General features: G+C 32.3%; 28 protein-coding genes, 1 long non-coding RNA gene, 2 other non-coding genes and 2 pseudogenes across 35 annotated transcripts; 12 read left to right on the top strand and 21 right to left on the bottom strand.

The window, feature by feature from the left end:
* Positions 1 to 1,251: 1,251 nt before the first annotated feature.
* LOC123894727 (COP1-interactive protein 1-like) lies at positions 1,252 to 4,231 on the bottom strand. Its single transcript, XM_045944785.1, has 2 exons — positions 2,515 to 4,231; positions 1,252 to 1,442 (listed from the first exon to the last, which is right to left on the bottom strand). The coding sequence occupies exons 1-2, from the start codon at positions 4,184 to 4,186 to the stop codon at positions 1,261 to 1,263; spliced, it is 1,854 nt and encodes a 617-aa protein (XP_045800741.1). The 5' UTR covers positions 4,187 to 4,231; the 3' UTR covers positions 1,252 to 1,260.
* Positions 4,232 to 6,255: 2,024 nt separating this feature from the next.
* Positions 6,256 to 9,775, bottom strand: LOC123894726 (myosin-4-like). Of its 2 annotated transcripts, XM_045944784.1 has the most exons (3): positions 8,315 to 9,775; positions 7,519 to 8,092; positions 6,256 to 6,609 (listed from the first exon to the last, which is right to left on the bottom strand). In XM_045944784.1, exons 1-3 carry the CDS (start codon positions 9,737 to 9,739, stop codon positions 6,404 to 6,406), a joined length of 2,205 nt encoding a protein of 734 aa, XP_045800740.1. In that variant the 5' UTR covers positions 9,740 to 9,775; the 3' UTR covers positions 6,256 to 6,403. The 2 variants fall into 2 exon arrangements, with proteins under 2 accessions (XP_045800740.1, XP_045800739.1); XM_045944783.1 differs by having other exon boundaries at positions 7,519 to 9,775.
* Positions 9,776 to 11,996: 2,221 nt separating this feature from the next.
* LOC123894725 (uncharacterized protein At4g28440-like) lies at positions 11,997 to 14,123 on the bottom strand. Its single transcript, XM_045944781.1, has 2 exons — positions 13,789 to 14,123; positions 11,997 to 12,347 (listed from the first exon to the last, which is right to left on the bottom strand). The coding sequence occupies exons 1-2, from the start codon at positions 14,012 to 14,014 to the stop codon at positions 12,157 to 12,159; spliced, it is 417 nt and encodes a 138-aa protein (XP_045800737.1). The 5' UTR covers positions 14,015 to 14,123; the 3' UTR covers positions 11,997 to 12,156.
* A 2,845-nt stretch (positions 14,124 to 16,968) lies between these two features.
* LOC123896600 lies at positions 16,969 to 17,845 on the top strand (annotated as a pseudogene).
* A 45-nt stretch (positions 17,846 to 17,890) lies between these two features.
* LOC123896599 (putative nuclease HARBI1) lies at positions 17,891 to 19,212 on the top strand. Its single transcript, XM_045946970.1, has 2 exons — positions 17,891 to 18,638; positions 18,740 to 19,212. The coding sequence occupies exons 1-2, from the start codon at positions 17,891 to 17,893 to the stop codon at positions 19,210 to 19,212; spliced, it is 1,221 nt and encodes a 406-aa protein (XP_045802926.1).
* A 5,868-nt stretch (positions 19,213 to 25,080) lies between these two features.
* Positions 25,081 to 25,389, top strand: LOC123896598 (protein RALF-like 20). Its single transcript, XM_045946969.1, has one exon. It carries the CDS (start codon positions 25,081 to 25,083, stop codon positions 25,387 to 25,389), a length of 309 nt encoding a protein of 102 aa, XP_045802925.1.
* Positions 25,390 to 31,392: 6,003 nt separating this feature from the next.
* Positions 31,393 to 34,530, bottom strand: LOC123894724 (reticulon-like protein B17). Its single transcript, XM_045944780.1, has 8 exons — positions 34,048 to 34,530; positions 33,782 to 33,935; positions 33,133 to 33,207; positions 32,893 to 33,034; positions 32,728 to 32,797; positions 32,549 to 32,614; positions 32,319 to 32,441; positions 31,393 to 31,815 (listed from the first exon to the last, which is right to left on the bottom strand). The coding sequence occupies exons 1-8, from the start codon at positions 34,442 to 34,444 to the stop codon at positions 31,628 to 31,630; spliced, it is 1,215 nt and encodes a 404-aa protein (XP_045800736.1). The 5' UTR covers positions 34,445 to 34,530; the 3' UTR covers positions 31,393 to 31,627.
* A 928-nt stretch (positions 34,531 to 35,458) lies between these two features.
* On the bottom strand, positions 35,459 to 39,133 carry LOC123894723 (probable aminotransferase TAT2). The gene is made up of 7 exons (XM_045944779.1): positions 38,583 to 39,133; positions 37,115 to 37,454; positions 36,705 to 36,923; positions 36,544 to 36,603; positions 36,274 to 36,429; positions 36,034 to 36,127; positions 35,459 to 35,927 (listed from the first exon to the last, which is right to left on the bottom strand). Exons 1-7 carry the CDS (start codon positions 38,852 to 38,854, stop codon positions 35,812 to 35,814), a joined length of 1,257 nt encoding a protein of 418 aa, XP_045800735.1. The 5' UTR covers positions 38,855 to 39,133; the 3' UTR covers positions 35,459 to 35,811.
* A 1,486-nt stretch (positions 39,134 to 40,619) lies between these two features.
* LOC123894721 (phospholipid-transporting ATPase 2) lies at positions 40,620 to 53,024 on the top strand. The gene is made up of 25 exons (XM_045944778.1): positions 40,620 to 40,793; positions 41,732 to 41,963; positions 42,468 to 42,681; positions 43,136 to 43,252; positions 43,421 to 43,513; positions 43,637 to 43,811; positions 43,906 to 44,072; positions 44,537 to 44,641; positions 44,944 to 45,041; positions 45,134 to 45,276; positions 45,396 to 45,492; positions 45,633 to 45,742; positions 45,832 to 45,996; positions 46,600 to 46,754; positions 46,832 to 46,912; positions 47,142 to 47,262; positions 48,214 to 48,320; positions 48,651 to 48,782; positions 49,045 to 49,198; positions 49,455 to 49,572; positions 50,276 to 50,449; positions 50,724 to 50,775; positions 50,948 to 51,075; positions 51,888 to 52,038; positions 52,491 to 53,024. The coding sequence occupies exons 2-25, from the start codon at positions 41,839 to 41,841 to the stop codon at positions 52,830 to 52,832; spliced, it is 3,324 nt and encodes a 1,107-aa protein (XP_045800734.1). The 5' UTR covers positions 40,620 to 40,793; positions 41,732 to 41,838; the 3' UTR covers positions 52,833 to 53,024.
* Positions 53,025 to 61,363: 8,339 nt separating this feature from the next.
* LOC123894720 (zinc finger CCCH domain-containing protein 2-like) lies at positions 61,364 to 62,948 on the top strand. The gene has a single exon (XM_045944777.1). It carries the CDS (start codon positions 61,480 to 61,482, stop codon positions 62,701 to 62,703), a length of 1,224 nt encoding a protein of 407 aa, XP_045800733.1. The 5' UTR covers positions 61,364 to 61,479; the 3' UTR covers positions 62,704 to 62,948.
* A 3,459-nt stretch (positions 62,949 to 66,407) lies between these two features.
* On the bottom strand, positions 66,408 to 67,007 carry LOC123894719 (non-specific lipid-transfer protein 3-like). Its single transcript, XM_045944776.1, has 2 exons — positions 66,668 to 67,007; positions 66,408 to 66,575 (listed from the first exon to the last, which is right to left on the bottom strand). Exons 1-2 carry the CDS (start codon positions 66,979 to 66,981, stop codon positions 66,563 to 66,565), a joined length of 327 nt encoding a protein of 108 aa, XP_045800732.1. The 5' UTR covers positions 66,982 to 67,007; the 3' UTR covers positions 66,408 to 66,562.
* Positions 67,008 to 67,599: 592 nt separating this feature from the next.
* LOC123894718 (putative E3 ubiquitin-protein ligase RING1a) lies at positions 67,600 to 75,062 on the bottom strand. Its single transcript, XM_045944775.1, has 10 exons — positions 74,671 to 75,062; positions 74,467 to 74,509; positions 71,326 to 71,384; positions 70,093 to 70,174; positions 69,814 to 69,934; positions 69,668 to 69,709; positions 68,902 to 69,417; positions 68,669 to 68,776; positions 68,162 to 68,389; positions 67,600 to 68,008 (listed from the first exon to the last, which is right to left on the bottom strand). Exons 1-10 carry the CDS (start codon positions 74,981 to 74,983, stop codon positions 67,982 to 67,984), a joined length of 1,539 nt encoding a protein of 512 aa, XP_045800731.1. The 5' UTR covers positions 74,984 to 75,062; the 3' UTR covers positions 67,600 to 67,981.
* Positions 75,063 to 78,870: 3,808 nt separating this feature from the next.
* Positions 78,871 to 84,353, bottom strand: LOC123894717 (transmembrane E3 ubiquitin-protein ligase FLY1-like). Its single transcript, XM_045944774.1, has 14 exons — positions 83,994 to 84,353; positions 83,280 to 83,352; positions 82,826 to 82,953; positions 82,492 to 82,607; positions 82,184 to 82,244; positions 81,967 to 82,033; positions 81,801 to 81,878; positions 81,511 to 81,671; positions 81,367 to 81,426; positions 81,072 to 81,165; positions 80,741 to 80,923; positions 80,296 to 80,627; positions 79,535 to 79,651; positions 78,871 to 79,288 (listed from the first exon to the last, which is right to left on the bottom strand). The coding sequence occupies exons 1-14, from the start codon at positions 84,135 to 84,137 to the stop codon at positions 79,187 to 79,189; spliced, it is 1,716 nt and encodes a 571-aa protein (XP_045800730.1). The 5' UTR covers positions 84,138 to 84,353; the 3' UTR covers positions 78,871 to 79,186.
* A 4,456-nt stretch (positions 84,354 to 88,809) lies between these two features.
* Positions 88,810 to 90,806, top strand: LOC123896597 (alpha-L-arabinofuranosidase 1-like). The gene has a single exon (XM_045946968.1). It carries the CDS (start codon positions 88,842 to 88,844, stop codon positions 90,804 to 90,806), a length of 1,965 nt encoding a protein of 654 aa, XP_045802924.1. The 5' UTR covers positions 88,810 to 88,841.
* A 4,151-nt stretch (positions 90,807 to 94,957) lies between these two features.
* Positions 94,958 to 97,186, top strand: LOC123894716 (alpha-L-arabinofuranosidase 1-like). The gene is made up of 2 exons (XM_045944773.1): positions 94,958 to 96,817; positions 96,872 to 97,186. Exons 1-2 carry the CDS (start codon positions 95,044 to 95,046, stop codon positions 97,081 to 97,083), a joined length of 1,986 nt encoding a protein of 661 aa, XP_045800729.1. The 5' UTR covers positions 94,958 to 95,043; the 3' UTR covers positions 97,084 to 97,186.
* A 4,142-nt stretch (positions 97,187 to 101,328) lies between these two features.
* LOC123896596 (alpha-L-arabinofuranosidase 1-like) lies at positions 101,329 to 103,281 on the top strand. Its single transcript, XM_045946966.1, has one exon. The coding sequence runs from the start codon at positions 101,329 to 101,331 to the stop codon at positions 103,279 to 103,281; it is 1,953 nt and encodes a 650-aa protein (XP_045802922.1).
* A 2,723-nt stretch (positions 103,282 to 106,004) lies between these two features.
* LOC123894715 (early nodulin-like protein 2) lies at positions 106,005 to 107,604 on the top strand. Its single transcript, XM_045944772.1, has 2 exons — positions 106,005 to 106,246; positions 106,777 to 107,604. The coding sequence occupies exons 1-2, from the start codon at positions 106,072 to 106,074 to the stop codon at positions 107,481 to 107,483; spliced, it is 882 nt and encodes a 293-aa protein (XP_045800728.1). The 5' UTR covers positions 106,005 to 106,071; the 3' UTR covers positions 107,484 to 107,604.
* A 6,461-nt stretch (positions 107,605 to 114,065) lies between these two features.
* LOC123894714 (proton pump-interactor BIP131-like) lies at positions 114,066 to 124,374 on the bottom strand. 2 transcript variants are annotated; one of them, XM_045944770.1, is made up of 4 exons: positions 124,267 to 124,374; positions 124,054 to 124,167; positions 123,768 to 123,950; positions 114,066 to 114,281 (listed from the first exon to the last, which is right to left on the bottom strand). In XM_045944770.1, the coding sequence occupies exons 1-4, from the start codon at positions 124,342 to 124,344 to the stop codon at positions 114,105 to 114,107; spliced, it is 552 nt and encodes a 183-aa protein (XP_045800726.1). In that variant the 5' UTR covers positions 124,345 to 124,374; the 3' UTR covers positions 114,066 to 114,104. The 2 variants fall into 2 exon arrangements, with proteins under 2 accessions (XP_045800726.1, XP_045800727.1); XM_045944771.1 differs by lacking the exons at positions 123,768 to 123,950; positions 124,054 to 124,167; positions 124,267 to 124,374 and adding exons at positions 114,527 to 114,580; positions 116,062 to 116,193; positions 116,294 to 116,475.
* Positions 124,375 to 124,388: 14 nt separating this feature from the next.
* On the bottom strand, positions 124,389 to 124,956 carry LOC123894713. Its single transcript, XR_006803894.1, has 3 exons — positions 124,926 to 124,956; positions 124,585 to 124,763; positions 124,389 to 124,455 (listed from the first exon to the last, which is right to left on the bottom strand). It is a non-coding gene; the product is annotated as an uncharacterized LOC123894713 (long non-coding RNA).
* A 2,949-nt stretch (positions 124,957 to 127,905) lies between these two features.
* LOC123894712 (proton pump-interactor 1-like) lies at positions 127,906 to 130,249 on the bottom strand. The gene is made up of 8 exons (XM_045944769.1): positions 130,230 to 130,249; positions 129,915 to 130,105; positions 129,634 to 129,783; positions 129,435 to 129,560; positions 129,202 to 129,333; positions 128,907 to 129,095; positions 128,463 to 128,561; positions 127,906 to 128,327 (listed from the first exon to the last, which is right to left on the bottom strand). The coding sequence occupies exons 2-8, from the start codon at positions 130,089 to 130,091 to the stop codon at positions 128,187 to 128,189; spliced, it is 1,014 nt and encodes a 337-aa protein (XP_045800725.1). The 5' UTR covers positions 130,092 to 130,105; positions 130,230 to 130,249; the 3' UTR covers positions 127,906 to 128,186.
* A 925-nt stretch (positions 130,250 to 131,174) lies between these two features.
* Positions 131,175 to 133,394, bottom strand: LOC123896595 (proton pump-interactor 1-like). Its single transcript, XM_045946965.1, has 7 exons — positions 133,347 to 133,394; positions 133,067 to 133,249; positions 132,607 to 132,738; positions 132,340 to 132,498; positions 132,054 to 132,248; positions 131,443 to 131,541; positions 131,175 to 131,355 (listed from the first exon to the last, which is right to left on the bottom strand). The coding sequence occupies exons 1-7, from the start codon at positions 133,392 to 133,394 to the stop codon at positions 131,212 to 131,214; spliced, it is 960 nt and encodes a 319-aa protein (XP_045802921.1). The 3' UTR covers positions 131,175 to 131,211.
* A 3,254-nt stretch (positions 133,395 to 136,648) lies between these two features.
* LOC123894711 (transcription factor bHLH162-like) lies at positions 136,649 to 138,336 on the bottom strand. Its single transcript, XM_045944768.1, has 3 exons — positions 138,190 to 138,336; positions 137,156 to 137,497; positions 136,649 to 136,863 (listed from the first exon to the last, which is right to left on the bottom strand). The coding sequence occupies exons 1-3, from the start codon at positions 138,328 to 138,330 to the stop codon at positions 136,687 to 136,689; spliced, it is 660 nt and encodes a 219-aa protein (XP_045800724.1). The 5' UTR covers positions 138,331 to 138,336; the 3' UTR covers positions 136,649 to 136,686.
* A 1,839-nt stretch (positions 138,337 to 140,175) lies between these two features.
* On the bottom strand, positions 140,176 to 141,336 carry LOC123894710 (transcription factor bHLH162-like). Its single transcript, XM_045944767.1, has 3 exons — positions 141,136 to 141,336; positions 140,498 to 140,842; positions 140,176 to 140,361 (listed from the first exon to the last, which is right to left on the bottom strand). Exons 1-3 carry the CDS (start codon positions 141,268 to 141,270, stop codon positions 140,194 to 140,196), a joined length of 648 nt encoding a protein of 215 aa, XP_045800723.1. The 5' UTR covers positions 141,271 to 141,336; the 3' UTR covers positions 140,176 to 140,193.
* Positions 141,337 to 149,261: 7,925 nt separating this feature from the next.
* On the bottom strand, positions 149,262 to 149,332 carry TRNAG-GCC. The gene has a single exon. It is a non-coding gene; the product is annotated as a tRNA-Gly (tRNA).
* An 8,031-nt stretch (positions 149,333 to 157,363) lies between these two features.
* Positions 157,364 to 159,884, top strand: LOC123894709 (probable L-type lectin-domain containing receptor kinase VII.2). The gene has a single exon (XM_045944766.1). The coding sequence runs from the start codon at positions 157,512 to 157,514 to the stop codon at positions 159,612 to 159,614; it is 2,103 nt and encodes a 700-aa protein (XP_045800722.1). The 5' UTR covers positions 157,364 to 157,511; the 3' UTR covers positions 159,615 to 159,884.
* Positions 159,885 to 160,230: 346 nt separating this feature from the next.
* Positions 160,231 to 162,689, top strand: LOC123894708 (probable L-type lectin-domain containing receptor kinase VII.2). The gene has a single exon (XM_045944765.1). It carries the CDS (start codon positions 160,289 to 160,291, stop codon positions 162,356 to 162,358), a length of 2,070 nt encoding a protein of 689 aa, XP_045800721.1. The 5' UTR covers positions 160,231 to 160,288; the 3' UTR covers positions 162,359 to 162,689.
* A 900-nt stretch (positions 162,690 to 163,589) lies between these two features.
* LOC123894707 (probable serine/threonine-protein kinase At1g54610) lies at positions 163,590 to 168,553 on the bottom strand. 3 transcript variants are annotated; one of them, XM_045944764.1, is made up of 9 exons: positions 168,397 to 168,553; positions 167,431 to 167,913; positions 166,583 to 166,867; positions 165,856 to 166,173; positions 165,412 to 165,639; positions 165,071 to 165,171; positions 164,740 to 164,854; positions 164,083 to 164,517; positions 163,590 to 163,911 (listed from the first exon to the last, which is right to left on the bottom strand). In XM_045944764.1, exons 2-9 carry the CDS (start codon positions 167,854 to 167,856, stop codon positions 163,777 to 163,779), a joined length of 2,043 nt encoding a protein of 680 aa, XP_045800720.1. In that variant the 5' UTR covers positions 167,857 to 167,913; positions 168,397 to 168,553; the 3' UTR covers positions 163,590 to 163,776. The 3 variants fall into 3 exon arrangements, with proteins under 3 accessions (XP_045800720.1, XP_045800719.1, XP_045800718.1); XM_045944763.1 differs by lacking the exon at positions 168,397 to 168,553 and adding an exon at positions 168,039 to 168,273; XM_045944762.1 differs by having other exon boundaries at positions 167,431 to 168,531.
* Positions 168,554 to 175,064: 6,511 nt separating this feature from the next.
* LOC123894706 (mannan endo-1,4-beta-mannosidase 2-like) lies at positions 175,065 to 180,856 on the top strand. Its single transcript, XM_045944761.1, has 5 exons — positions 175,065 to 175,988; positions 177,234 to 177,431; positions 179,233 to 179,355; positions 179,659 to 179,870; positions 180,185 to 180,856. The coding sequence occupies exons 1-5, from the start codon at positions 175,632 to 175,634 to the stop codon at positions 180,582 to 180,584; spliced, it is 1,290 nt and encodes a 429-aa protein (XP_045800717.1). The 5' UTR covers positions 175,065 to 175,631; the 3' UTR covers positions 180,585 to 180,856.
* Positions 180,857 to 181,989: 1,133 nt separating this feature from the next.
* Positions 181,990 to 182,954, bottom strand: LOC123894705. The gene has a single exon (XM_045944760.1). It carries the CDS (start codon positions 182,838 to 182,840, stop codon positions 182,142 to 182,144), a length of 699 nt encoding a protein of 232 aa, XP_045800716.1. The 5' UTR covers positions 182,841 to 182,954; the 3' UTR covers positions 181,990 to 182,141.
* Positions 182,955 to 185,033: 2,079 nt separating this feature from the next.
* On the bottom strand, positions 185,034 to 201,830 carry LOC123894704 (two pore calcium channel protein 1-like). The gene is made up of 24 exons (XM_045944759.1): positions 201,339 to 201,830; positions 199,104 to 199,247; positions 198,882 to 198,986; positions 198,058 to 198,153; positions 197,176 to 197,306; positions 195,279 to 195,339; positions 194,933 to 195,099; positions 194,721 to 194,826; positions 194,509 to 194,586; positions 193,638 to 193,699; positions 193,074 to 193,146; positions 192,889 to 192,954; positions 192,640 to 192,780; positions 190,745 to 190,802; positions 190,383 to 190,490; positions 189,812 to 189,878; positions 188,627 to 188,795; positions 188,413 to 188,477; positions 188,089 to 188,179; positions 187,241 to 187,327; positions 186,860 to 186,937; positions 186,627 to 186,667; positions 186,313 to 186,422; positions 185,034 to 185,450 (listed from the first exon to the last, which is right to left on the bottom strand). The coding sequence occupies exons 1-23, from the start codon at positions 201,462 to 201,464 to the stop codon at positions 186,335 to 186,337; spliced, it is 2,208 nt and encodes a 735-aa protein (XP_045800715.1). The 5' UTR covers positions 201,465 to 201,830; the 3' UTR covers positions 185,034 to 185,450; positions 186,313 to 186,334.
* Positions 201,831 to 203,469: 1,639 nt separating this feature from the next.
* Positions 203,470 to 208,916, bottom strand: LOC123894703 (annotated as a pseudogene).
* LOC123900204 lies at positions 205,818 to 205,898 on the bottom strand. The gene has a single exon (XR_006805857.1). It is a non-coding gene; the product is annotated as a small nucleolar RNA J33 (small nucleolar RNA).
* Positions 208,917 to 210,839: 1,923 nt separating the features above from the next.
* Positions 210,840 to 214,176, bottom strand: LOC123894702 (mediator of RNA polymerase II transcription subunit 15-like). The gene is made up of 3 exons (XM_045944758.1): positions 213,879 to 214,176; positions 212,513 to 212,803; positions 210,840 to 212,411 (listed from the first exon to the last, which is right to left on the bottom strand). Exons 1-3 carry the CDS (start codon positions 214,011 to 214,013, stop codon positions 211,323 to 211,325), a joined length of 1,515 nt encoding a protein of 504 aa, XP_045800714.1. The 5' UTR covers positions 214,014 to 214,176; the 3' UTR covers positions 210,840 to 211,322.
* Positions 214,177 to 219,438: the final 5,262 nt, after the last annotated feature.

Raw genomic sequence — 219,438 nt, 5'->3', positions numbered from 1 at the left:
ATAGCTCATATCGGTGTCAGAAAAAATTTAATTTTTCCTTTAGTTTGACACTCCTTTGATCGGTGTCTGACACCTGTAAGACACTCGTATGACACGTGTCGGACAAGTGTCTCAAAAATAATTATTTTTCTTTGCTTATACTCTCCTTAGGCACATATCAGACATATCTACAAGAGTTAAAGATGTGTAGAAACAACAATATTGATCAATGAGGGATTGAAGACATTACATTTTGATTACGATATTTTTAGTTTTTTCGATCGTAGATGGACAAATAAAGGTAAAATACTATCATATCTTGTTTTAAAACTTTTTTTAAAAAATAACTTGCTTAAATTATATTTACGTGTATATATTTTGATTCTCAATTTATATGTTTTATAAATATGTAGCGGTGTCGGTGTCCTATATTTTTTACATTAACGGTGTTGTGGTGTGCGTGTCGTGTCGCGGTGTTCGTGCTTCATAGGTTAACTCTATTAGAGGAAATAGGCAACTTAATGTGTAATCATCGTTTAATTTAGTTATTGAAAACAGAATAGCTTGCGTATTAGTTTTGCATTAGTGTAGCGTGATATCATTCTTCTCTTCTTAGATTGATCTTTACACTTAATAAACAATCTAATCAAAAGTCTTAATTTGATCTACCGTGATTTAGGATTAACACAAAGAAATAAGAGGTCAATAAAAAAAATAGATGTTACTTAATTAAATATCCAATTGATCACCACATTGTAAATATGCCGTTACAAATAATTCAATCAAAGTAATAGAAATTAGACCTTTCATCCATATGCTAACTTCAAATGTTACATATATTGAAGTGACGTTAATTGATGGTATGACAACCAGGGTCAACCCCGACTATTTTGAAGTCTTATTGGTATTAGATATGAATTAATTATTTTGTGTGCTGATTGTTGACACAAACCTCTCTCTACCTTAAACAACGATAAAAATACCTACCTTTTTTCTCTTCATTTCACGTGAATACCGAAAAAAATAACATTCAACTTTTTTTTTCTTCTTCAAAACTATTTTCTTCTACTTCATTCTTAATCTACAACAACACTGAACAATTTTCATCTTTTTGTGTTTTTTTTTTCCTCAACCGCCTCCGGTGCCGCGGTCACTTCATTCTAAAAATAAGCAAAGACTGCACCATATTCTGCACAGCAGTATTGTTCAATGATCAAACTAAGAATTGGAACCTGTTGAAAAACTCGAAAGATTTCACTTCAAAGCTACAACCATTTTTCATCAACGTACCGAATATCTATCTAATGAAAGATTGTTATCCTTTCTAACTTTAAAATTTGCAGGTTCTGTGACCTCTATATCTCCCCCCTCCCACTTGTCAACTACCAGCCTCATAGATCCCCTGAACATGTCAATCTTGGCATTTTCCAGAATCACTGTTGCACCAGGTTTCATGATGTCCACTGCATTAAAATAAACAGACTAATCATTGTTATAATACAACTGAGCCAAACTGATTTTTCTTCCAAAACAAGCAAGAAACTATTAAACAAAGCACAAATGTGTTGAGGAATATAAAACGTAACACCCAGGGCTAATTACGATACACTAACATTTAATCACTGTATAGGAATTTACTGATACCATCCAATGAATTTGGTAATTCTATGGATGCATCATTGCAATGCTGCAGCTGGGATATATCATATGGCTTCCGATGTTGTTAATCCCAGATAGAATCGCGTAGCACCGACCCCCTAAAATGTTATAGCAGTATAGCGGATAGTGGGAAAGCCGCTACTGCAAAGACTAAAATACAGAGTAAATGGTCAAAAACAGAAAACTACACAATTAAAGAGACCATCATACTTAATAATTAAAGAACCTAAAGTACAAAGCAATAAAACTTAAACAAAGAAGAAGAACATAACAGACGGGCAACCTCTATTACTGGCGGTGGCTCGCAGGGTAAAAGCATCACGCCAAACCCTACCACCGCTATGTTATTCTGCTATAGCAGCATTATGGACAATATAGATGGGATCCATAAGTTATGATGTTTCTACAAAGCTTATTCAGGAAAACTACAGTTAGGTCACTGACTCTTGAATATTGTTAGAAACCATAAGATAGTATCACTTTAACATGACACCTCTCATCCTGTTAATATACTTGAATGCATTAATATCTCACAATCCACAATATGCATAAAACCAGGTCCCCAAGTTTAAATTCTCTGACGCTGAGACAATAAAACCATATAAAATCAACAATTTTTAAATCAAAGTAATATTTCCATCATTGACACAATCAGTGAACAACAAAAACTCAAAAAGTTTTCATTGAAGTAAGATAGGTTCTTTCACATGCCTTAAAAACAATTTCAAGTCCTAAGTGCTTAGAAATGGAACTTAAGACTGAAAGTAATTCTATCTTCAAGTCAACAACATTACATATCCAATAACACTTAAATTGTACACACACATATAAACACAACGCAACGGTTAAACAGAAAACACACACAAAAGATCATACCCTGTTCGTTGCGAGCAGTGAAGATTATGGTTCCAGTTTCGTCTCCAACAAGGCATTCGGCTGTGCAGGACACCAATTCATTGCTATCGCTGTAGATAGTCTTCACCAGTTCAGAGCTAAGAACCTTAACCGTTAGAGTGTATCTATCAGTTCCCGGTCTCAGATCCATTACTCGGTCTTGAGAATCTCTCTCTTTTGATTCAAACTCCTGCACTAGGTCATCAAGTTGCTTCTCTTTAGACTCAAGTTCTTTAACTTGTTCTTTCAATTGCCTCTCTTTTGATTCGAGCTCCTCCTTCTGGCTTTCAAAGTGCTTCTTTATAGATTCCAGCACCTTCTCTTTTGACTCAAACTCCTCCATTCGGAAGTTGAAAAGCTTCTTTTTCAATACAAACGCCTTCCTTTGGCTTTCATATTCCCTCACTTTTGATATAAACTTTTCTCTTTGGCCTACAAATTGGTAATATTGTGACTCTAACTCCTTTGCTTGGTTTTCAAAGTGCTTCTTTATAGATTCTAGCTCCTTCACTCGATCTTCAACTTCTCTCTTTTTTGATTCATGCTCCTTCACCTGGTCTTCATGTTGCTTCTCTTTTGACTCAACCTCCTTCATTCGGCTTTCGTAATGCTTCTGTTGTGATGCCAAATCATTCACCAGCTCCATCATTTGGCTTTCAAAGCGCTTCTTTTTAGATTCTAGCTCCTTCACCTGACTTTCAAATTCTCTCTTTTTTGATTCATGCTCCTTCACCTGACCTTCATGTTGCTTCTCTTTTGACTCAAACTCCTCCATTCGGAATTTAAAAAGCTTCTTTTTCAATACAAACGCCTTCCTTTGGCTTTCATATTCCCTCACTTTTGATATAAACTTTTCTCTTTGGCCTACAAATTGGTAATATTGTGACTCTAACTCCTTTGCCTGGTTTTCAAAGTGCTTCTTTATAGATTCTAGCTCCTTCACTCGATCTTCAACTTCTCTCTTTTTTGATTCATGCTCCTTCACCTGGTCTTCATGTTGCTTCTCTTTTGACTCAACCTCCTTCATTCGGCTTTCATAATGCTTCTGTTGTGATGCCAAATCATTCACCAGCTCCGTCATTTGGCTTTCAAAGTTCTTCTTTTTAGATTCTAGCTCCTTCACTTGACCGTCAAATTCTCTCGTTTTCGATTCATGCTCCTTCACCTGGTCTTCATGTTGCTTCTCTTTTGACTCAACCTCCTTCATTCGGCTTTCAAAGTGCTTCTGTTGTGATACCAAATCACTCACCAGCTCCATCACTTGGCTTTCAAAGTGTTTCTCTTTAGATTCTAGCTCCCTCATTTGACCTTCAAATTCTCTCGTCTTCGATTCATGCTCGTTCACCTGGTCTTCATGTTGCATCTCTTTTAACTCAAACTCCTTCATTCGGCTTTCGAAATGCTTCTGTTGTGATAACAAATCACTCACCAGCTCCGTCACTCGGCCTTCAAATTCTCTCTTTTTTAATTCATGCTCCTTCACCCGGTCTTCATGTTGCTTCTCTTTTAATTCAAGCTCCTTCATTCGGCTTTCGATATACTTCTCTTTTGTCTTAACTTCTTGCACGCGCTCTCCAATCAAGCCCTCCGTCAAACAAATCCCCCCGTCCTTCGCTACAAAATCCTCGACACATTCTTCAATTCTGCCCTGCATTTTCTCACGCACTTTGTTAGTTCTTTCAACACAAAGTCCTTCATATTCAAGATTAATTCGGTACCCCTTAATCATAATATGAGACGCGAAACGTCTACTCAAATTTAACTCCACACATATTCGCGCGAATTTGTGTAAACAACGTAACCTATCATCAACCTTCAACATTACTCCCAAAGTTGATCCAATCCTCCAAAGAAAACTTGGATTACAAAGTTCCATAGGAAGCTTGAGTATTCTAATCCAAACAACAACCCTTTTTTCATTGGTTAGCGAAAAAAGCGGCCTCCAACGCTGCAGCACTAGATAGCAATCATCAGCCACCTTCCAAGGTCCTTCAAAGAGGACATAATTGTAATCATCTTCAGCTGTGAAATTCACAGAAATGAAACCATCTTCCATATCTGTTACTTTGATAGTTCCATTTCTGATCCAAGAACGTTGAAGATGATTTTCTAATGCTTGAAAGCTAACATTTTCCTTACCAATGATTTTCACGATGAGAGTGTGTTTCCATGGATTTGACCAGAGAGAGAGTTCTTCGTCGGTGAACGGAATATCCGGACCTGCATCATCGTTGATTGCGCCGGCAGCATTGATTTCGTTCTCGAGGGTGAGAAACCCTAACAGAGGGTTTACGTTGTTGCCCATTTTTTTTCCCTCTGTTGAATCCTCTCTATTCAGAGTTCAAATTTCAAACCTAATTTTGGTATTAAGAAATTGAAATATTTGAATTTTTTTTTTACTGTATTATTCATTTTTGTCTTCAAATTTGTTTTTAGATTGTTAATTTAGTTTTTAGAAGTATTTTTCGTTAGTCAATTTAATCCATAAAATTACTCACGAAAGAGACACTAACGATACACTTGTAATCTTGATATATTTAAGTACCAATGTGACCGCTAATTATACTTTCAATAACTAAAATGGTGTTTTGACTATTTTTTTATGAAAGATCTATTTAAAATTTTGAACTAGTTGAGTTCAAAATTTATAACCATATGAAGCTCTAAAGACCCTTACTATTTGTTAATCAATCAAAATTCATCATTTATATGATTTTTGAAATAAATTTAATATGTATATATGCTTGTATGTAAGCTAATCAATCGCATACTATACCGCCTTTTACCATGAGTCGTACTTACAATACCTTAAAGGAAAATGTTACTCCATTCGGTTCTTATTATAAGAAAAATTTTGTTTTCTAGATTAATAGAATATTTGATGTATCTAGTTCATAATATGGTCTAGATACATAAAATATTCTATTAATCTAAAACGCAAATTTTTTCTTATAATAAGAACCGGAGGGAGTAATTAGTAAGAAATTTCTTTTGCAAGAAAGAGAAGAATCTTATGTGGCATCATGTCACTCTTCCAAATGATAACGACGCCCTACCCATTGTATGATAGCTAAAATCTAATTGGTCAAATTCCCTAAATTTGTGAATTCTTCTCTTTGTTAAATTATTCTTACTAAATAGCATTGCTCTATCGTTTTTTGAAGAAGCTAAATTAGTCCATTCAAATTGACACCAGTAAGAATCGAACCTGAGACCTTAGGAGGAGGACACTCCCAACTCCCAAGTCAATACCGAACTTAGATTGTAAATGAATTAAAAAATTATAAATACATCCATAGAAAACTGATTTTAAAAATGCACCATTGTTAATTCTCTTGCTAAGATGCCGATAATAAATTAATCTAAAGTCTAAGGACGCATTTCTGCAGCTTGAAATCTGTTTGACTAGATTTGGTTATGATTCTAAACATCAGGTTACTGGTAAGTGCAAAAAATTGCATGTAACCGAAAATTTAACACTAAATTGTAAATTCTACAAACTTGAATTTTCAAAAATAAACCGCTTCGTTCAAAAAATACTAGTTACCAAATCAATTTCATTTAAAATCAAGTGTCTATCAAGGCATCCAAACACATACTTGATGCCTTCAAAAATGCGTTTTGCAGGGAAAGCCTAGTGGTTTGCTCAAAGAGAACTGTAAATATTTATGGTTGCGTCATATATAAGAACAAGGATTATCAATTTTCAAAAATGGCCTGAAATGTCAATCTTAGCATCAACCACAGCAATCTTAAGACTAAAAATAAGCAAAGATTGTACCATATAATAACCTGCACATCAGTCAATTGTTCAATGATCAAACTAAAAACTGGAACTTGTTGAAAAATTCGAAAGATTTCGCTTCAGAAGCTACAGCCCGTACCACTTATCATTTATCATCAATGTACCAAAATATCTATCTAATGAAAGATTGTTATCCTCTCTAACTTCAAAATTTGCAGGTTTTGCGACCTCTATATCTCCCCGCCTGTCAACTACCAGCCTCATACGTCCCTTGAACATGTCAATCTTAGCATTATCCAGAATTACTGTTGCACCAGGTTTCATGAGGTCCACTGCATAAAAGTAAACAGACTAATCATCGTTATTATACAACTAAGCCAGAGATATTTTCTTCCAAAACAAGCAAGAAACTATTGAACAAAGCACAATAAGATGTGTTAAGGAATATAAAATGTAACATCCAGGGCCACTTACTATACACTAACTTTTACGTGGCGTGCAAATACACTATTTGAATCACTGTATAGGAATTTACTGATACCATTCAATGAATTTGGTATCTCTATGGATGCATCATTGTATATCATATGGCTTCTATGTTGTTAATCCCAGATAATGTCGCATAGCACCGACCCCCTAAATTATAGCGGTATAGTGGGAGATAGCCACTGTTGGAAAGACTAAAATAAAGTGTAATTGCTCAAAAACAGAAAAAAGCATTGCGCCAAACCCTACCACCGCTATGTTATTCTGACATGGTGGCATTATGGACAATATAGATGGGCTCCAAAAGTTATGATGTTTCTACAAAGCTGATTCAGGAAAACTTCAATTATGGCACTGAGTATCACTTTCACCTAATTCCTCTCATCCTGTTAATATACTTGAATGTGTATTAATATCTCACAATCCACAATATTCATAAAACCAGGTCCCCAAGTTTAAATTCTTTACCGACAGACAATAAAACCATATAAAATCAACAAGTTTTAAATCAAAGTAATCTATTTCCATCATCGAGACAAACAGTGAACAACAAAAAGTTTTCATTGAAGTAAGATAGGTTCTTTCACATGCCTTAAAAACAATTTCAAGTCCTAAGTGCTTGGAAATCGAACTTAAGACTGAAAGTAATTCTATCTACAAGTCAACAACATTACATATCCAATAGCACTTAAATCGTACACAAACACATAAACACAATGCAACGTTAAACAGAAAACACACACAAAAGATCGTACCCTGTTCGTTGCGAGCAGTGAAGATTATGGTTCCAGTTTCGTCTCCAACAAGGCATTCAGCGGTGCGGGACAACAATTCACCGCTATTGCTGCTGTAGATAGTCTTCACAAGTTCAGAGCTAACAACCTTCACCGTTAGAGTGTGTCCATCGGTTTCCGGTCTCAGATCCATCACCCGGCCTTGAGAATCTCTCGTTTTTGATTCGAACTCCTTCACTCGGTCATCAAGTTGCTTCTCTTTAGACTCAAGTTCTTTAACTTGTTCTTTCAATTGCCTCTCTTTTGATTCGAGCTCCTCCACCTGGCTTTCAAAGTGCTTCTTTATAGATTCCAGCAGCTTCTCTTTTGACTCAAGCGCCTTCATTCGGATTTTGAAACGCTTCTTTTTCAATACCAACATCTTCATTTGGCTTTCATATTCTCTCACTTTTGATATAAACTTTTCTCTTTGGCCTACAAATTGGCAATATTTTGACTCTACCTCCTTTGCTTGGTTTACAATGTGCTTCTTTATAGATTCCAACCCCTTCACTCTATCTTCAGTTTCTCTCTTTTTTGATTCATGCTCCTTCACCTGGTCTTCATGTTGCTTCTCTTTTGACTCAACCTCCTTCATTCGGCTTTCGAAATGCTTCTGTTGTGATGCCAAATCATTCACCAGCTCCGTCATTTGGCTTTCAAAGTTCTTCTTTTTAGATTCTAGCTCCTTCACTTGACCTTCAAATTCCCTCGTTTTCAATTCATGCTCCTTCACTTGGCCATCAAATTCTCTCGTTTTCAATTCATGCTCTTTCACCTGGTCTTCATGTTGCTTCTCTTTTGACTCAACCTCCTTCATTCGGCTTTCGAAATGCTTCTGTTGTGATGCCAAATCATTCACCAGCTCCGTCATTTGGCTTTCAAAGTTCTTCTTTTTAGATTCTAGCTCCTTCACTTGACCTTCAAATTCCCTCGTTTTCAATTCATGCTCCTTCACTTGGCCATCAAATTCTCTCGTTTTCAATTCATGCTCTTTCGCCTGGTCTTCATGTTGCTTCTCTTTTGACTCAACCTCTTTCATTCGGCTTTCGAAATGCTTCTGTTGTGATACCAAATCACTCACCAGCTCCAACACTTGGCTTTCAAAGTGCTTCTTTTTAGATTCTAGCTCCCTCATTTGACCTTCGAATTCTCTCGTTTTCGATTCATGCTCCTTCACCTGGTCTTCATGTTGCATCTCTTTTAACTCAAACTCCTTCATCCAGCTTTCGAAATGCTTCTGTTGTGATAACAAATCACTCACCAGCTCATTCACTTGACCTTCAAATTCTCTTTTTTTCGATTCATGCTTCTTCACTCGGTCTTCATGTTGCTTCTCTTTTGACTCAAGCTCCTTCATTCGGCTTTGGAGATACTTCTGTTTAAATACCAAATCATTCTTCAGCTCTATCACGTGACAAAGTTCTAACTCTTTTGTCTTAACTTCTTGCATGCACTCTCCATTCAAGTCCTCCATTAAACAAATTTGCCCTTCCTTCGCGACAAATTCTTCAATTCTCCCCTGCATTTTCTCACGCGCTTCGTTAATTCTTTCACCACTAATTCCTTCATATTCAAGATTAACTCGGTACCCCCTAATCATAATATGAGACGCCAAAAGTCTACTCAAATTTAACTCCACACATATTCGCGCGAATTTGTGTAAACAACTTAACCTATCATCAACCTTCAACATTACTCCCAAAGTTGATCCAATCCTCCAAAGAAAACTTGGATTACAAAGTTCCATAGGAAGCTTGAGTATTCTAATCCAAACAACAACCCTTTTTTCATCGGTTAGCGAAAAAAGCTGTCTCCAACGTTGTAGCACTAGATAGCAATCTTCAGCCACCTTCCGAGGTCCCTCAAAAAGGACATAATTGTAATCATCTTCAGCTGTGAAATCCACAGAAATGAAACCATCTTCCATATTTGTTACTTTGATAGTTCCATTTCTGGTCCAAGAACGTTGAAGATGATTTTCTAATGCTTGAAAGCTAACATTTTCCTTACCAATGATTTTCACGATGAGAGTGTGCTTCCATGGATTTGACCATTGAGAGATTTCTTCGTCGGTGAACGGAATATCAGGACCTGCATCGTCGTCACAATGTTCCACCTCGCCGTCGTTGATTGCGCCGGCAGCGTTGATTTCGTTCTGGAGGGTTAGAAACCCTAACAGAGGGTTTACGTTATTGGCCATTTTTTGTTCCCTCTTTTCAATCCTCTCTGTTCAGGAGTTCAATTGTTCAAATTCAAATTTCGTATCTAATTTGGGTACACCCAAAAAAATTAAGGCATACATTGCATTTTTGTCGGTAATTCATTCATGAATGTATTAAAGCAAAGTAAAAATTGTGGAAGAGATTGTAAGATTTTTGAAAAATGATACTACTAGTTTGTTTTTTTTTTTTCCTTAAATATGAAAATGGTATTTGCAAATTTTGATTTTGGTCTTTATGTTTTATTTTAGTCCTAGGAATATGTTAAAGTTCAAATTAGTTCTTATAAAAATATGTTAAAATAGGTTAAAGTTCAAGGTTGCGACATAGTAAAAAGATAAAGATTAGGAGAATGGATTTTTCACATTTCTGGATTTTAAATTTGGTTTTAGCAATTGAACAAGTTTTGGTTTTTATCACTCTAATTTGTGCGAATTTTGATTTTTGTTTCTGCAATTTGTCAAATTTGCACCCTCTGATCACGTGGCAGTGGTCCAGTTAGTAGATTCTGACCATATCGACGTTTTTATGTGATATGGTCACATTTAGGACTAAAATCAAAGTAATTTAAAATTACATGGATAAAATGAAAGAATTTTTTTTGGGACTAAAACTCAAATTCGCTAACATTACAAATCTGGAGGCATGAATATTCCGGACACTAGTAAAGTCAAATTTTTATGTGGTTAAACATAATATTGAAAACAAATATGTGGAAGTTGGCGGATATAGAATTGTTGCTACCATTGTCAAAAAAAAAAATTGTTGCTACCTGGAAGTATTATAGAAAAAATTAAACTTATTCCTCCACCTTGTATGGAAGATGGTCCTGATATGCAGTCCTGGATAAGTGATCTGAAAGGCAACTTTACCATATCAATTGCCTACAAGATGATATGTGGATTTCACATTATGGAAGCTGCACCTATATGGAAGACAATTTGGAAACTCAGTGTACCGGAAAGAGTCAGGTGTTTTGCGTGGCAGGATTGCGCATGGTCGATTACCTACTAACAAAATGATCAGTAGATGAGCAAACATACTGAAGAATCAATCTTGCATGCTAAGAGATTGCAAACTACCTTCTATGTTGTGGACTCACTTGCTTCATATAGAGGCAAGACATTTGTTCTTTGTTGGAGACTTTAAGATCGGGTGAGTGTTAACCTCATTACTACTGGATGGAAAATAGAGCAATTAGAATGGAAGAATGTTTGGGCTACCACATATTATTTCCTTTGGCAATGGAGGAATAAGGTTGTCCACGATGATACATATCAAAGACCTTTTATCCAGTTAGCCAAAAATACAATATGTTCAAGACTATCAAGTTTGTGCCATAAGTGGAGTTCAAACAGAAGCAAGTCAACGTGTTGCAGTTCAGGTTCAATGGATGCGCCCGCAACAAGGATATCTAAGTTTGAATACTGATGGAGCTGTGAAAAATGGAAGTCTTGGGTATATGGTTTTGCGAAAGCCTTGGGTCCATATAGCGCATTTATTGCAGAATTATGGGGAATTCTTGAAGGAATGAATATAGCAAAAGATAGAAATATAATGAGGATCGAGGTTCAAGTTGATTCTAAGGTACTGCAATGTTTGACAAGTTCAAAGAATGACAGCATCCGCAGTAGAAGATTGGTGCAAAAGATTCGGGAGTTAATCGAGCAAGGCATTGAAGTTCAATTGAAGCATGTGTATAGAGAAGCAAATAGGGTTGCAGTAACTCATGACTACATGCAACATTTAAAATCGACTCTGCATATACAAAGCCTTAATTTCCATCAAGCCAATATATTCGCTAACTTTATTTTTCTTTACGATCTCAGTCATTAGATTAAGGCAAGAGAGGTGACAGGTCAAATTAAGGCAGAAGAGGATACAAACTCCCTATTTTTCTTTACCGCGATTGATTTTAATTAATAATATTACTTATAAAAGTAGAATTTATACAACTTTTAAAACACACCTTACTTCAAGCTTAATTAGAAACAAATCAATTTTAAAAATCATGTTTGTCAAACTCTCTTCCTCCAACCAAAACTTGACTTATTTTATGCTACGATTAAAAATAGTGTGTCATTTACGAGAACAATAACACATGCCCTTCACAAATGCATTTGTAGAGAAAGCCTGGTGATTTTCTCAAAGAGAACTGTATACACTTTAACTTAGTAAGTAAATATTTAACAATATTTACGGTTGCATCATAAGCACAAGCATCATCGATTATAAAGATTACCTAAAATGAAAATCTTAGCATTAACCACAGCAATGTTAAGACTAAATAAGAAAGACTGTACCATATAAGAATCTGCACAGCAGTCAATTGTTCAATGGTCAAACTAAAAAAATTGGAACCCCTTGAAATTCGAAAGATTTACTTCAGAAGCTAAAATCACTCCTCAACGACATTGACCAATTCATATTCAATCAATGAAAGATTGTTATCCTCTCTAACTTCAAAATTTGCAGGTTCTGTGACCTCTATACGTCCCCACTTATCAACTGCCAGCCTCATCGATCCCTTGAACATGTCAATCTTGGCATTACGCAGAATTATAGTTGCACCAGGGTTCATGAGGTCCACTGCATAAAAATAAATGGATTAATGATCATTATAATACAACTGCGCCAAACTGTTATCCTCATCCAAAACAAGCACAAGGTGTGCAAAGAATGTATCAACTTGATAACTTCAATAATTAATTAAATTACTATACCCTTTGAACATGCTGAACTGATATCATCTTCAAAAAAATAGAGCATGAAACAAGAGCAGTTAAACAAAGCTCAAAAAGATGTGCAAAGAATAGAGCAAAAGAGCTCAAAAAGATGTGCAAAGAATAGAGCAAAAGAGTATAGTAACAATACAACCATAACACACGAGAACGGACCAAAATCAGAGAATACCAAACAAAAACAAGTGTTTCTACTGTCTACCGTTCTTGCTATATAGACTTCAAATGACAGTAACATCACATGCACAAAACTCAAGGCCAACCATATTTGTCTACACATTTTTGTTCCTCCTCCAATCATAACCAAGTGATGTCATGGACAAATCAGACAGCAAAGAATATTTATAAACTTTCACCAAATGCCAAACACGTCGTAACACCATAGGTTTAACACTTGAATAGGGATTTATCCATACCATCAATCAAATTTGGGCAACACTAGGACCAGCCAAAGGGTAAGGCTACTAAAGCCCTTGCTATAAGCCTCCAACAACAACAAAAAAATTGTAAAACAAAAAGGCTTCATACTCGGACAAAAAGACCTTTTATGATCAAATTTGCTTTAGGCCCCACTCATTATTGGGTCAGCCCAATGGTATTGGTAAGGCTACTAAAGCCCTTACATTTTAGGCATCCACAAAAAAAAAATTGTAAAACAAAAAGGCCTCGTATAATAAAGTTTGCTTTAGGCCCCACTCACTATTGAAAATTATAGGGCCAACTCGATGCATCATTACAAAACTAGGATACATATGGGATCCAAAAGGTATAATGTTTCAACAAAGACAGTCGATCGTTTACATAAAGCTTATTCGGGAAGCTTCAGTTAGGGCACCGAGTGCTAACATTGGCAGAAACCATAAGACAATACAATATCACTTTAACCTCATTCCTCACATCTATTGATAGACTTGAATACAATCTAATATCAATCCACAATATGCATACAATCAGGTATCCAAGATTAAATTCTCTAACAGACATTAAACTATGACACGCCTCGGATTAGGCGTGTCCTGGTGTCACCGACACGACACCCACATTTATGATTACATTGAATTATTCAAATTATTATTGATGCCAACCTGTCCGGTGTCCGTGATTCATAGTAAAACTCGAAAAGAAAAAATGTAACTTAAGAGATCAAAATAATCTACTTTCAAAACAATCTACTTTCAAGTTCCAACATTTACAGAATCAGAGATCAACAAAACGCAATCATCCAAGTCCTAAGTGCTTACTGCTATGAAATGGAACTTAAGAGTTAAGACTGAAAGCAAGAAATGTACCCTGTTCATTGCGAGCGGTGAAGATTATGCTTCCAGTTTCATCTCCAACAAGGCATTCAGCGATACGCGTTGGGCGAGAAGCTATCAGAGACGATCGACCACCGCGGTTAGGGACAGTCTTCACCGGAGAAGAATTAACCACCTTCACAGTCAGAGTGTGTCCATTTGTTCCAGGTTTCAGTTGATCAACCTTCACGAACACTGGTTTCCGCTTTTGTGTCGCCATTGATTCACAGATTACGTTTCAGCCTCGTGTTTGAAAGAATCAATCGATCGAAGCTGATTGCACGAATCAACTTGGAAAAAACCCTAACCCTAGTTTCTATTAGCTTTTGATTTTGGATTTGGGGATTTAATAATTGGGCCTAATAATTGGGCTTAGTTAAGCTTGTTGAAACACGTGTTCTAGCAAACTCAATTTAAATTGTTGAAACATAACATTATACTTCTTCGATTTAAGAATAATTATTGAAACCAAATTTTTATTTGAAACTTTTATAAAAAAAATTTTGTAAAATTGTTTTACATAAAATTATTTAACAATACAAGAATTTATTTAAAAAAAATCTATAACAAACAAGCCTGTTTGTTTCAACTTTAAAAAAAATGAATTTTTTCTTTGTATTTTGTAAAATAGATTTTCTAAAACCGATTTTCAAAATATTATAACTTTTTTTATATTCATTTTTTCTAAATTGAAACACTAATTTTGACATCATATAATTTAAACACACATTGTTGAAGATCAAAACATAGTCAAAATCACAATTTTTTCAAAAAGTTGTATTTCAAAAATGATTTTTATGAAAATCTATCTATTTGAAATAGCTTCAAAATTATGTGATTTTTCAAAATTTTGATATCCAAATTTTTTTTCTTCATAAAATGATCAAATACCTAAAATAACATTTCAAGAATAACTATTCAAACTAAATTTTCATTTGAAGCTTTTATAAAAAGTTTCTTTGTAAAATTGTTTTTACACAAAATTATGTAACACTATCTATTTAAAAAAATTTTATAACAAACAGACACATAATAAGATACTATAACACATAATAAAATTGTGTTGGAGAGATAATATATTTTATATTTGAAAATAAAATGAGTATTTTTGTATTTTTTTATAGTTGTCTCGTGGTTTATTTAAGGACAAAAATTCTAACATTTGTTCCGTCTCTCTTACTACATATTTTTTCCAATTTCTTAATCAATTTTCTAAATCAAACAGCATAAATAAAAGTTGTCCCGTATCCTAATTTTTAGCGTATCAAAATCACTTCATTACGTTGATCACTTTATATGTTTCTTTCTCTTTTTCCATCACAGGATTTTTTATTATTCTCCAACATGCTTTATTATTTTTCATACATTGTTTTTTCATACATTGTATTACAAATGAAGAAGGCATTGAAGATCTCATTTATTTTTTAAATTAATATTAGTAGCATACTCGTGCATCACAACTTTGAGATTGTGGAATCGAAAAACCATAAGAAGAAAGTATTGAAGTAATTTTTTTTTATATTTGAAATTATCTTTATAAAATAGTTTGTACCAACAAAAATATGATTAGAGAATGTTAGTGAGGGTAAAAGCATATTTAATAAGAGTATTATAAAAGTTTCTTAACAATAAAATATTAACTTGATATGTCACGTAAGATTTTTGGTTCCATAGACTTAGCAAAATTGTTGAATTAAACTTTTTTAAAAGCGAGTACCGTAGAATTAAAATATTAATTTCATGAATTGACAGTGTAAAAATGAGAGAGAATATGAAATACGGATGAGACTAACAATGATCCGAGTCAACTCGTGAATAAGTTATAAAGTTCGATTTGATGATTGACTCATTGAACTTGGTCCATGAACAAAATTAATTAAACTTGAGTTAAAAATTAAGTTCGTTAAATAAACGAGCCAAACATAAACTATACATAGTTCGACCAGTTAAATCATACACGTAAATGATCTTTTCAATTCCCTTTAAACCTATAAATAGCTTGATACCTTGCATTTTAATTTTTTTTTTAAAACTTTGTAGTACGTATTTATTCATTATACACATGTGATGAATTATTTTCATTTAACATTTTCTGTTTCTTTTTTTAAAAAATAGTTTGCCAGGTTAAAAATATATTTTTCAAATTTTGATTAAAAAAATTGACTTTAAAATCATTTGTTTATCAATATTATCTCAGAGTTTAGTCTAGGGGATAAAGATTTGGGTCAGTGTAAAGTGTAAAAATTAAGAGTTATGTGATCGTAACAATTCATATTTTAGGTACCGGTTGGCCCGACTTTTTTTCTACTTATTTATAATTTTAAGGAGAAGTCAGGCCAAACATAATATAAATTAAGCACTTATTAAATTAAAGGACTTTTTTTGGAATGAACAAAATTGAATGAAAGGAGCTTTGAGGAAAAGTTGTTGAAAGGAACTTTAGAACTCCTTACTCGGAAGGTCACCTCATCGAATCCCGCTGAAGAAGCATTTGTCTTATTTTTTTAATATTATTTCAATATTTCTATTTTTACTAATTTAGTTTCCCGCACAATCTTTCTATTATTTTCCTCGGTTCCCGCAAAAACTTTATTTGGTTCCCGCAAAATTCTCGTAGACTTTACCCTATTTTTACATTATATATATATGTCTCATACTTCTTTGATTTCCAACCACACAGCAGCCGTCCCTATCAAATTCTTTCTGCAATTGTCAGGTTATCTTCTTGTCTTTCTTTTATATACTAGCTAGTACTTTATATATAATATACCATGTGATGTAATAATATATGTATAGTAGGTTTTTAGTTTTTATACGATACTCTTTCCGGTCATTGTTATAAGTAAAAAAAATTGTTTTTAGGTTTATTAAAAAATCAATATATTTGATTAATATTATAAATCAGATACATCAGTTTTTAAAACACCTTCAAAAATTATTTTTTTGGTTATATAGTGACCGGAGGAAGTATATAGCAAAATTTTCATTGATTCAAGTTTTATATCACCGTCTCCTTTTGTTTCATTGTTCCTTGGACAATTTTTTTTATTATAATTTTTGTCAGACTTGTAGTTCTTCCATACACCCTATTATAAATAAAAAGAAATTGATTACTATATGTATTTTTTAATTAAGTAAATGATATGTATTTTTAATGTTCAAAATGACTAAGCGATGTGTCTAAATGCTTGTTGTGAGTATGTATTTTTTTTAGTTTAATAGTGTCTAAATGCTTGTTGTCTAAATCTCTTATCCTTGCTGGTTGCGCAGGAGAATGTGAAATATGCAAAATTTCGATGTTAAGGATTGGAATTTCGTGATGATTTGGACTTTATATTTGGGGAGACTGTGGCAACAACTCAATGTCAATGGACACCGGCTTTAGGAGTGCCACGTGAATTTGATGGCAAAAATACTATTGATGATGTGTCACCGGAGAATCTTGAATCTGATGATGACGACGTTGTCCTTGTAGAAAATACTCAATCAAAAAAGAAAAGAAAGGTTTCACCGGATATAGGTGATAAAGGGACAAGGGGTAAGACTAAGGTTGGGACTGCGACAACTATGAAAAACACATTCGAGCGATTAGTTCAAGCAGCAGAAAGTCATAATGAAGTTGAGAAGGCTGAAATTGCGGCCAGTTCTCATGTTCATGGACAATACTCAATTCCTGATTGCGTTAAAATATTGAAAAGTGTAAAGGAGGATGGACTTTTGGATGGTCAACAATTTAGTTATGCTTTGGAGATGCTTAAAGATGAAAGTAATAGAATCCTACTGATATCCTTAAAAGATTCTACGAATGCTTTGGTAGACTGGCTTCTATACAAGTATAAGTGAGACAAGTATGAGTGACAAAAACTATCTAGTATTAATTAGGTTAAAGTTCAACTATCAACAAACTTTTCTATTTATATTTACTTTTATGTTTTGGGTTGATATTTTTCTTAATGTCATTTTATCTAGTATTCTCTCTTGTTTGTCTTTGAATGTTAAGTTCATAATTTTGTATTGATATTTATGTTGATGGATTTGAACTATTTAACGACTATGTATTCACATTTATGCCTTTTTTTTTCAAATTGTCTTCCAGATGTCTTCTAATCAAATCAATGAGCATTCGAGAAAAGTTAAAAAAAGAAAATGTGGATTTTATAAGATATGTTTTGCAGCAGCAGCAATTGCTTTTGACTATCATATGAAGTACTTGATGAAACAAGGTAATAGATTTCTTTATTCTCATGGATGGACTTGGGTTCGAGAAACTCTTAACACTCCAGGTGAAAGTTATAACATGTTTAGGATGGAAACTCATGCCATATTGAAACTTGAAAAATTATTGGTGAGTAAAGGATGGTTACATCCATCTAAAGAAATGACATCATTAGAAGCACTTACTATGTTTCTTTGGACTTGTGCGCATAGTGAGACTAATCGAAATGTTCAAAATAAATTTGGAAAATCAGGAGAGACTATAAGTAGAAAGTTTGGGGAAGTCTTGGAAAGTTTATGTTTATTAGCAAAGGAAATCGTAAGGCCTCCAGATGTTAACTTTGCAGAAATTCCATCCAAAATAAAAAACGATCGCAGGTATTGGCCTCATTTTAAAGGATGCATTGGTGCAATAGACGGAACTCATATTCCCGCCATTGTTCCTACTAAAGATCAAATTCGTTATATTGGTAGAAAAGGATATCCAACACAAAATGTCATGTTAGTGTGCAACCTAGACATGTTATTTACTTTTGTTGTTGTTGGTTGGCCTGGTACTGCACATGACACTCATATCCTTTCATCAGTGATTGAAGAAATGAAAAGTGTGTTCCCTCATCCTCCTGAAGGTATGCATAACTTCTTTTTATAATAAATTTTAACACACATATATATCTACAAAATTATTTTTCCATATATAAAATAATAATGAAGTTATCATAATTTTTAGGAAAGTACTATCTGGTTGATGCTGGATATCCAAACATGAAAGGGTATCTATCACCATACAAGGGTGAAAGGTATCACATTCCTGATTTTAGAGTTGGCAGTCAAGCAGAAGGAATGCATGAAGTATTCAATCATGTACATTCTTCGTTGAGAAATGTCATTGAAAGAACAATTGGAGTTTGGAAGAAAAGATGGCATATCTTATGTGATATGAGACCATTTTCACTAATCAAACAACAGAAGATTATAGTTGCAACAACAGCACTCCATAACTTTATTCGAATATGTGGTGTTGAAGATGAAGAATTTAACAAATGTGATGATGCATCTGGATATATTATCGAGCCCGAAGAAGAAAGAAATATAAATGAAGAAATGAGTTTATATAATCCAAGAAGAGTACAAGATAGAGGCTACATGAATAGAGTTAGAAATCAAATAGGCGCTGCATTGATGGAAAGTAGAAATATTTGAGTTTATGATGATTTATGTTATTTTTAAACAAGATAATGCATGTTTTTAATAATGAACTGTTTGCATCGTCAAAAAAAATAAAATAATGAACTATTTGCTAAACTCTTTTGATATTATTATTGGTTGCTATTATTAAATTCTCTTCAAATTAATTCCCCTCATAATGTTCTTAAATCCTTTGTATTCATGGTATATACACAAGTAACGTTTTTGAATATATAGAGTTCCACAGAGGATTTAATTTTTGTATGTTAAACATTTTATTTATTTATTTATCATGCTACCACACTAAATTGAAAATTATAAAAATATTTTACCAAACAACTTTTAACTTAAAAATAGCTTTAATATTTAAAAAAAATAAGAATTGTCAAACAACTTTAACTTTTTTTTTTAAAGCTCTTACTTTTCACCTTGTTTAAGAAGTAGCTTTTAGACCATAAAAAAGCCGGGCCAAACGGAGCCTTATTATGATGTATCTATTTTATGATTAACCTTTGATTTAATAATTAACTGTTAATATTATTTATTTTACATTTTAAAGTGAATCGTTTTTTTTTAGAGGAGGCGGATATCCGAGATAATTAAGGAAGGTAGAGCAACAAATCCCAACTCATGTGTCCTTCTATGAGACTAGTTTCAAAGACGCTAATATACAGTAATTTGAGTTTAAACTTGAAATTTCACACTTTTTTCAAATGTGAGTTTAAGTACTAAACTATTAGACCAAACAAAAATTACTTGAAGTTAGATTAAAATTATAATTTTTCTTCAGAAAATTATCCTAAAGAATTTTTTCCAAAATAATCCACTTTCCTTTTGTTAAAATACCCGTTACATAATACTAATGAATAACTTTTATAAAAAAAAAGAAAAGAAGTAATAATAACAATTAATTGAGAAGTTTAAGGAGTGATGATGCTATAAAATTGGTGCACGTTAAGGACTAGGTGACAAGTGAAACAATGTAAAACAAGATTAACACAAATCAACAGAAACACAACTCATGTGTAGACCAAGTAAAAGTCAATTTAGCACATTTTCTTTAAAGCATTAAAAATATCTTCTAAATTAAAATCAATTAAAAATGAAAACAATAGAGAAATAATTATGAAACACATTATAATTCAAATTTTTGAAATATACTCAAAATTTACAACACATCCTACACATAATCACTTTAGAGTGCCTATTCTTTCGGACAACCAAGAATTTCCTTCATGGTAAAACTGATCAGAGGTTGTTATCTATAATTTTACACATGACTAATTATAGAGTGAAAAAAAAAAGTATTATTTAAACACATGCATCTCCTAAAGAAAATTAAGTTGTGACCAATTAATATCACAAACTAAATATCACCAACTTCATATATATTATCATTTTTAACAATGGCAAAGACAATGTTGGTTGTGTTTCTTAGTGCTCTTTTAATTTGTACATTTTTTACTCAAGATGTTGAGGCTAACAAATTTATCGGTTATGGAGCAATTGGACGTGACATTAGTCCTGGATGCAGCCCAAAACATCCTGAACTTTGCAAATTCCATCCAGCTAATCCATATCGCAGAGGTTGTGAGGCAGAAATGAGGTGTCGCGGAGGTCCATCGGCCGAAAAGGAGGAAGAAGAAGTAGAAGAAGATTCAGATCATTCTCATATTCCAATTCCAGACTTACCAAGAAAAATGCTTCCTTGATACAAGTTGTTGCTAAGATTCATTTTCCTCTAAAATAAAACGTTCACCTATGTGTACGTCTAATGTAATCTTTGCCATTCATCAATAAATCACTTATATATTGATTATTCCATTTTATATATTTGTGTAAAATTTTATATGCGACTAATTATAAGTTTTCAGTCTGATGGTAAAAATATATATAGTTTGCAAAATTATGTGACTTGACATTGTCACACAAAAAATGTGAAATCTCGCATTACTTAGAGAAGTGAAAGGAACTCAATGTTATATATAGAAATATCTTTATTTCAACACACCTAAAAACACTTGAAGTTTATATTTGTCTTTTTTTTTTCTCTTATGATTTTGTTTTAGAATGGGGTGAGACTGAAGTCTATATGTTATAACAATTTTTACATAATGTTTATTTTTCAGTTGTCGATTTTGATAACTATCGAGATTTTCTCCTCCGATTTTGAAATTTCCACATTACATTCTACATTCTTGTATTGAGATTATGTTCTTTTTATTTTCTCTACGCCTATTTTTTTCCAACAACATGCCATTTAAATTTTATCGTATGAGTAATAGAGTAGATTATAACATGTCGAATATTAAGATAATGCAACATAAATATAACATGCCGAATAACATTTTAATTTTTATTTACACTTTTTCTATTAAGATAATGCAAAAAAATTAATAGAGTAAATTTAATGTGTCGAATATTTATAAAAAACTCATATTAGTTATTCATAAAAAATATTATTTATTTATAAAAATTCATATTTAATTCATCGCTAAATAAAAAGAGAGATTTTTCTATAATGTATTAAAGATGACAGCGGAAAAAATTCAAAATTTTTAAGCACAAAAAATATAATAATTGATATTTTATCCATTTTTAAAATAAGTTAAAATGTTGCTAGAGAGACTTCTATAATGTACTAAACATGACATCAAAATTTTTTAAAAAAAGTTTTGAATGATAAACATGAGTTGATTTAAAAGCATGGACCAAAAGTTTAAGTTGTGACGAAAATTATTAGGAGGATTGAAATTTGCTAAAAAAAATATAGGAATAAAGATGAAATTTGAGATATCTATTTCAAAATATTTGACCTACTCACTTTTTAATACAATATTTACAATATAGTACCATCTAATTATTACTACTTTCAGAACTCTCAATTCAACATTTTGTAGTATTTATGACATCAATACTTTATAAATGTACTATCTTTTACTAGTAAAAGGAAGGTTGAGTTGCTCACAAACAATCATATGTGACACTCTATAAGAAAAGTTTACGATCTCTATTAAAACCTTTTCATATTTCATATATAATAGAGTTACTCTAATAATAAATAATAAACAATAATAATATATTAAAAAAAAAACTAACACAATTTATTGTTGTTGAATTGAGACAAAAATGAATTGCAAGCAACGAAAGATGGAACGATGCATCATATTATTGTTTTAATTGCATTGCAATATATTATTAAAATATATATCGTATGCAATTTCCTATTAATGCAATTAGAAAACAAAGATGTGAATCATTATTCATTCAAATTACATATATAGCAACAGAAAATTATGTAATGTCCTAGCTAGTGGGATAAGGATCTTTTTATATGGAATTGTTGTTTGTAGTGATTTCATCTTCTGTGCTAAAGTGATAATGAAGGAAACAGTTTGTGTTTAATTAATAGTTCATCATTAGTCTACGAGTTATCTCAATAAGGGGCATCCTCGTAATATTGCCTTCTCATTTTTGTCAGGGGGAGCTAGTGAGGCTTTTTGCTAATGACCAGAACAAAATAAAATGCGGTAAGTTAATTTTCTGCTTAATCTTAGAAGACTTAACTCTAACTTGGCACCTATCTCTAATATTTGTTCTAAAATCTATTGAGGTCGTGATACCACACACACACACACAATGTTCTTAGATATCATTAAATATTTTAGAGTATCTTCATATCTTGTAACATGAGATGTTAAATATTAAAACTACACGGTAACTACAACCATGTCAATTTTTCTAAAGGCAGTTTTGCATGAACAACTTAGGCACACACACATATATATATATATATAGGGAGCACTCCAAGTGAGAGGAGTGTTTTATTGTGAGAGATGAGAGGAACAAATATAGACCCTTAGATCTAAATAAATGGATGAGATTAAAATACACCCTTTCCTATTCACGTGCACCCCTTCATCTTTCTTTTTTCCATCTTTTGGAAACTGCACCCCTTCATATTTCTCGGTGCTTTTGTTCTACATCTTCAACAATTTCTTTTTACACAGCAACATCAAATCCCTCTTTATCCAATCAAATCGATAAACAAATTGATCATAATAACAATAATTTGATTGTTCTTAATTAAATATAAAAAGGATTGATTTTGGGGTACCTAAATTATTCACGATTGGTTTATTCTTTTGTGGTGTGGTGCATCCATGGCAAACCGATAATTCTCACATGTTTGTTCTTCTAATGTTCACAACTACTTAATAAAATTAGTGATTTTATTTTTATTCTGAAAAGAAAAACAAAAACAAAATTATGACATTCAGTTATAAGAACTTTCATTTGATTTTGAGAAGCATAGCTAGAACAACAACATGCATGAAGTATGAATTCGAGAAGCAATGGCTCAGAAAAAAAAAAAAAAACTACTTAACAGATCCAAGAAAGTGGAGAAAGGGGTGAAGGAGAAAAGTGCGGTACAGGATAAACGGAAGACAAAGAGTGATGCAGTGTATATTAGTTAAGTGAAGCTCATTTAATCAAGACCGTTAGTTTTGATCGGATGGTTTATATTTGTTCCTCTCATCTCTCACAATAAAACACTCCTCTCACTTGAAGTGCTCCCTATATATATATATATATATATATATATATATATATATATATATATATAGAATTTTCATTTTGTGCATTATATTTATTCAATAGAATACTACATTTTTCTGAGTTGATCTTAAGGTTATTGTTGTTTCTTGTGTTTAACAAGTTATGTTCCATTTTCTTTTATGGATTATCTACAGATCAAAGTTCCATGTGGTCTCTCAACACAATTTGTGTTAACATGCTCAAATGGATCTTCTCATCCTCTAAGCACATATAGCGTCCGGCAAGGTTTTAAATTGCGGTTGTGGTCGTGGATGTGGTTCGGTTGCAGGTGTTGCGATTACGGCTAACGCGGACACTGCATGCAATTGCGGCCGTTGCGGCGTGAAATAATTTTTTATCCGCACAAACACAATTTCATCACCCAATTCTTTTATTAAAAGTAAAATATATCCTCAGATCCATAATTTTCATCTTCACATAGCCAAACACAATATGAGTGAAGGGAAGGGAAGAGTTACATAATACATACCTTGGCATAGAGCAGCAGAGAGCACAGTGATGCAAAGAGGAAAGGATCAAAGGAAGCTGAAATTGATGAATATTGATATTAGGTGAAACAACTAATTGAACTCACACAACAACTCATCTAGTTATCTCCTCGACAACTCATTGAGACATAAGAAGATAGAAACTCTAAAATGAAAGGACATAAAGGAAAAAATAAAGGTGAGATTCTCTCAATTTTTACGAAAAGGAATATTGGATAGAACCGTTGCGGTCGTTGCGGTCAAAACTCCGTTGTGTTGCGGTGAAATGCTGTTGCGTTGCGGCATCACGTGTGATTTGAGTTCACACCGCAATTGCGGTCCGATGCGGTTGCAGTGCCTACGCATCCACAATATTGCGGCCGCATCAGGTGATGCGGTCCGCAATTTAAAACCTTGGTGTCCGGTAATTACATTTCCTGTGTTTCACTTTCATGTCGAATTACATGATAGGTCCCTTGTAAATCACTAAAAATATTTGATGCTCGTAATAATATATATGAGTATAAATATAGGTTTAATAGAAATTATCAGAAAATAAACCATTTTAACATATGAGTGCCAATTCTTTCGGACAACCAAGAATCTCCTTCACGGTAAAACTGTTTAGAGGATGTTATCTTCGCAGATAATTTGGACTATATTTAGTTAGTAGCTATAATTTTACAAATGACTAATTATAGAGTGAAAAAACTATTATTTAAACGCATGCATATCCTAAAGAAAATTAAGTTGTGACCAACTAATATCACCAACTTCGTATATATTATTTTTAACAATGGCAAAGACAATGTTGGTTGTGTTTCTTAGTGCTCTTTTGATTTGTACATCTTTTACTCAAGATGTTGAGGCTAAAAAATTTATCGGTTATGGAGCAATTGGACGTGACAGAGGTGTTGGATGCAGCCCAAGAACCCCTGAACTTTGCAAATTACATCCAGCTAATCCATATCGCAGAGGTTGTGAGGCAGAAATGAGGTGTCGCGGAGGTCCATCGGCCGAAAAGGAGGAGGAAGAAGAAGTAGAAGAAGATCCAGATCATTCTCATATTCTAATTCCAGACTTACCAAGAAAAATGCTTCCTTGATACAAGTTGTTGCTAAGATTCATTTTCCTCTAAAATAAAACGTTCACCTATGTGTACGTCTAATGTAATCTTTGCCATTCATCAATAAACCACTTATATATTGATTATTCCATTTTATATTTGTGTAAAATTTTATATGCGACTAATTATAAGTTTTCAGTCTGATGGTAAAAATATATAGTTTGCAAAATTATGCCACTTGACAGTTGTCACACAAAAATGTGAAGTCTCACATTCACATTACTTAGAGCATCTCCAATAAGGATATTTAAGAGAGTTTCATAGACTAATGAAGTAATGATACAGTACTTTAATTTTTTTATTATTGGAGTTCCATGACGTGGCACAGAGGGTATCAAAATTGATGATACCGGTACCTTAAATAAGGTACCGTATCATCAATTTAATGTTATTATTATTTTTAATTTTGGTATATAAATCCCATTTAATAGGCTTTCATATATGTCAAAACATTATCGTTTGTCATTAATGTATGATACTCAAAAAGTGGTATCACCATTGGAGTAAAATATGTATGAGTTGCATAAATATTACATGGCATTGTGGCATTGTATGGACTACTTGTTAATAATGTATGATAACCAAAGTGGTATCACCATTGGAGATGCTCTTAGAGAAGTGAAAGGAACTCAATGTTATATATATAGAAACCTCTTTATTTCAACACACCTAAAAACACTTGAAGTTTATATTTGTTTTTTTTTTTTTTCTCTCTTATGCTTTTGTTTTAGAGTATTTGATATGTAGTTCAAATATTTATTTTGGAGTGCGTGTGTATTGAGGTCATGGGGTGAGACTGAAGTTTATATGTTATAATAATTTTCACATAATGTTTATTTTTCAGTTGTCGATTTTGATAACTGTCAAGATTTTTTCCTCCGATTTTGAAATTTCCACGTTATATTCTTGTATTGAGATTATGTTCTTTTTATTTTCTCTACGCCTATTTTTTCCAACAACATGCCATTTAAATTTTATCATATGAGTAATAGAGTAGATTATAACATGTCGAATATTAAGATAATGCAACATAAATATAACATGCCGAATAACATTTTAATTTTTATTTACATTTTTTCTATTAAGATAATGCAAAAAAATTAATAGAGTAAATTTAATATGTCGAATATTTATAAAAAATTCATATTAGTTATTCATAAAAAAATATTATTTATTCATAAAAATTCATATTTAATTCATCGCTAAATAAAAAGAGAGATTTTTCTATAATCTATTAAAGATGACACCGGAAAAAATTCAAAAATTTTAAGCACAAAAAATATAATAATTGATATTTTCATCCATTTTTAAACATGACATCAGAATTTTTTTAAAATTTGTTTGAATGATAAACATGAGTTGATTTAAAAGCATGGACCAAAAGTTTAAGTTGTGACGAAAATTATTAGGAGGATTGAAATTTGCTAAAAAAATATAGGAATAAAGATGATATTTGAGATATCTATTTTAAAATATTTGGCCTACTCACTTTTTAATACAATTTTTTACAATATAGTATCATCTAATTATTACTACTTTCAGAACTCTCAATTCAACATTTTGTAGTATTTATGACACTAATACTTTATAAATGTACTATGAATATAAATATAAGCCTAGTAGAAATTAAAAAAAAAATAGACAATTTTATTCATATATGAGTAAAATAATATGTCCCATAGGAATCACTAAACAAATAGACATTTTTTTTTTTTAATTATTAAAGAAGGCTTTTTTTTTTAACTCGTTACGGTTTCACCCGATTTAAAAATAAAGTTCTTAGCGTTCACAAATTTTAAGCTAATTAGCGCTAGCTTTTGGATACATATTTAGCTTCAGCTTTAGCGTCCATTTTTGTTAATTCTAATTCTAATTGGTGTCAACATGAACGCTAGTGTTTAGCATTAAAACTTTTACTCTTGGTAATTTTTTGGACGGTAAATTGATGCTAAAATACTCTTAGCGTCCAAAATTTGTCTTTCAGCGTCTGTTTTTCATGGAATTTAAAACAAGTACATAAATCTAAAATGAAAAAATAAAATGATTAAGAGAAAATACATGAACACAACATACTACGTACGTAGTATTTTAAGATAACATTATTAAAAAGTGTGAAATAAAAGATATAATGATAGAATAATGATTTAGTTACACTCTAAACCGCATGTTAAACTATTATTAGGTAATTAATTTTCACTTTGCCAAGAAAACACTTGTGACCAATTAATTAGAATCTCCTTGAATTTCTATGATTAGAGGTTGTTGTCTTTGCACATAATTTGGACTATTTTTAGTTAGTAGCTATAATTTTACAAATGACTAATTATAGAGTGATAAAAAAAGTATTATTTAAACGCATACATCTCCTAAAGAAAATTAAGTTGTCACCAATAAATATTACTAACTTCACCTTAGACTACTTAATAAAAAAAATAAAAATATCACCAACTTCATATATATTATTTTTAGCAAAATGGCAAAGACAATGTTGGTTCTGTTTCTTAGTGCTCTTATGATTTCCTCACTATTTACTCAACATGTTGAGGCCAAAGAGATTGGTTATGGAGCAATGGGACGTGACAGAGGTCCTGGATGCAGCCCAACACATCCTGAAAACTGCAAAGATAAACCAGCTAATCCATATACAAGAGGTTGTGAGAAAGAAAACAAGTGTCGCGGCGGTGCGGCGGCTGAAAATTAAGGAGGAAAACATATAATCTTCTCTAAATCCAAACTTACCAAGAAATGTGCTTCTCTAATACAAGTTGCTAAGATCATGCATGTACCTCTAAAATCAAACGTACACCTATGTAAGATGAACATCTGATGTATATTTTTGCCATTGTTAAATATGATTTTGATCTCCATAAAATGAAGACCTTCTAAATTTATCTCTAACTAATAAGTAATCATGAAAAGAAAAGAAAAAAACATTTTCACTTTAAAAATTCGTTTTCTCGTAAACTTGTAAACAAAACTCTTATAACTCTTATTCCAAATTTCTTTTATATATCTAACATTGTTTAGCCATGACTAATCAACGTGAGTATATTAGACACGTGAGATGAATTTTATCTCGCATACTAACAATATTTTCTCCTCATGCAAGAGGAATTCGTCGGGAACAAAAGATATATTTTCTCACTCCGTACCGCCTGTGATCGAACCACCAACCCATATTAACTCTCCTTTTTTGAATCTGAGTTAAGTACTACTAATGCTAGTTGAGTTTCCTTTTCTTCTGTTTCCACCACCACTGATTCTTTTTGATGTTCCTTCTCACCACCTACTTGTGCTTCTCCATCTTGTAATTGCTCCACAAATTCCCTCATTTTTAAAATTCTCCAAATTTATTATTCAAATGAGGAATTTATACAAAAGCATTTGAATTCCCTAAAACAATTCCATGACCACAAAACATTTTTCTCATCCAAACACACTGTTAAGGTTTGTCAAACTACTCGTAGGGATGACAATGGGTAGGGTATGGGTAGGGTACTATAGTACCCATCCCCATACCCGCGGATTGAAAAAATACCCGTACCCATTCCCATACCCGCGTGGGTAACAATTTTTGCCCCCGTCCCTATACCCTATGGGTACCTAGGTACTCATACCCATACCCGTTACCCACATTTTTACTAAAAATAAATTGATCAATCATAAAATATCATATAATTTTAATAGAATTAAAAAAAATTAAAGATTTTAATATTGACTAATGAAAATTATAAAGAAAATTATTACTAACCTTATGTTAAAGTCCATATTTATGTTAAATATTCACATTATTTTTATATTATGTTATAAATAAACATTTTTATTAAAAATATGTAATAGTTTAGTAGAGTTGTATTGTTTTAAATTGTTTTACATATATTATAATATACTAATATAAATAAAATAAATAAATATATATTATGCGGGTATGGGGCGGGGTGGGTACTAAGGTACCCGTACCCGCACCCATACCCGTTCATTTTTGCGGGTAATTACCCATACCCGTGCCCGTACCCAAAATGCAGGTTTTTACCCTACCCATTGTGAGTAATTTTTGCGGGTACCCTCTCGATATGGGTCAAATTGTCATCTCTAACTACTCGGTCTCAATTTATTCACTTGAGGAAAATGAAAGCTATGTTCCATTGATCCTTATTCCATTGCTACAATTTGCTCAACTCCAGAAAACTCTATCTCAAGCATTTCAAGATGTCCAAGATTTTTCAATAGGAGCAACTTATTTTCCGGTATATAATAGTTAATTTTAATTTTTATCAACGACATTTTATTCTTAGTATAATATTTATTTTTTTAAAAAAATTATTAATGACAACTTGTCGATGTATATTAGTTATTCATAAAAATATGTATTAGTTATTATGAGCGATATTTTGTTTAGTGTATATTAGTTATTCATAAAAATTCATATTTAATTCATCTCTAAAGAAGATGACCACGGAAAAAATTTAAAATTTAAACTAAAAAAATATAAAAATTCATATTTAATTAATCCATTTTTAAAATAAGTTAAAATGTTGTAAAAAACATTTCTATAATGTACTAAACAGGACAACAGAAAAAAAAAATTCAAATGATACATATGAGTTGATTGTTGCTAGAGAGATTTCTATAATATACTAAACATGATAGTGAAAAAATTCAAAATTCTGAAGGATACAAATAACTTGATTTAAAAGCATGGACCAAAAGTTGTGACGAAAATTATTTGGAAGATTAAAATTTGCTAAAAAAAATTATAGGGATTAAAGACGAAATTTGAGATATCTATTTCAAAATATTTGACCAACTCAATTTTTAATACAATTTTTACAATAGCACTATCTAATTATTACTACTACTTTCAACCGATCGTTGGTTGGTCAAGTGCTGATTGTCGCTGAACTTGATAGGGAGAACCACAGTTTGACCCCCCGCATTTGTGATCGAGAGGGGGCTGAAACCACTTGATGCTAGAACTGACGCTCGAACCAAATTAGGCGGTCAAGTGGGCCGAATACTGGTGGTGAAAAAAATTAATTTTTTTTTTTTATTAATTTCAGAACTTTCAATTCAAGATTTCGCACTTAGTATTCATGACACCAGTATTTTACAAATGTACTATGAATATAAATATAAGCCTAGTAGAAATTAACAAAAAATAGACAATTTTATTCATACATGAGTAAAATGATAGGTCCCTTGTAAATCACTAAAAATATTTGATGCTCGTAATAATATATATGAGTATAAATACAGGTTTAACAAAAATTATCAGAAAATAAACCATTTTATTAACATATGAGTGCCAATTCTTTCGGACAACCAAGAATCTCATTCACGGTAAAACTGTTTAGAGGATGTTATCTTTGCAGATAATTTGGACTATATTTAGTTAGTAGCTATAATTTTACAAATGACTAATTATAGAGTGAAAAAACTATTATTTAAACGCATGCATATCCTAAAGAAAATTAAGTTGTGACCAACTAATATCACCAACTTCGTATATATTATTTTTAGCAATGGCAAAGACAATGTTGGTTGTGTTTCTTAGTGCTCTTTTGATTTGTACATTTTTTAAGCAAGATGTTGAGGCAAAACATATCGGTTATGGAGCAATTGGACGTGACATTAATCCTGGATGCAGCCCAAAACATCCTGAACTTTGCAAATTACATCCAGCTAATCCATATCACAGAGGTTGTGAGGCAGCATTGAGGTGTCGCGGAGGTCCATCGGCCGAAAAGGAGGAAGAAGAAGAAAAAGAATTTGTTCGTTTTCCAATTCCAGTTCCAAACTTACCAAGAAAATTGCATGCCTGATACAAGTTGTTGCCAAAATCATGTTCCTCTAAAATAAACGTTCACCTATGTGTACGTCTAATGTAATCTTTGCCATTCATAAATAAATCACTTATATATTGATTCATTTAATGTAATCATGTTCCTCTAAAAAACATTTTCATTTAAAAAATTCGTTTAATGTAATCATTTTCACTGTAAACAGAACTCTTATAACTCTCATTCCAGATTTCTTTTATATATCTAAAATTGCTTAGCCATGACTAATCAATGTCGGTATATTACACACACGAGATGGATTTTATCTCGTATACCAACAATAATATTTTCTCCTCATGCAAGAGGAATTCATCGGGAACAAAAGACATATTCTCTCACTCCGTACCGCTGCCTTGTGATCGAACCACCAACTCATATTAACTCTCCTTTTTTGAATCTGAGTTAAGTACCACTAATGCTAGTTGAGTTTCCTTTTCTTCTGTTTCCGCCGCCACCACTGATTCTTTTTGTTGTTCCTTCTCACCACCTACTTGTGCTTCTCCATCTTGTAATTGCTGCACAACATGTTGCTTTAAGTATCTGAATAATACCAGCAACATAAAAGCTGCAAGCAAAATCATATCATAAGAATCAACCATTACAAACTTTCTAAATCCATATAAATATCACAAAGGTTCTAAATTCATATATGCAAAATTAGTTGTCCATAAATAAATAACTAGGATTTTACGATTCATAGTAGCAGTAACCACCCCTCGGTTGCAACATAATGATGATGAAACTCGGGAAATTGCAGAATATATTTCAACACAAATATGTAACATCAAAACAAATATATAACACATTGTCTTATATTGAGGAAATCAAGAACGTCGTAGCGCAAAAAATAAGAAGTTGAACAGAAATTTGTGCTAGGAGCGCCTTGTGCTAAGAGAGTATCAGGTGTTAGTTAAATAAATGAGATCATAATGTGTGGCAGAAGAGAAAAACATGGTTATCTTTGCTTGCACTAAATAACAACTAACTAGGACATTTTTGCAGAATGCTGTGAAATAGTATAAATTATATCCGAGTTTATTATGTTATAATTGCTTATGCATATATTACCTGTAAAGATTCGAGTTTTGATTGAAGATAGATTCCAGAATGTCAAGAGTATGAATGCCATCACTTTCTTCTTGTGAGTGCAAGCACACCATGTATCCAACAGCAATAATTTCAAACCTTCAGCTGCATATGCATAAAACACAAGCTTTCAACTATTGAGCACAAAATGTGGATAGACAGATACCTACAAAAGTTCCAATAAGTCGGCGTACTCATGAAGTCATACATACCTCTCTTGTCTATCTGACTAGTGTAGCAAGAATAAAGTTTTGGGACAGTGAAGCTGACAAAAAAACCTGTTTGTATGTATATGTATTAGCATTTTAACTATGAAAAGAACTGAACTACAATGGAAATCGGCTTTTCAAAGAAAAGGTTATATAGATGATAGAGTTCATGATGTCCTTACCAATGGCACATAGCCTTCTGATTGTAATTAAGTGGCCAAACTCAGCTCCTAGTAGAAGGAAAGGAATTACCTGCAACCAGAAAATGATTTAAGCAATTTGTTAGCAATTATTATATGGATCTGATTAGATAAAATAAATTTCAGAATCAGAACTTTGTGGATTACTTTAAGGGTCATTGAGGGTTCTCCTGAAAACAGAACTCTAGTCTTTGAAATTGCAAAATTTAAAGCGGGGAGAATCAATCTTGCAAGACGCAAAACATCATCTTCTTTAAGCTTGACATAACACTTCTCTTCAACAGTTTCACTGAAATACAAACAGAAAATCATACACTAACACTCAATAAAAGAGATAGTTTAGAGAATAATTACATTACAGCACCATCTATTGAAACAAAATAGTACCTTTGAGAAATTGAATTTGACAAAAACGAAACACCCAAAATGAGAATCGCCAATTGTGACACGGCCGATACAATGCTGAAATATCAAGTATGAACACCTCAGATCAAAATGATTAAAGAAAAAACAGTTAACATTCAATTCCGTCCCTAAACTATCAAGCTTCCTCCTATTTAGTCTCTGAACAATAGGAATCTATAAATATACTCTCTAAACTAGTCCCTCCCTGTCACTATTATAAACAAAGTTCACTTTTTAAGATCAATGAATAACGGGTATAACTATGGCCCGTTTGGATATGACTTATTTTTAAGCTTATGAAAATAGCTTATGCAAATAAATAAACTTTATGTTAATTCATAAGATTTTAGTAACAAAAATTGTATTTTTATAAGTTGTTTTCTCATAAACTACATTGAAAAGCTTGTAATAATATATAAAAACTTATTTATTTGCATAAGCTCAAACATAAGTCAATCCAATTGGGCCCCTAGTCTATAGGAGGGAGAATTCTAAATGTATTAAGTCAGCCCTAAAATTATCGGTCTCTTCTATTTTAAACGACCAAATAAGAGAGAAAATGATAATTTAACGATGAAATTGAAGGTTAACTAAAAAATAAATTAAAAGGTTATAAGAAAAATTGCAATACCTAAAATTGAAACCTTGAGAAAAGCATGAAGATAAGAGACAAAGAGAACCAATCCCAAACCAAAATGTTGATTTGGAAACATCTTTCCACATAACCAAATCACTCACCAGCTGCCCAATTCGGTCGAAATCAACTCCATTCTCTTCTTCAATTCCTACACACACAAAAAATAAATAAATTAGGGTTTCATTGAAACAAAATCAAAATCAAAGATAGTTAATTTCAAATTCGAATAAGCATAGCCTCATGGGAAATATTATGCATACTTGGAGATGAGATTGAAGGTTGAACCAAATTAGGTTTTTCCTTCTTAGGTCGACCTTTTCTCTTTCTAGGTTTTCCAATTTCTTCAATCAATCCAGTTACAGCAACAGCATCTTTATTATTCTCTTCTCGAATCTCAGCTTCGGATGATCTTGGTTTCCTTGGTTTTCTAGCATTGTTGATTTGAGTGGTTCTGGTTCTGCCACGGCGTTTTACTGCGGATGGTTCCGGAGACTCGTCGGTAGCCATTTCAAGACGGTCGGATAGGCGTGTTCTTGATTTCTTCAGAGGAGAAGGTGATGGGGATGGTGATGGGGATTCGATGGGGGTGAGAGGAAGAGGGTTTTGGATTGGTTTAACGGTGGTGATGATGGGAAGCGGTGAAGATGATGAATCCATTAGTGGTGGAAGAAGTGAAGAGTGTTTTTGAGATGAGAAACGAAGGAGGAGCTTTTTCAGAGAGTGGTGATTGTTCCTTCAATTTGAATTGATTTTTGGGTTTATTAGCCGTTGGAGAAATCAATGATGTACTGGTTTTGTTTATTTTTCCTTTTTAATTAATTAATTTTTTAATTAGTTTATAACTGTTTTTGTTAATATTAAAATTAAATATACCAAACAATGAATTGGTCCAATCAATTTCTAGTTCATGTGTATCGAGATTAATCATTACTAACAATGGTGAAAATTTCGTGTCAATGTCATGGTAACAAAAATAAAATAAATAAAGTACTTCTTCATTTCATTCAATTGAAATTCAAATATTAATTTCCTATATTATTGTGAGTTTAATCTCTTCCGTTCACGCTTGTTGTAACGAGATCAAATCTAGCATGGTAATTTTTTCCAATAAAAAGTTGGGAGCTCTCTTTGAATTTGCACGAGAGTGTGTAACTACAATTTTATTTTATTAATTTTTTTTTTCTCAAATAGCCTAGTAGCAAGCATAACACACCATAAGTACGAATAAATGTAGATTCAAATTGGAACTCCAGCATAACAAATGTTCTATTAACTATCTTGAAATAGATGGTAATTTTTTTTTAAAAAAAAACCTCTATTTAAGGCGAATTCTGCGGTGAACCACATTCATAAATAGTCTACGATAAACTAGTATTTAAAAACCCTTAGAAAATCTAACCACATTCAACGACGTTTCATTTTTAAGACTACGATGATAGCATGATTTATGCAAAGTATTACTTTTATAAATTTAAGCATGAGTGATTAATTATACATTGGTTAAGAATGAGCTAAAATGAGTGATAAACAAAAGAGGTGATCTGTATATTCAATATCGTAAGGATTTGATTAGGTCTTAGAGATAGTGTCATGATCGTTTAATGGTTTTGAGCTCTTACAATTGGGACCAGAATCATCTGCGGTAGAAAATGTAACAGTTGCACACTATAATGGATCTAACCCATTGATTTGGGGATCAAACAGTTTACATTATACCTTTATTTTAAACAATCTCTACCATTCATTTAAGATCGGACGACTTATATTCAGTACAACAGACACTCAACGTAATATCCAAATCCCTTACAATTGGGCAGGGCATTTGACTTGTTGGTTGGTCCAGGGTGCAAATATCATCGGTCATATTTATGAGAGTTGTATCATACTTGTACTTGATGGAAAGAACTCAAAGTGTGAGTTATTAGTCTCACATTCGGATTAAAAATGAGTCAAATAGACACCTTATTACTTTGAAGGTTTAGATAGAGACGCCGAGGGGCGTACCTACCAAATCATAAGACCTATTAACTAATTGCATGCCGAAGGCTGAATGCTTTTAACCTGCTAAGGCCCTCTTCAAGATCAGAAGGGTCAACAGCAAGACTAATCCGAAGCCAATTCTTTAGTCCAACAGTAACGCCTGTACAAATATTATATATACACATCAATAATCATGACTTTTTGTTTATGAAATCAACAATTCCGAGATTCTGATGAAGATGACTAGAAAACTTTTTCTTACATACCCGGAAGAAGAATTACAGATTCCTCTTTGGCCAATTTGACACAGAAATCCACATCATCAATAATGCCTTTAACTTGAGAAAAATTAATCTCTACCTGCTCATTCAATTTACTCTTAACAGTTTTAGAGGTCTCAACAATGACATCACAACTGCAATTGCGGCCTCATTTGTATGCATGAGACCACAATATAAAGGTTTACAACGTAACTGCAACGGCAATTTAAAATCATTGTCACTTACCATAGCAGCCATGGCTCCTTCTGGTTTGTGAGGGCATGTCAAGCAAGGAATCTCCTTACATACATCATCAAATATGTCTGCAGCTTCCCTCATCATATTAAGATTTTTTAAATGGAATTCAGCTTTTGTTTTCTCAAGAATTTGAGGTACTGCTGCCTGCAAATTTCTAATGAATTAGTTTCTGTAATTATACATGTATTAAGAAACAAACTTTATAACACTATTTTTTTGTTACTCTTTGTATTTTGCTTATGCTAGAAAATTGGTTACCTGCATAAAGGTTAGAGGGTCAGAAGTGATCTCCAAATAGCTGATGATATTTCTCACTATCTGGTAAAGAACAAAAACAATTCTGAAAGTTAACGAGCCAAAATCGCAAATTTGTGAAAGTTAGGGGGCTAAAAGTGCATTTTAGCCAATAAATCACTAACCCCAGTTTTTTGGAAAATTTTGTTGGGGTCACATGTGGCTATCCAACCAGTTCTCCAACCAGGAACTAACCATCTTTTTGACAAGGAACCAATTGTAATAACCGGAACTATCGATGAAAACACTCCCATGGGAACAAATGGATTGTTTCCAAACGCCACGTGAGCATAAACTTCGTCAGAAATTACACAAATTCCAAGTTTCTTTGCGGTCTCAGCAACCTACAACAGTCCTGAACAATGTTCACATTTTGATTCCAACTCTAAGGAGATTGTAGATTATATACTAAATTACTATATTGAGTAGATGAACATTTTGTTCCTTTAAATTGTGCAAGCATCGAGCAATTTAATCTTTCGAATTTATGAAAACTCTAAAATTCGAATATATTACTATGTCTATACATGTATACCTTTTCTAAATGTTGATATGTGAACACATTCCCACATGGATTGCTAGGATTTATGAGGACCATGGCAACAGTGTTATCATCTGTCATAGCTTCAAGGGAATCAAGGTCAACTTCCCAACCTTTCTGAGGAAGAAGATCGAAGTAGCGAACTTCAAGTTGACAACAAGCGGCACGAGAATCATATTGTGGGTAGCCTGGTCTTGGAAGGAGAATGTTGGCCCCAGGACGTGCAAGAACAGGTAAGATTATATCTATAGCTTGTGTTCCGCCAACAGTGAGAAAAACATCTTCTGGTGATAACTGGTATGGAAGATCAGAAGAAAGATAATTTGCAATAGCCCTGTGTTTTTGGAAGTTTAGAATGTTACCAAATCAATACAAACCTGTTAAAAAGATTAGTATTGCAAGGAATGTAGTATAGTATACTCTCCAATTTAGCTTAAAAACTGGATGTCCTTCACTACATGGTGGTCTTAATTAGTTCGGATATGATCATTTGCATCCACTACGTTGCTGCCACTATGGAGTTGCAATGCGGTTTTTTTCCATGATTACTGATGACACCCAGTCATATGATGTTTTTAGGGCCATTTTTGTGTCGTTTTTAATTACTTTTAAGTCAATTCGAGTCATTTAGACATGGCTTTAGGTGATTTTGCAAGAAGTTGAAGAATTAAATGCATAATTCAGAAAAACAGGTATTTCAAGCCAATTATATGAAGAATTTCAAAGAAAATTGAAAGATTCCTAACACTGCTGCCCGAGCCTAGCGCAGGGTGTACTGCGCCTTGCGCGGAATGAAGCAAAAAGCGAGATTTCAAGTCTGTTGCCTGCGCCTAGTGCAAGATATGTTGCACCTCGTGCAGCTTCGCAACACCAGATCAGCACAATTTGCATCAATTACCAATCACACTACAATTGTGGCCCAACGCAATTGCAAACACTGCCACAACCATAGTATTGCAGGTGCATCATGTGATGCGGTCTGCAATTTAAATCCTTGAGGCGGGTACTTGGCTGCACGGATGATAACTTTTCATGGTTTTCGTCGGCATCTAGAGATTGGACTAACTAGTACTACTCTCGTTACTAAATCTACATTTCTACTTTATACATGTTAGAAGTCCCACATTGGTTAGAGATATGGCATAGATAACTTTTACAAGGGTAGTGCAATCCTCCATTGCCATATCTCTAGCCAGTGTAGGACTTCTAACAATACATGCTCAAACAATCTAAGATGAAATTCAACTATATCTTTTCTACTGTGATACTATCCCAATTTTCTCTCTAAAATTTTACTTCTTTGTCCTAGTATGTATAAGCTATTTCTATGACAAAAAGTACAACAAAGTATTTCCATCATGACGAATTTATGGAAATATCATAAACCTGCTTAAGCTCTCGCAAACAATCTCACAAGTGTTTATATCAGTAAATAAGCTGAAACAGTCATTATTTCACTAACCTTTTTGCATCAGGTAAGCCAACAGTGGGAGGGTAACAATTGAAGTTAAAAGATTGAGCTGCAGCAGCAACAGCTTCATGAGCTACTGGAGTAGTTCTAAAAAGTGGATTATCTGTGGGATCTACACGACAGAGACGAATCAAGGTTTTGTTGTTATCATTATTGTTGATAGAGTCCATAAGCATGTTATAGACCCCTCTAACAGAAACAGATGTAGTATTCAACCCTTTGTTCCCTTGAAACTTCCACTTCTCACCATTTTCTTTCTCCATTTGAGATTGGTCAACAAGTGATGAAGAAGGAGTTAAGTGATTGAGTAGAGAAGAAAAATGGCAATTGGCTAGTGTGAATGAATAAAGACAAACTCCACTTGTGTTTTATCACTTTACGTAAATGTTTGGTATCTTGTTAGAATCACGGCGGTCTACTGTAATTTTGCATAAACTATAAAGTGTGACACATCTTATAAACACGTAATTTTACGTCGCTTCTACAAAATTACAATTAGTTTTTATGATTATGAGTGCTCTTGTCACTTTTTGTTTTCTTCCTCTTTGAAAACAAGGAATGTGTATACTTTTAAAACATGCTTTTTAAAAATTAAAATAATAAAGTTATAGTCTTGTAAGTACAACTCTCAAGGATATATATGCATGTGTCGATTGACTCAGTTCCAATATGAGATTTTTCATTTTTCTACTTTAAAGTGCATGAATCTAATCTTAGACTATTTGATAAAAAATAATAATACAGTTATATTTTTAAAATAAATACATTTCCTTTTCTCTCATTTTACAAGCAGTAATATTGATAAACTTTATGACTAAAAAATTAGTGACCATAGAATAGAAGTCTAGAATGTAAAAATAGTACCATCAATCATATCAATAATTGCAAAGAAAATAATCATAATAGTCCTTTGATATGTGTCAATGTCACCAATAAGAGGTGTATTAGAAGAGTTGATAATGTGATTTTCTTTCGAAAAAAGAATTCAATTGATTGATGAAATTGTCTATTTAGAAGGTAGTTTAGTTTGGTAAAAAAAAATACTAGATGTTCTATTGTCGATTTAATGATTAGTCTCACAGCGGGTTCAAAACCTTGAGCCCTTGAGGCACTTATTCGGGGTCAAAGATTAGAAGAAGAAGAAAAAAGAGAAAAAGGAAAGATCCATGTAAATTGTCAAGGTTATTTGTTTCAAGGTTAATAAATTTATTCATGAAAATAATTTTTTCGGAATATTTTTTGACGGAATTTTTCCGAAATATAAGGATGAAACTTTAAAGTGGAGGAAAACCCAAACTCGAATTCAAACTCAATCAATTAGATTTTTTTTTTGGTCAAAATTGAGATGAAACAGACGTGAGACGTATACCCGCATCTATAAGTTATATTGTCATTCTTGATTAGCATGACCCAATATTTTTAAGCAAAATTATAAATGAAGGCATATTCTCATTCACACAAAGTATATGCTCATTCACTATACATTGAGTTTTTATATCAAATAAAATATTATTAAAAAGTATTTTACTTCCATTTTTTTGTCAATTAATCCAATGATTAGAATTTCAATTTTTATGATAAATAAGTGAATGTTTTTTCATATGTTAGAATATAAAAAAAAGTGAATGTAAGAAGGTTCGAATTGTTTGATTGTTCAAACAAAGTTTGAATTTTATCAACTGAGCTATGCTCATGATACATTTTTAAATAATCAATAAATACTTTTATACCAATCGATCCTTTTTAAAATGTTATAAAATTCAATATGTAAAATATAATTTCAAATAGTTCAATATTAACTAAATCATTAACTAATTTTTTTTTAATAGTACCTTCGGTGATTAATATAAGAGATACTTTACTTTTTACTTTTTAGATTAATTGAAAATCTAATATATCTAGTTCATTATAGATTAAATACATTAAATTATCAATAAATTTAAAAAATAAAATCTCTTTTATATTAAGAATCGAAAGGAATACAGCTTCATCATCGTAAATAAAATATTACTAATTGAATTGAATGTTAAAATGAAAAAGTCAAATAATTTATAAAAAAAGGAAAGTAAAATTGGTATGGGTGGGTCCAGGTGCTCGAAAAACCCAAAGCCCAAAGGAAACGAAAGCAGCCATTGACGCAAACCATCTGAATCTGAGAAACACGCGTAATCCATAATCATCATAATCATCATTTACACATAGGTATGCGAACGCATAATCCATTTCAGATGCTGTGTTGTTATCACAATCCAAATTCAATGCACTCAATTTTCTGTAATTTCTTTTTCGTTCACCAACTTTGCATACATTCTTCCAATTTCATTCATATACGTTTAGGTTAATCATCACGACTTTACTGTTAATTTTATTTCCATTCTTATTACAACGTTTCAGTTTTGCAAATTTGCAATTAGGAATTAATTTATATGAGCACTGAAATAGTTCATCTTGTAATTCATTGATTATTAACCAAGTTTAATTTGGAATTTTACGATCTATGCTGAATTTTTTTTAGCCTTAGCTTAGATTAGGCTATGAACGATTTTCATGTGTTAAGCTTTGGTGTTAAATTGTGCATGAATCTCATCATTTCGTTCTATGTTAAATTGTGCATGAATCTCATCATTTCCTTCAGCTTTAGTTTAATTAGCTTTAGATAGAGTGTTATTCGCGTGCTGAATTTGTTTATAGCATTTTGCTGTTATAAATAAGTCAAGAATAGAATGGCATCTAAGCATTTATTGGATAAGCTATTTCTTATAATAAAAGAGAAAATATTGTTAAACTGTTTTCGTATACGTTATTCTGGAGACCATATTGGAATAAGTTGAAAACAACTTTTCATATAAGCTATTCGCTATAAGCCGGTCCACCATAAGCCAACATATCGGTTATCTGTTATGTTTTGCCAAACAGAGCCTATGTCATAACTCATATATAATATAACTATATAAGCCCAAATAAAGTGTTCATAAGTCAATCGAAACACAGGCTTAATATGCTAATGTTGGCTACTTATTGAGCTGCTCGGTTTGTTTTTCATCTTTGGTGATATGCTTCTCTGGTTCTATTTTTCATGACATCATGATTTATGTTCAAATCTGATTTTTTATTTATTTTTATCTCCTTGTTGCTTGCAGAGTATGACTGTTTGAGATTTTTTCAAAATTGTTCTCTTTGAGCACTGCAATGGAGGTGTAGAGGATATCTATCTATCTATCCATAATTAGATGCTCAGAATTTGACAATGAAGCGTTATGTTTACATCGACGATGATGAATCATCTCATGATCTTTACTGTGATAATCGAATATCAAATAGAAAATATACTTTATTGAACTTTCTTCCAAAAAATTTATGGGAACAGTTCAGGTAAACTCTCTGCTGATGCTTCTTATTACTCATTGTCATTATACATTGCAAGTTTGATGGCATTGATGCACCCACATTAGCATTTCTGCACACCTTCAAGGGTCTCCATCACGATATCATTTCCTGTCGTCTTTGATACTAAATAACCAGGGCTTAGTTACAAGGAGGGAAAATTAATTTTATTGGATCCTCTGTTTGTACATATATCATATATTCATATAGTTTGCACTAGGGAAACATAATTTAAAAGAGTGAAGGAGATGTAGGTCAAAAATAAAACATAGCTGCAATTTTTAATGTGGAGGATTGAAACAGTTTTAATTTGACATTAATAGGGATTCAGCCTTCTTTTTGTATACTGTCCAAGCTTCCTCAAGTGTTATGAAAGATTATGGAATGTATTTTCCTTAAGGCAAAATGATTTTTTCTTGGGTGGGAAATGTGTGTCAAATTTCTAATGAAATTTAAATATCCATTAACACATGATTTTCCCCCTTTTTTCAGCCGGTTCATGAATCAGTACTTTTTGCTGATAGCTTGCCTGCAGTTATGGCCTCTCATTACTCCAGTAAATCCTGCCAGTACATGGGGTCCACTTTTATTTATATTTGCAGTCTCTGCATCAAAAGAGGCATGGGATGATTACAATAGATATCTTTCAGACAAAAAGGCTAATCAGAAGGAAGTGTGGGTTGTTAGGAAGGGCGTCAAGAAACTTGTAAGAAGCATATTTTATTTTTTAAAAATATTTTTGTTCTGTGTTTCTTAGCTCAATCCAGTAAATATATTTTAGTTAAGTGCAGAGCAACCCAGCAGTAAAACAAGTTAAAAAAGAACTTAGCTTACAGTTTCATGCAGTTGGTCATCATTTCAATAACTATCCTTCATTTTGTCTTTTAGTTTATAAAGGAGTATAATCTGTTGGTTTTTTTTGAAGATATTGTCACTCTTGCATTTTGGTATGATTTACTTCGATTTTAATTAAAATCATTTGCATAAGCTACCTGTTAGTGGTTTTGATATATAAGGAATTATTTATGAATGTTTTTCTGTATCAATGTTGTAGGTAGTAAGGGTTATGTGAGTTTTCTCATTTTAAATGAGAAAGTGTTCCTATTTTTTCCGGTAAATCTAATTTGTATTTGGGGGTGGTTTCATTGATGGCGTTGCAGATTCAAGCACAGGATATTCATGTGGGTAATATAATATGGTTACGTGAAAATGATGAAGTTCCTTGTGACCTTGTTTTGATTGGCACGTCTGATCCCCAAGGAGTTTGCTATGTAGAGGTAATTAAGTCATGAGTCATGCTAAAACTGGTCCTCTACCTGTGTGTGGCATTGCAGTAAACATAATTCCGTTATTCTCCTTTTTCTTTTTCCCTCTTTTTGGGGGGAAAGAACAACACAATTCATTACGTCTATTTCAAGGACCTTATGGTATGATATTATGTTCAGACTTCTGCACTGGATGGTGAAACTGATCTAAAGACACGGGTCATACCTCCTGCTTGCATGGGAATCGACGTGGAACTATTACACAAAATTAAGGCAAGATTTTATCTATTGTATTAGTAACTACAGTTTGTAGAAGAATTTGAAGTTTACTGTCAATAGTAATTATGCAGGAAAACTTATTACTTACTCTTGTTCTTTGTGTGTGTGTCTGTCTAGGGTGTAATAGAGTGTCCCAGTCCAGATAAAGACGTCAGAAGATTTGATGCAAACATGCGTTTGTACCCCCCATTTATTGATAATGATATATGCCCTTTAACCATTAAAAACACAATTCTTCAGTCATGTTACTTGCGAAATACTGAGTGGGCATGTGGAGTTGCTATCTATACAGGCAAGTCCATGTATAACACATTAAACACTTAGAAGTTAGAACCCTATACTTTTTCAGCAAGTTTGAATTTTATCTGTTATGTTGTTTGCTTCAGGTAACGAAACCAAATTGGGCATGAGTAGGGGTATCCCAGAACCAAAGCTCACTGCCATGGATGCCATGATCGACAAGTTGACTGGTGCTATATTTGTATTCCAAATTGTTGTTGTTATGGTTCTTGGCATAGCGGGTAATGTTTGGAAGGACACAGAAGCAAGGAAAGTATGTCATGATTTGGAACTTAGTTTCTTATGCACCTATAATTGTGTCAAATCCTATACCTGTCAGGAGTTGTTTTTGTGGTCTTTGTATTGCTATTTTGTCCTTTCATTTAGTTGTTCTTCCATGGAGGGAGCTCACATCCTTTGCAATTTTTGTTTTTGTTTCTAGTAAGACTAGGTTGGCTTGTTTGTTGCTTCCTTTCAGTTTCACGCCGACTCTTTACTCAATTTTATTCTAGATGAAGGTCTTTGGTTTATTTTAGGATATAACTATCATAATCTTTTGCATCATTTTGCTATTGTATCCCCCCCCCCCCCCCCCCAACATTTTACGCATGTTTAATCTTTTGACATGTTTCAACGCCTTGCCTGTGATTATTCTCTCGAAATTCCCATGTTTTGAAATGTTATGTTATAGGTTCATGGAGGTGAACCCTCATGTTTTTTTCTTTGTTTTTGTTCCAGCAATGGTATGTTCTTTACCCTCTTGAAGGCCCTTGGTATGAATTATTAATAATCCCTTTGCGGTTTGAGCTTCTTTGTTCCATCATGATACCCATTTCAATCAAGGTGAGCCAGTGGTATGGGTTTTGGCATTACATTCCATTATATAATTCAACGTGTTTTTCATTTATATTCTCATTTAAAAACAACTGTAGTAAAAAAATTGAGAGGTAGTGGTAATCTTTTGCTTGAAGAAGGGATGATCATATGAACTTATTGAAAGGATGCCATTAAAACTTATGTTCTTACAGAATTTATTATTCTGGACTGATAATTATAGTGCTAATACCAGTTATTATTTAATCTTGGATTATTTTAAGTTTGGCCATATCTAAGGTTGATACAGGCAATCATTCCATCTCTGGCAGGTATCTCTGGATTTAGTGAAGAGCATTTATGCAAAGTTTATTGATTGGGACCATCAAATGATTGACCTAGAGACTAGCATTCCATCCCATGCAACAAAGTGAGTAGTTGAAGGATCCTGATTACCAACTACTTTGATGAATTAGAACTTTAACACATTTTTTGATGAATCATGTTTGTCATATGTGACAGTACAGCGATAAGCGAGGACCTTGGACAAGTTGAGTACATATTGACGGACAAAACAGGCACCCTGACTGAGAATAAGATGATATTTAGAAGATGTTGTATTAGTGGTATTTCCTATGGAAATGAGAATGGAGATGCATTGAAAGGTGTGGTTGATTTGTGAAAGTCTTCATTTGTGTTGGTTACGTAATTACTGTATTAAAACCTTTTTCTTAATTCAATTGCAAGTTACCATGCCTGATTAATTACATCCTGTGATATGCAGATGTAGAGCTTCTTAATGCTGTTTCCAGTGGCTCCTATGATGTTGTACGATTTCTTACAGTTATGGCAATATGTAATACTGTCGTACCCACACGCAGGTGATTCTGCCTTCACCCTTGCTAGGACACATATATGAAAACTGTTAAAACCAACATATTTCTTAATTATGACATTTTTATTAAACCTTGAGGATAACCATTTTAACTTTCACACTTGTTTCTTGTACTGTTGTACATAGCAAAACTGGAGATATCTTGTATAAGGCACAGTCTCAGGATGAAGATGCTCTAGTTCAAGCTGCTGCTCAGCTGCATATGGTTTTCTTCAATAAGAATGGAAACATCCTCGGTACATTGTACTTGCTATTTCTTTTGGAAGCATGGCTAATTAGTTGGCTACTTGGGCTCATATATTCATGTTCTTCAATAATATTTCAGAAGTCAAGTTCAACACTGCTATACTTCAGTATGAAGTCTTGGAAACCTTAGAGTTCACCTCTGATAGGAAAAGAATGTCAGTAGTGTTGAAAGATTGCCAAAATGGAAAGATCCTTCTCCTGTCAAAAGGAGCAGATGAGGCTATTCTTCCACATGCTCGTGCTGGTTAGTTTATTTGTTTTTTGCTTATTTGTATTTTAACAAAATCAAGTATTACTTTCATAGGATTTCTCTTTCATTTTTTTTTTCACGACTGTTTGCCAGTACCTTATCCTCAAAGTCCAACTTCATTATACTTTTTCTTCTTTTCATATGAATTGGCCTGCTACTGGCTTAGAACCAGTTGAAATGATTTCAGACGAGTAGGAAGCAAGCTATAGAGATTTAACTCGCATGACTTATTGTTAGAACTTGCAACCATTTTGTTATATCCTTTCCCTTTTATTCCCTTTCAATCTGACCTACATTACCTGTGTTAAAAAAAAAAACTGACATTACATGTACAGTCCTTTTTGGTTCATGTTCATTCTATCTGACCTTACATGGACTGGGACAAATCAATCCAATCTGATCTAAGTCCAACCAAACCTAATGTTATAATTAAGATGAATTAGATGGCTTCAAAGCTGACTTAACTGATCATGGAGCAATATGGCTGATAAAACTGAACTGTAACAACTGATGGATTACCCAGAATGTGATTGCTTTGATACCTGCATTTGTTGAGCAGTAATTTGGTTGTACGATTGACACCATTACTTACTGCAGGGCAGCAAACCCGGAATTTCATTGAAGCTGTGGAGCAATATGCTCACTTGGGATTACGTACACTATGTCTGGCATGGCGTGAGTTGAAGAAAGATGAATATCAGGATTGGTCTTTGATGTTTAAGGAAGCCAGTAGCACTTTGGTTGATAGGGAGGTAAAGGGCACACTTGTTACTGATTTTATTTTATATAATGTTAAGAACTTGCCTTCTTAGTTTAATATGTTTCACAGTGGAGAGTAGCTGAGGTCTGCCAAAGAGTAGAACATGACTTGGAAATTCTTGGTGTTACAGCAATAGAGGATCGTTTACAGGTGAATATGCTGAGAGAAATCTATTTTAGATACTCCTTACCTAGCGGGAAATGACTTGACTGTTGTAATCTGATTTAAGATAGAATTTTTAAAACCTTCTAATAGTACTGAATTACTGATTTTAGATAGTTAATTAAAGGGATAAAGGGGAAAAGAAATTAAAAGGACCTTCCCTTGTGTGTTTATGTGATGAATGACCATCCATTCTTTTTTATTTGATACTTTTTAGGATGGAGTTCCTGAAACAATAGAAACACTAAGGAAAGCTGGAATAAATTTTTGGATGCTAACAGGAGACAAGCAGAATACTGCAATACAAATTGCCTTGTCATGTAATTTTATTTCCCCAGGTAGTGCACATTTGAGATCATGCAAAATATCGTAGTTTTATTCTGTGTCGTGTAAATAGTACCCTTTTTGTGTTTGTGTTTGTTCAAAGAATTAAGCTACATAAAGAGTCTAAATATGATCCATGGTTGCCCTACCATTCTCTTTGTTTATGTAGAAACAGATGGACTTATCTGTGTGTTTACGTCACAGATCTCTTCTCTTTCTCTATGTCTCATTTATTTGAGAAGAAGCGTACTAGTTCCTTTGATTGATCTTGATTACAAAAAGGCTCCAGTTAAATATTTCACAGCTTTTCTTTATTCACTCTACCCCTTTACACCTATTGGATATGTGCTTTTTACTTGTCATCGTTATTTGTTTGTTTATTATTCTGAGGGATAATTTAATATTCAAAACAACAATTAGTTTTTTGAGATATGTGTTTTATTTTATTTTTTTTTGGGACCAAATCTGATTAAAAAACTGAGATGAGTGTTGAAGTTTTAAAGGATCTGGGATATGAAACAGGTGAGTTATGCTGTACTAAGCATCATAAAACAGTTTTTGTGTCGGTATGAATTTAAGAACAAGTGTCCAGCTCATAGCCAGGAAAAAGATACATTTGTACCCTTCATTCAAACTATCTACACCACTTCGATAATTTCAACTGCATAAAAGCTTAAAATTAGAAAGTATCTAGAAAACCTTTGTTTTGAAACTATCTCAAATCCTATCATAAATTGATGTTTCTGGCACACAACTTAGGTTATCAACATAGATAAACACAATAGGCTCAACTGTAATTTACCTAAACTGCTGTGCTTGTAGTCCCATTTTTGAAGAGCTCGAATATGTGAAGATGTTCATAATTTTATTGTTCGATTGTTTATGCATTCTTCTTTGGAAGGTTTTTAATTTATGGCGGTAATACTTAATAGCCTTTTTCAATTACCTCCCCTCTAAATTCATAGAACCAAAGGGACAGCTTCTACTAATTGATGGCAAAACAGAGGATGAGGTATGTAGAAGTTTAGAGAGAGTGCTTCGTACAATGCGGATAACTACCTCAGAACCCAAGGTATGCTTACTTACTATCAAATTAAAATCCATTGATTGGGAAGCTTCGCTTACTTGATGTTCTTTTTCTTGTTCATTATGGTTTTTGAATTTTTTGGTTTCTTTTGGACTCTGAAGGATATCTTATTTGCTCGTGGAAGTTTTTGTCTTTCTCTTATTTACTATTTTCTTTCCTATCTAAAGTAATAACAAAATTTAGTTTTAGACTGCTTTTATTGTATGCATACATTGGATGTTCGTACTAGATCATTCTTTTTAGTAAATAAGTATAATTCGGATCAGGATAAAGGTTTTGAAGTTAATCTTTTCATTGTTCTTCTCCATCAAACAGGATGTGGCTTTTGTTGTTGATGGCTGGGCTCTTGAGATTGCACTTAACCACTACCGTAAAGCTTTCACTGAGCTGGCAGTATTGTCAAGGACTGCTATATGCTGTCGTGTGACACCATCTCAAAAAGCACAGGTGTTTTTTGACAACATTATTTGTGTATAAACTTATGTTGACTTGTTTTAAGAAGCTATGTTTTTTACATTCATTTTCTCGGTTTCTCTTCTCCTTTTTATATTATAGGCTTGTCCTATCTTGTTTTTTTTAATTAACTTATCAGAAGACACGATAAGACCAAATATCTTGTGCCTCCTCGTTGTGGAACATAATACTGCAGTCGTATTGTTTCTGTTAATGCATGGCACTGGTGTGACTTGTATACCACTACTTGCTGCAGCTTGTACAGATCTTAAAATCATGTGATTATAGAACATTGGCAATTGGAGATGGAGGCAATGATGTAAGGATGATACAACAAGCAGATATTGGTGTGGGCATCAGTGGCAGAGAAGGATTGCAGGCAGCAAGAGCAGCTGATTACAGCATCGGAAGTAAGATGTTGTATAACTTTCTCATTTGACATGATAATATGTATTCTAGTTTTTAGATAGTTTTCCATGTATCTTTTTAGTTTCTCCAATTTAAAATTTATTACATTATTTTCAGCAATCATAATTTGATTCAACAATCTTTTGAAGGTTTATATTTTTCTGTGGTTTGAAATATGAGGTAGATATTAGGTTTCTCATTCTTGTTTTATCTGCAATACTATCAGATCTCAATTATGATTCTTTTGCTAATTCGCAGAGTTTAGATTCCTAAAGAGACTAATTCTGGTTCATGGCCGGTATTCATACAACCGTACAGCATTTCTTTCCCAGTATTCTTTCTACAAGTCCTTATTGATATGCTTCATTCAAATCTTGTGAGTTTTCTACCAACAGTGGTCTTCCTTTTTCTTTTCTTCATTAAGAAGTAAACTATTTTGAATATAGATGCCTGTAGAAAAATATTTTGTTTATTATTTCAATTTGTGTTAAGAGTACAAACACTAATGTGTCAATATAAAGACAGGCTCTAACTAATGGGGCTAATACAAAAAATATACTCCCTCCGTCTCATAAAAAGTGTCTCATTTGCATTTTTCCTGTCTCAAAATAATTGTCACTTTTGAATACCAATGCAACATTATTATTTTTTTCCACTAATTATACCCTTATTTATTGAATTTCACTCCACTTAACTACATTAACAACAATCAATAAGGGTATTTTAAGTAAATGATACTAATTTTACCATTAAAATCAACACAACTGATCATTTTCTTAATAACAGTGCACAACCTAAATAGGACACTTTTATGAACTGGAGGTAGTAATAAGACATATTTACAAAAATGCCCTTGCAAGTAATAAGACATATTTACAAAAATGCCCTCACAAGTAGCTGAGGAAAAAAGGAAACATTAACAGGGTGTTTTTCTTTTCTCCCTATCTTTTTGTGGTTGTTTTGTTTGAGTTTTTTGTGGTTATTGTTAATGATTATGATTGTTGCATTGCAAGAGAAGTACCTTTCAATTTCTTTCTAGTCTTAAATTTTTAAGGTGCTGACAAATTGTTGCATTTCAGTTTTTCATTTATTTCAGGCGTCTCTGGAACCAGCCTCTTCAATTCTGTTAGCTTGATGGCTTATAATGTTTTCTATACTAGTGTTCCTGTTCTAGTTAGCGTGCTTGACAAAGATCTTAGTGAGGAAACTGTGCTCAGGCATCCTCAAATTTTATTCTACTGCCAAGCGGGAAGGTTTGCCATTTTTGCTGCTATTTTGGTTTTTTTTTTTTAAATGCTATCAAGTTTTCTCATGTTTTGCAGAGATTCCAGTTCAGTACAACTGAACTTTCTTTTAATATCTATAAGTTTTTATGACAACAATCAAAATTTATTACAACTGAAGATCTTTTTTTTTTTGACAAAAAATGAAGATCCTTTTTTAACAAACCAAAATTTAAAAATGTTGAACTTGCACTGGAAACAACTTCATAGGTGAACATCAAATTGACTTTTGATATTGAAACAGGCTTCTAAATCCTAGTACATTTGCCGGATGGTTTGGGCGATCCCTCTTTCATGTAAGTGTTGTTTATATATTTATACATTACTGATTCGTAGGAAGCTTATCATCTTGAGCTGTAATGTATTCCATGAGAAACAGAAACAAGTTCTGCTCTAAATCTATTATTTAATTACGGGAATATTTTATGTCTGCACAGTTCCTAATTTTTTATTGGTTGTCATTTACAGGCAATAGTTGTATTTATAATAAGCATACATTCATATGCCTATGATAAGAGTGAAATGGAGGAGGTTTCAATGGTTGCACTTTCTGGTTGTATATGGTTGCAGGCTTTTGTAATAACAATGGAGACCAAGTAAGCTTAAATATTATTAATGCTTCATATAATGCAACATCACTTTGATTCTTCAACTTTAGATGCTTTTCTGTTAGTAATGAGTTAACAAAACTATAGCTTGTTGTTTAGTTTCCATTCTTAAATGAAAATGACTTATTTTGTTGGCCATTTTTTCCTGGTAAATTACACTTCCCTCCCCTGACCTCCATCTAATTTTAAAATTTACACTCTCCTCACCGGGGAGATGAATATGTATCACAGTTTAGCCCGTCTTAATACAAGATATTTTTCTCTTTGTAATTCTCAGCATCATGTGTAACTTAGTTTTGAACTCATACTATTGACTTTGGGACTTTGAAAAATATAACAAGGAATTTGAGCGAATGTTTAATGCTGGGTATTTATAACTTCATTTCATCTTTTTAAGTCCTAAAATCAATGTTAGGATATTCAAAATTAGTCACTGGTAACACTAAGTTGTAGAGAAAAGAAAAATGTCTTGAGAGGCTTGTTCACATTTGTTTACATCCACATATTGATTAATTTATATTTAAATGGACTAACTGTAATCCTTTTTATCTCACAAGTGAGGGGAATGTAATTTTCAAAATTACAAAGTAGTATAATGTAATTTTAAAAAATAGAGGTAGTGTAATTTAAGCATCTCAAGATAGGGAAGTATACTTTTCTTTTGCTTGGTTGTGATGGTAGTTTAATTGGTAACAGAACTGGGAAAAGATCACTTAGTTTTGAAGTACTTGTTAGTAGCTTGAACCTACTGGAAAAAATTATATGGTTTGATATCCGACCTATCTTTTTTATGGCTGCAGTTCCTTTACAATATTCCAACATCTTGCTATATGGGGTAACTTGGCTGCCTTTTATGTCATCAACTGGATCTTTAGTGCCATTCCTTCATCAGGGATGTATACAATTATGTTCCGGTTGTGTCGACAACCATCATACTGGATAACAATTTTTGTAAGTACCGCTCTTCCTTTTCTTCCTTCACGAGATATGCGTACATGATTATTTTGTTTTTATTATTTCCTTTATAAATTTTTGTAAACAAAAGCAAAGGGAAAAGTATAGTGACATTTTTGTAACTATCAGTAAAATATAACAACTGAAAATGCAAACAAACATACCAAACATAATCCCATTATTTCCTTGTTTTTTCCTTTGTTAGTTCATGAGATGAGATTTCACAATTAAATCTTGTACCAAAATGTTATACTTGATAGCATATTCATCTGAATTCTTTCTTTCTTTTTTTATAAAATAATTCAATTATTTGTTCCTTTATGGAATAAACTAACAAAGATCATGCGACCCTAGTGAGGAACTTAGTTCATACACATTTTATTTTGGATAAGCATGTTATTTATTCATTGCATTGATTATGTTTTGATGGGAACTATAAATCCATACAGCTCATGACGGCCGCCGGGATGGGTCCAATTCTAGCCCTCAAGTACTTTAGATATACATATAAATCAAGCAAAATCAATTTACTTCAGCAGGCTGAACGCCTAGGGGGACCAATTTTGTCTCTTGCCACCATTGAGCCTCAGCTCAGATCTATGGAGAAAGATGTTTCTACCTTATCAATAGCTCAACCCAAAAACAGAAATCCTGTATTTGAACCTCTGCTCTCGGATTCTCCAAATTCCACGAGAAGATCTTTTGGAGCAGGATCACCATTTGATTTTTTTCAGCCACAGTCGAGACTATCGCTGTCTAACAACTACGCAAGAAATAGCAAGGACAAGTAGAATCAACAAGCAGTTGGAAGAGCTCCATATGCCGCAACTTAATTTGTATATCCCTTTTTGATAGAAACTAACAAAGTACATTGTTTGTTCATTGTATACTGATATTTTTTTTGTAAATTGGCTCCTTTAAAGTGCCATAATATATAACTGCTTACATAAAGTTAGAAGTAAATAAATGCTCACATATCTATAGATTCTATCTGACTAACTTTACTATTATTTAGATTTCCTTTCTAATGTTTTCTATTTTCCCACGGGAGACATTTAACTGTTTCAGACTCCAATAAATCAGTAAAACTTTTCCTTTTCTATCTTTGGAAACTGGAATTATGTTTCTTTTATGGAAAGAGCAGTATAATACAACTTTTAAGCCTTTCAATTTCAAGAACAATGCAAAGGTTAAGGGCAGCCCTTTGAATGCAAAGTTTGTTGTCATTATCTTCTAAGGAAGCATCTGAGGCATGGTAATTTGTGCAGATATGTCAACATACGAATCTGCAGATGCATATAGAGTTAATTTACTGACCATTTGAATGCTGCCATGGAAGAGGAGAACCTAGGACCATGTCCTCTTCAACTGCATATTGCATGGCAAGGTAGCATCGATTGAATTAACCACATGTCATGCTGAGACTTGAGAGTCTGTCGGTAGTTGTGTAAGCATTCTGCATGCATATGCATAAATTTAGCCTATCACCAAAAATTTATTCACAGGTGCCAGCAGTGTACCTACTCATTCACGGGCAAGAATATCACAAGCATTATGTATGGGCTCAATGTCCCACATAATTATAAGCTTAAATGTATACATTTGATTCTGTATTTTAAGTGAATGAAGGGGAATGAATTAACTGGCATTGAAGGGGACCTCAAACGTTTTTACTCAAAGGGGGTCCTCAAACTTGAACACTAGTACACAATTGATCGTTTTTGCATTGGGCAGTTTGTTTCCTCATTGAACACCATTTCCTTTCGTCTGAGTTTATCCGAACCTTACCAACCAGTGTGTCCAGTGGAATTATTTACTTCAAATACCTACTGCCCTAGTTGTCTAACTACCCTATAGTTGTCTATCTGTCCTTTTAAGGAGGGATATTAAGTTTCCAACATGCATCAGTTCAATCATAGCCCCATGCATTTAGGATTTATAAGCGAAAAATATTCGTCACATAGAAATTCATAAGTGAAAGTGGGGTTGTTTGTCCTTTCTGGCCTAATACCATCCAACGTTTTCACTTGACTCATCATTTCTGACTCGGAGTCCGAGTGTTCCTTGAGCTATGTTTGAATTGATAAAATAAGATGGATTAAATGAAAAAAGATGAAATAAAATAATGTTCTATACCATTGTTTACCTTTAATTTTGTCCCCTCTCCCAATTTGAGAATTAAGGGATGAAATGTAAATTTTGTTTGCTCCATCATAAAATATCCTAAATAATGGAAGATTTTTTCGACTCTATTCGACTTTGCTCCAATCCATTATATTCCACTGATCCAATCAGAGTTTTATGGAAATGGATTACATTGCAGTATGTAATCAGGTGCAGCTATGCATTCAAAGAGGTTGTGGACATCCGATTAAAATCGGAAGGTCTAGAAAAAGCAAATTTAATTTTTATTTATTAATCGTTGTTAAGTAAAACTGTCGTAATATTATGGTGTCTTGTCTTTTAAGGTATATCCCTAGCTTCTGTCCAAACGGAGGAGGGACCATGAGGGACCACCACAGGTACAGGTCGATATGGACCTCTCTAACACCATCAAACAATGACTAGCCTAAAGTATAAGAAGCAACGATAACAACAAACTTGAAAATATTCTTCAACAAATTCCACTTTTTTTTTCTTCCTTTCATAATTATTCAAATTAAACAATTAAACTTCTCAATCTTTCTTTACTAGTACTTTAGAGATATGGATTCCTTGCTGTAAGGAATGCCACAGTTTCACGCAATAATTAATGCATACTATAGTCGTTGATTTGAGATTGAACGGTCTAAATCAAATATTTAAAAATTAATCTTAATCGTTGATTATGATCGGATCGACGAAAACAGTTACTGCTTGACGCAATACTACTACAACATATATAAGTACATCCTTTCCATTTCAAACACAAACAACCTTATAAAATAATTGGAGATGGAGGGTAAAATGTACTCTAATCTATTTTCTTATTTTTCTAACAGAAAAATCAATGAAAAATGTATCGATCTTAGGTTGCTAACTTGCTAATAAAGTGTCTTAAAAAAAAAAAAAACACTTGCTAATCAAGTCTCATACGAAAGCTCGCCTATGCTGCATGGCCACGTCAAATCAAATAAATGTGATGACAATACTTATAATGTACTATGACATAATCAACTGTGCATGAGGGACCGAGCCAATTAAATTTGTAAATCAGACAATTAGTAAGAACTTTATGGGTGTCTTTGATTTGCTAAAAATAAGGGACTTGACAGAACAATTTATGTTGTACCGTGTTTGATTTTAAATCTGTTCCTGGTGCCGGACAAACTATGGGTCAAGGGACAAGACAAAAATTGAAATTCTTGTCACCACAGAATCACAGGACAACTTTTTGTCCTCAGCACAACTTGTCTAAAGTACCAAAATAATCTTTTGTCCACCAAAATCGTACTACACAAAGTTTGTTCAATACCTTAAACGTTTGCTCTATGCTGTACAGTTCTCTCCAGTATTTATATTTTGCAGATCAAAAAGACCTTATATCCATTTCATGCAATTGTATCTACTATATAAGAAAAGAAGATACTAATGAAATTCCCAATTTGCCCCTTTTTCATTTTTTGACACATAATTAATTCAGGGTTATTTTTTGTCTTTATCAAAAAAAGTTTGTAGAAAAATGCTAAAAACATTTCTCAATAAGATTCGAACCCTTAACATTTTAGTTACACTTCTTATTACATTTACCACTAAGCCATATGAATTAATTTGTTATATTTTTGGAACCAACATATAATCAATATGAGTTAAATGACCAATTGTAACAAAAAAAACTCCACTTTATTTGTTATTTCTTCCACGATTTTTTTCTTTTTATCTAAAAATCCAATGGGTTATTTATTATCTTTATCAAATTAAATTACATCACCTTATTTTTATTTATTTTTTAATCTAAATTATCTACTATATAAGAAAAGAAGATACTAATGAAATTCCTAATTTGCCCATTTTTCATTTTTTGACACATAATCATCTACTTCTACAATATAAGAAAAGAAGATACTAATGAAATTCCCAATTTGTCCATTTTTCATTTTTTGACACATAATCAATTCAGGGTTATTTTTTGTCTTTATCAAAAAAAGTTTGTAGAAAAATGCTAAAAACATTTCTCAATAGGATTCGAATCTACTATATCTACTATATAAGAAAAGAAGATACTAATGAAATTCCCAATTTGTCCATTTTTCATTTTTTGACACATAATCAATTCAGGGTTATTTTTTGTCATTATCAAAAAAAGTTTGTAGAAAAATGCTAAAAACATTTCTCAATAGGATTCGAACCCTTAACATTTTAGTTACACTTCTTATTACATTTACCACTAAGCCATATGAATTAATTAGTTATATTTTTGGAACCAACATATAATCAATATGAGTTAAATGACCAATTGTAACAAAAAAACTCCACTTTATTTGTTATTTCTTCCACGATTTTTTTCTTTTTATCTAAAAATTCAATGGCTTATTTTTTGTCTTTATCAAATTAAATTACAGCACCTTATTTTTATTTATTTTTTAATCTAAATTACCTCTTCTCCCACATTTTTTTTCTTTTAATCTACAAATCCATTTTTTTAATTACGTAAAAAAATAAAATATTAATGCTATATATTTGTCTACACATTTTTTTTTTAATCTTACTTAAAACAAAAATAGTTGTCCTTTTATTTTATGTTTCCGTTTTTTTATTTTCTGAAAAGTTTTATATGAAAAATTTTCATCAATAAGGCAGGAATACTAATTACCCAAAAAGAATAAAATATTAATGTTATATTTGTCTACACATATTTTTTTGAATTTTTTTTAATATCAACTTCTTTTATGGACTTCAAGCCAATATTCAATTAAGTTAATTTTTAATTCAACTAAATATATTTAAGAACAAAACTTATAAACAGTTCCATAGAAACTGTTTTTTTTTTGTACAACCATAGAAATGGTTTTTACTGTGACCAATTGAAACACGACACATGGATTAATTTATTCCATATCACTAATTTCAATTTTAATAAAATTCACGTTGTCAATTCGAATTTCGTCGAGCAAGTGGAAGAGAAGAGTAAAGCGATGGAGATCACCACTACTCTTTCCTTCAATTCATCTGTTCCTTTTTCACCTTCCCAACTTATGGCTTAACAACATATATATATATATATCTTCATCAATGGGAGGACTCAAACGATTTCAGTTTGTTGGCCTTTCATCAAAGTCTCTCCATGGTTGGGGGGTTATTGGCATGTTTATACTGTTGTTGTTGTTGATTTCACTTTCAATGATACAATCAATGTTGATAACAACGGTTGAAATTAAAAACCCAGTTTCACTTTTAGATTTTTAGATAATGGTGAACTGACGGAGTTTAATAAATTATTAATGACGAATAAATTAATTCAGGTGTCGCGTTTTAATTGGTGAACAGTATCAACAGTACCTATGGAACTGTTTCTAAGTTTTGTCCTATATTTAATTAATTTAATATGAGAATATGGTGAGAGAAAAATGGAACCATTTCTAAGTTTTGTCCTATATTTAATTAATTTAATATCAGAATATGGTGGGAGAAAAATTGAAAAACTTCTGAAAAAATGTTGAGACTAAAACAATAAGAATTCTCAGTCATCTCGAGGGGATTGGTCTCTGCAGGGTTGTGCGGATGATATTTTTGGTTTAAATAAAAAGAATTAAATACAAAGTTAAAAAATAAATGACATTTTTTTAGAAGTTTTTTTTTGAAGATATTTTGTTGTTGATATAAGGACTAATTAATTTTTTGAGAAATAAATTACCTTTTATTTTACCGGAACAAAAAATCCACTTGTCATCAATACATTGGTCATTATTTTGAAATAGATTGACCAATACATTATGCATAATTTATATTTAGTCTCACGGAACTTGTGTTTTACTAATATATTATGTTATCTATTTTTTTTTTAATAATTTATAGGTTATATTCATATTAATATGGGAACATAATTTTTTTGGTTATATCTACGGGCCTTATAAGATTTTCTGTCCTTTAATAATTTATGTAGCACATATTTATACTCATATATTAATACCAGAACCTTTTTTGTTTTTAATTTCTACAAGATTTATATTTTTAATCATAATTTAACAAAATTGTTTAATTTTTTTATAATTTTACGGGTTATAGTAGATCATATATTAATACAGGAATCTAATTATTTTGTTGATTTTTACGAGACCTATGTTTTTTATTAATATATTAATAAAGATGTCAATTTTTTCATAATTTTTACACGGCATATATTTATACTCATATATTAACACAAGAATCTAATCTTTTGTGTGATTTATGTAGGGCTATATGCTTTTACTCTTATTAATAAAGTTTTCAGTTTTTTACTATTTTTTGTGAGATCTATATTTATACTCATATTTTAATACAATGACCTAATGTTTTGTGTAATTTTTGTGGGACCTATGTTTTTTACTCATATTAATAAGCTTGCATGTTCTTTTATAATATATGCGGAACCTATATTTATACTCATATATTAACATGAAAACTTATTTTTTATGTTGTCTATTTTTTTTTTTACAATTTTACGGGTTATACTCATATTTAATATTTAATACGGTGACTTAATTATTTTGATAATTTTTGTGAGACCTATATTTTCACTAACATATTAATAAGGTTGCCTATTTTCTAATAATTTTTACGGGACTATATTTATACTCATATATTGAATACACAGACATAAGTTTTTGGTTATTTTTACAAGATGATGTTTTTACTAATATATTAATAAGGTAGCCTATTTTTTTTTCATGAATTCTCCATTATCTATATTTATATATTTATTTTGAACAAAATTTATATTATAGTAATACGGATATATGAGGTTTTTTTGTGATGGTTTTACCATTGTTCTTTTTCTATTTTTTTTTTACCAAATATTATATCCTTTTTGATTTTTTTTTAATCTTTTGAATTACTTTCCAGTAAATTATCATTTCATGTTATCAAGGAGGAGCGGCAACGCCGCGACTCCCGTGCGGACGCACGGGTGTCCAGCTAGTTCATAATATAATAGTATTATTATATTGCTCTCTAGTTTCATGGAGGAAATTTAGAATTTGGCTGAAGATAAATAAAATTGATTGACATTGGTTCCTAAAGTAAAAACTTGTTCTTTTTATTTGTAATGCTTGAGAGAACGATTTGGTCGATATATAATTTGAAGAAAAAATGCTCATAACATTAAAATCAACTTATTTGTTTTATCTACTTTTATCAAATTGACACCGATCAAATCACTATCTCGGTCCTACTATGGAATTAGATATGACTTTAACTTTTAGTTTTAGAAGAACACATTATTGCTAATATTTTTAGATAGCAATCCACTTGAATCACTTATCATGATCATATAGAACTTTTTTTTTGATCGGCAAAATAATTTTATTAGGCACAAGCAAAGTACAAGGTGTACTAATGGCACAAAAAAGAAGCATACAATCAGCATTTTGTATATAATTATGAGACCAAACCCTTCAAAAAGATAGAAGTCCTCGATCTTTACTCGATTGAAAATATGATTGGACAACATAGATAGTAATATAGGCATCTCTATTCTGGTTTTATTAGAGTGTTTACTAGTGAACCAAATAGCTTTGAAACGTACACTACTAGTATAACATGTGCGATTTAAATTCAGCAAAAGTTATCATATCCAAATGAACTCTATTAACTTTGAAACAAATGAGCTGTGATAACGATTAACTTATCATGATCATGATATAAGTGGTTCAAGTGGATTGGTTGGTATCTAAAAATTGTATAAAATAAGAAATGAAATTACTTTGTGAACGAAGTTGAACTTTGCAAAGTTTAATGCCTTTAATTTATTTTTATGAGTCTTGTGTTTTTAAGGTTTCATTACAAATTTTGCTTTAGACCTTTACATCGGTTGGATTGGCCCCGATCCTCATCATTGACATAAATTATCCAAATCATCATAAATCATTTGAAAAGTGCCTTCAGTCGATAAAGAGTCAACTCATATACAGTGTCAGTGGCGGAGCCAGGAAAAAAAACTCGGATGGGCCACTAAATTTTTTACTTGTATTTTCGAAAGAAACCACTAAAATATTATATAAATTAAATATAAAAATTATTTTGTATATAAAAATTTAATTAAATACCTTAAACATCAAGTATATATGAAAAACAACTGTTTTTAAAGGCATGTATATGTATTATTTGATTTTTTTTAAAATTAAAACAGAAAAACAACAAATTTTTAAAAATACACAGGAAAAGGAGTAAAAAAAGCAGTATGCAAGCGTTGAACCAGGATCCTTCCAATTCCATGGCCACACACTAACCGCTACGCTGTTTGCAAAAAGGCTTAACATATAGCGCGGTATAATAATATATATAGTACATTTGTGTAATTTTATTAACATACCATGGGTATTTTAGTAATTTCCAGTGATTTTGGGGTGGGCCATGGCCCTGCCTGGCCACCCCTGGCTCCGCTACTGCTCATATACCGTAAAAGTGTGAGTTCAACTTTCAATGTTAACCATGAAGACCTAACAGACTATCTGTAAATATCTTTTTAGACGTTTCTTGAACTTCGAGGTCTATAGCTTGAATAGGTGAACGCAAAATGTTCAACTCGCTTAAGTTTTTATTTTTTATTTTTTTTTTAAAAAAAGGAAAATGTACATAATAACATTTGTCCAAAAAAGTATAAAATACATAATAGAGTGTATTAAATAAAAATTATTTAAGTTTTTTTAAAGGCATTTATTTAATTTTAGACTATGAAGTTATGAATGAGATGTTTAAGATAACTTCAATCAATATAGTATAGACTTAATATTAAGTCGATGAAGACAAAGGGGTCAAAAACCAAAAGACAAATTAGCAAAACAAATGTACTACATTAAATTGATGCATTGCATGCATACCTCATTATGTATGTATGTACTATTGTATAATAATAAATAAATAAATAAATAAACATACATATCGTGATCTAGAATTTTCATGTCACCCTATGATGGCACACATATATTTCTGAATATAGAACTTGTAATTGAATTACACATAGCCAAAACAAGTGACCCTAATGAATTAAGAAACTGCCACATACCCTCTTTTGCATGTTACTCTCAAATTCTACTTAGCCACGCACCCCCCTTCTCACCCCATATTCCCATCCTTGTCACCATCCTTTCTAAATTTTCTCTTTCTCTTCTCTTTCTCTCCCTATATAATAACTCTTTCACCTCTTCTTTCCCTTCACAACATAACACACATCACACTCTCTCTTTACTATTTTTACTATATTTCCACCTCCTCTTTCATTTTTTCACACTTCTTTTCTATTTGCACCTCCCTATATTCACAATGACTACTATTTGTGCTGAGCAACAACAACACAAGTTTCATTCTTCTTACCAACCCCTCTCCCCCAAAAAATCCTTAAGAGAAATTGATATCCCACCAAGAAAACTCCTCACCCGCCGTAGCACCACCGCTGCCGACATGTTTTCCGACGACACCATCCTTCAAAAGTTCCTTCCACATAATGATTCTGACTCTGATTCGGACGATCCTTACTCGTCCGATCATTTTCGTATGTACGAATTCAAAGTCCGCCGGTGCACTCGTAGCCGGAGTCACGACTGGACAGACTGTCCATTCGCACACCCTGGTGAAAAAGCTCGCCGCCGTGATCCACGGCGGTTTCATTACTCAGGAACTGTTTGTCCTGAGTATCGCCGCGGTAGCTGTAACCGCGGTGATTCTTGTGAATTTGCTCATGGAGTTTTTGAATGCTGGCTTCATCCTGCTAGATACAGAACAGAAGCTTGCAAAGATGGTAAAAATTGTAAGAGAAAAGTTTGTTTCTTTGCACACACTCCTCGTCAATTAAGAATCCTTCCGGTAACTTCTTCATCTTCTTCAAATGAACATTTTTCATGCAATAAGAAAAATAATAAGATTTTGAATAACCATGTTGCTTCAAAATCAAACAATTGCTGTTTGTATTGTCATTGTGGTGGTAATGGTGCTATTGACTCTCCAACTTCAACACTTTTTGGTTTGTCTCATTTTTCTTCGCCGCCGGTGTCACCTCCTATGTCTCCGATGAAGCCAAGAAATGGTGTTTCATCTCTCTCACGCTACGGTTCTTCGATTAATAGTAACAATCTTCGTTACAGAGACATGCTTATTGAACTTTTGGGTTCATTTGATGGTTTAAATTTCAATGAAGGTTCATCTTCTTCTTCTTCTTCCCCTGTTTCTGGTGCTAAAGCACTTCAGAATCAGATACAGAACAATATGAACATGGGTTATCTTGATATTCCTCTTAACTCTGAGGAACATATTCAGAATCAGAATCAGTTTATTGTTTCACCTTCTTCTTTTGATAATCAACAGCAACATTTCAATATTCTTTCACCAATTCATCAGAATTTGACAGTACCAAGTTTCAATGATATTGATGACAGTAACATGATGATTAATAACAAAATGATGTTTTTGGGAAATAATGAGAATAATAAGGTTGTTGTTGGTGGTGGTGATGCTCCTGATCTTGGATGGGTTAATGAGCTTCTGATGTAGAAGAGTGTTGAATTTGAAGATGATGAATGAGAGTTTTGGATTAATTTCTGAGATTTTCTCAATGGAGTGAAGTGTAAATATGAAGAATTAAGTGATATTACATATTTATCCCTGCAATTGTCAAAAATAAAACTAAGCATATTATGTTGTTTAATAATTTAAGGTTATTTTTGTAATGTTTTTCATTTAAAATTAAAATGTTATTATTTGCTTTTCTTGAATTTGAGGTTGTAGTACTATGTAAGTTATGCATTTGGATTTGATGTTTGATTTTGTATAAAATGGAATATTTTGATACATGTGTTTTTGTGCTTTAATTTTGATTGGTGACTATTACTATGTTACGTGGTAAAAATCTAGGGCTTATAGAGAGTGGTGAAGTTCTTGGGATTGGGTATTTTTTGGATGAAATGAATAAAGGAATATTAGGACACATGGCCATCATGCAATGTTTGTCGTGGTCGTGGCAATTTACATTGCAGAGCCAGATTTCATGATATCTTACAATATTTTATACAAGAAATAGGTAAAAAGAATATAGTACTATCAGAAAAAAGGTAAAGATATAATCTCAAGTTTACTATAATTAGTCTCCAATCAGCAAATAGATATATAACATCCCACAATTAGTAATTTTAGAGATAACACGGATTTGGATTTAAATGTTTAGCAATGATGAAGGGTTGAGATTATGTTAGTATGAAACTGTTAAATCTGTAGTGCTTTTTATGCGAGTTTATTGGGGTTATACATGCAATTGATAGGACTATAGGAAATGATCTCAATTCGTTGAGAGCTGTAACTGCGTGACGGAAATCCGCAATTTATACCTTCAAAATAGGGAGGTTGGATATCTACAATTTGGAGGGATTTGATTCTCTCGTGCTTCTGATTTTATAGGTTAGAGTTTACTAACTATCGTTTTTGTTGATGTATTTAGTTTTTTTTTTTCTTCATCATGATCATGATTTTATTTCATTAGATTTTTCTGATAAAGTTTTTAACTAAGTATGTTGTTTATGTTTTGTTGGTCAAATGATCCGGTAGCTAGAATTTCATTTTGTAAGATAAATTACTAGAGGTACCAGGATTTAGGGTTTGAAACCACAATTTCAACATATTACATGCAACGTCTCTGACAATTGGGCTATATTCACGAGGACTATGTTATTTATGTTGACTATTTATATTGAGTTTTTGCATAATCTTCTCAATATTTATAATTTCTCTTATTTTTCCTTAAATTAATTTTAAGTAGACATTTTTTTGTCAGGTAGCCAAGTGATTAGAAATCCCACCTTTTTGAGATGATAAGTGGAGTGTCCGGGATTCGAACCCGAACACTTACGTACATATAAAGTACATATAAAATACAGATGTCCTTACCAACTGAGCTAAGCTCACGGAAACATTTTAAGTAAACATTTTATTAACAAAAAAATGTGTATAATAATACTATATATGAATTATAATGAGGGAGCGTCAAAAGAATGGGAAAAAAAGTTTAAGGATAAGAAAATTAACTCTATTTTAAAATTATGGTTCAACTGCTAAACAAGTGAAGCGGTTGAACCTCACAAATAAGATGTGATTCAAATACTCATGAAGTGAGGAAAGATAAGAGAAATCATGAATCCTCCATAATTCAAGGTAGTTACTAGTCAATAAGAAGTGTTTAAATCAAGATATTTTTTCATCAATTAATGATTTTAGGCATCCACCATCATCATGCTCTATTCTCTCTAGACCAGAAAGAATTGAATTAATCAAACATTATTGATGATGAAAACCATATAACTGACAATTGTTACACTTTATCGACACAAAACCAATAGACAAACTGAAGTTTAGGTGAAATGCACTTATGAAAGTAAGAACCTTTTCATATCCCCAAGACCCCAACCCAACCTCAATTATTATTGCTAACTCACATTAATTATATTGGACCCTCAATTAATTAATGCTACTTACTTCGTCCCAAAATAAATGACATGTTTTTTACTGTGTACTATTCATACGACCTATTTTGACCATATAACCCAAAATTCACCCTTTTTTTTATAAGGGTCATGTTAACTTGTTCCCTAAGGGCACATGTTAAGCTACCTAAAAATAGAAATATAGCATTTAATGATACAAATAATTTAATGTTTAGATAATTGAATACAGCACAAGTTCAATAAATTTTTTCCACATTTATCTTCTTAACATGTGCCCTTAAGGGCACAAGTTAACATTCTCCTTTTTATAAAGATGAGTGTCTAAGCCCAAAATTCACCTTTTTAAGTATGTGATCGATATTTAAGATAAGATATATTTATGGTCAAATATATCTAAAAGTTCTTTAAGTTTTGCGTTTGTAATAGTTAGGTCATTTAAGTTTTTTAGGTAATAAATATATAGGAAAATGCTAACAAATCTTTTAAATTTTTTAGCTAACAAATCGATCCTTTAAGTTTCTAAATTTTTGCACTATAACCCTTTTCCAGCTATCCTCCCTTCTAGTTGGGCCTCAAATGTCTTGGGCTCATGGTTCACATCAGATTGAACATCAAATTCATCATGGTTAACATTAGAATTAAGGATCACATCAACATTTTTGTAAATGTAGGATAACTCGAAGGATAATGGTGTAACAAATTAGAAATTTAAAATACATATTTTTTTTACCTTAAAAACTTAAAGATCTAGTGATTACAAACATTAAACTTAAAATATCTTTTGACCTATATGTAATTGTTGGAACATGATGAAGAATTGGAGGAAACTTGGTATTGAAATAAACACAAGTGTAAGAACCATGTAAAGTGTGAATTGAAAAAAGACTCTTTGAGTCCCACATTGGAAAGATCACACTACTTGGTAGTGTTTATATACCACAAGGTGGCAACCCAAGGGTGTGCCCTTGGGGTACCCACTTTTGTAAGAAAGGGAGACCGCACACAATGTCAAATATCGCGCGCGCGCCGCCGTCCGGCCGGCTCGGGCCGCGCTTGGGCTTGGGCTTGGGTGATATATTAATTTTTTAATACTAAGAAAAAAGAAATTTTTGAATTTAAATTTCTTTTATGCGTGTCCCTTAATTCGCACATGTTAAATGTGCTTAGACCAAGTATGAAACAGATTTTTATCTGTTAAACGGTCAAAAATACGTGTCCCTGATTTTTTGCCACGTTTGGAATTTTGACTGAGCAATTTCAGCTCCTGAAAATTCTCTGATTCCAGCTCCCTACTTGCCTATAAATACACTTCATTTCTTCAGTTTGAAAATCACTTTTCTTTTTCTCTGCATTCTGAGAAACTGCTTTCTTTCCTCTCTATTTTTCTTCTTCGTTTTAAATTATTGTTGTTTCAATATTTGAACGGTTGTAACCGTAGAATTGATATTCGTATATCAATTAGAGTGGTTCGAATTTTCGAACCATATTTGGTGTAATTCTGTCCGATCACTGCAGTGCAGTAGTGCTTCAGTATTTTCATTGAAAACGGCTGTTTTATCCTGGGAACTTCGCGGTTGATATACTACAGTGCACTTCTTCGAGTAGTTCCGCGAAACGTCTTAAAGAAAGCGACCTAGTACGCGACTCAGCCAATAATTTGTTTCGTTGCCAATTTTGAAAAAATCGTTTTCTGTTTTTTTTTACAAAGTCAGTAAACCAGTTTTTCTAAAAAAAAGTGAATTTTGGTTTAACATCAAATTACTTTAATATATCACAATAGCTCGTAGTTTCTTCTTTTATTGACCAAGGAAAAACGATTAACAAGTATAGAAAAAATAAAATGTATTTCATTAATTACTCATTTTAAACCCTTTATTTTATTTTTCACACCTCCCATTTTCCACCAAGTACACCTCCATTCAGTGATTAATCCTGCGGAAAGACAAAACTCTCATTAATAATCAACATAATAAACAAAGTGAATATAAAAGAGATGATAGTGTATTGGAAGAATATTTAATTACTTGGTACAATTCATATTGAAAATAGGCAAAGATTTTGGTTCATGACATTTGTTTGGAAGATCATTAATACGAGAAAGATCAAAACGGATATCTAAATCATTTGCCAAATTCTCAATACATTCACAAATAGTTTCAACATCCTTATTCAGTTTAGCTACAGTTTTGCAACAACGTGATGTTGGATCAGTTTCATAAGTTGCAAGGTACCTAAGACATGTTACAAATTCCCAATACACATTATCACAAGATATTGATGAAGAAATTGGACACATTGTTATGAGAAAAAGAGTAATGAAAGCTACAAGGTGAGCCATATTGTAAAATAAATATTGTTTTTCTAGTTGAGTACTTTGGCTATGATATATAATAATGTCTTTGAAGATATTTATATATCTCATACAAAGTATATAAATCAAGCACGTATTGTAGATATTTTTAATATAATTTTCTATGTACCTAAGAAATGTGCAAGTTTCATCATGGACACATGAATTATGGAAAGTTGTTAAGAATTTTTTACTAGAAAAATTTCCAACACTAATCCAATTTTAGTAAATTGATTCATTCAATTTATTATGCAGAGGTAGGTAGCCTCTAAACATGTTTATATTTGGCAGTGAATATTCCTTTTTCCATGTTGGAAGGAAGCTCATACGTGGCATTTTATACATGTGGCAAAGACATGTGTGCGCGCGCACACACACTGTTGTCGTCGTGTGACACGTGTTGTTCTTTACTTTCTTGTAATAAAAATGACACAAACCAACAAGTTGCTCGCTAAGAAAACATGAGAAAACCAACACAGAGTGTAGCACAAGTGGTCCCTTAACTATTTGGTCCTTGCTTAAAAAAAAAAAAACTATTTGGTCCTGAGTTCGATCTTCGGCTAGTACGTATGGAAAACACTTGTTGGGAGAAATCAACTCCTTAAATGAATCTCAATTACCGCAGTTGCGCGGAAGATACATTTGGTTTACCAAAAAAAGTTACAATCCATCATACATTCAAAACACCAATTTTGAAACACTTAAACTTCATCTGATAATTAACACTAAAAATTCTATGAAACTGAAATTATAACCAATATTTTAGGAAGTATATATCTCTAAAACTTATTGAGCATATCACAATGGTAGGATAACTTATGGTATTTAGTATACTATAGAATAACTTTATTCACTATTATGAGGTGCAACTAGGAAAAAAGACTTGAGGCAACTGGTCTTTTGTATTTTCTGTACACACACAAGAAGTTCATTCCATTGTTGTCCATCTCAAACACCTGCCAACCAAACCAAATACTATAATGCCCTCCTAGACCTTCCTCTTGTATGCCAGAATCTGCAACGAGGGAAAAAAAAGCTTTTCATTTACATAGCACCGAAACTTCTGACACATGTACTTATATTGAATTAGTTTATTTTCTCAAATTTATTATCAGTGTGTCATTGTTTGTGCTTCATAGGGGAGGGGAAGAAACACCTTAATACTCACCAAATGGCCCCTTTTAGATATGCTTTTGGATCTAATCTCTGCCACAGTTTCATGAGCTTGCAAAACTTCTAGTTCATCTTTTTGTGGATCTATAACCAGTGATGTTAGCTCATCACAATCCGGGAGTGAATTCTCATCAGTTGACTTGTCACAATTTACACCGCTGCATCCTTTAACTGCCAGTATCTCAACTTCTTCAGCTTTCAAAGGTGTCTGACTAGCAACATACTATGAATAAAATACAAAAAGATTAGACAATCAATCTTAAGAAAATAAACATCGGTTCATTGACAAAGCATATTATATAACCACTTTTATCGAAAGAGTTAAGCAGAGCTAATATATTGACAAAGCATTATGGTGGAGGCATAGATTAAAGTTAATAAAAAACTATCACTGCTAGTGTGCAGTGAGAGTTGTAAATCAACGAGTACAAAGTTCGATTCCTACTCATCAAAAAAACTATCCCTGCCAAAAAGTAGAGATCAAAGAAAAAGAGGATCTCACTTCATAAAGGTTCTTGACAGACAAAGTTGGTCGGCAACTCAGGTGAAGCTTCTCCAAACTTGGTGTAGTTTCTTTGTCCGGAGAAATAAACATGAGATGAACTTCAAACTGTAAACAAAAATATAGCATCTATTTGTAAATTCAACAAAAATAAGAATACAAGTATAATAAAGAAACAATTAGTAACATATTTCATCGGTCCATTACAGGGGGAAAAGGATAATAATCTATACCTCAGCAGTGTTTTCATCCAAGTTTTTGAGATGGTCAACCAACTTAGACATTCGACCACTGCGGGAATTTTTGCTGTTACTACCACCACCACTTCCATATCTCGTGTTGCTCCGAAAACCACCCCTACCCCAAGTAAGCTTTCTAGGTTTTGTCACCTGCCTTGAAGTTCCTCGATTTTCTCTATTTATATCCGTATCACTTTCTACGCTTCCACCATCAGGACTTGCCAGTGATGATGAGGGCTGAGAGGGGCGAACCCTGGTCCATCTCTTTCGTTTTCTCTGTCGGTGTTCTGTGCCGCGCTCATCGCCAGAAGACGAGTCTCTGTCATTATTGCCATTTTCGTCATTTTCAGATCCTTGAACATCAGTCGTTTGATTTTGTCTCCTAGACTGAAGGTTTCTTTGATTACGCTGTGATCTTGTCACAAATGAACTTGAACCTGGTGTATCTTTACGTTTCTTGCCTAGTGCTTCAGATTGCCGTTGAAATACTTTTGCTATTGAAGCTTGAATCTGCCAGAAAAAAGCTAGAACGCTAAGATTTAATAACTCAGAGATAATGTTGATTATGACTGATAAGTTTAAATTAATATTCATTTTATAAGATATGTATTCAGTCGCTATGTTACGACAGCCATGTAGATAGTCAACAACTCAACATTAATCAGTAAAACATGGGTTGTTGCTAGTGTAATTATTGTGCACAATAATTAAGCTGAAAGCATGCATATATATAATATATGTTTACTCAATAAACATTGACCTGCTTATTTCGGTTCTTCTCCTCTTCACGAAATTCAAGCTCCTGCAATTGGACAGAGTGGTATCACCAGTTAAATTTTACAAAAGTTGCATGTAAACAGGACCATGTATATATTAGTACAAAGTAGTGAACATGTCAAATTATACCTCTTCCTCATACTTCTCAATATTTGGATATAAAACAGCAATAAGGGCATCATAGTTTGGATCATCTCTCAAGGAGCGACGGCTGGCGCAGTGTGTGCGGCAAGCAGGACATTCATTGTTCCTGAGATGATACATATATGATAAATCTGATCGCATACAGATATTGCATTGTGTCTTCTAATAAGCATGTGCACGACACAGACAAGGACTTCAATTGCAATTATCAGTAGCATATTAAATAGCTAAGGAAATAAAGATGGAATGGTTCATGCGACTTACCCCAGCCGCATTGATTTGTCAATGCATTCCCTGCAAAAGCGGTGCAAGCATTCCATAACAGTTCTTGTTTTCTTAATAATACCTGTTTCAAACACAAAAAATGCATGGTGAGTCTTCGAGAAATCAGCATTTAGGAAATGTTTTCCATAATTCAAGCATAAATTAAGCTGCAGGTTTGAAGGGAAAAAAATCATAATAAAATTTGAAATTGCATGGAAGAAGGAAATCAATCACACTATAGAAATGACATCTAGTGCTAATAAAGTATATGAAACTTTCCATGTCATTCAAATAGCATGCCCCATTTATAGAAATGAGTTAACAATTTTTTACCTTTTAAATCAGAGTTCACAAGTAATTAGTGTATCGAATGTATTCCAAGTAACAAATGACATAAACAAGATTATGAAAAAACTTCTAAGCGTAAAATAAATTCCATTATCGACAATATTTTTAAGCCATGGTCACTTATTTTGTACAATTCTCTATATTAGTTTTCCAGATAAGATAATTCAAAGTATTTTCTGCACTTCAACTTTCTGTTCACGGCTATTTTGAATTCAGCTGTATTATCCTTGCCATAATAAATATCAGGATACAAAAAAAAAATTGCATTAAAACCCCATTTGAAAATAATGTGTAGAATAAAATTAGGAAGGATAGTTGGAGTTCCAAAGTTAGATGAAACTAGGAAATTGATTATTCAACTGAGACTTATTCTTGTCAAAATACAGATACATTTCATCATTGCATCTAACACATCAAAGTCATTCATGAGACTCAAATGAGTGAACTTATTCTACTGTTACAATATATAGACCATACAATAGTATTAATGGCCTGACCAATAAAGTATACTAAAAAATCAGCATCCTTCATATAATTACAATTGACAAGCATGAGATACATATATATTCATTCCTTCACTATGATCGAATTTCTAAGAATGGTGTAGGTGATAGTATTAGACACAATAGAGAATATGGAACAAAATATAAAAGCAGGATTAGCAAATATAAAAGAAGCATTAGCATAGAAGACTCTCCATTGCACATGATCTTGAAATGAACAATTAACTGAATGCTACTATGCATCATTGTGCACATAGAGTTGATAATAGCAGGATATATATCCTACTCTAGAGATCAGGTACATGTTAAATGTAGTAAAAATCATAATCACATACAAGTCGCTGCCCAATATACCAATCAGAAAGGTTGAACAAAAACATACCGAGGCAAATTGGACATTGGACATCTTTACGAATATTCGCAAGTTCTATGTACACATATCTGCAAGCAAAACAAGAAAATGAGCATATATTTACATAAACTCGATAGAAAGAACAATTTAATATGGGATGCAGGACATACACACACACACACACACCTATCAATTTGGATGTTAGAAAATCATGTCCCTAGATTGTCGATATAATAAATAAATTTATCAGCTTTTTAATAGTTGGGACTTGGACACAAGTAACACTACAAGCAGTGGCGGATCCAGAAATTTTCTTTGGTTGGGGCTAAAAAATATTTTCTATTTTTTATTATAGAAACCTCTATAAAAAAATTATGGCTTTTAAGAAAAGTTTTTGATATGTGTGACTATTACAAAATTTTCATTCGTGTTAAATATATTCAATGTTGGATTTTCACATTTCAATGCAAATTGTTCTATATAGTTCCTTAACATGTGTCTTTAAGTCACATATTAACATTTTTCTAAATTTTATGGGGGCTTAAAAAAATTTATAATAATATTTTCTTCACAATAAACATAGAATTATATTATTATGGAAGATTTTCATTTACTTGTGGGGGCTTGAGCCCCCAATGTGTTTGCCATACATCCGCCACTGACTACAAGATGGTAACCACCCTCCTTGATTATCTAAATTCTCTAAGCAGCTCTACTAAAGAAATTTCACTCTTAGCAGCCATTTTTCACAGAACAGTTAATACTGTCAGTAGCAGCTGAAACACAGTTTGCAAACTTGGCTGCAGACTTGCTGATAGAATTGAACATTCAAAAAAGGTTGATTTTTATGGTGGCTTTGTGAGGTGTGGTCCAAAGAAGAATGGTTTTCATGGTGGTTTGAAGGAGATGGTGAGTGTAGGTGGAAGGGAAGATGGTGAATGGTTTCACCACAATGGTTTTGTGAACAATGAGAGAAAAGGTGATGGTACCATTGAATAAATATGAGATTGAAATTAAAGTTTTGATCTTTCTTCCATGGGGGTAATGCATTTAAATTCTGAAATCTAGGGTTTGGTGAACGGTAAAGGGAAGAAGATACAAAGAGGAAGAAGATAAACTTAAAACCATGGAGGGGTTTTTCCAAAATTTCAAATTTTGGTTTTTTTTGAAAGGGACAATCTAACATGATTTTTTAATAAAATAAATAAACTCAAATAATGAGTCAGATTCTAATGTCAATGGTCACATAGGTACATAATGTCCACATCAGCATCAAAAGTCAAAACGGACAAACATGTTTAATAGAGCTCGACAGAAAACTAAAAAAAAATCAACGGTGCGCACCTTATGAAACTTAAAGGACTAATTTGGTACAAATAACTGAATAAATAATATAAAGGACGGCCGGAGCAATTTTGCCTAAAAAATATAAACCAAAGCAACACGATATTCTGAATTATCATTTCCTAATACATCGTGTAGAAACATTTGGACTTTGCCAACAAGGTAACATACTTCCAAACATGCCAAATTTTTATCATCAACTTGTACTGCTAAACAGCATGTTTATAATCATTAACTCCTTTCAAGGATAATATTCATAAGAAGAGAAAACAATATTTAAAGTAAATCTTCAATTCTTCATTCAAAACTTAAATCAGAACAATGTCACTCAAAACTTCATTTTTACCAGATGAATGTACACATGTCATCCTTCCAAAACTTCAAGTATACTCACTAATCAACATGTTCAAGACAATATAGCACTGACCAAAATTACGATAAAGCATCAAATTACCATGAATTTCAATATTTTGGAAGGCAAACACATCTAAGGTACTGAGACAATGATACGGAAGGGGTACTAAGACAATGAACTGAGACAATAATACGGAAGGGGTACTAAGACAATGATACGGAAGGGATCAGGTTGCAGATCGGGATACATGCCTTTTAGGTTCAGGCACGCCTATCAGGCTTCATAGATAACTATGATGAAAAACAAAAAGGGCAGTGATCTAACTTCCTGATGATATATGCTAAAGGGGTAGAATAGTCTGAATATGAAAAAAATAACTTGGTGTTTTCTATATCTTCTGATGTTAACACATTTCTCCAGTGAAAGATGCACTTTTTTGCCCCTATAGCCACCAGTGCTATCAAATTGCGGCCATGCGGATTGCGGTACCAGTTTTTTTTCTTTTCAAATCACTATGGCCAATTTGTGAACGATGATATCTTATGTCACCTTAAAATAGTGAACTTTTGGCCTTCCGCAATCAATAGCACTGCTAGCACAAGGAATGGTTAACAACCATGCACATACATTGAAGGAATGCAGAGGAAAACATGCATGTCATTGACGGTGAGTTTGGTAGAATCACAATAGACCACCATAATTTAGAGAAAAAAAAGCTAGTGAGTATGTTTCGATGAGCGGTGAGTTTGCCAAAATCATGGTAACACGGTGATTTTGTTGAAGCTCCAAAATGCAGTGGTTCACTATAATTCTACTTATCTCACCACAAATCACAACATGCACAACAAAATCACACCGCCACAATGATTTATCAAACTCAACGCCAACCCAAAGATACACCAAGTAACAACACTGATTATGAAATGATTATATGACAATCCTTAAAAAAAAATTAATTGGTTTTGAACATTTACCATCCAAATCAGAACAACCAGTTCACATGATACAAACAATTTTGAACTCTACTTAACCTAAGAATTTTCATGACTAGTAAAGTTCAACAGTTGTATGTATCTGTAGCATAACACACAGTGAAGAAAATAATTCATCCAAAGAGATCATAGATGTTGATTGATGCTAAATCCAAAACTGAAAAATAGTGGACTAAGTAATCAAAATCTACACCAAAATAATTACTTACTTCGATCAAAATCTAGCATGCAAATTAACAATGACAAATCAAATGAGAAAAGATTCAGAAAATACAGACATCACAGCTCAAATGACGCGAACCGATATCATCAATTCAACGATACAAACACATAAACAGTAAAATTCACAACCAACAGCTACCTCAAAATAGAGAAACAACAACCACAAGATCAAAAAATGAATCTAGTAAAAAACAAAAAAAGCACCAAACAGAAGTTAAGAAGCAATGCATATGAAAGAGTGAGAGAAAGAGAGAGTACTCAGGCTTTTCTTCATCATCAGAAGATGGGTCTTCATCGGAATCTGAAAACAGAAAAAGATGAAAACTTTAGAGCATGAAGAACCACAAAACCAAAAACAAAGCTCAACCCAGTAAAGAAAAACAAATTGGGTCACTGAAAAAACCATGTGATCAAAAAGCTAAACGAAAAAAAAAGAGCTTAAATAAAAAGCTGAAACATTACCCTGTGATTTTTCTTTGTCATCGTTATTGTGCTGCTCATCTTCATCACCACCATCATCATCTTCAGCCTCTTCTTCATCTTCCTCTTCTTCTCCTTGCTCATCTTCTTCCTCATCGTGCTCTTGCTGATCATCATCATCATCATCTTCTTCTTCTTCTTCATCTTCTTCGACTTGGTGCTGTTGTTGTTGTTGGTCGATGAAGAGTGGGTCGCGGTTGTTCTGTTGATGTTTGACATGGCGAGAATGGTGAACAAGCTGTGAAGTTTCTTCATCGTCCATGAACTCAGGTAAGGAACGCTTCTGGGCTGGCATTGTTGTTCAGAGAGAGAGAGAGAGAGAGAGAGAGATTGTTAACTCTCTCGCGAGTTGAAGAAGAAGAAGAATGAGATTGAGATTGAGGTATTTATTGTAAGGTTTTTTTATTTTCCTTTATTTTTCTTTACTATTTTGTTACATTGGTTCGGGTGGAATTGGACTCGGATCTCGGGTTTGGTCTCGTTGGAGAAAATCTTTACTAGGATGCGAGACGAGACTGTACTAAACATCGTCGTTTTGGTTTCGTGATATAAATTGGTTTAGAAGTTAATGAATGTGTCACATTTATATGATGACCAAAATAGTAATAGTTTTTATGTAATTATATTGGTTGCACAATTGAACTTGGATCTTGAGTTCGATCTTGATGGAAAAACCTTAGTTAGGAGGTGAGACTCTGATAATGTTGTTGTTTTGGTTTCGTGATGTAAATTGGTTATAAAGTTAGTGAACGTGTCTCGTTTATATATGGTAATTAAAATTATTACTTAAAGTAATTGTGTCTGTGACCTTAATTAGTTGGTAGGACGACGTTGTAATATGCAGAGGATGAAGTGAGATTTTTCACATATTCATTGTATTGGATGAAATTATTTTAGTCATTAAATTAATTGACAAAAAAAAAAATTGTTTCGAGTGAAAACGAATTTGAATGTCAGATTCAAACTTGACGGAAAAATCTTAATTAGGAGATGAGACTCTACTAAACATCTTCGTTTTGGTTTTACCGTATATATTGGTTCTACTAAACATCCAAATATGACATCTAAAATAGTAATAATAATTATTGTTATACTAGGTGGATTTGAGTAGAATTAAGCTTATAGACTCGGTATCAATTTCAATTGAAAAACCATTGAGACTCTTCTAAACATTTTTGTTTTAATTTCGTGATATGGATATATGTGTTGGTTCATATAAAATTAAATTTATATCTTAGTTTCAATTTTAATGGAAGAATTTTAGTAAAGAGGTCGTCATCCCTATTTTGAAATATAAATTAATTACAAAATTAGTGAATGTATTCCATCTATATAATATGGTTACAAAAATAGTAATAATAACTTTGATGATTTTGTTTTTTTAGAGTTTTTATAAGTAGAAGATGTAATATAGACGGCCCTAATGGATACTCTAACTCTTCTTATCATGAACATCAAATACATGCAAAATTAGCAGCATTGTTTTATACATTCAAAATGACAATCTTTTTGAAATATGTATTTACTTTATAGCATGTTCGATAAGAGTATTAAAAAGAGTATTATCAGTTAATGATTCGTATCTTAATTTTTTTTATTATTGGAGTTCCATGATGTGACATAGAGAGTATCAAAATTGATGATACGGTAGGTATTTTATCATCAATTTAATATCATTAATTTCAGTTAAAAAAATAAATATAAAAGAGACTATTTGTTAATAATGTATAATACTCAGAGTAGTATATCACATTTGGAGCAAAATATGTATAAGTTGCATAAGTATTACATGACATTGTAGAGACCACTTATTAGTAATGTATGATACCCAAAGTGGTATCACCATTGGAGATGCTCTTATAGATAGAATATAAACAAAAAATTTCTTATGAGTTTAGTTTAGTTGACAGAGATATCACATTATATATGTATAGATCGGGATTCGAAATTCGGACATCCCACTTATTGATCCTAAGTGTGAAATTTCTAACCATTAGGCTAGATGACAAAACACATATACTGTCAAATAACCGATTATCCCAAAACCTTAAGGTGTTAGGATAGAGCCATATCAATGGTTTTATATTATTTCTAACACGCCCCCTCACGCAAGAGCCCACTTGAGCTTGAAGCGTGGATAATGCATAGGCCCACCTATCATATGCTTAAATTCCACTTTTTAATTAGAAAGTGAGGGGAGCGGGGATCGAACTCTAGACCACTTAGTCATAGAGGCTCTGATACCATGTCAAATAACCGATTATCCCAAAACCTTAAGGTGTTAGGATAAAGCCATATCAATGGTTTTATATTATTTCTAACATATACAAACAAAACTTTGTACATTTAAGGTTTTTTTTTAAGCAATTGTACATTTAAGTTAGGGATGTCAATTTCCATCTGTTAATGGAATTTTTCATCGGAATTATGTGCCGGAGCTCCGAAGTCGGGGATTTAATGATAGTCTATAAAAGAATTTTTTATTTTTTTTATAATTAATGTCACTTTATGCAATTAGATAATACTCTCTGGTTACTATCACTTTTATTATTATATATAAATACTTTTAATAAAAATTTGACCACTATTTATTACTATATAAATACTTTTAATTCTTGTGAAAAAAATAAATACTTTAATTATTTTTTTAATAAAAATTTGACAACTATTTATTATATAAAGAAAAGTTAATTATTTTTGAACTGTATAAAAATATTTTATATTGTCGGTGCATATCCATTAAACTCATAATTAATTATCTTAATAAATGTGTAACCGGTTAATTGTACTAGTGTCCTTAGAAAAAGGTAATAATAAATACTCACTCCGTCCCTTTTTATAAGATCTTTTTATAAGGTGTAGTTTGACAAACTATTCGTCTTTTTTTTATAAGATTCTTTTGCAATTGTCGGTCAGTGACATTAATTATTTTTTTTCAAAATTATTCTTATTTACTTTATTTTTTGAACAAACGAAAATGAATCATATATATAAATCAGAGACCAAATAGTCTTTCCAGCATAAGGTGTGCCGAATACCAAAAGTTATACAAAGTGTCAGATAGCATGAAAAAAAAACATTAGTTGGGCTTCGACCCTCTTTTGTACCACTAAAAAAAAAACAACATTAGTCGATTCCCAAACATAACAAGGGAGATTCGACCACCAACTGTGTAAGTTTGCAACTAGAGTCACATTCGTCATCTTCAACCACCAGAAAGAGTAAATTTTAACTTTGTCCGATAGTTGAGATAATGTCTTTGCCGAATAACCGAAGAGGTGATGATTTCTTTCATTCCATAGAAATCAAACGCAAATAAGCCATATAAGCTGCAAAAAAGACTGTAGTGCTCGACGGCCACCTACTGCGTCGATGAACTAAAGAAAATGGTCAGATGGACTTTGAGGGTCCACAAAAAAAAAACTAATCCAGGACTGAATTGACGACCATAAGGAATCAAAAGTACCACATTCCTTCGCCAGCCCTCCTCCATAGCTACATTTAAAAAGGGGCTAGACCAAGCCTTGTAATTAATTGAATAAGAGGGAAAAAGGCCACTCAGGTCAATATCTAGAAAGGAGGCTGGATTGGAAGATTGAGAGACCCGGGACTGTGCTTGCAGGTTTGCAAGAGAGGCTAGAACATTCCCTTCACTAAAATAGAATAGAGGTAACATGTATTCGCCCTTGGTCTAGAATACATGGATCAAGGGCCTAGCTAACGCGTGAAACACTCTACATGCGGAGTACGACTTAAAGGAATTGACAGAGGCCTGCACAAGCGGTAAAACATGTGGTTTAATTCGATACAACATGCAAAACTTTACCGGCCCTTAATTATAAAGGATTCTTAAATGTATTTGGCCTAATTAATTGTAATACATCCGTTTTTTATTTTATTTTTTGTCCTATTTAAGTCTTTTATCTACACAAATATGCATAAGTTGATTTTTTTCCCCACCTTTTTATTAACTTTTTTTGAAATAATAGTTTTATAAATTACTTTATTTTTTAAAATAGTTTTAAACTAAACATTAAGAAATTTGTAAACCAAATGATTATCTTCATCTTCAGAAAAGTCCATATTCAGAAGTCTCTTGTAATATCAAAAGCAAAGTGCAAAACAATGTAAAACTTGAATCCATAAATACTTGAACAAATATAAACAAAATCATATATGTAAAATCTAAGTAACTTAATTGTATTAATTTCTATTATTCTCAAAACATCGTTCAATGAAACACATACCAATACAAAATTAAATGAAAAAAAAGGGTAATTAAGAAAATGCAATCACTTTTTGATTACATCCAAAAATTTAAATGAAGTTAACTACTAGTACTATTTTTAACCTGTGTGTAATTGTTTCAAAAAAAAAAAAAAACCTGTGTGTAATTAGTTACTTCTACTTATAATTAAGTCCAGAGAGAGTGAGTATTGATGAACTATAGAATGACCATGTTGAGTTAATCCTATTGATATTAACACTAAAAGGCTCACTAAGCAGATGGTAAAGCGCGACGGCAAGTTGGACACTCCATCTTTATATCCATCCATATTTGCAAGCAACCAGAATGGAAGAAATGATCACAAGGTGTCACCTGTGCAAGTAAGATAGTGTTCATTGGTCTCAATTCAAATTGTAATGAATTAAGCCTATGTTTGATATCACGGTGGAACATCAGAATCACGGTGATTCACAGTAATTTCACAGAAGCTACACTCTGTAGCAGTGTAGCTTTTGAAAAATTACGGTGGATGGCCATGATTCTTGAATATCCATCGTGATACCAAAGATATGCTAAGTTTAATATGAAAATACAAAGGTTATATTTACTTTGACATACCATGCAATCACTAGTTCTGCGAAAAAGATCAATGTCTGTCATGCAAATAACACATTCTGTAGCATGTCTTTTAGTATGATCAAACTTCCTATGATAGTTGTATTTCTCAGGTAGCATCTATACAAACATGAAGATAACTTAGACAGAGAGAGAAGCATTCATGAAAATTCAGACAAAAAAAGTAAAATGCTGAATCATGTTTTATTTTCACTTAGGAAAACTTAGAGGCAGTGACTATGAAGCATTGACACAGACACCGGACACGATAAAGACACCGACACATTGACACCAATAATAATTTGAAAAAATGACATAATTCAATGTAATCGTAAGTGACGGTGTCCTGTCGGTGTAGGAGACATGCCTAAACCGAGGAGTGTCCGTGCTTCATAGGGCAGTGATCCATAACTCGGAGTCGGGGATTGTATGGCAAAGATGAATAACAAGAATACTATGGAGCAAAGTTAAAAATAGAGCCAAATATACTGGCATGTTGTCAAATAGCAACTATAGTGCTGCGGATTTTGAACAAATTTATATTGTTCTGCAATACGCTATTTAGTACAAAGTGTTGTCAAATAGAAGCTGTAGCGGCGTTATAGTAAGCTATTTTTCGCGATACGCAATTGACAAGACTGTGTATATGAATCAAGTAATGCCATTGGATTATGTTAAAACTAAGTTTTTAAGGAAGGACAATTAAATTAAGATTCTGAATGTGTTAATGGTTGCAAAGTTCCAAGAAAAGAGTCGGATCTAACCTGACGAGGAATGAACCAACGCGGTCCAAGATAGTGTTGAAGGAGAAGAAACACAGCTTGAAGCCCAAGAAACAATGTCAAACAAACACACCAGTTCTTGTCTGGTTCGATGTGCATGAAGTTGTTCGGGAAACCAAATATATATAATGGGATTGCGAGCCGAGTAACAGTTATTCCTAATATATAATGAGGATCCAAAGGTTTGCGTGAATCATGAATAACATTGCGGATTATCTGAGGTATCCAAAAGGTATACATAAGAAGAAGAATCAGTTTCATATGATTATGTAACTCATACATGCTTATAATGCCTGCCATTAACAGTGTCCCATCTGCAAAAGAAGCTGAACTGTTAAAAAGTGTTTTCCTATTCTTAAAAAAAGAAAATTAAAGCCGAAATTAATCATTTAGCAGAGAGGAAATTTAATTTCAAATGACTACTTACATAAACAACTGTGTAACAGTGAAAGCTCACGCCACATTTCATGCCTCGGAGCCTCGTAACCTTCTGCGTTAATCAAAGACCTACTACCTGCCTTCCAAATGGCAATGAGATATCTCGTCTCAAATATTGAGAAGAGCACAAACTTGAAAAATGCAACCGTTGCAAAAGCAATTAACAAGGATTCTGCAAGATAGGAAGCATCAACAATTTTTCAGCCATACATAGAAAAACCAAAGTGTATGAGTGCTTATACGAATGTGATCACGAGCACGGAATAATAATCAAGGCAATTTTCCATAGAGTTTACAACTTGTGAAACATTCTAACTTACCAACTATCATTCCTATAGTCAGATGTAAAAGGGTAAAATGGGCATCCATTAACGCCTGTTGACCAATCATTAGTATCGACACCTTAGCAGCTCCCTGTAAAGTATTTCTGAATCATATTAATCTTCGATAATCATAAGTAAGTTATTAACTTATTATTAAATTACAAATCTATGATGTGCATTTTCGAATAATGTATGGTACATATTCATCCAAATATTCTAAGATTTATGTTAGTTTCAATGTTTCATTCATTAAGTTTATGACAAGATAAATTTCAAGTGTACAAAGTCTTACAGATTGAGTGCCGCTATGCATGATTTGACGATTCAACAGAAGAACTTGCAAGAAAGAGACCTGGTATATTTATATTAAGGAGTTCACGGTGTAACGGAAAATAACAGTCATAAATCTCTAAGAATATTCATTAATGAAGGATACAAAAGTAACCATCAAAGTATAGTAGACTGCTTTGTTATAGTCGACATCAATTCTTATAACAGAAGTCGCATTTAATAGTAACGGTGACAAGCAGTCCGTGCCATCATCCACCGGAGGACTCTTCATTAACCCTTCGAGAGAAAAATGGTCTTGCTCGCCTTCTATAAGAAATAATACAAAATATGTGATAAGTCATATGAACAAACGTATAGTTTTTTCATCTGCAACACGAATGCATTTCGATGTATATAAGAGAAATGAAAAGGAACTAAAAGGATTATTCCAAGTACCATATTTTGATGATGGCAAGTGTGAAACCGTCGCAGAAATTTCGGCATTACAATGTTTCTCCAATTCATGCATCATAGCTGTAGTGAGGGGAAAAGTAGAAAATAGTAAATAACAACTTAAAGCAGAATCTCCTTTCTAAGCATACAGATTTCTTAGATAAATTACAATGTTTTCTTCTCCACATCTTATCTCGCGACGAACCTTGCAGTGTCTGAGATGAGAAAGCTGCAAGCTGTATACGGCAAGACATATAAATAACAAATAAGTATTCAGAATGCTCACTGTTGTTTTCCTATAAAAGAAGTTTGTTGAGTATGGATTCGATAGTTACTAGACGATATAAAATGTAAATAAAGAACGATGCATAAAGAAAGATAGTTACAAGACGATATGGATTCGGTAAAATATAATCTTCATACTGATTCAACTCTCCTTCTTTTCCACTGCAACAAGAGGAAACAAGAAAAATTCTTCAGCAAATTCAGATATTGTAGTTTTTTCTCTGAGGAAATATCGGTATTTCCTTGTAAACATGATTTGACTATTAATTAGAGACGATTGAACAAGTACGAAAGATCATTTGAAGACTGATTAAAGATGAAATATGCCAAATTAGGATGAAAAGAAATTTAATATTCGAACCAATTGTGATCTGTACATCATATTATTAATGATATCGACCAAATTTACCTGTTTGTTACCATTCTGAGCTGTTTAAAAGGCCATATGTATACACCTTCGAAGCTGATTTGAGCACCACCATCATCATGCTCGTTGTCAAACAAATCATCGAATATAACTATTCCCTAACAGAAAACGAGTGAAAGAGAAGAAAATTTCAGGCTAAGAATTATTTTCTAAAACAGTAATAAGTGCTTCACATGTGTGTGAGTTTTACGTGGTATTTACCACTTCGTCTAAGACAAAGAAAAAGGGTTTTACATGGCGCAAAACTAAATTTTTTCCCTCTATATGACACATGAAATAATTTCTCGGAAATTAGCTATATAGATCAAAATCTCACATGGACATAATGTACTCCAGTTATCGTCGTACGTGTACTACTTAATGTGATTATGGAATTGCCATTTGTTCTTCCGGTGTCTGGAAATCTTGAGGAGCCATTTGCGGTATCTAAAAATTTCCAAGTCCCTGCATTTCAAGATGTAAACATACAAATATCTTCATAATCTCAAACTTTCGAACTCTTTCCAGAACAAACTAATTAACAAAGTAAGATTGCACAAAATTACTTTTAACATTACATGATTATACAAATGCCTTAAGTTCATTTAGTTAAGATTGCTTATTTAGCTTTATATTCAAATCATAAATCCTCTTAACATATATCAAACTATGCATGAAGCAACTTTTAAGGAAGACTTGAATTGTGCATAAGTGCTTACACAAAACATTTGAGCAACAAGTTTAAGCTACAAATTAAAGATAACAACAAACCACACATACACAATACAAACCTTTGTATGTTCCTGTTATGTTCCATTCTGAAAATGGACCTACGAAACTTTCGTCCTTTCTTGTTAATTGAAACTGAGAGAAGCAATAACAATAACATGCAAATTAATGAGTTCTTCAGATAGATTTTGTCTCAATCAAAATGAATCAATTCACATAATGTCTTGCAATCAAATGACAGTCCTTAGAGGTACTACTAACATAACAGTAAAAGGCATATAGGATTGCATTACATGTGCAAATTTACTATCTCAAACATACTTAAGAGTTAATCATGGAAGATAAATTTTAATGTGTAACATATAAACAAAACTCCCACACAACTTAATTTAACCGGTAAAAATCAAAACGAAAGCACAAAATTCTCAATACCACAATTAATAACTATGATGCACCAACGTAAATATTGACATCAGACACGACACTGACCGTTTGACACGTTAACACGGGTAATAATTTGAAAGTTAAAATTTTGAAATAATCGAGTCTAACCACACGTGTAGGCTTTGTGTCAGTGTCATACATTGTCATGTGTCAGACACATCAGACACACATTTAACGTGAAGTGTCGGTACTACATAGTTAATAGTGCGGACACATATCCACATGTTCATACTTATTACATTCTATATTCCTCAATCACCATAGTCAATACTATATAATATAGAAAAAAGCAAATGGAATTAAAGTAAAAAGAAAAATTGTTATAAACAAACCTGATCATCCCTTAAGGGTCTGAGACCAGACACAGGACAAAGTAAAAACAGAACAACCCAACAACCAAATACAACATGGAACAAATTTTCATGCCACATTCTCCTCTGAAACAGCAAAAGTTCCAATCTTTGAAAGTCAACCATATAAAATTCCAAAAAAGTAAACTCCAATTCAAAAACACACTTCTCAGTTAAAACTGATTATAGACAATAAAACAAAACCCAACATAGCAAAATAGCTTAAGAAAGAAAGAAAGAGTTCAAAAGGGTTGCTTCAAAGTGAGTGGAATGAGACATTCATCAAATATAGAAAGCGAAAGATCAACGGCTTAATTAATTGGTTACCAAATGCAATTTTACACCTAATGTAGCTTATATTATACTACTAAACAATAATAATCAAATAATAAAAGAAAAAGTTTGTTGTTTGTGAAGTTTTATTGCAACAGGGTGGTTGAAGAATTTGCTGGGTTTGGTTTTATTGTTAAGTCTCTATTATGGAGGTTCATTGCATCACATATATATAGGTTAGGCAGCTAAAAAAAATAAAAATCGATTAATGTATAAACTAAATATGGTAATTGAAATAAATAAGGGATACGTTTGAGAAATACATTGCTATGTATTAAAACTCTTTTTATTAAATTATCAACAAAAAAAAACTCTTTTTATTACTGTGCCAAAAAAAAAAACTCTTTTTCTTATTTATAGATAATATTTTTTTATATTATACTTATAGATACATTTACTTACATAGATTTATAATATTTATAATAATTTTCTTAAGCAAGAAATATTTTTAGGAGAATGTTAACTTGTGCCCTTAAGACACATGTTAAGGAAGCAAAAATAGAAATTATTAAATGCTAATTTGTGCATTTTGACTTTTGAAACATTAAATTTCTTATATAATTAAATATTGAATTTCTATTTTGGTATATCTTAACATGTGCCCTAAGGGCACATACAAGACCCATATTTTTAAGCAAAAAATAACTCAAAAGAGACTAACATATAATAAATAGTAATGATTAATAATTCAACATGGAATTAAATTGTTTCTCGGAAGTCGGAACTTATTACTAACTAATTTGGGTCTAAAAAGTAATAAATAACTCAATGAACTCACCCATGAATTTAACCCTTTTCTTCACTTTTCATTTCAAGTCAAGAAAAAAAGTTTATAAATGCCCGGGCCAACTCGGCAATGCCCTGTCCCCACTCCGATTTTTAAACGAGTTAGACAAGACGATTAAGGTATTGAGTAGGTCCATTTTGCCACCCTATCTGATATGTATGAAGTTTTCACCACTATTTTTAATGCTGATTAATTTTTGTCAAAAATCTATAATATTTCGTAAGGTTCAAATCTATAAGAATCTTTGTCAAATTTGTGACTACTCACCTAAGGTTCAAATATGAAACGGGGTTCTCTGCTATTACTACATGAAAGTAATCGTGTAACTTGAATAGTCGGATTGCAAATCAAAGATTGAGACTATTACCGCATGTAATTGCGTAGAACTATAAATGCAAGTAATTTATTGTTGATTCCTATTTAATTAACTTATATTTTCTTTGAAAAGTATTAGTAACTTATATTTTAGATAACCAACGTAGTGTGACACAAGTGGTAGATACTTGGGTCTCTTAACCATTTGGTCCCAGGTTCGATCCTTAGTCGGTGCGTATGAAGAAGCATTTGTTGGGAGAGGTCAACCCCTTAAATGAATGTCAGTTACCCCAAGGAAATTAGTCTCTGCAGTTGCGCGCGGAGGATACCGTTGGTTTTTTTTTATATTATATTTATATATATAGGTCATTATGTAAGCTTTACGTGTGACAGTTTAGATAAATGGCAAATTCATTATAAACTTTTATATCTTGTGATTCTATTTGGGTTCTCAATTATGGGTTTTCCGTTTCATCCTAGCTTGCTCAATTATTTGGGTGGAATTTGAAATGGACTCCAAAATAGCTGTCGATCATATAGTTAACTTAAAATTCACTCGTGTAGTCAATTCTAGTATCAAGTGGTTACAACCCGCTTCCGATCGCAGTTGTGGAGGATCGAACCGTGTTCCTTTTCTACTAAGTTTGACACTAATCACCACTGAACCAATTAACGATTAATACCTATCCTTAAAATATTGTTGAAGCAATCAAATAAAAGAGACAATTTTTGTATAAAAAATTGTGTATTTTTACTTCAATAACTGTTTCACTTATATTTTCAAGACAAGATTTTCTTTATAGGTTCCTTATGACACTTTTAAAATGGAAAAAGATATTTATCCCGAAGGAATTTTCACGAAGGTTTCACGAATTCAAATAGCATCAGTGAACATTTTACAATACTCGAAAAACTTTATATCTTACACTCAAAAACAAAGAAGCGTTAGCATTAGGGTGTAAGCTTATAGTGTTGTGATTTGTGAACAATGCTTGTCTCATGAAGCATGGATATGGGAGCTTAGATTAGGAAAAAATTCTTTGTGGTGTAAAGTTATGCATTTGACTTGATTGTAATCATTGTAGAAAAGAAACTCAAACACTATTGCATGTATTGAGAGATTGCTCTCAATTAAGCACATGCTTGGTGGTTGAATTTGGATCCTAAGCATGAGGCAAATTTTCTATGGCAATAATCTCATTGAATGGGTGGAATTAAACCGGCTTGTAAGACGAGGATTGCCTACGTTTAGAACTGTTAAAGGGGCCGGCCCGGTCCGGCCTGGAGGGGCCCGGTCAAATAAAGGGTCCGGCCCAGCCCGACCCGTTAACTTCATGGCCCGACCGGCTTAGCCCGGCCCGATAAGCAAAAGTCTACATGGCCCGATGGGCCGACCCACTAATTTTCATAGTATTTTTTTTTTGAAAAAAAAATATTCTACTAAATTTATGTTATATTTCTCAACTAAATCTTCAAGAAGGTAATTCGTATCCCTATAGTTTCTCACATAATCTCTCAAACAACAATTTCTTCCTCTTTATCCTCATCAAACAAACAAACAAATCTCTAACAAATAATCTCATTCTAATCCAATAAGTTTTTTGTCATATTATTACTACCCAATTTTTTTTTCAAGTTTTATATCTTTCATTCATCCATTGTAATTTAAGTAAAAAAAAAATAAAAATATAGAAAGAATATAAAATAAATACAATAAAAAGATGATAGACTTAAAATAACCATATTCCAAGTTTTATATCCTTTGTTGTAATTACACAAAAAAAAAATAAAAAAATAAAAAGATGATATACTTAAAAATAGGAATAAAACAGATTATAGATAGGAACAAAACACAAATAATAACAATAAAACAACAAAAAAAAATAAAAAAAAATTATATATGAATTTATGCATAAAAATAATAGGACCAAAATATAACAATAAAAAGATTATAAAAAAAATTTAAATATTTTTTTAATTCTTTAAAGGCCCGACCCAAAAGCCTGCGGACCGGCCCATGAAAAAGCCTGACCCGATAAGGTCCGGCCCGATAAGGCTCGACCCAGGTTTTATGAAGCCCGACATATGTAATAGGATAGGGCTAATGGGCCGGCCCATGACGGCCCATGAAAAAGCCTGACCCGATAAGGTCCGGCCCGATAAGGCTCGACCCAGTTTTTATGAAACCCGACACATGTAAAACGATAGGGCTAATGGGCCGGCCCGATAGCCCCGACCCTTTTTGACAGCTCTACCTACGTCCAACACTATTGAGTTCGGTGTGTGGATATAAATGGTGGATGACTTAATGGATCTTGGAGAAACTTTGATATCATTTTAAAATTGGGTCACTACCTTAAAAGCCGGTTTTGTAGGGTTAAGTTATACTCGATATTCAATTCTAAGAAAACGTGAACTACATATACTACTTCTATATCAAAATATAAGACCTCTTTAACAAAAACATATCAATTAAGAAAAATAATTTTTGAGTTAAACTTGTCAATAATGCATATTCTATTTTAAAAATTACCCTTTACTTATTAAAAGAGTGAAATGATGATATTTTATTTTTCTTTATGTAATTAGGAATATTTTTGTGCAATTTTAATTAATGTATCTTAAAAAAAATCTTACAAAATAGGACAACAAAATTAATATGAAAATTTAAAATTTTAGAAAAATGTGGCTTAAGAACATATGTTTTTTTGGAATAAGCTTAAGAAAGTTGATTCTTTTTTTAAAAAATAAAATAAAATAAACAGAATGCAAAAATTGGCACTGAGACAGAGGCCTTAATTCGTGGAAATGATGGAGAACGACTTGGTAGATTTTCCAAAGGTATTGGCGTGGAAATGCTCTTACATACATATAGCTGAGCTTTGGGGTTTTTTGCTTGGGCTACAAATGGTTCTTGATCGATTATTCGCGACAAGAACTCTTCTCACCTTTTTTTAACCTACAAAATACATAAGTTCTTCAACCAAAAAAAATTTTCTCTTCAAAAGCACATAAATTATTTTATGCATAGTTAAGATAAATTGTATGGAAAAATGTGTTTTTGGTCACCGTAATGATAGCAGATTTGGGTTTGGAAAAAAATCTTCTATTCCCTGTAATTTGTTTGGAAAAATTAAAACAAAAATAAATATTTCACTAAAAAACTATTTACCATACAAGGTGTGTCACAAATAGAAAAATACATGAATTAATATCATCCCATACAAAAGTCAAAGTAATTACAACACTACACCCAAACAAGATGCAACAATCAAGAATCTCAAATTCCTGAGCACGCGAGAGGATAGGTACACCATTGATAAAAATAAAAGCAGAAATCTTTAACATTAAATACGAGCTAACTCCATGAAAAATTATTTGCATCCTAAAACATTATGTATTTCTCACATTCCTTTAGCGGTTTACTTTTCTCTTTGATTGTGTGTTTGGTCATTTCTGAGTGCTATGCTGATACTAATGCTAATCCCAATGCTAGCCAGAACATATCAAAGTTAGTGATTGATGCAGGTTCTGGAAGAAATATTCCAGATACATTGTTTGGAGTATTTTATGAGGAGATTAATCATGCAGGAGCTGGGGGATTATGGGCAGAACTTGTGAATAATAGAGGCTTTGAAGGAGGAGTTCCTGCCAATCTTCCTCCCATTTATCCATGGAAAATTATTGGAGAGAATCAATCATCTATTACCGTATCAACTGATCTTTCCTCTTGTTTTGAGCGTAATAAAATTGCATTACGCATGGATATTCTATGTCAAGGAATATCTTGTCCAAGTGGTGGTGTTGGTATTTCCAATCCTGGTTATTGGGGCATGAATGTTGAACAAGGGAAAAACTACAAAGTAGTTTTCTTTGTTAGAGCACTTGGTCCAATTGATTTAGAAGTGTCATTTGTCGGAACAAACGATGGTATAAAATTGGGTTCAACGAACGTAAACGTCGATGGACTTAATGTTACAAAATGGAGTAGGATGGAGAGAATTATTAAAGCTACAGGTACAAATCATAATTCTAGTCTACAAATAACAACAACAAATAAAGGAGTATTATGGTTAGATCAAGTGTCAGCTATGCCTTTGGATACATATAAAGGTCATGGTTTCCGAAGTGATCTTTTTAAAATGGTGGCAGATTTGAAACCAAAATTTTTAAGATTCCCCGGTGGTTGTTATGTCGAGGGAGATTATATAAAAAATGCTTTTAGGTGGAAAGATTCAGTTGGGCCATGGGAAGAGAGAGCTGGTCACTTAGACGATATTTGGCATTATTGGAGTGACGATGGACTTGGTTATTTTGAGGGTCTTCAACTAGCAGAGGATCTTGGTGCATTACCTGTATGGGTGTTCAATAATGGTTTTAGCCATCACGATGAAGTTAGTACTGATGCAATTCAACCATTTGTGGATGAAGCTCTAGATGGCATTGAGTTTGCTAGAGGTCCTGCCACATCACGATGGGGTTCTCTTAGAGCTTCCATGGGACATCCTGAACCATTTAATTTGAGATTTGTTGCTATTGGAAATGAAGATTGTGGTAAAAAGTACTATGAAGGGAATTATATGAAATTCTATGAAGTTATACGACGTACTTATCCTGATATTCAGATGATATCAAACTGTGACGGTTCTGATGTACCACTAAACCATCCTGCAGATATCTATGATTACCATATTTATACAAATTCTCAAGACATGTTTTCCAAGCATACCAAGTTCGATAAGTCACCACGATCCGGTCCAAAGGCATTTGTTAGTGAGTATGCTGTTTGGAAGGAAGATGCAGGTGTTGGAAGTCTTTATGCAGCTGTTGCTGAAGCAGCATTCCTTATTGGAATTGAAAGGAATAGTGATGTAGTTAGTATGGTTTCCTATGCACCCCTCCTTTTAAACACAAACGATAGAGGGTGGATACCAGATGCAATTGTTTTTAACTCTTATCAGAGTTATGGAACTCCAAGTTATTGGGTTCAACGACTCTTTACTGAATCTAGTGGAGCAACCTTACTTAATTCAACTCTCGAAACTTCTTCTCCTGCAATTGTTGCATCAACAATTAAGTATAAAAATTCTCAAGATGGGAAAAATTATCTAAGAGTAAAGGTGGTAAACTTTGGAAAAGACATTGAGAATTTAGGAATTTCAATAAACGGCTTAAATACAAATGGGCAACCATCTGCTTCATCAATGGTGGTGCTTACATCCTCCAATATAATGGATGAAAATTCCTTCTCAGAGCCAATGAAGATTGTGCCTCGAAGAACAATATTCGGGAATGCAAGCAAGGACATGAATGTTAAACTTTCTCCTTATTCGGTTACATCATTGGATCTATTATTTTAAAATGTTAAGGTGAAATATTGCTTTATTTTTTGATAGAATAAGAGAAATGCATATATTTTTTGTAGATGAAATTTAGGTGAGGAGATGAAGCCCGAATCTAATAAAGAAGGAAAAATCTTAGGGCTAAAAAAACAATTACAAAAAATACATTTAATTTCCTTGAAGAGCACGGGTGGACTCAAAACGAAAACCTCTATATGTCTAGATTCAAGAAATGTATATATTTCTATTACATCTGTATATAAATTATTATTATTATTATTATTATTATTATTATTATTATTTAATATCATCATCATCATCTTTGAGAATCTAATTCTTGATCTTGTATATTTCTAGCTAGCACATATATTTTTATTGAAAAAACCGTTTAGTTAATATCAAGGTAATCAGAACCGGACCGGACATTAAACCGGCGTGCTTATGGGTTCAATGTTTAATAGGTCGGACCGAGGTTCAATCGGGTGGAACCGTTTTTTATTATATATATATATATATATATATTAAAATAATAATTACCATTGTTTTTTTAAAAAAATTATTCATCACATTTTATGTTGATTATTATATTTTACTTATGTTCTTTTTTGTCAAAAATAAAAGCAAAAGAACTATAATGTGAAGTTAATTACTATAGTAGATAGTAGACACCCCATAAAATAGATCTTGGGCCCATCTACAAAAGCCCTACCCACCGTTCAAAATTTTAGTAGAGTAAAAGGAAGAGAAATGTTAATTGTACAACTAATTTTGGACAATATTTCATACTCACATTATATTTTCACTCTTTCTCATTCTCTTTCACTTTATTGTTTTTTGTATTAGATGAAGAAGGAACAAAAAGTTGTTGCAAAATACTCCCTCCGTCTCAAAATATAAGCAAAAGTGGGTCAAATAAACTTGATGTATTTGGTTAAAGATTTGGACCAAATACATCTACTTTTGTTGACCAACTTTTGCTTATATTTTTGGACGGAGGGAGTAGTTGTACAAATAACACAACTCTAAAAGAAAATCCTACTTTATATTCTTTCAGCCGCCACCCCTATGTAGCTTATTCTTTTTTCTTTATCCGTTAAACTCAAACTCTATTACTCATCTCTTCTTCCTCCGTTTACAAACAATCATGAATCATAGTCACCCACACTACATTTTCCCTCATGTTTTAATTAGCAAAGATCAGGATGCAATACAAATGAGTTGTTTTTTTGAAGATCACCAAAAATATAATTTCTCTTCACTCCTTCCTTCTTCTCATACTCAAAAATTCTTTTTTTTTTCTTTTTTTTTTATTTAAGAAAAACAGACCAACCCGGTAAACTGCGTGAACCGCCGGTTTTACCCCGGTTTTCCCGGTTTCCAACCGATTTACGAGTTTATCTTCTGATTTTGTGCATGAGCAATTTCCAGGCTAAGTCGGACCGGATGCATGTGCGGTTCACGGTCCAATCGGTTAAACCGGCCGGTCCGGTTCGGTTTTTATTACCATGATTAATATGCATTATCACTTTTATATTCTTGATAAATTTTGGAAGAATTTAAGAAGGATTGCACAAATAATAATAATAATAATAATAATAATAAGGCTTAATTGCATATTTATTATTTAGTCTCTTATCTTTATTTTAGTTTTACGTTGGTCCTCTATGTTTTAAAAGTTTCTATTTGATCCTTTACATTCATTCTTTTTATTATATTTTGAGTTAATTTTGTCTATCTTTATGTTAAATTTTGAGTTGATTTCGTCTAAAACTTCCACATGACACCCTCCTAAGTTGTCTTCGTATGAAAATTTATTAGTTACATGGACGATTTAAACGGAAATTTGACTAAAATTAATGACTAATTTGAAACTTTTTAAACTTAAGGCTTTCACCAAATCAAATCAAAAGTAAGGCTTTCTTTCAAACTACACCAATTAATCATATTATCAAAAACCAACAGAATACTCAAATTCAGGATCAACCACAAACAAAATCGTGGAACTAAATTTACAATCAACCACACACATAACTTATAATATATTAAAGGCTTAATTAATAAAATGGTCCCTTAAAGATATTTTTGGTTTCAGATTGGTCCCTTAAAGAAAAAAATGTCCAAATAGGTCCCTTAAAGAAAAAAAAGTCTGAATAGGTCCCTTAAAGACATCTCTGTTAATCAGTTTGGTCCCTAAAAAGAGGTTTAAATAGGACCAAACTGATTAACGGATATGTCTTTAAGGGACCTATTCGGACTTTATTTTCTTTAAGGGACCTATTTGGATATTTTTTTCTTTAAGGGACCAATATGAAATCAAAAATATCTTTAAGGGGTCATTTTACTAATTAAGCCTATATTAAAATAGCACAGAAATGTAATAAAAATAGTCATGTCATCCCTTTTATTATTACTAGCGGCTAGACGGGCACGTTCCGTGCCCGCCTGTGTGATATCCGAATTTGTATTGTATTAAATTGTGTAAAAGATGATATTTTAGATTTTTTATGAATAGTTGTCTTTTGGAAAACAACAAATTAAGTTGGACAGAGACATATAAGTCAATGTGAAAACAACTTAATTGAAAAAATGAGAACAAAAAATGAAAGGATGGGAAAGGGGAGATATAGAAATTGAATGTTCATTAAGCAACATATTGATATTCATTGAAATTCTTCAACATACATTTTTCACACATTTTCTTTGTAATGCTTTTTGTGGCAGAGTGTATAATTACTCAATTGATTGCATGCGATGTTTTCTTTCCCGACATTGATTTTAAATATTCCACGGTCAATTGCACTATCGAACACTTAACGTTTCTTTTAGACTGAAAATTGTACCGTACAAATAAGAGAAGTGATGATTATGAAGGCAACATAAGTGTAAAGAATCGCTATGGCTAAATTGTACTTAAGAAATTTGAGATAGATTGTTGTTATATATAGCATCATCATAATATATCATTGCCTATCCACACATCTTATACAATTTGCATTGTTCTACACCCACTTAACTATAAAATGATATGATAGCTAGTAACAACCACAATATTTGTCCCGTCAACAAAGAAAAAAACCACAATATTTGTCGTAGTTGTTCACAGTATTACTAAATTATCCGGATAATTCTTAATAAAATAAATAATTAAAATAAGACAATAATAAATAATTGAAAATAAAACTATACACATAAGATAAGTTATTGAATAAATAATAAATTTAAAAGTTTTACTAAAATAGACATTTGAAGAAAACTGGGGTATTACAGGTTTCACTAGTACAGAAAGAGTTTTAACTACTGGCGAAATTGACTTTCCACGTCGGGTGGTGACCCGTCGTAAATACAGTCGTCGTTGTAAGTCTGGACTTTCCACGTCGGGTCGTTCAATACCCGACGTGGTATCCTAATTTTTTCAGTAACTTTTATTTAAAATTATGGGGATTCCACGTCGGTTTTACCAAATACCCGTAGTGAAATAAGAGTTTTTCACGTCGGTGAAACTGAATACCAGTAGTGGTATGTTTGGTTTCCAATTCTTTGCATGGAGGAGGAAGATTGTGTGAGTGGAATAAGTCATTAATATTTTGTAGCAGGGTCATTTATCCGTTATAGATAGAGTAGCGTAAGGATATGGTGAGCCCGTTGAGAGATCATTTATCCATTGTGAGTGAAGCTCTATGAGGATAATGCACTTTAATAAGGATGACAGAAGGGTTTTTGGACTTAAGACGTGAATGCACCATTAGTTTTATGGATCTTTAGGCAGTCAGAAACAATTTTAAACATGAGGTGTTAGCTGAGTGGTAAAGAACATAATCTTGTAACTTCAAGATACATAGTTCAAAATCATTGTGTCACTGTAATCAATATAAAAAAAGAATTGTATTTTTATTCAAGTCTATTTTCAAATTTCCTAAAAACATTTTTTTTGTGTCCTTTTCAATTCATTGCTTATCATAATTTTCATATAAAATTGTTCTACTATGTACATAAGAATTTTCCGTCAAAAAAAAAATGTACATAAGAATTAATTTTTGAAAACACAAATAAAAATATTAACTAAAAAGCTATTTACCGTACAAGGTGTGTTACAAATAGAAAAATACATGGGTTAATATCAACCCATAAAAAAGTCAAAACATGTACGACACGACACCCGAGAGGATAGGTACACCATTGATAAAAATAAAAACAGAAATCTTTAACATTAAATACGAGCTAACTCCATGAAAAATTATTTGCATCCTAAAACATTATGTATTTCTCACATTCCTTTAGCGGTTTACTTTTCTCTTTGATTGTGTGTTTGGTCATTTCTGAGTGCTATGCTGATATTAATGCTAATCCCAATGCTAGCCAGAACATATCAAAGTTAGTGATTGATGCAGGTTCTGGAAGAAATATTCCAGATACATTGTTTGGAGTATTTTATGAGGAGATTAATCATGCAGGAGCTGGGGGATTATGGGCAGAACTTGTGAATAATAGAGGCTTTGAAGGAGGAGTTGCTGCCAATCTTCCCCCCATTTATCCATGGAAAATTATTGGAGAGAATCAATCATCCATTACTGTATCAACTGATCTTTCCTCTTGTTTTGAGCGTAATAAAATTGCATTACGCATGGATATTCTATGTCAAGGAACATCTTGTCCAAGTGGTGGTGTTGGTATTTCCAATCCTGGTTATTGGGGCATGAATGTTGAACAAGGGAAAAGCTACAAAGTAGTTTTCTATGTTAGAGCACTTGGTCCAATTGATTTAGAAGTGTCATTTGTCGGAACAGACGATGGTGTAAAATTGGGTTCAACGAACGTAAACGTCGATGGACTTAATGTTACAAAATGGAGTAGGATGGAGAGAATTATTAAAGCTACAGGCACAAATCATAATTCTAGTCTACAAATAACAACAACAAATAAAGGGGTATTATGGTTAGATCAAGTGTCAGCTATGCCTTTGGATACATATAAAGGTCATGGTTTCCGAAGTGATCTTTTTAAAATGGTGGCAGATTTGAAACCAAAATTTTTAAGATTCCCTGGTGGTTGTTATGTCGAAGGAGATTATATAAAAAATGCTTTTAGGTGGAAAGATTCAGTTGGGCCATGGGAAGAGAGAGCTGGTCACTTAGACGACATTTGGCATTATTGGAGTGACGATGGACTTGGTTATTTTGAGGGTCTTCAACTAGCAGAGGATCTTGGTGCATTACCTGTATGGGTGTTCAATAATGGTTTTAGCCATCACGATGAAGTTAGTACTGATTTAATTCAACCATTTGTGGATGAAGCTCTAGATGGCATTGAGTTTGCTAGAGGTCCTGCCACATCACGATGGGGTTCTCTTAGAGCTTCCATGGGACATCCTGAACCATTTAATTTGAGATTTGTTGCTATTGGAAATGAAGATTGTGGTAAAAAGTATTATGAAGGGAATTATATGAAATTCTATGAAGTTATACGACGTACTTATCCTGATATTCAGATGATATCAAACTGTGACGGTTCTGATGTACCACTAAACCATCCTGCAGATATCTATGATTACCATATTTATACAAATTCTCAAGACATGTTTTCCAAGCATACCAAGTTCGATAAGTCACCACGATCCGGTCCAAAGGCATTTGTTAGTGAGTATGCTGTTTGGAAGGAAGATGCAGGTGTTGGAAGTCTTTATGCAGCTGTTGCTGAAGCTGCATTCCTTATTGGAATTGAAAGGAATAGTGATGTAGTTAGTATGGTTTCATATGCACCCCTCCTTTTAAACACAAACGATAGAGGGTGGATACCAGATGCAATTGTTTTTAACTCTTATCAGAGTTATGGAACTCCAAGTTATTGGGTCCAACGACTCTTTACAGAATCTAGTGGAGCAACCTTACTTAATTCAACTCTCCAAACTTCTTCTCCTGCAATTGTTGCATCAACAATTAAGTATAAAAATTCTCAAGATGGGAAAAATTATCTAAGAGTAAAGGTGGTAAACTTTGGAAAAGACATTGAGAACTTAGAAATTTCAATAAACGGTTCAAATACAAATGTACAACGATCTGCTTCATCAATAGTAAACTTTGGAAAAGACATCGAAAACTTAATGGACGGCTTAAATACAAATTTGCAACCATCTGCTTCATCAATGGTGGTGCTTACGTCCTCCAATATAATGGATGAGAATTCCTTCTCAGAACCAATGAAGATTGTGCCTCGAAGATCTGTATTTGGGGATGCAAGCAATGGCATGAATGTTAAACTTTCTCCTTATTCAGTTACATCGTTAGATCTATTATTTTAAATGTTATGGTGAAATATTGTTTTATTTTTTGTTAGAATAAGAGAAATGTATATATTTTTTAAATATGAAATTTAGGTGAGGAGATGATGCCCCAATTTAAGAAAGGAAAAACATTAGGACTGAAAAAACAATTACGTAAAAACACATTTACTTCCCTTCAAGAGCATTGGCGGAATCAAACCGTAAACCTCTACATTTCTAGATTCAAGAAATGTATATATTTCTATTACATATAAATTATTGTTATTATTTTTATCTTTGAGATAATCTAATTCTTGATCTTAGCCTATAACATCTTTTTGTTATTCTCTCTGTTAGGTAGGTGAGTTTTGCATTTTTTTTTAATTGTTTATGGCTTTTGAGAGCAGACTCGTTTCTATGATGGCCTATGGCCAAACTTATAATTTGAGCTTAATTTGAATTCTTAAAAAACATTGAATTCAACTGTTAAAATCTATTTTTTTTAATGAAATTAGTGTCATGTCAACAAGCACAAAAAAATAATTGACTCATTATCATTTTCGGGTGATTGTATTCCTCATCATTATCATTTTCGTCACATTGACTTTTTCTAATGCTACAATGCTTTGTTGGAAGTGTCGACTCTATAACTATATATCAAATGCAAGACTTTTGACAATATATATTCATGCTAGATGAAAAATCTTCATTTCTATATTTCTCAAAGTACAACATTACACCCTCCACTTTTAAAATATAAATAATTATTCCTAACGATGCATTATTGTAAATAGAAATTTAAAATATATTTGAATTAAAAATCTTCAAAATCTATTTAGGCATATTATTTGTAACCATTAAATTTTTTGGTATTTAGGGTCTGTTTGGAATAACTTATTTTTGAGATTATACAAAACAACTTATGCAAATAAATAAGTTTTTATTATGTTAATTTATAAGTTCCAACTAACAAAAATTGTATTTTTATAAGCTATTTTTTCATAATCTATCTTGACAAATTTATAATAATACATAAAAAAATTATTTATTTATATAAGTTATTTTGCATAAGCTCAAAAATAAGTATTTCAAACGGACTCATATTCATTTTATTTATTTTGACATATATAATATTAATATACCCCTAAAAAATTATTTCGGGACCCTAATTTAAAGGGGTCTAGGGCCATCGCCCTCATCTGCTTCCCTCGGTGTTGAGAGGTTCAAAATATGTGTGATGATGTACTCCATTTATAATTCTCCTGCATAATTTTGACACTATACTATCACTCACATATTAAGTTGCAGCGCACCTTACCTATCCTTTTATTTTTGTACAGCTATAACATGATTGTGTGGTAGAACACAAGATATTCCTAATTAACCAGAGAACGAACAATCAAGAAAAGATATTATAAAGATTCAATTTCTCCACAACCACCCATGCATAGAGGTTTTTATTCATGCATCAACAACGTTACATAAAGGACAATATTACAATTAAAGTACAACAAATTAAACACCAAGAAATTGGGCTCGATTGTTTAATGAGTTTCCCTTAAAACGAATCGTTCGGAAGAATTCAAATTTGATTTATGATGAAAACAATTATTAACTTGAGTTTACTTAATTACTTGCAGCCGAACTCTGAACTACCGGAGTCTCATTTCCTTGAAAACCAGAGAGTTAATACCAAAAAATATTAAACATGTTCATGAACTCCAAGTACGTGGATCATTGATTCAGGTGCTAGTCACCATATTTGCACACCACTCACTTGGTTTCATTCATATAATGAAATCAATCCTATTAGTGTTAGGTTGCCTAATGGTACTTCTGTTTATACTAAACATAGTGGTCTAGTGAAATTCACTAATAATTTTGTGTTGCACAATGTGTTATGCATACCAGAATTTTCAGTTAATTGGCTGTTTGTTTCTAGTTTGAGCCAGTTTTCAAATTACTCAGTTATTTTCAATAGTATGCAATGTGTAATTCAGGAGCACGGAACTTGGAAGACGATTGGTTCTGCTGAAGTTGTAGATGGATTGTATTACCTCAATCACAAGTTCAAGCCAGTTTATGTTTCTGCTATATCCAACAATGAACCTGCTATTTTCAACATTCCTAATAAAGCTCTATGGCATTTTAGATTAGGCCACTTGTCCTAATAAAGCTTCCAAACCTTATGAATTGATTCATTTTGACATTTGGGGTCCTCTTTCTATTAAATATGTTCATGGTTATACTTATTTCTTAACTGCAGTAGATGATTTTAGTAGATTTACATGGGTTACTTTAATGAAAACTAAAGCTGAAGACAAAGTGTTATAAATTTCATAAACTTGATTGAAACTCAAAATGAATGCAAAGTAAAGATTGTTCGAACTGATAATAGTCCTGAATTTTTAATACCAAATTTTTATCAGTCAAAAGGTGTAATGCTTCAAACTAGTTGTGTAGAGACACCTCAGCAAAATGGAAGGGTAGAAAGGAAACACCAGCATATATATACTCAATGTTGGCAGAGCCTTACTCTACCATATTTGCCTAAAGTTTTTGGTCCTATGCTGTCATTCATGCCACTTACATCATAAATAGAATACCTTCTCCTCTTTTACAAAACAAATCACCTTATGAACTTTTGCATAATCATTCACCTGATATGAACACTTTAAAAATCTTTGGTTCTCTTGCTTATGCTTCTACTTTACAAGCAAACAGAACAAAACTTGAACATAGGAGTAAAAAATGTATTTTCTTGGGGTACAAGCAAGGTGTGAAAGACACTATACTCTATGATCTATATTCTAAAGAATAAATTAGTAACTTTTGTGGTAATCGGTTTTAATATATTAGTAATAGATACATGAGTTTTGGTGTGGACTTTTCATAATACCAATAATACCCTTGATTTTTTTTAGTAGCAACAAAAATCTTTTATTAATAAACTCACCATAACATCATAAGACACAATTTTTTTTAGCAGCAAAAATCTTTTATTAACAAACTCACCATAACATAAGACATATATTTTTTTTTGACATAATTTTCATAAATATTGTTTGTTAGGGAATATTTCCTCACAAAATTAATGTCATGTGTTTGTGATGGATATGTTGTGACGGACTTATCCGCCACAGATTTCCTCACTGATGTAAAATTACAATACTTTGCCACTAATTTCATCACTATTAGTGAGAGATTTGATTCCCTCTCAAATTTCCGTCACTAATTTGCAGTTTTTTTTGTAGTGTGAATTGTCACCTTTATAGAAATAACGCATAACATTTTTATGGTAAAAAAAAATCAATATTATTGTGATATAGTATATAAAATATAAGACACATGGGTAACCATTTTATAAAATATTTATGAAGAAATTATAAGTAAATATTTAAAGTGAAATGAATTTACAATACAAATATAGATAAGGTAAATTTTATTTTACGCTACAAATATTAGCTCAATAGTAAGAGCTTATAACTTTGAGGTATAAAGTTTTGTTTTTTTTTTAAAAAAACTTGGTGACCGACTAATCTAAGGGGACCAATCCCACTTTCCACTTACGGGGGCCCATTTAAATCAGAGTTTTTTGCTCTGTATGGACTTTGAGGTATAAAGTTAAAAAAACTGCGTACCATTTTTTTTTGTTTACCATAATATTGGTACGAAGTTTCCATCGCCATTAGCGATTACTAATCTCCGTCAGAGAATCTATGGATATACAAGGTGGGTTCTCTCATTTCAATCAAAATTTCTCCATACACATGAACTACTATTGAATCTCTGATCACATGCTTAATGGAACCAAGACTCTTATAATTTGGACCAGTTCATTGTTGGTAAACTCGTACCACTTTAATCATTGTGTGTATCAGAATTTTAATTTTAAATTGTTTTTTCTTTTGGTGAAAATTTTAAATTGTTCTACTTAGAGCATAATATTTTTTTAATTTTAAAACACCAAAAAAATTATATTATTCACCAAAAATCTACTTACCGTACAAGTGTGTCACAAATATAAAATTACAACAGTTAATTGTTTTGAACGGAAAACTACTAGAGTTAATATCAAACCATTCAAAAGTCAAAGGAATTACAACATCCATACAAAGCAATACAAAACTATTACTCCTAAACACCCGAGAAGATAGGTACACCATTCATAAAAATAAAAAAATAAAAAAAAAAACTAAAATATTCCATGATTAAAAAAAATAAAAATATATTGGACATTTTATTTAAGCCAACTCCACGACAAATTATTGACATCCTGAAACAATGAATTTGTTACATTCTTTTAGTGTTTTTTTTATTGTGTGTTTGCTGATTTCTGAATGTCACGCTGATGCTAATGCTAATGTTAATGCTAGTTGCATCGTATCAAAACTAGCGATTGATGCAAGTTCTGGAAGGCATATTCCAGATACATTGTTTGGAGTATTTTATGAGGAGATTAATCATGCAGGAGCTGGGGGAATATGGGCTGAACTTGTGAGTAATAGAGGTTTTGAAGCAGGAGCTAGCTCCGATGGTTCCATTTATCCGTGGAAAATTATTGGAGAGAATCAATCATCAATTGTTGTATCGACTGATCGTTCTTCTTGTTTTGAACGTAATAAGGTTGCATTACGCATGGATATTCTTTGTCAAGGCAAATCTTGTCCACAAGCTGGTGTTGGTATCTCCAATCCTGGTTATTGGGGAATGAACATCGAAGAAGGGAAAACGTATAAAGTAGTCTTCTATGTTAGATCACTTGGTCCAATTGATTTACAAGTTTCATTTATCGGATCAGACGATGGTGCAAAATTAGGTTCAAAAAAAATAATGGCTCATGGACTTAATGTTACACAATGGAGTAGGATGGAGAGAACAATTAAGGCTAAAGGTTCGAATCATAATTCAAGTCTACATATAACAACAAAAAATAAAGGGGTAATATGGTTAGATCAAGTGTCAGCTATGCCTTTGGATACACATAATGGTCATGGTTTTCGAAATGATCTTTTTAAAATGGTGGCAGATTTGAAACCAAAATTTTTCAGGTTTCCTGGTGGTTGTTATGTTGAAGGAGATTTTATAAAAAATGCTTTTAGGTGGAAAGATACAGTTGGACCATGGGAAGAGAGACCTGGTCACTTAAATGACATTTGGCATTATTGGAGTGATGATGGACTTGGTTATTTTGAGGGTCTACAATTGTCAGAAGATCTTGGTGCGTTACCTATATGGGTGTTTAATAACGGTCTTAGCCACCATGATGAAGTTGGTCCTTCTTCAATTCAGCCATTTGTGCAAGAAGCTCTAGAAGGTATTGAGTTTGCTAGAGGTTCTGCCACGTCACGATGGGGTTCTCTTAGAGCTTCCATGGGACATCCTCAACCATTTAATTTGAGATATGTTGCTATCGGAAATGAAGATTGTGGTAAATTATACTATGAAGAAAATTATAAAATATTCTATGATGCTATAAGGCATACTTATCCTGATATTCAAATGATCTCAAACTGTGATGCATCTGATCTTCCACTAAAGCACCCAGCAGATATCTATGATTACCATATTTATACAAGTTCTAACGACATGTTTTCCAAGTATACCAAGTTTGATAAGTCACCGCGATCTGGTCCAAAGGCATTTGTTAGTGAGTATGCTGTTTGGAGGGAAGATGCTGGTCATGGAAGTTTGTATGCAGCCGTGGCTGAAGCTTCATTCCTTATTGGAATTGAAAAAAATAGTGATGCAGTAAGCCTAGTTTCATATGCACCCCTCCTTTCCAACGTAAATGACAATGGGTGGATACCAGATGCAATTTTTTTTAACTCTCATCAAAGTTATGGAACTCCGAGTTATTGGCTACAACAACTCTTTATTGAATCTAGTGGAGCAACCTTTCTTAATTCAACTCTCCAAAGTTCATCTACCTCAATTGTTGCATCCGCCATTCAGTATAAAAATTGTAAAGATGGACACAATTATATAAGAGTAAAAGTAGTAAATTTTGGTAACACCACTGAGAGCTTAGGGATGTCAATAAACGGCTTACAAACAAATGTGCAACCAACTGGTTCTTCAATGGTGGTACTTACATCCTCAAATAAAATGGACGAGAATTCCTTCTCGGAGCCAATGAAGATTGTGCCTCAACGATCTTCTCTTGCGAATGCAAACAAGGACATGAATGTTGAACTTCCTCCTTATTCAGTTACATCATTTGATTTATTAATTTAAATTAATGTGGTGGAATGTTGCTTTATTTTTTTTTATAAGATGGTAGAGAGAGAGAGGAGGGATTAAATTACACCAGTGTAACAGTTGAGTGATGTTACATCGCTCAATAACGCTTTAACGAATACAAATTTTACAAAATCTTCTGTTAGATTGACAGTTTATATCATATAGATTATCCATGTTAAGGTTTACAAAAATTTAAAATTGTTTGATATGTTATTGAGATCAATCAAGATTAACGGTTTATGTGTTTTTATTAAATACCGTCAATCTTGATCTTCCTCAATAACATATCAAACGATTTTAGATTTTTATAAAACTTAATATAGATGATCTATAACACATAAACTTTCAATCTAACAGTGAATTTTGTAAAATTTGTATTCATTAAAGCGTTATTGAGCGGTGTAACATTACTCAACTGTTATACGGGTGTAATTTGATCTCTCCCCCCCGATATATATATATGAGGATGTATCATATGAGAATGACAAAGTTATATGAGAATGATGAGAATGAATAGGAGTCGTTGGATTAAAAATGAAGGGCTTAGATTAAAATATGACTTAAATGACTCACTGTATGTAATCCAATCCTTCTTTCTCCACACCAAAACACAGAACGGTTCCTCCTTCTCCTTTGTTGCCATCTGTCACCGGCAACCATCTCACTCCCGGCGACCCATCTCTCTCCGGCGGCCGTCTCTCACTCTCTACGCAAGATGTGCATATTCTCCTATTCCTCTTTTGATTTCTCTGCCAAAAATTCCCTTTTTTATGTGTTTCTATTTCAATAGTTCTAGATCTTAAAATAAAATAGTTTTGGACAAATCTACTTTAGATGATGATTTTGGCAAAGGATGGAAGATGTACAAAATGATTTCTTCTTCCACGTATTCTTTCTTCTTTTGTTTTTCTTTCTTTTTTTCAATTTAAAATTTTCTGGATCTAGGAATTCTTTGATTATAATTTATGAGGGTGGTGTAAAATTGATATGAAAGATTATGTGAATGAAATTAGTTTTTTATGTGAATTAGATTGAAATTTGAAATTGCAACCCATATAATGAAGAAGAAGTGCAGGAGAGAGAGCAGGGAATGTAGCGAGAGAGAGAGAGGAGAGAGAGAGAGAGAGTGAGGGAGAGAAATTTGGCGGTCGGAAACAAGACGAACGCTGGAGATAGAGCAAGAAAAACGTCCGCCGGAATTGAGAAGAAGAAGGTGGCGGCTGGAAAGCAGTTGTCGGCCGAAAAGGAGAAGGAACGGGAAAGACAATGGGAAGAAGAAGAAGAAGAAACGCGGCTACTAGAAGAAGATGAAAGGGAAAATGAGTATAAATATAAAAGTAATAGTAATAGAGTAAAAGTAATAGTAATAGAGTAAGAGAGGCACATAATGAGGTTTTTTAATCTTACCCATCCATTTTTGATCCAATGGCTATTATTTCATTCTCATATTCTCATATATCTTTACCATTCTCATGATCTATATATATATACTACCTCCGTCCCTAATTATAAGACCCTGTTCATTTACCTTGTTTTGACTGTATTTTTTTAATAATATATAAATATAAATATTAGCATATAAGATTCGTTCAATTTGTTTTGATGAGTATTTTCAAAATATTAAATTTTTATAATTTTTACTAATAGACAATTAAAGATATTAGTTATTAAAATTGTGTATTGACGTACATGCAGTTATCAAACTGCAAAATCTTATAATTAGGGACGGGGTAGTATATAGCATGATGGATGAACGATATTTGAAACGGTATATCGATTGGCATTCAAAAGAAATTACCTAAAATATCGATTGAAAAGTTGTATGAGAAAAAAGATAAAAAAAGATTAAAAAAAGATAAAAAAATAAAACAAATTTTAGTTTAGTATATGAATGAATGAAGTTTGTTTTACCGTAAATAGAATTAAGAAATCGTAACCAAAAAAAAGAATTAAGAAATCTTTCAGATGTTCCAAATCCAATAAAAAATTATGCAAGATTAGGATCGATTATAAGTTATCCTAATCCTTCCATTGCTCACCCTTGTCCTCTATTAATTATTTTTTTGACTAACCCCTATATGTTTTTGTTTTTTGGGTGTTTTTAACATGTGCATATAGGGCACATGTTAAGATATTTTAATATAGAAATTTAACATTTAATAATATAAAAATTTAATGCTTAAAAAATTAAAATTTAATGCTTCAACATTTAATATTTTCTATTTTTGTTTCCTTAACATGTGCCCTTGGTGCACATGTTAACATTCTCCTTCTTTTTGGTAAAAATACATTGAATATCAACTTTTTTTCCTTTTGATAATTGAATCAACCTTCTTTGAAAATTGTGATCACATTAATTACATATATATCTTATAAAAATGGAAATCGATCGTTTTTTTTCTAGAAAGAAATAAAATTTAAAAAAGGAATTATTTTTTGACAAAATATTTAAAAAAAGAAATTAGTATTTTTTTTTTTGACGGCAGAAAGGAATTACTAGTACTTTAGAAATACAAAAAAGGAATTAGTTTAAATTAAAAATAGAGGAAAAAGAGGAAAGTATAGCATTTGTGATATGATAATAATAAGTTATTATTAATAACAATAAGTATAGGAAAACGCGGAAATTAATAACAAAACGGTCACCTCTATCTTACCTCACTATATATAAACACCCTTCACTCTTTTCACTTCTCAACTCAATTAGAATCATCACACTATAATTCTCTCCAAAAAATACATAGCTATATTTTATACTAGTTTTAAATATTGAGAATTTATTCAATGGATATGATGAGGGCTAATTTTGTTTTGATTATGTCAATGATCATGCTTAGTTTTTCATTGTCATATGGTTACAAATTTAACGTTGGTGGCAACGATGGTTGGGCAGTGAAACCTTCAAAATGGTATGGTCAATGGGCTGAGAATAATAGGTTCCTAATCAACGATACACTTTGTAAGTTTAAAGTTTCAATTTTTTCTTTGATTTTTTTTTTTTATATCTTAAATCTCAATACTTTATATATCAATCATAAATTGAGTAGTTTTCTCTTATGAAACAACCATAATTTAGTATAAAAACTATAGTAAAAATCAAAACTTTGCATACATGATAATATTTCTCTATGAAGGTTTTTTTGGGTTATGAAGCAATCGATAATTTTGTATGATAAAAGTCAAAACTTGGGTTGGTTTTATTTTCTTTAATTGTTATAAGTTTTCTAAAATTTTGCAGTGATGATTGGTTTGGATAGTATGTTATAATTCTTAGCTGGGTTGAATCCCAGCTCATTGTAAACAAAAAAAAATTACAATTTCTTTTTGGTTAAAATTGTTTACAAAATCATATCTTTTGAGTCTTTCTTTTGCAGTTTAGATGGGTAAGTTTTTGAGATTAAAGTCTAATATTTGATCCAAAAAATTATTCTATGATAAAAACTATTGATTTTATGTAATTTTTGGTGACGATGTTTATTGGTCATGCAGATTTTAAGTATACCAAGGGATCTGATTCAGTGTTGGTGGTAAGCAAAAAAGACTACTACTCATGCAACATAGGGAATGCGATCCAGAAATTGGACGGTGGAGATTCAACTTTCACATTTGACAAATCAGGTCCTTTTTTCTTCATTAGTGGAAACGTTGAAAATTGCAAACAGGGTGAAAAATTGATCGTTGTTGTTTTGTCACCAAATCATCGTAAACAAGGTCCATCATCAGCACCTTCACCATCATGGAGTTCCCCGTCACCGGCATCGACACCTGTATCGAATGCTCCTTCACCAACATCAAGGGCTCCTACACCGGCATTGACTCCTTCACTGACACCTAAATCAAGTGCTCCTTCACCAACAACGAAGGCTCCTTCACCTGCATTGACTCCAGCACGGACACCAAAATCAAATGCTCCTTCACCAACATCTAAGGCTCCTTCACCTGCATTGACTCCAGCATCGACACCTAAATCAAATGCTCCTTCACCAACATCGAAGGCTCCTTCACCAACATCGACTCCGGCATCCAATGCTCCTTCACCAACATCAAAGACTCCTTCACCATTATATACACCACCATCGGATGTTCCTTCACCAAAATCTCCGGCCCCATCTCCTGATCATTCGGGTTCTACTAGGTTCGGTGGTTTTGGTGTTGGATTGGTGGTTGCCTTGATCATTGGAAGCTTTGCTATTTAAAATGTTAATTATGGTGCATTCATACAAATCTAATTCTTATTTTGTGTTTCTAAGTTGAATTCTGCCGGCTGTATTTTGTTTAGTTTGTGGTTTGAACTTTACTATAATTTGTGTTTGAATTTTATGGAATATACTTAATTGTTTCTTTGAAAATTGTTCTATTATTCAATTTTGTTTTAATTATTGAAAATTAGTGATTTTTTTTTTTTAAACATGAAAGTTAGTGACTTGAAAAATTCTTGACAGATTTTTTATGTTCATGATAATTCCAATGAGTAACCAAATATTACAAATACTTTTATTGTTGTGAAATTTTCTTTGGTCAAATTAACAAATAAATGTAATTTTCTTTGGTCAAACAAATAAATGAAATTTTGGATGTTGTGTAAATTTTTCTTGATGCATCGAATCAAAAATATCATTGACCCTTTTAAAAACTAACTCCAAAAATATCTAGATCATATTATATAAATTAAGATCATATCTCTATTATATAGTACATATTATAATTTTATATGGTAATTAATTTCTTAATTTATGTCAAATAAATATGATAAATTTTAAATTGCTATACATAGTATAGTACTATAATTTTATTCTCTATAAAAAAAAAGTTGTATAATTTTATACTATAATAATTATTTTATTTTTATGAATATTTTATTTTTTGACGCAATGAATATTTTATTTTTTGAAGAAGTCGTAGTTTATTTTTTTAATAAATTTTTTTTCTTTTATTTAACATTGCTTTTTCTCTTGTGTAAAAAAAAAAATTGCTTTTTCTCAACAAATTATTCAAATAAAGGGGCTTCTATGTGCTTTGGCGGTGGTGGATCTTTAGAGTCATAGAGACAAGAATCGTAAGGAATACTCCATGTAAGAGTTATTATTGATTTTTATTGTAAAAAAAAAGTTATTTATTTATTTATTTTGATTTTTATAAAATTTATTTACTTTTTTTGACAAATAAAATTTATATATTTTCTGACATCAAATTTATTTATTTTTAAATGACAAAAAAATATGTAAGAGTTATTATTAATAATCACAATCGTTGAATAATATTAAGTAATCATATTTCATCAAATAATATTAAGATTGAAAACTAATATTTCAAATAAAATTTAATTCTGGAGTTGATGAATCCCTTCTTCTATTTCATTTTATATAGAAAATTTAAAAATAATTATTTTATTTTGTTTGTTTAAATGGATTAATTGATGACGTACTTAATTTTACAAAATTGATGACTGCCACATGTTTTTCTACGAGTACATTGACTACATTTTTCTATTTTAATTATTTGAAACGACATTGACTTATTTTCTTTTTATTTTTTTGGTACAAAAGGACAATGACTAGGTTTTTTGAAAGCAAAAGGACATTGACTAGCTAGTTATTTTACTTAATTTTTTTACTAATAGTTATTTTATTTGATGACTAGTATATATAAATTTGTTGACGTACTTATTTTATAAGCTACTAGTTCTAAAATAGGGATGCAGATTTGCTGCAGTAATTTTTCACACAGTTTTCACGCAGTTTTGATTCTGGCCGTTGATTGTTGATCGGACGATCCAGATCAACGCAGTTATAAAATCACTTAAATCAATCTTGATCACACAGTTTAGATCGGACGGCTGTAATTTAAAACAGCGTGAAAACTGTGGGAAACCAAACAGCAGGAAATCTGTTTCCCTAAAATAGCAACACATGTAACTTGAATGTGCAAGTGAAATATTATAAAAAATGCGCGGATCAAACACATAAGATATTAATATCCATCCCAAATATCTTATAAAAAAAAATAAAATATCCATCCCAAATACGTCTTAGAATCCGCCCGTATTTATGTTAAATTTTATTTTTACCTCCCTTAAATTAAAACTTTAATTGTATTTCACTATTTATTTTACTTTTAAGGGGAGCATTAAACCCAAAATAATATTACTACCAAAACTTTATTTCTTCTGAAAATATTCTTAAGTCTTACTCTTACCTAAACTCAAATATGACGTCTATGTCATAAAAACAATATTCAAAATAAAAAGTTCCCACTAAAATTTAATATCACTTAATTGCATAACACCGGCATGAGCAATATGCTTATGAGACCTTTTGGGTGTCAACTCTTTATTAAGTGGATCCGCAACCATATGATGTTTGATTGTTTATACCTATGTAGACAATTGTTCAATCTTAAGTTACTTATATCGTGTTTTCTTCATTAAAAAAATACAATTCTTATTTTAAGAATTTTATTAAAATTGTGTTTGACCCTATTTCTCTTTAAAAGAAGTAGATAAATAGAAAATAAGTAGGGACAAACGCACACATATCACATATAGTTAAATAAACTTATAAAAATATTTAACACTCATTATGAAATAAAAAAATAAACTAGATTCCTTCTGTCAGCCCGACCTATTTTCTTGCCAAAATATTTTTTTTTGTCAATTATTCTACTGGTTATAAATTTCACTCTTAAGATGGATAAATGTGGTGTTTAGGTTCGAACCCCGACCCCGACCCCTACATATAAAATACAATATCTCTTATCAATTGAGCTAAGTTCATATGAGACACTTAAACATTTTATTTACCAAAGAAAAAACTCTAAAAAAATCACACTACTCATGACTCATCCCACTAATCGAATTTTTACCTAACTGAATAAGAAACAGAATCGCTATTTATGTGTTAGTTTGAATCTCATCACAACTTAAGAATTTGACTGAGATTATCACCACAACCATCCCAAGTTTTTCTTTATTTAATAACATATTAATCATGATATACATAGATAAATTAAAGAGATTAGATAAAAATGGAGCAAGAAACGGACACTACACATGTTACACCAACCTTAAAATAAGTTAAAGCATATGAATAATTCCCCTTTACTTCAACAAATTACACCTCCTTTCATCTCAAACCCAAGTTTAATTTGTTACATGGGTACTAATCAACTTTTAATAATTTTCTTTGCCTTCATCTTAATCTTGCCAATGAAATCTATGTCCTCAAAATCATACAACCAATTTTCAAGTTTTCCTATACTTGATATCGATGCATCGAAGATATGTGACGGCGCATTGGGAGAATGTATCCATGAAGGTATGAATAGAAGAAATTTAGCTGGAAATGGAAGGTACATAAGTTATGATGCTCTTAAAAAAGATAGTGCCCCGTGTAATCGTCGCGGAAATTCTTATTATGGTTGTGGTGGTTCCGGAGAGGCTAATCCATATCGTCGTGGATGTACCAAAGTTACACATTGTGCTAGAGATACAGATTGAGTAGTTAATTTATTAGTAATATTATAGCGTTGTGTTTTCTTTTCTCATTATGAAGTTTTAGGATTTAGTTGCTTTTGAAAATGAGATTATTGTTCTATTATAACTTGTGTTATGTTTGGTTTGAGGTTGTCAAAATTAGAAGTGGAAAAAATCATGAAAATGTTTCATTTTCATTTGTAATATTGTATTGAGAACTCATTCATGAATTTTTTTCCACATCCAATTTTGTTGTTATTGTTAAGTAGCAAGTTTTTGAGAGTTGGATAGTTCACTTATTCACTGCCGTATGAAAGTTTACTTTAAAAAATAAGAGAAAAAAATCATGCACCGAGAATATAAAATTATTTTAGACAATCATCCAATTATCACTTAATTGTACTATTTCGTAAGTTAATATCTCAACAAACATTGAAATGACACAATATTCTCTTTGGTCATATCGACATGACGTAATATGATTGGACGATTGTGTAAAACTTTTATATTGAAATGGTTATGAGGAATTAATCCACTTAGAGGAAAACAATGAACAAATCAAATTTGTTCATTTCATCAAGAGCCATATATAAATCCCTAAGTATCTCCTCTTTACGCTCCACACGGTATCTGCATATGCATTGTCGATAATTTAAGCGATTCAACACAGACCGATCTAGATTATCTCTTTTAGACTGTTACAAAATAAAATAACTTTTTTGTTAATGTCAAACTTTCTTCTCATATTCAAATTTATCATGGATGAAATTAGAAAGAGTAACTATATATATATATATATATATATATATATATATATATATATATATATATATATATACCATTTTCTCTGTGATCCTTTCTGTGATTTCACAAATGTCATGATTCATTTTCTTAACAAATTTCTCTTCCATTTTGATTTTAGAGATTGAATCTGAATTTTCATCAATAGCCTTTGTTCTTCTTCCATCATGTTTTGAAGGTGATGTAGTTTCCATATTCTTCATGATGTTAAAGTTTCCTAATTTTAACATAATAAAAATTATAATTAACAAGAAAAATAAATCATAATAAACAATGTACAAATCAATTTTGTTTGATGTAGTTTCCATATTCTTCATGATGTTAAAGTTTGATAATTTTCACATAATAAAAATCATAATTAAGAAGAAAAATGAATCATAATAAACAACATGTGAAAATAAGTTTTGTTTGATTTACTTGTCATAAGTCTAAGCAAAAGATCAAATGATTGGATTCTATAGTCAATGAAAAACAACATTACTCATATAAGATATATACTTACCTCTAGTGATTTTTCTTTACTTTTTAGGACATGGAATGGACTATTTAAGTGGCTAATTTGTAATTAAACTATTATGTGGTTAAACTCTTGCACCCCACGCCAACAAAGTCAACATCTTAAATTTCTTTATTTTTTATACCTTTTCAAATAATTTATAGGGCACACATGTTATAAATAAGAAATGAAAATCTCAAAACATTTGACTTTATGAATTTAGCAACCTAGCTAGCTAGAGTTTAAACTTTAAATGATGCTTTAGTTATTTAAAATGTAGGTAGTTGGATTTATATATATAATGCAATTACCACTCTTTAAGCATCCAAGGAAATAATTTATCCTAAAAATGAAACATATTCTCTTTTTTTAGCTTAAAATAATATATATTATTTTACTATTTAACCCGAACTACTTGATGCCACTCAATCCCCCTGGAACCACTTGATGCCAAAAAAAACCCCAAACTACATTAAACTTGTGGTGAAAAAAAAAAATTACAATTTGGAGCCTAAAGATAGGATTTTACTGGCTCTGCACCCAGTTTACAAAAACCTGTTGCTCATGCATAATTTGTTAACTGTGTCATTGAAAGATTAATTCATTATTCATGTAAAATGGAATTACTTTTACTTATTAGCTCACTCTACCTTTTCTTTAAAGTCATACCACTAGCCAAAAGAGTTAAGTGAAATTGCACTCAATTGCATAATGAATTTTTTTAAAGAACGAATTGTTTAGAATAATTCGAATTCGGTTTTTAGTGAAAACAATTCTTAACCATGCATATTTTATTTATCTTTAATTAAATTGAAATTCAAATTACGGGACCCTTAAGAACTGGAGAGTTAATATAAAAAAATACCACTCCTAAAAATGTCCTTTGAGGAGAGGAACATTATTGTCCATAACTTTATTGCTCTTTTACTTAAGATATCACTAGCCAAAGATTTCCTTAATTTGATCAACTCATGATAAGTTGCAAAATCAAAGTTCATGTAACTGATTAGGACTTATGTTTAACAAAGTTATGATCCTATATTATGATGACTAGAAAGTCCTACAAGGTCAACCAAAAAATTGTTTAACCAATAATCGAACCGGAGGATCTAAAAGCCGGGATGGCTTGGTAAGCAAGCAACCTGTTATGTAGGCGCCAAAACAAACTTTCCCAACTAACCTGCCAAATTCAGTTACACACTTTCCCTTCAAAATCTCAACAAATCAACGCATCACATCACATTCCTTATTACAGTGTCATCCAATAACATTTTATCATTGTGCCACGTACAAAAAAGAAACAAAAAAAACAAAGGAATTAAATTTACGCTTACAAGCCTCGAAAATATCATTAAACATGAGTGATGAGTCATCTAAGCTCACTAGAAGGGGACTCCATAATAATAAAATCCCAAAAAATAGAAGTAAGGCTAAAAGGATTTGCCATTTAGTCTATAAAAAAAAGTAAGGCTTAAACTATCCAACAAATTTGCACTTCTATTACATTTCCGTCAGGTGTGAACAAAACGAATTTGCTAATCTTCAACAAAAAACCTTGAATACGTACGCCAAATTAACGAAGGTATATGCCCTTTGTAAGTTAATATCTCTAACAAACATTGAAATGACACAATATTTGTTTTCTTTGGTCATATCTACATGAAGAAATATGATTGGACGACTGTTATACTTACCAATGTAACTATAAACGGGACGAAGACACTGGTTAAGGAAACAAAACAAAAAAAGATTTAAATTGAAAATCATAATTTTTAAAATTTTGAGGAGTTGACTGCACAAGTTTCAATGCCATATTACCATATTTGTATCCTTAAACAGTGCCCAGACATATTTTACCATATTACCATATTTTAAGCATTTTCCATAACACAATTGTGAATATTCTCTTCTGTTTATTTATTTATTTATTTATTTATTTATTCATTTATTTATTCAATGAAACAATATACAGAGAGTGTAATTTACACCGAATTGGTTATGAGAAATTAATCCACTTTGAGGAAAAAAATTACTATAAGGAATTTATCTTTATTCATTACATGATACCATTTTTTTCAATTTCAAAATCCTTTGATATGCTTCATCCTTTTTGTTATACTTCTCTCTCAATTTTGCTCTCAGAGAATATATTTCTCCATTTATGGCATCTAGTTCTTTCACACCATATTTAACTTTGGTGCCAGACTCCATATAATCACATACAACCTACCACAAAATAGAAAATATATGTTACACTCAACGATAATAACATTAAGACATGAATAAGCTGTTTTTATGAGTCGCCTGTGAGCTTAGTTCAGTTGGGATATTGCATTATATATACAAGGGGCCGGCCGGGGTTCAAACCTCGGTCATCCCACTTATCAACCTTAAGGGTAGAATTTTAGTCACCATACTACTTGACAAAAAAAATAAGTTTTTGATGAGTCAAAGCCAATATATAATGTTACCTTGATTTGGTCTTCTATAGTTTTCTTCAAGGATTCATAGTTGGAAACATTTTCCTGAAAAGATATATCTTTCTATAAGTTAGATTTGAAATTATTCAATTTCCTTCACAAGCTTCAGCCAATCATCATACAAGTAATAATTCTGTCTAATCTGCTCAATATTTTTTACTCTCCAATAATTGAATAAAAGATGTTTTTTTTTTTTTTTTTTTTAATCAAAAAAGAAGTATATTACTAAACAGAAGAAACATGAGATGGCATCATATCTTTTTGGATATGGCCTACAATGTGGGGGGGTAAGTTATCTACCCAAATTTTGTTGGGTTCAACTTCGGCCCAATTTGCTAACACATGAGCCACCGTGTTTTTGTTCCTGTTGACCCATTGGATAGAGATTTTGGGGTTTTCTTCCATAGCTTCTCTAATCTTTCTCGCTAGCATCCCCCAATAGAGTCTAGGATAACTTCTTCTGTGGATAGCTTTCACAATTGAAGCATTGTCTGACTCGATGATAACAGATCCGTTTTGGAACTCTGTTAAAAACATGATTGCTTCAACAACACCCATCGCTTCTGCCTCGATAGCCTCGCTGAGCCCTCGAACTACCTTTGTCGCAGCTCCAACCAAACTACCATCCTCCTTCCTCAAGATCCACCCCAACCCCCAATGGCCATCACCCATAAGGTGAGCATCCACATTGAGTTTTAGGGTGTCCTTTGGCGGAGGAATCCAGTCACTATCGTTGTTACTGCGAGCTCGGGTGTTGCGGTTAACTTGCTCAGAGATTGGCTTCACTTGACGATGGTACTCAAAGAGACACTCCTGCGCCCGGTGAATTACATCCAACACAGGTACGTTTTTATTTTGAAAAGTTAATAAATTCCTAGCTCTCCAGATATGATAGCAGATAGCGCCAATTAGATTCATGTTCTGGCTTTGATCCTTTCTAATATTGTCTTCAATCCAATTTTTGAAAGAGAATTCATTCTGGTCAAATTTTAAGGTCAGAGGTGAGGCAAACCACACTTGTTTTGCCCACCAGCATCCACTAAAAACGTGATTGAGGTCTTCAATATTTTCTTTGCATCGAGGGCATAGAGGATAGCAATTGACTCCTCGTTTCCGTAAGTTGGATTGGACTGGTAGAGCATCCTGCAAAATTCTCCATATGAGATGAGTGTATTTGGGAGGGATCTTTAGGTGCCATAATTTTTGCCAGACAGAATTGTTTTTGGGTTTATAGCTGGTTGATGGCTTGTTTGGATCTTCTTTCCAGTCCTGAATTGCTTGATAACCTGACTTCACTGTGTAAATTCCATCTTTAGTGTAAGGCCAAGAGAATTCATCTGGTCTAGATAGGTGCACAATAGGTATTTGAGTAATTTGCTCCGCCTCAAATTGCATAAAGGTGTCAAAAATCAGTTGTCTATTCCAGCTTCTTATCTCAGGAATCATAAGATCTTTAACCCAAGTCTGAGTGGCTTCTCCTTTAGGGGACCAGATTTTGTGGCCTTGTTGGTATACTCATAAATTACCCTTTCCTTAAGCACTTCTAGTGATTTGAATGAATCAACATCTTTCTCTTTTTGTTGAATCTTTATATCCCTTAGAATCTTTTTCTCGTCAGCCAGACTTTTACTCCCATGTAGCTTCAAATAATTCAAAGACTACACAAATGATTTCAAAATCAGAAAATAACAAAAAATATATGAATTTCCACATAACAAAAATACTGTTAAATTTAATTAGATATTTATTTTTTCATACATTTTTATCAAGCTTTTCCACAAAACATCCTCCATTTGCAGCTTTAATACTCATGAAATTCAATTCATCAAGCTCCATATATAAATACCTTAGTAACGCCTCTTTATCCTCCACACGACATCTGAGTCCCCAGCATCGTCGATAACAAATTAAGCGTCTCAACACAGATTCGAGATAATCTCTTTTTGACTGTTACAGGATAAAAAATAAAGGATTTTTTGTTAATGTGAAAGCTTCCTTCCATATTCAAATTATCATGAATAAAACTAGAAATACTAAATAATTTCTATATATTGAATACCAATTTCTCTGTGATCCTTTCTATGATTTCACAAATGTCATGATTTAGTTTCTTAATAACTTTCTCTTCCATTTTGATTTTAGAGAATGAATCTGAATTTTCATCAATAGCCTTTGTTCTTCTTCCATCATGTTTTGAAGGTGATGTAGTTTCCATATTCTTCATGATGTTAAAGTTTCCTAATTTTAACATAATAAAAATTATAATTAACAAGAAAAATAAATCATAATAAACAATGTACAAATCAATTTTGTTTGATTTACTTATCATAAAGTCTAAGTAAAAGATCAAATGATTGGATTCTATAGTCATAAAAGACACTTACCTCTAGTGATTAGGCTTTACTTTTCACTTTTCAGGGCATGCAATGGATCCCTAATGTTATGGACTATTTAAGTGGCTAATTTGTAATTAAACTATTATGTGGTTAATCTCTTGCACCCCACGCCAAGAAAGTCAACATCTTAATTTCTGTATTTTTTATACCTTTTCAAATAATTTATAGGGCACACATGTTATAAATAAGAAATGAAAATCTCAAAAAATCATTTGACTTTATAATTTAGAAACCTACCTAGCTAGAGTTTATTATAGTTTAAATGATACTATATTTAGTTATTTAAAATGTAGGTAGTTGGATTTACAAAATCCTGTTGCTCAAGCAGTAATAAAGATTAATCCATTATTCATGTCAAATGTAATTGCTTTTACTTATTATCTTACTCTGACTTGTCTTTAAAGTCACGCCACTAGCCAAAAGAGTTAAGTGATTGGACTCAATTACATAATGAATTTTTTTAAGGACAAATTGTTTAGAAGAATTTGAGTTCGATTTTTAGTAGGAACAATACCATATTTTATTTATCTTCTAATTGAACTCTAAATTACGGGACCCTTGAGAACCGGAGAGTTAATTCCAAGAAAAATATACATCTGGCTAAAAATGTCCTTTGAGGAGAAAGAGAAACATAATTGTCCATAATTTTATTGCTCTTTTATTTGATCAACTCAGGATAAGTTGCAAAATCAAAATTCATGTAACTGATTAGATCTTATGTTTAACAAAGTTATGATCCTATATGATGATGACTAGAAAGTCCTACAAGGTAAACCAAAAAAATGTTTAACCAATAATCGAACTGGAGGAGCTAAAAGCCGGGATGGCTTGGTAAGCAAGCAACCTGTTATGTAGGCGCCAAAACAAACTTTCCCAACTAACCCGCCAAATTCAGTTACACACTTTCCCTTCAAAATCTCAACAAATCACGCATCACATCACATTCCTTATTTAAACCAAACCTTCACTCTTTTTTTACAATTAAATATTCAAATCCAAAAAACCAAAACCAAAAACCAAACAGAATTCATCAAAACAATGGCTGATTTACATATTCAAAATCAACAACAAGAATCGTCAATGGCTGATCATCTTGATCATCACATTCACACTCACAACACTTCTGTCAAACGCGGTTCATGGCCAACATCTTCCTCCGATCAACGCTCATCCAAGAAGCATTCTTTCAACCAAGAGAAACTTGCTCGTAATGGCTTCTCTGCCATTACTCTTCCTATTAGTATCTGCGGTAATGTTCTTCACGGATCTGTCTCGGATCCATCATACACTTTCCAGGAGAAAACAATGCCGGTAAGAGGGTCATCTGGTTTGCCACCTCGGCCACCGATTAGTAGATGTAACTCTGAAGTTATTGATCCTGCAACGGTTAAAGCTGCAGTTTCGCATTGTTTAAAATCTGAAGAAAATTCTCCTCCTGATTCAAAGGTATGTATGTGTTTCTTGATGAAAAATTAATCTTTTTTTGATTTGAAATAATGGGTTTTCATTGTTTTTGTTTTTTGTTTTGTGGGGGTGTGTGATTTCAGAGGCTTAAAAGGATGAAAGAACGTTTAACAGAAATGAAGCAATGTTGGGATGAAATTTTGAAAGATGAGGAAGAAGATGAAAAAGAACAGGAAAAGGAAAAAGAACAAAAAGAAGAAGAAGAAGACTCTCTTGTAGCTGAAGATGACAAAGTTCCATCTCAGTCTCAGGTATTTCTTGATCATGGATTCTGATTGGCTTTTCTATTTCTATTGTAATAATTGTCAATATATTGGTCTTTTAATTACGGTTGTGGTTACCGTTTGAAACTTTATGTTGCAACTAAATGTGTCTGATATAGTCGAAATTGCTATTGCTACTAAAATGATAAAGAAATAACCGTAATAAATGAAAAAAGGGGGCATCTTTCACCCAGTATCGAAGGATTTCGACAAAGTGGAAGAACTTGTGGAAGAAGCTTCAGAAGGGAAGGAAAAAGAGTTTTTATCTTCCTGCATAAATTCCATATCGAGACCTCAAAATCCTTTATATTGCTAAGGATAATTTAAAACCATGTTCACAAGTTTAAAACCATCAGAATAATCTTTAATATATTGAGGCTTAGAAGCATAGTAAATTGCTTTTGCAGTTAGGATTCATGATATATTGCAGTTATGCTAAAATATTGAAGGCTTAGAACCTTTATATTGCAAAAAAGTGTTACTGAATGAATCTATTTTTTGTTTTTGTAGGATGAATTGAGAGCTGATTATGAAGAAGCTATTAGTGTAGAGTGGCTTGAAAAGTGCTTAAGCCTTACTTTTAGGTGTCCATGTAGCAAGGGCTACGAGTTTCTAATAAGTGAAAACAATTGCTACTACAAGTTGGTGTAGAAGAATAATTAGTATGCTTAATTGATTCTTCTTAATTTAGGGATCAATTTTGTTTCTATTCATTTATATTTTAAAAAGTCTTCTATGTTTTCATAATGTACTAAGGGCCCGTTTGGGTTGGCTTATTTTTGAGCTTATGCGAAACAACTTATTCAAATAAATAAGGTTTTATGCATTATTATAAGTTTTTCAAGGTAGTTTATGAGAAAATAGCTTATAAAAGTACATTTTTTATTAGTGAAAACTTATGAATTAACATAAAACTTTATTTATTTGCATTAGGTATTTTCATAAGCTAAAAAATAAGCCAAATTTGGTTAAGATTATAAAAATTCACAAAGTCAAAAGCTAGGCTGTTTAAGATTATCAATTCATGTATCTGTTTGTGTTCCCTATAAATTATTTGAAATGGTATAAAAAAATAAAAGAAATTCTAGGTGTTGACTTTCTTGGCTTGGGGTGCAAGTGTTTGACCACATAATATATACAGTAACTAATTACTAATTTGCTACTTAAATACTCCATCAAATCAATGATCAACTAATTTATGAGTTTAATTCAGATAAAATTAGGAAACTTAAACATCATGGAGAATAAAGAAACTACATCACCTTCAAAGGCTATTGATGACAATTCAAAACTTGTTCATCAATTCTACTTTGTTAAGATTTGGCCAACAGATCCAGATTCAATATCTAAAATCAAAAAGGAAGAGAGGATTGTTATGAAAATGCACGACGAAATTTGTGAAATCACTGAAAGGATTACAGAAAAAATGGTATAATTTCTAATTAATTTCATCGATTAACTTGAATATGAAAGGAAACTTTGACATTGACAAAAAGCTATCTTGTTTTGTAACAGTCAAAAAAAGAGTCTCTAGAGTTTGTGTTGAATAATCACTTAAACTATCCGCGTGATAGGATAAACTGCGTGGCGAATAATGAGAAGATACTACTAGATTTATATATGGCTCTTGATGAATTAAATTTAAGGAATATTAAAGCAGAAAATGGAGGATGGTTCGGCGAAAAGGTTGATAAAAAAGTAAGCTATTTAAATTTATATCTTTTTTTCTCCTGAGAACCAGAGCGTTAATGCTAGAAATTTATATATTTTTTGTTGTTCTTGCTTTGAAATCATTTGTGCAGTCTTTGAATTATTTGAAGCTGCATGGGAGCAAAAGTTTGGCTGAGGAGAAACAAGTTCTGAGGGATATAAAGATTCAACAGAAAAATGTTGCTTAATTCAAATCACTAGAAGTGCTCAAGGAAACGGTAATTTAATAAAATTCATTTTCCTTTCGTTATGAAGATTGGAGGAAGGAAGTAAATTTATTTTTTCTCTTAATCTGTGTGAAATGGTGAAATGCGACAGTTATCATGTAACGGAGGAAGTACATTCTTTTATCAAAAACATAAAAACTTGGAGGAGAAGATGAGACAGAGATATCACTTAAATGATCGGCAGAAGCTCGTGATAGAAATTGAATAATTCCAAAACCAACATATGGAAAGAGCTTCCAAGTATGACTCCTTGAAGAAAAGTATAAAAGACCAAATCAAGGTAATAACTTGTAATTGACTTTGACTCAAAAACAGCTTATTCATGTCTTAAAGTGTTACAGTATTTTTTATTTTGTGGTAGCTTCTATGTGATGAAGACTATTTAGGAACCAGAAGAAAGTGTATGGAATGTGGGATCAGAATTAGAAATGGTGTGAAAGAATTAGAAGCCATAAATGCAGAATTGAATTCTTTGAGAGCAAAATTGTCAGAGAATTATAAGAAAAAGTATCGAGCATATCAAAGGATTTTGAATTTGAAACAATTGTATCTTGAGGAGGTAAGATTTAAAGACCACATTTAATATATTTGCATGTAGAAGCTCACGATCCTATTCGTTTTCGCAGCTGAAACTTGAGACGGCGATCTAATTGGTGTCAGTTTTACAATTACAAGAGAAAACAAATGAGTTAAGTTTTGAAAGACACATTTGTTTGCTATTACTTTTGACAAACTGATATCGATCAAGTCATTGTCTCAGATGAACGAGGATCACGAACTTCTACTTCAAAAGACTGATATTAGTAATAATTAGAATTTCAGACGATTTTTAATTACTGATTGACAGTAGACCATCAAACACGTAGAACTTGCCATATTTTATATGTTAATTTTAAAATTTTAGACTATCGACTATTATCAACATTGTTCGTATATAAATAAAGTCCATCAGCTGGCTGAAGAAAAAGATGTAGCAGCCCTTGGTGAGATGTCAATTTCAGAGGTTAGTACTTAATTAGTAGTTGTTTTAGTTTCATATATGTTATTTAAGTTTCTTTCTTGATAAGAAAGTAATGTTTTTTGTTGGTTTGATCTATTAGGTTGGGAAGTTTATGTTAGAGTGGAACAATAATAAGGCTTTTCGAGAAGATTATGCGAAGAATGTTCTGCAATCATTAGAGAGACGACAACTAAGTGGAGATGGGCGTATAAGACCTGATAAATAATCATGCTGGATTATGATGCTTTTGTAATGTTGGGAGCAAAATTTGGAAGTGTTAAGAGTAAATGTTATGCCTTCTGATGTATGTAGTAAATGTTTGTTTTGGACAGGGATAAGGCCTAACCCAGCCTGCTCGGTCCAATGAGCACGCAAGGTCAAACTACATGTATATGATCAACGGTTACAAAAGAAAACACTTCTGTAACTGTAACGACCGACATCTGAATGATATACAAAGGGATTATATAGCACCAAAACTTCTTCATACTGAAGTTGAATCTAGTACAAGACATGTGTTTGTATCTGATACCAGTGTTTACATTTAATTTATTCATTTTATTAAATTATTACAGATGTCGATGTATTAGTAACACTGTAGTGTTTGATGTCTGGATAACTAAAAGATACATCATTCATCGTTGTTGCGAAATTTCACATAACATTTACTCTCTTAACAATCTTCCAATTTCAACTGCATGATTTATCAGCTCTTGTTCTCCTGAGTTTACTTAGTTGTCATCTTTCTAACGATAGCAGAACCCTCTTCTCATAATCTTCTCTGAAAGCCTTATTATTGTTCCATTCTAACATAAACTGGCCAACCTAACACATCAAAGAAACCAACAAAAATAAATCCCTTTTGTTATATAAAAACAAACTCTTATTCCAATGAACATTAGTTTTTTAAGTGAAATAAATAACTTACAAGGAGTTAACCTAAACTACCAACCTCTAAAATTGACATCTCATCAAGGGTTGCTGTATTTCCTTTTTTACCTTTCCGCTGATGAGTAATTTTCCCCTACTATCCGCTACCTAAGCAGTGGAATCGTTGGTGATCAATTCCCCTGAATCAGTCAAAGGCCTAAATCGAAGAAAACCTAAATACCAGTTATCACTTATCATCTTCCTGGCTGCCGCTTTTGTTTTTGTTTATGGCTTTATAGTTCTTCGAGTTCACTTGCATACTTCTATTTTCTTTTTTGCTTGCATCTTCTCACTTCTGGGCAAATGTTCTCTCCTCTATTTTCTTTCTCTTGTGTTTTCTTTCTCTTTTGTGGTTCAAAGGTACAATTTCAAGGGATTCAAAGTGCAAAATATATAAGATATATACATAATTTTTTCAAGTTCAGCGGGTTCCGTTGAACCTGAACCCCCTCACTACCATCTGGCTCCACCCCTGTACCGATGTAACTTCAAAATTGATAATAGCACAATTGTGGAAATTCTCTTCTTTTTATTTATTCAATATGAAACAATATATAAAGAGTGCAATTTACACTGAAATGTCATGAGGAATTAAGGAAAAAAATTACTATGAACAAACGAGAAAGGTAAGGAAACAGAGAAGAAATTTTTTTTATGGTAATTTATCTTCATTAAGTCATTACATGATACAAATTTTTATTCGATTTCAAAATCCTTTGATATGCTTCATCCTTTTCGTTATACTTCTCTGTCAATTTTGCTCTCAAAGAATATATTTCTCCATTTATGGCATCTAGTTCTTTCACACCATATTTAACTCTGCTGCCAGATTCCATATAATCACATGCAACCTACCACAAAATAGACACAAAATAGAAAATATTAAGACATGAATAAGTTGTTTTTAATGAGTGGTCCCGTGAACTTAGCTCAATTGTCAGGAAAATTGTATTTTTTTTTTTTTTTTTTTTGGTCAGGTAGCCTAGTGGCTTGAAATTCCACCTTTAAAGATGGATAAGTGGAGTGTCCAGGGTTCGAACCCTGGCTCCTGCATATAAAATGCTGATGTCTCAACCAATTGAGCTAAGCTCATGGGGACGGAAAATTGTATATATTATGCAGAAGTCGGGATTCGAACCTCGGATACTCTACTTATTCATTTTTAATGTGAAATTTTTAGTCACTAAGAATACTGGAACAAAAAAATTGTTTTTAATGAGTCAAACCCAATTAAAATGTTACCTTGATTTGGTCTTTTATAGTTTTCTTCAAGGATTCATAGATGGAAATATCTTCCTTAAAAGCTCTTTCCATAAGTTGGATTTGTAATTGTTCAATTTCCTTCCCAAGCTTTAGCCAACCATTAATGTAGTTATTCTTCTGTCTAATCTGCTCAATGTGTTTTCTTCTCCGATATAAATGTGCCTGTCGCATTTGACAAATTCACATATATTAAAAAAAAATATTAATGTGCATAATATAAATGCGATAATTATTATGGTAAATATGAATATATTAATTAAATTACCATTTCCTTAAGCACTTCTAGTGATTTGAATGAAGCAACATCTTTCTCTTTTTGTTGAATTTTTATATCCCTTAGAATCTTTTTCTCCTCAGCTATACTTTTACTCCCATGTAGCTTCAAATAATTCAAAGATTACACAAATTATTTCAAAATCAGAAAAATAAAAAATATATAAAATTCATCATAACAAAAATATAGTTTTATTTTGTTTACATTTTTAGCAAGCTTTTCCACAAACCATTCTCCATTTGCTGTTTTATTACTCATGAAATTCAATTCATCAAGTGCCATATATAAATCCCTTAGTATCTTCTCTTTTTCCTCCACTCGATATCTGTGTGGCGAGCATCGTCGATAACTAATTAAGCGTCTCAACACAGATTCGAGATAATCTCTTTTTGACTGTTACAAAATAAAATATAGGATTTTTGTTAATGTAAAAGTTTCCTTCCATATATTCAAATTTATCATGGATGAAACTAGAAATACTAATTTCTATATATTAAATACCAATTTCTATATATTAAATACCAATTTCTCTGTGATCCTTTCTGTGATTTCACAAATGTCATGATTTAGTTTCTTAATAACTTTCTCTTCCATTTTGATTTTAGAGAATGAATCTGAATTTTCATCAATAGCCTTTGTTCTTCTTCCATCATGTTTTGAAGGTGATGTAGTTTCCATATTCTTCATGATGTTAAAGTTTCCTAATTTTGACATAATAAAAATCATAATTAATAAGAAAATTGAATCATAATAAACAATGTGCAAATTAAATCAGTTTAATCTGTTTGATTTACTTGTCCCAAGTCTTATAAGTAAAAGATTAAATGATTGGATTCTATAGTCAATGAAAAACAAATACTTACCTTACTTCTAGTGATTTGGCTTTAATTGCTTTTTAGGACATGCAATGGATCACTAATTTTATGGACTATTTAAGTGGCTAATTAGTAATTAAACTATTATGTGGTTAAACTCTTGCACCCCACGCCAAAAAAGTCAACATCTTAAATTTCTTTATTTTTTATACCTTTTCGAATAATTTATAGGGCAGAAATGCTATAAATAAGAAATGAAAATCTCAAAACATTTGACTTTATGAATTTAGCAACCTACCTAGAATTTATTATAGCTTAAATGATGATGCTATATGTAGTTATTTAAAATGTAGGTAGTGGGATTTAAATAAAAAAAACAATATATATCATGCAGTTAACAAATGAACCTTGAGCAACAGGTTTTTGTAGAAGACTTGCAATTGCAAAATGTCAATCATTAACATTTTATGACAAAGTTTAAACACTACATGATAGTTTAGTCATTAGGAATATTTCGTCGCAAAAAAGCATCGTGCATAAGGCGTAGTTCAATTGGTTGAACTAAGATTGTTAAAAAATTTCACATCGGTTACGAAATGACCTTCACTTTATATTTCGGTCACATGCAACTTCAATTATGTCCAACGTGCTATATTCATTTAAAATGGACAACTAGATCCTTAACAGTCAGTTAAAAGGGACAAGTTTGTTTTAGGGGTTTTTAGGTCTTAACGTGAATAAGAAGTTTAGATTATTAGGTTGGGTGTTAATTTGGCATGCTGTTGTGTGGTCTATTTGGAACTCTCAGAATGATCTAATCTTTTCTACGGGAACTGTGTATGTCGACACCTTTGGTTGAAAATGTGAAACTTTCATCGTGAAAGTGGTTCTTGGCCAAAAATCCTTGTAACCCATGCTCGTTCTATCAGTGGGAGGTACAACCTGTCATGTGCTTGAGTGGATAGAGATTGGTGGTGTGTGTCTTTGCGATGTGGATGGTCTATTCCTTTTACTTCTTCCCTGTCATTTCCTTTCTCCCTAGCCAGTTGTTGTGGTTCGGGAGTTGGGTGAACTGGTGTCTTGCGGTGGTGCTTTTGGTGTTGCTATTTTTTTGTGTTTTTCTTTGATCTCTTTCTGTTTTTTTTCTTTTGTGAGTATTTCCGGCACTCCATTTTGTATTGTTTTCCTATCGTAACATCTTTTTGTGTTTTTGCTATTGTAACATCTTTTTTGTGATGTCTCTTTGTACTCCTCTTTGTATTGGTTTATTTACTAAAATCAAGGTCGGTTCCGAGATTTTGGAGGCCCGGAACAAATAATAAAAATGGATCATAATAAAAAAAATATTAAAAAATTGCAATTTATAGAATTTTTAATAAAAATTGCAACTTAATTTTAAAAATTAATTTTTCAAAGAAATAATACCGGCAGTTTGATGTCTGTATTACTGAAAGAAAACCGGGCCTGACTAAAACTTAGATCTTTTTTCGACGTATTATACCGGCAGTTTGATGTCTGTATTACTAAAAGATACTTCATACTTCTTGCGAAATTTCAACATAATAACATTTGAGTTTAATTGTAATACACTGTCGATGTAAAATTATTTTACACATAAATCCAATAATGTGTTGTCACATCATTTAATAAATGTGACATGTCATGTGTTTTAAAATAACTTTACACCGATGGTGTATATAAATTAAATTCATATTATTACAGGTATGATATAACGTATATTATTGTCACGAGTAGTTTTTTTTTGTTTTTCACCATTAGTTGAATCTGGTTCGGGAGTCAGTTCTGACATCAAGTGGTTCCAGCCCCCTCCCGATCGCAGTTGCGGAGGATCGAACTGCAGTCCTCCCTACCAAGTTCAGCGTCAATCACCACTAAACCAACTAACGATTGGTTTTGTCACGGGTAGTTTGATGTCTGTATTACCGAAAGATACTTCATACTTGTTGTGAAATTTCAACATAATAACATTTACTCTTAAAAGTCTTTCAAATTTCAACTGCATGATTTAATAGTTCTTCTTCTCTCATGGCTATTCGCTACATAGTTGTCGTCTCTCAAATGATAGCAGAAGGTACTTCTCACCATCTCAGAAAGCTTTATTATTGTTCCATTCTAACATAAACATCCCAACCTAACACATCAAAGAAACCAACAAAATTAAATTCCTCATTATAAAATAGAGTCTTATTTCAATTAACAGAACTTCTTTAAGTGAAATAAAAAACTTTTAGGGAATTAAACCAACTACCAACCTCTGAACTTGACATCTCATGAAGGACTGCAATTCTAGCTTCAGCTAGCTTCTTTTTATAACCGCAAATTGTATTTAATATATTTTGACTCCTCTTTTTCTTCATACACAATAATTAATGGAAATTAATTTTATATTTTTTCATGAAATTTATTTCATGGTAGAAATAAAAAGATATACTGCGAATTATTATGTTTTTTTTATTGATAAACCAATGTATCATATACATGTAACCGTATATAGATCAAACTCAAGATTAAATGGTTTAGGGATTCAAATATGTTGTACCACATGATAGTAAATTGTTATGTTTTGATTTTCTTAATAAGTGAAAAAAAAAATTATCTTAACCAAGGTCCTGAGTTCGATCTTTGATCGAGTTGGGTATACATAGTGTTAAAATTCTTAGAAGAGTTTGTCATCCGATTAGATCTCATAACGTTCAAGAGATTAATCTCTATAGTTAATTACACTCAGAGGATAACCGATTTATGCAAAAAAAATTCTTTAAATAAAATGCTTAAAGAGTACCTCGGGGACGCTCGTTAGCAAGATCCTTCTTTTAAAATGAAAAATTAGATCTTAATTAACAATCATTAAAAAGTTGCTTTAAAAAAAATCATTAAAGGGACAATTAGGCTAGCTCTTTTACTATCTTGGTACAAAACCAAATAGAAAGGCTAGTAGAAGCCGCTTTAGTTCATAGCGGCTTCAATTCGACTCCAGATTAAACATTTCTTCAATTACTCTTTTACCTGCAAATGCAAAACACTAATTAAAAATTGGAAATTTGGTCCCTACAACAGTATGACAAGATGTTGGAGTTTTTCGTCGTATTTACATAGGGGAATTTATGTTTACAATGGAGCGGAGGACTATGACCTCTATTTCTATTATGAATCTTCACGATGGTTATTTAATTTATTTATCACATCAAATTATTACATATATCGATGTGTTAGTTTTACCGTCGTGTTTGATCTTTGATGTAAGCATGCATTACTAAAAGATATTATGTATTCTGTTGTTCCGAAATTTCAAGTTAAACAACATGATTTATCGGGTCTTCTTCTCCCATCTCTACTTAGTTGTCGTCTCTCTAATGATCGAAGAACCTTCGTCTCATAATCTTGTCGGAAAGCTTTATTATTGTTCCATTCTAACATAAACTTCCCACCCTATCACATCAAGAATACAACAAAAATAAATGCCTTATTATAAAACAGAATCTTATTCCAATGAACAATATTTGTTTTTTTTTTCTTTCCATGTGAAATAAATAACTTATATAGGGAATGAAACCAACTACAAACCTCTGAACTTGACATCTCTTCAAGGGCTGCTACATCTTTTTCTTCAGCCAACTGATGAACCTTATCTATAAGCGAACAATACTGGTAGTAGTCGTGAATCTGCAATCGAAAAAGTAACATGTATATAACACATGTATGGCAAGTTCTACGTATTTTGTGGTCCAGTGTGAACAAGTATTTAAAAATCGTATGAAGTAGAAATTCACGATCTTCGTTGTTATAACATATGAGACAATGACTTGATCAGTATCGATCAGTTTGTCAAAAACAAGAGAAAACTATTATGTGTCCATCAAAACTTAATTCATATTTGTTTTCCCTTTGTTTTTGTTTGAATTATGAGAACGAAGAGGATCGTGAGCTTCTAGTTTTAAGTAAAAATCACTTTTTGACAACCAAGTAAAAATGACTTAAATGCATAGATTGTGGATTTTAACAACTTACCTCCTCATGATACAATTTTTTCAATTTCAAAATCCTTTGATTTGCTTCATCCTTTTTATTATACTTCCTTGTCAATTTTGCATTCAAAGGATATAAGTCTCTTTTGTTGGCTTCAAATTTTTTCACACCAGTGATAATTTCTGTCCCACATTCTCTTTTGTTATTCAAAGATTTATAATCATAAGAACGCTACAACAAAATAGAAAATATTTGTCACACTCAATGATAATAACAACTTTAAGACATGAATTGAATAAGCTATTTTTTTTGTTAGTCAAAGCCAATTATAAGTTACCTTGATTTTATTTTTTATAGTTTTCTTCAAGTTGTCATACTTGGAAGCTCTCTCCATAGGTTGGTTTTGGAATTGTTCGATTTCTCTGACGAGCTTCTCCCAACCGTGATAAATATAATGCTTACCCCATAACTGTCGCATTTCACCATTTCACACGTATTAAGAAAAAATAAATTTACTTCCTTTCTCCAATCTTCATAACGAAAGGAAAAAATTGAATTTTATTAAATTACCGATTCATTAAGCACTTCTAGTGATTTGAATGAAGCAACATCTTTTTGTTGAATCTTTATATCCCTTAAAATTCTTTTCTCCTCACCCAAACTTTTGCTACCATGTAGCTTCTTATAATTCAAAGACTATAGAACAACAAAAATATATGAATTTAATCATGATAAAAATAATATTAAATAGATTTATTTTTTTTCTTACTTTTCTATCAAGCTTTTCTCCAAACCATCCTCCATTTTCTACTTTAACATTCCTTAAATTCAATTCATCAAGAGCCATATTTAAATTGCTTAGTATCGTCTCTTCCGTCGACACACCATGGTATCTATCATACAAAGAGTCTCTTCTTACCTGTTACAAAACAAAACAAAACAAAACATTTGTTAGTATCAAAGTTTCATTTCATATATTCAAATTTATTATGGATGAAAAAAAAAAAATAGAAATACCAATTTCTATATAGTATTATATAATATATATACCGTTTTCTTTGCAATAATATCTGAGATTTTACAAATGTCTTGTTTCATTTTCATTACTATGTTCTCTTCCTTTTTGATTTTACAAATTGAATCTGGAGTTGTTGGCCAAAGCTTAACAAAGTAGAATTGATGAACATGTTTTGAAACATGTTCTGAATTGTCTTCCTTAATCTCCATATTGTTAAAGTTTCCTAATTTTGACATAAAAAAAAGGCATAATTAATAAGAAAAATGAATCATAAAAAAATAAAAATAGTAATCATTGAATTCTACGTACAGTCAAAGAAAAAACACCATTAGAAAATATTTACTTACCTCTTGTGAGGACAAGCAATGGATCACTAAGTTTAAGTGTGGTTAATGGTAATTAACTTTTATATATGTGGTTAATTAAACTCTTGCACCCCACGCCAAGAAGGTCAACATTTGGATTTTTTTTATTTTATATACCATTTGGAAATTTGAAAAGGTATAAAAAATAAAAGAAATTTTAAATTAGGAATATGAAATTATTGGAGAAAGAGAAAGAACACTTTGAGTAAAAGTAAACTCAAGAATAGTAGAATTGGTTCAAAAAAAAAATATTCAAGAATAGTAGAATCAAAAGTTGTTTTTATTTTTAACTAAAACTTAAGGCCGGAAATGAGTCGAGTTGTGTCGAATTTGCGTCAGCTCGAATTGTCTCGTTAAGAGTTGGTTCAGATCGAAACTCAACTCAAGGTGTCGAGTTGTGTCGAACTTGCGTCAGCTCGAATTGTCTCGTTAAGAATATGAACTATTTTTAGCTTAAATTCGACTAGTTTTAAGTTCACGAATAACTCATTTCAACTCGTTAGGTTTAACTCGTTAAGTAAATTACATGATTCTAAAATCAATTATCGAATGAGCTTCGAACTATTTATGAGTAAGCCCCTAAATGTCTCACTGTTTTTCTCAAAAACTAAAATAAATCTTCACTTCAAAAATTATGAATGGTATTCTTAGGAATGTCATTGTTGCTTAGAGAGCTGTTATTTAGACACAAAAAAATATAGACAAAAGATGGACATGTTTTTATTTACACATGTTGCACGCAAATTGAGATCAAAAAAATATTTAAAAATTCTGAAACCGTATTATTGTCATGTTTTTGTCAGTATTTTATGTTGAATTATCATTTCTCAATAATGCTTATTTATGTATTCCTCCGTTGAGGTGGAGTGAGGTGGACGTTGATATTTTTTCTATAATCTATTTTGAAAATAAAAATAAAATTAGAGAAAAATAAATGTTTTTTTATTAAAATGACACTAAACAATCATTTTATAATAGTACATGATTTATCGGGTCTTCTTCGTCCATCTCTACTTAGTTGTCGTCTCTCTAATGATCGCAGAACCTTCGTCTCATAATCTTCTCGAAAAGCCTTATTATTTTTCCATTCTAACATAAACTTCCCAACCTGTAATACACCAAAAGCAACCAACATTAAGAAACAAAAATAAAGCGCTTATATCAAATAAATAACATTGGAAACTAAACCAATTACCTCTGAACTTGACATTTCATCAAGGGTTGCTACATCTTTTCCTTCAACCAGCTGTTGGACTTTGTTAATAAGTGAACAATATTGATAATAGTGGAGAATCTGAAATTCAAAAGCTAACATATAACGCTACGACAAATTATATGGTGGACCACATTTCGTGTATCGATACTTAAAAATTGTATCAAACTCTAACGATGTTCTAAAATTAGAATTCCACAACGCTTTTTAATGTAATGTCTCTGATAGTGACCTGATTGGTGCTAGTTTCGGAAAAACAAGAGAAAGGGCACATCACACATGTATGTCTTAAAAATCAACTTATATTTGTTTTTCGATTTTTGCTAAAAAGGCACCAATTAAGTAATCGTCTCAATCTCGAGAGTGCAGATCCTCTCCAGTGACATATTCACCGGATGTGGTGTAGATCTCTACCTTTTAAACGATTTTGATCAAATGAGCAGGTATTGCAAAAATGAAATGAATGACCGAAATGTCACTATAGAAAAATTTCACCGGAGATGATCTGCTCTTCAGTCTCGAGAAGAAAGAGAACCATGACTTTCTACTTAGAAATATACTAAATGTATAGATTGTGGTTTTTAAAATCTTACCTCCTCATTATACAATTTCTTCAATTCCAAAATCCTTTGATATGCTTCGACCTTTTTCTTATTTTTCTCCGACAATATTTCTTTTAAGGAATGTAATTCTTGGTTTTTAGCTTCTAATTCTTTCGCAGCATGTCTAATTCTGATCCCACATTTCAACCCTTCATTTCTGTTTTCCAAAGAGTCATCGCATAGAACCTAAGACAAAATATATTAGATTCACTAATAACACTTTTAACACGTGAATAATCTTCTTCTAAGTCAAAGCCAATTAATTATAATGGTTTACCTTAATTTCAACTTCTATAATTTTCTTCAAGGATTCATAGTTGGAAATATTTCTCTTCTCAAAATTATTATCAGAAACTCTTTCCAAACATTGGATTTGAAATTGTTCAATTTCTCTTAAGAGCTTCTGCCAATTTTTCAAGTAATAACTCCATCTAATCTGTTCCAAGTTTTCATCATTCCAACAAAACAATATAATATCATTAATACCAAACAGAGAAACTCAAACCATCATAATAAAGAAAATGATTAAATTTATTTAAATTACCTTTTTCTTAAGCACTTCTAGTGATTTGAATGAATCATCATCTTTCTGTTGAATGTTTATATTCCTCAGAATTTTTTTCTCCTCAACCAAGCTTTTGCTCCCATGTAGTTGTAGCACCAAAGAATTCAAAGACTACACAAAAATTATATTAAAAGTTTTTTTTTTTTTTTTGCGTAAGCCAGACAGATATCTTTGCACGCAACTACAGAGACTAATCCCTCAAGCCTTGTGAGACTCAAATGTGCGCCAAACTCTTCCTAACAGTTTTAACACTACTGGATGCCCAAGTCAATAATCGAACTCATGAAATTGATTAAATTATAAAAAATCCGTATCATCTCATTTAAATGCTCTAGAATAAGTTATATATTAAAAATTTAAAACCAGAACAATAATGAATATATGAATTACATCGTAATATAACATACTATTAAATACAAAATAGCTTTATTTTTCTTACATCTTTATCAAGCTCTTCATTGAACCATCTTCCCTTAGCTGATTTTTTATTCAACAAATTCAATTCATCAAGAATCATATGTAAATCCCTTACTATCTTCTCTTTACTCGCGACGCGGTTTCTCCGATCCTTTTGTGGATAGTTTAACTTGTACAACACAGAAGCTAGATGATCTCTTTCTGCCTGTTACAAAATAAAATAACTTTTTGTTATAATGTGAAATTTTTCTTCCATATTCAAATTTATGGATGAAATTAGGAATTAATACAAATTTCTATACCATTATTTTTGCAATTGTTTCAGTGATTTCAGCAATTTCATGATTCATTTTCTTAACCAAGTTCTCTTCCTTTTTAATTTTAGATATTGAATCTGGATCTGTTGGCCAAATCTTAACAAAGTAAAATTGATGAACAAGTTTTGAATTCTCATCAATAGGCTTTGAAGGTGATGTAGTTTTTTTATTCTCCATGATGTTTAAGTTTCCTAATTTTGTCATAATAAAAGTCATAATTAATGAGAAATATTAGTCATAAATCATAATAAACAATCAAATCAGTTTTGTTTGATTTATTTGTCCTGAGTATAAGAGTCTAAGTAAGAAATCAATCAAATTAACTTAAAAAACAACATTACTCATAGAAAAGATACTTACCTCTGGTGATTGAGAATTTACTTTTTAGGACGTGCAATTGATCACTATTTGGTGGAGTATTTAAATAGATAATTTGTAATTGTAATTAGTTATATAATATGTAGTCAAACACTTGCAACCCAAGCCAAGAAAGTCAACATCTGGAAACTATTTTATTTTTTATACCTTTTCAAATAATTTATAGAGCACGTACGCAAACAGTTATAATAATCATATGTGTATCTAAGTTACGTACTGATGAAAGAAAAATGTTATTTAAACACAAAGTTTTAATAAAAATATAACAAAATTACACTTTTTGTTTTTTTTTTAATATTTGTTGCACGTCTCGATATCCGTGCTGTGAGTGGAGAAAAGATGTGTTGTATTTTTGCCCTTGCTTGAACTACAATTGGCCATATTATTGCTTTACCGGCTTTGTCTAACATGCACAAGCCATACAAGTTGTGCATAGTGTATAAATAGTGATTTATATTATAACGAATACGAATTTTACAAAATTCACTATTGGATTGAAAGTTTATATCATATGGATCATCCATAAAAATTTTGAAAAAATTTGAAAATCGTTTGATAAGTTTATATCAATTGATTTTTAAATTTTTTCAAAATTTTTATGAATGATCTATATATGATATAAACTTTCAATCCAACGGCGAATTCTATAAAATTCATATTCGTTATAATATAAATCACTATTTGTGCACCATGCACAACATAAAGGACTTGTGCATGTTAAATTAAACTTGTCCTTATTGGCCGGCCTTAGTTTAGATGATGTGATGCTCATGTAGTTAATAAAATTTAAACTTAGCCATGGGATTTAAATAAATGGCAATAAATGATATAATAATGCTTCTCTAATCCTTTTCCCATGGAAAAGGGGTCTATAAACCGAAATTTGGTCACGAGGTATGTAAAGTTTGATAGAAATTGTTTTTCCTATAGATTAAATTCAGATTCTCTACCAAAAAAAAAATTCAGATTCTTTTAAATTATTCGTCTTTAAAAAAATTTAAAAAATTCATTAATCATTTCAGTCCAATCATTTAGTTATTTGGCAGGTGTATGACTTTAAAGACAAGGCAGAGTGAACCAATAAAAAAAAAAAGCAATTACATATACAATAATGGATTAATCTTTCTATGACACAGTTAACAAATGATGCTTGAGCAACAGGTTTTTGTAGAAGACTTAACGAGGTTAACACTTAACCATAATGGATTAATCTATCTAATTAATAAGTATTCCCTCCGTCCCAAAATATAAGGGAAAATTGGTCAAAGAAAGTTGATGTATTTAGTTAAAAATTTGGACTAGATACATTAACTTTGGTTGACCGGTTTTCCCTTATATTTTGGGACGGAGGGAGTATTAATTAGGGTTAAATGCATTTTTTTCTAACTGTAATGTTAGTCGATTTTAATTTACTCCTTCTGATATATTTTTTTATAATATTAATAATAAGTCTATGACTAAAAACATAAAATATCAAGAAAGGTAATATTACTAGAGCTGGGTATGCGGGTTAGCCCGCCCTGTTTAACACGTCCCACATAAACCCGCATATTAAACGGGGCGAACAAGCCCGTCGGCAAATATAAACGAGTTATAATATTAAGCTCGAGTCCGGTCCGCATAAGTCCGCGGGTTAAACGGTTAACCCGCGAACTATTACAAAAAAAATCACTTTTTTCAAATAATAAACTAAATTAGTAAAATATTGATATAATGAAAGCTTAAAAAAATATATTATTAATAATTATATGTTATAACATATAAATTGTAACTAACAAATAAAAATAAATAAAGTTTATGATATCATTGAGTTTATCTATCTTCTCTTTGTAAGTAATGCAATTAAAATCAAATTCAACTGATTTTTATCGTCATTTTTGTACCGTCCATTTTAGTGAGAAAAACTTTCTACATGTACCCAAAAAAGCATAAAAAGATTAACAGATTCAACTTAACTAAATCACATCAAGGTAACCAAATTATTCAAAACATAATAGCGGAAAATACCCCCAAGAAAAATAACTACCCATTTGGACATATATATTTTAAATACTAGCAAATGTATATACAGCTAAGACAAAGTAAAAAATAGTGAAAAAGAACAAAAGATTATAAGTAGAAGAACATGTCTGAATCCTGATGTTTTGTGTTGTTGTCTACTTGATTAAAATTGGAGTGTGTTGTTGCTTTTTATAATTAGGGTTTAGACTAAGTCTTTTTTTTTTTTGTGGTTAAAAAAGTTGAATTTGGACATGGACCAAGTTATTTATATTTGATAAATTTTGTAATTAATTATATATAAAAAAGAAGGCGGGCCACGGGCTAACCCGCGAACCCACACGGGCAAAAATGTAACCGCATTACAACCGCATCGGAAGCCGCATCAGATGTTTTCGGCGATGTTTCTTCAAATTTTTTCACCAAAAAGTAAAATTTATGAACTTCAAATCCTAATTTGTGTCAAATTAATGAAAAATCTTACTTTTAACAATTTATCAACCGTGTATTTTAAATACATTCAAATTATTATTTATAGAATAAACTAAGACTATGCAATGGTGGATAAATAGTAGTTTCATTTTATATAGCTTGTGAAATTTCTAAATGATTTCACGCCGCAACAACCGCATTGCGCATGCAGCAACCGCAATGACCACATTCGCAATAACTGCAACCGCAACCGCATCCGCGACCGCAACCACAATTTAAAACCTTGACTCTTACGCCTAGAGGGACCTGGGCCCAATTCTCACATTGCAATCTTTAACCCGGCTTTAATACCATGTTAACTGGTCTTGGATCTCATTCCAAAAACTAGCTCCAAAGATGCCCAAATATATTTATACAATCAACCGTCCGAAAACTAGAATAATATATAGACTCCAAACAACTGCAATACTAGTTGCACTACATATGGTATATTAATATATAAATCTCTGCTTCTTGATCAAGGATTTGATAAACTCTTGGTTACTATAGAATCTAGAAGCTCCCAACTCCGAGTTCCAATTTCAAAATCCCACAATTGAGGCTCTGTTTCTATACCACTCCCTGATCCGTTCACAAACCTTTTCAATCTCTCACTTACTTTGGTTGCTCCAAATTGAAGCAAAGATTGCGGAATCTACATAAAAGTAATAATCCTTTATTTTTGTAAAATAATGTTAAGATTAAGAATAAAGAATATATGCTTGTACCAAAAAAGAATATGTATATGGTTTTAAATTGCAGTATGCAATTGCGACAATTAAAAGTCTATGCAACATCATCACGATTCACAACCACAATTGCAAATTTTTTTCTATGTTTTTCGGCAATATAGTTTGCATCGTAACCAGAACTGCAATTTTTATTTTTTTTTGACAAAGCCGCAACTGCAATTTAAAATCAGAGATATATGTATATATTATGTGTACCTCAGCGTTCACAATATGAAAAATTGAGTCTCCGGCCACCGAAGAATTTGCAGTGATGACCACCAAATTCTCTTCATGCAGTATTCGAATAATTTCACAGAAAATGAATTGATCATCAACCCCACATGTTATAATGATTTGTAGAGAGGAACCCATTTCATGAATCTCAATTTTGGGCGATTTTATGTTTCTTTTTGCTTCAGAAGAACTCGAGCAGTCACTATGTGATCTCTTGTTTTCCATTAAACCTTCTTTCTTTTCCTTCACCAACTTTACATTTGTCTCTAGGATCTTTATGTAGTTTATAGCCTCGTCTACTTGATCAGGTAATGGCAACGTTTCCTACATTAAATTATTGTTAGGGTATAAGGTGTCAATTTGGTTGGGATCTTAGAGCAAGCATACATACACATCCATAAACCTTCTTTTTTGGTCAAGTAGTTTACTGGCTCGAAAATCCATTTTAAAGTGAATAAATGAAGTGTTCGGGATTCAAATCCCGGTTCCTGCACATATAATGTGATGTCCCTAGCTACCGACTGAGCTAAGCTCACATGGACAATGTTAAATCAACTTTATTTATTATTTAAGAAATATTTCTTTGTATAAATGTCTCAACACTATATTTGATTTTATGATCATCTAGTCCCGCTTGGCTTTGTTTGGTACGATGAAAAGAAAGTGGAATGAAAGAAAATTACGCAAACCAATACATCAATTCAAGTATTAAAGACTCTACTTATATGGCATGTTAGGATTAAATAAAAATTGTATTATTTCCATTGTAACTATCAAAAAATAAAACAATTGGTCCTCTATAAACATAGTTTAGTTAACATAGACATGACATATAATATGCAAAAAGCTAGAGTCTGAGGTTTAAACTCATACTTCTACTTATATTCACCTTAACAAATAAAGTTCTAACCATATTATAACTACGAACATTAAACTACTTGATAAAAAAAAAATCAATGTGATTTTCCTCAAATCAATATACATATATGCACGTGATGGAAAAAAAAACAGAGCACCTTGTGATTATATTTAGGGAGAAGAGAGTTGAGTTTGGAAAAGAGATTCTTCATATGATTTCTCCTAATTTTCTCAACAATCTTTCTTTCCACTTTGGTTGAAGAAGAGGAAGGTTGACATACTTGTTGACCATGATCCATATTGGAAACTTGAAATTTTTCTTACTAGAGAGTGATGAGAAGGTGATGAAGTAAACTGTTTATTATTTAAATGTATATATACTTAATTAATTATAACATATGAAATGAGTTATTTATAGTAGAAAATGAGGTGAGTATGAAGCCTTTGTAAAAAAAAAAAGTGTGTGGAAGTGAGATCAAGACAAACACGTCACCTCTTTGACATCATCCATACGTTATACATACACACACATGAAATATGAAATATGAAATATGAATTCACACACGTGCCTTCCCTGTTGTGTTTTGTAAGTGAGTGGATCAAATAATCACCTTTTTGTTCTTTCTACACAATTTCGTTTCTTTCATTCATTGTACAATAGCAATAGCAATAGCAATATAGGTACGTAGGAAGTAGCAAGGAATGTTCTACAACGGCGTGATTTCAATTTCAACAGATGCTTTCATTCCGTTTGACTTTGTCTTAACTCTTGTTTTTTAGAGGAAGGTTCCATGATCTTAACGCTATACAAGTTAGAAGACTCATATGCAATTTTTAGATGAGTAGTGATGTTCAAATTCAATTGTTTACTCTTTCTATCTCAAAATATAAGAAAAAATTAGTCAAACAAAATTGATGTATTTACTTTAAGTTTTTAAGTAAATAAACAAAAAAAAAAAATTGAACAATTTTTTTTAATATTTTGGGGTGGATGGAGTAGATGTTATGCTTGTACAATATGTTTATTTATCTCAGTGTAGGCTACTCAAGTAGTATTTTAGCTTATAGTGAGTTGTTTATTATTTCTCATATCTTCAGAGAAGACAATTATTGTGCCGACAAAATCGCATCGATTTGTCTTCATAGTAATGATTTTATTTGGTGGAATTCTATCCCTATTAGTGTTTCAGATTTATTTAACCGTAATAGGTTAGGTCTTTCGGACTATCGTTTTTGTTGATGTTCTTCACGGGCTCGTTTTTTGTTCGCTCTGAACTCTTTTTTCCTTCACCAAGGTTTTATCTCATTTTGGGTTTTTGTGGTATGGTTTTTAATGAGACAAATGTTGTTTAAGTTCTTGCCTGTTTATCGTCGTGGGTTTTGGTCTAGTCCCCATGTTCTGTAATTTTCCTTCCTTTTACTTTATTTTTATCTAAAAATGCACCTTTGCCTATTTTTTTTTAAAAAAAAAAAGTAGTATTATAGCTCTAATTCGACTTGTTCATGAGTAAGAGTGGTTCTTAATATTGGATCATGAACATAGATTAAACAATTTATAATATCCTTGTTCTCAAGTCCTATGCATACAGATAGTAGACTACTTGACTCGTAAAATTAATAAATCAAGATCCATGTTTATTACAAACAAATTATTTTATTGAAATCTAAATTTTACAAGAACTTTAACATATTCAACAGCAACACTCATCATGAAGAAGCTCACACTAAATTTGCACCTAATAAATAATAAAAAGTTGGTTTAAATATAATTTTAATCCTTACAATTATATTATTTTTCATTTTAGTCTTTATAAATTTTTTGTTTGGATTCAATTAGTTGGTGTAAATTCAATAGTAGTTGTTTAACCATACTTATAAGGACAAACATTATAATTGCAGAAACTAAAACCATACTTAGAAATTAGGGAATGATATATGTCGTTAATTTCATCATATTTAGAAATTAGGGCAAAAGTAGTTATACAACATCAATATATTTGCAACATCAATAGAATAATATGCAAATCCGATTTATAAAAACATCAATAGAATAATATGCATGTTGTTATTCTAGATTTATAAAACCGATATCAAATCCATTTTATTCTTACAATATTCAAATACTTCTATATATCTGTGCTTCTTGATAAAGGATTTGGTGATTAATTGTTCTTGTTTACTATAGAATGTAGTAGCTCCCAATTCTCAGTTCCAATTTCAAAATCCAACAAATGAGGATCTATTTGCACCTCACTCACAAATCCGTTCACAAAACTTTTCAATCTATCACTTACTTTGGTCCCTCCAAATTGAAATAAAGATTGCGGAATCTACACAAAAAAGTAATAATCAAATTAGTAAATAAATCAATCATAATTAAGTTTCTTAATGTTAAGATTAAGACTAAAGAATGAATGCATTGTTAAGATTATAGATGCATGTGTATATATATATATATATATATACCTCAGCATGCACAATATGAAAAAATGAATCTCCGGTCAAGGAAGAATTTGCAGAAATGACCTCGACATTCTCTTCATTGAGTATTCGAATAATTTCATAGAAAATGAATTGATCATCAACCCCACATGTCACAATGATTTGTAAAGAGAAACCCATTTCATGAATCTCAATTTTTGGTGATTTTATGCTTCCTTTTGCTCCACAAGAAGAACTCGAGCAGCCACTACGTGATCTCTTATTTCTCAATAAACTTTCTTTTTTCTCCTTTGCCAACTTCACATTTGTCTCTAAACTCTTTATGTAGTTTATAGTCTCATCTACTTGATCAATTAATGGTACCACTTCCTGCATTCAATTTAAAATAACACCAAATTAATTAATATATATTATTATGTCTTAGAGATTTTAATTTTGTGATAATAGTTATGAATCATTTATGTGAAAAACAACATAAAAACACTTAAAAAAAATGCACCTAAAATTTGTCAAAATAATAATATTGTTTTACTTCCATCATAATAATTAAAAATAAACTAACAATTAAGAATAAACTTCATAGTACGTACATATTGATTTCATCAAATATTCAAATGATTAATGTACATATATGCATGATATGGAAATAAAACACAAATCACCTTGGGATTATAAGGGAGAAGAGAGTTGAGTTTGGAAAAGAGAATTTTCATCTGATTTCTCCTATTTTTCTCAACAATCTTTCTTTCCACTTTGATTGTAGAAGATGGTTGGACACTTTGTTTATTATGATCCATTGAAAACCACCTTTAATTTTTCTTAGGGCAAATATGAATAAACTCTATTGATTGTTGGGATTTAGATTTTAGGGCATAATCTACTCTATTGATAATATTTATATATTTCTTGATACAAGACAATATATATACTTATAAGTTTTGTAACATACTACAACTGTATTCGAATTTATGCTAGCTAGTACTAGTAAATAATTGGGTTGGTGTGAAGTCTATATAAAAAAGTGTGCGGATCAAGACGAACACGTCACCTCTTTGACATCACCCGTTTTGCATACATGATAATTGATTCAAATTGGTATCCTTCTTTAAAAAAAAAAATCATGCTAAAGTCACTTTTTTATTTTTTACGAAAGTTGAAGTCACACTTGTTAAGCATATTAAAAAATAAAATTTGTTTTACCAACGAGATTCATAGTATTCGGAAGATGCTAGATAGTGACTGGGAGGTGGTTATTATACATACGTTGCGTGAAGGAAATACTTGTGCGGATGTTTTAACAAAAATGGGTGTTATCTTTTATATCAAAAAAAAAAATGGATGTTATCTCGAGCTCGCCTTTGGTGAAGATTTCTGTCCCACCTAGTAATCTGTTGAGATCTCTTTTGAATGCTTGGGGTGTAGAATTTATTATGGAGTAATTCCTTATTTTTTTCTCTTTTTTCTCTCTTATGTAACCAATAGAAAATAAAAAATTAAATTAAATATTGATGAGATAAACTTTTATATTTTTAAGATATTCGATGCATAATTTTTAAGACAGATTTTTTTTATTAACATACTTAATTAGTGTCTTGAAGACACTATTTAGTATTTTTAAAAAATAATAATAAGAGTCAACTTGGAATCTTAGTTATAGGCATAAGTCCAAAAGTATGTGTTAGCATTTTCAATATTTTTTGATAAAATATTATATATTTTCAATTTTTATTATTATAACACTAATTTTTTTTACGTCAAACAAAAAAAACACTAATTTTTTGTTAAATGTCTATGTTAGCTAAATTGACTACCCTAATCACTATTTTTTTTCACTTCTTTCCAAATAATGAAGACACAAAATTCTGTAGCTTGTTTATACAGTGAATAGTACTGTATTTTACTTTGTCAAACTTAAAAAAAAAAAAAAAAAAAAAAATTAAACCGCAGAGAATTTTATAATATAAAAATTGAGAGTTTTTTTTTTTAAGAAGCCAAATTAAATATATTAATAAAGTTAAGTATAAGGCGTGTCTAACAAAAGAATATACGATACTCCTTTAATCATGTCGAACCCCCAAACATGACAAAGGGTAAAGACCAACACATATTCAAGTCAAAAAACAAAATCCTTCTTCGTAGACTTTAACCACCACCACGATACATATTTTACCTTATCGATCATCGTTTCTACAAAACGATATTTTATGGGCAAAACACTGGCTATTTCTTTCTTTCCAAAGTTGTCAAAAAGCCAAACAAATCATTTATAAGCCTGATAGAACATCTTTACCAAAAACATAAACATTACAAAACTTCATTAACCGAAAAATGTATGTGTTAGCTACTTTTTAACATAAATCTAATTAACCATTTTAACTACTTCATTAACTAAATGCAAGTTTAATTTGCATTTAGTGAAATAGTAAAATAGTTAATTACACAATTAAATATTTGTTTGTTTTACAGAATAATTCTCCATCTTTTTTTTAAAAAAAAAAAATATTAGAAAATATTATTCACTGTATATATAAACATGGTAAACCGTACTAAATAATATTGTCTCATTATTCTATATATTATTGTTACCTTTTGGGTCCATACTCAAGATTGTACTAATTAATGCCTTTGTGAATGAGACAACTAAGAGAACAATAATCAGATATTTGTGAACAAATTGTCTTTTGTCTTTCACATACGTACGTAATAGAGGCCTTAAAATGCTCAATTGTTGTGTTCGCGAACTGAACTCAGTTGGTTGGTTGAGATATCAAATTTTATATGTAAGGATCGGGGTTTAAATTCCGGACATTCCATTTATCCAATTTAAATTTCATTTTTTATTCGAGAGTGAAATTTCTAGCCACCGGAGTATCCGAAAAATACAAAATATCTATTGCTCAAGACTATTGACTTGACCCGCCGCACCAAACTGCCCTTTATATTACAGCTACCTACTTTTCATCGATTCGTTTTTTTTTTTTTGGATCTTTCTCTGTTTTCTTATTGTAAACGTGATATTGCACGCTAGAAGAAATATTCAAGTACTTCAATTCAATTTTTCAAAATAAATTCTTCAATTCAAGTTATTCAACAATATCTGCCCCCAACACGTGAAAAAGGTTTCATGTTGTTATGATCCTTTTCTCAAAACTATAGTCTAACATGCAAAGATTTCCAAATTTAGAGACATAAAAATAAAATTGGTCTTTAACTTATACATTTTTAACTCTTAGAGGAAATAGACAAAGGTTTCGTGTTTTTTTCCTCAATAATGCATTTTTTTCCTAATAGTAAATACATTTGGGCAAATTCAAAAACAAAGTTGTACATCCGTGTTTGGTTAGATAATGATCCATAAACTAAGAGTACTGAGTACGTGGAGTTGAATCACAAAATTAGAAACTTTGAAGTTATATTGACTTTATTATATGTCGTTTGGGCTTCAAGTGTTTACAGGGCTGGTTCCGAAATTTTGGAGGCCCAGGACAAATAATAAAAATAGACTCTTAATAAAAAATAAAATGAAAAAAAATTATTTATTTAAATTATAAATAGTATCAATAACATCTATCAAAAATAGTCATTTATCCGTGTAACTAACATAAAGATAAGGTCATTTCACAATAAAAATTGCAACTTAATTTTATAAATTAATTCTTTATTTTCAAAGAAATAATAAAATGTAGTTTTTTTTAAAAAAAAAAATAAAGTAGTGAACTTATTTATAAATTATAGGCTTAAATGCATTTTTGGTCCCCCTATTTTCAAAAAAATGAAGTTTTGGTCCCCCTATTTTAAAAACCAACTTTTTAGTCCCCCTATTTTCATTTTTTTTTAGTTTTGATCCCCCATCCTATTTTGGGGTTAATTTTGTTGATGTGGCCTTGTAACTAATGATGTGGCAACATTCATGCGGACAAATTTAATATCCATGTCATTACTATATATTTTTAAATTCAATAAAATTTTATTTATAAAATATTTTAATTGTTAGAATTATATATTCAACTGAAATAATAATTGTTAAATCTTATAAAATATGAAATTTGAAACCCTAATTATCAAACCTTCAACTACTAGAATTTTATTCACTGTCGGAGAGAATTCTTCCTTATGGATTTCACTAATCCTATGGTTTCCGTTCAAACTCAACAATTTTTGGATTTTTAAAAACGAAAAAATTAGAGATGATTTTGTGTTTCCGTTCATACTCTTTAAACTATCTATGACTTTGGATAAGTTTGAATGAAAACCCAAAAATTGTTTTAAGTTTGAAGTTTAATTCTAGATTGGTTTTATATAAAGTTGGATGATGATGAAAGTTGAAGGTTCTTGAAACACAAAACATGCTTTCAATATGCAATTGTTTGATATGAATCAAAGAGGATCATGTCCATGTTGTGATTGTTTGTTTTTCTTAGGTTTAATAAATTAGAGGTTGTGAATTTTTGGATTTTTTATTTTAATGAACTTTCTTAGGTTTAATTAAATTATTTTATAAAATAAGTTTTATTGAATTAAAAACAAATAATGACATGAATATTAAATTTGTCCACGTGGACGCTGATATGCATTAGTGACAATGCCACGTCAACAAAATTAGCCTTAAAATGGAATAGGGGATCATAACTCAAAAAAAATTAAAATTGGGGGACTAAAAAGTTGGTTTTTAAAATAGGGGGACCAAAACTTCATTTTTTTAAAAATAGGGGGATCAAAAGTGCATTTAAGCCTAAATTATATAGAGTGATTTATTTATTTTTAGAAAAAACTAGTCATGTTAAAAAAGGAAACAATTTTAAAAATAGTTAATGAAATGTTCAATGGATTACAATAAATGTACCCAAAAGAAATGGATGACAACAAAATAAAAGTAAACAAAAGCGCCAAATGGGAGTTGAAGTCACGCCATCTTGGTACTGAACTAGCACACCAACAACTAGAACAACATTCATTTTGTGTTATAAATTCGCAAAACCAATACTTGACTACTATTAACTTGATGGGCCTGAAAAAAAAATATTGAGGCCCCCAAAATTTGGAGGCCCAAAACCGGGCCTGAGTGATTAAGTCACATATCGACTATGAGTAGGAAGAACAATAGATTTATAAGATATATAACTCATTAACTTAATATCTTAAGATTTTGAGTGGAGATGTGATCTCGTCCTCTCCATTGGTCCTGGAGCATTGACCCCGTTGTTATACTTTTGAACTTCTCCGGACTTCCTGACAGTTATATTAATTATTTTTAGATTTTCATAATGAAAGATGACTTAAAGATATATTGATAGAGAGGTAAATTTAATTAATTTACTGGAAAGCATAATTTGCAAAAAATGGAAAGGGTTGAAAGTTGCTTCTTGTTTGGTATTGTATCCTTTGGACAATTTGGAAGGATAGGAACAATGAGATTTTTTCTTCAAAGGTGGTTTCAGTGTTGGAAGTGGCGGATGCCATCCACCACTTCCAACACTAAGAGTCTGAGACCACCTTTGAAGAAAATGCGATAAAAGTTATGTCTTGGTGATGACTTTTGGCAAAAAAGTTAGGTCTTCCTTGTCTGTTGTATGAATGGCTCACTGATTCAATAGATTGTATTCTTAGGTGATTCTAGCCGGTTGTTGGAGCCTTTTCAGGTTGGAGAGTATTTTGGTATATAGAGTATTACTTGTACTTCATCTTAATTGGTAAATTTAGGATCACTTGTACTTTCTTGACCTTTTTTCTTTTATATATATATATATATATATATATATATATATATATATATATATATATATATATATATATATATATATATATATAAAATTTGTTATTTTGCCCTTACAAAAAAAACAAAGAAAACAAACTGTTATGAATGAAAATATATTAAATAATTGTTATATGTATTTCCATAACACGTTCTTCACCATTTCTCACGCACCTCTGAAATGACCAAAATACTCACTTATCACTATCTAGGTAGCGAACTCAGTTTGCACCTTACATAGTAAGTGGCAACTTTTTATTTACTCTACTCCAACGTCTGCACCCTTCGGAGCAAAAATGTGGGGGCACAAGAGCAAAATTCTTGTTTCGTTTTTTTATTGGATGTGGGCCCATTTAAAGTGATCCACCCAATAATATTAAAATTAATTAGATGAATTTTATGAGTCTTCAAAACCAAATTAAATCACTTCTAATACGGGTATTCATCTTGTGGGTCGGGATAAGATCATCAAACCTAAGAAGCTTGGTGGCCTTGGTATTAGAAAGGCCCGAGAGGCTAACACTTCTCTTCTAGGCAAGTTGGTTTGGAATATTCACAAGAATAGTGATGTTTTGTGGGTTCAAGTTATAAAACACAAGTATCCCAAAAAGGAGTTGTTTATTACTATATCCAAATAATCGGGATCGGTCACTTGGAATGCCATCATGAAAGCTCTTTTGGCCCTTAAAGATGGTTTTCAATTTCGTCTAGGAGATGGTAAGTCCTCCTTGTGGTATACGGACTGGTCTGGGATTGATATTATAGCTAACCAGGTTTTATATGTTGATATCCATGACATTGAAATGAGAATAAGGGATGTCTTCATTGATGGCAATTGAAATTTCAACTCGCTTTAGACAACTATGCCTAACGAAGTTAAGGAGCGCCTAAGCAATCTCCCAATCATTCTTAACTTTAATGTAGCAGACTATCATACTTGGAAATACAACCTTAATGGGCTCTATACGCTCGGGACGGCTACAACTTGCTAAACCGTAATGACTTCACAAAGAATCCCACTGATATTGTCACTTGGTCTTGGTTGTGGCACATCCTGGCGCCGGAAAAAATCAAATGCTTCCTTTGGATTGCGCTTCATAAGGTCCTCCCAACTAAAGAGATGCTTTCTCATTGTGGTATGCTTCAAGATAACTCGTGTGCTAGGTGCAATAATAACATTGAAACAACAATACACTGCCTAAGAGATTGTGATGTTGTGAAAAATGTTTGGAAATCAGTGGGTTATATATACAAATAATATCTTCTACCAGGGCGTGGATGTTTATGTGTGGTTGGGGAATGGTTTGGATAGTCCCTCAATATTTCTCTTCATGGTGGCGATTTGGATGATCTGGTACGTTAGAAACAAACTTTGTATGAATAATGAAATTGTCTCGCAATTCTTCCTTAGATCGCGAATTGAGAACTACGCCTATTTGCTTAGAGCGTGTTTCTTTAATCAACATACGGTGACACCAACAAAGTTTGTGAAGTAGAATACTCTTGGCAACACCGAGATGATTTTAAATGTAGACAGAAGCAGTATCGGCAACCTAAGTGTTTCCGGATTTGGGGGTTTAATTCATAAATCATAACTCAAATGGAGCTTGGGTCCATGGTTTCTCGGGGAACATTGATTTTTAAAACATCCTGCATGCGGAACCTATGGCTCTCTACTATGGTCTTCTCCTAGCTTGGGAGTTAAACACAAAAGAATTGTGGTGCTATTCCGACTCCGGGACTGCTACCAAATTGATTACCGAACCTATTTATGAGTGGCATCATTATGCAGCAATCATCCTAAATATATATATATAGCTAGAGACTAGAGGGTCATAATTGCTCACACCTTGAGAGAGGACAATGCTTGGGCAAATTACTTAGTAAAGCTTGGAGCTCGCAACAACGAAGCTTTTCCATTATGGCCAGCCCACCTGTTGGAATTAATCTACTCCTACTTGCTGATGCAAGTGGGACTTGGTTCTATAGATAGTTATTTTCATTTCTTTTCCTTTTATTTGTCTCGATTGTACAAAAAAAAAACCAGATGAATTCATTTTTTAATGTTAAGCAACTGTTTTGTAGTAAACTTTTTGACTGAAATAATTCCAATATCACTCATTGGCTATATGGGTGTGATATTATCACTCAAAGTATATCTCCTTCTTAACCTCACTCACTCTAATCATCTAATCTAATCTAATGATTTAAAAATCAGACTGCATGTGCTTCACAAACATAAGGAATCATTTGCTAAGTTGTTCTTCCCTCTAATTTTCTTGCAATTTAATCTTCGTGTTTGTTCATAACATTGACACTGTGTGTGAAAATTGAACTCGTGAGGACCTAAGTCATGCATAAGATTAAGAGGTGATATACTCATTAACCCATAAGCCTTGACCGGGGTTACTATTCTAGTACACACAAAAAAAAAATCACATTATTTGAAAATTGAGGCTAATTAATGATGGTTTATAAGCACTCACACGCCTTAATTCATCGATATACTTTTTTTTATAAGCTCATCGATATACTTTGTAACCGAGATCATGTCCACGAGTGTATATAAAGTATCGCTATCCGATGTAAAATACGTCCTCATTTTTAGAGTATCTAAACTTCATATCTGACTACTGAATCACAACAAAGTACTCTTACTATTTGCAAAGGAACTATTGAAAATTCATACATTTATGAAACAAAATCATTCCTAGAAAAATGTAAAATTGTTAGTGCAACAATCAACATGTTATATATGTGTTTGGGTACTTTGGTTCTCCTGTCTACATGATCTATCAAAACTGGGGTGGGTCTCTAATGAAAAGAAATTAAAATCTGGTTGTTTTTCCTTTTTATGAGAAAAACAAATTTTCACATCAATAATGCTTGGCGTGACTTGTGAATTGTGATTTGATAATAATGGATTTAATTTGATTGCGGTATATTAATGTGATTTGATAATAATCTGGTTGGATTTAATTTGATTTCATAAAGTTCACTGATGAGAAATTAAAAGCAATACAGCGCAAAAAGAATTGCACCAGCCGGGAATCGAACCCGGGTCTGTACCGTGGCAGGGTACTATTCTACCACTAGACCACTGGTGCTACTGATATTAGAGCTTCTTTGTTTACTATATTTATATTTATTACAGTTTGAGTCCGAAGTCACGCTCACGCAGTATAGGGCCCAAATTATACTTCAAAATTCTCCACTATGGGCCTCTTGCCAATATCTTATAAACACAAAAAAAAAAAAAAAAAATCATTAAAATGCTCTCTTCCTCGGTTGTCGCAGCAGCTATAGTAGGACAGACGACTTATCGTGATGCCCGTAGACCAATTTACAATGTCTCCCCTGAAGTTGAGGTAGAGGCTGCAGGTATTGCCTCGACTCGATGGGTACTTCGAGTGGTTTACCGGGTCTAGCAGTCTGAGCAAGTTAAGTGAGCTAATTTTGATCAAACTTATTACGTGATCCAATTAAATTAAGATTTAACACATAAATCTTTTAAACATATTATCAAAACTAAAAAATGTAACAATTTTTTTAAACAGGTTAAGTTTGCATTTATTCATAAGGTTGGAATCATAAATTTATTATCTGAACCAAATCATTTTAAATTTGAACTAGACTTAAACTGATTCGGATAAAATATGAATTCAGCCCTATATCCTCACATACCCTACCAGAAAATAATTTCCTATAAAGCAACATCTCAAAAAATCATAGTAAAGTGAAATGACTTGTACACATACATCTTTTATTTTATTTTGGGCAACAAGAAAATGAAACTCCCCAAAAAGATGTACAGATAAAGCATCATGACCCATCATGCACTTCATGACTAATGATCAATTGGACTTTTCTCTGTATGAAGATTGCAAACCATAATTTGCTTTCTTTCTCTTTTACAGTGCAATCCACAATTGATAATTTAATTATTACATAGCTTATAATGAACAATATAGTAACAACTAATTGAAAATTGTTACACTTTGTGATGGTTAAGGATTGTCATTGCATTGCAGCGAATCTCAACCCCCGTTGTTGGGATTGATCTTCAAGTCTCACATTATTTGGTCTCTTAAATAAAAAAAATGATAAAAATTAGCTATTAGAGAAATCTTAAATTGCTTAGTGTGGTCGGGGGAGAGCAGTGATATATATTGGATCTAGGTTCTTTGTTTTTAGATATATCAATCAGGAGCACTTTAAATTTAAATCTGACTTTGTTTTAAATATTTGTTTTGTGAGAGTGTAGTTGTACTAGAGTATTGGGGTGAGATTGAAAGAATTCTACATGTTGTAAAAAATTTCATATAGTAATAATTATTTGGTTGTCAGTTTAGATAACGGTCGTGCTTTTTCTCCGATTATGAAATTTCTACATTATATTCTTGTGTTGTGATCATGCTTATTTTTTCTTTTTCAACTCTGTTATTTACTAACATGTAATGCATACTTTGTTGTATGTAATTCATGTTTAGTTTTGATTTGTAACTTGTTTCTTAATTGCAACTATGTTAGTTAGAACTAGAAGTGTTAGTTAATTTGTTAGAGATTGGCAGTCATAGGCGCGAATAGAACTAGAAGTGGAAACCGAAGTGTTTTTTGCCTTGAAAACAAATTTCGGTTTATAAAAACCGAAATCTACTTGGAAGTTGCACTAGAAAAAAAAACCGGTTTCTACGAACCGAATTTTTTTGCAAAGATAAAATTGGAATATTGAGGGTATAAAAGAATCACGGGGGTCGGAAAAGAAATCATCATGAAATTTTGTATCGAATTTTGGATTGTAGGCTATATAAGCTTGATCCATGAAGAAAATAATAAGTTAATAACACATCTTATTTCCACTATAATCTCACTCTTCTCTCTTCAATTCATATTTTTCAATTTATATTTCTTTAACCTCAAGAAATCCTAACAAACTGGTATCATAGAGTATTAATTCGATCAAGCTATTTACTATGGTAAATAGAAGTACTATTTCGAGTCATTTTCCAGCAAATCTACCTGTAAGGAGAACACTACGAGTAAGGATTAATATAAATTATAATATATTCCATTTCATAATAATTAAATAACTTTTTGTTTACGAAAATAATTAAACAATTTGCCCATTGCTCATATCGTGAACAGCCATTATATATCGTGACAGCCATTATAACGTGGTTTATAATTATTTTTTGGTAAATACAACGTGGTTTAATTATATTTTATCACCTATCATTACAACATATATGGTTTATTTTATGAGTTTAATTGTTATGCACCGTCGGTGTAATTTTTTTTTGCACATACATCCAATGACGCGTTACCACATCATTTAATGAATGTGACACATCATGTGTTTTTAATTACCATACATGATGTGTTGATATATTATTGGACGCATGTGTAAAATCAGATGAGGCTCGCATGCATGTGCGAGGTGTGCGACGGTATAGGGCCTCAAAATTTTGAGGGCCTCAACTCAAAATTTTGAGTCCTATAATATTACTTATATATTATTTATATCTATAAAATATCAGATGTATATTAATAGATTAATTTTTATGCCCTAAAATAATAGTTATATATTGTTAATGTTCATAAATATCATGAGTATCAATATATTAGTTATCTATACTCGTAAATATAGTTCTACTCCATTTTAATCTTTGCATAAAATTTAATCTTAGATTATGATGTTCCTTTTTGACGTTATATTAAAAGATAATTATTTTGTATTTCTTGTTCCATTTAATTTAATGTAAGATTTAATATTAATAATTTATATGTCTACAAGAATGTTTCTTTTATATTATATGCAATTTAAATCGATAATTTTTTTAATTTTTTTTTATTAAGGGGCCACTTTTATATTTTGCACAGAGCCTCCTAAAACTCGGAGACGCCCCTGTGTAAAATAACTTTAGACTGACGGTGCATATAAATTAAATTCTTATTTTATTATCATTTTTCATAATCGATAGTAACATTATTTCTTGTTAAAATAGTAACTATTAGCTCTATAACAAGATCATCCTATCTCCAATTTAAAGATTTTAATTAATCTAGTGGTAAAAATTACATAAATTAATCTGAAAATTTCACGTTCTAACTCCGTTTGTATTGTTCTAAAATAATATTGTTAGAAATAATATAAAACCATTGATATGGCTCTATCCTAACACCTTAAGGTTTTGGGATAATTGGTTATTTGACATGGTATCAGAGCCTCTATGACTAAGTGGTCTAGAGTTCGATCCCCGCTCCCCTCACTTTCTAATTAAAAAGTGGAATTTAAGCATATGGTAGGTGGACATATGCATTATCCACGCTATATGTGGACATATGCATTATCCACGCTTCAAGCCCAAGTGGGCTCTTGGGTGAGGGGGCGTGTTAGAAATAATATAAAACCATTGATATGGCTCTATCCTAACACCTTAAGGTTTTGGGATAATCGGTTATTTGACATGGTATCAGAGCCTCTATGACTAAGTGGTCTAGAGTTCGATCCCCGCTCCCCTCACTTTCTAATTAAAAAGTGGAATTTAAGCATATGGTAGGTGGGCCTATGCATTATCACGCTTCAAGCCCAAGTGGGCTCTTGCGTGAGGGGGCATGTTAGAAACAATATAAAACCATTGAAGTGGCTCTATCCTAACAGCTTAAGCTTTTGGGATAATCGGTCATTTGACATGGTATCAGAGCCTCTATGACTAAGTGGTCTAGAGTTCGATCCCCGCTCCCCTCACTTTCTAATTAAAAAGTGGAATTTAAGCATATGGTAGGTGGACATATGCATTATCCACGCTTCAAGCCCAAGTGGGCTCTTGGGTGAGGGGGCGTGTTAGAAATAATATAAAACCATTGATATGGCTCTATCCTAACACCTTAAGGTTTTGGGATAATCGGTTATTTGACATGCGATCGGGTTTGTGGCAACGCTTAACGAGTCTAACGCTGTCTTTGGCGAATCGGCCTGACTAAGTGTTTATATACTAGAGATGGTCTGACTAAGTGTTTATATACTAGAGCAATCCTCACCTTACAAGCCGGTTTTGTAAGGATGAGTTAGGCCCAATATCCATTTCTAAGATGGTATCAGAGCCTCTCCAAGATCCGTTGGGCCACCCGATATCTGGCCACCTACCATTTATATCCGCGTACCAAGCCCAATAGCGCTGGACGCGAGGGGGTGTGTTAAGAAGTCCCACATCGGTTGCGAGATGGCCTGACTAAGTGTTTATATACTAGAGGCAATCCTCACCTTACAAGCCGGTTTTATAAGGATGAGTTAGGCCCAATATCCATTTCTAAGAAATATATTTATAAATATATTTGTGTGTTCTTTGATTCTTAAAATATTTTTTATTTTGAACGATAGCTCACCCTTCACTCTAATTTGTTTTTTTTTAACCTTTCTCCTCTAAAAAATACACATCAGGTTTGTCTTTTCAGGCAAAAAACTTTTGTTGAATTTTTTTTTTAATGTTGGAGTTTGTTAAAAAAAAAAAACTACAGAAGTAAACAAACATCCGTAGATATACAAGTTAACTAGAAAATCAGTGTTTTTGTTGTCTTCACGTCTATTGTGGGTTATATGGACCTGCCGATGCAAATTCATAAAACCATGAATCTGTCGAATCAAAATAGGGATTGCTCCGCTAATGTTGCATCTCCTTGAAACCATGTCAAAGAGCACTTTAGAATCACTTTCTACTACAAGTTACAAAAAAAAAAAAAACTCGCTTCTAAGCCATTTCTATTTCAACGTACATGCCCCATATTTCGGTTTGGAGAGCGACACAAGTTCCAATTTTTCTGATGTATGTAACCCTTTAACCAACGTTCGTTAGAATCTTGAAACAGACCTCCACACCCGACAAGATTAACCAACTCTTTGTAAGCTCCATCACAATTCAACTTGATCGATCCCTCTAGAGGACACTTTCAACCAATGTAAATAGTGTGAAGTTTTGCAACCATCTAGTGGAGTGACTATGATTGCAAGTGTCTATATTTTTTGGCATCTTGAGGGGCAAAGTTTATGGTGCACAAGTGACTCAAGTTGTGCACCATGCACAAGTCATCAAAAACGCTATAACGAATACGAATTTTACAAAATCCACCGTTGGATTGAAAGTTTATATCGTATAAATCATCCATAAAATTTTTTAAAAAAATTGAAAATCATTTGATATGTTATTGAGACCCGTCAAAATTAACGTTTTATGGATTTTTATTGAATATCGTTAATCTTGATGGGTCTCAATAACATATCAAATGATTTTCAAAAAAATTTAAAAAATTTATGAATGATCTAAACGATATAAACTTTCTATCCAATGGTGGATTTTATAAAATTGGTATTCGTTATAAAAATATTGAAGACTTGTACACCATGCACTACTTAATGTTAGACAAAGCCATCTTGAGGATCATATACGTTGGATCAGGTGGACGGTAGAGATCTCCTTCAAAATTTAACTCGTTTCTCCACATCCAAAAATACCAACATATGTGTGTACAAAAAAAAATACCAACATATGTTACCATCAAAAAAGATTTGCATCCTTCCTTGTTGGTAAACAAATATAGAATAGTTAGTTATAGAAAGAAGTAATCAAAACTTGCAAGAAACACCCATAAACATTTTAATAACAAATAATCATTAATTTGTCAAAAAACAAACAAATAATCATTAAAAAATAACATTGAATCTAGGCTTAAATTGAGTTGTGTGTGAAACTTTGAAGTTGTGACTTGAAAACAGAGTTTTTGCATAATTTTGGGAGACATACCTTTACTAAAATGGTAATTAATCTCTCTTGTAACTCCAAATTCAATGGGGTTTGATTCTGTGGAAAGATAACTCGATTACAGTCATTTCGGTATCCGTTTGGTGAATTATTGATCCAAATTGAGTTGTGTGTGAAGCTTTGAAGTTGTGACTCGAAAGCAGAATTTTAGGGGGAGCAAAACCCAAAAAATTATAAAATAGAGGGAGTAAAAGTCCGATTTAATCAAAATAAGGGGCAAAACTGCATTTAAGCCTTGAATCTATTATAAAATTAAATGATCAATTTTTTTTAAAAAAAAAAAAACTAATCTATTAGTATTAGTATAAAGGTTAGGGCCCGTTTGGTGCGCAGGATAGCATAGTGACAGGATAGGATATAAAACAGGATAAGGATAGGATAGGATAACAGCAGGATAACAGTTATACTCAGTTATCATATCCTATGTTTGGTGCACACAGGATAACAAACATGATAACTATTATATTTTGTTTTTAATACATACTTGCTCATAATAATATGATAAGATATATAACATATTTAATTGACAAAATTACTCTTGAAAAACAATTGTTATTTTTTTAAAATTATTTTGTAATACTTTGAATTTTATAAATAAAAATATAAATAAGTAATCAAATAACTTTATATAATTTAAAATAAAAATCACGAGAAAATAATCAAGTTTAATTTTTTATATGAATCATGATCAAATAAATAACTCAATAATATATACATGTTAGATAAGACAAATAAATATATGATATATATCATACGTAAATAATAAAACTACTATTACAAAAGAATTATATTTAATTTTTTATAAAATTTAAATTAATATCCCTATTTGTCAATTTTTTAATAAACATTTTACTTTAAAATATTGTAATTTTAGTAAAATTTTGATTTTTTAGAATATATAAATTACAAAATTACCCATGTGAGAAAATCACATATATATTTAAAAATTAATTATTTTATTATTTATATTTTATTAATTTTATTTTATGTATTTTAAAATATATTTTATAAAATAAATCAGTAATTATTTTTTTCTTCTTATCCTATCCTGCTGGTAACCCAGCTCAAATTCAGGATAAGAATTATAACTAGGGAGACAGGATAGGATAAGCTTCAGGATTAACTTATCATATCCTGTTTGTATCACCAAACACTGGATTACGACAGGATATGATACAGTTATCCTATCCTGTCTCTTATCCTGTGCACCAAACGGACCCTTAAACTTAAAATAAAATTCTATAGGCAATGGGCCTAAAACTAAATTCTAAAAGCCACTTTAACTAACCCATTCACTGAATTTCTCTGACATCACCGGCCGGCTATGGTTGGATCTTTGTCGGACGATATAATTGATAATTTGAACCATATACTACTTTGTACTCATTTATTTTTAGAAAGGAGAAAAATTGAGATATAGGGCATATTTGTTTCAGATTTTTCACTAAAAAAAATCAATTTTTTTTAGTTTGTTTTAAATTTTTAAAAAAATCATTATTAGTAAAAAAATTATTTTTTTCCATTAAAATGAAAATCTATTTTCAATAGTTTTTATCAAAGTTCATTTTTTTTTATCGTTCATCATCTCTCACCATCTTAAAAAAATATATTTTAATGATTGTAAACAAACGACAAATAGCTTTAAATTTTTTTCAAAATCTCTATAAAAAAATCATTTTTTTTAAATTTCAAACAAACATGTCCATACTCTTATCTTACTGTTTCTTTTTTTAAAAAAATGACACTCATCCCATTTATAAATATAAATATGTCACGCTAGAATTGTTAAATCCAGAAAAGGAAGAAAAACAGTGCTTTTTCCTATCCAGATAGAGCAATTTCTAAGAATCATACCCATGGAAAAAAAAGCTCCGAATAAAAAAGCTTGACCACTACTTTTCTTTTCTCTGAAGCAACATTACTACTACTTTTCTAGCTCATAACATGGTCATTGGTCACCACTCTCCACAACAAAACAAATGAAAAGATGCATGGATAAAATATACATTTATGCGTCTCATAAGTGTAGCTTAAATGGTAGTTATCAGGGATGTTATTGGAGTGGCCGGGGTTTGAACTCCAGATTCTACATTTCTCCATATTTAAATATGTGAGCGTCTAGCCACTAGGTTACTTGACGAAAACAATATATATATATATATATATATATATATATATATATATATATATATATATATATATATATATTTATAGCAAATCAAACACATTTTCGGTTAAATACTTTTTGTGAATTGAATGAAAAATGTGGCAATATTTATAGTATATATATATTGTGTCATACTACCAAACTTCATCAAGTCAATTCAGCTTTACCTTTTAAGACGCAGACATTCCTCATCATGTTTCTAGTAAATACTACTAAATGAATGAATCTTAATCTCATCAAAATCAACCTAATCTTTTCTTCTCCAAAAACATCTGAACTTCACAATCTTAGTAACCATAATCAATGTCTTTTCTCTTAATCCTCAACATAACACTATTATTATTAGTTTTGTTTTCAGTTACACTTTCATCATCATCATCATCATCTTCAACTGAATTTGTCTATAACAGAAACTTCAACTCAACAAACATAAACATTTATGGAAATGCAACAATTCAAAACTCAATTCTCACTCTTACAAACCAAACATTCTTTTCAATTGGTCGTGCTTTTTACCCTCAAAAACTACCTACAAAACAAAACAAAAATTCTTCAATTTTTCTTCCTTTTGCAACATCTTTCATATTCTCAATTTCTCCATGCAAAAATTTCCCAGTTGCTCATGGTTTTGCTTTCATTTTCTCACCTTCAATGGTAATCAATGGAGCACTATCAGGAAATTATCTTGGACTGTTTAATAGATCAAGTTCAGGTGATGATTCTAACCATGTTTTTGCTGTTGAATTTGATGATTTTAGAAATGAAGAATTTGAAGAAGTTAATGATAATCATGTTGGTGTTGATTTGAATTCAATGATTTCTAAGTATTCTGAACCTGCTGAATTTTGGGGTGGAAAAAATGGTGAAAAATTGGAAAAATTGAAACTTTCTAGTGGGGAAAATTATCAAGTTTGGATTGAATTTAGGGATTTTGAAATTAATGTTACTATGGCTCCGGCGGGGAAAAGAAAACCTAAAAAGCCTTTGATTAGTAAGCCTATTAATTTTTCTAGGGTTTTTTTGGATGAAATGTATGTTGGATTTTCTGGATCAACTGGGAAAATGGTTGATACTTGTAGAATTTTGGCTTGGAGTTTTAGTCATTCAAATTTTTCGATCGGTGATGCTTTGAATACTAAGCATTTACCTAACTATGTGAATCCAAAGAAATTCATGTATAAATCTAAGGTTTTCATTATATGTGTGATTTTCGGTTTAGTTTTAGTCTTCGGTTGTTGCAGTTTGGTTTTATTCATTTTGATGAGAAAAAGAAAGGAAGAAAAAGAGGGAGAATTTGAAGATTGGGAATTGGAATATTGGCCTCATAAGATTAGCTATAAGGAGATTTGTGATGGAACAGGTGGATTTTGTGAAGAGAATGTGATAGGGATTGGAACAAGTGGGAAAGTATATAAAGGAGTTTTGAACGGCGGAGAAGAAGTCGCAGTGAAGAGATTCAATCATGATACTCAACATGGAATGCGAGGCTTTTTAGCAGAGATTTCGAGTTTAGGAAGAATGAAACATCGAAACTTGTTGGGTTTCAAAGGTTGGAGTAAAGGAAAAGGAGGGAAATTGATATTGGTTTATGATTACATGGAGAACGAGAGTTTAGACAAAAGAATCTTCGAGTGTGAAGAGACCAAGTTGCTTAATTGGGAACAAAGAATAAGAGTTTTGGAAAATGTAGCTAGTGGAGTTTTATATCTACATGAAGGTTGGGAATTTGAGGTTTTGCATAGAGATATAAAAGCAAGTAATGTACTTCTTGACAAAGATATGAATGCAAGAATCGGTGATTTTGGACTTGCTAGATTGCAGCATCAAGAACTAGTAACTGACACAACAAGAGTGGTAGGCACTTTAGGGTACATGGCACCGGAATTAGTCAAAGTTGGTAAACCTTCAACTGCAACTGATGTTTATAGTTTTGGAATATTGGTTTTAGAAGTTGTTTGTGGTAGAAGACCAATTGTAATGGATGAGCCACCATTGGTTGAATTGGTATTTTCTCTTATGGAGAAAGGTGAGTTAAGTAATGCAGTCGATGAACGTTTGAAGAGACAAATAGAGTGTAAATATAACATCGTGGTCGCTGAGAGATTGCTTCATTTGGGTTTGTTATGTGCTAGTTTTGACCCTTGTGTTAGGCCTACAATGAGACAGGTTGTGAAAGCTCTGGAGGGTGTAAAATGCACCGAGTGTAATGAAGAATGTGTTCATGTGAGTCTTATTAGAAAAGTAAACTCAGCAGCATCTTGGTCTAAGAGTTCTACCGATTCTGCACGTGTAAATTTTCCTACCCTTGATGACATTTTACCATATAAATATTTTTCTGGAGATTCTTTAAGTGTATCGTGTTTCAGCGTAGAGCCGATATCTGATTCTCTCTCCGAAGGAAGGTGAGAACTGAAGTTGAGCAAGTAAACCAGGTAGCATTTTCCAATGTTTGTATAAGCAAGAGTTCTTGGATTAGAATCCAAAATCTCTATTTGACTAACCATAGTTTTTATGTAACTTTTTCATTACCACTTGTATCATAAATATTTGAAGTCTAAACATTAAGGATATTATTTCCTTATCATTGTTGTAATTGTCATTATTAATGGAAATCTTTTCAGTATTGTTGTAATTATCATTATTAATGGAAATCTTTTCAATATTTTATATCTGATAAATAAACACAAATAACAAGTGATTTTCAGAACTTCTCTAATATCAGTACCTGATTAAACATCTTAATCATTCAATAAAATACTTCAATATCTAATGTAAGGAATGTGATGTAACAAATGGTCCATCCTAGACCACACTAACAATCACACACCTGTACATACAACATTTCACAATATCTAATGTAGCTGTCTAGACTCAGACTGTGTTTGGATTTGTGTTAACATGCAATGACCTGTGTGGGCTGGCATGTAGTACTTTTCAAAGAAATAAATACTTTTACCAACCTTTAATCTTTCCTTCCACTTAATTATACAACATATGAATGATAATCTTATGCTTCAAGGTTCAAGCCTACAACCAATTTTAATTTAGCAAAAGTTTCTCTCATTATCAATCCCTTGCCAATGTCTCAACTTAAGCAACTTCTCATTCTTCTTCACACTGTAACCATATTTATATGTTGTGTGTCCACTACTGAATTTGTCTATAATACAAACTTCAACTCAACAAACATTATGCTATATGGAAATGCAACCATTCAAAACTCCATTCTCACTCTCACTAATGGCACTTATTTCTCTATAGGTCGTGCTTTTTACCCTCAAAAAGTACTAACCAAACCACTCAACTCTTCCACTCTTCTCCCCTTTGCTACTTCATTCATTTTCTCAGTTTCCCCCATCAAAAACATTATCACAGGACATAGTTTTGCCTTCATATTCACACCTTCAAGAGGTCTAAATGGAACAACATCAGCTCAGTATACTGGTCTCTTCAATTACACCAATGAAGGTAATCCTAACAACCATGTTTTTGGAGTTGAATTTGATATCATTAGAAACGAAGAATTCAACGATACAAATGGTAATCATGTTGGTATCGACGTAAATTCTCTTAAATCCTTAACTTCACATGAGGCTGGCTACTGGGGTGGAAAATATGACAATGAGTTTAAGGTGTTGAACATTAAAAGTGGAGAAAATTATCAAGTATGGATTGAATTTATGCACTCTAAGATAAACGTTACTATGGCTCGGGCAGGACAAAAGAGGCCTCATGTTCCTCTCATCAGTATAAATGTTAATCTTTCTGGGGTCCTTATGGATGAAACATACGTTGGATTCTGCGCAGCCACGGGGAAAATAACAGACAGTAGTAAGATTCTTGCTTGGAGCTTTAGTAATACAAATTTTTCCATTGGTGATGCTTTAGTGACAAACAAATTGCCTTCATTTGTGCTTCATGAGGGGTGGTTTTCTGGAGCAAAAGCTATTGCTGTAGGAGTCACCAGTGTTGTCTGCATATTAATCATCGGTTGTGGTTGTGCAGTGGTTTTCATTCTCTCTAGGAGGAACGAGGCAGAGGAAGAAATTGAAGAGTGGGAACTAGAATACTGGCCACATAGAATTAGATTCGAAGAGATTCATGCAGCAACAAGAGGGTTCTCTGAAGAGAATGTGATTTCTGTAGGAGGGAATGGAAAGGTATATAAAGGTATTTTGCAAGGAGTCGAAGTTGCAGTCAAGAGAATCCCTCAAGAAAGAGAAGATGGAATGCGAGAGTTTTTGGCTGAGGTTTCAAGCATAGGAAGAATGAAACACAGAAATTTAGTAGGACTGAGAGGTTGGTGCAAAAAAGAAAAGGGAAACTTGATTCTAGTTTATGACTTCATGAACAATGGAAGTTTAGACAAATGGATCTTTGAGTGTGAAGAAGGAAAGATGCTAACATGGGAAGAGAGGATTCAAGTTTTGAAAAATGTAGCCGCAGGGATTCTTTACCTGCATGAGGGTTGGGAAGTTAAGGTCTTGCATAGGGATATCAAAGCAAACAATGTTCTACTTGACAAGGAAATGAATGCTAGATTGGGGGATTTTGGTTTGGCTCTTATGCATGAGCATCATGGACAAGTTGCCGGCACGACAAAAGTATTGGGAACATTAGGATACATTGCTCCGGAAGTGATTCGAACAGGAAAAGCATCGACTATGTCTGATGTGTTTGGCTTTGGTATATTGTTGTTGGAAGTAATATGCGGACGAAGACCTATTGAAGAACATAAGCCAGGGCTAACTGAATGGGTGAAGTCTTTAATGGTGCTTGGCCAATTACACAATGCTGTTGATGAAAGGTTGAAGGCTAAAGGAGGCTACCCTATTGAGGAAGCTGAAAGATTTCTTCATTTGGGTTTGTTGTGTTCAAATTCAGACCCTAGTGTTAGACCAATAATGAGACAGGTTGTGAAAATGTTGGAGGGAGAAATGGATAGCATTGAATCTGATGAAGGAAATATGCAGAAAAGTTTACTTGGAAGATTAAAATCAACTGCAATGTGGTCTAGAACTGAGAGTGGATACAATGATCACCCTACTTTTGAAGAAATTATGATGTTAATTGATAATTCCAAGACATCTACAAGTGGTTCAACTGCTATTCAAGCATCAGATTCAGATATCATTTGGGAAGGCAGATAATATTATAAAGTTTTATTTAGGATTAAATATATTTTTAGTTCTTATAATTATCTTGAATTTTGTATTTAATATCTGTAGCCACTTTTCAGTCCCTACAAATTACAAAAATAATGTTTTTATCCATCACGGTGTGTAATGAATGGAGAATATTCAAGGTCTAACTTATTTAGAGTTTTGTACACTACCCAAACATGGAAATTTTATAGAATTTTCAATACTTGTGTGCTTGTGATTGTGAAATATCCATAGAAGGATGCATGCCGTGCTTGTCAAGGTATCCAGGGATTGGATTTTTCTGCAGTTGTGTTGGAGCTATTCTGATATCGACATTTTTTTACTTTTAGTGCATGTGCATGCAACACAACTTTTCTTCACAAGTCATTTTACAACCCCTTCACGGATTTGGATCAGAACTGCAGCTTCAATCCTCCAGTTGCTATCCAATGAATTAAATTTGTGTTTCTTCTTGTATAACTTTACAATTTTTTAAGGCCAAAATTATCGGTATAATGTTATAAAACTGCAGACAATCGTCATAGGATGCAATTTTTGAATGAAGGCGCCGTATGACCAAAGACATTGAATTGCTGTCTAATATATCAAAGTATAATTTTTTAAACAGATCAAAGCATAATTTTTCAAACATATTTTAGTATTGTTAGTATTATGTTCCGTTGAAATGGAACCTCGACTTCCTAGCACTCCACTCCATACTGAAGAGCATAAGAACGAGATGACATTGGTCTCTTTTAGTTTAATTAGAGATCTCGAGTTCAAACATTGAGAATACAACATCATTAAAACTCTTCAATGCTTGAGGATTGCGATGCATAACAAACGGTTTCAAAGACGTTTCAATCTTAGACATGGATAAGCTTAAGCCAAACTATATGATTAGAATAAAGGAGCCCTCGTTGTTAGATGTGAGCCCGGCTAAATAGCAAACAATCCTGTAGTGTTGTTCTGACAGAAGAGGTATCGTACTTAAGTGTGAGCACGCCTTAACAGAATAGGATGAAACCTCCAAAATTTAATGTACCATATCGAATACTTTCGTGTTGAAACATGAATTTGGATCACCAACTCTAACAACCCTTTTGAGAAGAGTTGCGGGGATCAAGTTAGAGCAGAAATATTATATTCCCCAAATGTTGAATTCAATGACAAACATGATTAAATACATGAGATAGATTAATTCCTTAAATTCACATGAGGGTATATCAATAAAGAATGGATGGAACTGCAAATTCTTATTATAAAAACCTATTATTTACAAAAGGAGCGTGCATGAATACACACTTCCCCCAATCTCTCTATCATGTCGAGAGATAAACAATATTGTCATAAAAAAATGTATCTAGCTGTATAATTGAAAATGTAATTGACTACTAATCATCCTAAATTTGTTACTTTCACCTTTAGGCCAATTTATTTCTGGTTCGCCTTGAATATTCTTGGATCTTCCGATCCCGCTCTTTGAGCATGTGATCCATATTGGAAACCAGCAACGGACCAGACATGTAGAGATTGTTTCCGCTGGATGCATGCCCGTCCTGAAAAAGAGGTCAGCGTTAATATACAAAATTTGGCATTGATGGTGGCTAGCAAAAGTTTTCACTAACAAATGCCAACAATTAGTAAAGGAAAAAGATAAAGGAAACGAAATAAACAATCATAATTGAAGAGAAACTAAACAGAACTGATGTTTGAGTGTGGAGTCTTACCTTTCCATTTTCTGTTTGGCTGAGATCATCTATGTGAGAATGGTGTTTTCTATCATGCCGCCTTCTTGACTCTGATCCGTTACTCAACCCTAAAGATTTTTGTACTTGAGTTGCATCTTGTGGACTCAAAGAAGCTGGATTTACTTTTTGATTTCCAGACAATGAAGTTCTAGATGGCTTTGATAGATTGACTTTATTTGAAACAGGAAGAAACCTCTCACCAGCTTCTTTTCCATATTTGTGTCGGCCCGAATCTGGAACCAGTAACCCTGAATGTGAAGGTCTCTGGTCAAGAGGCCCAGAGAAATAATTAACCTTCTTTTTAGCACCTTCTGACTGTTTGTGTCGAAAACCCATAAATCCAGATACAGGAGGTACTCTGTGAGGGTTGAACTGTTCATTCTTGCTCGTCATGTTTGGAAAGCGTTGCCCTTGCTACACGAAATGAAATGATGATATAATGAGATGAAATGTGACAGAATGCGATAGTAGATAAAGAAAATGGCAAAAATGGATAAGCAAAGGTTTAAAATCCAGAGACTGCCAAAATTATTGAACTGATATACACATTGAACTGAAAGACAGTTCGAAGTACAAATGTCCTGCGTATCCGAGAGGGGAATATCATATAAGTTGATTCTAACTTGCTTGGATTACCTGCACTGAAATGCGGGAGTCGGCATTGGCTTTGGATAAGACAAATGACTGAGTTTCTTTCTCTTGTCTAACTCGTGGCCCAACTTTTTGCTCCTTACCCTCGAGAGCTCCTTGCCTGATACAATAAAGAAAATTCTGTACGTGTTAACAATATGAATAATTTTGTGTGTTATGTGTAATGTATGTTAATGAGGGGCCGATGAAGTTGCTTTTGTTCATGTCAAAGATTACAACATTCAAATTATTTATTTTCCTAATGACTTGATAAATCTTAAATTGTCTTCCCTCAACCTATTTTAACGGAAAAAAAATATCATCCTGCAGAACATACCTTCCTCTTGATTCTCCCCGCAATTTAGTGTCAATCTCTTTGCTGGGAGAATATTTTGGCAAAGTTGATGGATCGCAAGCAAGGGGTTCCAATGAAAAGAACTGTCAATAAAGGGGGAATATCAAAATGGAGAATCAATCAAGTGCAAACATGTTGCTTTAATATATTGAATATTGAACAACGGTATTGCATGAGAAATATCGTCATTGTTTTCTACTTAATAAGGTAAGTGAAGGAAGGAAGAAGCAAAAAGTGCTTCATGATCATAGGTGCAAACATTAAATATCTGAGACAGTGGTAATCAAATCTCATTGAAAGAGTCAAAGTATACAATCATATACCTCGCTCTTCAGAGCTGTAGCTGCTGTTCCTCGGAGTGTAGGATCTAAAGAGAGTAGGGTCTCTATAAGCCTCACAGCAGAAGATGGAAATTCTTTAAATGTATCAGCAATGCATTTCCTATAATGGTGTGGAGGCCTGAATACTGTAGAATGTGGCAGCCGCAGTTTTTGCCAATAGTCCACAGATGGTGATCCACAAAGTTTAAAAATCCTATGCAATTGCTCAACCTACAAGAAAGAGGAAAAAAAATACTTCAGGTGCCTATCTCGATTAATTCACAATTTTAAGTGAAGAATTTACACATACAGTCTAAACATGAGCATATCGATTTGGGAATTAGAGTCATGCGCAAGGCAGTGAAGACCACATAATAAAGTCGAGTGATAGGCAACAAAGACATTATGGTGACTAAACGACGAAAAGTAGATTTTGATGCACCGTACCTCGGTTTTTCCTGGCAATATAGGCCTGCCAGAGTATAGTTCACCGAGTATGCAACCAGTGCTCCACATATCCACCGCAACTCCGTAATTTGATGATCCAAGTAAAAGTTCTGGTGGTCTATACCACAGTGTTACTACCCGGCTGGTCAACGGAACGCTTTGGTCGGGATCAAAAAAATTTGCCAAACCAAAATCTGCAATCTTTAAAATGCCATTATTGTCGATGAGAAGATTTGAGCCCTTTATATCACGGTGGAGGATACCACGACTATGGCAATGATCCAATCCACTAAGAAGCTGATTCATGTAGCATTTAATCTGACATACAAAAAACATCATTTAGAATTTATGAATCTAAGCATAGCGGAGAGCAAGCAAAGTTGCTTCCCAACATTAAGAACACTTAGGAAAAAAGTTCGTTAATGGTTTTATTACATCTATAACGCACTTGAAGTTGAAGCATGGACAATGTACAAGTCCAATTTCATCATGTGATGAAATTCAATTTTTCTTTCAGAAGTATCACAGTGGTAAGGAACGAATTCCTAACCATTTAGTCTAAGAAGCTTTGATGTCATGTCATGTCATGTTAATGACTAACTATTACCAAAGCTTAACTTGTTGGGTGAAGTTTAATTCAAGATTTTACTACATCTTTGACGAGAAAAATCACAACTCACTCCATGTAAAACAAGAGACTGAGAGAATAAAAAGATATGATCACTACCTGTGGTTCTGAAAACTTAATGTCAGGTGCTGTTGCAAGTCCTGTAAGATCATGTTCCATATATTCAAAAACAAGGTACAAGCTGCGAGACGACTGCGATGTTATCAAGCCCTCCAACTTTATTACATTTGGATGGTCAAGCCTACGCAGAAAAACTATTTCTCTTGCCATGAACTTGACACTCTCATGATCAAGATTATCAAAGCGTACCCGCTTCAAGGCAACGACCTTTTGGTTTATCAAATCACGTGCCTTATAAACAGTGCTGTAAGTTCCTTCACCAATCTGCATGGTAAAATGGTATCACATTGCTCGTTAAGCATATAAGGGATAAGATTTTTGCTTCATCAAATTAAGAAGTTATAGGGGCGGTGACAAATTGAACATTCTAGCTACTCTCTCTCTGACAACAACAGCATGAAAATTAACCCGGTCTCGAATGAATGAATTGTACACAGAAGAATGTCACTGAGTTCCTATATTCTATAAGTTAACTTATTTTATTTATTTCCTTCCTCTATTGGAAAGGGAGCGCAGAAAGGTCCGTAAAAGTAATATCAGGCCCCACCTATGCTATAAATGTGAAACAGCCAGCCTTATGATTCCTACTCAAACATTCTCATTATAATAAAATTTATCATCTTCTAAAATTTAATAAAAATTAGGCTATCAATGGTTTTCCGTTTCCCTCCATTCCACTCCACACAGGAAAACAAAGGATGATTTTCTTAAACAATACAATGAAATTAGAGACTTGTGACAAGTGCATTCACTCGATAATAGTAATAAACAATTAGTTAATCACAATACAACCATAGACTAAGCAAACAAGGTGGTAATTTACTTACTTTATCATATTTCTCAAAAGTATGTGCACTTCGCGGTATCCATCCATTGATAGCTTCACCAGCAACAGAAGAAAGCCAAGTTGGCCATCCAGCTGCAACTTGCTCTCCTTCTAACGCTTTTGGAACCCTTCCAATACGCGAACAATCAACAACAACAGACACTTCGGGTTTCTCCATTTTCTTCTTCTCATTCTGATCATCATACAACCACACCGAACCATTATTAGCTTCCTTGTCAATCAATGAAACTTTCATGCCAATACCGTCCAATAACTTATCATTCTCCAAATCTCCGTCAACCCTTTTCTTCGAATCTGATCCTGAAACCTTCTTCTCAAAGTTCCTTTTTTTAGATGATCCCGAATCATTTGTCAAACCTTCTCTACTATCATCCACAGCTGAACTCTTGGAATTTATGCAACCCATTTTCTCCACCAAGCAAATATTCAACCATGCAATAATGCTATTCTCTTTCAACAATACCTTCATACAAATTCATGCAACCCATTATTCATACATCATTTTTCACCTAAAAAATGATTTTTTTTCTTGAAAAAACAAAAAATAAAAATCAACTCTTTGTGTCTATCTGAAAATTTGAAACTGACCCAATTCAAAAGTCAACAAATTTAATCAAATAAGCAATTGAAAACCCTTAAGCAACAACACTAAACCAATAATCAACAACTTCTAAAAAGGTAGAATTTTTCCAACAAGGGATTGATGAATGATCAAAATCATAACACAATTGGAGTATAAATCATAGAATTAATAATAAAAAAATAATGTGAATTGAAGATTAAAGTGTGAAATGAGATTGAGAGTAAGGAAGAAGAAGAAAAAAAGTGGCTACTATGATATTGGTTATTGGATATGGTTTGAAAAAATCAACGCGTAATTGAGAAATTAAGAAATAATTTTATTTTTTTTTTTAAAAAAAAAAAAAAAGGAAAATGTGGTGCTTACTAAGAAACACGACGGCTTTGTCTTTGCCGACTAAGGATGCTCAGTCAAAAGTAAGACGTCTCCCTGTTTATCGGCGACAGGGAGTTCACCATGCCGGTCGCAACTGGCAACAGCAGTAATATAGCATTGATTTTGTTTTGTTTTTTAATGTTTTTTTCTTCACAATTAATAATTAACAAAAGGTTTTTGTAAGATAAAAACAAAATGTATTAATGTGTATTTTAATGGAAAATATGTTTTTTAGAATTATTTTAATAGAAAATATGTTTTTTAGGATGGATGATCAATTTATTTCTTAAGCAACAATTTTTTAACTTAATTCTATAAATATTTCTAATTTAACTGTTTAGAAAAGAAAAAAAATTAGTTTATTTTTTATTTTTGTCAAATAGTTTTTTTTTAAGAAGCTAAATTAGCTCACTCAAATTAGCACGAGAGAGAATCGAATCGGAAACCTTAATGAGGAGCATACTCCAAAGTTTTTTTTGTCAAATAGTTAATGCGGAAATTTTACTTTTTTTTTTGTTTACAAAGGAGCGGTTGATTGAACAAAACCTCAGTCGAATGAACAAGACCTCAGACATCTTATCTAAACCTCTCACCGCTAGATGCGTAAATAATTTTTTAACTTATTTTTTAATCTACGGGGTATATAAAAAGAATATTAAGTAGTCTCTAATATATTCAATGTGGACTAAATATATTTTAAAACATTTATAGTGAAGTATTTTAAAATTAAAAAATTAACACAAATATTATGAAAACAAAATGAAATAAATCAAATTCTTTTTTTTTTTTGACAGAGAAATAAATCAAATTTTGTTAGCGCAAGGTAAGAACAACCGAAAGCCTCAATTTAACTTGTTAAGCTAAACAAAATTTATATAAAATTTGACATTTTTTTAATTGAATTAAATTTCACATATTATATATTTATAACTAAATTTTTTTCGACCTATGAGCATAGTTCGGTTAGTAAAGATATCACATTAAATAAACAGAAATTGAGATACGAACCGAGAATTTTCCACTTACTTTTCTTAAGGGTTGAATTTATAACAACTATACTACTTAATGAAAAAAAAATTCTAAGCAAAATTTAGTCCTAAAGCTCTAGCTTTGGTTGTCCCTTAGTATATGAAATCCATGAAAACAATTGTTTTGTCATGTTATATGTACGGAATTTTAATTATCTTTTAGGATCTGGTTGGTTCAATCGAAGTGAGGGAGGAGAGGGATTTTAATGAAAGCTTAATTGCAGTTTTGGCCCCTCAAGTTTCAATTGCACAATTGTCAAACTTAGGAGGTTAAAGTCGCACAATTGAAACTTGGGGGGCCAAAATCGCATAATTGTGAAACCTGGGGGCCAATACTGCAATTAAGCAAGAGATCTTTCAATAATGACTTAATTAGTAAAATGGTCATTTAAAGACATTTTTTGTTTCACATTGGTTCCTTAAAGAAAAAATGTCCGAATAGATCCCTTAAATACATATCTGTTAATCAGTTTGATACTTTCCGTCCATTTTTTCCAAAAACCGTTAAGTAGTGTACACGTGACACTGTGACTGCTTACTTGGCATACATTATGTGGTAAATCGTGATTGCTTACATGGCATATATGTGGTAAACCATTTAAGGGTTTCTAGAAAAAATGGACGGAAAAGATCAAACTGGTTAACGGATATGTCTTTAAGTAACCTATTCAGACCTTTTTTTCTTTAAGGGACCAATGTGAAACCAAAAATATCTTTAAGAGACCATTTTACTAATTAAGCCTTTAATAATTTATATGTTTGATTCAAAGTAGGGGAGGGAAGGGGAAGCAAGGGATTTTAAATACAAAAAAAAAATAAAAAATTATGAAAAAAAATTGTTTAATCAACGTAACAACAAGATTGTATAGAGATCTTTATAAATAAAATTTGTATGAAAATGCAGTATATAGATACGGGCATGGCAATGAAACAGTTCAACGTAACAAAAAATCCTGTTGAAAAAAAAAATATATCAAAAACTTTGAGAAAAAAAAATAGCAAGTTAGCAACATAAAAAAAATTCAGATAAGGATTATTTTGGTATTTTAAAATAAATATGAGGATAATTGTGTCAATATACTTAAAATTGTAATAATATAACTTCTCTCCCCTCCCCTCCAAATCCCTTCAATTTAGGGGAAGCAAAAATTGAGGTTTGGAGAGATTTTGCTCCCCTCCCTTTCTAAAAATTGAACCAAACACATTTGGTTAATAATATTCTCTCACCTTCCCTCCTCTCCATTTACTCTGAACCAAACAGATCATTAGTAGTGATTACTCAATCTAATTTTCTCAATACACAAGATATTGAACTTGAAATTAATTACTTAAGAGGTTCAAGTCTTTGACCACTTGAAGCATCAACTTAGGTTACGTTTGGCCTGACTTGTTTTCAACTTATAAGTTACTTTTAGCTTAAAGTTAAAAAACACAACTTAAAAGATAAAGTTAAAGATGTTTGGATTTTTTTAAAAAAATTAACATTAAAATTACTTTTAAAACAATTGTTTGACTGTGATGAAATATTTATAGAAAAATTATTACTTTTAAAACTGAGAATATTATTTGTCAAAAAAAAAAAAACTGAGAATATTATTAAGAAGTATGTCAACGGATAAATAATTTTTTTATACAAAATAAAATCTATTGTATTATTCATTTTATATAAGAACTCTAATGAAGTTGTATTTTCTTAATATTTAAGAACCGTAAAAAAATTAGTTCGGAATTTAAAGAAGACGAAGTGAAGTACTATAGATAATAGTTGGGTGTATATAAAGTACATGTTTGGATTCTAGTTTCAAACTTTAGCAAGCGGATTATAAATTCTAATTTCATATAATTTATCATTTTATTTCTTTTGTGAATTTTATACTACCATTTAAATATTGTTATTTTATTTGTCAATAAAAATATTCTAGTATATGAAATTGTGAATAAGGTTTTTTTTAAATAAGGTTTTTTTAATATAATAATAATAATAATCGTCAAAAAGTATATATAATCATTTATTTCTATAAAAAAGAAAAAGTAATACTGTAATGAAATAAAAAAATGAAATGAATTCAAAAAATTAAATGAAAAAGATGATTATATGTTGGACAAAAAAAAAATGATGTGGTTACCTTAAATAATAAATAGGCTATACTGGCATTTCCAAAAAAAACAAATTAAAATATTGAATGGTTCCAAGTGGGTATCGAAGGGGGACCAGAGAAAAAGGAGGCGCCAGTCTTCTAAAGTTGATATTTTTGACTTTTTTTTGGATTCCTTATATTATTATATATTGTTTTTCTTCATAAAAAATAAGTCCTTAATTTTTTGTAGAGCTTTTTTAAATTTGTGTTTGGCCAGACTTCTCCTCAAAATAAAAAATAAGTCATAAAAAAATTCGGCCAAACGGTACCTTAATCTATAAAATATACAAAAATATGTCATTTAATTTGTAGGCTTAATTTTATATTTGGTCCCCATATTTTACAAGTTTTATGATTTTGGTCGCCACATTTTAAAATCAAATATTTTTTACCCCTATTTTGATTTTTTTTTCACTTTTCCCCCAACCCCATTTTGCCTGATGTGTCATATTTTTTAATTAGATGACACATAAAGTGCTGATGTGATAATATACATGTGCTAAAAGACTACGACATGTCAGCCAGTTCATTTTTTTTAATTGTTTTATAATTATTTAATTGTTTTCAAATTATATTTGTTGAAAAATAAATAAAATGGAGAATAAATGTTTAATTTTAAAAGGGAGGCAACAAAATTGTCGAACGCGTAAAATACGAAAACTAAAAGTGCAATTAATCTGTAACATTTTTTTTATATATGGAAGAGGGTCTAAGCCCAAACAAAAAAATATTACAACAAAATTAATCTGGGGGAAGGGAACCCCTACAATCATCAATAAGTGAAATTTGAGGGAAAAAAAACCACTTCCTAACATAAAATTTTCATTTTTATAACATTCACTAGAATCCGCTACTTAAGTAGAAAACTAGTAAAAATGAGATTTTTGAGAGAAAAAAATACCTCCTCCCATGAAATTTTCAAAATTTTCAAACGTAGAATTCCCAACTTAAGTAACAGACAATAGTATTTTGATAATTTTGTAGGACACGCGAAAAATAAATTATAATGGCAAAAGTAAATCTCACAACAAAATTAATCACTCTTTATTTTTTAAACAATTGAAAAATTAATGTGTTCGATGAAGAGAAAAACTTATATAGGCACAAGCACAAATCAATTGTTGTTAGACACACTCACATGAGAAAAAAAAATTAAAGAACAAATTAATTAATTGATGTGACTATTTAATTTTTCTTTTATTTTTTTTTCATTGATATATGTGTGCCTATAATTTAGATCTATATCTTGTAACTATGTCTATTCAATGAATTGGGTTGTGCAATGCAAAAGGAAGGTCCAAAAGGAAGATCCGAAAGAGAAGACAAAGATAGACAACAATAGTGCATTAACAAGGTAAATACTTTCCATTTGATAATCAGTATACCGAACATATTTTCTCCATCAAAATCAGCTCTTGTCTAAAAAAATAAATACTAGTCCTAATTACTACGTGCTTAGCCTAAGAGAGCTTTCACTGCAAGCTATAATCATCTTGTAGTCATAAAATGGTGTAAGTGTCTATGAGAAAAGTTTGAATTGAATGATTTTTTTTTTCTTCTCTTAATTAGTCGTTGCAATGTATGATTTCTTACTCTATTTGTCTTTTTGACTAAAAGAGACATTAGACCAAATCCACTTAGCTGGCTAATAACACTGATTTTGGTCATGAGTAATATGATATGATACAAAAGTGGTACCTAATTAGTAATTCTTATTCAATTATTATTTAAAATCATCCATAAATAATAATGAAGTATGGATTAAGAACATGCACCAAACAAATGAGAGAGATTGAGAACGATCCCTTGCTTGGCTTCCCGTATAATATTGTCCCCACTAATCTATCTTTCCATAACTTGGGTTATCCTCTTTTTCTTCTTGGCCCTATTTTAGAGCAAATTAAATTTGTTTAATTCATTTTTCTTATGTTTTAAGGTGTTTGTTACATGGATTGTTTCAAGTTTGTGACTTTCAAAATCTTTCATTCAACTTTGTTTCAAGTTTTCATAATTTTGTTATCACTGAAAAGTTTTGATAAATTATTTTTAGATACTTTTTATTTGCGGGAATATAATTTACACATATATTTTTTTTCACTTTTTATTCCTATGCACGGGATGAGAATCTTTTTCATCTCTTTTAATCTAAATAAGTGATTTTGCATAGATTAAGTTTTTTCTTACGTGCTTCTTTTGTTGTGATTTTGTTATCATAATGCAGTGTTATTTGATTTTACTCCCTAAAATAACACCTAATCTATTTGATTTTGTCATTATAGTCCTACTTTTTTCTCATCGGTCCACTAGACCATCTAATATGGTTCGGAGGTTAGTTCTGGCACCAAGTGGTTCCAGCCCCCTCCTGATCGTAGTTGTGGGGATTGAACTGTGGTACTCTCTATCGAGTCCAGCGTCAATCACCACTGAACTAACTAACGATTTATAGTTTCTCACTTCTTTTTTTGACTAAGAAAAACGTGTTGCATATCATTAATCGATAAATGTTCAATACAAGGAGGAACATTCTCAAACACTTGGTGACTAGCACAATAAACACTTGCTCTCGTTAAAGAGTGAATAATCATATTCTTCACTTGTCGCCCAAGAGACATTACTTCAAAGTTAGAAAACAATGATAAAAAGTTTCTAGCTACAAAAGAACTAAACTCAGACACCCCTAATCTATTAGAATTAATACAGTTAACTTTGAGAATCACTTTAAAAAATAACAAAATAAAACCTCAAACTTCTTACATATTCACTTTAAAAAAGGTGAAACTTCTGGTAAAATTAAACCCCAAATTTGCAGCCATGTGTTTTTCTTTTTTGGGTCGGTAGATGAAGTGGCTAAAATTTCACACAAACAATTTTGAACTAGATAAAAATGTCTAACCTAGTAACATGAACATTTAGATGAATAATAGAGAATCTCATATTCAAAATTCACACCCTTCCAAAAATTCTAGCTCAACTAACAAAAAAAATAGTATTAAATTTGTTAGGTCTTATGTTATGACCATAATTTCAACCTCGACTCTCGCACTTATGTGTGTGAATTTGTAATTTGTAATAACTTTATCATTTCATCTATCTATTAAAAAAAAATCATACCCCTACATATCAACGTCTAATATAATACAGTACTTTAATAGGTCATACTTCAATTTATTTATTTTTAATTAATCCTCTAGTTTTCAAAAAAATAGAGTTTCGATAATATATAGTTCAACTGCGAGGTAGGTAAAGTCTGATCAAAAATATTTTTTATAAAATTCATATAAAGAAATTTTATTTTAAAATCATCAGTCAAACATTTAAAAAAGTAATATCTAATTAATTTTTTATACAAACAAATATAATTATCATTTTCCATACAAAAATTATTATTTTCCATACAAAATTTATACTAGTAGTAGTATCTTTATTCCTTAATCAATGCCCCAAATCGCTAATTAAGGTATTTGTTTCCATTTCCTTCTTTCATTTTCAATTCAACATTAGTCAATATAAGTAGTAAACAAACAATTGAGTGAAACACGGGATTGAATTTTTTGTTCTTCTTTCTGACGCAACACAAATAAAGTGGTGTGGGGGACACAACCATAAATTCCTTAGTTCAGTACAAAAATTGTCACACACTCCCTCTGTCACTCACCGTCGGTTTCACTTTTAATTTTCTTACAATCCCAATAATAATCTCCGCTAATTTGGAGTTATTTTAAGGATAACATGTGTTTCACTTTCACTCCTTTGAGGTTGTTTGTTCAACTCTTTAACATAATCACAATCACCATCATAATCATTTCTCATTTCATTCATTCTTAGGTTGTTTCTTCATCTATAAATAACAATTTTTCTAATTATTTCTCACTATAATCTTCATTAAAGTTGAAGTCTTTTGAGAGATCTAGCCATTTTAACCAATTGGGTTGTGAAAAAAACCAAACTTTTTTTCTGGGTTTGAGAGTTCAAGAATTTTCATCAAGGTTACAAATTTAGTGACCCTTTGAGTAAAAAACCAAAAGGGTATCATAAATTTGTTGAATTTTGTAATCAAACAATGTTTGCAGGAAATGGGTTGTTTTATCCCATTTTGGGTTTTGCTTCATTTGTTGTTTTTATTTATATGTCATTTGGAGGGTTAAGGTTTAGTCTTGATGAAGGGAGAGAAATGGGTTTTGTGATGAGAAATGAGACACAATTTGTGGTTGATGGAAAACCGTTTTATGTTAATGGGTGGAATTCTTATTGGATGATGGATCATTCTGTGGATTTTTCGTCGAGATTTAAGGTTCGTGAAATGATGAAAATTGGTGCTAAAATGGGGCTCACTGTTTGTAGAACTTGGGCTTTCAATGATGGTCATTATAATGCTCTTCAAATTTCACCTGGTCAATTTGATGAACAAGTTTTTCAGGTATTGTTGTGTTTGTAGTTCTTGATTTTTGGTAATTTTGTACTGTGCTGTTCCTATGATTTGTTCTGATTATGTTTCATGTCATCATGTGGATGCTGCCGACATAAATTAGTTTTTTGGTTTGTGTGTGGTGTTGTGTTTTGGGTTTACTTTTGGTTGATTATTTTATTCCCTACTCAATTTTTGTTCAACTGAAACCCTAAAATTGTGTTTGACTGTGTGTGATTATGGCTCTTGGTTTTTGCAAAATGAGTAATGGTTGTTGTAATTGTTAATAGTTTCATGGTGGAAAGGAAGGGACCATAATAATAAACTATTCATCATTTGTGGAAAGTATTATTTAATGTTGTGGTTGTTGTAAAATATGATGTGAATAGTTATGTACTTGTCCCTTAAGGACTGAAAATGGTTTAGGTTTTGTTTGGATTGACTTATTTTAGCTTATATACTGGTGTAAACACTTGGGAGATTGTTTGAGAGAACTTATGAAAACAACTTATGACATGTTTATAAGCTATTTTCAACTTATTTTCATAAGCTCTCCAAGATAACTTATAGCTTATACATAAACAATTTTACTTTACTTTATCTTTTGCTATAGAAATAGGTTAATACATAAGTGCTTATCATGATAACTGTTTATGCTGTAAATTGCAAATTAAGCTGTTTATCCAAACAGGGTCTTAGCATATGTTTGGGTTGACAGTGAGTTTGACAGAATTACGGCGTGTCCACTATGAGTTTGCCAAATTTACTGTCAATCCAAACATGTGCGTAGTGAATTGAGAAACCATTGTTCTTGGGGAGTGGTAGAATACATAGAAAAAGTAGCAAGCAATCTCTCTCTGAGGTCAGCATCTAAGTGGAAGCAATTTGAAGATTGTTCTTTTCTTGTGCTCTTAAAATTGTCCTCACTAGCTAGTTGGATCCGACAAGAAATATGTTGGTCTTTTGTTATTCTTCTTGTCCCTTTGTCCATCATCAATCTATATTAACACAGGAAATTGACCTGAAAATGGTGACGGTGTTTCTGTCTTTCTAACTCAAATAAAATTTATGTATGAAATGCCAAAAATTGAAAGGTTTGTGAAAGAAGGATTGTGTACTTTTTGCATAACTTCAAGTACCTTGGAGAGTTATGTTTTACTATGTTTTTGCTTAATTTTTCTTTTGCTTTTGTTTTGCATTACTTTTGAAGAATGAAAATCATGCTGACTGAGGATTTGTATCGGTGATTCATGACAGGCTTTAGATTATGTGATAGCAGAAGCAAAGCAAAATGGAATTAGGCTGCTCCTTAGCTTAGTAAATAACTTGCAACCATATGGTGGGAAGAGTATGTATGTCAAATGGGCGTGGCAAGACGGGGTAGGAGTAAGCCCCTCCAATGATTCTTTCTTCTATGATCCATCAATCCGTAGTTATTTCAAGAATTACATCAAGGTATGCCATATCTTTATTTTTCTCCTTTCCCCTCTTTCTCTTTACCTGACATGACACCCTTCCCCCGTTGGTTGGAGAGGCATTCTTATGTGTGCTATTCAAGATTCATTTCCCTTTTAAAGTCATTATGCCAGATTCCACATGTTGTATCCCTTTAATTGTCACATGACAACTATAGATCTAATAATACTTTTGAACTGGCATGTTTCTTATAATTCTTAAACTTAGTAAGCCTATGTTTTCTATGATTTGTGTTGGAAGTTGAGACCGGTTGATGGTAACATTTTTTCCGATTAGGTCATAGATCATCAGTCTCCTGTAACATTAGACTCTCACTAATATCCGAGTCTTGTAGGGAGGAGAACCCAATAAAGGAGGCAAAGCTCTCCAAACACCTATTTTTCTCTATCTACAAGACTTGAACCTGAGACCTTACTTAAGGAAACAAGTTTTGGTGTCGCTGACATCTTAATGAAGGAAGGTTCAGACAATGATTAATTAACTGTCTACTGCAGCAGTGAAATCTTGCTGCGAAGCAAAGAATCAGATGACCAATGCATAACTTTCTTCCTTTACACACACATAATATTAACCTTATTTTCCAAGCTACATTGAATAATTTGTGCCTTCCTTTAACTTTTTAGTCTCATTGCTTCCTGTTTTCTTATGTATATCAAATCAAACTGAAAACATATAGAATGCTTTACACTTCTCTAGTACATGATCCATGACTTCCATATGAAGCTTGTATCTTTGGTTTTCTGCTGATAAATAGATGACCCTTCAGTAGAAAAAGGCTACATAGCCAAATCCAAGATTTGAAGTTTATATCTTCAAAGCGCTTGCTCAATTCAATTAAAAATAACATTAACATGGAAACAAATATAAAAATTGAATTTAAAGCTTAAGTGTTAAATCAAGCTCGGAAGATTCAGAATTAGAGAGTTCTTTTTTCATCGTTTGACTTTGAATTATGAATATCATCTATGTTTGCAGTAAGATCCATAGTATTTTCCTTGTCTATGGTTAACATTTGTAGAGGAATCTCCAAGCTTTAGAAAATCATGAAGTTTGTTATCGGCATCATCTTCAATCTTTGTTCGGTGTTGCAACTACTTCAATCGTTGAACTCCAACCCCTCTAGTATCACCCTCAATATTGTTTTTCAAGCTAACAAGAGAAGGGTTTAACATATCTCTCAAACTCAAAGCACCATGACCAATCATGGGGCTATCACAATACCACCTTGTGATAGCCCCATGATTGGTCATGGTGCTTTGAGTTTGAGAGATATGTTAAACCCTTCTCTTGTTAGCTTGAGAAATAATACTGAGGGTGGTACTAGAGGGGTTGGAGGTCAAGGATTGAAGTAGTTGCAAACAAAGATTGAAGATGGTGCCGATAACAAACTTGATGATATTCTAAAGCTTGGAGATTCTAATACAAATGTTGCTACAAGTTCAAACTCAACCATAGACAAGGAAAATATTACGGAAATTACTGCAAACATGGACGATATTCATAAGTCAAAGGGTGAAAAAGAACTCTCTGATACTGAATCTTCTGAGCTTGATTTAACACTTAAGCTTTAAATTCAATTTTCATATTTTGTTTCCATGTTAATGTTATTTTTAATTTAATTGAGGAAGCGCTTTGAATATATAAACTTGAAATCTTGGATTTGGCTATGTAAACTTTTTCTACTGAAGGACGGTCATCTATTTTTACTTTTTTGCTCCATGTTTGCACCCCTTGAGGCTATTCTTAGATAAACTAATAGCTTCCTCTGTGTTTGCTGCAGACTGTCTTGACAAGGAAAAATACTATCACCGGAATTGAATATAGAAACGACCCCGCCATTTTTGGCTGGGAATTGATTAATGAGCCTCGTTGCATGACTGATCGTTCTGGCGACACTCTCCAAGTAAGCCTCTTACGTCATAATAATTATTACTTGACGCTTCCTACTTGTTAGATGCTTTAAGGAACCATGAAGATATTGAAAAGTACAACCTGTTTATTCAAAATTTTATGATCTCTAATGAATTTATCCTGGCTGTTTTCTCTCCGCAACTGAATATTGCAAAGTTGACAGAGTTGTGCTCGAGTTCAATACGAAGGATTCTATATCCAAATTTATCCATTTTTTCTATTTGATTCTGTATGTTATAGTCTCTGTTGGGAAATATATTGAAAAATAAGGAAATTGTTGAAATATTTTCTGCAGGAGTGGATAGAAGAAATGTCGGCCTTTGTGAAATTGATTGACAAGAAACATCTGCTGACTGTGGGGAATGAAGGTTTTTATGGTCCCAATGACCCAAAAGATTTGACTGTCAACCCCAATTACTGGGCATCCAAACTAGGGTCTGACTATATCCGGAACTCCAAAGTCTCTAATATTGACTTCACCTCTGTTCATATCTACCCTGACCAATGGTAAGCATATCAATTCTTAAGGTTTTCTTATGAGTTTTTCATGTTAATTTATCTCAAGACTCATTGCGTATATGCGGAAAAAATTTCCGCAATGAGTAGGGTAAAATTCCGCATAATGAGTATGAACACAAATATAGTAATTACCCTACAAAAAGTAGCACAAAACCTGCAGAATAAAGGAGGGTTATAAGGTTTTCTTTTGAGTTTTTCATGTTCAACTGATTAACTAGTGCAGCAAAAGTTTTTCTGAAAAATACCTTTTAGATTAGTCATTGGTAGCTATTTCTTTTCTTTAATTATTACTTTTTGCGTAGGTTTCATGAGGATGAGAGAGCAATTGATACTCAACTGAAATTTATCTCCAAGTGGATGCTTTCCCACATTGAAGATGGCGACCAAGTATTAAAGAAGCCAGTCTTGTTCTCCGAATACGGTTTATCAAAAAAGAACCAGGACTTCACTCTATCGGCCCGAGCAAATATGTACGATACAATTTTAAACATCGTTTACAAATCTGCAAAGAGAAACAGGTCCGGAGCAGGTTCTCTAGTTTGGCAATTCTTAGCTAGCGGAATGGAAGATTATTCTGATGATTATGCGATAGTTCCGTCGGAAAGTCCATCAATACAGTCACTCTTTATTAAACATTCATGCAAATTGGCCAAACTCAAGGGATGGACTCAAAAGGATGTAAATTTCAAAGCGCTTTGTTAGGGAAAGAAAAGAAGAGTGGAAAACAAAGTTTACTACATTATGGAATAGATATATGGATAAATATTGATTTAAGTGATTAGAAAGTGAGGTTTTGTGCAATATCATATACTTTGAATTTCTTCATGTCCAAGTCAAATACTGCATCGGATTGATTAGTTGAGTGTATAGTGTGGTAGCATGGATTAGAGATTCTTATTAACAAAGTGTTGTTAACATCATGTCAATACAATATTTAAGGAAAATGGGAAGCAATAGTTTTCTTTGTAATAAAATTTTATCACAAAATCCTATCTTCTCATTCTTTGTTAACATCAGTTCAGTCATGTACAACAGGAAAATATCAATTATCTAATAAATTGTTTTTTGGTGTAATGATTTGGTTTAGGTCGGCGGTAAACAAAATGTCACGGTTGGTTGTTTCGATGTACTAAATAGAAAATTCCTCCAAGTTTATTTAATTAACGGTCTGATAAACGTTTTGTCCAAGAATACAATTAAAAAAATAGACTGATATTTCAATTTTCTGCATACTCAAATTATAGATTTTTTATGTTTCGAACAATTTCATATGTAATTATTTTCAAATATTGCATACTCAAATAAACTTATTCTATGATCTGTTTCAAACAATTTCACAAACCACAATTATAGACATGTATAATAATCACATTTTTAAACCACAATTTCAATAATCACAATATTAAACCACAATTACAACAATATCATATTACATCCTTTAAATTGCATCTCAAATGACAAGCTTTAGCACTTCAAATCTCAAATTACAAATAGATCCAAAATAAATTCCAAACTAAAATGATGATTCACCGTCGTTAAATTAAATTAATCTCAAATTACAAATACATCCAATCTACGATAGTTTTAGTAAGAGATTCGATTGAATTTATCAATTCATCATGTTTTTAAAATTGAAAACCAAGAACAAACCAGTTTGATATTTTCAAGGTAAATGTAGGTGACTAACAGAATTTGCAGATAAAATTCTAATAAAATGTCACATTTTAGAAGGGATTGGATGAGCAATCACCATGAAAACCAATCCTATAAGAAAATGAAAGACCAACACTACATAATATTATAATGTTAATAGCTAAGGCCATTATTATAATGTTAACAGCTAAGGCTTCGTTTGGATTAGCTTATTTTTGAGCTTATGCAAATAACCTATGCAATTTTTATGTATTATTATAAGTTTGTCAAAACACTTTATGATAAAATAGTTTATAAAAATATAACTCTCACCAGTGTGAACTCATAAAATAACATAAAATTTAATTTATATTCAATAAATTGTTTGCATAAATTCAAAAATAAACTAATCCAAACAAATCCTAGATATGAAACAAAAATATCATATTATAAAATCTCAAAGGCGTAATCATAATTACTCTCAAAGATAATCTATTTTCATTTTCTTGTTCACAAATGAACCCAGCTTCTACATAAACTAACAACAAAGAAAAGAAAAAAGAAGATTAACTAAGATAATAAAAGACTTGACACAATTTATATTACAAAAACCTAATTAAACTCAAATCACTTAATCTTAGCCAATCTTGGAGAAGTTCTAACCCTAATCCCAGAATTAGGGCTTTTCTCTCCCTCTTCAACAAAATTCTCTTTCTCTTCAACAATCTTCTTCCCAGCATCACCAATTTTAACCAATCTTCTACTTCTCTTCGGCGTCACAACCGTCAAATCAGAAACCACAACCTCATCAGATTTCTTATTCTCAGGAGAAGCAACTCTATCAAAATCATCACCAAGCTTCTTCACCAATCTTCTCCTACGAGTAACCGGAGCTGAAACCCTAATTTCTTCACCTTTTTCTTCTTCTTCCTCAAGAAGAGTAACAAGTCTACGACGCTTGGAAGCAATAGGAGCAGGCGGTGGTGAAGGAGATTTAGAAGGTAAAGGTGAATCAGAAATCTTAGATCTGGGAAGATCAGAGTTAGAGATCGGGCTTTTGTTATGGGCTTGGGCTTTGAATTCTTTCTCTTCTTTTTCACGTTGATTACGGAGTCTTCCAATGTTGCCTTCGATTTTACCCATGAGACGGAGACGTTTGAAGCTGACACCACCCATGGACCAATGGGCTTCTTGAGCCCATGACATGAGTGGGTCGGTAACGGAGATAGGGGGATCTATACGTTCGTTACCGTTAGGGTTGACGTAGATTCGTGGACGGGGAAGGCTTGAGCCGTAGAATTTGGTGAGTTTGAGAGGAAAAACCATTGTGATTTGTGAGAGAGAAGGAGAGTGGTGAATGAGATGAGATAAAGAGATTATGAGATAAGCGCGTTTGTTAAATAGGAGAATCGGAAATGATGAAAAAGAGCGTTTTCGTGGCGGGATTATGATTTTTGGCGGGATAAGTTGCCGCTTGTGAAAATTTTGCAGCTTTTCGTTTTGGGTTTGGGGCTTTGGGCTACCCTTTGATTGTTATCTACATACATTCTATACACAGATATTTTCTCTCCTCAACTTCCGTGATTCTTTTATTCCCTAAATTTTCAATTTTGTCCTTGTAAAAAACTTTGGTTTATAGAAATCGAAGTTTTTTTGCTTTGAAAACAAATTTCGGTTTATAAAAACCGAAATTTAATCTGAATTTGTACTAGAAAAAATTCGGTTTCTACGAACCGAGTTTTTTGCAAAGACAAAATTGAAATATTGAGGGTATAAAAGAATCGCGGGGTGAAGAGAGAAAACATCTTCTACACACTGTTTTTGCTACATACATTGAAGTTGATTTTTTTTTTTTGGTGAACTTTTTTATATCGTTGTACAAAAAGAAAGACCATATATACATTGAGTGTTGTTTTTTTAGACATTGTTTTATTGAAAATTTGCCATATAGATGCAAAGCTATTTTTAAAAATTCATAAAAAGAAAATTTAAGAATTACTATAATAAATTCAAAGAGAATTAGTCACAATCATAAAAAAAGAAGAAGGTGAATTAGTCGCAATATGCTCATTTGGTAGGGAGTAGGGACAAAACATGGTATCATATATGCAAAAGCTAGAATTAGAACTTAGATTGCGATGGAGCATATAAGGATTCTCTTGAGCTAGCTGGTTGTGGTGGTCTCCTGCGTGACTCTGATGGGAGATGGCTAACAGGATACTCTCGTAAAATTGGAACATGTGATGCTCTTGGCGCTGAGATATGGGGGATGTACTTGGGTATGCAAATTGCATGGAGACAAGGTTTCAACAATCTTCAAGTGGAAAACGACTCAAAAATGCTAGTTGACATGATCACGGGGAAGGCCAGAATCAATGGTAAACCACCTACGTTGGTTCGTCGTATTCAGATCAATCATACCTGGCGGGAGGGAAATAGATGTGCCGATTGGCTGGCAAATTTTAGTTTTTTTTTGAATTCTTTTCAAATTCATGTTATGGAGACTCGTTCTAGTGGGATCTCAAGTCTCCTTTTTTATGACATTTCCGGGGCTTGCATGCCTAGGAACATTCGTGTAATTGTTTAGTTTTCTTTTAGGCTTTGACCCTCTTTCTTTACCAAAAAAAAAAAAGAATTAGAACTTAGATTTTTCATTTATTCACTTGACAAAAAATAGTCAAAGAGAATTAAGTTTGATTGAATCACTGTTAAAAAAAGAAATTATACCATCAATGCATAATCATTAGAGCTTGTTTGACCAAATATTTTTCTCCTTTGTAACAAAGAATAAAATTTAATACTCTTTGACTTTATTATAGTGTATCCCCTTCTTCGCTAATCTTATTTGTATTTTTTAATCTCTATTTTCGTTTATCTCTTTTTGTTAGTTTATTCCATTTCAATTCTTAGAGTCTGTTGTTGTCTTCATTTATCTTCAGTTGTTGTTTGTTTGTATGGATAACTGATAAGTGGATATAACAGAGAGTTCCTTTTTTTATCCGGTTAAATTAGGCAAATTAAAATCAACAAGTCGTTGTAGTATAGTGATAAGTATTCCCGCCTGTCACGTGGCAACGGTGCTTTTTATTTTTTTCAACCAAAAATTATTCTTGTACGAAAAAAAAAAAGACAAATTAAACAAAAGAGAGTTTCTGAAACTAAATAGAAATACTGGTATCTTGTTTTATTTTTTAGGAGAAAACTTGTATCTTCTTGAGTAATGCTAATAACTTTGACCAAAAAAATTATCTTCATGCATGTAATGTAATCAAATATTTATGCTTTGTACTATTCATGATTTGTATGATAAAATTAAAACAGTATACAATTATTTTGAATTTATAATTTATAAATTTTATTATAAATTAATTTCGGAAATTCTTTTTATATATTTTCTTGTCTTATTTAGTACCTATCTACCAAAGGCCACTATAGGATATAAGAATGATGCCCTCTTAAAAAATGGTTAAAATTTCAATCCTTCAAATTTTCACCAAATTTTTGCGGAATATATCAAAGTTACTAAGCAACTATCTAACAGTTTGCATTCCGACCAAATTATATTGGTAGTAGTACAAATACAAGGCTATACAGAAAATCAAATCCAGGAAGGATTACAAAAATCAAATAAATAAAAAGGTTCCCAATACAACAAAGTAATCAGAAAACACCTGGAACGTGTCATGGAATATAATATCCTACTGCTAGTGATTTATTCTCATTCAGCACAAGCTCATCAATGCATTTGATCGGGTGCTTTTTCCACAAATAAGAACGGAAAAATCACGTTTGGCTTGACCAACAGATTACTGGAGTTACTCATATTGATTTCCCTTGTTCCATACCTCGCCAATCAAATAGCATAACAACACGAGAGATAGAGCACATGAAAGATCCTTACAAACTTTACAGAATAAAGTGGCTCCTTTGTGCACCCTATAACCACAAAAAGTACAGATTCAAATTCATTATATAAGCTACTCAATAATAGGCATCGGCCTCCGGCCTGAATTAATAAACGGAAATACAAAAACAACATGATTCTTAGCATGAAATGAAAGAAACAATGTGGACACTGGACATGTAATTCCAGAGTAAATTCTATTGCTACAAATATTATCACATCTTTTTGCAAAAGCATAATAGAAGTTGCATATATAGGACTAGGCATTAGATTTTCATCAGAAACCCAGGGTATAGCAAAATTTGTTTCCTCTTTTTCCACTTTGCTTTCTCCGCCGCAAGCAAGAAGAAAGCTAGTCGACTTCAGATTCCATATTTACACTCACAAAGTAGAACATTTAGCATCCTACCATTCTATATTTACGGTGACAACAAACAGCTTCAGTCTATGAAAGGATAGTATGATGAAATCAGAACTGAATTACATAGGAATGTAAGAACAGTACTTGCTTCTGTCAGGAATAATCTCATTAGCCCAAAGTTAAAATCTGAAAAAATTACTGTCCCCAGTTCAGTTACAACTCCAACTGTCTCTATTCTCTCTCATATATACACTCTCTCTATTGTTAGCTTTCTGTCTCTACCTACATATTTCCCTTCTACGGAAATTAAGTTCTAGCAGTCTAGGATTAAGGGTAATGAAGGACGCGAATCCTCCTAAAAGAGCCAAAGCAGGGGAACTTAATAATGTCATTCAAAAAATAAAATAAAAATAGAGGATCTTAATAATCATATCAGTTGGAGGATAATCTGCTAAAAGTTACGCATGAAATATAATCCCCGGCAACAGAACCACTGAAATCTACAAGCATTTTATGAAGTTTGATTATTTTACCTTGAAAACGATATACTAAGATTTATGTATTGGAAGGCTGATTTTGACTCAGCTCAGCACTCAGCATATGATGAAGAAGAGCGTCAACCCTCTGGCTTCGTGATTTTGTGCTACAGAAAACCAATATTGTCAATAAGACCACCATTAATATGCCTCCAACTAATAGCTAAATGGTTTTTAGATATGGTATTAGAGCATGATGTGTAGTTAGAAGTTCAATCATTACCATCTCATTCCTCATAATTAAATTAAATTTCAGCAAGTAGTTTTTTTTTGACAAAAATTTCAGCAAGTAGTTATACTGTTATACGTACCCAAGAGTTCGTCGCCGCGGATATCTATCTCCTGCAACTTCCTATATTGAGATGAAAAATAGAAAGTGCGATTTAGAGCTGTTAGAGAGCTATATATAAAATAATGTAAATTAACAATCAATTATATATGTACCATGCACTAATGGTATTAAGATCAATAAAAAACAGATCACGCAGAAATTGAAAAATTATTTCTACATTCAATAAGATTTTGTACAATATTAAATACAAACCTTGTCATTTCCATCAGAATTTTCTGATGACTCAAGCTCTATTTCAGCAAAGAATGCCTCCAAGACAAAAGCAATAATCTGAAATAAGGAAAGGCCACAATGATGATGTGTTAAGACAGTGCAATTTAAGCATGGTATAGAAAACCAAGATATTTCATTCCCTTTGATTGATAAAATTGTTAAACATGATTACTTATAACTGTAAACTACTTAAATAAATAAATTTAGAATTTGTAATTAGTTTAATCAAAAATAATTAGTATGTGTGAATGTGCATGTGAGAAACATAGTTAACTTCCCAATGTTCACATTCCCCAGATGCAGTTTGTATTCAGCATTATGTAATTAGATGGTATTAAATAATGGAAAGTTAAATCATACCAAATTCAAAAGCAGCAAAACGGTAATTAAGTAGAAGCTAATGAAGTACACATAGGACCAAGAAGTTCCAGTTAAATCCCTGTAGCTCTGAAATATAAAACCACAATACTCATACGTTAAGTGCATATTAAAATCATAGTATGACAATAACATAAATAGAGTTAGGGTCAAAATAATAAAACAATACATAGGAATGACTATCTGAAATGAATAAGCCCTATATTCTTGCATTACACACATGCAGCAAGGAATTTATACATATTTAAGATGTTTTATTATTAATTTCAATAACAATGCTTCACTACTAACCTAACAAAATTAAGGCTTAATTCTTATTATTATTATGGCATGTTAAATGAACTTGGATCTCACTCCCAAGAGTTTGCTCAGATGATGAGAGTGTGCATTCACATATAAGCACTGTATAATCTGAAAAACTTAGAAATGTGAGACACAGATGCAATTTCAATATCCAACCTCACACATAGAGTTGATCTAGGTCCAATTACTACAGTTCATACAAAATTCATCACAGATACCATGTTAAATGGGCTTGGACTGTTGAATTTGTGGGATTTTAGATAAAAGAAAGAGAGAAAATAATAAGAACCTGTAATATTATTGATTGAGAATAATATGATATTATCTTGTTTAATTTTCAACAAAATACTATTGGAACCAGAATAAGAAGAATCTAACTGCCAGACAATTGTTCAAGGAAAAACAAAACAGATAGCACAAAATAGTAGCGGCAAGCCTGCAACATTTATACTTCTCATTTTTCATTGCATTATCATGAAACAAAATATGACATTGGAAGTGACAAGGATTAAAGGCAGCATATATACCTCCATCAATTCTTCCCAGACCTCTGAGACTAGCAAATTGAATAGTGTCACCATACCATTTGGATAATCATTGAAATTAAAAAGTAAATAGCTAATTTTTGTTAAGAAAAATACCCCAAGAACAACAATTACCCTAGCAATTATTCAATTTGAAGCAATAAATAGGCCAGTATTGAAATTCAAACTTGGTTGTTGATCCAACCCCACCTTTGCCCCCTAGAAAAAATGTTAAGGTCTAAGGAAGAGATGTAGTTATTACAGGATCTCACCGATCACTACAGGTTTAAAAATAGATATATAGTTTTAAAGATGAACAAAGGATACTCATTAGCAGCGAGGTCTGTGGCTTCCAAATCTGGGTTTCCAGCATTAACTAATCCACCAAAAATCTACAAAGACAAATGTAAAGTTTGTTCATTGATTGTAGAAAGAACAAGAAAAGAGAATACAATCATTGCAATTGAAAACATAAAATGAATCCTTAATTTAACTTATAAATCTATGCCGAAAATGATCGTGACTCAAGCATTTCACTTACCTGGACACCAAGTGAGCAATAAATACACAATATGCAAAATATGGTCCCGAGGTATGGCATCAAACTTGGTATAAGAGTTAAGAAAGTTGCCACGAAACTTCGAAATCGCTGGACATACATTAGGAGCCTTATCAATCTCAACATTCTTGCAAGAAGGAGGTAACGAATCCTGCAAAGGGGGCAAGAAAAACAATGTCTGATTGCATCTTCAAAGCAATGCTCAAGAACAAATTGTATTCTTTGCACCAATTTCCATCTTCAAATGAATAAACTGTATTCCAAGGATGGTAGAAAAGGTATAGTTTAATTTTAAATTCCAATTTGAAAAGGACAATTATCTCCTGTTTTGATGAAAATGAAATTTGAGAATAACTAGGCTTTTGTCTTTTCAGGAGATCACAACAACAATTGTTAAGGGTCCTACATTGGATGAGGTAAGGCGTGAACATGGGTTTATAAGTAGAGGCAGTCCTCCCCTTACGAGCCGGTTTTCTAAGGTTGAGTTAGGCTCAATCCAAATTCTAATAATAACTATTATTTATGTAGGACATGAGTCATGGATTGAATCAATAATGAGAATCCTAATATAAAAATCCCTTTCTTCCATGTGTGATGTTATATAGGTCCCGTTTGTTACAAATTAAAAGAAGCAAGTAAATTTGTGATTCAATAATTTAGAGTTTTTAATTCAAAAGAACAGAAGTTATTGTGTTTGTTTACTTAAATGAAAATCACTTTTTGAAAAAAGCCATCTATCTAAAATAATTTTTAAGAGACGCTAGTCAAAACAGCTTCATATTGTAAGCAGTTTTTAAATATTTTTTCTTGTTCAAATTATCATTTTTTTAAAGGCTGTAACAAACAGATGAAAATCAAGATACAACAAGTCATTCTATATGTACAGTATAAATAGAGAAGCTGCATCAAGCCTCAATTTTTGGAAATACATGATTATGAATCCATGGATGATCTCTATGAAAATTAGTCAATAACCCAATATAATCATATAACAATTCAATAGCACAACAGAAATTAAAATAGACCACTAATGTGATTAAGGGGGTGTTTGGTGAAATGAATCCGAAAATAAGGAACATTAAGTATACATTTCAACCAGTAATTTGGAATTATGAAACAAAAAATAGAAATTTGGAAGACATCAACATTCAAATTAAAAGTTCATACCATTCTCCATTTGTGAAAAATGGCAGAGCATCATCAGGTGAAGCAAAATCTATAGTTTCTCCAATGGCTGCAAAATATAGAATTATCACTCAGCAAGATAACATAACCTTAGAAACTGGGGTTTCCCATATAATACAAACTCAGGGCCTAAAAAAAGTGAACGAATGCATTATGAACCTACAACGGAAGATTCTAGACACTAATGAATATTAATAATATATAGGAACCTAAAGTTTATTAAATGAAAGAAAAATTAATTGAATTCTCCTAATACATGATACACCTATTCTGCAGATCATTGAGAGGCTGTAAATCTCCATGCCCAAAGGTTCCAAAACTCCTCTCTTCACTCATGAATGAATGATCTCAGTCATCTTTCCCTCCTATTGTTTACATCCTCTTATTATTATTCCCATCTCTATACTAACTAACCAACAAACTAACTGACTAACATGGGGTCTACTGTAGACTGTCTACAAACAAAATATTTCATGACAAAAGCCAAAAACTGCATGCATTCAACCAGATGATGTTTAAGGAATCTAAATATGACATATCTGAAATTAGTTACCAATTGTCACTGTGATCACAAAATCAAAGCGATTTTGACCAATCCGCCAATAGTTTTCGAATCCATAAGAGTAAACCTTAAGTATCATTTCTATTACATATATCCACCCTGTAAAACAACAAGGAAGAATCAACTTGAGACAATAAGATTGTATAATTATAACATTTTCTTGATTATACAATAAAACAAAATGTACCAAAGCAAAATACCAACTATCAAATTATTCAGCAGTATTGTGGGGTTTCACTGACAAATCAACAATAGTAGAGGGGAATGCACATACAATTGAGTTACAGAACTTAACTGCTCAGTTCAAGCTATCTAAAAAAAAGAAAGTAAATACATTGTTTGGATGTCCTTACCGAAAGTGAACTCAACCACTTGCCATGCCTTTTGAGCAGAATTTTCTTCTACGTCAAGCTGCAATTATGAATTAATAAAAAATTATCAACATGTGGATATGCAAATGCCTTTAAATATAAAAATCACCAACATCATACACATGAAAGGAGATCATATGTTACTAAACTGATAGTATCCTAAGGTTATAGACAGAGTCAAGGAGATCATATGCTCTTCTTTATACATTCACAAGAAAGTAAACTGCTTGTGCATGTTGATGATAATATATCATTATAACAGAATAATATTAAGTGGAAAAGCTACTACTACTACTTAAGTCGAAACTGGTTGCTGAATTTGAAATGAAGGATCTTGGTAGACTTGGATTTTTCCGGGATTGAGGTTGCTTACTTGAAAAAGCATATTTTCATTTGTCAAAGGATATATGAACTAAACCTTATTAAGGAGACAAACAAATTTGGATGTAAGCCAAACAGGTAATCCCACATAGCAGAATTAAAGAAGAGTGATGAAAAGGAAAGACCAAAGGTTGATATAAGACCTAGTATTAAAGATTGGTCGGGAAATCATATACTTGACATATACCAGATTGGATCTAGTTTATGCAGTAAGTATTTTAAGTCAGTTCATGTACAATCAAAGGGTAAGATACTTGTAGATAAATTCTCCAACAATTCAAAACCACCCCAGGGAGAGGACTGTTATTTAAAAAGGGTGGAAATTAGATTATGAAAGCTTATATTTATGTAGACTATTAGGATCAACGACTGACAGAAAGTCGATTCCAGGTTATTACATTTTTTTAGGTGGAAACCTCGTTACATGGAGAATCAAGAAATAGGGTGTAGTTGCTCAATCAAATGCTGAGGCCGAGTTTCAAGCTATGACACATGATGTCTGTGTGCTGTTATAGATGCAAATCTTATTGAATGATTTCAGGATAGAGTATGAAGGTCCTACGAAATTGTTGTGACAAAAAATCAACTATTAGTATTGCTGAATAACCCACTTGGGGTTGGTCGAGTGGTGTTGGCTTGGGCCCTTGGAGTATGCTCCTCTCAAGGTCTCAGGTTCGATTCCCACTGGTGCCAATTTCGGTGGGCTAAGTCCATACAGAGCAAAAAAAACTCTGGCTTTAAATGGGGCCCCCGCAAGTGGGCGGTGGGATTGGTCCCCTTGGATTAGTCGGTCCTAAGGCCGGATACCAAGTTTTCAAAAAAAAAAAAAAAATATTGCTCATAATCCAATTGAACATGATAGGACAGACGTTTTATTTATCTTATCTCTGAGTAGCTGAGTCTGGTGTTTTATAGCATATTAGGATATATGCATATTTGTAATTTGTCTTCTATCCAAGATAGTATATAATGCTGTCATATGAAACATAAGTTAAATGCTCAACAATATTTGTGAAGCCTGGTAGGTTGGTAAGTGTTGATAAGTGTTTTGGTGAAGCTGTATTCTTAAATATTCGACAACTAATCCTGAGGAAAATTAAATCTGTTAGTTAAAATGTGGATAGCCTGAATATTATGGGCCTAACATCTCTAATCCCAAAATCCACATATAAATTCACAATATTCCCATGAACATTAGAGCTGGAGAAGGTAGGGTCCCTATAACCATCAGTAGAACAATCATCCATTTGAACTGTGCTTATACTTAAACCAATGCATAAAGCATTCATAAACATCATACTCCTAAATGATTAAATAGCACCTACTGACTACAAATATATTGACAAACACAAGTATATCTAAAATACGTGTAAAAAAAAAATATGGTCATATCATATCAGATGAGACTATGGCTTGCAGTTAAAATGAGTTAAGAAATGCTTTAATAGTGCAAAAAAATTGTGAATTTACATGTTCACTTGAATAACATGCCATACCGTTGTCTCAATAATTACAGCAACCAGATTCAATATGAGAACAAAGGTCACTATGTATCCAAACATGGTGCTCTTTACGAATGCTTTCAATCTCTTTGAGGTGGATGAATGGTAGAATCCTAAATAGTCAAAGTAAGAATTCTGCAACCAAATCAGACATTAGTGAAGATGCTATAATCTTTACCTTCATACTTACATTACATACAAATGAATTTCCATATATTTTAGATTCAGAGTACTTAAACTTACCACATCCTCCTTCTGGAATCTTAAAGCAATGGCATTGCAAATATCAGCAAATTCATCCTTGTTAATCTGAAAGTAAAAATATGTTGAGTTACATTAAAACACATTTATGAGTGTGTGTGTGTGTGTGTGTGTGTGTGTCAGCATGTACATAAAAGATAACAAGAACAGTAGAGAACAAATACTACCTTTACATCATGAGTGTCATCCAGCTCATCAAATATCAACTCAAATTCTTCCTTGGAGATTTTTGGCAAAGTCCTAAAGAATATACAATTTATGCTTTAACATTCACAATGTAGTAGAAATATCGTGGAAAATATATGAAGTTAGAAGCCAAGAGAAAGATCAAAAGATAATTATCATGTCATAAAATATGTAGTGCCAATCCCCCTAAAACTATTTGATTTGTCATTGTGGAAACCCTCCATGCATGTACTTTCAAAAATCGAGAGAAAAAATGTGGAGCCTATATAAGGGTGGAGAGAGGATTCTCTCAAGTGACATTATGGTCCATTTATTTTTTCAGCCATTAATTTGGGAGGAGAGAGAGAAGGAAAAAAAGGAAAAAGGTGGATATTGATACACTTGAGACAATCCATTCTCATGAGGGTGAGCCACGCAAATGTTAAAGGATTCATGCCAAACATGTATTCCCATCTAAAAATTTATAAATTTCATAAATGCCAAAAGTATCTATGCTTTGAAAATTGATACGAAAGCACAATGATAATGAAGATATGAAATAATACCTGTACTTGTTCACCTCCTCAAACAGCCTAATGCATTGATCTTTCTTGAGATATCCATCATTCTGAAAGCATAAAACAGAAGCTCCAACAGATTTACAATTGTAGGCATAAATAAGATACCTATCTCTTCTTTATTGTAGTGATGATTGTAACAATAATCTTTAGCATTATTCCTAGACAGATGTGCTATATTAAAAATAGAAGAGTGCTAAGATTTGCTGTTTTTAGTGCTTTGTTCAAGCTTGTATTGAAGCTGTTATAAATCTTTTCTGGTTATAATTGTTATAATTGGTCTAGAAATAGAGATTCTGAAGTAATACTACAATGAGTTTCCCAAAATTTTTACATGGGATCAGAAGATTTATTCGTGGAGTTTCTGGTCCTTGCACAGCCGTCGTTTCTGTACTATTATTCTCCCTTTGAGCAGCCTTATTTGCAGCACAAATAAATCATCTGATAGCAGCCTTCATTGCAGCATAGTGCACAGTTCCATCACTGCTTATAACAGCCTTCATAGCTGTTGCATCTGACTGGCACTACCTACCACTGTCAGAATTTCCCAGCAGCATTCAGAAACTTTCCGGTGAGGTGAGGTGACTCTTCCTGCCACTGTTAGAAATTTTCCGACGATAGTCGGGACTTTTCCTGCAGCTTTTCCCGGCCACATAAGAACTTTTCCAGCAACTTTTCAAAAAATAAAGTTGAACAAATTTTGACTGGTGTTGATCAACATGGACTGCCACTGTACAGGCTTAGTTTTATAGGGTTGGTTTCTTTGTTTGATATTTCATTTTGGCAACTAGAGAACCCTAATTGGAGTTATTGTCTGAGAGGTGAACAGTATGCTAAATACATGGAAAACCATACTTACATTTGTGTCTAGGAGATTAAAAGCTTTCTCCAACATAGCTCTTCTCATACGATCCATCTCAGAAACTTGTTTTACAAGCTACAACAAAAGAATATATAAGCACTGTAAGAATTTGTTTTGTTATCCGTCATATAGATTATAGATACACAATCAAAGTTTCAACTGTATCATCAGATCAATATAATGAAAAGTAGTGGCACTGAAAAATTTACCTCACTCTTGAAACTATCGTAAACAACGGCAAGGATCAAGTTTGTAACAAAGTAGACTCCAATCAGCACAAATAGAATGAAAAACAGGATAGACCAACGCGAAGACCTTAAAAGCCAGAAAATGATGAGCCATTGACAACTGCAGGTATCTCAAATTGAAAGGAAAAAAATCATCCAGCCAAGCGGATCAAACTTAAAGTTAAAACCCTTACTTGTATGCAGGAACCCAAACATCTGGATTATTGGCCGTGTTAAATAAAAGAAACATCTGATATAACGTTGCACTATAGGAAGTGAATACTGTTTTCCCCTGTATTGTATCTTCAAAAATCACATAAGCTATCCAACTTGCAAAAACAAGAAACAGAAGCCCCAAAGCCTGCAATTCATGAGAATTAGATGGAAGCTACGTCTAGTAAGAGAGTGTTGATTAAAAAAAATTGAATTAATACAAATGTAGCATTCAAAGAAACCCAATGGATTGTGAATATTGAAAATGTTGCAAACAGGAACAGCAGAGAGCAAAGCAAATGAGCAACAGTCTGAAAGTGAACTAACCAAGATATTTAAGTATGTGTCAAGCATTCCAGTCACGATGATGACAGTTTCTCGTAGCTCCCTGACATCAAATTCAGATGCAGAGTTAGAATGTCATGAAAATGGTTATTGATAAAACTGGACCGGAAATGTGATAAATAGAAAGCTTTTATTGCAGAAATGGCCTTGATTAGATACAGAAACAGAGGCCAAGAATTATACAGTGAAACTCATATTTTTATCTGTATTCTTGCAGCGTACTCTTTTGTAGGGGTCTTCAAATGCAAACAGATTAAAAAAATCCAAAAACCCCGCACACAACCGAATATTATTGGATGTGTTTGGATTTCCTTTTGTGAAAACCGCTCGGATCGGTGAGAATTTTGGATTCATTTTAGAAAATCGAACCAAACCATACCATATAGATACATTTTGTTTTTTTTGTTACTATTATATACTGCATTAATCTATTATTTGCTGGTTTTTAATTTTTTTTAATAGTTTAATTGAATGTTATTTGTTACTATTGCATATGTTCCAAACATAATCAATCATTGTCATGTTATCCCATAATGTTAATTTTTAGTATATTAGAGGTTATATTTTGCATCAAACATGTTACTTTACTGGGTCGGTCTTTATAATATTAATAAAACTTTAAAGTTGTAATTTGGATATCCAAAAACCGGTGCAAATTAAACTGCATTAAATCGGATTGGATCAAATCAAATTTTTTATGAGTCATTCAAACCGAACCAAACCACATGTGACTTTATGATCGGATGGTTTTGTTTGCCTCAAAACCGATCCAAACCGGGCCACGAACACCCCTACTATTTAGTCCCAGCATAATCTTATATGGATTCTAAATCAAGCAAAATTGGAAACACCTCATGACAGCCACTTTTAAAAGTGACCAAGAAATGTTTACAGTACAGGATTCCCACCATGGAAGTCATGATATAGCTCATCTAATCAACTACTACTAACTTTTGAAACAGTTGTCAAGTGTTTGAGTCTTTCTAACTATCTGATCATTGTTGGGCCAAGTATCTAATATTTACACATGATTTTTCTTTTGACTGAATAATGAATACAATACACATCACAAATCAAGACATGCGAACTGTGAACGTAAGTAAACAAACAAGTCATAAATTCATTAAGATAAAGAGCCAAATTAACGTAAAGCTAAATCTGCCACATCACATGGAATGGAAGCCTTTAACCAAAATTATTATGACGCGCTTCAATATCCTATTAGAAACCTGGTATTTTATTAGATAGAATAGGGATAATTTTTATTGATAGGGTGTCAAAAGAGCAATAAACATCTACTTGATACTTTGTGACCGCCTAAGTTAATTGATAATTTCCTATTATTAGACTTTCACAGTCACTATAGATAGCCCAAGTTAATTGATTAGATCCAAAAGTTCAGGGATCTCGGCACTGTTTCTCTTGTATATATATTTGTAGTTTTGACAATTCCTTGAAAATATTCAGATTCAATTCAAGTTCTCTAACTATCACAACTTGACCCTTCCCAAAAACAACTAATTTGATGATTAACTTGCAGGGGTCAGGTACTAACATGTCCGAGGTGATTGATAGACCAAGGGACATTAAATATTATTAATAACAGTTTCTGACACCCAATACCAATGAGGTGGACGTATATTATCAACATACAATACGCTATATGAAACATATGTTGCATTCTATCCAATGGTGTCTCTATCCCATTCAATCATTCACTATTCCCCCTGTGCAAATAATAACTAAAACTCCAAAATTTGAAGCAGTACGAAAATGATTGTAAAACTTTCAGGTACAGGTCTAAAACGATAATCTGCAACAGTATATTCACTCCAAAGTAAAATGAAAAACGGAGATGAGGCAATGAGTCAATCAATACCTAATATTTAGAACGAAAAGAACAACCCTGATATAAGGTGCAATTCTGAAAGGTAGAAAATTAAAAGCCACTGGGGATATATACAGAGCATAAGCCAGCATATCAACAAGGATAACTAACAAACAGAAGGCCTGAAAATACCAATAAATTTTTGTTAGTAGTCTGAAACATATATGAAAAGAACCAATTTACTTATTACACCTCAAAAAGAAGAAGAAAAAAAGTCCACCATTCTATTCCGTGAACTGGATAATAAGCAAGTACTTAGAGTTGAATTTGAAATTATGAGATTCAGAATTCTATTCTTGTGCTTTAAGGGACCCAGGTCAGAATCCCATGGCTGCTAACAGGTGTAACTAAATGCACCTAATTATATGATTTTAGGAAGAGAGTGATATTTGTTAAATAGCTATTTAAAGAGATAGAGCTTCTGAGCTAGATGATATATGATTCCAGGGGGGTAGAGCTATTTGATAGATGGAGCTATCCCTTTGGAACAAACCACTCATAAGAGGAGAAGGGAATCAATGAGATGTAGCCCCCTGATGAGATGATATCATGTAACTTATGACTTGAGATGAGAAGGCAATAAGTCAGACAGAGTGACCCTTAGGAGGAGAGGACAATCAGTGAGCTATCTTAGATTTTGGTTCTCTCGTATGACCCATGTTGTACTTTTATGCACATACTTTATCAAAGAGTAATAGGATTAATTGCATTTATTACCTACCCTAACATGTTTGCTACTGAGTTTGAAAGATTAGTCATCCATGAAGGTTGTGTTACCCTTACTAGTCCATGGTACTTCAAGTCTTTCAGAATACTACGCTATAGGCGTGGGTGACTAAATTATATTCATTAGTAGTATCTTAGCAAACATACCTTCAATAAATTAATAGGACTTTTCCAAAATATAGGGGGCCCTTTGTACGATAGCGGCCAGAAAGTATGAATGCTTAGCAAAACAAGAATTATTCCCTGTATTACACAAAAGGTCCGGTAAGACAAAATACTACACAAATAGTTGAGAAATAAATATAAGGACAACAATCCCACAGATCAAATCAAACAAAGTCCATATACCATACGGAATCCCATTTGGGTATGGTATAACAAGATAATGTTTTTAAATAAAAGAAGAAAATCTCATTAGAAAACAAGATAAAATGTATATCTGATGAGAGGATAAGAAATCGTCTTTAAGAGCGAAGAGAGAAAAAAAGGACACAAGCCAAATATGATAAAATGTGAAAAAAAATTTGCTAGTCATTAATAAAAATTTTATTGAGATGATAACTACAGTCAAAACTTCGAAGGAAAAGAAAAGACACTCCCAGTGGAACTGCATAAATGCCAAAAAAGAAACATCAAAGTAACCAAGTGTTGTAGTTTATCCAATGCATGCAGGGGAAGGATAATTTGGAGAACATTTACATATCTTTACAAAACACTTTCTTAACAAATTCACACACCCAAATCGTCCAAAATGACACATTCAGATTTAGTAAATAAGATAATGATACAGACAGGCACTGTTAGCTGTTTCACTAAAATTTCAAAACATAGGTGAATAGCAAACATAATTTAACATGGAAATGACAAATATATTGCCAAACGTAATCACCATTTTCAAAATGACAAGTAAAAGGTTTGTCAATAATTTCCACATTAAAAGATAGATAATGTATGAGACTCTGAACTCTTACCTCATAAATAATACATTCTGCAGCAGTTAGATATGGCAACTGTCCCAAAAAGAAATACTCTCTATCGTTGCAAGAATGTGTGGTCTTTTCACACCATAGAGGTTTCTGTAACATATACAGTACACTGTGAAATATCTTCTTTCTATTCTATATTCATTTTGGTTAGCCTAAAGGTCTCAAACAATTTAATCACTTAAAGTTTAAGAGAAGCTTACTACAAACCTCCAAGAAATTCAGGACTATCAGAGCAAAATAACAAAGAGACCAGAGGAGATCTAATTTCGTGAACATAAAATAATATCTGGAATAACTTTGAAAGCTTGATGATTCCAGAAGCTGCTCAGGTATACCAACACCATCTTCAGCCTGTGTAATGCATTTCCAACCAGAATGACAAGTCATTAACTGACCTGAAAGAAAGTATGTACATACATACATATCTGTGTACTACGTGGAAGCTAGGAGAATATATATGTCAAATACTCTGGATAATTATTTCGTCATAAAACATGGTTAGCCTAAGAAGCATTGGGTTTTTAAAAAAATACTTTATCTACTTTTTCCTAGGTACACACTCAAAAGGACACCAAAATAAGAATTTTTTTTATGGGGAAAACAACAAAAGCAGAACTAGAAATCATTAGTAGCAATTTTAATGGTACTGGTAAATGGTGATGCAATTATTTTTTAATGGTACCAAAATAGGAGTAAAAAGGAAGGAATTAACTGAATTGCATAACTGAATATGGTTGTATTGTAATTTGTAACTATCAGTAGCTGTTATTTCTTAATAATTGTAACTATCAGTAGCTGTTATTTAACTGTATGCCTAATACAAATTGTTAAAAAATTTCCATTTCATCATATCAACTTACAACTAAGAATAAATTGAAATAGCTTTCCTTTTTAATCTATTTAATTGCAGTTGTCAACAACAGAACTAAAAAATTATTCACCAAACGAAACCAAACTTCCGTATTACTCTCACTTTCCACTATTCTATCCATTTCTGCATCTCCTCTTCTATTTTGCATTGTCAAAACGAAAATTTCTTTCCATTTTTACATTTCTCGCTTTACAAAATAACTATAATAAAAGAATCACTTACCCTGTAATTCTGAGTTTTAACATTTGTCTAAGTGCATGCTTGGAAGAGCAGTCCGAATGTAAAAGGTAACATGTTATTTGTTTACTGGTTACCATAATTGATTTTGTCTTAAACCTCGGTTTGATTAGCATTATTAAAAAATGGGTCTTGCTAACGAGTGCCCCCTGGGGCACTCTTTAAGCATTCAATTTAAAGAAACTTTTTATTCAAAAAATTAACCACTACAATTTCCAATGCGTTGACGTTAAGCATTCCCATAAAAATTCTATCAAAAACTTACTATTTAAGGTCTTAAAGAGTGTCCCGGGGGCACTCGTTAGCCTTTGCCTTAAAAAATTTATACAAATTGCAAGCTTATTCAAAATCACTCTTAATTCTTGTCAAATGATCACTCATATACACTTAATTCAGTGGCGACCAAAATTGATTCCAGATAAAAGTGAGTTGAATGTTAAGTGATTTATATTTCAATACACTCATTTTAAAAAGTGCAACGAACAATAACTTTGAGGATAGAAATCAATTGTAGATGCAAAAACTTCAAATTCTATAACTTCAAATTAGAATCCACTCTAGAGATAGAATCAATTCTACTCAAGATGTTACAGGATTTAAGTAGTATTACTATTAGCTTATTAGTTGATTTTAAATAATAGTTTTACTTTATGTCATTTTACCCTTTTAGCTTTTATGGTGTTGTATTTAAGAATCTTTTGTGCTTCATTTGAGAATCAATCAATATTCAACAAATTATCTTCTTCTCTAAAAAAACTCTCTCATTCAATACTATGCATACTATGTTTGCATAATCTTTCTTAATTGTACCGGATTCTATTCTAAATCCTTGGAATCTCTACTCTTGAGGATTGGATTTTTCGGTTTGTCCCTAGAATCCATTTTCCCATTATACAAGAACATTCAAACATGTCGAAATCAATTCTACTCGAGAACATTCAAACATGTTAAAATCAATTCTAAATTTCTCTAGTCAATTTTGACTCCTCCAAAAGTGAAACCAAACATCCACCAAAAATGCGATTCAAATTAAAAAATAGAATTAGCACCTATGAAGCACGAACACAGACACTAACACGTCTGACACCGATAATAATATGAAAAAAATGACACAATTCAATTGGCGATTCTATTTAAACCTTCTATAACAAGTTTGTAGCAAGATTCTGAAGTTGGATCTAATTTCTAAAGTAGAGTAGAATGACAAGATCTATATATAGAATCTCAAAATGCATGATTCAAAACTATCTAAAGCTCAATTATGAAACCGAATAGAAACTTTAAGTTCGTTGAATTAACTTCCGAAAAAGGAAAAGAGAGTGAATTGAACGAACCAGATCGATGAGTGCAGCGGCTTTCTCGTAGTTAGAACCGTAGGTAATAGCATCTGTGCGATGAACTCTCCCTCCTCGCGAACGGTTTCTTATGCCACTGCTTTCGCCTCCTAACAAAGGTTCCATCGTAGTGAGAATGAAAAATGAAGTGTGAAAGAGCAATGAATGAGACTAGTGAATCATTATTGAGTAGAGAGAGAATGAGATGGGAACAAATTAAGTATGTGATGTAATGAAAATGACTCTGACATAACATAAATGAGAATGGCTCAACGAAATAACGACCGTAGCATAAATCAACTTTTATGGTTTGAGTATTAATTAATTTGGGTAACGATGTGACTAGTTGCTTCTTCTTGATCCAAAATAGTAATACGTGCCATAATCGAAATGGATATGCCGAGATGGTACAATTCAAAGTCAAAAACTGGACCCCAACCCTATGTTCACACCGTCGGTAAAAAACAACACCACTCTGTTTTGTTTGAACATGGGATGTGAGTATATTCTATGAGTATAAATAACCATAACTATAATAACTGTAACTAATATAATTTATGAGTATAACCATAACTAATAGTAACTACACTAATACTATATATTTACAAAAAAATAAAATCTATAATACTACTATATGGTTTATTATGATTATGTAACTAACTAGTAAGGTTTAACTCAAAGTAACGCCGCTGATATTGTTAGACCGTACATCTTTATTAGATTTTAAACTCAGATTTCACAGTTGTGTGTGAGTTTTAGATTGTACACTTTAATTTGGGCTTGAACTTAAATCTCGCAGTTATGTGAACGAGTTTACTGCTTTTTCTTAGCTAACGATAAGGATCGAACACATTTTTATAATAACATTTTCATCTTATTACTTCAATCAAACAAATTGAAAAGATATTCACTTTTTTTTTTGTTCATGAGTTACAGTGATTAAATTCATCACTACTTGTTTAAGAGCAACAAATATCCTACCACTTAAATCAATACATTGTTGATTCGTTAATTTCTCTGATAACAAACAATATATCGGCTTTATTATATTTCTCATTTGTCTTTGATTCTAAAACTCTTTCGATCCTTCTGTCAAAACAAATAATCTTTCACCAGTTTCATTTTCTTTCTTACTATTAAGAAGTCACGTATTGGTTGCGAAATGGTCTGAATATGTGTTTATAAGTAGAGGCAATCATCACCATACAATCTGGTTTTGTAGGGTTGAGTTAGGTCAAATACTCAATTTTAAACTTACAATCAAACATATTCAGTATAAGTGTAAGTGGTGTATATGCATATGATCATGGGCGGATTTTGTTGAAAAAAAATGGTATTTTAGGGGTTAGTTTAGGGCAAAACTGAAATATTTTGTTGAAAACTAAAAAATTTCAATGCAAAACTGAAATTTTACCCAAAATTTATAATTTTCTAGCTTCTGTTATTATATTGCATATTGCATAAGTGGTATACGTATATGATATTGCCAATGCACGAGGTGCACGACCTACAGATGAATTATCATTTAATACTATAAATTGATATCAATAATGAAGTCCACGGCTTTTGTCTGATACTGAAACAAGACATGACAAAATGCAAGCCACTATAAAACTTAATTATATGCAGCATCAACAAGTGGGCACATGGCATGCATTGAAGGAGTAATAATCTTTCCATTCTTCTGATTAGGCTCTCAGCTTCCAAATATGGTCTTTTTCCTGTGTTTCAGGTTTCTCTTGCAGAGACTATGCACAATGGGGACCATAAAGACTCAAAATGTCAGTTAACACAAATCATAAACCTATCAACAGCATGCAAATTTCACAATTTTATTGTTTTAAGTAGTTCCATTGTTTATAGTTTTAGCAAATACTTAAAGTAAGGCAACAAACCAACAGAGAAAGAGGACCACAATTCTAGCTGGCACAATAAAATCACATGCACAAGCCACAATGGCTCATAAAAGATAGAATCATTATTATCAACAACCAACTGTCACCTAAATACTCAATAAAACAAGACACAAATTCTGATAAGGTAACAAGCATATGATTTGTGTTGTAATAATGTGAATTTAAGAACTCAATGTCTGTCTTTCATTCAAGAGCAGGAAAAATAGATAGTGATCTTGTAAAACTTCTCTGTTAATAATAGATTGGAATACAAGAAACAACTATGCTCATATAACAAATGAATAAAAAAATTACATTGAATTAATTTAACTTTTGAGATTTTTTTCCTGTAACCATCTGGGTTATTCGGAGGCCGCTACTGAACGCTTCGTTGAAGAGAATTCGTTTGCATAGCCTGAAACCCAGGCAACCATGATAGTATTGCAACAGGAGCCATAACAATGATTCCAAATAATATATCGTATAGACGAGCCAATGAAACAACACCATACCAAATTATACTGTGCTGCAATTTTGGCCTAAATACTTGAGCAATCAATAACATACCCCAGCCTGTAGGAATGAATGCTAACAAGCTAGTAAAAAGGTCCGCAAATTTGAACTCGGTGAATTCCAACAGAGCAACTATCACAATTATGGCAAGAACTATGACAATTGACTGGATCAACCTATAATAGACATGATTTTTGGCCTCATATTTATTCCTAGCATATGCTACCACCACATAAATCCCAAACACGGCGAATACATAAATCCATGATAGCAAGTAAACTGCAATACTAGTACTTCCTTCCTGCAGCTATGTCTAGCTGATAGACAATACCATACTGGAAGACAAAGAAACGAAGGTCTAAAACAATCTCCATAAACTTTCCCCAAAACCCAGTTACCTTTAGATGATCTTGCTCTTCGTACCACCATTTTTCCCAGCTCTCTTCAGGTTTAGCAAACACCCCTCCATGGTACCAAATCCAGGTCATGAAGTCGTCAAAATCATACACAGTTTTTAACCAGTCAAAACCAGAAGGATTGAACACAAAGGGTGCCATAATACATGATGCAACCAAGAACCAACTAGAGATGGTCATGGCTAGATAGACAAATGTGTTTGTTGATACAACACTGTGTGCTGCATAAATTAGTAATATTAACCCCAACTCAATTGCTTTCACAAAATGGCTACGAGCATAGAGTCTATAATTTTCTGCAAAACTCTTGTGCTCTACAACAAAACCACGACCAGTTGCTCGATATTTTGCACCACCATGTAGGATTGTCCGGCCAAAGAAATGGGTGTGTGTACCCATAGAGAAAGTGTAGAAAACTGATGCAAGTTAGAGCTGCATTGTCAAAAACTCCCAGACAGCTTGAAGGAACCCATGTTCAAGGGAATTTTCCACAATCATCGGAAGGGCAGTGAAAAGTCCAATTTGGACTATGAACTGCTGATTCAATATTATACCAAGTGCTTTATTACTATTGTTGTTACTTTCCATAGCAGCTTCAACACCACTAAGAGCAAGCAGTAATCGGCCCCATAGAAATGCATAAACAGTAAGAACCACCATCATTGTGTTGAAAAAGAATCCCACTGTGGTGTAGAAGAATGACAGCATCCTGAAAAAATCCAGTCTATGACCCAATCTATATACATCTCTGCTCAGTACTTGCTCCCCGTTTCCACTGGCAACTTTCGCTTCAAACATTGATATTTGATTCAACCCAACATCCCTTCCTTTACCAACCTGAATGTATTCATGATGTGTGATATTACCTCCACGAAGAGTGCAGTTAAAACCTGCAAAAATGTCTTCGCTTATATTGATCACTCTGGAAGCTTTACTGATACCACCTCTAGTTATGAACCAAAACCTGTCAAACACATCAGGGTGGCCATAATGCATTCGAACTTTCAATGGATTTGCCAAAACCCTCTGTCCTAAGGTAACAAAACTTGATTCCTGAGCTGACATGAACCAAGCAAGAGAAGAAACGAAACCTGTAAAAATATGTTCCCTCACTCCCAAAATAGTTGGTTTTCGAATACCATAGTAATGCTTGAATTCTTCCAAGAGATTTCTCATTTTAAGTGCCTCCTCAAAGTAGTTGTCCTGGTTCATATCAATAGTTTGAATTGCATCCCCACGTGTGAAGATGATGGCATGATTTTGATTTTCTGGCTTTCCTTCTCCTAGTTGCAAGGGACCCGGCAATTTTACACGGTAAATTTCAACCTCCCTCTCCAATTGTTGATCGTACTTGACAAGAACAGAATAATACTCCTTCCCGTTCCTCCCTTTGCGAACCTCATCAACATAGGCAATTCTTAGAGCTTCATTGTTTTTCATTAGATACAAAATTTCATCGGCATGAGGATCCTTTCTTGCCTTTTGAGTTCCATATATCTGACAAGCAATCACATATGTGAATTTCATTAAAGCAGTTCCGTGGTCAAGACCTTTGAACAAACTTGCTGAACTGCTTGCTCCAGAAGATGGTGACCTTTGCAAGTTGAAACCCTCTGAACTATCTTGATTCGACGAAACAAGTTCACGTGAACCTTCTTTGATCTCTACTTCTGATGCAGAATCTAGAAAAGCCAAAAGCTTGAGGGCCTTATAGTAGTACATCATTCCTCTAACCGTCCGCGATAGTGTCTGGCCTCTATAGGATGCCCAGGACCTTAATTCTGTTAGCTTATCTGTCCATATATCACTGTCTTTCATCATCCCCTCTCGCCGCATTCTCTCCATAAAATTCTTCCACTCATTGTCATATATAATCTGCAAATAGTATAGAGTTGAGATCCCATCTTCATTCCCAATTCTGAGCTGTTCTTTACTGTAAACTACTTCTTCACTATAGTAAGGAGTTAGAACACTAAAAGCCATCATTTTCTCAACTTGAGGAGCATGGGGCATGTTCATAAAAAGTGAGTTACTGAAGAAAGAAATTCCCCGTCTAGCTTCAAGATTAATTGGAACATTTTGCACTGAATCCCTGGAGGTAAGAATAGTATGCAAGTGTCGAAGCTGGTGATAAAAGTTCTCATTCATAGTGTCAGGAAACTGAATAGCATTTTCAAAAAGTAGAACCCCAGAAGATGGATTTTGTGGAGCCAAACCATCCTCCTTTAGCTGTTCATTATTCCTTTTCTCTTTGAAAAAATCTCGGATAGAAATCTCATAAAGGGCCTGAAGGGCGTTCACCAACTGGATAGTATCTTGTTTTCCCTTGTTTAACAATTCAATTAGGTTTATCAGCTTGCTGTGGATCTGGGGAAGTGTGGTAGTTTTGAATACTTTAGTGAATTTTCCAATCTCAAGTGAATGATCAATTTCTTGAAACAGAGCAGTCACAATAGAATGCTCTTCACTATCAGGTTTGATAATCTCTCGAAGCAGGTATCTGATACAGTCATATGCTTCAACCACAGCACATCGTCTGAACTCATACTTACATATCTTTCTCCAAATCCTCCTATCGGGAGAATCAGCAAGTTCTTTGGCCTGACTTAACGCCAGTAGCAACTCATTGCAGAGAAGAAAACACGGCCAACGAATAACCCTGACATTCCAAGCGTTGTTTGGCAGCTCCAACAGCTCAACCTCTTTATCAGAAATGATATCCTCCTCTCTGAATGACAAAATTATCTCGTTCCATAACATAGCAAATTTTTTTGCCTCGACCAGGTTAGACTCAAGCTTCTTAAAAGGCTTACCAAGTCCATACCTGAGCTTAAACCTACGAACTGCATCCCTCAACTTGCTTCCCAATGTTCCCCTTGCATTCAACAGCTGCTCCTCTGGCATTAAATTAAAAAGAACCGCAGTGGCAAAAAACTGAAACCTCAACTTCAGCTGTTGCATACTTCGAATCTCGCCCAAATGTGCAAACAAACCCACCGTCGCCCCAACCAAAGACGAATATATTGAATACCATATCTGAATATCCATTAGATAAATCAAAACAACCGGAATCCACAGTATCCCAAGAGCAAAAACATTACCATTTTTAAAAAACTCATGCCAATGATAATCAACATCCTTAAGATCCAACACTGCCCTTGATGGAGCCATCATGGGTAGAATCTGTAAAAAGTAACTGAAACTAAATTTTGAGGCCAACACCACCGTCCAAAATAAAGTATACTTAACATTATCTACAAGACCCTGACTCAATCCACGACCAACATAAATGCTCCCCTAGAACCACCACGATAGCATATAAAAAAGCATCCAATTCCTATTCTCCATAAAATTTCTAACCCAAGGAAGTATGAAAAGGGCCAAAGCAAGAAGCTCCGGAATAACAAAAGCAAAGCAAATCTCAAGAAAAAGCATCAACCTCTTATTTGCTTCAACAGACCATTCATGATCACGGTTTCTCCGACTCAATGTCTTGGCATAAAAGTAAGAAAAAACAACTATCCATGCCGCAGCAACGATTGTTTTCAACACCATCCTAAATCCAAGCATCTTTGTCTCCCTCGAAACCAACCTCCATTGCATAACTATATCAAGCACAGATTGAAAAAACCTTAAACCACTCCAAGTGAAGAAAAGAGTTAAAAGCCGAACCTGCACATCGCGATCCTTCATCACCACATGCCAAGGATAATTCCTATCTTTCCAACCAACAATAACAGCAGCTTGAAGAAACAAAATCAGCATCACCCAAAGCCTATCAAAACTCCTAAACAAGTTCCAAAACGACCTCTGTTCGACATAACCTGTTTTCCAAACGCGGTTTACAACGAAGAAACTACTTCCAGCATCAATAGGCCATTTAAGCCTATGAAAACACCTCTTAGTCCAAAAATACTCATTTATATCATCATAATTTCTCCATTTTGAATGCGGTTCTTTTCCATTGCCACTATTAATCTCAGCAATTGGTAAATAGGCTTCACAACACTGTCTAGAAAACCTTTTTCCAAACAAAACGGCAGCTCATCATCGTAACCGTAGGGCTGATTCTGCAATAGTTTGTTAAGGTCAATTGCCATATGATGGAAAATGTAGCAAATACATTCAGGAACGAATCTTAGATTTGCAGATTCTCCCCAAATCAGAAGATAGAGAGCAACATAGAGTAGTTCTCTTCGGCGATCGGGTTTAGAACTGTGGCGACCGGAAAGCCAGACGCTAGGTTTAACAGCAAGGTAAGAGCACCATTTAGTGTAATTTTTTAGGAGATTTTTCCGGAATGAGCGGAGGACGGTGGAATCGAGAGAATCGATGTTGTCTGGTAAAGGATTGAGACGCATCTGAGAGTTTGCGAGATGGAGGAGAAGGTGTTCGCGTTGATTGCGAACATTGTCGTTTTGGAAGCCGAAGAAAAGAGCTAGCCAATCGAGGAGGTCCATGTGAGGTTGCCATCGAGGTGGACGGCGGAGGTCGCCGACGGTGCGGATGGCGGAGATAGCAGCACGGACTTCAGGGAAACGGAGGGAAGGGTGGTCGGAGTTGAGGTCGTTGTTGAGTGGGATGATGTTGTAGGGTTGGAGTTCGTTGTGGCGGTGATTGGTTGGCATATCATTGGGATTTGGGAAGAGAGTGTGGAGGTTAGGATTCTGTTGTTGAATGCTGCTAAGTTTTTTTTTTTGAAAGGCAAAAGCTAATATATTAATAAACCCAAACATAAGGAATGCTAAGGTAAAGAAATAATAGTACAGGAATTCATTGTCTAATACATGAGAGAGAGAGAGAGAGAGAGAGAGAGAGAAGTGGTCTTGTGTTGGAAGACATGAGTGAAAAGGCGCGTTACTTGACACGTGGTATCTTTCTGTTATTGTTTTAAATCTCACCTTGTATTTTTCTTTTTATAGAAAAAGTAGAAATTTAAATATATACAATCCGATTCTCCAACCTATTTGTTGACACGTGGTGTGTTATTTAGACACACAAAAGTCCAATATAGTATCCGATCTTATAATACAACTTCGAGGTGTTAGAATTGAGAAGATAAAAGATTAAAAAAAAAAAAACATAAAAGTTGAAAACCGCATTGTGTTCATGCAATTTATTAACTTTTATTGACAAGAGAGAGTATATTTCTTTTTGACTTATATGGTTTGAATATTGGTATCAATGAACTTAGATTATTAATTATCAAATTACTATGGTTTAATAGTGTGTATTCTTCTACTTTTTTAGCTTTTAAGTGAATGCTAAATTTCACTAAACTTCGACATAGCAATAGCAATCATACAACTATCCGCTATACTACTATCAGTGATCTAAATATGTGCAGACATATTACTAAAAATGAAAAATGTCCTATAAGTTAACCACTTCTCCATTTAGAGAACAATACCAAATTCAAATTTGGATACATGAATTGAGCTGCTAAAAGTAGTGACAGCCCTCATATCGTATGAACAAAGGAAGTCGTCAAAACGAGAATCAAAGACATTGAAAATGAGTTATCAAGACTCCATAGTTTGAGCATTACTTTGGTCAGGCTCATGTATTGAATAACAATTTCATTAATCCCAATTTCATTTTAGGAATAGTCTGCGTATGTATATATATTCTTGCTTAATAACCGTATGAATGTATCAAAATTCATCTAAATCCATTTTTTTTATATAGTGATTCTGGACTTGATGAAATGGAAGCAGAATATGCAAAATTTCTGGAAGACTATGCAAAAAACTATGATTATTACGATGGTCAAGGAACAAATGAAACTGATGAGGACATATCACATATTGATAATAACATATCACAGTGTACTGATAATGTGTTCGGTCAATCATTCGGTAGATTGTCAATTACCGGTCAACTAACTGAATCATATATTTTTGAATCGACTCTTGGTCACTTAAACAAAGCTACAAAAACTCAATTTGTAAGTTGTTATTCAACCTAAAATTTATTTGTTTCTTTCATTTGCTTACTACCATATTGTTTATAATGTCTTATTCTAATAAATATTGTTACTTTTTGTAGACATTACCTTTTGAATTTAGCAATTATGTAAGGCAATACAATTTTCATAAGCTGGTTCTACAAGTACCAAACAAGAGCAGTTCAATTGTTCACTTAAAATTTCCGGAAAATCATTCGAAGAATGTCAAGATTGCCAGAGGGTGGAAAAATTTCTGTTTTGACAACAATATTGAAACCAACTACGTAACGCGCCGTAGAACCCTTACGACCTAACGTACCAACGAAATATAACGCGCCGAAGGCGCGTCCCGTGCGCACGCACGGGTTTTTAACTAGTTAGAAGATATAGGAATTTGGGCACTGGGCAGTGTTGTCAAGCGGGAATTGCGAAAATTAGCTGTCTGTTTAAATTATGCTACCCTACTATACTATAGCAACAGTACTATTTGGCAAATAATATATCAAGAAACAATGGTGATTTGTTCAAATTTCGCTACACTATAGGACTATATAGAGCTGATATTTGACATCACTGAACTTGGGACTTGGATCCTCTCCTTCCCAATTCTCTACATCTTTCTTCTTCCTCTCCATCTCTCTCTTAATTTCAATCTCTATTTCTTGGGTGATCCCTAGTACACTGAACATAGTAAGAGTAGGTTGTTCACAGTATAAAACTGCAAAGATATAAAGAATTCCTTTCTTATTAAAGCCATGCAGAAAACAATATGAATAAATCAAACCATGGTACCAAGAATGAAGAAACACACATGTCAAATCAACAAAAAAAAATAAAAAATTATCAGAACATAAGAAACAGTATGCAACTTCCAGTAGTGTCCCTAATCATCTGAATCAGAACATTCAGAACAAATTTGAACTGCAACTCAGATACCTTCTAATGTTCGATGAACTTGCAGAATCAAGATTAATTCCTACATTATCATTTGAATCAACATTAAATAATTTTTTTAAGAAAAGAACATTAAATCATATATTAGTAATTTCATTCTCATATATTACAAACGTGGTATACACTATAGTTCAGTGCACATTGCCAAAAAAAGTACAATGCACATTGCTAGACAACATTGCTCATTGTCATACATGACATACTATAGAACATTATCGCCGGACATTATTATTCAAACAGAATATGCAGTATATATTCTTCACCCTGACCATCCCCTCTGGGGACCCAATGAACTATGTACATTCAACCTGTCAAGTACAGAGTTAAAATTTACAGGCTGTCCAGTTTCCTCCAACCTCTGAATAATGCTTACCACAAGATCGCCTCTAACTCCCATACTCACCAAATTCTCAATCAACTCATTGTAAGGGTGGCTGCGGACAAGTTGTGGCTGGCTAGGATTTCTCACTGGTAGATTCTGCAGTGCAGGATTCTGAACGGAAGCACTTTGAGGAGGATATACACCTTGAGCAGATTGAGAAGGTTGCGGAGGGTAATTTACTCTGCCACCCTCACTTTCATGCATCACGTATGCACTCGCAGGAGGAGGTGTGTTGTGGACCCCACTAGTTCCATACGGATTACCTGGTTGGGATGGATAGTGTCCCTTGATTTGGGTTGGAATCCCTGAATATGGCTTTTGAATTGGCATGCTGTTCGGCAATGTGTCGGTGGGAAGTGGACTTGAAGCTTGGCTTGTAAGGTACGGAGCGTAAGCATTTACTGATGGAGGTCTCATTTGAGAGTTCATTGAGGGTGGTTGCAGAGGTTGTACCTGCTGAGGTAACTGTTGAGGCCATTGCTGTTGTGGCTGCTGCTGATACTGAGAAAATTGTTGCGCAGTCAGGGACTGGGTTACTTGAGACGATGTTGGTGGATGATGATATCGATACTGCGGATCAGTAGGAAAATACTGATTCTGAGGAAGTTGTGATGTGACTGGCGGGTTGGGGGAAGGCGCGGGCAGCATGTAATAAGGAGGTTGTTGCGTGGTTTGGGTCACATTTGGGGATGAAGCTCGAGATGACGGGGGTATAGGCGGTTGCTGGTATGCAACTTGATGAGAAAGGGCAAGAGCTAGCTGCTGGTTATGTGGATCAGGTGATGTACGAGATGCATTATCAGTTCTTTTCTGTTCTATGGAAGCTGGGGAGGAAAATTTCTCCTCATTTGACTGTGAGTGGATTGAGGAATGTGATCCTTTCCGAGCAAGTTGAAGTACGGCTAATTCTTTCTGAGTCTCAACTAGCTCTTGTTTGTCTCTTAAAATTTGTAGTGACCTGTGTACCTACACGAGCAACACAGAAAAATAAACACAGCAACAAAGAAAGAAATATAAAGGTAACTTGGAGAACAGTGGAGAATCTATCAACTAAAGACATCACTTACTTCCTGCATGTGTTTGTCAAGAGATTTGAGTTTTAAATCTGCCTCCTCGTGGTCACTAGTTAACTCAGATCTCATTTCTCCAATTGATTTATCAAGATTGTAACAATATAATTCCAATTGTGATAGCCTTGAACTAATTCCTTCAAGAAACCGCATAAGGTTGGCGGTACATGCTTTCATACTCTTCTCAACAGTTGTTGCAATAACATCTTGGCTTAACGAACCTTCAGGTGAATTAATGACAGTAGCAGGAAATGTTGAAGTTTTTGCCATCCTTGAAATGTGAAAATCCTGTAAAAAGGTAAAAAATTTCAATATAAAATTCACCGTCACTTAACAGGCATATAAAGTATGTGTGATCCATAATCATCACAAGCATACATCAGTTGGAAGGTTTGAAGTCATGCTAATCTTCCATATCATACCCACATAAAAATTATAAGCTTGAGAATGGAAAAGATAACTCAGAAAAAATCAAGTTCTGACTTTTGAAATTTTCATAGAAATTATAAATACCAATAAGAAATTAATAACCATTTAAACACAATGAGCTTATCACACTTTTCTTATCTTAATGAAAACAAGCCATGCCTCTTAATCCTTGCAGAAGAAGTGATCCACTTCGTCTTAAAGTACATTAAATTAAGTATGAACTCAATAATTTCTTCATTCTTACGCTAATCTTGTTCAATAACTTCACTTGATATAATCAAATAAATAAACCAAAAACAGCTCACATTAACCAAGACATTGGGCTCAAGTGGTTAATGAGCTCCCCCTAGAATGGATCGTTCATGAGAACCCGAGCTCGATTCCCGGCGGGAACAATTCTTGGCAGACCTTCCTAACCTCGCGGCCAAACTCTAAAAAAACATATCACATTCAAATAAACCACTTTTTTTAACCTTGTGGATGGAAAAAATGTGATTGGAACCACATGTTCTCATGCGGAGATTAATCATCAACAAAGCTGATTGATACTTTGCACCAACACGGTTACCAAAAAAAATTACATTTTCAAGTTTTTTCATTGGTGAAATGATTGATAAATTACTATTGAGTAAAATCAAACAATTTCCACAAAAAAGTTCATAGCAAATTCCTATTCAAAATGTCCTAAACCAAGAGCAGCACAATGATTGGAATTTGGAATTGAAGCCATGGAAATGTAATCCTCTCATAAATATTATCTAATTCCTTTACCAACTATCAAAATATATTGCTAAAAAAAAAAAAATCAAACTTTCCTAAAACCTATCCACTTCTTCATCCAAAGAACAAAACCCAAATTCTGAAATTACCCAAAAAGGATAAAACAAATGAAATCAAGAACAAAAACAATCGATAATCCATATGGGTATATTACCTTACTAGAATCGATGTGAGTGGCACAAGAAGAACCCTCGTTGGTATAATCATCGTATGAACAAAAAACATCATCGGAACCCAAATTATGTCCCTCGGAGATGTAGTTACCGTGAATTGATGGTCCTGAAGCCATGGATGTAGCTTGAGAGTTTGAGGTTGAATTTTTTTGATGCAGAGATAATATAAAGAAGAAAATTTGTGGCAGAGATGTTGCTTAGATTGTGTGCAAAAATATGAACTTTCGTTTGAGAAGAACGAAAGGACATAAAAGAAAAATAAAATAAAGATAAAAACACGTTTTAAAAATTGAAAGGTGACGATTTAAAAAATTTCATACACGTGTGTTTTCATCGTCAACTCTGTAAAATTGCTTTCACACTTAATTTAATTTTTTTGAATAGATTGATAGATAAATTTGTAGTCACTGCTAAAATTTACGCATCTAATGTTTTAAGTTTAAATTTAATTAATAAAATGTACTATTAAGTTTGTTCGATTTAAAAAATAATAATAATTGGAAGTGTTTAGTTTTTTTTTCTTGTTCATTAACAGTATCCAATTCACTGGAGCGTCTAATCCGGTTCACTGCGTCTAATCTTTTTTATTGAATAATCGGTGAATTTGATCTATAATATAATTCAGATTCATTAATTATTCAATGAATCTGAAAAATAGCTTTTACTCATAATTAAGAATAATGGAGTATTGAGTTTTGAGCAAAGGGCAAGAATGACATAAGGTTTTTTTTAAGCAAGGATAACATAAGATAAACCATAACCGACCATGTTTTTTATTGACTTGTTCATTTTTCTTTTTAGAAAGATAGATAGAGGTTTTGGATAATCATTAATTAGTCCGGTGGTAAGATGGCAATCTGGTGGAGACACGACGGTGCAGATCAATGGATGTTGGTGGTGGCAGGTTGACGATGGTGCAATGGTTTTGTATCACAACGACGCTAATACAAAGGTTCCACACGAGCTTCCGTTCTACGGTGTTGTGGTAGGACAGATAGATAGGATTTGCAGGAGTCATGCAAATACATGAGAAAAGATCTCTGAATTTGTTTTTCCTCAATTTTTCTCAATTGTTGCATCTTAGTCATTAATTAACTTTTCTTCATTTTTTATAATTAAAATATTATCACATGTTTTTTATCTAAAAGTCTAAATCCACATATTATTTCCTCAATTTATTTTCTAATGGAAAGAATCCATTCTCCAAATACATAGGTTTGAAGTTAAGTTTTAATTTAAGAATAAATAAAATATGAAACCATTAGTTTTGATTTAATGGTGAATGATTTGAATAGTACGCTATAGGTATTAGGTTCGATTCACGGCTCATCGTAATAAAAAAAATATGGATCTATATGTCGCTTAATTTGATACAACGCTTTTTTTTTTTTTTGATACAAAGCTTGTTAAAAGTTATGATAATTTTTCTGCCAAAAGTCACTCTGTCCGTAATTGATACTAAATTAGATTAAAATACAAAATTATATACGTGTTGCATGTGTGGTGGATTACTACATCTAAATCATATATAATTGTCATATGAATTAATTGAGTTCACAACTCATATTCACACCTGGCTGGCTCAATTTCATTCCATGGATACAAATTTTGTGCCGTCACTGCCTGCAATCGTATTATTAAGTATTTATTTTGACAGTTTAATTTTGATCGAACAATCCAAAACTTAAAAATAAAAACTAACTTTATTTTTTATAAAACCAAAATATATCTTTACTATAGATATTTGATCTCAATCGGATAGTAAAAAATATGTGACTGCAAAGAATTTGAATTCATAGACAATATATAGTACATACTTGATACCATACTACATTCATCTAGAACTCATATATCCCTCAAAAAAAAATTTAGAATTCATATATTTTGAATGTGACATGTTATTCCTCCTTACCACAATTATCAGAAAATTTATATATTGCAAGATTGGATGTTTCTTCCTTTGAAAATAGAAAAGTGGTTTCAAAAAACACACTATGAGATTCAATATACTTTCCATTTGGAATTGTTCGTATCATTAAAACTACACAAATTGAACTCAGCTTTATGGCAATTTTAGCCACATGTCACTCCCACATTCATTCTGCACAAATCCTAGCTGGAAGAATTTGAAAAAATTTGCTTCTTTTGGCCAGCAATTTGAATTTCTTGTCCCTCCCTTTCATCTCCTTGCTTGCTGGGCCAAAATATTTGAGTCCAACACAGTCTGGCCCAACAAAGCCCAATCTTGAAGAAAGAAAAGCTTTGAAGCCAAACAAAAAAAACAATTCAATCACAGACAAACCGTTCCATTTTGACGCCCACAAGTTGTTGCTTTCTTTCTCCATCTTCACACCATTCCATTTTGGTGAAAAACCAAAAGCTGCTTTGCAATCCTATTCTACAAGCTTTGACTAATACTTTCAAAATTCAAATTTTGCAGCTTGACCCGTCCCTTTCATGCTGCTGCGACTACTACTGTTGTTTTCTCCTTTGTTAGAATCAATTTCAAAATTCAAAATTCAATTTATCCCACTCTTTTTCAATATCTAAACTCACTTTCTTACTCATCTCTCTCCTTGATTCCATCAAACTTCTTCTCTCTCCATGAATCAACCGTCTTGGATGGCACAAGCCATAATCTCCAAAGGTTTCAAATTGCTTTTCCATCTATCTGTTGTTTTATGGATTTAATTTCATCATCTGATTTTTACGTGGCCTATTTCTTTTTTGTTTATGTTTGCAAATTAGGTTTTCTTCTCAATCTTCTCAATCCAATCCTCCAACCTGTTTCAAGACCCATCCAGCAGGTAATTTCAGTTTTGTTCTTTTTTCCAAATCCCTAATTTTCTTTTCATTCCTCTTTCTAATCCTCTTTTTGTTGCCATTGGGTTTTATTGTTCATCATGATGATTTTGTTGTTTTTTTTAAATGCAGAGATTTTTGTTGATTTCGAAAGTTGGATGCTTTACTGCTCTAAAAAGTCAGACAAACAGGGGTAAGAGCTTAATTGTTTTGCTAATGATAATTATTTTCATGTTTCTTCATCAAATTTTAGTTTCAAATCATATCATTTTTCTTGCTTTGGAATGTTTTATTGTTTGTAAGGTTTACAAATTAGGGTTTGACTGGTTAAGTTTTATAAACTTTAATTGATTAAAGAAAAATATAGCAACACTATGCCTCTTGATTGTAAGTACTATTTATGTTCTTACTTTCAGTTTTTTTGTTCTTCAATTGGTTGTGGTTATTAGATGGAAAATTTGCTTACACTAGATAATTAGGATTTTATTTAATTACATATTTATTAGAATTTGTTTCTATGTTTTAGTTAATAATCCCTACCTTTTAGGAGTTGTTAGTGGGATTTAGATGGTTTTCTCCACCACAATATGATTGATTTATTTCTGTTAAATTTTAGATTTTGTTTTTTTAGATTTGTATCAATTTTTTTTTTTTGGATTTGATTTGTTTCAATTTTAATTTGTTTTATTTGTTATTTGTAAACTTCAATTGAGGAGAAAACCAAACTTCAATTTTAATTTTTTATTTCAAAATTTTAATTTCATTCAATCTATAAACTTTTTTATAAGTAATAAGTTAGTTTGATTGAATGTATTTCTTCTCCATGAACATTAAAACAAATGAGAGACAAAAACATGGTTGTAAGTTGTAAATAAAACACCATTGTTGTTTTTTTAAATTCAGAGGTAAAGTAAATAAGTTAGTAAACCTATAAAACATCCAAAGAAGCATTGTTGTACACAAAATTTGTCATATTTAAGTAATAAGTTAGTTTGATTGAATGTATTTCTTTCCCAGAAGCATTGTTGTTTTTTTAAATTCAGAGATTTTGTCGATTTTCAAAGTTGGAAGGCAGACAAACAGGGGTAAGAGCTTAATTTTTTTGCTAATGATAATTATTTTCATGTTTCTTCATCAAATTGTAGTTTCAAATCATATCATTTATGAATTTTTCTTATTTATCTTTGTACTTCAAATCTATTTTTGCATCAATATTGTTGTTAGCAAGGAATCCAATTTACTAATGTATGGTGGAGAATTACTTGAATGAGATTAACTCTTATTTATAGTTGACATGAGATTGAGTTTATTTTTTGATATTAATTGTTTTCGTTTTGTGATTAAGTTTCTCTACTATAGGGTTTATCATCTATAAATAACTAATAATCTGTTAAATTTTACACCACAATATGGTATTTCAATCACCCTACATCTCTGAAAAAAAAATCATATTATTACTTTGTTTTGTTCTTTTCTTAATTTCTTCTATTTCTTTTTTGTAGTTGGGAGGTTGAAAGAAATGATTAGGAAGTAGAAATACAATTTGGAACCACTTATGTGTTTGGAAAAAGAAGGGAGGTTGAGGTTTGCTTTAGGCCTTTGTAGTTGACTTTATTTATGTTTTGTTGTCTTGGTGTTGTTCTGAGTTTTTCCTTTTTCTCTGTCATGTGCTTTTTAAGTTTTACCAATCCCACTTATGTTGTTTGCCTCAAACAATTTTTGTTTCTGGCCAAATTTGCAACCCATGTTTCTTCTTCCATGGAATTTTTATGTTATTTCTCAAATATTTAATACATGAATCAATGTTCAATAACACAAAAGTTTGATAAAGATTTATTTGAAAAAAGGAGATTCACATGATCAAAAGCAATGACTCAATATATTTGTGTTTTGTTCTTTTTGTTTTCTATGATTCACATGTTTTATATCCTTCACTTTACTTGGATCAATAGCAGTCCAGAACATCTTGATTCCAAGATTTTGAGATTTGAGAAATATTGTAGAGTAATTTCACGAGCAAAAAAAAAAAAAAAAATTTCTAGATTTACTGAATTTTTATTGTTCAAAATGTATCTTTTTGTTCTGTTTTTGGATTTTGCCCCCTACCACGCTTTATAGTATTGAGAGATTGCATGACAAGGTGACATAGTTCTTAATCATGGTTTTGTCATTATATATATTAGTTGGTGGATAATATGTTTTCTTAATCTACAAGTATTTGTTGATTCGATTTGTTCCCTTCACTTAACAGAGTTATTGCCTAGGGCATGAATGGGGAGAAAAGAAAGTTAAGAGTCCTGCACATACATAATCCTTGCTTTGGACCTATTGGTGTTGGTCAGGTCGAGCTTCATTTTCTTTTTATTCATGTTCTATTAGTCAAGTTACCAAATATGGTTGTTCATGGCACGTTGAAGGGACATTTCATGGTTAACAGTAGTTTATTAAAAAATGTTTTAGTGAAGCATATGTTAGATAGACATAGAAGTGTAAGAAATCTGGTGAAATTAAACAACTACTATACGCATGTGCATAACATAAGCATGGTTATTATTATTTTTCAGCTTGGATTGAGAAAAAAACTCTTAAAGGCTTGATGTATATATCCGGATTGAACAGCTACAAACACAAATAATCTTTTTTTTGGAGTCACACAATAAAAGATTCAGCTTGGTTTCCCAATGCCTATTTCAAAAAAAAGATTAAATTGATATCTTCACCACACAACCTATAATTACA

The sequence above is a fragment of the Trifolium pratense genome, linkage group LG7, assembly GCF_020283565.1.
Source record: "Trifolium pratense cultivar HEN17-A07 linkage group LG7, ARS_RC_1.1, whole genome shotgun sequence".
NCBI lineage: Eukaryota > Viridiplantae > Streptophyta > Magnoliopsida > Fabales > Fabaceae > Trifolium > Trifolium pratense.
This window is presented reverse-complemented; position numbering and strand designations above follow the sequence as displayed.

What these genes read in the sequence shown, in the direction of transcription:
- LOC123896595 (XM_045946965.1), bottom strand. Translation starts at nt 133,394, where the DNA reads ATGAATCATGAAATTGCTGAAATCACTGAAACAATTGCAAAAATAATG. An exon ending in TAGAAGTGCTTAAGAAAAAG is followed by an intron (nt 132,499 to 132,606) that starts GTAATTTAAATA and finishes AACTTGGAACAG; the next exon opens with ATTAGATGGAGTTATTACTT. An exon ending in ATGAAATGTCAAGTTCAGAG is followed by an intron (nt 131,356 to 131,442) that starts GTAATTGGTTTA and finishes GGTGTATTACAG; the next exon opens with GTTGGGAAGTTTATGTTAGA.
- LOC123894715 (XM_045944772.1), top strand. Translation starts at nt 106,072, where the DNA reads ATGGATATGATGAGGGCTAATTTTGTTTTGATTATGTCAATGATCATG. An exon ending in CCTAATCAACGATACACTTT is followed by an intron (nt 106,247 to 106,776) that starts GTAAGTTTAAAG and finishes TTGGTCATGCAG; the next exon opens with ATTTTAAGTATACCAAGGGA.
- LOC123894706 (XM_045944761.1), top strand. Translation starts at nt 175,632, where the DNA reads ATGTTTGCAGGAAATGGGTTGTTTTATCCCATTTTGGGTTTTGCTTCA. An exon ending in TTGATGAACAAGTTTTTCAG is followed by an intron (nt 175,989 to 177,233) that starts GTATTGTTGTGT and finishes GATTCATGACAG; the next exon opens with GCTTTAGATTATGTGATAGC. An exon ending in CATATCTACCCTGACCAATG is followed by an intron (nt 179,871 to 180,184) that starts GTAAGCATATCA and finishes CTTTTTGCGTAG; the next exon opens with GTTTCATGAGGATGAGAGAG.
- LOC123894707 (XM_045944762.1), bottom strand. Translation starts at nt 167,919, where the DNA reads ATGAAGGTATTGTTGAAAGAGAATAGCATTATTGCATGGTTGAATATT. An exon ending in TTAAGTTTTCAGAACCACAG is followed by an intron (nt 166,174 to 166,582) that starts GTAGTGATCATA and finishes TTTGTATGTCAG; the next exon opens with ATTAAATGCTACATGAATCA. An exon ending in TATTGCCAGGAAAAACCGAG is followed by an intron (nt 165,640 to 165,855) that starts GTACGGTGCATC and finishes TCTTTCTTGTAG; the next exon opens with GTTGAGCAATTGCATAGGAT.
- LOC123894702 (XM_045944758.1), bottom strand. Translation starts at nt 214,013, where the DNA reads ATGGCTTCAGGACCATCAATTCACGGTAACTACATCTCCGAGGGACAT. An exon ending in CTCACATCGATTCTAGTAAG is followed by an intron (nt 212,804 to 213,878) that starts GTAATATACCCA and finishes ACCTTTTTACAG; the next exon opens with GATTTTCACATTTCAAGGAT. An exon ending in TTGACAAACACATGCAGGAA is followed by an intron (nt 212,412 to 212,512) that starts GTAAGTGATGTC and finishes TTGCTCGTGTAG; the next exon opens with GTACACAGGTCACTACAAAT.
- LOC123894721 (XM_045944778.1), top strand. Translation starts at nt 41,839, where the DNA reads ATGAAGCGTTATGTTTACATCGACGATGATGAATCATCTCATGATCTT. An exon ending in TGGAGTTGCTATCTATACAG is followed by an intron (nt 43,812 to 43,905) that starts GCAAGTCCATGT and finishes TGTTTGCTTCAG; the next exon opens with GTAACGAAACCAAATTGGGC. An exon ending in ATTCCATCCCATGCAACAAA is followed by an intron (nt 45,042 to 45,133) that starts GTGAGTAGTTGA and finishes CATATGTGACAG; the next exon opens with TACAGCGATAAGCGAGGACC.
- LOC123894725 (XM_045944781.1), bottom strand. Translation starts at nt 14,014, where the DNA reads ATGGCGACACAAAAGCGGAAACCAGTGTTCGTGAAGGTTGATCAACTG. An exon ending in CACCGCTCGCAATGAACAGG is followed by an intron (nt 12,348 to 13,788) that starts GTACATTTCTTG and finishes ATTTTTATGCAG; the next exon opens with TGGACCTCATGAACCCTGGT.
- LOC123896598 (XM_045946969.1), top strand. Translation starts at nt 25,081, where the DNA reads ATGGCAAAGACAATGTTGGTTGTGTTTCTTAGTGCTCTTTTGATTTGT.
- LOC123894714 (XM_045944770.1), bottom strand. Translation starts at nt 124,344, where the DNA reads ATGGCACTTGATGAATTGAATTTCATGAGTAATAAAACAGCAAATGGA. An exon ending in TGGAAAAGCTTGCTAAAAAT is followed by an intron (nt 124,168 to 124,266) that starts GTAAACAAAATA and finishes AATTATTTGAAG; the next exon opens with CTACATGGGAGTAAAAGTAT. An exon ending in TAGAAGTGCTTAAGGAAATG is followed by an intron (nt 123,951 to 124,053) that starts GTAATTTAATTA and finishes CAAATGCGACAG; the next exon opens with GCACATTTATATCGGAGAAG.
- LOC123894717 (XM_045944774.1), bottom strand. Translation starts at nt 84,137, where the DNA reads ATGGTTGACTTTCAAAGATTGGAACTTTTGCTGTTTCAGAGGAGAATG. An exon ending in CTTGCCATCATCAAAATATG is followed by an intron (nt 81,672 to 81,800) that starts GTACTTGGAATA and finishes TATTTCTTATAG; the next exon opens with AAGGCGAGCAAGACCATTTT. An exon ending in TGCATAGCGGCACTCAATCT is followed by an intron (nt 81,166 to 81,366) that starts GTAAGACTTTGT and finishes AATACTTTACAG; the next exon opens with GGAGCTGCTAAGGTGTCGAT.
- LOC123894710 (XM_045944767.1), bottom strand. Translation starts at nt 141,270, where the DNA reads ATGGATCATAATAAACAAAGTGTCCAACCATCTTCTACAATCAAAGTG. An exon ending in TTCTCCCTTATAATCCCAAG is followed by an intron (nt 140,843 to 141,135) that starts GTGATTTGTGTT and finishes AATTGAATGCAG; the next exon opens with GAAGTGGTACCATTAATTGA. An exon ending in TTCATATTGTGCATGCTGAG is followed by an intron (nt 140,362 to 140,497) that starts GTATATATATAT and finishes TTTTTTGTGTAG; the next exon opens with ATTCCGCAATCTTTATTTCA.
- LOC123894726 (XM_045944783.1), bottom strand. Translation starts at nt 9,739, where the DNA reads ATGGCCAATAACGTAAACCCTCTGTTAGGGTTTCTAACCCTCCAGAAC. An exon ending in CACTGCTCGCAACGAACAGG is followed by an intron (nt 6,610 to 7,518) that starts GTACGATCTTTT and finishes ACTTTTATGCAG; the next exon opens with TGGACCTCATGAAACCTGGT.
- LOC123896596 (XM_045946966.1), top strand. Translation starts at nt 101,329, where the DNA reads ATGAATTTGTTACATTCTTTTAGTGTTTTTTTTATTGTGTGTTTGCTG.
- LOC123894718 (XM_045944775.1), bottom strand. Translation starts at nt 74,983, where the DNA reads ATGCCAGCCCAGAAGCGTTCCTTACCTGAGTTCATGGACGATGAAGAA. An exon ending in CCAATGTCCAATTTGCCTCG is followed by an intron (nt 70,175 to 71,325) that starts GTATGTTTTTGT and finishes TGTTTGAAACAG; the next exon opens with GTATTATTAAGAAAACAAGA. An exon ending in GACAAATCAATGCGGCTGGG is followed by an intron (nt 69,935 to 70,092) that starts GTAAGTCGCATG and finishes GTATCATCTCAG; the next exon opens with GAACAATGAATGTCCTGCTT.
- LOC123894711 (XM_045944768.1), bottom strand. Translation starts at nt 138,330, where the DNA reads ATGGATCATGGTCAACAAGTATGTCAACCTTCCTCTTCTTCAACCAAA. An exon ending in TCCCTAAATATAATCACAAG is followed by an intron (nt 137,498 to 138,189) that starts GTGCTCTGTTTT and finishes AATTTAATGTAG; the next exon opens with GAAACGTTGCCATTACCTGA. An exon ending in TTCATATTGTGAACGCTGAG is followed by an intron (nt 136,864 to 137,155) that starts GTACACATAATA and finishes ACTTTTATGTAG; the next exon opens with ATTCCGCAATCTTTGCTTCA.
- LOC123894712 (XM_045944769.1), bottom strand. Translation starts at nt 130,091, where the DNA reads ATGGAGATTAAGGAAGACAATTCAGAACATGTTTCAAAACATGTTCAT. An exon ending in TAGAAGTGCTTAATGAATCG is followed by an intron (nt 129,334 to 129,434) that starts GTAATTTAATAA and finishes GAAATGCGACAG; the next exon opens with TTATGGGGTAAGCATTATAT. An exon ending in CTATAAAAAATAAAATCAAG is followed by an intron (nt 129,096 to 129,201) that starts GTAACTTATAAT and finishes ATTTTGTTGTAG; the next exon opens with CGTTCTTATGATTATAAATC.
- LOC123894723 (XM_045944779.1), bottom strand. Translation starts at nt 38,854, where the DNA reads ATGGAGAAAGAAAATGGTGAGAAGTGGAAGTTTCAAGGGAACAAAGGG. An exon ending in ACCCTCTAACCTTTATGCAG is followed by an intron (nt 36,430 to 36,543) that starts GTAACCAATTTT and finishes AGAAATTTGCAG; the next exon opens with GCAGCAGTACCTCAAATTCT. An exon ending in ATCTGTAATTCTTCTTCCGG is followed by an intron (nt 35,928 to 36,033) that starts GTATGTAAGAAA and finishes ATATTTGTACAG; the next exon opens with GCGTTACTGTTGGACTAAAG.
- LOC123894708 (XM_045944765.1), top strand. Translation starts at nt 160,289, where the DNA reads ATGTCTCAACTTAAGCAACTTCTCATTCTTCTTCACACTGTAACCATA.
- LOC123894720 (XM_045944777.1), top strand. Translation starts at nt 61,480, where the DNA reads ATGACTACTATTTGTGCTGAGCAACAACAACACAAGTTTCATTCTTCT.
- LOC123896597 (XM_045946968.1), top strand. Translation starts at nt 88,842, where the DNA reads ATGTATTTCTCACATTCCTTTAGCGGTTTACTTTTCTCTTTGATTGTG.
- LOC123894727 (XM_045944785.1), bottom strand. Translation starts at nt 4,186, where the DNA reads ATGCAGGGCAGAATTGAAGAATGTGTCGAGGATTTTGTAGCGAAGGAC. An exon ending in CACTGCTCGCAACGAACAGG is followed by an intron (nt 1,443 to 2,514) that starts GTATGATCTTTT and finishes ATTTTAATGCAG; the next exon opens with TGGACATCATGAAACCTGGT.
- LOC123894705 (XM_045944760.1), bottom strand. Translation starts at nt 182,840, where the DNA reads ATGGTTTTTCCTCTCAAACTCACCAAATTCTACGGCTCAAGCCTTCCC.
- LOC123894709 (XM_045944766.1), top strand. Translation starts at nt 157,512, where the DNA reads ATGTCTTTTCTCTTAATCCTCAACATAACACTATTATTATTAGTTTTG.
- LOC123894724 (XM_045944780.1), bottom strand. Translation starts at nt 34,444, where the DNA reads ATGGATTCATCATCTTCACCGCTTCCCATCATCACCACCGTTAAACCA. An exon ending in ACCTTCAATCTCATCTCCAA is followed by an intron (nt 33,936 to 34,047) that starts GTATGCATAATA and finishes TTGTGTGTGTAG; the next exon opens with GAATTGAAGAAGAGAATGGA. An exon ending in CAGAAGGCTATGTGCCATTG is followed by an intron (nt 32,615 to 32,727) that starts GTAAGGACATCA and finishes ACATACAAACAG; the next exon opens with GTTTTTTTGTCAGCTTCACT.
- LOC123894719 (XM_045944776.1), bottom strand. Translation starts at nt 66,981, where the DNA reads ATGGCTCACCTTGTAGCTTTCATTACTCTTTTTCTCATAACAATGTGT.
- LOC123894704 (XM_045944759.1), bottom strand. Translation starts at nt 201,464, where the DNA reads ATGGAACCTTTGTTAGGAGGCGAAAGCAGTGGCATAAGAAACCGTTCG. An exon ending in GTCCTATTAATTTATTGAAG is followed by an intron (nt 197,307 to 198,057) that starts GTATGTTTGCTA and finishes TGGTATTTTCAG; the next exon opens with GCCTTCTGTTTGTTAGTTAT. An exon ending in ACAGACCTCGCTGCTAATGA is followed by an intron (nt 188,180 to 188,412) that starts GTATCCTTTGTT and finishes AACAAAAATTAG; the next exon opens with CTATTTACTTTTTAATTTCA.
- LOC123894716 (XM_045944773.1), top strand. Translation starts at nt 95,044, where the DNA reads ATGTATTTCTCACATTCCTTTAGCGGTTTACTTTTCTCTTTGATTGTG. An exon ending in CTTAGAAATTTCAATAAACG is followed by an intron (nt 96,818 to 96,871) that starts GTTCAAATACAA and finishes ACTTTGGAAAAG; the next exon opens with ACATCGAAAACTTAATGGAC.
- LOC123896599 (XM_045946970.1), top strand. Translation starts at nt 17,891, where the DNA reads ATGTCTTCTAATCAAATCAATGAGCATTCGAGAAAAGTTAAAAAAAGA. An exon ending in GTTCCCTCATCCTCCTGAAG is followed by an intron (nt 18,639 to 18,739) that starts GTATGCATAACT and finishes CATAATTTTTAG; the next exon opens with GAAAGTACTATCTGGTTGAT.